The sequence below is a fragment of the Zootoca vivipara genome, chromosome 1 (genome assembly GCF_963506605.1).
Source record: "Zootoca vivipara chromosome 1, rZooViv1.1, whole genome shotgun sequence".
In the NCBI taxonomy this organism is placed as follows: domain Eukaryota; kingdom Metazoa; phylum Chordata; class Lepidosauria; order Squamata; family Lacertidae; genus Zootoca; species Zootoca vivipara.
Genome location: NC_083276.1, coordinates 80772784 through 81040986, shown reverse-complemented (window position 1 = coordinate 81040986; position 268203 = coordinate 80772784). Strand labels below are relative to the sequence as shown.

The 268203-nt window shown below is 44.5% G+C and overlaps 6 protein-coding genes across 9 annotated transcripts in view; 5 read left to right on the top strand and 1 right to left on the bottom strand.

Moving 5' to 3' along the window:
- The first annotated feature begins 11876 nt into the window (after nucleotides 1-11876).
- Nucleotides 11877-17472, top strand: GSTP1 (glutathione S-transferase pi 1). Its single transcript, XM_035124245.2, has 7 exons — nucleotides 11877-12041; nucleotides 12223-12261; nucleotides 13060-13166; nucleotides 13393-13480; nucleotides 14501-14604; nucleotides 15364-15471; nucleotides 16855-17472. Coding segments are annotated over exons 1-7 (636 nt in total). The 5' UTR covers nucleotides 11877-12040; the 3' UTR covers nucleotides 17044-17472.
- A 3765-nt stretch (nucleotides 17473-21237) lies between these two features.
- On the top strand, nucleotides 21238-26705 carry NDUFV1 (NADH:ubiquinone oxidoreductase core subunit V1). The gene is made up of 10 exons (XM_035124232.2): nucleotides 21238-21415; nucleotides 21686-21768; nucleotides 22418-22588; nucleotides 23531-23714; nucleotides 23912-24101; nucleotides 24789-25001; nucleotides 25145-25311; nucleotides 25386-25467; nucleotides 26052-26197; nucleotides 26362-26705. The coding sequence occupies exons 1-10, from the start codon at nucleotides 21335-21337 to the stop codon at nucleotides 26443-26445; spliced, it is 1401 nt and encodes a 466-aa protein (XP_034980123.2). The 5' UTR covers nucleotides 21238-21334; the 3' UTR covers nucleotides 26446-26705.
- Nucleotides 26706-28861: 2156 nt separating this feature from the next.
- NUDT8 (nudix hydrolase 8) lies at nucleotides 28862-39379 on the top strand. The gene is made up of 5 exons (XM_035124217.2): nucleotides 28862-28973; nucleotides 31859-32121; nucleotides 32337-32469; nucleotides 32807-32884; nucleotides 34536-39379. Exons 2-5 carry the CDS (start codon nucleotides 31865-31867, stop codon nucleotides 34755-34757), a joined length of 690 nt encoding a protein of 229 aa, XP_034980108.2. The 5' UTR covers nucleotides 28862-28973; nucleotides 31859-31864; the 3' UTR covers nucleotides 34758-39379.
- A 33228-nt stretch (nucleotides 39380-72607) lies between these two features.
- On the top strand, nucleotides 72608-227770 carry COL18A1 (collagen type XVIII alpha 1 chain). 3 transcript variants are annotated; one of them, XM_035124182.2, is made up of 43 exons: nucleotides 72608-72692; nucleotides 72799-72866; nucleotides 167592-168136; nucleotides 177573-177656; nucleotides 179380-179439; nucleotides 189846-189984; nucleotides 191693-191802; nucleotides 192966-192992; nucleotides 195077-195292; nucleotides 196190-196216; nucleotides 197365-197427; nucleotides 197578-197664; nucleotides 198293-198346; nucleotides 198496-198654; nucleotides 199871-199933; nucleotides 200081-200125; nucleotides 202147-202278; nucleotides 203359-203430; nucleotides 204080-204106; nucleotides 204869-204913; nucleotides 205112-205174; nucleotides 205869-205904; nucleotides 206789-206878; nucleotides 208134-208163; nucleotides 209263-209289; nucleotides 211250-211312; nucleotides 212728-212802; nucleotides 214322-214357; nucleotides 214853-214906; nucleotides 215846-215920; nucleotides 216874-216948; nucleotides 217110-217152; nucleotides 217817-217879; nucleotides 218760-218803; nucleotides 220243-220365; nucleotides 221347-221500; nucleotides 221611-221687; nucleotides 222289-222417; nucleotides 223023-223058; nucleotides 223495-223812; nucleotides 225445-225642; nucleotides 226192-226307; nucleotides 226880-227770. In XM_035124182.2, the coding sequence occupies exons 1-43, from the start codon at nucleotides 72682-72684 to the stop codon at nucleotides 227091-227093; spliced, it is 4173 nt and encodes a 1390-aa protein (XP_034980073.1). In that variant the 5' UTR covers nucleotides 72608-72681; the 3' UTR covers nucleotides 227094-227770. The 3 variants fall into 3 exon arrangements, with proteins under 3 accessions (XP_034980073.1, XP_034980055.2, XP_034980065.1); XM_035124164.2 differs by lacking the exons at nucleotides 72608-72692; nucleotides 72799-72866 and adding an exon at nucleotides 138860-141556; XM_035124174.2 differs by lacking the exons at nucleotides 72608-72692; nucleotides 72799-72866 and adding an exon at nucleotides 138867-140659.
- Nucleotides 227771-228973: 1203 nt separating this feature from the next.
- SLC19A1 (solute carrier family 19 member 1) lies at nucleotides 228974-250069 on the bottom strand. 2 transcript variants are annotated; one of them, XM_035124194.2, is made up of 6 exons: nucleotides 249926-250042; nucleotides 246041-246319; nucleotides 236413-237169; nucleotides 234539-234731; nucleotides 232367-232508; nucleotides 228974-231067 (listed from the first exon to the last, which is right to left on the bottom strand). In XM_035124194.2, the coding sequence occupies exons 2-6, from the start codon at nucleotides 246215-246217 to the stop codon at nucleotides 230894-230896; spliced, it is 1443 nt and encodes a 480-aa protein (XP_034980085.1). In that variant the 5' UTR covers nucleotides 246218-246319; nucleotides 249926-250042; the 3' UTR covers nucleotides 228974-230893. The 2 variants fall into 2 exon arrangements, with proteins under 2 accessions (XP_034980085.1, XP_060133194.1); XM_060277211.1 differs by lacking the exon at nucleotides 246041-246319 and having other exon boundaries at nucleotides 249926-250069.
- Nucleotides 250070-261339: 11270 nt separating this feature from the next.
- The window catches only part of LOC118090200 (membrane-spanning 4-domains subfamily A member 15-like), a 20911-nt gene continuing 14047 nt past the window's right edge, over nucleotides 261340-268203 (top strand). The window contains exons 1-2 of the mRNA XM_060279853.1: nucleotides 261340-261429; nucleotides 265543-265662. Of these exons, the coding sequence (XP_060135836.1) occupies nucleotides 261340-261429; nucleotides 265543-265662 (210 nt within the window). The remainder of the gene's footprint in view (nucleotides 261430-265542; nucleotides 265663-268203) is intronic.

Below are 268203 nucleotides of genomic sequence, written 5' to 3'. Positions count from 1 at the left end.
CCATGCTTGAACAGCGCCCAGGGCATATGAGTGCCGGGGGGGGGGGCAGGACATGGAGGGCAAACGCAGCCCTCCAGCCCCAAGCTGCTTTGTGAGGCTGGAATGATCCCAGCCTTGCAAAGCGGCAAAGGGCTGACTTGGGGAGGGTGGTGTGAGCAGCGTACCCCACCCCAGGAAAATGCACCACGCTACACCCCTGGCCTTTCAGTGCAGCATCTTTCAGCCAGCGCCACATGGAGTTCTCTCCTCCCTGCTTCTCCTTCCCAGAAAAAAAAAACCTTTGCCAAGGAACTGCTCCCCTTCTGTCTGCTTGCCCCCTTTCTACCTGCTATTCGAAGCCTAGACTTAAACGGTGACAATTTTCCCGTGACCTCCATCATCTTCATCGCTCAGTGTAACAGTGGCAACCTCGCTTGGAAGAGACCCAAGAATTTTCCTGTGAAGGGCGGCCAACACATTTTGTCATGCTTAACAGCTTCTATCCCAGGTGAGCCCCTGGCCTGGAAAAGGAGCTTAGCCTGTATTTTTCCACTGGCCTGGCATCTTTCCTTCAGTACGCTAAATATTATCTAAATTCTAACACTTTATTGAATTCTAACATTCACTAAGTCTAGCAGTTATGGGTGCCCTTGCACCCTCAAACTCTGTTACCCCAGATCTGTAACAATAGCAAAAAAAAGGCTAATCCATGTAATGAATTAACTCATTATTTAGCTCCTTCTTATTTTCAGACATAGTTACATTTATTTAAGTGAATGAACTGGGGCCCCTCCCAAAGGTCCCCCAGACCTTAAATCTGCCACTGGCCATGCCCCTTCTCTGCTCAGGCACTGGTGGCAATACATACAGAAGGTGCACACATACCATACAATGACATGCAAGAATATGAGAGATACCATACATTGTGACATCCATTACCCATAGAACTTCTATTATATCAGGAGCATACTGAGGCTCACCTGGTTGAATCTTCATTGACACAATCCACAAACAGGCCTTGTTTGATACCCCAAGAGAAGAAGGAAGCATTGAATGAAATCTAGGAGTCTGAGGTTGTTATTGTTTGCTTAGATGCAAGAAAAGCAAAGAGGATCTAGATGCTGGCCTAAGAAGGATGCTGGCCAAGTAGATGAGAGAAAAGGGGACCAAGTAGATGGAGAAAAGGGGGTCTCTGAAGCCTTCTGCAGACACTAAGCCTTCTGCAGACACTATTCTGAAGAACACATCTGCCTTCATTCTAATCACCTGGAGCATTGGAACCTGGCCTTCATCAGAGATGATGCCACAGTCCCCCCATCAGGAGTGGGTACCACAGGGGCCTAGCATTCTTGCCATGTTCCCTCGGAGAACTGACCTCGGCCATGGGGCTTCAACCACTGACAGGAATCCATGCACACACTCTGGGAAGAGAGGAAAGTAGACAGACAGACATGCAAAGAACCAGCCACACACAGGGATTCCAACACAAAGGGATGAAGATGTAAGGATGAAAAGGGACACCCTCCCCTCCATCCTCTCCCCCTACCTTGGAGAGCCGCCTGCCCGGTGTTTTGGTGCAGTTGCCCATGGCTGCTAAGTCCCCCCCATCCCACAGAGCACAGTATGGGGCTGGAGGCAGCTCAGCTGGCGCCGATGGCAGATATATATATTTTTATAGTAACAAGTGATTCTCTTCCTGGGAGGTTTAGACGCTTTGGGGATTTTCAGGGTTTTTATTGTTGAATATATCCAGAATATTAAGGGAAAGTGAACAGAGGGGGGTGGAGGGAAGGAGGGAGGGCGTGGGCCACAGCCATAATCCTCAGGATTATATGCAACTCAATCATAGATGGTGCTAAAGCAGAGAGAGCAGGGAGTAGGCAAGCAGCTCTTCTTCAAAGCATTTTTAACTCCACAGTGGCCCAGGAAGGAGAGGGCCACTCCTGCCTTGTCCTTCCTGACTCACATCCAAAAGCCCCACTCAGATGCTGTCTATAAGCGCTTGAAAAGGATGGCTGCCCATCAACATGCCCCCTCCTCTCAGAGCAGTGAGGCCATAATCTCCCGTGACAATCAATGAGATTTTCAAAATCTTTGTTCCAGGGAGTGGCTGCATCCACTGAGCTCTGATGCTGAGAGACCCAGCCGCATTATTGGGCGAGCGAGATGGTGCGGTGGGGGCAGGGTGGGGCGGGGATAGGGACAGGGATAGGGGAAGCGTGCATTACCAATTGTCAGTCAGACTTATTGGTTGGCCACAAGATGTGAACCAGCTAGCAGAATCCACTGTATTATTTATAGACTCACAGCGCGTTTTCATGAGTGATGTTAAGAACTCCTCTTCATCCCTAAGGCATTACTGTACTTGCAGATGTTGCTTTCCACACCCCATGCAGAAGGGAAATTGGAAATTTTCATTCAGAGGCAAGTTCTGATCTTCAGGACTCTTATTTGGGAAGTGAACACACAACCCTTATATCATTTATGAAAATGTATTTGAATCTTAATGGTTCATGTTAAAACCACACTTCAGTTTGCTCAACTGGATTAAGTGAGATTGACCTAACTACCTTTTTTTCATGAAAATCTCCCCTGCCCGCCCCCTTAAAAGAAAGATAGCAACTTCCTTAGGCAACTGCAGAATATAAAATAAGACTAGAGATCCATCTGAAGTGTTTCACAGCTCCTGGGCTACAGATTTCAGAGTTGGCAATGGTGGTGTGATAAAGCAAGTCATTGTACAAAACATTTACAATCACTTTTTCCTGCCCTGCCTTTTTACTAGTCAAACAGGTTTTGCATGTTTATAGGATAAAGGAAATGAGTCACACTGCTAGCTGGGGCTGATGGGAGTTGTAGTCCAGAATAGCTGGAGAGCACCAGGCTAGTGAAGATCGTCTTATGACTTTTTATATGTAGGTGAAGAGACTGCCAAGTATTCTGACGCACATTTCCAAGGCGGAGGTCAAATTTCAAGGTTTTTAACAACAAATCTCAACTTCTGCAAACTACCAGTATCATTTTAACTGTATTGAATTCACATTCTTAACACTCTTCTTTTGTCCCATCAAATATAGGTAAAGGGACCCCTGACCATTAGGTCCAGTCGTGACCGACTCTGGGGTTGCGGCGCTCATCTCATGTTATTGGTCAAGGGAGCAGGCATACAGCTTCCAGGTCATGTGGCCAGCATGACAAAGCCGCTTCTAGCGAACCAGAGCAGCGCATGGAAACGCCGTTTACCTTCCTGCTGTAGCGGTACCTATTTATCTACTTGCACTTTGACGTGCTTTCGAACTGCTAGGTTGGCAGGAGCTGGGACTGAGCAACGGGAGCTCACCCCGTTGCGGAGATTTGAATTGCTGACCTTCTGATTGGCAAGCCCTAGGCTCAGTGGTTTAACCCACAGCGCCACCCGTGTCCCGGGTGAATATCGTCTTATGACTTTTTATATGTAAGTGAAGAGACTGCCAAGTATTCTGACGCACATTTCCAAGGCGGAGGTCAAATTTCAAGGTTTTTAACAAAAAATCTCCACTTCTGCAAACTATCATTTTAACTGTATTGAATTCACATTCTTAACACTCTTCTTTTGTCCCATCGAATATACAAGGTGATAATTTCACAGTGCTTATGTGGCCCTCGGGACTTAATGCGCACCATACCCCATCTCCCCAGGCCATGCCCTTCAAGAGTCCTTGAGTATCTACTCTGAGTGAAACCAATTAATACATCGCACCATAGTAGGGAAGTTGCCTGAACTGATGATGGGCAGCTTCAGGGCTCCTGCAAACTCTTCGTTCTTATGATTCTGTATCATGAAGCCAAAACTCAGACCTGACAGCCCTTGAGAGGGCTCCTTTAAATACTTTTTAAAAGGACACTGGCCTCCCTCGTTTGGATGGCCAAGTATAGGCAACTCCCTGTTTGTGTGGGGATTGCGTTCCAACACACCATGCACATTAGCACCGTCATGCCATGCCCCCTTCTGCCCCTGCCCCACCTGTCCATGTTCTTCCCCGCTCCAGGACCAAAAATGGTGCTGAACATGTGCAAATAGGGTGTTCCCTGTACTGCTGCTGCTACTCCTGAGTAACGCCAGTAGGGAAGGGCCCCCACATTCTTATGGGAGGACATCAAGAGGCAGTGTCAGAGACAGGACCTGCCTGAATCAACACCTGGGGCACTGTTGCTGACCTGCCAGTATTGGTACCCTGTGCAAGAGCCTGCACACACCGCTTACCAGCTGGGCAAATGGATGGTGCTGATCCAGCCTTCCTCTGCCTCCAGTACCACCTCTGGACACTCCTCCCCGGTCTCTGCTCAGCACTGAAAGCAAAGTTTCACTTCTTCCTGCACCACCTCACTAGGGCACTGGCCGCTTTAAAAGTAATTATATTATACAACTTGTCAATGGGGGCAACTCAATCCACCATTTCGGGACTGTGTTGTCCAAGGACACAGCTCAATCCAGCTCATGAGGCTTCATTAAGGTAGCAGGGCCTGGAGATGTGATGGTGCCATTTCCTGTATTCTCACCAGCTCCTTGGAGAGTATTCACACACCTTATCTCTGTAACCATGGTGAAAAGCCACAATTAAAATCCCTGAGGCTTTCGAAGAACACTAGGTGAAGGCAAAGGATGCCAGACCCCAGACCTGAAACACAGACAACAGGCCCAGGCAGCTTCTGTACTTCTTTCAGAGTATGTTGTGGCAAGTAAGGAAGCTTGCTGGGGCAGCAGCATACTCTGCAAGCATCCCAGGGGAAAAAAGGGACATTCTGTTTTCTCACGTAAGAGATCGAGTCTACCCTAACAAGAGGGCACATGTTGCGGTGTGACCTGGCAACCAAACCCTGTGTTGTGGGTGGGAACGTTTAGATGGCTACAACACCCTATTGGAGGTACCTCGATGCTGGGTGCAATTAGACCAATGGGATGCCAGCTAAATTCTATCGAGGGACCTCTATATAAGCCCATGCACGTGTCCCTGAGCTTCCTCTTTTGGGCCAGTGCATTGGAACACCCGCCCACCTCTCCCTATATTTAGGGCTTGCACGCATGACCTTGCTATGCTGTCATGTGTCGCCTGTCGTTGGGACAGGGGCACGGCAGGAATTTTCCCCACTTGGCTGATTGGCTGGTGCCATTTGGGTTTCGCCTGCCGCGTAGCAAATCGTCACAACTTGTAAGGTTGCAGATAGGCTCTGGTTCATGTGATAGGGGTGGCAGAGTAGTCTGGCCATCCCTATGTGATGGGTATTCCGTTAAAGAAATCTAGGGACTTTTTGGTTGGTCAACCCTGTGAGGGGTTGTGCCCTGAGCCAGGGGGACATCTGGCTGGTGGACTGGCATGACCCCGCTTTCCACTGTGCCGGGTGTTCACCCAAGGTGGACCTAAGGTATGCCCTGGGTCAGCGCTACCTGCAACGATGCAGGGAGCTAGTCGAACCAGACCCTATGCAACCACTCACTTGATTGTAATCAATAAAGTTGTGGCCTAAATTCTGCCAAAAACCAAACCAAAAATTGTCTTGGCTTGTCTGAATTTATTTGGGGTGGTTAAAGGGTCTACACACGCAACATGGCGGGCATTTTGAGTGCTGTGATCTTGTGCAATTTTGTGTCCCAAAAAAGTGCTCCTCTCAAAAAAGTGCTTTATTCAGGGCCATGTTTTTGTGTGGCACCCTAAAACATTAGTTTTTGGGCACCTTGTGATCAATGCCCCCCCCCAAAAAAAACCCAACATATTTTGGGCTCCATAATTTTGCATGGGTCAAGTGACTTGTGTGGAAGTATGGGCGGAAAGACGAATGTCCCGGTTTGGGGACTCAAGATGTTGGAGGTCTCCCTTCTCACTAGCTCTTTCTTAAGGCTGGGACATACCGTGTTTTAAGGTGAAAGCGTTGATCCCCTGTCATGTGTTTGAGATGAGGGGGGAAACAGAGGATTAGAGGTTTTTTCTGCAGGAAGAGAAGGTGAGATCCTCCTGGGATGCGACAAAAGCCCATGACCTGCTGGGGAACCTCAGCTTCACAGAACCCTCCATTTTCAGCCCCCTCACCATATGCCCTCTCTGTCCCCTCCCTGCCTCCCTTGGCCAGTTACCTGCCCAAAGACAGAGGTGAGGACGGGCTCCATCGCCCAGAGGCTTGGGCATTCATCTTCCACGTGAGCCGAGCTGGCCCTTCCCGTTACCCCTGGTGACAGCTGGTCTTGGGGATCTGCCGTTCCGATCAAGGTTGCTCCATCCTCCAGTCGGTGGTGTTGGGTGCCATAGAGGGCTACAGAGGCGGCAGCAGCGGTGGTTGCCTCCGAGGTGCTCCTGGATCTGGTTGGCTCCATGAGCCGCTTGCCTCCTTCCCGGGCCTGACTGCCTGTCCTGCGGGTCCGCGCACTCTTGGAGCGTCGGTGAGAACCGCTTTGTGAAAGAGCCCGGGATGCTCTCAGTGCCGGTGTCTCGCTGCTCTGCCGTTGGGTCTCCCGGAGAAAAAAGAACATGTTGAGAGCCGGGGAAGAGCTGGGCCACTTTCTCTATCCCTTCCTCCTGCAGACAGTCTCTGAGGTCTCTCTGGTAAGGCCTAACTCCTCTCCACACTACCTTGACCTGTCTCTCTGGCTCCTACCCTCACATACCTTCTCTACTGCACTCTTGGGCCTGCCTAAACTCTCCTCCCTGGTGCCATGCATCTGTTTTGCTGGTTGCCGCACTATTCTGTGTTGCTGCCACACTTAGTCATGTGCTCCTTCACATGGGTGCTTGCCTCTCCTAGGTGCCTGCCATATTTCTAGGGATCTTTCTCTGAAGTAACAAGTACCCCACCTGCCCCCCACTTTCAATACCTGCCTGGCTCCCGTTCTACATTCCTCCCTCCGGCATCTTCCTCCCCCTGGCTGCTTCCCCCTGAAGCTCCTTCCTCTTTCCCTTCTCTTGCCCCCCTGCTCTGCTTCTTCCTTATCTCCTCACTCCTTGAGGCACCTTTCCTCTTTGCTCTCCACCTCAGAGATCTTTCCTGGGCAAATCCGCTTAAGGGATCAACACTTGTGCTCCCCAGGTCCCTGGGCTGGCATGGGAGGGAGGGGGGGCCACCTGCTCCTGCCACAGCTCTTTCCCCCACTCTCCATCCAAACCTAATCAAGTCATCTTCTCATTACTGCAGGGAGAGCGAGATTGAAGCAGGAGGATGCGGAGGGAATCTGAGCTTATCAGGTCAGACACACGACCCGGCCTGGTTCTGCTTTTCACTAATGTTGCAAACAAGGTAAAACAACCCTCCTAGAGCAGGAAACTCAAGAGGCATCAAAGGCTGCAGAACACAGATTGAGCACAGGTTCTGTGGCATCGCCTGTGTGTGTGTGTGCCCCTGGGCTAGAAAGGAGGGCTGTGGAGAAATGAGGGAGGAGTAAAGAATATTTCTGTTCCACATCTCCCAGCTCTCCTTTGTCCAGTGGCCTGTTTTGAAACAATGCACCTCAGGGGAAAAAATGGCCTTCCTTCTTCTGTGGCCCGACATCTATAGCATCTTGTTTTATTTTGGCATTTACGAGTGCCTTCCCTGTGGCCCGCTCTCTCCTCATCCATTCCTGTGGTGTTTTCCTTTCGCCCTACCACTCCATGACGGCTTGTTCCCTGACACATCCTCAACAGCCCTCCCTTTTCTAAGCAGGAGCCTCTGTGGCTAAGTTAATTAAGTCGGACCCCACCTGTGGTCCTTGGCACCTCGCCGGCCCTCCGGATGGCAGAGATGCGATTCCTGGCAGCGCTGCAACTGGGGCTGTTGCGCAGACAACTCATGGTTTATTCAGTGCAAAGCTGGCGAGGTTCCAGTGGCAATGGTAACTAGACCCCACCCAGCTAGTGCAGACAATGCCAAGGCTTCTGGGCTCAGTCTTTACACTCCCCAGCTCACATAAGTGGAAGCAAGCTGGGAGAATTATTCATTGAGGAAACAAGCCACGGAGTTGCTGAGCCGAGCGCTTGATCCATAAAAAGATCTCTCTATCTGGCCTAAGGACCAGGACCTCTGTCTGTCCCATGAGCTCTCCTTTTCACATGTACAAAATATCCCCCCCCAAAATCTGCATAGCATGTCTACGTAACAGTATGGGAAGAGGAATATCCCCGCAGTTTAACTTATTAGAACCTTGCTGCCCTGGGATGAAAGATGTTAACTGATGTTTAATGGGCGTGTTTGTTGGCTCTACTGCCAAAGCAACAGAGCTGAAACTTGACGGGTGAATTCTCTCACTCGTCCCTATCGGTGCTTCTGTCTCACCCAAAGGGACCCAGGAAATTAAAGAACACAATAAGAGACTACTGGATCAGGCCAATGGCCCATCTAGTCCAGCATCCTTTTCTCACAGTGGCCACCCACAGTGGCCTGTGGGAAAGCAGCAAGTAAGACCTGAGCACAAGATCATTCTCCTCTCCTGCGATTTCCAGCAACTGGTATTCTGTAACATTTCTACCTGCAACCATGACGGCAGGGCAGAGCCGTCATGGCTACCAGCCATTGTTAGCCCTCTCCTCCATGAATTAGTCTAATCCTCTTTTAAAACCATCAGAGTTGGTGGCCATCACAGCCTCCTGCTGGAGTGAGTTCCATAGTTTAACTATGCGCTGCACAAAGAAGCACTTTCTTTTATCCGTCCCAAATTTTGCATGTAAACAAGGAGTGGGTTACACTTCTCAGCCTGAGTTCCACATTCCCTTGTGGGTGGCCATTGGGTTGTGCGTGCCAGCGGGAGGTGATGCCAGAGACAAAAGTGGGCAGAGCACTGGATGTGACTTTTTGTACAGTAGGCGGCATTTCAACTACACAACAGTCAGAGGTTTCCACACATGCCCATGCCTCTCTCCACTGAGACAAGCAAGAGGCATTACCGCAATTCCATGGCACATTCCAGTCAAGCTAAAGCACTTGGAGGGGGTGAGAAAGCAGGGGGTACAGGTGATGGAGGTGAGTACCCCTAGTTAAACACCTAAGGAAACATTGCTATCATCCTCCTTTGTTATAGGTCAAATGGGAGGGGGAGGGAGAGTTCATTAGATGAATGAATCTTGTTCTTCCCCCCAGTGGAAGTACCATCTGCGCAAGCAATTAAGAGCATGGAAAACAATGCCAAGTGAGGCAGGTGTGAAAGGCGTTCATAATGCCCAGGAGAAAGCGACAGCAGCCAAGGAGAGCTCACAAGGGGTAGCGCATCTCAATGGCCATGGCTCAGACCAGGCAACCGTGTATAGCAACTGTCTTCCATCCGTGTCCCCAGTTGATATTACAGCAGTCAGCCACCTCCTCCTTTCTCTTGTTGCTGCTAGCATTGCACTCATTTTTGTGCGGTTGAAGGCTTCCTTTACACCAACAGAGTATGCTGGGAAGGGCAGGTGCCACACACATATTCCTGAAGAAGATCTCTTTGCCCAGGTTTACATGCAGAATAGGGTGGAAAATGTAAAGGAATAGGGAGAGGCTTGAGTCTGGGGGAAAGGCAGGATATAAATAAATAAAATAGATAAATGAATAATAAAAAGTGGCAAGGTTAGGGCAGGTACTGTAACAGAAGACTGACTAGTCACAGGCAGAGTTGTAAAGTAAAGCTATAGCGATCCAGGAAAAGCTTTTTCCATGATTGTGTGTGTGTGTGAAGTGGGCTTTGAAGGGGAATGAATGATGGCTGCAGGCAGGCATGTCAAATCTGCGGCCCTCCAGATGTTTTGGACTACCGGTACAATTCCCATCTTCCCCAACCACTGGTCCTGCTAGCTAGGGATCATGGGAGTTGTAGGCCAAAACATCTGGAGGGCCGCAGGTTTGACATGCCTGCCTGCAGGCATTGCAAACAAAGAGCTGCAAAGTCCCTTTCCCCTTATATCTTTTAGATATTGTAAGCCTGATGGGCTTGCCTTGTGCTTTGTTGATGTGTAAGCTGCTTTGGAAGCTAATCTAACAAAAAAAAGGGGGGGTAAAAAGGCTTTAAATAAATATTGTTAGTGCAGTATAGCAGCTCAGATCAGATAAGGACCAGGGACATCCAGGTTCAAATCCACCCTCAGCCACAAAGGCAACCTTGGGAAAGTCACTACCCTTCAGCCTAACCTAGGGTTGTTGAGAAGGTTAAATGGGGTGAGATTTGTGTGCACTGTCTTGAGCATGCATCCCCAAACTTCGGCCCTCCAGATGTTTTGGACTACAATTCCCATCATCCCTGACACTGGTCCTCTTAGCTAGTGATCATGGGAGTTGTAGGCCAAAACATCTGGAGGGCCGCAGTTTGGGGATGCCTGGTCTTGAGCACCTTAGGGCTCCTCTGGGCCAAGCGGAAAACCTATTGAACCCGTGCCTTCTAGGCATGGGGCAAGCAAAGTTTTGATGAGCCCTTAGAGCAAGGGTCGGCAACCTAAGGCCCATGGGCCACAAGCGGCCCATGGGGGTCGTTTAACCAGCCAATGATCCGTCCCCGAACCGAACCGCCCGCTCGGCGAGTCCCTGCGTGCTGTGCTAAACCGGCACAACGCAGAGTGGGGACTCGCTTCTGCGGCGCCGGAAATCGTGTCTGCACAGATGCTGAAAATCGCATCTATGCAGATATAGACGCTGGAAATCGCGGGGACACGTGCTTATGCACGAGTGCAATCCAGCCCACAGAGGGATCTCTGCTGTAGTGAACTGGCCCAGGCGAGGTAAACCTTGCCGCCCCTGCCTTAGAGGAAAGAAGGGGTATAAATGTACTGACACGGACCAACTGAATCCCCACTGATTTCACTGGGTATCATCTAAGCATGACTGAGGGCTTGTTCACATTACAGTGGTACCTTGGGTTACAAACGCTTCAGGTTACAAACTCCACTAACCCAGAAAGAGTACCTCGGTTTAAGAACTTTGCTTCAGGATGAGAACAGAAATCGTGCTCCGGCGGAGGCAGCAGCAGGAGGCCCCATTAGCTAAAGTGGTGCTTCAGGTTAAGAACAGTTTCAGGTTAAGAACGGACCTCCGGAACGAATTAAGTTCTTAACGAGAGGTACCACTGTACAGTATTGCTTACTCTGCATCCAATGCACTCCCACTGCTAGTTTTGCAGCCACATTCACACAGCTAGCCACAATCTGTATTGATCCTGATGTCATGAATCCCATAGAGATGTCATGCAGGGGGTGGTCAGACCCTGGGGAGGTTGCTAGTGGGATGAGGGAGGCAAAACTGGGTCCCCACTAAGTGTCTGAGCCCAGAGATGAGGGCAGTAGACTAGGGAAAGGAGATCTGTATGCAGGGCAGGGCTTCAGCAGATTGGCAGAGGTGTGTTCAGGGTTCAGTGACTTTGCTCTCAACCTCAACTTTTGCCTCCTTCTCTGCACAAGAACTCTTAGCTGGGCTCTTCCCTCCACGGCAAAGCTCTGCTCCCAAGGCACAGCTGGATCCTAGCAAACTGGTTGTACCTTTTTTTTTCACTTAGACTTTGTACAGTATACCCTGAAAGCACATAGAATCAAGAGTATTGTAGAGTTGGAAGGGACACCGAGGATCATCTAGTCCAACCCCCTGCCATGCATTCAAAGCAGATTCAAAGAATTCAGGGCACTGCAATTTACCCCTCACACAGATCTCTCCCTGCCCCCAAACCCTGCTTCCTAATCCGGAATCGGATCCTCCTGATAAAAGCTGGTTGTGGTCCAGCATCGATAAGGACAACGGAGCTCAGCGTCCGCAAATGTACAGAAGGCAGTCTGCTGTTGTTTTTTTAACTTGGCAGGTGAAGTCCTGGTAGCACTGAAACCACCAGAATCTTCGTTCCCTGGGGCTTGATGACTTAGCCACGCTGGAGGCGCTCTTTCTGTGCAGGATCTGGGTGGCTCCTGCCCCTTTAAGAAAGGGCTGCTGCTGCTGCTCCAGGCATGACTCAGCATTCTCCCTAGGAGGCCGAGCTGCTTTCTTTGGCTCACGGAAATTTCCGACATTGAGTACAACGCGGGACGGGATCCTCCTCCTCCGCTGGTCTTCTGCTGGGGGCACGAGAAGGCGACACCTGCTAGGGCTTCGTGATCCTATTTCCCACTTACCCGAGAGTAAGTCCAGTGATTTCAGTGGGGCTTCAGTGGTTAGGTTCGCGCGGTTAGCCCCCTCCCCAGCATGCAATAAATAAATAAATAAAAATGCCTGTTTAGCGTGGGTGGCGGAGGGAAGGGAAGGAAGGGGGGCGTGTCAGTCCAACTGATCTGCTTTGTCTTTTCTTCATATTTTTTTTAGTGCCTGGAAAATATACGATCACCTATTTCCCCGTACGCGGTGAGTGCAAAATCACATAACTAAAGACTTGAATGAATTCATTGCCCCCCCCCCCAAATGGGTTTGGATTCCTCTTTAATAGAGGAAAGTGTTGCGGGAACATCAGAATAATGCATGTACTGCCCGGTCGTCGCATATTCATAATTACTCGAAAGCAGCTTTGTTTGACCTCGGTGGGGTTTGCTGTACAGCACGCATGTCCAACAGGCAGATTGTGATCTACCGCTAGATCACTAGATGTCTGCAGTAGATCACTGGTAGATCATTGGCTCCCCCCAAAGAAGCTGAACAACTGTGGCTACCCTAAAAAAAAGCTCAACATTTTACCTCCTCCCTGAAAAAACTCAACAACTTTGACCTGAATCCCCCCCCCAAATCGGTCTTCCTCCTTCCTAAAACAAGTTCAACAACTTTGACCTGAACCCCCCAAAAGGGGGTAGATCACTGCCAGTTTTTAACTCTGTGAGTAGATCGCAGTCTCTTGGGAGTTGGCCACCCCTGCTGTACAGGAATGCAAGGGATTACACTTCTGACCTTGAGAGAAGCGTTTTTGCAGGCGAGATTGAGATCTCTAGATTGAGACAGGGGGTGAGAAAGATTGCAGACCCGAAGAAATCATCAGTGGAGGAGCTCATGATTTTTCGCTTTGGAATGGTTTTCTGGAAGTGGGCAGGGTGAGAGAGAAGATGGAGGGTGCTTCCTAAAGCACAGTGGCCAGACCTCAGGCACCTTGTGAGAATTAACGAACCAGTGTGCTGTGTGTTCACACCTGGTGATTTGGGTTTCTGCCTCTTCTAGGGCGCTGCGAGGCCATGAGGATGTTGCTGGCTGATCAGGGACAGGAGTGGAAAGAGGATGTGGTAACCATGGAGATTTGGACCAAGGGAGACCTCAAGAAATCTTGTGTGAGTATAAGTAGTAACCTCTGGAGTTAGGATTTGGGGTTTTTTTGGGGGGGCAGTGAGTCCTGTTCTTGTGAGAAATGGGTTTTCCTAGGCCCTTCACACTGGTCCTTTGCTCCTCTGTCTACACACTGGAAGCTGCAAGCCAACCGGGCCCCTCTCTCACTGAGAAATAGGTATGGGGTGTCCAGCCACTAACCTTTCTGCCTTTCCTCCCCTTCCTCACCAGGTCTTTGGCCAGCTGCCTAGATTTCAGGATGGAGACTTTCTGCTGTATCAGTCCAACGCGATCCTGCGCCACTTGGCAAGGAATCACGGTGCGGTTGGTGATAGGCAGGGGTGCAAGTAGAAGTGGAATGTGTGGACCTGGGTTTATGGCAAATCTGTGCTGGTTGCCTTTCCAAGGGAATGCTGCATGCATATTTGCATATTGAGGAGATGTGTGTCTGTAAATTTGCCTCTTGGGGGGGGGGGGGTCAGCAGGGGAATAGATGGCAATAGTGGTGGTAACAGAAGCTAGCACTGATTTGTGTTCACCTGTGATTTGGGTGTTTATTTTGATGTGTGTTAGTTGTAAGGTAAAGGTAAAGGGACCCCTGACCATTAGGTCTAGTCGCGGATGACTCTGGGGTTGCGGTGCTCATCTCGCTCTATAGTGCGAGGAAGCTGGCGTTTGTCCGCAGACAGCTTCCGGGTCATGTGGCCAGCATGACTAAGCCGCTTCTGGCGAACTAGAGCAGCACATGGAACCGCCGTTTACCTTCCCGCCGGAGCGGTACCTATTTATCTACTTGCACTTTGATGTGCTTTCAAACTGCTAGGTTGGCAGGAGCTGGGACCAAGCAACGAGAGCTCACACCGTTGCGGGGATTCGAGCCGCAGACCTTCTGATCGGCAAGCCCAAGAGGCTCAGTGGTTTAACCCACTGTGCCACCCGCGTCCCGTGTTAGTTGTACACCACTTTAATATTTGAATGATACAAGTATTTTTCTAAGTAAATAAATACTAGCCATAAGTCCTGACAAAAATAAAAGCATAAAGTAATAGGGAAGAAACTAGAATCAAAAACATAAAACTATATTAAGTGACAATCCACAATGGGTAATAAATAAAACAGGAAATCAAAATTGCATTGGGGCCGAGATCCTTCACTACTTGAAGGCAGCATTTGGGGGGGAATGGGGTACAGTTGGCAGTTAATTTTGTTTTTTTAAATATCCCCCCTCAAGAAAGCAGCAGATAGATTAGAGCTCTTGCTCTGTGTGCAACTATCCTGTGAGAGAGTCTGGATAGTAATTTGAACGTTCCCTCACCGACCCTTTTTCTTTGCTGCTCAGGACTCTATGGTCAAGATGCCCGTGAAGCGACGCTGCTGGACATGGTGAATGATGGAGTGGAGGACCTGCGTATTAAATATGGCCGCCTCATCTATCAAAACTATGTGAGCTTGGGTGTGGGAGGGGTTGAGTTTGCTTCCATACACTGGAATTGAGAGCTCTGTCCCCTTAATAGACTCTTGAAATATCTAGGTGGGGTGATGGAGAGATGTATTTTTAAAAAAACAAAAACAAAACACAAACAAACTTTATTAAACATATTTCACAAAATTATACAACAATATACAAGATTTTTTTTAAAAAAAATAGATTTCCGATTGTTCTCAGAAAAACTATATTATTTACACTGTATCATATTATTATATTATTTTCTTAAGTCTTTTGGAAAAAGAAAAAAAAGAAAGAAAAAAAGAGAAATTAAATAGAAACATTAAATTTACATAAATATTCTATACATTGAAAGACTCATTCAAGATCTGCCAGGAGGTTTTTGCTGTCACAGTACTTTTTCAGATATTCCTTGAATATAATATAATCCATTCTTGATTTACTTTTTGCATCGAATGCCCTCTTACCTTCCCTGTCATTTTTGCCATTTGCAGATATTCTAACAGTTTAACGTGCCATTCTGATTTTGTAGCTATAATTCCATATTCCCAATACGTTGCAATTAAAAATTCTGGCTGCAGATGTCACATACATAAAGAGTGGTCTTTTTAAATTTCATTTGACATTATCCCTAGTAAAAGGCAGGTTCCTTGCTTCCACTGCAATGAGTCGTGTCAGCCAGGCTCGGAGCTCTCTTCTAGCAGAATGGAAGAAGCAACAAGGCTTTTCTCTATCTGATTATTGTACCTTGACAGGAGGGTGGCAAAGCTGACTATATTAAGGCCTTGCCAGGAGAGCTGCGTCCTTTTGAGAACCTTCTGGCTCAGAATGATGGTGGGAAGACCTTCATTGTAGGCAAACAGGTAAGGCAATCTGCCTGCTGGAGATCCAGTCTTGGGTTGGTCTTGTCCAAAAGGGGGTTTCACATCTCAGGAAAGATTTTTCATGGAAACCCCTGCTAAAAGAAGGGGCGGGGAGGCTTCGTTTTACTAGCACATTGCAAAGTGCTTTGTAGTGCTGTCTTCGGGTCTTCAAAGCATATTGCACCTGATATCGTTGTGATGACAGGTGAGTGACAAGATGGCCAATTTGGCCAGGAGGATGATGCTGATAAGGATCCCTATGCTTGCTATAATTCTTTGCTTCATCAGCTTGTACTTTGTTTTCAATCCTCCATCCAGAACTGTGCCTAGTCCACAGTATATATATTTTTTAAATCAAAGCTAAGGGTGCAAAGGAAGAATCGGGAGTACATTTTGAGTGCACTCAGGTGACATCAGGCAATTGACAGATGGGCAGGCCTGCCCAACCTGTCCAATGTGGCATGTGAAGGATGGGCTAGTTCACCACCCCTGCTGTAAATTAAGTCTTGTCACTCAACAGCAGGCCTGGCTCCAGGTTTGCAAGAGCCCTGTGTAAAAGTGTCCCCTAGTAGGCCACCTCCTCAACCAGTGGGCCTTCCTGCCAGGTCAGAGTTAAACAATATTCTACAGTGGTCCCTGCAAGAGCACTGGGGCCCTAGCAGTTGCCCAAAGGTGCCAGGGGCTGATGCTGATTCTGCCCAGAAATCCACATTCTGTGACCAATAAATGATGTATTCTGGGATCTATGTAAATTATGCATGTTGTGTCAAGGGAGGGGCCAAAATCAATGCAGGCCACTGAAACCATGTCCCTAGTTACCAGGACGTTATGTAACCACTTACTAAGGCTACTGAGATTTTGCTATTTGTTGCCTGTATGTTTCTCACCATAGCCATAAGAACTAGAACATTTGCTTTTTTTAGTGCTTTCATGTTTTTATTTAAAATGGGGCATTTCCAAAATTATAGGAGTGGAAAACAGTTGTTTGGGACCTCTATTCGCACTATTCAAAACTTGACAGGACTGCTTTTAAAAAACAGTTTAAAAGAAAACTGAGATTCTGTACCCAATTCTGACTTCTGTGCTTTCCTGCAATCCCACAGAATTACTGCACACACAAAATCCTGCCTCTCTGCTTTAGGAGGTGTGCAGCCAAAAATGTGGTAGAGATTATCCCTGCAATGGCTTGTCTAGTATTCAGTTCACATGCATGCTCTGGTGTGTTTTACTATAGTATGCTGTGACACACCCACACCATGTGAATTTCCCCCTGCTTAAGCTACATCTAATGTATTGAGGAATGATGGTGTTTTATACTTGACTGGCCCTTTCTCGCTCGCTCTCCCGCTGACACCTGCCTCTTTTGTTTTATTCTTCCTCCAGATCTCCTTTGTTGACTACAACCTGCTTGATTTATTAAATGTGCATTTGGTCCTGGCCCCTGACTGCCTGGCTTCCTTACCCCTGCTGGCTAGCTATGTGCAGCGGCTCAATGCCCGGCCACTCCTCAAAGCTTTCTTGGAGTCTGATGCCCACAAGCAGCGCCCCATCAATGGGAATGGCAAGCAATGAAATGGATTCCTTCACCAAGATGCAGCTTTTCTGGTGACCTCTGGGTGCTTTGTAGTTTTGTATACACTGATGTTAATGAAGCTAGTTTCAATAAAGAGTTCTGCACATCTTTGCTTGGTAGGGAAAGTAACTAAATTCAGCAGAAGCCCACTGCAATCAAGAGGAGATGTGATTAATTTTCTAGAGCCAAGTGTCTTATTATAATTGTTGTGGTTACTATTGTTATTTGAACGAACCCAGGGCGGCATATATAGTGAAGCCATAAACTAGGATTTATAGCTCTTGTAGCTTCAGAAGTGCAGCACAAGACAACTAAGGGTGAACATAGGCAAGATTTGATCATAAATCTCCCACTTTAAAAAGAAGTACAGTAAATGCAGGAGCTCCTGCCTTTAGATGAAGGCGGGGGGGTGATTATTCCCTCCCCCCCCAATGCTTTCCCCCTGATCAGAATCGGAATCCCATAGCTCTGTTCACCCCTTTAAAAGTTATAATAATATACTATTGGCCACTTCATCTCAATGCCCTCTAGCTCTCCACTTCCCACCTTTTGATCTTGGTAATTTCCAGACAGGTAGCCACAATGGTCTTCTACAGCAAAAGTTTGGTGGCTCATAAGCTTTAGTGAACTAGATCTCACTTCATCAGATGCATAGGAAGTGATCCTCTGTTGTAGGTGTGTGCATATATTGCCGTGCCTGTGGCTGAGAGATTTTAGCCTGCGCTGCATTTTGTGACAGCAAGTTGGTAAAATGGCTCACTGCTCAACCAGGTTAGATGTTCTCTGAGTCATATTGGGGAAACAGCAGGCACAAGATCCCATTGGGCCAATGTGATTCAAATCCCTGTTCCATTATGAAGCTCCCTGGAGTGCCTTAAGCACATCACTTTCTTAGCCTATGGCATGTTATAATGAGGGTTGTAATTCTTTTGTACATTGAAGTTTAAGAATAAAACACATTGCATTAAATTAGATTGTGTTATACAAAATGGTGCTCCTTTGCTGGAAACTTTCCCCTGGCTTGTGCTTAGGGAGCGGGTGGGTGCTTAGGGTAATCTTCTCATCTATGCTGTCATTTGCTCTAAGCTGAGCCAGGAGGCTTGAAGCAAGATAAGTGTGCTCATTAACTTATTGAGGGTTAAGATGGTTGCTTTGATCCAGAGGTCTGCCAATGCTCAGGGTGCTCTTCTACTCGTAGCTCTGGGTCATGGAATACTTTCTCTTTCCAGAAATGACAGAGATGGAGTTAGGTACAGGATTACAGTCACAGGGTCATGATTGCTCTCGTGGCATGTGAAGGCTTTCTCCCAATCTTGTGAAATAGTTATCCACCCAATGGTTGTGTGTGTTTCTCAACCTTCTATAGAGGCATCCAGGCAGAGATTTGTAACTCAGAAAAGTTCCCTTTCAACTTCTGGAGCTGCATAGAGGCTGCTGCGATGTCTATCACCCAGAGTCACATGCTCTTGTTCTTCCCGATGCATTTTGCTGCTGGAGGCGAAAGGCAAGATGGTGTCCCCTTCCCCCACCCTTCCACATATAGAACTTGGCAGTTGAATCTCAATTCGCTACTGGCTATGGGACAACTTTATCCACCTGAAGTCCACAGGCTGACTTGTGAAGACAGGTCCCATGATACACACAGCTCAGTCCTCCAACCCCTTGTTCACTGTTCTCTTGCAGGGATGCTTGGCATCTGCTGTGCCCACTGTATCCTCAAACGAATAACTGCAGTGCAGCAATGGTGGCACCAATGCCTTGTGTGAGCAGAGCAATGCAGGGGCACATGTCGTGTCTGCTGGAGGGTGTTGTGAGCTGTCTGTCTCCCTCTCTGCCTGTCGTCTTGGTCAGGTGCCTTTGCCAACAGCATGTCTATAATGTAAGAGGGCAAGCAGATAAGACAGGCGGACCACCTCCCCAGTAATAAGCAGGTGCTGTTACAGCTGGGGAAAGGATGAGACTAAGGAGGATGAGAGTGGCTGGGGACTCTGGAGAACCAACTGGGGGGCCAGCAGTTGTCTCCCCCTAACAACTGCTGCTTGAGATGACCAATTTACACTTCCAGTAAAGCCAGTGTGGTGTACCAGTAGTGGTTAAGAGCCGTAGACTCACAATCTGGAGAACCTGGTTCGTGTCTTCGCTCCTCCACATGCAGCTGCTGGGTGACCTTGGGCTAGTCGCACTTCTTTGAAGTCTCTCGGTCCCACTCACCTCATAGAGTGTTTGTTGTGGGGGAGGAAGGGAAAGGAGAATAAAAAAATTCCTTCAGTAGCACCTTAAAGACCAACTAAGTTTATATTTTGGTATGAGCTTTCGTGTGCATGCACACTTCTTCAGATACACTAGAAACAGAAGTGTCAGACCCTATATGGAAAGGAGAATGTTAGCCACTTTGAGACTCCTTCGGGTATTGATAAAGCGGGATATCAAATCCAAACTCTTCTAATTGGGAGCGTCTACATTGCTTTTTTAAAATGAGTGCTGGGAAGGCATCTTGCAGCTTGTCCCTGCTGCTGTGCTAACCTGCAGCCCATTCCAGTGTAATGAGATCATTCTTCTCAGACCAAGAATCAACAGGATCAGAGAGATCAGCTGCGTAATCCTCCTCCTGGCAGCACAACTGCAACAGCTGTTTGAAAATGAGGCAAACTGGCAAAAGCAAAATGAGGCAAACTGGCAAAAAAAATAGAAGGCTTGGGAGCCCTTCGTTCTCTCCCAGTTAGCCTTTGTCCATTTGGTGTCCTATCAGCGCCAGCCAGTGTGCTGTAGTCTCAAAACATCTGGAGGCGACCAGGTTGCTCTGTGCTACTCCTTTGTCACTAAGAAGAAGCTTCTTGCTGTACTGTATTACTGGCTAGTACCCCAAATTTGGTACATGCAATCATGCTCTGTGTGCATCCTATGAGAGTAGAAATTACTGAAGAATGAGAAGATACAGAAAAGGGTGAATAAAATGATGCTGGTGGAACATATTTCCCATGGAGGAAAAAACAACCTAAAGTTTCTAACTTAGAGATGGGGAGGGAAGATGACAAATTCACACAGACATGTAGAATGTTGGTGTGTGTTTTAATCTTGTTTTTCGTTTATTGCTGATTTCAATTTTTTTTAATGTTTCACGTAGTTGTTTTTTACTGTTTTACCAATAATTTTACTATTTTTTTCTCTTTGTAAATCACTTTGAGGTTTTTTTTTTTACAAGCAAGTGGTGTATACATTTTATGAAATAAATATATATATACAAAACTACAAACAGTACTGAGAAAAAATATTTGTAACACTCAAAACATTAACTTGGGGACATCCAATGAAATTTGCATTGGGAATACATGTGCAAATATTTCTTCAAATGATATATAAAGTGCTCTTAACAGATTTATTGCTATACAGTAGTGGGTTTTGATGAGAGAGAGATTTAGTCTATCCCTGCATAGCTATGCTGCTTTCACTTTCCAGAAATTACACTATGGGGAGCTCTTGGAGGCGAAATTCGTCACTAGAAAGACGAGGTAAGTAGCTTCTTCTTCTTCTGCGATCACTGCAGCCGAGTAAATAATTTTTTTTGTCCAGTAGCCCGCAAGTGACTCGAGACCAATGCGCGACTTCCACAGTGAGGACGTAGCAGCCAGTGGTTAGAGATGTTCCTCGTCTAGTACTCGATGCTAAACCACGTACAGGATTGCTAACAAGTTTAATAAAAGTGGTGCGATCTCTCTTCTCCGAGCACTAAAACCGCTGTAACAATGTAAATCGTGATTCTACTTTTCTTAGTAAACAGACTTTTTCAAAAGATGCAGGAAGTGCGATATAATACTAAACCAGAACTAAATTTAGAAAGAAATGTAGTGCTGGTAATTTTCCTTATGGCAGAATCTTTGTATACCTTTATTCATTTAGTTTTTTGAAGCATTTTTTTAGTTCTACTCGAGCGCCCGTTGTCGCTTATTCGGCGCCCGTAGTCCCTTGAACGCGGCCTGGAACTTTTTATTTTATTTTATGCAACCTCCATGATATCGGGTCTCCCGGCTGTCCCTGAGAAGTTCCTGTAACCGAGACGCGGGGCACTTTACTTGCTTGGACAGTCGCGGGGCGCTGATGAACTACTACTCCCATCACCCCCTGCGCTCTGATGTGAGGCCGAGACCGAGTTCCATCGCGCTCTCGTCTCGGGCCGGCTGACGTCAACACGCACCGCCCGAGGCCGTGACGTAGAATCACCGCGCAAAACAGACGAAGGTGACGGGGTCGGCTAGTGTCGCTTCTGGGGGGACCCGGCTTCCCTTCGGCGCTATGTTGGCGGCTCGGCCTCTCGTGCTCCGCGGAGCCTGCGCTCAGGCGCGTCTCCTTTCCGCCGCTGCAGCTCCGGAGTCGGTGAGTTCTTTTCGCTTCCCTCCGACGGGCTGCGAGGGAGAAAGAGGAGCGCAGATACTGCAGGTGAAGGGGCGGGGAGGAGCCGTGAAGAACAGGACTTGACAGGTCAGCTGCCGCTTCTTGTTCGCTGCAAGTTGCCGTGCCTCGATTCGGAGCGGAGCTTCAGTTTCTCCCTTTTTTCTGCTAGTCTTCCCCCCCCCCCAAGGTTTAGGATGGGCTCCGGGATGGTAAATTTATCAGGATTCAGTCATTTCTCTCTTGCTTGCACAGGCACCTCCCAAAAAAACACAGTTTGGGCCGCTCAAGGATGAGGATCGCATCTTCACGAATCTTTATGGGCGCCATGACTGGAGGTGAGAATTGAGAAATTGGATGGTGTAGTTTTGCACAATGATGAAAGAGGATTAAGGTGGGACCAACAGTTTTTAACATAGCGGAGGAAAGCCAACACAAAGGGGTGGTGATTAAGTTGGAAAGTTTGCAGGTTGTTGTTGCTTTTAACCAGTAAATTAACTTTTGATTGGATACCAAAAGGATTTTCCAACAGAGCTGCCACATTGTGACTAGGTATTTCTCTAGAGCAGGCATGTCTAACAGGTCAATCACGATCTACTGGTCGATTGCAGGAAGTTCCTGGTCGATCCTAGATCGCAGTCTCTTGGGAGTTGGACCTGCCTGCTCTAGAGCAGTGTTTCTCAACCAGTGTGCCTCCAGATGTTTTGGGACTACAACTCCCATCATTCCTGACCAATGGTCTTGCTAGCTAGGGATGATGGGAGTTGTAGTCCCAAAACATCTGGAGGCACACTGGTTGAGAAACACTGCTCTAGAGGATATGCTTTGCTGAGGTGCTGTACAAATTAATAGTATAATTCCAGGTTTCTCTACTTATGTGTTCTGTATACAGGGTCAAGACTGATGATAGTCCCCTGATGTTAATGTGTATACAACATGGAATTATTTTGGATAGCTTTTGTTACCCAGTGCTTTTGTTGTTTCTAGGTTGAAAGGGGCTTTGAGCCGAGGTGACTGGTATAAAACCAAGGAAATCCTGCTGAAGGGTGTTGATTGGATCTTGAATGAGATAAAGACTTCAGGTCTAAGAGGCCGTGGGGGGGCTGGTTTCCCCACTGGTCTTAAGTGGAGCTTCATGAATAAACCCCCAGATGGCAGGTGTGTTACAAACTAAAGGCTGATTTCATACTCACTACCATGTATTTCTGCTGATGGAGGAACTTTGTCTGGAACAGTGGCAATTGCTTCCACGGTTATCTCAAAAACAGCTTTGGGCTTTCAAGGGTTATTATCCATGCTGGTGTTGGGAATCAGAACTTGGGACTCCTGGTTTTCAGTTCTGTCTCACACCTTCCAAACAGTGCATCTTAGTTGCTGGGGATGCCCACCACTACTTTAGAGTCATTTGAGCCTTTGATTTCAAAAGTTGCTTTATCTAGAGAGCCTGGCTCTGCAAAGCAGCAGATGCCAAAGATCAACTCTGGTCTTCCAATTCTTGACCACTAAAGAACAGCTACTGTATTTTGCACAGAGCCAGTTTAGCACGTTGGGTGGAATTCTGCACATGGACATAGGAATTTCAGCTTTAAGCATCACTTCAGTAGCTGGTCCTGTTCAGAAAGTCACTATTTGCCTTCTTAACCTTCCTCACTGGGTGGTTGTGAGGCTAAAACATTTTTCTTGGTTTCTGACAGATGGGCCGGGTACAAATGTCACAATAAATAAAATGTATTCAGTGCATGCACCTGAATATTCCCCGTTTTCCTCAGGTGAATTACTTGGTTAAGACCTTAAACGTCTGCCCGCTGCCTGTGTCAGTACTGAGAACTGTCAGTACTGAGATATAGAGTTTGTAGTATTTAGTTTGAAGCAAAAGAGATTTTTTAGTCTTGAAGAAAGGTTTACTATACTCATTGAAATTAATGGACCTAAACTCAAGTCATGTTCATGACTTTCAGTGGGCCTGCTTCTGAGTAAGACTTAGTTGAATATCAACCATTGGCTGGTGTATTGATTGCAATAGAAAAGATACTTCCCGATGAAAGTGTTCTCCTGGGATTCTTAATTTTTGCCGACAGGCAAATTCTCCCTGTGTTTCAGACCCAAGTACTTGGTGGTGAATGCAGATGAGGGGGAGCCGGGAACCTGTAAGGACAGAGAGATCATGCGTCATGACCCCCATAAGCTGATAGAGGGCTGCCTAGTTGCAGGGCGATCTATGGGAGCCCGAGCTGCCTACATTTATATTCGCGGAGAATTCTATAACGAGGCCTCAAACTTGCAGGTGAGCTGCTACTCTTACCACTGTGCAGTTGTGAGCAGGGTTCATTTTCCCTTGTGAGAACTGCTATGAGAAGTGAGCAAGTTGATTTCCCCCTTAGCCTTTAGCATCTTGTGTGCCTGTTGTATTTTTTGTGTGTTGAAAACCAAGGAGGCAACTTTTTAGGGGTGGGTCTTAGCTTACTCTTGTTGTCTCATTAGGTGGCAATCAGGGAGGCCTATGAAGCCGGATTGGTGGGCAAGGATGCTTGTGGCTCTGGCTATGACTTCGATGTCTTTGTGGTAAGAGGAGCAGGTGCCTACATCTGTGGCGAGGAGACAGCACTTATCGAATCCATTGAGGGCAAGCAGGGCAAGCCACGCCTCAAGCCTCCCTTCCCAGCTGACGTGGGTATGACAACTTAAATGCTCCTTCTGTGGTGGATGGTGTAGATTTGGTGCCCAACCTTGCTGTCAAATTCTTATCTCTGTCAACATATACCTGCCACCCCAGCTCCTTTGGGGGCCTTTGCTGTGTCTCTCCTTTGCACATAACATTTCCAAGTGTGACATAAACTAGGTGCTTTAGCTCAGTGGTTATCAACCTTCTGTGGCCTACAGGCTTCTTTGAGAATCTGATGAAAGCTATGCCCCCGTCCCACATGCACATACAATTTTTCATACCATTAATTTTAATGCAGTGGGGGGTGGTTCTTTTGTGCCTGGTTTATGGAACCCCCTCAAGGTCTTTGGACCCCATGTTAAGAACCCCTGCTCCAGCTGAAATAACTAAGTTACCTTTATCTTACTGGATTCCCCCCCCCTTTACGTATCATTATTTATATATTAGATTTATCTACCACCCTTCATCACAGGGTCTCAGGGCGGTTCACAAGATAAAAATACAAGATAAAAGCACAAAAGAGTTAAAACAAAAACAACAAAATAATAATCCTCTCCCACATTTTATGAATGCCACCCCTGCCACCTGGCTTTTCATCTGAATCTCCAGTACCAATCACTTTCCTTCCCCATTCTCTCTCCCCAGTAGTTAGTTTGAAAAGATTTTTAAAGTCCCCTTTCCCCATTCCGTTTTTAGGAGTGTTTGGTTGCCCTACTACAGTGGCAAATGTGGAAACTGTCGCTGTGGCACCTACCATCTGCCGTCGAGGAGGTACCTGGTTTGCTGGCTTTGGACGTGAGCGCAACTCTGGAACCAAACTCTTCAATATCTCAGGCCATGTCAACACACCCTGTACTGTAGAAGAGGAGATGTCAATACCTCTACGTGATCTGATTGAACGACACGCAGGTGAGAACCAACAGTCCTTGCCATAACGGAGAAGCTATCAGCTTCTTTCAAATAACTTGTATTATTGGGGAAGCCTTTTATCCCCTGTTACTGAGGTGGCCATCCTTGGAGCCACACCTGATTGTCTCTTGCCTTCTAATTAGGTGGTGTTAGAGGTGGCTGGGATAACCTGCTTGCTGTAATTCCTGGAGGGTCATCCACCCCCCTCATCCCCAAGTCAGTGTGCGAGACGGTGCCGATGGACTTTGATGGGTTGGTGCAGGCACAGACTGGGCTTGGGACAGCAGCTGTCATTGTCATGGACAAATCGGTAAGGCTAGTCCCTTGGCCCCTACTGCTCTGTAATCCTGCTTCATGAGTCCTCACCTTCTTCTCTTACCTTAGACAGATATAGTTCGAGCCATCGCCCGACTCATTGAATTCTACAAACATGAGAGCTGTGGGCAGTGCACACCATGCCGAGAAGGTGAGTGTTGAAGCAGGTCACTCTGGAGTTCTTCCCCAGAACAGGAATTTGGGATGCAGGGCAAGGAATGGATTTAATCAATAAATCCAGACCTCTTGCCATATGCAAGCCCTGATTAAAGCGTGGGGAGGAAAACTGATGCTTAAAGATCTCTGGAGAGCAAAACAACTTTCCTATGATATTGACAACAGGCATGTAGCTCAGTACCCTGTTTCTCATATTTTAAGACATACCCATAAAATAAGCCATAGCAGGATTTTAAGCATTCAAGGAATATAAGCCATACCCCGAAAATAAGACATAGTGATAGGCGCAGCAGCAATGCCAGCCGTGGCAGGAGGAGGAGGAAAAAAATAAGACATCCCTTGAAAATAAGCCATAGTGGGTTTTTTTGAGGAAAAAATAAATATAAGACATGTCTTATAATATGAGAAACACGGTACACAAACTTCATTTACTCTGTTTTGGTCCAGCATTGTGCTGTGACTTGATATATGGTCTGTTTCTCCTCTCTGTGACTACCTATCTTTTCATAAACATTGGAGTTGCCTCTGAGACTTTTGAAACCGATTCCCTCCATACAGGTGTTGACTGGATGAACAAGGTGATGTGGCGTTTTGTGAAAGGCAATGCACAAGTGGCAGAGATTGATGCGCTTTGGGAGATTAGCAAGCAAATTGAGGGCCATACAATCTGTGCCCTGGGGGATGGGGCTGCTTGGCCTGTACAGGTAATTCTCTCAACCTTCCTTTCCTTAGCTTGTGAAGAATGTGCTGAAGAATCTTGTGGTTTTGGTGAGAGAGTGCATGCTAGAATCTGGATGTGTGATTGGTAAAGGGATGTATGTATATCTAGAGGTGTGTTTTTCTGCTCATTCCTGGTTCCTTCTTACAGGGATTGATTCGTCACTTCCGTCCAGAGCTGGAGGAACGGATGAGACAGTACAGTGAATCCAAGGTGCAGCAGGCTTCTGGGTAAACATCTAACTGAAGTCACCCCTTTATACATTTGACTGTATAAAAAACATTCACATGAAGACAGGCCAAGCTCTGCTTTGGCTTGGGCATTGGGAGCAGTGTGCTTCCTTGATTTGTGTCAGATGGGTGACAACCTACTTCAGTTACTGTTCTGCTTTGCTTTCTTAAAACGCACATTATCTATTAAATGGTTGTAACTTACTTCTTGTCTGTTGGATACTTTTCAACCATAGGGAAAATAAAGTGGATAGTTGCATGTTATTTGAATTGTTTTATATTTCTTAAAGTTGTTCAAGAGCTAAAAAAGGGGGGGGCAATAAAGTGTCTGCTACTGTATTTCTTTGTCAAAAAGCATCCTTTATTCAAGGCAGTTGGATTTATGTGCGCACATCTTCCTGCTGAACACATCCGCACCATCTTAAATTCCTCTTTGCATCAAGCAGTAGAAAGAGGTGGTGGAATCCCAAGATCATAAAGTGGAATGCACCACTCAGATTGCAGAGGTGGGGTGCTCTTTTTGAATTGCACCATTGGAAGGGACCATAAGGGTCATCTAGACCAGTGCCCTGCAATGTAGGAATCTTTCTCCCAATGTGGGGCTCAAACCCATGGCCCTGAGAGTGTTTGCTACAAGTAGAAATTGAGCACATCAGTGAGAAATGTTCCAGCCAAGCTCACTCCTTGATGTAAGAGGGCTTAAAAAAAATACAGTGGTACCTCGACTTACAAACAACTCGACAACCGAATTTTTTGATTTACGAATGGGGCAAATGGCCGCGTGCTTACGGTTTTTTCGACATCCGAATGGTTTTAGATAGGGTTTTTTCGACTTACGAATTTTTAGTTTTTTCGACTTACGAATTTTTCCGTTTCCAATGCATTCCTATGGGAAATCACGTTTCCAATGGCGCTTTTTGACTTACAATTTTTTCGACCTACAAAAGTGCCTTCGGAACGAATTAAATTTGTAAGTCAAGGCACCACTGTAGAAGGCAAAATTCAAAAGTTGTACCTCCCATCTGCATACCTCATTCTGCTGTATTTCTAGACGACAGCACTTAAGAGCTGCATGTTCCTGAAATAAAACTTGTTATCCTGTATGTTGGACTAATAAGGAAGAACCAGGGCTATGTACTCAAACAACATATATTCTCGGTTGTTATGTATGCCATAGCTTTTGATGAGGTCACCTGTTGCTCCATGCAGATATTCCATTGAGCTGTTGAAGTAGGAAGAGTATAGGTGATTCAATTTGGTTTCATTTCAGTAGAAGAAGGGAGGTAGCAGCAAAAAGCCAGGACCCACAATCCTGAGATGAGAAAACATGGGCTATGCAAAGAAAATGTGTAAAGATAATCCTTGGGGTGGCACTGCTTGCAATTTTCAATATAGCCTAACACAGTTCTAAGTCATAACTTTATTTTTTATATTTTGCCAAAGTGTGTGTAGCAGTGTATGTGGCCATCCTTTTCTCATCCTTACAGCAGCCCTGTAAGGTAGGTTAGACTGGGAGAGTTATCCAATTTCCCCCAGGTAAGCTTATTGCAAAATGGGAATTTAGATCCATTTCTCCCTGGCCCACCTAGCATGATTCACTCCACTACGCTGGCTGTAGTTTTAGCTGCTCAAATTAAGCAGGTTTCAAAGTTTTTAATGTGTGGGATGCTGTCAGTTTTCATTTTTAACAGCAAAAATTTGAAAAGGTAAGAATGGAATCTATTGTGCGTTACAATGTAATATATTGATCTGCGCTCAACAGTTCATTGATCTTCACATTTTTATCATAATCCTGCTTTTAAGGATATATAGACATATTTTCAAGTACTGTATAGTAAAACAAAAAACAAAAAGTTTTGATCTTGATACAATCTTATCAAGATTTGGTGCTTTCCTCTCTGTTGCCTATGGGAGGAAGCGTGAGAGATAAATTCAATAAATAAATTTATGCTTCACTGAAAATGGGAGCAGAACTAAGGATGAGAGGTCTGGCAAGCTTGTGTTTGTCAGCGGTCCGGACCATAGCTGCCAAGTTATCCCTTTTTTTAAGGGATTTTGCCTTATGCTGAATAGGCTTCCTCGCGAGAAAAGGGAAAACTTGGCAGCTATGGTCCGGACCTCACAAGTCTCCAAGCACAGACTAATGTTCCAAGTCTGGATTTTTGCCAAGTTTTCGGTCTTGCATCCTAAATCGCTTAAGGAAGAGGCTCGGGAATCCTTCGGAGGTGGCGGTTGCTTCTTCCTCCAGGCCGAAAAACGAAGGAAGAGAGGCAGGAGTGCGTGCGGCCGCCCATGTAATAATTCCTTTCATCCGCTGTTATATAAGACCGCGCTTACCCCGCCTCCCTCCCGAGGACTGGTGTGGGCGGGGGGTCGCCGCGGCCGCCTGCCTCTCAGCCGTGGGCGTGGCTTCCGCGGCCCTCCGCTTCCATTGGCTGATGCGGACGCCTCCGTCCACCCTCGTCGGCCGGAATTTTCGGCAGGGAAGAAGCGCGTCTTTTCACCGAAGAACGCTCGTCGGCGCGGGGAAAGGTGACCTCCATGTTGTTGCCTGGCGGAAGTGCGCCCCCTTCCTCGCTCGCGGAGAGGAGGAGCGTTTCCGAACGCCGCCATGTTGGTTGAGGGGACGGGCAGATGGGGAGCGGCGGGAAGTTCCTCCCCAAGCGCTGCAATGGGGCTCTTCCAAACGCGGGGTCGTTGGGGGGCAGGGGGAGAAGCGGGCCGGGGTTGCAGCCTTAGCCCTGCTGAGAGCAAAGCAGGCGGTCCGCCGAGGCCTTAAAAGCCGACCTTTTCCTCCCGGACGATGCGCGAACAAATCCCGACCTGCCCGGTGCCTTTCCCTGCGGTTTTAGTATTTCCAAAATAAACGCATCCATGAGGCAGTGGTTGAGCAGAAGTGCTCAGCCTCTATTTTTAAGCAGAGCTTGGATGGCCATCTGTCATGTATGATGTAGTTGGGATTCCTTCATGGGAACACGTGACTCGGGGGTCCCTTCCGACTCTGCAATAATAGGATTCTTCATCTCTCTTCCCCCGTAGGTTTTGCCTTCCGAGGAGCGGTGGGGAGGGGGATGTTGGTGTTGGCAGCATGCCTTTGGTGGGTGTCCTCACCTAGGCAGTATGGCCCTGGGGGTTGGGCCCAGTGACCCCAATCCTTCCTGCTTCCACGCCCAGAGAGATGTCAAGCAGGCAAAAAGCACCTTCCAAGGGGATCTCCCAAGACATTTTGCTGCCTAAAAGATTGAGCGACAACACCTCCCACTCCATCTAAAGCCAGACAAGTCAAGTTGGCACCTGAGGCAGAAAATCTCACAAGTACCTCCTGCCCTTGCAGTAAAAATGCAATAAATAATCAAGTAACTACGGTACTATCTTGCTCCCATTTGACACCCCAAATCAGCAGCTGGAGGCCACTCTCACTTAGTAAGGTTGCTTCCATACAATTGCCTCCCTCCAGTGCAGGGGCTGCTGCCACCACTGATTTGTGTTTCCCCTCTGGGAGGCACTACCTGCTTGCCTTAACACATCGCTGAGTGGTGCGGAGCATGGGATTGCACCTGTGCACAATTCCTACTGTTTCCCACCCAGATAAGGGAAGAGAGAATGAGTTGCCTGCAGCTGCTCTGCCCACTTCTACTTGCTCGCTGGGTTTTGCTCCTACCATATGCTGTGGGGTCCTGCATTACCTCAGCAAGAGGGTGAGTGAGTGAGTTGTCAGAGAGAGATGTTTGTGTTTCTCTAGGCCAGGCATCCCCAAACTTCGGCCCTCCAGATGTTTTGGACTACAGTTCCCATTATCCCTGACCACTGGTCCTGTGAGCTAGGGATCATGGGAGTTGTAGGCCAAAACATCTGGAGGGCCGCAGTTTGGGGATGCCTGCTCTAGGCTGTGCTGTAGCGCACATCTTGCCTCTTGGGGAGAGAGGGAGAGTAAGAGCTGCTGCCTTTCACCCCCTTGCATGGCAGTGTTAGCAAGTGGGGCCACCTGGATGGCAAAGGTGACGGGAGAGAAAGGAGCCTCCTCATTTTGCTTGCCCATGCAGCACTGCAGACCCATTCCCTATTGCCATACTTCACAGAGGGAGAAGCCAGGTGACTAATAGGAAAAAGCGGTGACTGTTCCTTTCAGCTGCCACTCACCTTTCCACATCCACAGGCAGCACCTCGGTAGGAGGAGGTGTTTCTATGCAACATGCAGACTCTGCTAAACCTGAATAACAGCTGGTTAGCATTAGTAGGACCTCCAGAGTCAGCCTTGGCCATTCTGATGCCCTCCAAATGTTGGACTACAGTTCCCACTGTGAGGGTTGTGATCCAAAAATGTGCTGGCTGAGGCTGATGGGAGTTGTAGTCCAACAATATTCTAAGGGCACAAGGTTGGCAATGGCTGTCCTGATGTATGCTGGGCCTTGACAGCTGCCCAGTTGTGCTGACCTCTGGTTCCAGTCCTGCACCCCGCATGTGAGCAGCTGGCATTTCAGGGTTGTCTTCAATTTCCAAGTGGATCAGCAGTTTCTAAAAAGAAAGTCCTGCTGTGGATAGGGCCAGAGGTATTATGGGGCATTTGAAACAAAGAGTGCCTGGTGCTAAAGTATTTCAAACAGCAGCTTGGCATAGTTGCCACCTTGTCCTGGACATGATGAGCAGGACTTTTGGAAAGCTGCTGTTTACCCTGCTAAATTTCTGCATGCCAAATATCTAGTTCTACCTCAGGAAATAATGTATATTTTTATTTCATTTTTTGCGAGAATGATCCCTATTGAATCTCTCATTCAGAGACATTCCACTTCAGATAAATTTCTGTCCTGTTCTTGACCCATTAACTACAGATCTTTCGTCATAACAGATCATCTGCAGTAACCATTTTTGCTAGATCTGAATGACTTTGGGCACAGTCAATACTGCCTAAGGCAAGGCTGGCCTAATTGTTAGGTGAATATACATGGCTGTCCAGGGTGCTGCTGCGGTATTACTTATATTTGTGGGTAGCTGCTTGAAAAACATATAAAAGATCTGTGCTGAAGTGGGAGAGATTGTAGTTTTTTGTTACTGTTTTGCAACCTTGGATTTTGAAATGATTGCGGTTGGCCTTGGCACATTGAAAGGAAGACACATGGCTTCCACTTCTAAGGGCAGTGCTTGTTTGCTGAGTAATACATTTTACTAATTTTCCTCCACCCCCCTGCCCTTTCCCCTTGTACTCTAGCAGACCCTTGTGGATCACAGCCTAACAGTAAAATCATTACTGGACAAAGGAGTATGGGGCAAGTTGATGGTGTGGGAGGACCCATGTGAATATAAAATAACCAACCTCCCTGGACCCTGTGAAGTTCAGGATTGAGGCAGGAAGGTCCCCTTCCTTCTTCAGTGCCGGCTGCTTGTTTCCAAGTCAGCTCCTTCCACTTTCCTCCCTGCAGGGCATTATGCTTCCAACGCTTCGCCACTTCTGCCACGGCAGGACTCCTGCGCCCATAACCAGCGTGGGCCCAGTTCGTAGATACTTATCCTGGGAAAACGAGCAGCGTTGCCGGGGGCAGCTTGAGGCGTCTACCAACCGATACAGACAAGAAGTTGCGCCAGCAGCTGTTTTGGTGCCCCTGTGCTCTGTGGCTGGGGACCCAGCCATCCTGTACACGCTGAGGTCCAGCACCATGACTGGTGTGCACAAAGGATCTGTCAGGTATTTGGTAGCCCCATACTCTCTCTTTTTATAGTAAAATTCCCACCGTCCTTTCTGTTTGCTCTTTCCTGGACCTCATAACCCTCCTGAGGTCCCGGCAGTTGCCACAGCGTAGCTATTTCCCTCAAGGCTGCTGGCACAACCTTGGTTCTGGGTCCCCCAACTTTCTGGTCCTGAATTTCCCTTTATAAAAGGATCCTGTTTTGCTCTTGCAGTTTCCCAGGTGGTAAGCGCGACAGCTCTGACCGGGATCCCATTGCCACGGCACTCAGGGAAACTCACGAAGAGTTGGGCCTGCGGGTAGAGGAGGACAGCGTCTGGGGAATCATGAGGCCTATACCTGATAAGGTAATGTCTCTATTTGGGGCAATCTAGAATCTCCAAGGATAAACTTACACTTGGAAGGTTTTTTGTTAAGGAGCTGGGACTAAAATTCAGAATGCGGGGGGGGGGGGGCGTTACCTGGAGAAGCAATGATCATGGAGTGATGTGTCAGATGAGAGAAATGAAGGACTTTCTTGAGTATTACTGTGGGCCAGGATGTTCACCTGAGGGGCGGAAAGGTGTTTGGCAAGGGAAGGCATCTGGCTTGCATGAGTATTTATCACTTTGGAGCATGCCTTGCAGCAAAAAAGCAAGGGGGATGTCTGGAATTAATTGGTTTTAAACTCTGGTTTCCTTTCAGACAAAAATGATGGTTATGCCTGTGCTAGCTAACTTGGGTCCTCTGGAGCGCCTGACTCTGAAGCCTAATCCCCAAGAGGTGAATGAAGGAGCAAAAGCAGCACAAGGACACCTCCTTGCATGTTCTTCTTGCTGGGTTTGTTGCCAGGGAGGTGCTTGGGGAAAGTGCAGAAGGGGCGGTTCTCCCTTTTAGGGGTTGAAAATGTCCTCAGGGGCCACATAGCGAAGTGGGCATGACGTAAGCAGGAAAATGGGCAATCGACAAAATCCCAGAATCCTTACCCTGTAATTAAGAATCTGTGACTTCACACACACCCCCAATTCATTAAGAAACAGTAAGATCCCGCACCCGCACCCACCTCTACCCCACACTACTTCCATTGTCTTCCATGGTTAATAACTAATTTATGGTCTTGTAATACAATTTCACCCTCTTTCCCCCAAAATTAATTGCATTGCCTTTGGGGGATAAGTGCCTTTCATCCCTGTCCTCGTTTAAATTCCTCATACACACACACACACACACACACACTGTATATTCCTGCATATAAGACTACTTTTTAACCCAGGAAAATCTTCTCAAAAGTCGGGGGTCGTCTTATATGCCGGGTCGTATTTCTTATACAGCGAGTATATCCCAAACTCTATATTTTAACTGGAAAAGTTGGGGGTCGTCTTATATGCCGGAATATACGGTGTGTGTGTGTGTGCGCGCGTGTGTGTGTATGTGTATATGTATATGTATATACTGTATATATGTCTGTCTATTATTTATCTATCTATTATCTGTCTGTCTATTATCTGTATATCTATTATTCCATTTCTTTCTCATATCAATTACCACCCCACTTTCTCCCTCTACTCCTGAGTCCCTCTGGTACTTTACTATCCAAGTTCCAGCAATTGAAACAGCTTGGGATGCTCCCAAGTATGTTATTTCTTGTTAATTTCTTCTCCCTACTGCCACTTGCCCTCAGCTGTGAAAGCTGCTGTCCCCACAACCACCATCACTTCCTGACTTGCTCCTCTGCTGCAACAACAGTTGCTGTGCCTTTGGCTGCTCTTGAAAGTGACCGTGAAAGATCGTAGCTTTTCTCATCATCCGAAGCATAACGGTAGCATGTGCTAGTGGCAGTAGCGGGGAAACCTGGCCGCTCCTGAAGCAGCAGAGTAGTGACTGGTGCTGCTCCAGAAGCTCTGCGAATCCAGAAATAAACACACAGCATTTTTTTATTAGCATAGCCATTTTACTTGTAAAGCAAGCTGATTTGTGGGGACTTCTTCCTAGAAACAACACTGGATAATGTGAAACTGGTAACGGGATAGCTGGACAACACAGGTATGGTAAACCTCATAAAAATAATAAATTGCAATATTACCAAAAAAAATCACAAAAATAATAAAATAGAAGAAAGGAGCTGCCATTTTGAGGGGGGGGCTTTGAGGGGCACAGGAAATAATAAAATAATAAAATAGAAGAAAGGAGCTGCTATTTTGAGAGGGGGGCTTTGAGGGGCAGGTAAAATGGGCTGCATATGGCCTATGAGCTACCCCTGCTGTTACGTCTTGCTAGGCCCAAAGTGTCTGGATGGAAGGTTTGCTGGAAATGAGGGAGTGGATTGTGGTGATTTCCTGGGCAGCTGGGAGTTGGAAAAGGAACCATTGGCTCTGTAGCTAATCTGGGAGATCTGTGCTGCCCCTCCTCCACCTATTTTTCCTCTGATTTGCAGGTTGAGGCCGTTTTCACACTGTCTTTTCACCACTTGTTGCAAGAAGAGAACCAGGGCTACACTAACTTCTGCCTCAGGGGTTCCTACAGCTACACACTTCCTGTCTTCCTGCACGGTCCTCACCGTGTATGGGGTCTCACAGCCATGTTCACTGATTTAACTCTGGAATTGCTGGTGCCAGGGGCATACCGCAGGCGGACTCATGCGCCGGGCAGATTGTGACCTTGGCTACCAAACTCTGCTCCCCTTTCCTATGTTTGCCAAAGGACTTCGATGCAGGTGGTGCTAATTCCTTTCCTAAGTCACCAGAGTATTTTCAAAACGCAAGTCTATCCACTCTTGTTCGGCACACAGAAATTGGCTTGTCCTGCTCCTGGTGCAATTGCATTTCATCGTTAGTGGTCGGGGAACGAATTGCCTAGCCACTTCTGCTAACAGCTGCTGCTACACTTGTTTATGAATAGACCTTGAATAAACAGACACACTGGGAACTCGGTGCAGGTATTTGTGAATGTGTTGAAGACAGAACACAGCAGTAGGCAGTCAAAAGAGATGTTGGTACAGTACTGGACAGTAGCTCAGCTCTATTCAGTAGCACTTTGTTGACAGGTCAAGTTAAATAAGGATTTGCCAAGGTTCTTAGGTGTCCATGTAATGGCTCAGAACTGTGAGCAAATGTTGATCCCTACCTTCTTGTTTGAGGGACCCAGGTGGCGCTGTGGTTAAACCACAGAGCCTAGGGCTTGCTGATCAGAAGGTCGGCGGTTCGAATCCCTGTGACGGGGTGAGCTCCCGTTGCTTGGTCCCAGCTCCTGCCAACCTACCGTAGCATTTTGAAAGCATGTCAAAATGCAAGTAGATAAATAGGAACCGCTACAGCAGGAAGGTAAACGGCGTTTCCATGTGCTGCTCTGGTTTGCCAGAAGCGGCTTTGTCATGCTGGCCACATGACCTGGAAGCTATACGCCGGCTCCCTCGGCCAATAATGCGAGATGAGCGCGCAACCCCAGAGTCGGTCACGACTGGACCTAATGGTCAGGGGTACCTTTACCTTTACCTTGTTGTTTATGGTGCCAGGATGCTTGGCTGAAGGATGCTATTCCCCGTTTTTTTTTCTAGTACTTGCCTTCACAACATGTTTTCCTCACCTCGTGCATATGAGAATTTGTTTGATATTCAAGCAAATGATCTCCATACCCTTTCAGCCAATTCCATTTAACGTGGAAGTTGAGTTTAGGTTGTCCATGTGGATTGAACAAGAATTTCTTGAACTATGTGTACTTTAGAATCAAACCGTTTTGTGACTCGCTAACACAGGAATATTTAAACACCCATTCCATTTTGTACTGGGTTAAGTCTGAATTTTGTCTGAGTCACAGGCTGAGCTCCTGGGTCTTCAAGGCATGGGACATCTCCCCCCCCCCCAGTCATTCGTACCCCTTTGGATTTGCGAGGTGAGCGTGCACAGCTGCCCAGAAGACTTGTCATTGAGGGTCAGGGGACAGTTTGTAGGACCAGGAGTCCCAAAGGATGCTTTGTCAAGAGGTTACTGGGGGAGCCAAGGCTATGAGGGGAGGAGGCTGAGTTGTTAAATACAGTGGTACCTCGACTTGCAAATGACTCGACCTATGAATGTTTCGAGTTACGAACAGAGTTCCGTCCGCCATTTTGGATGCAGTTTTTTATGCACGAATTTTTAGATAGGATTTTTCGGACTTACGAATTTTTTTAATTTCCCCCCCCATTGGCTTCGACATGAATTTTTCGACTTACGAAGGTCCGTTCGGAACGGATTAAATTCGTAAGTCGAGGTACCACTGTACACAGCTTTCACTCACCATTGAAGAGGATGACTCAGAAGCCTTGCCTCCAGCAAGTTGAGGAGTGCTTCACATAAAATTGATTTAGCCATCTCTACTTAGAACTGATATCCATGAGGAAGCTGTTTCTTGTGAAGTGCCGTTAACTAGTAGAGCATATGCCTCTCTGTGATAGTTTTCAAATACAGTATATACAGTGGTACCTCAGGTTAAGTACTTAATTGGTTCTGGAAGTCTGTACTTAACCTGAAGCGTACTCAACCTGAAGTGTACTTAACCCAAGGTATGACTATACTCTTAATTTCAGGGTTTAAAATATTACTTTCTTTGGTCAATAGGTGGCAGTGCCACCTTAAGAGAACCCAGAGGGTTCTTTGGTGGTTTATCGGCTCCTTAAGAGTGGAGACAGCCAGGACACCAGGGCGACTAGCTCTGGAGAGAGCAGCCTGCTCCTCCCAGCAACATTTTCCCCTGAGAGGAATGCAAGATTTGACTACCTCCTGCAGAGGGACAGGCAGGCTGGCCTTCCTGTTTGGATGAAATCACTGGGGCAGAAAGTCAGAGGCATGTCTCTGGAGAGCTCAATAACGGGAATCCTCTGCCTGGGCCACGCTTGAAAATTCACTGACTAGTTCCAAGAATGGTCTTCATTTGGTTCACTGGGGAAAATGACAAGCAATCAAACCACAGGAAAGATCTGTAGAAGTTCTTTCAGGCCACTGAATAAAAGGACAGAAAAGGCTAAATTTCAGTGTTTTAGTATTGTTTTCCCTTTCTGAGCCAAGGGTAACCCCATCTTTTAATAAAAAATTCCTTCAGTAGCACCTTAAAGACCAACTAAGTTTTTATTTTGGTATGAGCTTTTGTGTGCATGCACACTTCTTCAGGTATTAATGAGGATGCATTAATATTACATTTTCATTCTTAGTAATAGTAAATTATTTTAAGATGTATTAAAATACCTGCTTTTTATCTGCTCATGTTTTCTGAAAATATCAGGAAATGGCAAAGCTGCATGGAAACTTAGTGCTACTGATGCTACTGTTTAGGGTTCTTTGTTGAACTTTCCATAACGTTGGGGTTGCAGTTCCATTTGCTCCAAAATAAATGTATTTGGCTCAAGCTGGTATATTTAGTAGGAGGGAATTGTCATATTGAGCGGAACAGAGTAAGAAGAAAGAGGGTTCTTTGGTGGTTTATCGGCTCCTTAGAGTGGAGTTTGATTAGGAGACAGCCAGGACACCAGGGCGACTACGGTAGCTCTGGAGAGAGCAGCCTGCTCCTCCCAGCAACATTTCCCCCTGCCCGTTTATGGCAGTGAATGCTAAAAAGGATACTGTTCTAAATAGCAAAAACTATAGTGTCCCTCCTGCTATCGCTCAGTGCTGGCTCAAGACGTTTTGCAGACTGAAGCAGATCCCAAAGAGCAGACCCCGCCCGGTGCAGGCAGTGCTTTAAAAAGTATTGCGGTTCGAGGACCCGCCCCCGCGGGAAATGAAGACACAGTGACACATGGTTTTTGAGATAATGGGTAAAATAAGGCCACAACTTTATTGGTTAGAGCAAGTGAGAGGTATTGGCTTAGGCATTGGACACCCTAGCAAGCATGACTCCACCGCGCTCAGCGGGGGGTCATATCAGGTTAACACCCCAAGGGAGGAGCCTGTTGATGCAAATACAACTGAAAGCTCCCCCTGGTGTCACCGGGGGTCGTGCCATGGCCCTAGCCTCAGCAGGGCATTGGACGGGATCCACGACCGCCGGATCCCTTAAGGGGATACCCCTATAAGAGGGGGGTTGGATGATGACCACAACCAGTCCTCAAACACACCAGATGACTCCATATTCCAATGCCGAACCGCCAAATACCAAAAGAAGTTGTGACGAATTGCTACGAGGTAGGCGAAAAAACCAAGAGGCCTGTGCCAATTAGCCAAATGGATAAAAAACTCCTACCAGGCCCCTTGGGCAACCAAGGCAACCAACCGAAGTCCATAGCAAGGTCAAAGCGCACACACAAAGGGAAGACCTAAAGGGAGGGTGGGCAGGAGATCCTTTGTGATGCAGCAGGAGAAGGAGGATTCCCCTGCTGCCGCGCCAATTTAAACCTCCCCAAACCCCGCCCCCAGGCTGGCCCTATTGGCCAGCCGGAGGCTTAGCGCGACAGCGGGGATTGGCTGCAGCAGGGGGCCGATACATACCCCCCTGCTTGCCGCGAGGAGCGTGTCCCGCCCGCAAAGTCTCCCCTCGCCGAGGAGGAGAGATCTTGTGGCAACATTTAGACACCAGTTCCTGCCTTCATATTCTACCACCTCATGGTGTTGCCTGAGATGGGAGTCTTCACTCTGCCATATGATAGGGCTGGCTGGCCCTGGTTATCCTCCTTACTGAAAACTTTGAGCATCTCAGCACAGCTATTGTGTAGAAAAATTGAAGAAAGTGCTTGTGCGCTGTACCTTCTGACACATCTTGGCACAACTGCTGCCTGCAAGAAAGTGCTTGCCTTCTTCTCAGTCACAGGAATCCATAGGTGCAAACACAGCAAGTATTTACTTTCTCAAATTCTGCTTATTCGGAAGAGCAGCAAGGAGGCTGTCAGCTACAGCATGGAGTGGAACTGACATTATATCCCCGAAGCATTTAAAAGCGTGCACATAACACATTCCTCGAAGAAGGGGGGATTTAGGATAATTTACGCTATAGAACTACTTGGATCGATTCCACCTGCCCTTTAAGAAACATTCCACACATTTTTCCCTCACAAAGAAGCTGTCTGATGAATTGTTAGGTGTTTTGTCAAGCTTGTGTGTATGGAGTTCTTTTGTTATTTTGGGTGGGTTTTTTAAATGTTTCAACAGAAGGATTTTAGCTCAGGCAGTGACATTGGAATACTGTGAGATTAAAGTGACAATAATCCTCCAGTGAGGAAGATTGAGTGGTGCAAGTTGACAAAATATATTGCTTAATTACTTTATGCAAGTATCTCTCTTCTCTCTCTCTCTCTCTCTCTCTCTCTCTCTCTCTCTCTCTCTCTCTCTCTCTCTCACACACACACACACACACACACACGTGTGCTAATAGCAAACTCCTTCTCCAGAGGTGAATCCTTAGGTAGCCAAAATAGCACCACACCAGAGGGATGCTTTAGTTATGCCCATGGTGAACCCCAAGGTTTGTAGAATATATTCCAGGAAGAAGGGGACGTCAGAGGACAAGATGGTTGGACAGTGTTCTCGAAGCTACCAACATGAGTTTGACCAAACTGCGGGAGGCAGTGCAAGACAGGAGTGCCTGGCGTGCTATGGTCCATGGGGTCACGAAGAGTCGGACACGACTAAACGACTAAACAACAACAACAACAAATTCCAGGAAGAAGGGCAAACAGGACTAGGAATGCTTAGTTGTCGCAGCACTCTATGTATCTGTTGGAGGGAGGATGCTCCGAGACCACTCAGAGGTAAAAGCTGCCTTCAAGTCTTTATGCTTGTCTTTGTAATGAGAGCTAGATATTTGCTGTTTAGAAATGACAGCTGGGATTCTCTATAATCTGATAGTTGTACTTGAATGGTGTTCTGGAAGCCAGCTTCCATTATTTGTGGATTTGTGACATTATCACAAAATACACTAATGTCCCAGATGTTATTGGGGTGGGTCTGACTAGCCCTTGCACTGCGGTTACAGAGTTATCGACTCGCACGGTTCTTGGAAGTCCTTGACTTTGTTTGGTTCCCTACCTTAATTGGGTATGAGGTTCTCCTTCCTTGGACTCCTCCTCAGACTAGACCCTGACGCCTCATTTTTTAACAACTCTCCAAGTGTTGTATATCTATAACTGCCCCTGAGTAGCACCATTATATCCCTCTCAGTTGCAAGTAAGGGCTAGTCATCCGCTGAGCAAGCCACCTGCCATTACATTTACAGAGCCAGCCTTTTTGGGTACCTATTTCTGGAATTCACAGCTGAAGCTTACCACTTGGAATCTCTCTCTCTCTCTCTCTTTCATGTTGCCCTGGTACAACACCATTTAGCAGTGGCTAGCAGCAGAAAGCAAAGTCTTGTCTATTAATCTAAAGCTTTCCATCACAAAGAATTATTGTGACTGTGGGTGGCGGATCTTGAATAGGATGATGGGCTTAAATTTCACACAAAACATTCCTTAAAAACTGTTGCCAGATAGAAGGAAGGAGTATGTGACAGACTCTACAGAATATTCCTCACACACACAGGTAGATTTTCTTATTATTTCTATAGGGTTTATTATTTCTATTTTCTATAATTCATATTTTCTACTGAGGGCTGCATTCCATATGCTGGTGGGGCCAGAGTTTACAGAAGGCCACCCCACTTCCCTCCCATTCCCCTCTCTCTAGATTCCCTTTTACCATAGGTCATACAAGCCCAGCCCCCCGCCCCCAAATTTTGTAGCAGTTACACCACCCCTCCACCTTGGTCTCACTCACATAAAATGTGGAACAAGAAGTGATACCTGCAGGGGTGGTCTGGGGGGCATGAAGGGGTAGGTGATTAATAGTGGGCTTAATTTATCCAAATTCAATATGGCAGCCAATATGGGTGTTCTGTATTCTAACAAAACGGACATTTTCCTGTAACCAGATCTTTGGTTGATTCTATGGCCTTTTAAAGGTGTTTGTGGAAGGGGGTTATTGGTTTTGTTTTGTATTGTATTTTGTATTCTCGTGTTGCATTTTTATGTTTTGAACCACCCTGTGATCTGTGGATGAAGGGTGGTATACTGCTACTACTAGTAGTGCTAAAATGGCAGACAGACATTACTGTGTACCCTAAACATACTTTCTAAGATAGTATGTGTTGTGTATTGAGTCAAAGGATTTTATATCTGTATTATTATTGTCTGTATTTGCATTAGGATAAAGTAACTGCCTTTTGGTTCCAGAGGGTACAGCTACTATTGGTTCATTTAAGCTGCTGTATTTGGATCCTCTGTCTTATTGGTTCCCTCCAAAAGGCAGCACTGTGATTGCCTGATATTGTTCCCTCCAAAATGTATCCCTTTCTAGCTAGTTCCCTGTCCCTATAAATGTAGCCTTCCTGCCCTCAGAGTCAGTCTTGTTCACTTAATAAAGAGCTGTTACTAGAGAACTGTCTCCAGCATGTTTTGTCAAGAGAGCTGAAATCACAAACCCCACGTCACAACAGTATGGACACGCTTGTAACACCATATATGGGTTACTATATGAGAACAGTCTGTGTGTGCACATTATATTATTGCAGCCTATCAAGCAAGCTCAAAACATAATTGTGCCCCATTCCCCAGCTCCTAGTCAAAACAGTTTGCCTCCTTCTGGTCTGGGAAGTTTACCATATTTCATAAGGGGTCTTATTTCTAAGTCCACTGTCTCTTAAAGCCAGGCAATTTATGACTCCACTGAGCAAAATTCTTCCTTGTCTACATTATGTAATTTTAATCTGGGAAGCATCCTGTGGGATTAATGGGACAAATTCTATTTAAATTTATGTATTCTGCTGAATCAGGAACTATTTATCATTTTATTTAGCTGGACCAAATGTTCATAATAATCTCTCTGAGTAACTCTAGCCAATTTTTAATACTTAGTGCTGTTTAACAGTTTGACATTTTTATTCTATCTTTGGCTGCCTTCAGGCTAGACCCTTGGGCTCCCGCTGGGATTTTCTTCTTTCTGCCGGGACAGTACAACTCCTGTTCTTAGGCCTGCAGCCATGCTGGAAGCTGTGTTTCAAAAAAGCAGGACACTTTTACGGCTAGATAAGCAGCCAGAATTCCTATCCCAAATTAGGTTGTTCATATTCTAGGACACAGGAAGGCAGAGTGTGTGGCATTTATGCCTCAACTGAGGAAGAAAACATTGTGTGGGAGAATTCTCTTCCTTTAAGTTGTTTTAAAGTCACATACAAATTTCTATATATTGGGGCTCAAGACCTGGGTTAGGGGCCTTTCACACAAATCTAAGTCATGGCGGTGATTATCTAAATCCATTCCAATGGGTTCAGGTTTTGAGCATGAAATGGCCTTTGGTCACCCTTTAATGGGATGGCCTTTATTGGGAGAGGAACAAGAAGTTGATTCTGGTGCTGTTGTTTTAAAACTAGCATGGTGTCTTGGTGCTTGCCTGCTCCCACCATACTCAGTGTGCATATTTGCAAACAGATGTCGCAAGAACACCTCCAATACTCTCTACTCATCATGAGGAAGGAGACTGTGGTGGCTGAACCTGGATCTGACTACCCCTTGCGGGAAGTGGAGAACTGTATGTGCAGGGCAGCTAAAGATCACTTACTTCAAAATGTGGCAACCCCCCCTCCCCTACTATGTGTGGGGATCCACCTGCTCGTTCTCCTGAGCAGAGCGCTGGACATCTGCCCCAAACTCCTTCACCGATGGGACCAGAGGCATTTATCTAATCAGGTAGCCATTTTGCATTAATGGAAACAAACACTCTATATTACCCTCCCTCAGCAACACCATACCGTTTTGTGAACCCGCTGGTGTTAATTCTTGTGAGGTGTTGTGTGTGCTCTCACTGCCTCTCCCAATAAGCCAATTTTCAGTGCCCTCCTCGCAAAATTGTGATGAACTGAAAAACATGGTTATTCCTCACCAGCAGCCAGAAAGCCTACCTTCCCCACCAATATATTGCACTGCTGCTGTTGAAAACAATGACAACAGGCTTGTGGGAGTAATAGGCCAAAATGCACATGGGCATGTATGTTTTGACTGATTTTCATCACAGATAATTTCTCCACAGAGCAAAGCATGTATAAATTCAGTGGTGACTGAATTTCTATGGGGCCCATTGCAATCTGTTAGGGTGGAAGGCAGGGAGCCAGAGCCACTGATAGTCAGAGCCAACTAATTTTAACTCCAGTGGAAATTTAAGTAGGGAAATGAATGGTTGTCACTAGTCCTGCCCTCCATCCACGCTGCTTCTAGGTGGCCTTTTGCTGTTACCACATTTGTGAACAAGTGGCATAATAAGCATGTTGTGCACAGGGAAGCAAATATGGGCACACCATTTCAAGGCAAGAGATTTAGGTGTTTGGATTCCTTCATAACCCAAATCCATATGCACACAGTTGCTTATGAAGTAACAACCAAAGGTCTCGGATAGCTCCAACTTTGCTGGCTGTCGGTGGTTGAGTTACGAGTCAAGCGTAGCATTTCCTAACATACCGCACAACATAGCCTTTGGCCAGTGGATCACATCAACACTCAATAAATCAGCGGGCAGGGAAATGGAAGAAATAACTTCCAGATTATATTTCAGCCTTCTGTAAGAAAAGGTGTGCCATATTTCACATTAGGAAATGTGTGGTTTTGAACAGCTTCACACATTGTTTTTGAATTAACTTGGCTAAAAGACACAATTGAGAGGGTGGCGGAGCAGATATGAAGTGTGTCGTGATTCAGTCTTACGCCAGCACTTAAAATGGTTCCACATGGCAGTGAGGCTTCCAGCAGATAACCCAAAGCAATCTGGGCCACAGATCAGAGAGGCCTGAAGCGGAAGGGCCTGGCTTTGTACTAACAGAAGACAAAACAGTTAAAGCTGTCTGCATACAACGTGCAATGAAGCAAGGAGAAATATTAAGCATATATTTGAAGCAATTTCCCCAGAATCTCTGTGAAGAACAAAATGTATCATTTTCAAGCACCAGGCAGAAGTGGGGAACATCGGGCCCAATGTGGCCCTCCAGGCCTCTTTGTCTGGCCCTTGGGACTCTCCGAGGCTGTCTCTCCTCCCCAGGCTGAGGCCACACCCCTCATTGGCCCTGCTGCTTCATACTTCCTCCAGTTCTTTGGACTCCATGGAATGTGTCCTTGACTGCAGTAATGCCTCTTGTTGGCCTGGATGGAGAGGGGTACATGTAGGACCCTCTGACTTCTGGGTGGCTGGACAGTAGCCTACTGTACAAAGGTAAGGATCATATCTGTTGCCCTGCCCACTTCTGGCATATGCCCCCCCCTCCCATGGCTGCCCCTAGCTCTTGGGCTAAAATAATTCCCCCACCCCTGGGATAGAGAGAGATTAGAGTTGTGGGTCCAGATGGCTGGGTCTTATGTCCCACATTCCCGAGCAAGTATTGAGATGCTTGAAGTGAAAGGCAATTATTCCAGGGCTGTGCGTGTTAGTACTACCGATGCCGTGCCTTATGGTGTAAGCAGCTGTTTTCGCTAGATAAATTAATATGCACTTGCTGTATATGGGCATAGGCAATAACTGCTGCTTATATCAGCCATTTTTATACATGACAAATATGAGTTTACATCAACATACCCGGGATAAGGAGAGTGCAGCATGTGGTATATTTTCCAACATTTGGAGCTCAAACCAACCTAACTCCAGTTGTAATTTTGAGTATTCTTGTTGTAAGGCATTTCAGAGCAGCAGGTTAGCTCTGATTCAACAGTCTTTCGTGCTTTTTATTTAGGCAACACAAGAGCAAATAGGCTTAATCAGCATTGAAGGTCTTAAAGCATTTAAGAGGAAATGGATTCCAGATGTGATATAGGGAGTGCTGGATCAGCAGGGACACAAATATAAAGAAGTAGATGATATCAGCCATTGTCTTTAGCTTTCCACTATTCTGAGCCTGCCAGTTTCATTATGGATAAAATGGTGGGTGGGTGGGTGGGTGGAAAATTTCCAGCTCCATGTTACCTCCTTGTCTGTTCAGGTGTTAAATGCACCAGGAGAGAGCAAGACCTCTGCTCTGGTAATTTGAAGTTTGCACTAGATTAGCCAGTTACCTCTTACTTTAAAGTGTCCACCCTTATTCTAGAGCAGGCATCCCCAAACTGCGGCCCTCCAGATGTTTTGGCCTACAACTCCCATGATCCCTAGCTAGCAGGACCAATGGTCAGGGAAGGTGGGAATTGTAGTCCAAAACATCTGGAGGGCCGAAATTTGGGGATGCCTGTTCTAGAGCATCACAATAATATAAAGTGTAGCAGAAGAGGCCGTGGCTCAAAAAGGACCTCCCAGAAACTCCCATAGTCCTATCATCAACTAATATACTTACTCCAGTCCAGGAATGAAGAACCTGGGCCCTCCAGATGTTTCATGACTAGTGGTCAAAGAAGATAATGGGAATTGCAGTTCAGCAACATCTGGGTGACGACAAGTTTCTGATCCTTCTTGTAGCCCATTTTGACTGGTGCCAGATCCAAGGGGGAAATATGTTGTTTAAATTGTGAATAACCTTACGCTGGTACTGGCTATCTGTCCATGTGTGTGCATTCTCTTCACCACCATCGTTTCTTCCTATTTCTTTCCTCTATTAGGAATTGATTAAATTTAAATGGCTGTCTCTATTACGAAACCTCAAAACGTGCCTTTTCAATGTGGTGTGCATGGCCTTCGTCGTATTTGATCCTTACAACAACCCTGTGATGTAGGTTGGGCAGAAATACAGTGACTGGTCCAACATCCCCCAGTGAGTTTGATGGCTGAGCAAGGATTTGGACCCTGGTCTTCCATGTCCTGAGCTTTCATCAATATTGAAAGAATGCAAAATAGCATACAATTCAATAAGCAGCGTCTATTCATTGTTTAAAAGAAAAAAGCCACCTTTCATATTTTCTCCTCATATCCCAATGAACCCAAAGAGTGTCAGATTATCAGCAAGTTTTCTCTTAATATCCAGATCCCCGATTAATCAACTGAAAGTTCAATGTATCTACCAGTTATTGCTGGTGAACCTGTTGCGATCCTTTGCAAAAATGTGTATACATATTCTGATGCTGTGTTTGTTTATTTTTGTAAAGGCAAGCAGAGATTTTTATACAGTATGTCATCACTTATTGTAGGTAGCTTTATGTATGCTGTTGCTAGCTACTGCTCACTGGCAAAATGAAAGCTGTCATGTGCCGTTTGTGGCCTCTGTAAATCACAGTTACTTTCTTGGATCAGTTCAAATAACCTATAATGTCAGGCTAACAGCTCCAGCTAATAGTTACATGATAATCTGTGTCTAGAGGAGAGTGACATGGATGGTGAGGAGCCTGGACACAAAGTCGTAGGAGAAGAGGCTGAGAGAATAGCCTAGAGAGGAGATAATTAAGAGGTGATATGATAGCTGTCTTCAGTTCCTTGAAGGGCTGTCACGTAAATAATGGAGCAAGGGAGCAAATGCTAGAGCATAGGACCCAAGCCAATGGGTTAAAAAATAAATAAAGGAAAGGAGATTTAGCCTGTGTACACATTTCCAGCTTAAAATGCAGCTAAGTCATTCTTCTCAGTTCAGATCAAATCTGGTTTAGAGGAAAATGCATCAAAATGCAGTATTCCATAAGTGACAGGATTGATACGGAATGTGGCTAATGTGTGTATGCTGCTTTTCAAATCAGCAGTGGGAGTGCACTGGAAGCAGAGTAAATGGGAGTGTGTACACAACCTTAGACTAAATATTAGGAAGAACTTCTTGACATTACCAGATATTGGATAACAAGGGAGAGGACTGCCTCAGACTCTCCGTTCTTAGAGGTTCTAACACTAGGCCCTGCTCCCTAGTGTAGTTGAATTACCTTGTCCAGGCCTTGCCCCCTGGCCTCTTGCCTCAGTGCCAACACAGTTTTCTCATTCCTCTTCCTCCTCTGTTATTGTGGACTCATCACTATATAGTGGAATGCATGTGCGCAGTACCTCCAAGAAACATGGTGGCTGGGCCATAGGAATGACAGCCACCAGGAAAGTGGGGTATGATGAAGAAACAGTGACTTGATGGGCTAAGTTGCAGACCACCTCTTGAGGATACCGTATCCAGTAATCAGTGATTGCGTGTGGAGGTCCCCAAACCACCCCTAAATAAATCACAACGTACACAGAATTAAGTTTAATGGTTTTTGGCATGAATTTGGCCACAACTTTATTAAAATCCAAAACAATGTGTGAGTGGTTGCGTAGGCATTGGTTCCCAACTGTCACCTAAGGACAGAACTGATAATAAGATAAACTTGCCTTGTCAACACGGGGAAATCCCCACAGGGAGAGACGGGGACCGGGTGTACAGAACTCTCCCCTCTCCCTTCAGGCTCCCAGAGGCTTCAATATGCCGTCCTGGCCCCTACCTCGGGGTTACGGACACAGCATAGAGCCACTGTATACCTGACCAGGATTTCCCCACCACAATAAGATAAACTTGCCTTGTCAACACGGGGAAATCCCCACAGGGAGAGACGGGGACCGGGTGTACAGAACTCTCCCCTCTCCCTTCAGGCTCCCAGAGGCTTCAATATGCCGTCCTGGCCCCTACCTAGGGGTTACGGACACAGCATAGAGCCACTGTATACCTGACCAGGATTTCCCCACCACTCAGGCATAAACTTGGGGCCAACTAATCTTTAAGACCCTTAATACAAACATCATAACCAATGCCTAACCGCCAATCTTACAAGTTGTGACTATTTGCTATGCAGTAGGCGAAAACCCAAATGGCACCAGCCAATCAGCCAGATGGGAAAAATTCCTACCGGCCCCTGAATACAGGCGACCAAGAAAAGTCATAGCAATGTCAACACAGAGGCCTAAAAAACAGGGAGGGAGGGTGGGGATCAGAAACGCAGCCAAAGAGAAGGGTCCAGAAAAAACCAACGTTAAGCTTAAATACACCCCAAGGTTTGATTCACAAAATGATACATACCAATTTGCCCAACAACAGCCCTTAACCAATCAAACGGTGGCCACTCATGCCCCCACCTTTGCCATAGGCGTGGTTTTCAGCCCCCACCGCAAATCGTGCTCTCTGTAATGGAGAACCCGTCTTGCGTGTGGAGGTCCCCAAACCACCCCTAAATAAATCACAACGTACACAGAATTAAGTTTAATGGTTTTTGGCATGAATTTGGCCACAACTTTATTAAAATCCAAAACAATGTGTGAGTGGTTGCGTAGGCATTGGTTCCCAACTGTCACCTAAGGACAGAACTGATAATAAGATAAACTTGCCTTGTCAACACGGGGAAATCCCCACAGGGAGAGACGGGGACCGGGTGTACAGAACTCTCCCCTCTCCCTTCAGGCTCCCAGAGGCTTCAATATGCCGTCCTGGCCCCTACCTCGGGGTTACGGACACAGCATAGAGCCACTGTATACCTGACCAGGATTTCCCCACCACAATAAGATAAACTTGCCTTGTCAACACGGGGAAATCCCCACAGGGAGAGACGGGGACCGGGTGTACAGAACTCTCCCCTCTCCCTTCAGGCTCCCAGAGGCTTCAATATGCCGTCCTGGCCCCTACCTAGGGGTTACGGACACAGCATAGAGCCACTGTATACCTGACCAGGATTTCCCCACCACTCAGGCATAAACTTGGGGCCAACTAATCTTTAAGACCCGTAATACAAACATCATAACCAATGCCTAACCGCCACCAGAGCCGAAGGCTCGACCGCCAAAACCACTCACAGACCCAACCAAGACTGCAAACAGCCTCTGATTGATTCCAACCCTAAAACATTACCCATTGTGGAAAGATGAACCCCATCGAGACGATAAACCTGGGCAGCGTCAAAAGAAATATGGGGATGAGCAATGATCAGCCCTCCCAATTTCCTGATTAAGTTAACTACCGCCCAATCCACCCGTCTCCTAGCCCGTCCGGTGGCAGCGAGGGATCGACTCCCCCGCCACTCTCTTCTCTGGAATAGACGGGACCAAATTAAACGTGTAGCTGGCAGCAGGGCACTCAATTCATGGATGTCATCACAAATTGAAAACCGCAATGTGCGACAGTCCATGGTAGGCAAATCATTTTCACCAAACTGCACCACAATTGCCGAGGGGAGTCCAGCAGCGTGCAACTGCTTGTGCATCAATGGGAGAAATTCGCCCCACAACATCCCTCTCCTGGCCAGCCAAGACACATGCATGTGCAACGGGTGTCCGAGACTGGAACCACGGCCCAACTCCTGAGCTCTGGAAATAAATTACTGGAGGAGCTATGACCACCCCCCCCGCAAAGTTCCTGGGCTGTCGTATTCACTTCTTTAGTGGCAGCTGGGCAGCGGGTACCTTGCCGCACATTTGGTCGCCCAAATTAAAATTAAATTTTCTTTATCCCGGGGGCACTGCCAACAGCTCATCCAAGTCCGCGTGCTGCAGGACGCAAACTTACTCCGGGCGAAGACGGCAAAACATTCCCACCCAGATCATCACTAGCGCTACGGGAGGACCGTTACAGGCCACTCAACCGCCCAGCTGCCCATCACCGCTGCAGGAGGACCCTCGCATGTCACACTCGACTGCACCAAAGGAATGAAATCCTCCTAAAGCATTCCCAATCTGGACATCCAAGATACACTTGCAAAGGCAAGCAGCCGAGACGGCACCCCAGTCCAGACTTGTCAGCGGGCTTGCCAGCCCCAGTGCAAGAAGCTGCGGCAGACAATCCAGTTCACAGCGATGGTCCTATGAAAACACAAGGAAAATAACAGACAGGCATTAGCTCAGGCATTACTACGACACTTCCCAACTTAAACCTTTATCCGTGTCACCCTTCCAATGAACCATATGCACAATCCTGTCCCCTGACAGGTCCCCAGTGCCCAACCTTTGTAGCAGCCCTGCTTGGAAGGAATGAGGCACGTTCAGCGAAGGGCAAGCATAAAGCAGAATAACTGCCACACTAGGTGAGCAATAATGCCTGGTTAACGGGAAACCTTTTAATCTTTGCACTGGGAGCAGGCCAGTCCCCCCAAGAGGATGAAGAGTGCGATATTTCAGGTAACCCTAACTGGGCAAGGGCCCACTCCACCTGTGACCAGAAGCCTGATGATGGTACCCCTGCCCGCTAGGTCCGTCTTAGAGCTCCTGACTCTTAACGGCAAGCTCCAAGGCTGTAAAGGAAAGTCCTGAAGCAATAAGCCTCCAGACTCTCAACCCCGTGCAGGCTCCGACACACTTACCCCAACCCTTAATGCTCCAAAATGCAATGGCATGAGAAGGGGGGGGGGTCCGCCTAGATACTTAACCCACAGACAATCTTAGCTATAGCTGTGGGATACTATAAAGAGGACAAAATGACTGGCTTCCCATCTGACGTCTAGTGAGGTTGGAACCTATCCCAACCCTCCAAAGCCCTGCGCATGACAAACCATTTGCAAGGGTCTCTGAATAAAAGCCGCACGATAACAGACACAGCAGGGCTGAATATGGGTAGTCTCCTGATCACCGCCATTCTGCAGCAAGTAAGCCATGACTTGCAGGACCTGCTCAGAAGGAGAGGACAAGTACCTCCGAATGTCCGTGGACTGCCAGCTAAATGCCATAAGAGCAGTCCAGGCCTTCATTAAGACCTGAAGCTGAAGGGAAAATGGAAGCTATACCTTGTAATTAGTAATTATTATCAAAGTGACACAGGTAGGTTGGAAATTACAGCAATAACTGAGGGACCTGAGCCCAGGATCCAAGGCGCTTCCTAAGCAGGCTGAAAGGAATACCAGCCATATCATTAGAGGATCCCGGAATAAAGCGAGCAGCAGCACAAGAAGTATATGAAAGGCAGTGATATTCGCTGTAGTGTGAGGGCTGTTAAGCCAAAATGCTCACCACTACCAGGTATCGCACCAAAAGCGGACTGCCAATCACTGGGCTCCCTGGATCAGAAACGCAGCCAAAGAGAAGGGTCCAGAAAAAACCAACGTTAAGCTTAAATACACCCCAAGGTTTGATTCACAAAATGATACATACCAATTTGCCCAACAACAGCCCTTAACCAATCAAACGGTGGCCACTCATGCCCCCACCTTTGCCATAGGCGTGGTTTTCAGCCCCCACCGCAAATCGTGCTCTCTGTAATGGAGAACCCGTCATACAAAGCACAAGCCAGAGATGGATTAACACAGCTGAGGCTGGAATCCGGTGCACACTTACATTAGTAAACTCAAAATAAAAAACTCCTTCAGTAGCACCTTAAAGACCAACTAAGTTTTTATTTTGGTATGAGCTTTCGTTTGCATGCACACTTCGTCAGATACACTGAAACAGAATCCACCAAACCCTTATGTATATTCAGAGGGTGGGGGTGATGGGAATGGGTGTATCACCCCCCACCCCCCATGAAAGCTCATACCAAAATAAAAACTTAGTTGGTCTTTAAGGTGCTACTGAAGGAGTTTTTTATTTTGCTTCGACTCAGACCAACACGGCTACCTACCTGTAATGAGTAAACTCAGTTTTATAAAATTGGAACTAATGTCATACATAAGCTAAAGCTGTGCATTCTATTGAAACCAATGCAACTGTCAAATATGTCAGCTTTGGAAAATGCATTAATTGGCTTCATTCACATGTTCTTATAAGCTAGGGTCTTGGTCTACTGAGAGTTACTCTGCCCAATTGCTCCCGCTTTGATTGTCACTAGGTGAATGGAATAAATAAACCAAGAAGATGTAATCAAGTTTGGTTTCCTGTTACATCTGAATCCAGGATCATGGTTTATTATTATTTTATTATTATTTTGCTCCAAAATAAGCCAGGATCTGTTAGCCAATAACAAACTATGGCTTAAGGCCGACTGGTGATCTTGGCTTGTTAGGGAGAAACAAATTATAGTCCTGGGTTTAGATATAACAGGAAGCTGTTCAATTGTGGATTCCCAGTTTATTTCTGCTGCTTGCACCAAAGGTGGAAGTGATGGGGCACATCATGCACAATAAACCAGAATCCATGGCTTGTCATGTCAAATGCATGTGGCAATGGTCAGTCTATGGTAAAAGCTTGCCAGGTTCAGCTAGCTGATCAGATTTCCCACTGACATTTTACAGATACAGCAAGGAAGTGGGTAGGATTTATTTATACACACAGCTGTAAGGCAGAACTAACCGATAATGTGCCAGAGGTTTGTAAACTCAATGGATGATGCACTTAGAAAATATTTTTCCTATTTACTTTCCCATGAAACTGTTATTTTAGCTGTCTTTTTATATTTGCAGAAGTGTTTGTTTTCAACAGAAGTTAATGAGTCACAGGAGCAAGGAGAGGAAACAGTTGGTAGCTAATTGCTAAGTGCAAATGTCATCTGAACATGCATATTTTGAGGCTGAGTGAAGGGATACAATCATAACAGATGAGCTACCTTCAAATTATTATATATTCCAAGCCATGAATAGGATTTCTGAGAGTAAGGTTAGCCCAAACAGATGCTCACCAGTCATGCAGGCTACAGAAGTGAACTTGAGTTCTTGAAACTGATATGTAATGATCCATTAAAGTTTCCAATAATGGTCTATTGAGACCAGGAACTCATTTCCCCCACTTAAGATATTAGGCTAGTTTTATTCCACTGCAGCTCCTGTCAGTATCAGAGGGGCTACAGCTGAGCTATTGCACAGATGGGTAGGCCTGCTGTGTTGGTACCTCACAAGCCTTGCCTCAGAAAATTTAATACTTGGCTTGACTGCATACCTCGGGCCTAAACAACTGTGACTGGGAAAGAATTACTTTCCAGGTCTTACAGGCTGGTGACGCTACTGAAGTTTTGCTTCCCACTTCAAGGCACCCCTCTGTCTAATAACAAACTCGGGGTAAGTGCCAACTGAAAAGCAGTCCAAACAGAAGGGTTGTGGGCAGTTGTACTGATTCAAAGAACTAATCGGGTTGAGATATGTTGAGCTTTACAAGATGGCTTTTGTGTCTCTGTCAGATTCTAGTCATGGCAGCAGGTTCTGGAAGAGCTTCTCTAGTTCAGAGCTTGGGAAACACAGGAGAGCATGAGTGTGGTTCCAGTTCTGACCTGTTCTCATTCATTGGGTTATGGTGTGAAAGGAAAGCTTGTCTTCATTGGCACCGAATCCATTTAGAAGTGATCCAGTGGATAATGGTAGCAAGATACAACATTCCTTTTTAAAAATGGGAAACAGTGGGGCTATTCTGGCTTAAAGCCTTTTACAAAAGAGGCACCCCTTTGTACGGAATAGCTATACGACCAGTGGTTCAAAACTTCTCCCACAATTGGATGGTACTCCATCAAATCATTCACTTCATAAGTAGCACAGACGTTTGCAAACAGGGCACAAAATCATTAACCATGTTTGAAAATGTTTTATATACAACAGACCCTAGGAGCAAAGGTTTAATTTCTTTAATTTGTAAAGCTATTGTAAACTTCTCAACATCAAAATCCTCCAATTTGCAGACTAGATGGGAAAGACACTTGTGGGAAGAGAATGATGATGTTTTGTGGGGAGGAATGTGGCCGGCAAATCCTTTTCAAGCTTGTGAGCAAGAAACTCCCTTAAAGCTACAGAGGGTACCTGCATTCCACACGGCTAAATAGACAAGAATACCTCTCCACAAAATACATTCTCCACAATGCTGGAGAAACTATGGGAATGAAGTAACATGTGGTGGGAAAGCCTACTAATTAAAAACTTCGGGTTAAAAATATTTCAGGAAATGGAACAAATTACATTTCATTTGATTACGTACTTCACATCCCCAAATGGCACTACTTTCAATATTTGCAGATGAAGCACAAGATCTTAGGGACAGAGACTTAATTATGCATCTTATAACTGCAGCATGTCTTGCTGTTGCTAAGCACTAAGAGCAAGAGGACGCTGAATGCAAACTTACCGGTATATGAAATTTGGTATGCTTATGTTTGCGACTTAACCTTGATGGAAAAGTTGATAGAAAGAGTACAATAAATAAGACAACATGAGAATCTACAAAACGTGGTCCATTTTTATTTCATTTGCAGCAAAACAAAACAAAACACAACAATAAAAAACCACTCATGTACATAAACCACCCAAGATGCATGGGAACCTGTGAAATGACACTTTTAAAATTGGCACATTAATGTTTTATTTTCTTATTATTAATACAACTGGATCTAGTTGGTGTTGTTACGGGGCATGACAGGAGGGAACTGTAATTTATTGTATATTTGCTCCTATATTCAAAATTAATAAGCAAAGCATAAAGTTTTTGCATAAAGGCCAATAATGTAGAACAGATTGGGCGAATTTTCACCAGAAGTTCCCTATCTAGAGTACCAGCACTGAAAAGGCCCTGCTTCTGGTGACAACCAATCTTGCCTCAGTTGGTACCACAAATGTAAAATAGACAGAGGCCTCAGCCTGATCTTGGAGAAAAATAGAATAACGACTTAGAATACCTATATAAAATATACAGTATATTAAAAGACGGGACTTCTGGTAAAAAGGAGAGAGCGCCACCTGTCGCTTTTCATGACATAAAGTAGGTATGTTATTCTTCTTGGTAAGAATCAAGTAACTCAAGAGTCTTGTTTTTATACTGCAGTTATACTATCAGCAGTATAAGCCCAGGTTTATATAATGTTTGCACCTTTCCCCTGTGATAACACCCAGGGGCTTCTAGCCTCCCAGGCTCCAATTCCAAAAGCATGGAACTCATTTTGATTATTTTGCTCAGGGTGAAACTGTAACCAATATTTCAGCCCTGTTCTGCTGTCATCTCTCCTTTATTGCATTTGCACTAAAATTAGAAGCTGCCCTGTGCTGGAGAGCTGTACCACCTGTAAACCTTTGGGCATCACAGTCTGTTCTTCACCACAATAGCTGTGGGGAGGTAGCCATAGATTGAGGGTGCTTTCTTCTAAGGTGGGCTTCTTTCACCCAGTTTATCTTTAGATTCATGAAAAGGGTTCTTCATGCACCCTTTATAGCATTTGTACATCTGAAAATAAATGCAAACCCTCCTTTGTTGCAAGAAAGAAGAGGAAGAAGACACAAATAGCCCTTATTTAATGGTCCTGACACTTCTCCCTTTAGTTTCAAGTTCGTGTATAAATCACAGCCAATGAAAACAAACAGCAGGGCAAGGCAGAAAAACAAGGTTAAGCAGGGAATGTCTGAGAAACAGACAGAGACTGCCTGCCAGCATTGCAGGGGAGGATCTGGAGACAAGCAGCATCTATTCCTGTCTCCCTCCTGCCCCTAAAGCACACAGCAGGGTCCTGGTGGTCCTTGGTGCTTCAAGTTATTAATATAACTGTTTATAAAAGAGTATTGTAATTAACCACCAACATAGCAAGCTGCCTGGGGTTATGATCTGTGACTTTCTCAGAACATATACATTGCTTAGCACAACAACAGCAGGATTCTGATCAGAGTTTCTGAGCAGTGTGATAAATTGGTTTTAAATAATAATACAGTACTGGCTCTGTGTCAAAATAAAAATGAAGCCGGTGTTTGCCAATTCAACTGATCTGTAATTTATTTTCTTGAGGACTTCCTTGACATGCTGCTCAGATAACTGGTGTCAATATCAAAGTTCAATCAATACCAAATCAACATATTTCCTAAATGTTATTCACATGCATTATCTCTGCAATTCTTACTACAGTGTTGCAAGGTAGGTAATATTACCTTGGATCACAGATAGGGGAAGGGATGAAGCATAGTGGCTTCCCCTAGAGCCAAGAGCTAGCACTGAACACCAAGAGCTAGCACTGAAGTCATTTTATTGGCTAAGACAAAGGAAAAGATCCCGACCCTCGCAGTTCCACAAACAGTATTCAACTGGACTGACAGTTGAGTCTAACTTCAAAACTGATGCTAATACAGTATCTCCAACCTTTACTGAGAATGTGCTCTGTGTGATTTCATGCCTCTGGATGGGTATTGGTACATGCATCCAGAATCTTGTCAGCCCCAGAAAAAGAAACAGTAGCAAAGAGTACAACCTCTAACATTTGAACTGCATGAGATGACGGCTTCAGGAAATGGGAACACTCATTCTGTAGCACATTATTTCGTGGCAAATCCCATGTATGGCGTGAAATCATTTGTGTATGACCTCTTCTTTCTTCAAACAGCCATTTGCATTTGCATTAACACTACAGCAGCTGAGCTCAGTGTTTTTACTTGGGACCTTTGCAGTTGTTCGATCCAGAGATTAGTAAGAGAACCTGTTGTTGACAGGGTTGAACTCTGCTTGAAAGAACAGGTGTATAGTCTGGGGGTTACTCTTAGGTCCAGCTCTGTCATCAGAGGCACAAGTGTTGTTTGCAGTGCAGAGCTGCTCCCATCCCTGGATAGGAACTTGGCCATAGTAATTCACAGTCGCTCAGTTTCAAAAAATGTACTATACTCTTTGTGGCCTTAAAGAGGATGTGAACACTTCAGCTAGTGCAAAATATTGAGCTATACAGCTACTGAACAGGGTAGCTAGATGGAGCCTTAAAACCATCTCCCAAATTTGACTGGTGCCAGCTTTGTTGTCATTCATCCAATCATATAAAAACGTTTCCCCAAGCCTTTGATCATTTTTAATGTTTGGATGTAATTTTGGGGTGGTCTACAGCAGACACCCCCAAACTTCGGCCCTCAAGATGTTTTGGACTACAATTCCCATGATCCCTGACCACTGGTCCTCTTAGCTAGGGATCATGGGAGTTATAGGCCAAAACATCTGGAGGGCCGCAGTTTGGGGATGCCTGGTCTACAGTGTCTTGTCTTTTTTGTTAACTTTTTATTGCAAGTAGTCATTTTTATATGGTTTTTTTCTTCCAGCCTGGAGATCTCAGGCATTGTAAGCTAAGCTGGAACCCTCCAGGCAACCTGTGTATTCAAAGTTGACACAGAGGTTAGATCAGGCATGTCCAAAGTCCATCCCGGGGGCCACTTGCGGCTCCCAGGCTGGTTTCAAACAGCCCTCCAGGCAATTTTGAAAAAGCAGACTCTTGCAGCCCCCGAGTGCCTGCCCACCAAAGCCATTTCCTTTTTGTGAGCTCTCCCCTCTGTGCAGGGGGCATGGCTAGCCCCCACGATATTAGGGAGTCCCTGGCTGCGTCACTCCTTGGGTCAACCAATCTGGTCAGCTGGGGGGCGTGGCTAACTAACTAACTAAATACTAGATTACATGTTCGGGATGTTGATGCTGCAGCGATGGCGGTGGCAGAGGGGCAGCCGCCGCCTTGATGGTCCAGTGCCGGATTTATGTATAGGCTAAATAGGTGAAGCCGAGGGCCTCTAAATCTCTGGGGCCTCGCCAGCCCTCCCGCTCCTCAGCAGGCAGTCTCCCCTCTCCCCAAATGGCAAACCCAAGACTCCATGCGAGGGCAGGGCAACTCAGGCTTCTAAATCTAGGGGGCCTCACCAGCCTACCCTCTCCCCAGTGCTGCAGTCTCCTCTCTCCCAAAATTGTAAACCCAAGACTTTATGCAAGGGCAGGGCAACTCAGGCCCAGCAACTATGAGACTCGGGGCTAGTCAGTGAGGCCCAATTTGAAGCAGTAGGGCCATAGCTGCCAAGTTTTCCCTTTTCTCGTGAGGAAGCCTATTCAGCATAAGGGAAAATCCCTTTAAAAAAGGGATAACTTGGCAGCTATGAGTAGGGCGCAACTTGATTTTTTAAAAAAAATTTATTGGTAGGGCCCCAGTTCACAGCCAAAGTCTGCAAAATCTTATAGATATAAATAAAATCCATCTAGATTGCCCTGGTGCAGGGGTCCAGTACAAAGACCATAAGAAGGGAGGGCAGGGACCTTGAAGTTCCCAACAGCTGTTAAGCAAGCAAGCACACAGGTCACTTTTGTCACAGTCAGGACGCCTATGTACTGGCCAGGCCTGCACCCAATCTTGTTTTTGTACAATCTTGTTTGTCCTCACTAACCAAAATTATATTATCAACATACACAAGCAGAAAAGTTGTTTTCCTTCATTTGCAAGGAATCGTACAAAACAAAGTGGCAGTAATAAAGAAAAGCTCCAGGGTGGCAACAGAAAGCAAACTAAAAATGCTTTTGCAGTTCATCAAAACTATCCAGCAATATCTGATGAAGTGTGCATGCACATGAAAGCTCATACCAATGACAAATTTAGTTGGTCTCTAAGGTGCTACTGGAAGGAATTTTTTTATTTTGTTTTTTATTTCCTATATCGAGTTATAGGAAAACTGGTGCTTTTTAATAGCACCAGTTGGTTATTTAGTTAGTTGGTTAACTAGTTGGTTAGTTGGTTCGGCAACTTCCATGCACATGATGTGTGATGCTAATTATTTTCCCCAAGAGTTAAATGATAACTAATCAGAGGCAGCTACAGGAGAGCTATGAGATTCACGTGAAGGTCAGATGCCTTGTCAATCCCAGCAGGTATTTAAGAGGACAACCCGGCCTGCCCAGGCTTGCAGCCTGCCCAGTTTCCCACTTCATCAAATCTGGCCCTCTTTGAAAAAAGTTTGGACACCACTGGGTTAGATTATGGGCTTCTCCAGCGACTTATTTATTGAACATTTATCCCGATTTGCTTGTACAATGCTTATGCAGACGTTAGATTATATTCACAATTCATTCTTATTTGTTTGCAGGGCAGTTATATGACATTGAGCATTCATCTTGATTAGCTTGTGGGGTGATTTGCTTGGATTGTGTGCTTTAAAGGTGTGCACATAGCTAGAGACAGAGGCCTTTAATCCACTTTAAAGGCACAAACCTGTAGTTCTGGTATGCATTTGAACCGAACTTACAAAATAATGTCGGTCTGCAGGCACCCTAAAAATAAACAAGTGAGCAAAGAAATAAATGTTTGAATGAATGAATGAAAATAAAATAAATGTGCAGTCAAATAATACAGTAGATGTGGTTGATGAAAAATATATCAAATTCTCCTCCCCCAATGGTGGTGGGTTACCATTAGCAACTCCCCTGCTTGGAATTGCTTGCTACCTCTCCCCCCTGGCAATACCATTTACATCTGAATAGCTAAGGATTAGGTATCAATTGTCCCCAGGTGCCTGTGTTCTTTCTTCAGCTAAGGCTGCAACCACCAGAGCCTACCGTACCTCTTTCACATTCTTTCACATTTTTCTTCATTAGTTGCTCTTTGTTGGCCAAGTGTGGCAGGCACCACAATTTTTGTTGTGCTTTGTTTACAGCACATAGGGGCTTCTCTTTCTCCCATTATAACTGGTCTGAAAATAGATCTCCAGTAGTGAAAATGGCTGGATCTGCTGCTCAGCCTGTAGAAGCAATTAAAAGAAGGAAAGATAATTCATAAAAGAGAAAGAGCCTGGGAGAAAGCCTGATGAAGAAGTGCGGTTCAAGAGCCAGGGCAGAAAACGTTCTGAAACATTTGCTAGCATAAAGAATATTACATAGGAAGATTGTTGTTGTTGTTGTTTTTGGAGAAAGTCAATTTTCATATTTTAAAGCAGGGCATAGGAACAAGACACAGCATTAGTTGAAGGGAGCTATGCAAGCTTTAGCAATGGTAGCAGTCCCACACATAAGAGGTTGTTTATTACTAGTAGGAAAACTAATTAAAGCCCATCAAATAGAAGAAATTATATTGAAATACATGCCAATAAGGTGAATCCATAAAAAGAATACACGATATGCAATTACATGACAATCATTTCAGTATGAGAAACAAACAGACGCCACAGAATGAAAAATCTGAGACTCATAGCTGGATCTCCTAACATTTGTTTTTAATTTGCTGCAGGTGTGCCCCAAATTTAACTGGAGCTATGGGGAGAGGTAATTATACCCACTACCATGTTATTCTCCAATATACCCCTCCCTCCCTCAAACTGTTATTAGTTCCATAGTGGAAGTTATACATGTACCTGCATTTTTTTCTCCTGCAGAACTAAGAGGTTTTTGGGGGAGGAAATTTGTTTTAGATCTGGAAAATGGCACCAGAAGGGATGCCCCCCCCTCCACTGCTTAGATCAGGCATCCCCAAACTTCGGCCCTCCAGATGTTTTGGACTACAATTCCCATCTTCCCCAACCACTGGTCCTGTTAGCTAGGGATCATGGGAGTTGTAGGCCAAAACATCTGGAGGGCCGCAGTTTGGGGATGCCTGGCTTAGATCATATTTTGGCGGCTTCCATGGCAGCTTTGTATTTAAAATGGAAACTTTGGGATGTGTGACATGCAAGACTTTGATGTAATGTTGCATGGCCGCCCTAGTTCCTTTGGAAGAAAAGACAGGATAATAATAATAATAATAATAATAATAATAATAATAATAATAATAATATTCTAGAGTTGTGTAGTAAAGAAAGAGGCCTTTCTCTGCAGCCCATAAGCAGCTGTTGTATGAAGTGTCAGGCAAAGACTAGATTTACAGGATCACTTTGCGGAGGTGCAAGAGATCCTTGTTTGACATTTCCACCAGTTGTTCCTTGTATCTATGATAGCTCTTCCAGCCTCTGCTGCTGCAGTGGATCGAAGGTGGAGTGAGCTATGCTTTGTTGTTGCATAAACGGGTCATCTCATCTGAGTCGACCCAAGAAGCAGCTGAGCAAAGGAGTTAATAAGACATACACTTGTCTTTCAATTTACAATACATCAAGGCAAAGAAAGCAGCAGAAAGCCTCATGCCTCCATCTCCACAGTCCACTGTTCCTTCGGTCCACACCATAGAATATGGGGCAAAAGGAGAAACCCTACATGGACATGATCTGGAAACAAAGCAACCTTTTCCGACAAACATTGGGCTGAATGGAGTAACATCTGTCTCTTCAGGTTATGGCAGCAGTTATCCAAAAGGAAGTATGTAAAAGGCATAGATGGCTGTGGCTTTGGCCTGGAGATTTCATGTGTGGGAAGTTAATTGGCTGCCACAGCCTTTCCTTACACACCAAAACAAACCGAATGTGCAACTGGAAAAGACATCCACTCCACTCCCACACATGGGCTCAAAGTTTAAAATTTAAAAACCAGAAGTGAGAGCATTACATTGCCGGACAGGTCCAATACACTGAAGTTTTCACTAAACGCAGCACACCTTTCCCTTCCTGCAGATTTCTAAATGCATCAGTTGCCTCTGGACACATTTTTTGCTCTTTGTCAGCATACGGTAAGTTTTTGTCATACATAAAACTTCAGACGGGGTAGGAAAAAACACACTGCACCTTCCCCAATTAATCATGAGCTCAGGCTTGTAGATACAGGCCTCCTTCTGGGTTTTAGCCATTCATACCAATTAGACAGTGATTTACAGCTAGGTAAGGTAACTCAGGAAGAAAGCCTGTTTGCTGAGAGATGGTGGGAAAGATAGTCTCTCAACCAAATGTGCAGAAGAGAGGCTATTAAGAGGCTCAGAATGTTTCAGGTGGCAAAGTGGAGCTCAGCCCTGAGCTTCACATTAGGCTAAAAAGATATAACTTTCAACATTAATGATTTGGGGTCCACTTTTCATATGAACATGTCCATTACAAAATCTCTTACCTATTGCAAAGGGTGATATGTTCTAGTGCGTGCACTCTCTGGGTGTGACCATTGCTTATTGTGAACTTGGAAATGCCCTACCTTCATCAAATGCCCTCCTGGAGAGGGGGGTAAGCTGTCCACCATTACTGATATTACCTAAGAATACCACTTTGCTGAAGCATAGGGTTGCTGCTACTGGCTCTGGTTTTGTTATGGCACTGTTGTTAAGACAACCTGGAGGATACTTCTCCTTACTTTGTGCAGTTATCTTGTGGGCTTGTTTGTTTTAAGCAGGGCTGGTCTCAGGAGTCAGCATGACGGTACCTGCTGAGCGCAATTGAAAATGTTGGTGATGACCTTTAAAGCTATAAATGGCCTGAAGGAGCGTCTTCACCCCCATTGTTCAGCCCGGACACTGAGATCTAGCTCTGAGGGCCTTCTGGTGTCTCCCTCACTGCAGGAAGTGAAGTTACAGAGAACCAGGCAGAGGGCCTTCTCAATAGTAGCACTTGCCCTGTGGAAAGCCCTCCCATCAGATGTCAAGGCGCTAAATAGCTATACAGTACAACTTTCTGAAGTCATTTGAAGGCAGCCCTGTATAAGGAAGTTTAAATGTTTTGTTGTGTATTGAGTCAAAGGATTTTATATCTGTATTATTATTGTCTGTATTTGCATTAGGATAAAGTAACTGCCTTTTGGTTCCAGAGGGTACAGCTACTATTGGTTCATTTAAGCTGCTGTATTTGGATCCTCTGTCTTATTGGTTTCCTCCAAAAGGCAGCACTGTGATTGCTTGATATTGTTCCCTCCAAAATGTATCCCTTCCTAGCTAGTCCCCTGTCCCTATAAATGTAGCTTTCCTCTCCTCAGTCTTCAGTCTTGTTCACTTTAATAAAGAGCTGTTACTAGAGAACTGTCTCCAGCATGTTTGGTCAAGAGAGCTGAAATCACAAACCCCACGTCACAACAACTGGCGACGAGGATGGGATCCGGAATGCTGAGGAGCGGTTAAACACAACCCTGCCTCAGAGTCCGGATTGCAGCTGAGAACAAGACTCACTGGCCAGCTGAGAAGACGACCCTGCCCGCTAGGACAATGGAGAGTCCAAGGGTATTGGAGCCCTTCCAGCCATCAGAGCCCCACACCTGGGAAGACTACGTCGAACGCTTCGAGTTCTTTGCAGTGGCTCAAGGGATCACCGATGCCAGCAAAAGAAGGGCCACATTCCTGAGCTACTGTGGGCCCGAGACCTTCAAGCTGGCCAAGGCATTACTTGCTCCAGCGAAGCTGAGTGAGACATCTCTCAAAGATATTCTTGCCTGCCTAACAAGCCACTTGGCGCCTACTGAGACCAAGATGGCCCGGCGGATGGAGTTCCATAAGAGGCAGCAGCATGCTGGGGAGTCTGTATCCACATTTCTGGCTGAACTCCGGAAGCTCGCTCAGCACTGCGGCTTCCAAAATCTGGAAGAGACTCTCCTGGATCGGTTTATTGGTGGTCTGAGCAGCAAGAAAGCCAGAAGACGCATCGTGGCTAAAGAAGAGGTTACCCTTGCTTCAGCCTTGAAAGAGGCCACCGCCACGGAGAATTATGAAAGAGAGGAGCTTGATGCCAGTCGCAAGGCTACTAAGCCACAGATAGAAGTTGCGCATGCCATGGACGAGCTAGAGGCTACTCCGAGCCAGAGCCCAGTCCGTGGGGTCGAGTCGGTGCGTCAGGCCTGCACAGTGCACAGAGATCGCCGAGGCAGTTGCCCAGGTTGTGGCGGAAACCATGAAAGGAAGAGTTGTCGTTTCAGGGATGCTATCTGCCGGACGTGCGGAAAGACGGGTCACATCGCCAGGGTCTGTAGATCGGCGGCGTCGGGAGCGACAGGAGCACCTAGACTGGAGCATCGCAGACCGCCCACAGCAACTCGTTTTCTAAAGGACTGCCACTACGTAACGGAGATCAACGGGAGGGCCGTGCAGTTTCCAGCGCAAGGCAAGGCACACGTCAAGGTGAAGATTGAGGGTCAGCAGTGCGACATGGAGGTGGACTCCGGATCCGCATTCACCATCGTGTCGGACCAGACCGCGAAGACATTCTTCCCCAGGGGTAAGTTGCCCCCTCTGGAGCCCTTTCCGGCAACCTTGCAGTCGTACTCAGCAGGCCGCATCCATGTTATGGGAATGTGTGCCGTGAGAGTACAGTTCCGGGACAAACAGGCTGTACTCAAACTGGTGATTGCGAAGGGCAGTCGCCCCAGTCTCCTGGGCACTGACTGGTTCCCTGCCCTGGGACTGAGTATCTCAGGGCTTAATTCAATCCAAACCTGCCCTGAGATGAGTGAGGTATTATGCAAGGAATTTGCTGGTCTCTTTAATGGAAAACTGGGTTGTTATAAAGGGCCCCCAGTTGACTTCGAGTTGGACCCCGGGGTGGCTCCAATCCGACTCAAACCAAGGCGAGTGCCATTTGCACTGCAACCCAAGATCGAGGCAGAGCTGGATAAATTGGTCAAGCAGGGAGTTCTCTCACCCGTGGACTCTGCTAAGTGGGAGACTCCAATAGTCACACCCCTTAAAGCAAATGGGGAAGTCAGGATATGTGCAGATTACAAATGTACTATCAATAAGGCACTCAGGGGAAACTCATACCCCATTCCAGTCGTATCACATCTGTTGGCTAAACTGGCTGGGGGCAAGGTGTTCGCCAAAATTGACCTGGCACAAGCTTACCAACAGCTGCCAGTAACCCCACAATCAGCGGAAGCACAGACTATTGTCACACATAAAGGGGCATTCAGAGTTAACAGATTACAGTTCGGAGTTTGTGTGGCCCCAGGGATTTTTCAAGGGCTCATGGAACGCCTGTTAAGAGGTCTGCCGGGGGTCTTGCCATTTTTTGATGATGTTTTGATTGCTGGAAAAGACCCACAGGAACTGGTTGCGCGTGTCCGTGCAGTGTTGCTCAAGTTCAAGGAGGTGGGGTTGCAACTGAAAAAAGAAAAATGCAGTTTTGGGGTGCCAACTGTGGATTTCTTGGGGTTTAAAATTGATGCATCAGGCATCCACCCCACAGATGCTAAGATTAAGGCCATCATCGAGGCACCACGACCACAGAACAAGACGGAGTTGCAGTCATTCCTGGGACTTATTAACTTTTATCATTCGTTCTTACCCCAGAAAGCTTCGGTAGCTGAACCATTACATAGACTATTGCAGAAAAAGAATGTGTGGCGATGGGGGCGGGAGCAGCAGAAGGCTTTTGACTCCTTGCGAGGAATGCTGAGTAGCAGGAGCGTCCTTGCTCATTATGATGAGTCAAAGCCGCTGGTCCTGGCATGTGATGCCTCTCAATACGGTCTGGGGGCTGTGCTGAGTCATAGGGAACCGGATGGGTCGGAAAAGCCCATCTCTTTCTATTCCCGTACGTTGTCGCCCACAGAGCGCAACTATGCTCAAATTGATAAAGAGGCACTGGCTATTGTGTCCGGAATCAAAAGGTTCTATGATTATTTGTACGGTCGCCATTTCTCCATTGAAACGGACCACAAACCACTGTTAGGGTTGTTCAACCCAAACAAACAAACGCCACAAATTCTCTCCCCCAGAATGTTGCGTTGGTCAATATTCCTGAATGGGTTCCAGTACACCTTGACCCATGTGCCGGGGAAACAGTTGTGCCATGCTGATGCGCTGAGTCGATTGCCCCTTCCTGGCGGGAGCAATGAGGATCCTGCTCCGGCGGAGCACATTATGATGCTAGAAACACTTCCGGGGGCTCCTGTAACAGCTACGGATATAGCTGAGAAAACTAGGAAAGATGCTGTTCTCTCCCGTGTGCTCACTTGGGTGGGGAGGGGGTGGCCAGGTGGTCCGCATGAAGAAAAATTCAGGCCTTATGCGACAAGGCAGCACGAATTGTCCATGCATAAGGGTTGTCTCCTATGGGGAGATAGGGTGATAATCCCAGCACCACTGAGAAACAGGGTTCTTGAGACGCTTCACATGGGACACCCGGGAATGGTCAGGATGAAGTCGCTAGCCCGATGTTATGTGTGGTGGCCTGGAATGGACCAGAACATAGAACAATGGGTACGAACATGCAAGGCATGCCAAGAGGTGCGGCCAGAAGTGGCCAGAGCACCAGTCCACTGGTGGGAGCAGTCCAGGACTCCCTGGAGCTGGCTGCACATAGATTTTGCTGGGCCATTCCAAGGGAAGGTCTTTTTGGTTATCGTTGATGCATATTCCAAATGGTTAGAAGTGGCGATGGTCCCTAGCATGGCATCAGCTGCCGTAATCAAGGTGTTGAGGCAGCTGTTTGCTACCCACGGGTTACCTGAGACCATTGTATCAGATAATGGGGCAGCTTTTGTATCCCAAGAATTCAGGGCATTCTTGGCTGATAACTTTATAAGAGGGGTCACATCCGCGCCCTTTCACCCATCCTCCAATGGGCAGGCTGAGCGCATGGTAAGAACAGCCAAAGAATCCATTGCGCGCTTAATGGAGGGTAACTGGTCGGCTCGCATTGCGCGAATGTTATTTTTGCAGCATGCGACGCCGTGTACTGCGACGGGCAAGTCACCAGCCGAGCTGCTCTTAGGTAGAAGACTGGTAACGGTGCTGGATTATGTCCACCCAGATAAAATGCCAAACCGTAATTCAAGAGCAACCCCCCAGGCTGAGACTGACACAACAAGGTATCTCGCCCCTGAAGATCTGGTCTGGGTGAGGAACTATTCACGAGGTCCGCGGTGGGTGGCCGGTGTGATCACCCGGGCTAGTGGACCTGTGTCCTATTATGTGACCTTGGAAAATGGGCAAGTTTGGAAGAGACATATAGATCAGCTGAGGCGCCGGGCGCTCAGCAGGGAGGAGTCAGATAATTCATCCCTGGCTAATGACGCACAGCTGCAAGACCAGAGTGAAAATGGTCCAGAGGTACAGTCACCAGGGGCTTCAGCAAATGAACCAGGGTCTGCTAGTCCTCATGATGACGAGGTACAGGTCGGGGACCCTGAGATGTCTGGGACTCCATCTGTTCCTGATGAAACCCCTATAGCAGCCCCTCCACCACAGGTAACACCCAATCCAGAACCTGCAACACCTGTTGTCAGGAGATCAGGTAGAAGTTGTAGGACCCCACAGTACCTGAGGGATTACGTCTGCTGTGCTCACTAGGGGGGGAGGGGTGTTGTGTATTGAGTCAAAGGATTTTATATCTGTATTATTATTGTCTGTATTTGCATTAGGATAAAGTAACTGCCTTTTGGTTCCAGAGGGTACAGCTACTATTGGTTCATTTAAGCTGCTGTATTTGGATCCTCTGTCTTATTGGTTTCCTCCAAAAGGCAGCACTGTGATTGCTTGATATTGTTCCCTCCAAAATGTATCCCTTCCTAGCTAGTCCCCTGTCCCTATAAATGTAGCTTTCCTCTCCTCAGTCTTCAGTCTTGTTCACTTTAATAAAGAGCTGTTACTAGAGAACTGTCTCCAGCATGTTTTGTCAAGAGAGCTGAAATCACAAACCCCACGTCACAACATGTTTGATGTTCTGTTGAGTTTTTATTATGTTGGAAGCCCCCCCCCCCCGACTGGCTAGGGCAACCCAGTCAGATGGGCAAGGTATAAGTAATAAATCATCATAATCATCACCATCCATATCCTAGTAGGGGACACTGCCAGCTCCAGGATCCCCCTGACTTGTGGTCCTCCTTGCTGTTGCTGCTTGATCACCTGTCCACAAGTGAGCAGTAACAGGAGCAAGCAGGAGGAGAAGCCACTTCCATTCATCTTGTTCTCTTTCCTTTTTGTGCCTCTATTGATTGGGCATAAGAGGAGACGTCAAGTGAATGGGCAGTGGCGACAGCAGGAAGAGGTGCCTTCTGAGAGCATCTTGTTCAAATACCCCTCAAAAAGAACCCTGCCACTGGTTTAAAGTTATTCCATTTCACCTCTTCTCAACTTAAACTTAAGTTCTGGCTGCATATGTCTCTCAGCTCAGTCTCGAAACACTTGCAAAGCTTATGGAACCTTGCCAAATGTGGGATAATAGGTAATTTCCCAGTTGCAGAGAAATTTGAAATGAGTTACAAAATATGGTTCTACATTAGGCTGCTTTAATCCTCCTTTATAGCTACACTGCGCACAGAAGGTTCTTGTGCTGTTGTTCACTAGACCAAGTTAGCTACGGTATTCTTTCCAGGGATATGTTAGAGTGCTCTTTTTTATTATTCATCTTCAGAAGCATTTTGCTAAAGCTTAATGGGGCTGCTTTGATTACAACAATGTCACTTCTATATAATTTGTTGTAGTAGCTGAAAAATTTTTTTGCCTACTGTTGGAACAATTAGATATCTTACCTTAAAATAGGCCTCACTTGTAGAATGACTAACAAAATCAGACTGTCAAAAATCTCTGTGCCTTCTTATTTTCTTGGAGCAAAAATGGTCTTCCCTTCCATTCTTTACACTGCTAGTTTTAATTTATTATTTTGCCTCACAAATTCAGTACTTAGTATATGTATGTAATTATGTTGTAGACAAAAATTCCAGTTCTATAATGCCTGGCTTGTTTCTATCATCTGTTTTTGTTTGGTTGTTAGTATTGGAATAACACCATGAACAGCAAATGTTGATTAAGCGGGAAAAAACATATAGATGTTCTGCAGCATATGCATTCACTAATGTTACTACCTGGGTGGTTTAGATCCTGTTGAAGAAAAAGTGTGTTATTTGCAATAATAATAAAAAAAGGTTTTGGCTAGCTGCCTTGTGCTGCCTAGGTCATTAAACTGGTGGGCTGAGTGTTTCTCTGTAGACATTTGAATTTCTGTGTTAAACCACTCACATCAGGCAAGAGACTGCAAAGCTGCATCAACCACCAACCCACCCAAACCACAACATGAAGAATTCAACACTCTCATTTCGCAGGCTGGCCATAATGGTTATCTGAATGACTGAAGTTAATAAAAAGAGTAGCAGGCTTTGACCTTCCTGCTTTGATGTTTTGTAAGAGTCTTCACATTTCCTTGTGCCAGCAAAGTAAAGGGAGAAGAGGTGGGGGAGGCAGAGGAAGGATTTGATTTTAGCTTAGCCAGGCTTGGCGTTCTTTTGGTATGAGCTGGCATTCTGTGATCAGCTCAGGGTCACAGACAACAATTATTATTGTCATGTAAAAAAGCTTCCATTCAGAGGCCCTAGGCAAGCACCGGCCTCTCTCGGATTAGGAAGGAGGGGATTAAAATTAGAGGAGGGAACATGTGTCCCACACATTGCACAACAACTGCTTTAAAAAGTGAGGCCTTGTCTGCAAGAGGTTGGTTACTGTGATTCAGCATGATCTGAGACATCTGTAGCTTGAAATGGTGTATGCCATTTGTTCTGGCAAGATCTGGAAGTTGTGGCACTGTGTGTGAACCAAAATTGTACATAGTATAACCAGGATCCTCTGCAAGGGAAACAAAGCCTTATAGTACACTTATGCACATCTTTACTGAGAAGTGAGTCTTACTGTGCTCCATAGAGTTTACTTCCTAGTAAGTGTAGATAGGGTTGCATCCTTAAATTACAAGCCTTAAATTACAAGCCAGTTGCGAAAACATTTTAAGTAGCATTCAAACCTGTCATCATTTGGAAATCTGGAATAGATTAGGTCCCAATTCTCTTCATCTAGATTCTAGAAATACCCACCCTGTGTGATCTGTACTGAAAATGCAGAGGGTGCAATACAGATAACTAGCTTGCATGTGACTGAAAGTATTGGAATTTAAATGTTTGGGGTGTCTTGTTGCTGCAGCTGCTTAAACCCTGTTTATTTTGTCGACACTTTGTTTTCCTAACTTTCTTTGGACTGTGCTCACTAAAACTCAAGTACTGTACTATAATATTTGGATTATATTTTTAAAAACAAAACAAAAGATAACTTATTTTCCTGTATTTTATATTGATCTTGAACAAACAAAGGTATTACACTGTTGAATTAGAACAGGGGAGACCCAGGTTCAAATCCCGACTCAGCCATGAGGTTTAGTGGAAATTCACTGGTCACCTTCTTTCAGGCTATCCTACCTAAAAGGGTTGCTGCAAAAATAAAATGCATGGGGGAAAACACCACATGTTTCATCCTGAGCTCCTTGGAGAAAGATGTAATAAACACAAGTAAATGCAGATTTGCCTCAATTTTTTGAGGAAGTGAACTCTACATTTATAGAATTCTGTATAGAATTATACAATTTTACTTTAGGTTCAACTTGTACAGACAATGCTTTATACCTTACTAGGTTCTGTTAAACTTTTCAGGGAGAATTGTTGTAATGAGCCTCTTCAAACACATGCAGAAGAAGGACCCTACCAGCAGATGTCAGTGTAATAAATAGCACAGCCAATCTAGGACTCCATTTCCAGGGAAAATGATGTCAAAGAGGTTGCCATATTTATGATTCTAGACATAACTTACCGTCTGATGTACAGAAGTGATGCTGCTAATACCATGAGAAGGGATTGTTCCAAGCAGCTGCATACAATGGAACAGGTGACCTGAGCTAAAAAACAGAACTTGCTAAAAAAAACTTCCATGCCTATCTCCTACAATTTTTGAGGTGTGTGTGCAAAGGCAATGTAGACTGTAAACCCTTATTGCTCAGATAAGTGAGGAAGCCTGGCCTATCTTGACATGAATGAGGAGTTTATTCCTGTCAAGAGGCTGCCTTGTAATATGGGTGGTTTCCCTGTAATTCTCTTCTTTGGCCAGAAGTAGTTGCTGGTGCATAAACTGAATCTTTGTTTGATGCTCTCAAACCCTAATTTCAGGACTTTGTGGTCATCACTGACACCGGCAAAGGCATTGGGCAGCACAGAACTCTACATCATATTATGCACCTTTTGTTTATGTAAGAAATTGTGGTGTGTCTGTAAGCCCTCTTTTATAATTGAGTTACTATGATGTCATGGAAGAGAAAGGACGTGCTAACTGTTGTGGGAAAAAGAGAGCTTAAGAGGTAAGTGAGGTAAGTAGGGCAGGAAAGAGTGGCTTAAATATTTATTTAAGAGTTTTGTATACCACCCATTGCCACCAGTTAACAAAAATAATGTAATAAAAACAAAGGTAAAAAGAACAGGTAGTGAGGCTGAGAAACACAAGGAAGTATTGTGGGATGGGATAAGTGGGCAAGTGTATGTCAATAACCAGCCAAGAGAGGAAGCATAGAATATGAGCCACTATTCCATACTAAGAGGGAGTAAACACTGGAGTCCCCCAATTAACATATTCATAAATTGTGAACTGGGTGAATGGACAACAGAATGGCAGATGAAGTGCAAAATGATGCAAACTGGGACTTCAGCATTCCCACCACAAACTAATGAGCTGTAATTTGGAATGCTTATCATTCTGATCACCCCACTGAGATCACCACGGAGGGGAAGGCACAGAAATGGGCAACTGCCCAGGAAGATGGAGCACTGCACCTATGAAGAAAGAGAACTTGGAGATTTTGAGTTAAGAAGAAAAGATGGCAATGGTGGTTTGGTGTAGCTAGGATTTTTTTGGGGGGGGGGCTAGGCTTTTTTTGGGGTAGGGACAGTTAAGTATTTTTATTTGTTTGGGGAGCAGCTGCCCCCTCATGCCTACACCCATGAATGGGGGACAGATGGGTATGTGATCATAGACAGAATGTAGAAGAAAATGTTTTTCTTTCAAATCCCTGGAGGGATCCAGTGATTCGGATTGGTAGGAGGCACATGAAGGAACTGCACAACACATACATAACTTATGGCTTTAATTTGCTAGAAGGTGCTGTGCTGCTCATGAGCATGAGCAAGGATGAGGAATTATAGAAACATAGAGTTGGAAGAGACCACAAGGGCCATCCAGTCCAACCCCCTGCCAAGCAGGAAACACCATCAAAGCAATCCTGACATATGCCTGTCAAGCCTCTGCTTAAAGACCTCCAAAGAAGGAGACTCCACCACACTCCTTGGTAGCAAATTCCACTGCCGAACAGCTCTTACTGTCAGGAAGTTCTTCCTAATGTTTAGGTGGAATCTTCTTTCTTGAAGTTTGAATCCATTGCTCCGTGTCCGCTTCTCTGAAGCAGCAGAAAACAATCTTTCTCCCTCCTCCATATGACATCCTTTCATATATTTGAACATGGCTATCATATCACCCCTTAACCTTCTCTTCTCCAGGCTAAACATCGCAGACCTAATCGTAGACCTGAGGGTCAAATGCTGACATGGAGTCTCTCCCCAGACAGCCCCCCCCCATTACCTCTGAAATATAGGATCCAAGCTTAGTACATAACAACCTCCACCCTGTAACCCCCCCCCCCCCGACACTGCCCCAACACCCTCCTCAAGTGCTTCTGCCTGGCTGGAATATGTCCCTGAACCTCTTGCTTGCCTGGAAGAAAGATGGAGAAATGATGTGATGTGCATTTAAATCTCATGGGTTCTGTGGCGCCCTTACTACATGCTGGGGGTCAGGGAACCGGAGACAAGTCTCTCCATCATGCCCGTTCTTGAGCGTTTCCCCTGCCCATTGCTGGACTAGAAAGCAGCAGGCGGATCTCTTGGTCGCTGGCAACCTCTTAGCAGATGCGCCACCTTCTGGACGCAGCCCCCCCCCAATCTTTGCTAGCCCTTGGCTGTGATCAGGGCTGGATTTAGGTTTGATGAGGCCCTAAGCTACTGAAGGTAATGGGGCCCTTTATACGTCCAGCTGTCCTTCCTCAACAACAAATTGTCAATGTTTTTTGTGTTGAATATATGCTATATGATAATTTAGGGACCTAATAGGTATCTAAAGCCATTTGCACATAACAAAATATGTATTTTATCAAAGTAATTGTTGAACTGAAATACGATTAAGAAGTATATTAATAGTAAATACAATTAAGAAGTATATTTTTGAGGGGGCCCCCAAGAGAGTGGGGCCCTAAGCTATAGCTTGTTTAGCTTATACTGTACGTCAATCCGGCACTGGGTGATGAGGGGGAACTCAAGGCGCCCCCTGCTCCGCTAAACACCGTGCGGCGCTAGGACCCCGCAGCCGCCGGACCGAGCGAGCGCGCCCTGGGAGGCGAGTCCTGCTCAGAACTTGCTGCCCCGGCAAGAGGAGGCAGCGGCTGCTTCTTTTCGCCTCAGCGCAGCGCAGCCGCGACCATGCGCGCCAGGTGAGCGGGGCGAAGCGGAGCGCGGGAATGCCGGTGGCCGCGGCTGGGCGGGAAGGCGGGCTCGGCTTGGCTCGGCTCTAAATAACCTGTTGCCCCTTCCCCGCAGGTGTCTCCCGCCACGGCTCCTGCTCGGGCTCTTTGTCTTGTTCGCTGCGCCCGCGTCGCCACAGCGAGGTAAGTCGGCGAGGCAGCGAGGGCTGACCTCCTGCTGCCCCCCCCCCTCGCGGAAAAGACTTTGGGGTGAGGGGAAGCCTCTCCCTCCGCCGGTGCCTGGGGGGCGGAGGAGGACTCCTCTCAGCCAGCCTGCAGGATGCGCGACCCGAGGGGGCTTCCCGGGACTCTGCCCTCCGGCGTTGCGCCCTGAGGGGCTGTCAGCGCACAAAGGGTGCCCGGTGCCTTCCGGAGGTCCGGCGAGAAGTTCGCCGCCTGTTCCCATGGGGTGGCTGGGAAGTGGCCGCTCCGCCGCAGCCTCCCTTGGAGGCGCTCTTCCTCTTCCTCCTCCCCCTTTCCAGAAGTTCCTAAAGTCCCTGATGGGGCGCATCATGCCGCTTTTTTGAGCGGCTTCATGTTGCAGTTCCTAACCCGGTTTACCCACAAGTAAATCCCATGGAAATAAATAGGGGCTTTGTTCTGAGTAGACATAGGTTCATGGGTGCCAACTTGAATGAAATATTGTGTGTGTGTGTGTGTGTGGGGGAGTAAACCCTATCCCTGCATAATTGATCACATGATTACCGATTTGAATGGTGAGGCCCATCAACTTTGGGAACTCCCGACCCTCTCAAATATTTTAATGGGGGGGGGCAGAAGGGACCTCGGGCCCCTAGGAGTTGGTTCCTATGATTAGGTTAGAGTTGTCTCCACCCTGCTCCATCCTGAATTTATATCTTAAATGGTTAGCCAAAATAGTGCACCTGAGGTGCTGAAGCCAAACTTTTCTTGAGTCTACTGCTTGTGCTGGCGAATTAATATATCATAAAGGTAAAGGTAAAGATACCCTGACTGTTAGGTCCAGTTGTGGAAGACTCTGGGGTTGCGGCGCTCATCTCGCTCTATAGGCCAAGGGAGCTGGTGTTTGTCCGCAGACAGCTTCCGGGTCATGTGGCCAGCATGACTAAGCCGCTTCTGGCGAACCAGAGCAGCGCATGGAGTTTACCTTCCCGCCAGAGCGGTATGTGCTTTTGAACTGCTAGGTGGGCAGGAGCTGGGACCGAACAACAGGAGCTCACCCCATCGCGGGGATTCAAATGCTGACCTGATCGGCAAGCCCTAGGCTCTGTGGTTTAGACCACAGTGCCACCCACGTCCCTTTTTAATACATCATCATAACACCTTAATATGCTATACTAGATTGATGAATTATGTTATTTTGGTGTGTCTAGAGAGAGGTGCTTGTGATGGTTAATTACTTACGAGGCTCTGTTAGAATGAGGATTTAAGTTTCTCTTGGTGTAATATTCAACTGATTTTTTTTAATGAAAGAAATTGCTTTGGTATAGAATACAAATGTTTTGAAAACTGGAGCAGAAAGAGCCTGCTTCTCTGGGATGCTTTACTCCATGAAAAAGGTGTGTTCTGAGTAACACTAACTGCACAGGGGCATGCCCTGCTTTGTATGGATTTTCAAGATTTAAAGGTGTTCCTCAGTTTTGCAAAACAAACACAACCTTGGCCAAATGCGGTTCTCTGCAGCAGACTGTGCTCAGAGTTAAGGATTTGCCCAGAATCTGCTTCCTACCAGGCTTGGAGAAGACACTTCATCCCGCCTCCATAGCATTCAAAGTATGAAAATGTATTTTTTATGAAATATGCTAATCATAAGTTTCCCTCTAATGCCTTCGATCAGGAAATGTATATTAATTAGTTTACATAATGGGTTTTAATGTATCTTAAGTGTATACATTAAATGTATCAAAGGCATGAGAGTCTTGTTTAAAATTCCTTTTCTGCATTCCCCATCTCTGTAATGTGAATTTAAAACTTATCTTGGATAGATATTATGTACATTTTGACATTGGAATTGGTTCTTTTCTGCTTTCTGTCTTGTATTACTAGCATTTGCAAGTGACACATTCCAGACTACCGTAAAAGGCATTTTTAGCATCACTTGTGAAACCCTCTAAGTCTTAGGAAGTGGCCCTGAGGCTATAGCTCATAAGATGCTTTGCTTGTGCAAGTTCCATTGAAATCCTAGTTAAAATTATCTCTGCAGAGGAGCTTCCTGTGTTTCAGCTCAATGCACAGCTAGAAGTAAAGGAAATATAACTTGAAAAAGCCAATATATATGGTGATGGACAAATAAATTGCAGTGCCATTAGATACCCACTTATTCAGATTGCATAGGTGCTGCAGGCTCCCACCATCACCTTAGTTTGTTGGCAAACCAGCACAGCCTAAACTACAAATTTACTGTATGTGGACTTGGTGTGTGTTAACTGGGTGTTGGATATGGTTCTGATCCTCCATGTAGATGTGCCATGAAACTGATGTGCCATGTTTGGGACTCTCTAGGACTAACATCCAAGGAAGAGTTGTCAGAATAAAGTATGTAAAAGGTTTTCTATGAATGTTTTAGGCTAGTTCCTATTTGTGCCACTTCTTATTTTTTATGCATGTTGTGTGCAAATGTGCATAGTGACCAAAGCTGTTAGGTGATGGAATTCCTTCACCCTTTTTTGCATCTGAAACCTGGCCATACACTGATAACTGGAAATCTAGATTTTAGACCTTTGACAGATGAAATGTGCAAGAAGTCATGAGAATATTATTTGCTCTACAGCTGTGCAGCATAAGCTGAAAAAAGCTCAGGTGTCCTGGTTGCTAATTTAATCCTAGAACCCTGCAGAGACACTTAGATATTGATAGTCTTTAAAGGAGTCGAGCAAGACTAATAAAAAGTTTGTACATTTTAGGCAAATAACCTCTGTATTGTTTTATCCACATAGGAGCTGGTCTGTAAACACTGATGAGAGTGTAGTCCATGAAGACAGTGAGACAACATGAACCTAAGTGTTTGCCAGGCAGGTGTTCTGAGGCACTTTTAAGATTTATTTAAAATGCCTTTGGCTATTCATGAGTCATGAGCTAATAAAACTCTTATGTATCTGCACTATTGGTTAAACTATTAAATGTGAAACATTGTTTGGCTTTAAAGCTCTAGGGTGCTTAAGTGTGATCCGCATGTACTGTCTTTGAGTGGAACCTTGAGTGACGCATTCTGTCAACAAATGCACACATTCCATTAGACCCTGCTTGTATTGACTGGTAGGGGGGAAGGGAAGGGAGACCTCTTTAACACTGCTTAATGGGAGCTTTAGGACTGTTTCATTCTCTGACTTCTAAAGGTAACATCTATTTGATTGAGCCGAAGTGAACGTGTTAGGACAAGAAGAGGAAAGTTTGCAGAGGCCAGATGCAGTTTTCCCGCTCTCTTTCCTCCGCGTTTGCAATCTATCCATGGAAGAAAAAGTGTTGAATGTCACATATTTGTATGGCAGGTTTCATTAATACAGATGATAAGCTCCTGGTGCTGACATTGTTGTGCAGCTGTTTTCTGCTGCATTGCCCTCCTCAGAGTTTAACAAGAAATCACCCTGGAGCTGAGCTGGTCAACTTTTAAGGACACATCTCTTCACGGCTGAAACCTTTCTGCTTTGGAAAGAAAACATTCATATTAAGTTTCCCATTGGTTTGCAGAGAAGACACACGTAGGGTCAGGGATGGGCATCCAGAGTCCAGATGTTCCTGGACTCCCAATTTTCATCATTCCTAGCTGGCTGAGTTCAACAGCACCTGAAGGCTCAGAGGTTCATCAGCCCTGCTGTATGTGGTTTCCATGACAGGTACCCTTTAATGCACAGGATAAGTTCATGGCTCCTTTGTATATAGTAAGTTCCACATGAGCCTCTTGAATTAAAACCAGCAACTTCATGGATGTATGCCCCGTTCACAATTCTAGCTTACAATATGGAATTATTGGCGAGTATATAATGCAGATGAGTGTGTGCTCCCCCATTTTATATTAAGCCAACTGTAGAAGTTACTTGCTGGGGAGCACTTTATTCATATCCTCTGACATACCAGTGTGTGAATTGACTGTCAATATTCAACTTACAGAAGGAGGTTCTGTTTCTTAAGACAATGTGCATGAAACAAAGAGAAAAGGTGTTAAGATCAAATCAGTTGAAAAGAAAGGTTAGTGACCCTATGAACAAATATTGGAGATGCTACTTCTTTGTATGGTATACTATGGTAGTATATTGATGAATTTAGATCTAGTTATTATTATTATTTATTAAATTTGTATACCACTCTTCATCCGAAGATCAAAGAACAGTTCACAATATAAAAATGCAACATGAGAACACAAAATACAAAATGAAAACAACAAAACAAATTCCCCCTCCCACAAACACATTTAAAAGGCTATTGAATGTTAATCATCCCAAGGCCTGGTTATAGAGAAACATTTTTGCCTGGCTCCTAAAGATACATAGTGAAAGCACCAGCGAGCTTCCCTGGAGAGAGCATTCCACAAATGGGGAGCTACCACAGAAAAGGCCCTTTCTCCTATTGCCCCCTCCAGAGCGCTCATGCAGGAGACACACGAAGAAGGGCTTCAGATAATGATTGCAAGGTCCAGGTCAGTTCATATGTGGAGAGCCTGTCCTTGACTAAACTGATAGTGTTGAAAGGATTTTCCCCATCAAAGGTACTGACTGCATAGGTTGAAGTGATGTGAATAAGATCAGGTGAACCTTCTCTGCCCTTTTGTGGCATGGCCAGGAGGAGTTCAGCTATTTTCCTTAACAATGCTTAACAATGGTTTGTTGCTTCTGCAGCCTGAAACATTGTAGTTAATGTTAACGATGGTTTGTTTAAAACGGGTAGGAGGAGACTGAATCTGGACAGTAGGCTGGATTCAAAACTCTCAACCCTAGCAGCATGACAGGTGGGTGGACTTGCAATTTAAGCAAAATGTCTGTGCTTTATTAGAATGTAAAAAATAGAACACCCGCATTGGCTGCCATGTTGAATTTCTGATCACCTAGGCCCTCCAAGAAGGCCCCTTCTTGTTCTCCACACACCCTCTCCAACCATCACTTCTAGTTCCACATTTTGTGTGAGTGAGACAGAGGTGGTGGGTGGGTATAAATACTACATAATTTGTTGGGGGCAGGGGCTTGTAGTGACCTATGGAGAAGGGGATCTAGAGTGAGAAGGAGGACTGATGTCTCTTAATCTTGGCTGATGTCTCTTAATCAGCTTCAGTTGTCATCGGAGGAGAGCAGTGACTTGCATACAATTCCACCAACATTCTGCTTGCTGTAATGTGGTATTTTCTGAAGCTTAGATGTGTGCAATATTTCAGACAAATTCTAGACTGACATGGTTCATTTGGGAATCAGAGAATTATCTGAAAGTGCTTGATGGAGATCCATCACTAAACAAAGAAGGAGTTGTGGGTTAACTTGCACTTTTTGGACAAACGGTGAGATAAAAAGGGAGCTTAATGTTTTGATGTCTGCCTTGTAAAGTGCCCTGGGATCTCAGCTGATGAAGGGTGGCAAGATAAGAGCCTATCCAGATCATTATTCTGCTCATTACTGATCTGCTGAAAAATTGCGGTGTAATTGAACTGTTTATGTTCTTCATATACTTTTTTATTATTAAAAGGGCACTGGATGTGAATATGTGCAGCGTTTGATAATCAATCTGCCTCCAAATGCACTTTTGGATTTTCCTAAGGCATTGGCCACTGGTATCTTGTTTCTCAACAGGATAAAATTAAATTATCCTAAATGGCTCCTGAGAGATTTTGATGTGTGCAATATGAGCTGTGCTTTTGAAATGGTGACATTCTGATTGTTGCGCTTTATGCAGTCTCAAGATTCATGTAAAATCAATGAAAGAACCAGTATAGTTTCTTCTGTATTGCTGTGAAACTATGTGCAATTTGCATTGACAGTCCACAGAAATATGCTCTGAATAGACTATAAAGGGCAGCTACAAAATGCCTGGTTGGTGATGTAATGGTCACCTTGTCAGTAGACTCATGTGTACATACACACAGATTGACATTCCTTTTGCTGTTCTCCATGCATTGTACCTTTGTTCATATTTATGTAATTATTACCAAATATGAAGGAGAAGATTGAAATGTAATTTAGTAGTAAAAGCCTAATTGTGTGGAGCTTTTCTGGGGTGCTATATCTTTTTAATAAGTTCTTGCACATCTTCTAATGCAGGGATGTATTGTATTAACCCCCCCCCCATACTAACTAATTAGTAGACATCTACAGTATTCTGTTCCTACTCTGTAGTTCTTGCAGACAGTCCTGTGTTTTCCCTACTGTGTTCTCTCTTTGCCAGCAATGGGTTGTATCTAACAGTGTCTCTCAGCTGACAAAAGGCATTTTGTTCCAGCAAAGGTTCCAACAGTGGAGCCAGGAGGGCAGAAACTTTCACTGCTTCCCCCCATTCAGCGCCTCACCCTCCATCTGCTCCAGAGTGTTGGGAACAGGATGGGATTTGGGTGGGGTTTTTTTTGGGGTGGTGGTGGTTGTGGTCTCTTCCAACTCTATGATTCTATGATTGCTAGAAGGAAGGGAAATGGGTGAAAATGGTCTCTCTCTGTGTTCCTCTGATGCAAGGCGGTGCTGGAAAGCACACTCGGTGAATGCTAGGGAGCTATCCTTCTAGATTGGTTCATTGTGGATGTTGTGGACATGTACTTCTGGCTAGACATAATGGGCAAGAATCAACTAATGAGTTGTCAGCAGAAGTCCTGTGTGCAAGGACTTCCACATGCACAAGAGAACTCTCTGTCCTCCATACTAGCTCTGGGGAGAGTCAGGAGAACACTTGAAGAGTGCATGGTGGTGGGGAGGAGAGTGGGGATTGTTTTGTCTGGCATGCCAAAATGCCAAAATGAGGAGAGACCTTGAATTCCTCCCATTGTCTCTGTCTGTGTGGGACTGTCTCACCTGGCTTTCTAATGTGGAACTGTTATTTCCACAAACCAAAAGCACAGAGTACTAAACGACTCTTTAGCGTTTTCAGCACTTAGAAAAGCACATGTGTGAAGATCAGAAATACCTCACATTCCTGATGCTGAATGTGAAGAACCCTCATGCAAAGATTTTTTTATGTTAGTGTTACCTTCCAGTTGTGTATCACCTGCATACTGGAAAGTGCAAACAAGCACAAAATGATGCACATTGGGGCAAAAAAAATCCTATATTCACATATATACCCATAGGATCTGAACTGGTGGTAACTGACCAGAGATCTTGTAGTGGAATGAAAATGTTTACCCAGCATGTGGCAGCTGTGAGGAAAGTGAATTTCATGTTGGGGATAATTAGGAAAGGGAATGAAAATAAAACAGACAACATCACAATGTATTTATGCTAATCTATGGTGCAACCACAGTTGGAATACTATAAATACCGTGTTTCCCCCTTTTTAAGACGTAGTCATAATATAAGACGTAGCAGGATTTTCAAGCATTTGAGAAATATAAGCCACACCCCGAAAATAAGCCATACCTAAGACGGCCCTGGATAGAGCTCCTGAGGGTGGCCAGCCTCGCTATCGCCACCTCCGCCACTGCTGCCACCCCGCACGCTCTTCGTCCCCCTGTTGTTGTTTTAGTTATTTAGTTTTTGCGCGCCTGCCGCATTCGCAGAGCGCGCGAGAGTTTTTAATCTCTGCCGAAGCGGGCCCCCCGCTCCCTCTTCCGAAACCACCACTGAAACCTCCGAGCCGGGTCCGCAGCATGGTGGTAGCGGCGGAGGCGGTGGGTTTGTCAGGGGGCTGTGAAGGGAGGACGCGAAGGGGGAGAGAAGCCCCCCCGTGCTGCTGCCGGGCATGTGCGGAGCCCCAGGAAAATGGCAGAGGCGGTGTGAATCCAAGCGATGGGGGCAGCTAACAGACACGCGAGCCACGTCGCCGGCATGCTGAGTCCTTTCCCTTCAGTGAGTGCCGGCTGGGGGCTCCCGGGCCCGAGGTTCTGCCTTCCGCTGGGGCTGCCGAGGAGCCTTGCAAGGGAGGAAAGGAGGCGAAGCCGGAGCCACCTCCCCCTCCACCGCCTCCTCCTCCTCCCCCTTTGCCTCTTCTCCCCGCTGCAGCGTCTCCCGGGTCCCGCATGCTGAAGCGCGGGCAGATGAAGGTTCGCTCCGCATAGGATCGGCCTGCCTCTTTCTTTTTTTTTTTGCCCAGCTGAGGAGACCTGCCGCCCCGCCACCGGAATCAGTGGCTGCAGGGCGGAGCGCTCCGCAGCGCCGAGGGCTCGGAGCGCCCTGCAGCGGGCGGAGCGCCGAGCCAACAGCCTGGCCTCTTTCTGCCCCAGCCGAGGAGGTCTGCCGCCCCGCCGCCGGAATCGGCGGCTGCAGAGCGGAGCGCTCCGCAGCGCCGAGGGCTCGGAGCGCCCTGCAGCGGGCGGAGCGCCAAGCCAGCGGCCTGGCCTCTTCCTGGCCCGGCCGAGGAGACCTGCCTCCCCGCCGCTGGAATCGGCGGCTGCAGGGCGGAGCGCTCCGCAGCGCCGAGCGCTCGGAGCGCCCTGCAGCGGGCGGAGCGCCGAGCCAACAGCCTGGCCTCTTCCTGCCCCAGCCGAGGAGGTCTGCCGCCCCGCCGCCGGAATCGGCGGCTGCAGAGCGGAGCGCTCCGCAGCGCCGAGCGCCCGGCAGTGCTGGGCAGAGCAAAGAGCCAGCGACCTGTCGCCTTGGTGCCTGGAACCTGCTGCTGCTGCTGCAGCGCCTCGCAGAGTGCCCAGCAGCACCATGCAGAGCACCCAGCAGCACCCCGAGCCCTCGGCCGGCCCGGCCAAGGAGGCCTTAAGGTACCATAAAAACATAATTAAAAAAATAAGACATCCCCTGAAAATAAGACACCGTGTGTTTTTTTGAGGGGAAAAAGTTATAAGACGGTGTCTTAAAAAAGGGGAAACACGGTAGTTACGATGGCTGTGCTTCCAAAAAAAGAGCAACCAAAACAATAACTTTGCTAAGAGGAAAAGGGAAATATACAATTTTGGGGGCCTTTTAGTTTAGGAAAGGGAGGACATAATAAATATAAATTTATATATAGTATGGGGATAGTGGATAAGGAAAATACCCTTCTTTCCCCCATAATGCTAGAAGTTGAATGTTGGGAGGTTCTGGGCAGACCAAAACAAAGTACTTCACACAGTGCGTAGTAAAACCATGGAATTTGCTTTTACAAGATGTAGTGATGACCACCAACTTGGCTGACTTTAAAAGAAGATTAGACAAATTTACAAGACTATAAATGGCTTTTAGTGATGATGGCAGTATATATTACCTTCCAGTAATCAGAGGTAGGATGCCTCTGAACACCAGTTTCTGGGGTTCATGGGAGGGAGAGTGCTATTGCACTCACGTTTTGCTTGTGGGTTTCCAATAAGCATCTTGTTGCCCACTCTGAGAACAAGATGATTTGTTAGTTAAACCAGCCATCCCCATTGTAGTGCCCTCCAGATGTTTAGGATTACATCCCAGCAAGCATGACCAATGGTCAGGGATGATGGGAGTCATGGTTCAAAGCATTTGTCATAAAGACAAAAGGAGCTACTGCCATGTATGCTGCCTTGAGCTCATTGGAGGAGGAGTAATATGCAAACACAATAGAATAATATTTAAAATGATCCTACATTGGGTTAAGGAAGGCCAGTAACAAGTTATGCCTAAGTCAGGTGAGTTAAGAATCATAACTTGCTAGAAGAGGCTACCTTCTCACTTGCATCCCATTATAGCCTCTGCAGCATAGCTGTCAAGTTCTCCCTTTTTAAAAGGGAAATTCCCTTATGCTGAATAGGCTTCCTCGCGAGAAAAGGGAAAACTTGACAGCTATGCTCTGCAGTATTGTCCAAAAGCACCAATCTGACATGTGACTCTTGTGCTTGTGGTGAGTTCCATTATCAAACATACCGGTAGGTTTTCACAACTATGCAGAAGGATTTCTGCACATTCTGCTGTCAAACAGATTGATGATTATGCTGGGATGGCTGTTCTGGGGGACAGAGGGCAGAATAAATGTAGAAGAGGGCATAAGTTCACAAGCTTTGAGAAATGCTGCTTTAATGTCCATGCTGTGATGTTTGCAATGTTTGGATATTGGCATGGAAATCCATGCAGAAATTGACTGGAACTTGTTGCCCTTTTAGTTCCAAGATTGGTTCCATGGAAAGTAAATACCTGACTTGTTATCTCCTCTCTCTGCTTATTACCACTGTGCTTCTTTCTTTATCTACAAGTGTTTCCTCCCTCAAGACATCCCGTCCCTTGAAGATTATGAGAATCTTCCATTGAGCTTTGTGGGAGGTAGTAGCACTAATCTGGGGAGGGAGGGATTTGTTCTTTCCTTTGACATCAAAATTAACTTTTTAAAGGATACATGTGCACTGACTGTTCTGATGGCACAAATTAAAAGAAGTTAGCAAACTGCCATGTTAACTTCTCCTATCCTAGATAGGTTGTTTTTGGCAGAAACAAGCAGCTTATTTTTATATTGGCCAAAGAAATAACAGTTTGCTCTTTGATGTTCATATTAGATTAATAACCTGAAACCTGACCTATAAATGAAGCTTCCCACTAATATGTACACTGGGACCTTGACTTTAATCTGTTCCGAATGCACACTTGTAGGTCGAAAACTTCGTAAGTCGAGTTTCCCATAGGAAAAGCGGTTTCCCATAGGAATGCATTGGAAACAGAAAAATTCGTAAGACGAGGAAACCACATCTAAAAACTCGTAAGTCGAGGAAACCACATCTAGCCGCAAATGGGTTTTCCGTTCAGATGTTTAAAAAACCGTAAGCGCACGGCCCCTTTTTTCGTTCGTAACTCGAAAACGTCGGATGTCGAGTAGCTTGTAAGTCTAGGTCCCACTGTATTGCTACTTTTTCAGGTTTTAAAGTCACAGTTGATATGTTTGTGTTGGTGTATATATACATGTGGGTATACATGATAGCTACACCTTGTGCTGTGTCCTCTTTTTATTATTACTCCATTGTATGGAAGTTTAGGTTCTGCAAGTTCATACTGTCTTGCTTGCATGGTGAAATTATGGTGTGAGTTGTCTGAAGTTTTCAGATGTTACTTTAGGTCCATATAATAAAGTTGTTCAGTATACCAGTTTGAGAATAATAGATATTGTAGTTTTAAAGAGATATCCTAGAATGGCAGGCTTGCTTCGCAATGGGCTAACCACATCACATGCCCAAAGCATGGAGGACACCTAATGGGCAAACCATGGTCAAGGATGATTGGAATTGCCACATCTAGTCCAGCAACATCTGAGGGTGAAATGTTTGGTTACTCTGGAATTGGGTGTTAGTGTGACTTCATGGCCTAGCACAAGAAGCAAGCAGTGTGTGCTGCAGGCTTTAGTAATTGACCCTTTTGACAAATTGGTTTATGTTTGATAGGTACAGCTGCCCAAAATAAGAGTCACTTTTGTTTGCTTTTACTGTGTCAGCCCCTCACCAAATACTTCCAGATCATAGTCTGCCTAGTGCTGTATTTAGAAGGCTTAACTATGATTTATGCATTTGCATTTTCTTTGAAAACTCCCATGGTTCTTTCCCTGTAGCTGTCATGGCATATAAAAGAGTCCTGAACTCCCTCTCTTTATTACAAAGTAGAGAGGAATCTTAACCAGATAACATTCCTAGCATCTCCCTCACCTCAGCCTTCCATACAATAAAATAATAACCAGTGAACTCCAAGCCCTAAATGTCTGTAGTGAGAGATAAAAGCGAGCTGCATGTTAAAATATAGGTAATAGAAAAAGTGGTTCTAGCTTTCAGTATCTAAAGTCACATTACCTTGTTAGCTTGCTTTGGGACCGTTTGCCAACTGATACATAAATATCCACGCATTATAATTTATTTCTTTTACCTACCTTCCTGATTCTCACCCTCTCTCGTGATTACATAGTATTCCCCTCCTGTCCCTTTTCAGCTGTTTGGTTTGTATTTTTGCAAAGATTTCCAACAGCAGAGAATTTTGACTGGAAAATATTGGGAAGCAGGTAGTATGCGTCTCCAAAAGTCCTCAGAGTACTGTCTATATAACATGGGTAGATAAAACTCCTAATTATGTAAAGGTAGCAAGCAACTTCTGAGAATCTCAGAGTATGAATTTGGGCCTGGGGATGGGGTGGGGTAGGGAGATGTGCCTTCTACCTGCTATCCAATTGTGGCTAAGGAACTCCAGTTATATAATGTTTCTGGTAGTGGGGGACCAGGCAGTGCTGGAGCAGGATGCTCCATTCTCCCTGCAGGAATGTTATCTCCTGCTCTGATGAGGCTGCCATTCTCTGCCCTTCCCTGTCTGGTGTAACTAGAGTGAGAATGGATCAAAATGAGTACCTGCACATTTTGGGTGGGGGAAGAATAGGTGGACTGATGGAATGTAGCAGCAATGCATCCCACCTTGTGAAATGGCCTGGATTACAACTGCCATTAATGACAGAGGCAAAAAGGTCTGATTCCCCCATCTATAAATTTATTAAAAGTAGAATACATATAATAGCAAAATGTTGTAGGCAGACAATTGCCTTACAATTTCTCTTTCCAACTATCCTCCTTTTTTCTATTTTTCCTAATAGAATTTCCCCTAATGTGTCTAAGGCATCATAGATGTGCTATGCACCCTTTACCATGCTTATTTCAAATGCAGGCATACAGATTGGAAGAGGTTTTGTTTAGCTGGTTAAAGTAGACAATTTTCTTTGAAATACAGTAACACATTTTGATCTGTTCTGTCACTTGCTTTCAGTTTTCTTGCATTCTGTGCAAATACTTCAGGAACAGGACAGAAGTGAAGCTGAACAAACCTAAGAGGTACTTTAAAAGTGCTGACTTTCTGCTCAAACAAGCTTAAGGACCTGCTGGTTTAAGAGCTCAATAAAAGCTAACAAGCTCACTGGCCGTGTTTGCCAAACAAGGCAAAATGCTTAGTTTTATGGATCTCATATTCTCTAGTAAAACGGAAACAAACTTAGGGAAAGGGGCAGAGGAGCCATCTATTTAGGGCGAATAATGTCTCTTTCTCTCTTTGGTGATCACTCGTAGCTGAGTAAGATTGTCTTCCATAAACACGGTTTTAACAATGAGTCTGTAATTCTGGATCCACACGTCCTTTTCCACAGTGAGGACATTGGTTTCCAGGCAGGAGTTGATTACGGTGTGGATTTGCCAAGTGTGCCTTCCTCTTAGCACGTTACTCCCTTGCGTCCTGAGTTCGAGTGTCTTCAAAGCCCATGACACCTTTGGTAAAGGCTGTTCTCCAATTGGAGCACTCGCAGGCCAGTGTTTCCCAGTTGTCAGTGTTTATACTAGATTTTTTAAAGATTTGCCTTGAGACAGTCTTTAAACCTCTTTTGTTGACTTCCAGCATTACGCTTTCCAAAGTTCAGAATAGAGTACAGTAGTTGCTTTGGAAGACGATCATCAATAAGACACCTGATACGGACATTTGGAAAGCTTGTATATATTCTAGTATGTAATCAATTTTCTCAGCAGTACCTTGGGATTATTCTCACCATGCCTTAGGTGAAGCGAGAAGCATAGTATATGGATGTATAATCAGATAATATGGAAAGAACTGAGTGGCTGGAGGGGGAACAGCTTCATTTTGGGCTTATGTCAAAACAAATCATTTTGGGTAATAAAGTGGCAAGTCACTTTTTATCATCTTAATGTAGGAGGCATTCACAACCACGCTTGTAGAATTTGCTTCATGTCTCTGAGGCATGATATTAATCTATCCAGAAGACAGATAGAAAGTCTTGACTAAATGGTGCAATCATAAACATATCAACACCAAAACAGTGTGTGGAATTCAGCATCATGCTCTTCCAGTCATTCTGGCAGTGCAAGCATTTCTCTTGCCAGAGAGAATGACCCCCCCCCCACTTCTCCACATGCTGTTCCCAATCTCTCTCTCTCTCTCTACCCGCCCCCCCAAATTTGGTATGGGTGGAGAAGGAGAGCACAAGGCATCAGGTTAGTTGAATCCAGCCCAAAGTATTAAGAGGACTGGGTTTGCAGGACTTGTAGAAAAAAACTAGATTCTCAGATGGATGTGAGCACATGTCCAGTAGGGTAGGTTTTCTTTTCGTTTCTTATTTTTCACTTTATCAATTCCTGATGCAGCTGCTTATCATTTGCATTTTTTGCTTTTAAAAGGTACTAAGAATCACTTCACATGCAGCAAAGTCCTTGTGCGCTTGACTGAGAGTCTGAGACAACACTGCATAGAGTGAAATCTGCAGCTGCCAAAGTTGAAAGGGTTGTGTGTTTCATGTGATCTACCGATAGGAGCATGATTTTCATGCCACTTACATTGATGACCAAAATTACCTGTTGGTAGGAGCCAGGTTCTCATGCAAGTCAGCTCCTGTTTTGATACATACAGTGACGTAGCTTCCTTGATCTGCTTTACCTGGCAGGGTGGGACTTCCCATTTGGTTTTGTGCTATCTGTATCTGTTAATGGACGGGATAAAGAGGTTATGGAAAACTCTTGCTAGATCAGACCAAAGGCCCATCTAGTCTAGCGTCCTGTTCTTGTGGTTGTCAGCCAGATGCCTAAGAGGCACCCAACAAGGTGGCATTGAGACTTGCAGAATACTTATGGATGACAGCAAAAAATATAAATTTGTTTAATGATAATTATGAACCGGCATGGAAAGAAATAAAGAAGGATTTAGAAATATGGAACAGGAAGAAGTTGTCGTTTCTCGGCAGAATAGCAGCAATAAAGATGAACGTACTACCCAAAATGTTATTCTTGTTTCAAACAATACCTATCATAAAGGGGACGAGACAATTCAAAGAATGGCAAAAAGATTTACAAAGATTTGTCTGGCAGGGGAAGAAACCAAGAATAAAATATAAAATTCTAGTCGATAGGAAAGAAAGAGGCGGATTCTCCATGCCAGACTTGAAATTATACTTTGAAGCGTCATGACTCTGCTGGATAAAAGACTGGATAACATTGGGAAATACGGATTTGTTAGATCTGGAAGGATTCGACAACAGAGCAGGCTGGCATTCATATCTTTGGTATGATAAGAAAAAAACCCATAAAGGATTTACAAATCATGTGATAAGGTCACTATTTGAAGTATGGGAAAGAAACAAAGCGCTGTTAGAGACTAAGACCCCATGGTGGATTTCACCAATGGAGGTAATTACAGTGAAAAAGGTGAATATGGAAGGGGAGAGACCAATATATGAAGAACTTTTAAGAAAATCTGAACAAGGTTGGAAATTAAAACCCTATGAAGAGGTCAAAGTATCTTTGACGAGCTGGCTGCAATACCACCAAATAAATGATATATTCATAAAAGATAAAAAAGATTGGTTTTGAGGAGAGAAGTTCCAAATTTCAAATAGAGTTGCTAGAAGGCAGAACAAAATTGTTGTCCAAAATGTATAATTTGCTGTTAGAATGGTATACTAAAGATGAACTGACGAAAGAGGTAATGATGAAATGGGCAAAAGACTTTGGGCATAATATTGAATATGATGCGTGGTTGAAACTATGGAACCAAACATTAAAATTTACAGCATGTACCGCCTTGAAAGAGAATGTTTGGAAGATGATGTATAGATGGCATTTAACCCCAGTGAAATTAGCAAAAATGTATAGAATGAGTAATAGAATGTGCTGGAAATGCAATGAAAAGGAAGGGGATTTTTATCATATGTGGTGGAAATGTGAAAAGGTTAAAGGTTTTTGGGAAATGATTTATAATGAACTGAAAAAGATTTTTAAATATACTTTTCCCAAAAAGCCAGAAGCATTTTTGTTAGGAATGATAGGTCAAGAGATAACCAAGGAGGACAATATTCTATTTCTGTATGCGACAACCGCGGCGAGGACATTACTAGCCCAAAAATGGAAGACCCAGGACTTACTGACAATTGGAGAGTGGCAGACAAAGATGATTGAATATGCAGAATTAGCGAGACTGACTAGCAGGATTCGAAACCAGAGGGAGACAAGGTTTCTAAGAGACTGGAGTAAATTTGTGGATTATATGGAAAAGAACTGTAGAAGTTTAAAGACACTTGCAGGCTTGAAATAAATCCTACGAATTGACTTTAAGGACTAGATATAAAGGAACTGCGAGATAAGAATTGATTAGAAAACCTATTGAGGGGAGGGAGGGAAGTCAAACTCGGCGGAGTATTCTTAATAGGAGATTGTGAGAAGTTTAAAAAGAGTGATGTATGTATTGTGTTGTATTGAATGTTTGTTTGTTTTGTTCAATGTTTTTAAATGTGTTTAATTGGAAAAATTTAATAAATTGTTATTAAAAAAAGAGACTTGCAGAATACTGACTGAAGGCTGATTGAAGGGCATATGCTTAAAAATGTGTTAGGTGAGGCACTTAATTTCCATTAAAATGCCTCAGTGGGAAGAACTTGGTCCATTTAGTAAGTCATTTCTTTTCAGAAATTCCATTTTGGCAGCAGCTGGACATCAGTTTTATAATAGTTGATGGCCAACCAGATCTGCCTGTCTGACTGACCATGAATCATTGACTGACTTATTTTCTCCAAGATGAGGCAGATGTAGTGCAAATTTCAGGGAAGAATATATCGATGGGGAAGCTCGGCTAATTACTGGCAAGGCAGCATTGAGAGAGGACAGACCTAATTGTAACCCTTTGGGGGGGGAGTAGAGGGGGGTAAGAGATATTATGAAACACTCTGCTTCTCTAGAAATAATGCACCAGACTAAAGTATCAGTACTTTTCAAACAATTACTTTCTTCGCATTATACAAAAATTTAGGGTTATCCAATGAGATTGATTATTAGTAGGTTCAGGACAGACAAAAGAACGAAGGGATGAAGCATGCAAACTGGGCAGCTTATTGGGGGGGGGAGAATTTTCACTAATGTGCATTTATTTTCCTATGGATGTAGAATCTGAAACTGCCTGGTGGTGCAGAATCTGAGGATGAAAATCCATAGCCCAGGAGGATACTTATAGTGATCTAATTGAAAAGCAAATGCCTGATAAACTGGAATGAATCTATGTGCAAATAAAACCAGGAGCAGCTGGTGTGGTGGGGGTGCCACAGAACCACTTTCCTGACAGTGGCTTACCTGGTTGTGTTGGGGCAAGGCAGCAGTGAAGTTGGAACGGTGTGGGTGAACCAGCTGGAGCTTAAGTGTCCCACCTTGCTGAAAAAACTCTTGGGCCTGCTCCACATGATACCAACAGAAGTGAACTGTGTGTCCACTTCATGGTACTGTACTGTGAATGTGGCTGAGGCTAATCTTCCCAGCCACATTTGTTTGTTTTGCAAATCATCTTCTCTCCTTCAAGTGATGCACTGCACATTGAAGGCTCATCTGATGAATATTCTGCAAATGCCCCTACTTTTAAAAACATGTGAAGCAGACCTTTGGACCATGTTGGAAATTAATTTTCTGAAACAGCACCTGGACATGATGGGGAAAGAACTGACTCTTCCTTTATCCTGGATCGTGTGTGTGGCATGACGCTGTTGGTGAATGCTATGCAATTTAGCCATTAGAGAGTTTAATATGCCACTTAATTTCTTCATCCTTTCCCCTCCCTTTTAAGTTTCTTTAACTGCCGTTTTTCCTGTGTGCACACCAAATTCTTTTTAGACTAATCTGTTTTTAATGGTTTAGGGGGATTACATTTTAAAGAGCAGTTTCAAAGGGTTTGTCTGTTCTTTTTTAAAAAATTGAGAGCTTACCAAGAAAGGAATTACAATTGGCATTTCAAGAGAGTTCAAAGTGATAAGGGAGACATCTGTGATTAAACATTGGATACATATCAGTGGCCCAAAGCTGTGAGATTAATAAAAGGATTTAAATGATCCTTAAATATATGATCCTTAAATATATCTGATGGCAAATATTTCCCCAAAATTATTCAAATCATATCTGTTTATTCTCATTTTATAACACTTTATTCCATCCAATGGATTGTCAGCCCCTCTTTTTTTTGAGGGTGTGTGTGGGATACATGCAATATTTACTGCATGAAATGTGTTTAACTTGGAATACAGTAATTTCTTCTCATGCACACAGCTGTGTACTTATGACGGGATCCCCTACCTTGCCAGCTATTGGCTAGGTGTTTGTAGGTTGAAAGAATACTGCAACATACTTGTTTATTACCTGGATTGGGTGGTCTGTGCATGACTGATGGTGATCCAGTTGTTGTGGTTCATATAGCCCATGGCTGAACAACTTTATATGGATGCCAAATCTGAATGCTGCTTCTGGAGAGGTCTGCTGGAAGCCCCCAACAAAAAAATAACTAGTTGTACGCAAAAACTAGCCTTTTGAATAGAGTGGAGAATTACAAATTGAACTGTTGCTGCATATAGGCATATAGCTCTTCCAGAGGCAATTCCCCAAAAGAACTAGTTTAGGAGAGCAAAGAGATAGCAAAGGCCATTATTACGGGAGCAAGGATTGCTATGCTCATTAAAAACAAATATACTGTGACTGACAGCTGGGAGAGTAATGAGTGGAGTGCTGGCTACCCCTGGAATCATCCCTGACCTATTTCCACGATGTACTGCTACTAAGCTTGTTCACCATTACTGATCCTCCTGCTAAGGAATTCCAGGATTCCCAGAAACACAATTTGAAAACCTTTGCTCTGATTTCTGTCATCGGGTTAGTGCAGGGCAGATTTCAACCTCATCTTACTATAATATTCTCTGGTATGAGTGTGAAAATAATAGCTATGGATTATTTCAGTAGGCTTCTCAATTTCCTGGTGAAGCTCGGCATACAGTGGTACCTCGACTTACGAACGACTCGACAACCGAATTTTTCGGCTTACGAATGGGGCAAATGGCTGCAAGCTTACAAATTTCTCGACATCCAAACGGACACCGCGGTGGTTTTAGATAGGGTTTTTTCGACTTACTAATTTTTAGATGGGGTTGCTTCGACTTACGAATTTTTTCGTTTCCAATGCATTCCTATGGGAAATCGCGTTTCCAATGGCGCATTTTGACTTACGAATTTTTTTACCTACGAAGGTGCCTTTGGAACAGATTAAATTCGTAAGTCGAGGCACCACTGTATCTTGGATAAGCTAATTTATGGGACAGCTGCTTATACTTGACTATGGGTGCTCACATTTGAAATTGTAGCTGCTTGCATATTTTTTGTTTGTTTGTTTCTTGTGATTGTCAGAATGGGTTCCCATCAACATAGGGGAGATTTAAGTTGTGCTGGTGACAAAAATACTTTTCTCCACTGTGGGAGAGAGATGGCTTCTGATCCTATTTGTGCAGCAGAGGGACAACACAGCGGCAGGTCCAGATTCCAATGCTAGTGACCCAGAAATAGTCTCCTTGTTGTACAGTATGACCCATGAGAACAAGGCTTGTGAAATTATTCTTAACTAGGATGACTCATAACATGAGCCCAAGAACAGAGACTGACCTTGGGATGGGAATGTGCAGAAATTGTGGTTAGAGGAACACTTCTTTTCTTTCTCGCTGCTAAAAGTGAAGCAGAGAGGCTCTGGAATTTCTGAAATGCATCCATGTAATGAGCATAAATACAGTGGGGCTGCATCTTGTTCTTACAAACATGCCATTTAGCAAGTTGTTACTTTTGTGATAGCTCATTCCCACTTACCCTCATATCTCCTCTGGCATAATTCTCAGTGCAATCGGCTCACAAGTGCAACTGAAGTTCATCAAGGACTGTGTCGGAAGAGTAAAATGTGAATTGACTCTGAATGGAGGTTTGAAACTGGGCTTCCTACATCCAAGCCCAGGAGGCCTCTTGGATTGGGACTATTCCAAGGAAATTGCTAATTTGTGGTCCAGTGTGAGTCATGCTCTTTCATTCTTGCAGCATTTTTATTGTAGCTGATGCTTCAAGGATGTGGAACTCAGGGTACTAATGCAGCATATGTAGCCTTTTAAGTGAAGCCTTCCTTGTCCTATCTGGTGAAAGCATACCTGATGACCATTATTGGAAATGTTTGGATGTTTATTGTAAGAATCCTGTAGCAGAGGCATCTAATTTAAAAAAGCATAGCTCTGGTCAAGTTAGTAACAAATGTTAAATGGATTATGGACAATGGTAAAGGGCTGCTTTTCCCTCTCCTTCTGGTGGCCTCAGTGATAGCAACTGGTAGCTGGGGAGGGGGGAGTCTCTCAACTGGAGCTCTATCCAAGCACGAGGGAAGGTCCCTTTCCTCCTTTGCAGAATTTGAAATTCACCAGGCGAGGCACCAGGCACATTTTGCACCTGGCTATCAGCCACTTGTGACCAAGTGAAAATGTATGGGCTCCAGGATGGTGTCTGATGTCTCCACCATCTGGAGGTGCATACCTGAGGATCCTTGGATCTTGACTGTTTTCACACACTAGCAACACATCCTGTAGATTGTATTTTATCTACACAATCAATGATGAATTTCAGGAACCAAAAATATGTATCGCAAAATACGACTTTTGAGCTGTCCGGCCCAATAATGACAACTAGACATTCCATTTTGGCGACTGTATCCCTGGTTTAAGGAGCCATTTGGCACCTACCGGTAGCTTATATATCTGAGTTTCTAACACTGCTCCTCTGTTGTCTACAGACCTAAAAATAGAGTGTCTCACACCTCTGCCCCAGTCTTTATGATGAGGTAGGGATAGGAGGTGTAATGGAACAGACTCTTAGATGATCTTCATGGTCAGTTCTAACTATACAGTAATCTATGGACAGTGCAGATTCAGTAACTAGGAAAATCTTGTTTGACACTCCATTCAGTCTTGTTGAGAAATGCTCCCCATAAATGCTTTTAAGAGCAAGGGGACAGCTTTAACATAGTCAGAGGCTAGAGGCAAGTAAGCTGAAGTGTTTGCTGATTATCTCCTGAGTTTACCAAAAAATGCAAAGTGCATTGAGAATGCAAGCTGTATCAGCCTTGATGTCATTATTCAGCTCTCAAGAAACACATTTAATTTACCTGGTATACTATCCCTGATGATTTCATGTTACTATGTCTTCGAGGTTCATGAAGTTGCAGGAACTGGCAGCGAACTGACTGTTCTCATTTAGATTAAGTCTAGGAAAAGAAAGCATTCACTGTAGCAGGTAGTGAAAAAGGAAAGGTGTGCTGGAGGTATTAAGGAGTTTATATTTCACCCCAGGCATTTGAAGGACAAAGGCTGTGCTGTTCATGGACTATCTGGTGTCTCACCAGCTGCTAGAATCAACTCTTATGCAGCTGCGTTCTTGGAATATTGCTTTCTGACTGCCCTGATCTGGCTTTTTGTTGCCCCTGCTATAATCGAAGAAAGGCTAAAAGGTGCCATTGCGGCCTTGATAATTTTTGAAGTAGAACTAATTCTAGGTATGTTTTGTCATCCATAACATGATAGGAACATACTGCCTTACACTGATTCATATGCTTGGTCCATTCAGCTCAATAATGCCTACACTGACTGGCAGCTGCTATCAGGGATTTAAGACAGGGGCCATTCCCAACCCTACCTGGAGATGCTAAGTATGAAACCTGGGGCTATCTGTATGCAAAGCATACAGGTGCTACTGAAGGAATTTTTGTATGCAAAGCAGAAGCTTTACTACTGAGTTACGGTCTTTGCTACCAGCCCATTTGAAAAGTCTCTGTTTTGAAATGCATTTAATCTTGTTCTCCTCACCCCTCTGCAGCTTGCCTAGCCCATTCTCAACTTTGAAGAGTACAGTAGTATACTCAAAACAGATGAGCTCAGTGATGTTAATAATTTTCTTGAAGCATATGGAATTTGCCCCTGGAATCCCCCCTTAGTCGTGCTTGGGTAACACTAATATTTTCAAAGGTCAACAGAAGATTTAGCCCAGTATTCTGTATGTAGCCACTTCATTCTCAGATCTTTAACAAAACCATTGTTCTACTCATACAAAACACTTTCTATACCCATGTAAAAGAAGTCCAAGACACATTCCTGGTAAATTTATTATTGCTCAAAAATGGCTTCTTTCCTGCAGCATTGGGTATGTAATGCAACTGAAACAGATAAGTAGCAATTTTGTTAGCAAAAACTGCAGATTCAAATGACTTAATGTCCGCTTAAACATCCACTTGCTTAATAGTATTTCCTAAAACATCCCTATTGTTTGCCTTCTAAATTACCAAGGACTACTTGATCCATAGCTGTTAAATGTAGGCCTTTATTAAGCTTTTTACACTGTCTGTTGTAGGGATGGGAAACCTGTGGCCCTCCAGATATTGTTGGATTCCAATTTCTATCAACCCCAACCAGCATCACCAGTGGTCAGAGATAGTTGGAACAACATCTGAAGTGCCATTCCTGATCTGTTACCTACACCACACACACACACACACTCGATGAGCAAAATTTAATAAAGAAAACATAGTGCATCCTGTTAACTTTAACAAAAGATGGATTCTGTTTCCCATTTAGTCTAGGCCTTCTCCTTTAAGTTTTCATATTGCAGTGGTTCATTATGAGTAATAAAAGTCTATCATAGTGCAATAGCTAGTTTGGCTATTTCTAGGTCTGATTTCACATTAAAGTAAGCTGGGGACACACAAAATATAAAAAGGTCTTGGTCTCAACTTAGTTTCCAGCAAGTGGGGAGGAGCTTGGTGGATGGGCTTGAATGAACATTCATTGAACTATATAGTACATTTGCTCTCCAGTTCACTCCAGTGCTGTAGAAGAATGCACAGAAAGTTCACACACATACGCAGAGAGAATTAGTAGCTGGAAAGTTCATTTTTAAAGGAACTAGTTGCAGCTCATCCTTTTACAGAACAAACTTCAAGTTCATCCATGTGCACTTCATTGGGAGGTGAGGAAGATAAAATATCAGCATTTGGAGTATTACAGGTTGCTATGCTAAAGCATAGAGCCCAAAAGTAAAAGGGGGGCCACACACAAGTAACAATATGTCTGACAGACAGAATGTCAATAGGTGGAATTTCTCCATAATTATATTCCATAGTATAAAAGGTTTACCCTGTTTAATTTTTGCCAGCCATACAGATGTTAAAAGCACAAGGCATCACCCAACTGTTGCTGTCATCATGGTATAAAACGTACAGATAATAGTTATTTTTCCCTTTTAAATAAAAATGTAGGATAGCCTCATCACTGATTCCATGGAACATGCCTGGTGGTACCTTGTCATAAAAACTACATGAAGGGAAAGCTTGAATAGGGCTTAATAAAGAACCCGAGGAGTAGGTATCTTAGGTAAAATACAATTTCCCCCTTGGCTTTTTGTCCTTTCACAATGCAAGGACTTTCTGCCATAAAAAACAGGCCTTGCTCCCCTGGCCCATAAGACAAAGTGGCCCTTTCTTGTAGGGTTCCTCTCTCCTCTTTAAATCTGATATCTTAGAAATCGGGTATCCTGGACCTTCAACAATTAACAAACAAGCAGGTATTCAGAGGTTGAAGCATTTCTCATTACTGCACCTCATGTCTATGGAAAAGCTTCATACACTAATTTTCATCTCATTATGCAGCTGTTAAAGGCATTGGAGCCCTGCCAGGGAAAACACTGACAACATTGTTAATCAGGTGACTGATAATGCTGGAAGGAAAGTGCCTCTAAATACAGATTATATGACTTTACTTAGTTCTGAGGGAAGAGGTTTCAAATTATTAATTAGCGATCATTGTCACCGTATGTTAAGTCCACTGACATGGTAGGCAAACTCTCTGTGTTTTTTAGGATTATGCAAAAGGAGATAATTTCCCCAGGAAATGCAGATAAGGGCACAAAGCAGATATTCACCTTCCAGAACCATTTTGTCCAAGGTTTAACAGTGCATTTATTTATTTATTCACAGGTGGCAGGGAAAGGTGTAGGGTGTGTGTGTGTTCATGCACACACTTAAGGAAACTGGGCAAATGGTTTAGTTTTAAGTGGAATTTCATCCGAAATGTATCCTTTAAAAGCACTTGTGAAATGTCCGTCACTCACTGAAAATAAGCATATGGAGAAAATTTAATTGCTTATTTATACCTTGCTTTCATTTTATCCTCAGTTTATGAATCAAGGACTTCATGATTTGTACCTCTTCCAATGAATCTTAAGGCCAAACTAGATATGACCTTAATTGTGTGTATGTGATGAATGTCCATGTTTCTTGTTACATAAATAGCAGCCAAGGGGAAGGTTACAAGCAGACTAGGGACCGTAGAAAAGGAGGGGGGGAGTTAACATTCACTCCCAGTCATGGCCAATGCAACTTCCCTTGAAATGCAAATAACAGCTTCAGAGAGGGAAATTTTGTGTGTGAGAGTGAGAGTTGAATGATCACCCCCCAGCCTCATGGTCCCAAGTCTACTCAGTCTTCCTCACGGTTGCCAGTTACATAATAAAAACAAGCCCATTAAATGAATCCATGTAATTAATGCCATGCCACTTTTAAGAGAGATGCTTCAAATGTTGGTTCTAGCCAGTTTACAAGATGGTCTATAGCATTTTCCTGTTAGAATTAGAGTGTGAAGTGACCCTAAATCCCCCCCCCCCGATGATTCATTGGTTGAATCATAGAATCATAGAGTTGGAAGAGAAATCCAGAATAATCAAAAGGGCTTGACCTTGTTGTGCTACTTGATCAAAGTATTCACTTGGAGATACCCAAAAGACAGCTGGGAACAACTCTAGGCCCAGGCACTGATCCTAGAGTGCCACTGCAACATTCTTTGGCTCTGAGGATACATGTCTTCCTTCTGGTTACCCATATATCCTTGGGGAAATCTGCTGTATCTGGGATTTGACAAGTCCGTATGGACAGCACAGGAATTATTGATTGTATACTATAGCTTCAGTTGTTTTTCCATGCCCCAGTTACGCTGCACTCTCCATCGTCAATAGCCAATATGTGGCATAGAGTCATCACACTGGCTGAAATACATGCAGTGGAAGGCTGTACTAAGGATCCCATTTAAGAGGGCAGTGCTGATGGTCAGAACCCCCCCAGTGCCGTCCAGCACTTATGGCTAGGTTTGCAGAGCCAGCCCAAATACATTTTGGCACCTGAGGCAAACCACAAAATGCCCCCAGGCACCAAGGAAGAAGGGGTGAGTGAGTGAAGATCTACATCATGAACAAGGGGGGAGGAATCAACTCAGATTTACCTGATGGTTGAAGTTTAAATAAAAAGACCATTATGGGGGAGGAAGGGGCCCTTTCTGAATCATGCTGGGTGGGTGCATAGCCCAGGAGATCCCAGAGGGCAGCTCCCTACCTCCTCCCTAGGGGGTCAAGAAGTGGCATGGGCGACAGGCAGCGGTGGAGACAGCTGATCTGGCCTCCAGGGAGTGTGTGGCAGCAGTGGTGGGTGATGTATTCCTTGGAGGCTGGATCTGTTGTCTCTATAGATCCTGCCACCCAAGGCAGTCGTCTCATTGGTGGGTCGGTCCTGAGACTTTGACAACCTGAGCTTTCTCCTTCTAAAGACATACAGTACTGTACTGTGATCCAGGACTTCCATTCTAAAACATGCATGAGCCCTCAAGTTCTTTATTCCATATTGGATGAACTGTCTTCTTCCACCATTAGTCAGCTTTCACTTTATACGGCTGTCCAACCTTTCCAAGCCACAGTGTAGGGTGTAGCCCAGCAGGATTTACCGCTAGCCTCTGAAATGCTGAAGTTGTGCTGAAAAGGCAGAAAGTCCAGCCCCTGATCCAAGGATGACTGAAATTGAAAGTACGTAGTGATTTTCAAACTACACAACTTACCCAATTTTAAGTTATTGGGGATGCTTGTGTGTGTAAATATATGTAATATACTAAAGAAGCAGTAAATATATATAATACACTAAAGAAGGAGCAATATATGAAAGTTAGGAATGAGAAGCTACAAGCCAACGTTATCTTTTCTTGACCTTTTTTAGTCACATTGACTTTTTTTAAAAAAAAAGTTAATGAAAATGTCAGGGGGAGGCGATTTCCACCACCACCCCGGCAGCACTGGAGGTAATAATCTTCTTTCAGTTCTTTCTTTGCTAATTGAAGAGTTGACATTATCCCCTTGAGTGAAAGAACCCTTTGTTAGAGTTGGTTGCTGGGCAAATCAAAATCTTGGCAGCCGGACTGCAAGGCCTGAAATTCTCCTTTGCACATCACTTTCCTAAAACAGGTAGAGTTTGATGGCCTTTTTTAGATACAAGGCTCCTGCCTCCCTTTTCCTGCCCTTAAATCTTGCCCTTTAGGACTACAAATCGTTTACTTTTCTTAAAATGGCTATCTACTCATGGGCCCAGAATTTTTGTGCCAATTATATCCAGAAAAACCAAGGGAAAGGTCAGGCAGTCTAGACGCTAATCCGAAAGTACTGCATTTCTTCCCCAGCTCGTTGCTTAGCAACGTGGATTAATGTTTGAGAATGACGATGACAGTCACTGAGTCTTGCTATGGTATGTGGTGCCAGTGCTGTCCCACCTCCTTGGCTCCAGCATTTTCTGTGTTTGCAAAGAGAGTCCAGAAAGCAGCACCAGTGTGGGAAAAACCACTCTCCTCTGTAACTGAACTGTACACCAGTATTGGAGGAAAGGTTTACAATAAATTCAAAGTGTCCTGTGCAAATAAGTGTGTAAGAATAGTTCCTCCCTTCCAATTATTGGAAAATGAAACTGTGGCATTGAAATAGAGTTTTTGGGTTTTTTTGGTTTTGGTTTTGGAATAGCAACATTGTATGCATATACCTACCATCACTGCTTGTTTCATTAGAACAGTAATTATTATTGAACTCATTAGGAATTATTGTTGAATAATTTCTTCCCCAGTCACTTCTAGGGGAGCTCACTAGATTTAGGTGAACATGATTTAGGTGAATTATGATTTTTTGGAAGAACTTTATACTCTGTGAGAGTACGGTAGGTCATGGACAGATACTCTAGAAATTAATTCAGGGTGAATAAATTCATTGGGTTAAAGGGGGCATGATAAGAAGTAGGATCACAGTGGCAAGCAAACCTTGTCCTCAGGTCTCTGCACGTTCATTAGATTTAGGTGAACATTATTTAGCCCTTATGTGCAATTGGGAACTATGATTTCTTGAAAACCTAAAAGGGGAGTTACCCGTAGAGTGCATCTGCTCTTTCTTGGATATATCCCAGGAAGAGCAAGGTACTACAGATATAACTTAACAGCTAAGTCACAACAAAATAAGAAAATTCCTTCCAGCAGCACCTTAGAGACCAACTAAGTTTGTCATTGGTATGAGCTTTCGTGTGCATGCACACTTCTTCATTGTCATTGGTATGAGTGTGCATGCACACGAAAGCTCATACCAATGACAAACTTAGTTGGTTTCTCAGGTGCTGCTGGAAGGAATTTTTTTTATTTTATTTCGACTACGTCAGACCAACACAGCTACCTATCTGTAGTCACAGTTATCACCATAAATTTCAAAACAATCCACCTTTATTGTATTTCTCACCCTTAAGGCATTAGCTGCTCTTAGTAAGTCTGTTGCCAGAACTACCTTCTGCTTTGCTGTTCACCTGAAGGCAATGGTTAATCATTTCACTCTCAGCTTGTTCATGTTTATTTTTCCTCTGTTTGGTTCTGGACTTTGTAGTCTGCCTCTTTATTAATAAGCCTGATTCCTTGCCGAAGGGGTTGTGGAAGTCAGCAAATCCAGCAGAAAGGATATATATTTTCTGCCTCCAGGCTTCTGATGTAAACAGTGTGTGAAGTCCAGTTTAAAGAATTGAGAGAGGAGGTATCTTTTTTTACTTTCACTAAAGGTGTGAAAATGTTTAAAGCCAGCACTGCAGAAGCATATTTATTTATCATACAGCGGAGTAATTAGCTGTTTTCAGACATTTGTATTTGAGGGCTATAGCTCAGTGGTTGAGCATCTGCTTTGCTCAAAGAAGGTCCCAGGTTCAGTCCCTGGCATCTTCAGGTAGGCTGGGATAAGGCTTCCAGTCTGGAACCTCAAGAGACCCAGCTCATCATAACTCAATCACATTTAAGTAAGCAGGCCATGTTTTCCCAAGAGAAATAGCTGGGGTTGTGCATTATCAAGGAGAGGGTGATATGTTTTATGTTGAATGGTGGTGATGGCTGAAGTGGTGAGAGTGTGTGTCTGTCTAGCATTCTGTAATAGTAGGCAGAGCAGATGTAGCCAGGATGAGGAGTCTTATGGGATGTTTAAACAAGCAGAAGGGCTGTCACATGAATAGGGCTACTTGTTTAATGCGGCACTAGCTTTGGTACTAACAAAAGGAAGAGAAACACTAATCGGAGCAGGACATGGGATGGGAATCATCTGCATCCTTCATCTAATGCCCAATGGACTGGCTCTAACAATCAAATAGTGCTGCTTGTCAACTGTATTTGAGAGCAGTCTGTTTCATGCTCTGTGCATCTGAACGGGAAATGCTGATGCTAGCTATTGTGAAGCTTTATTGTTTTATGGGTGCTTGCGAACGATTGGCAACCAAACATTCATGTTGTCTAAAGGGAAAAGCAAAGTTGAGGTTGCTGGGGCAATAGCCTTTCAATAGGTAGCATTCCTGGTGGGACAACGTTGGTGGTACATGAGGGTTTGGATAGTGTGTAATATTCCTCCTTTTCTGGTAGTACTATAATAATAATAATTTATTATTTATACCCCTCCCATCTGGCTGGGCTTCCCTTGCAACTCTGGGCAGCTTCCAACAAACATTAAAATACATCAAATATCACAGATTAAAAACTTCCCTAAACAGGGCTGCCTTTAGGTATTTTCTAAATGTCAGGTAGTTATTTATCTCTCTGACCTCTGATGGGAGGGTGTTCCACTGGGCGGGTGCCACTACCGAGAAGGCCCTCTGCCTGGTTCCCTGTAGCTTGCTTCTCGCAGTGAGGAAACTGCCAGAAGGCCCTCGGTGCTGGACCTCAGTGTCCGGGCAGAACGATGGGGGTGGAGACGCTCCTTCAGGTATACTGGTAGGGTTTTCTACTTCACTTACTATTGTAAGTAACAGACTGTTGGCCTTCCCCGCCCCCCATAAATTTGGTGGGCACGAGCACATGCTATAAATCTACCTCTCCTAAAAATGTGTTGCTGTGACCAATCACAGCACTTCTTCTTCTGCGTCTTTTAATAGCTATTTGTGCCCTAAAAGTGGTAGAAAGATGCATTAGAATTTGTACTGTACTACTTTCAACATGAAGACAAATTAAAATCTTAGGTACACATTTCCAGAGAATTATAAAGGAAGGTAACAAAGTTCACCTAGATCAGGCATCCCCAAACTGCGGCCCTCCAGATGTTTTGGCCTACAACTCCCATGATTCCTACATAAGAGGACCAGTGGTCAGGGATGATGGGAATTGTAGTCCAAAACATCTGGAGGGCCGAAGTCTGGGGATGTCTGACCTAGATACTAGATGGCAAAACATTAAAAAGGAAACTGCAAAGCTGATGCTCCCCCCTCCCCCGTTTTATTCTTGGACCATCCAAATAAGGGTTCACACATCACATTGTTACACATTCACCAATATGTATCTGAGTTGGAAGAGAAATTAACCCTCTTATACCTGCCCTCCTACCTATTGGACAGAAGGAACCTTTGCCATAAGTCAAACTTACCATTTCTGTAGGCTGGAAATACCAGGCTTTTCAGTTTCTAGATAATTAACAATTGTCAGCAAAACAATGGCAGCATTGTGACATGTGAAAAGAAACCCAATGAGCCAATTCTTTTGCGTAATACTGTATTATGGTTGCATGAATACTGGCATGATTTACATTAAGAGTATCCCTCCATGCACCCATCAGTTCTCAAACGTTAAATTAAGATCCGTCTCTTGTTCTGGAAAGGGTTAGGCAGCATTATATGATGCATGTGTTGTTAATTTATATAGCACCCAACTGTTAGTGTACACTCCCCCCCATCAGCTTTAACCACAGGATGTAATTATCCTAATTTTAAGTGTGGGGAAGTAATGCATTGTGTTGGAATTTGAAACCAGATCACCTGTTTGCAGACTTTGTTATCTAAAGCAGCTTATGTGCATTTAAAAAAAAATTCCTTCAGTAGCACCTTAAAGACCAACTAAGTTTATATTTTGGTATGAGCTTTCGTGTGCATGCACACTTCTTCAGATACACTAGAAACAGAAGTGTCAGACCCTATATATATACAGAGGGTGGTGGGGGTGGGTGGGAATGGGAGATGGGCTGATGGGAGTGGTAAACCTGTAGATGGGTGTTAATGGCTGCTGATGGCTGCAATTAGTCCTGGGCTGAGGTGCTAAAGAAAGCTTGATCATGCATAATGAGATAAGAATCCGATATCTCTATTCATCCCAGGTGCTTCCATGGTTTTAAGCTTGGTAATGATTTCCAATTCAGCAACTTCCCTTTCCAGTCTGTTCTAAGTCTGTTTTAAGTTAGCCATGAAGTTAGCCATGAAGTTAGCCATGAAGTTACCATGTTTTAAGTTAGCCATGAAGTTACCCCAAAGCCATTTTAAAGGCCTCTAATTAGAAAACAATTTAAGAACAACAGAAGAGCAACCCTGCTGGATCAGACCAAAGGCCCCTCTAGTTCAGCATCCTGTTCTCACCGTGGGCAACCAGATGCCTATGGAAAGCCTGCAGCTAGGATCCAAGGGCAGCTGCAGCAGCAGCACTCTGTCCCCTTGAGATTCTCAGCAACTGGCATTTATTGCCATACTACTTCTGACAGTGGAGGTAGGACATAGCCCCTATAGCCACATAGCTAGTAGCCACTAATAGTCTCACCCTCTTTTAAATCCATTTCCTCAGCAGTGTTTGAATGACAGCAGCACAAAGATTTCTATTTCTGCATTGGAACAGTCTCTCCCTCTCTTTCCCCGTGTGCCCCCTAAATCTGCTCTAGGGGTCCATCCAATATCCTGGAGCAGATTTGGGAAGGACGTAGGGTGTGTGTGAAGGTAGAAGCTGGGAGTGGGGAATCCCATTGTGCTGGCCATAATCTTTTGTGCTGACGGGACATAGTTGGTGAATACTACCCTATATTACATTGCTGGCTGTAGTAACTGTGAGATACAGATAATATCCTTTGACAGTTTTCATCCTCAGCCATATCCAGCTAATAGCAAAGTCCAAGAACCAGAATGGAACAAAAGACCATCTCCCACTCGCTGCCTCAAGGCAGGATCATGTTTATTATTAGTTCCCAAGCGTATCACTTGTAACTTTGTACAGCTGAATTGTGAATGGAAAAGAGGAATGCTCATAGTATTGGGGATCCTTTATGTTGCACTTACGGGCATAGGCAATAATGAATTTCTGAACTCTGCCACATATGCAGCACGCTTCCCGAGCATGTGAGAGATTTAAGTAGTGAGGAAGTCAAGTTTTTTAGACATTATCTTTCTTCCACAAGTTAATTTTCAGACAAAAATATAGTTTCCCTTTAATCTGAATAGAATGGATTTGTAAAGACAGGGTCAAGCAATTTCTCTTTTCTCAGTTGGCCTTTGTGTTTTGTAAACAAGTTTATATGTGTCTGTCTTGTTTTGTGCTTGTGGTGAACGTGACTAAATGTGGGAACAGGATGAATGTTGTGCAAGTCTGTAGGCAGCACTTAGAACAAGAAGAGCTCATGGAAAGCTGTGATGATTTAACATTAGTAACTCTTGAGTGAACTTCTCAGTACTTAAAATCACGACCGCAGTGGATTTTTTGCCCTTCCTGCCAGCTGCAGTAACAATTGTGCATCATTTCTTAAAAGGGGTTACAGCAAAAGATGGGTCTCCCTTTACCACCATAAATGGGATATGGGGCCATGCTGGTGCCAAACCTGTTTGCTTAAGGCTTGGCAGAAGAACATTTATTAAGCCCCTGTTGGGATGCCATAGATTGCTGGTGGGCTTGGCTTGGCTTGATGGGTCACAAGTTGCACAGGCCACATTTAAGGTGATCATTGCCATGTAGCGTTTAGGAAAACTTAGGCGCCTGAGGGTGGAAAAAAAATCAGTATGTATTTGAGGTGGGTCACACCCAGTTGGTTTCACGTTCAGATCTGCATGGACCTATCTCTTGAACAATCCCAGTGTCTTTGGAATGCATTACTCATATGCTGTCTGGATCAGCTGCAAAACTGCACTCTTGTTTTGCCACAATATTTTTCCAATATTTCTTTTGCCCTCTTCAACTGTGAACAGGCTTTGCAAGGGCATCAGACTGTCTCCAGTGACTTTATGCATCTTAAATATTATTTCCATGATATCCATATTTTTAATAAGAAAAGAAAGAAAACTAAGCTCCATAGGCATGACACACTGTTGAGCAGACTTTTAAGTTATTAGTTATTACTTATTACTTATGCTGCTCAATTTTGTGTGCTGTTGCCTACAGAGTGCATCTAAGCAAATTATGGTCATGGTTTGGGAATTAGAGGTCAGAGATGAGGGTCCTGTAAAGTACAGTTGCTAGTCGTCAAATAAAGTACAATTACTAGTGGTGTAACTATTTTCACTTGCAGTTTTAATTCCAGTAGGGGGGGAAAGGTACCTGAAAGGAGTTGGCTATAATCACTTCAGGGCTGGATTTGAAAACGGAGTCTTATCAATAAAAGGATCCATTTTTTCCAGGAAAGCAATGCAATGGGGCAAGTTGTGTGAGTTGCTTTCCTTCCTGACTAATATTCACTCATTCATGTCAAGGGCCAAACTATGTGTTATGCTAAAGTCCATGACTAGAACTCTTCATGTAATTTTCTTCTTAAAAGCACCGCTGTGTGAGGTGTCAAACCAATTTTCCTTGCAGCTCTATATGGACGTTGATCTCCAAAACACCATCGTGCCTGGAATCCTTCAGACTAAGTTGGAATAATGGAACCGGGGGTGGGGCGGGGGGCAGGGGGGCCGGACCTCCAGTCAGTGGTTATGTGGATTGTTCATATTTTAGAAATTCTGTCCATCAGAAGCGTGGAACTTCTTATGCACGGAAGGTCTACTGTTTACTTTGCTATTGCTATGAATTGCTTTTCATGAGAAGCAAAACACAACAATACATTCCATCTAAGTGATAATTACAGTTGATATACTTACCATGGTATTCATAATTGGGCAGAGTACTTGCTATGCATGCAGGGGGTCCCAGGTTTGCTCCCCGGCATTTCTAGGTAGGGTTTTGGGTTGCCCTCTGCCTGAACCCCTGGACCCTTTAGACCAGGGGTTGTCAACCTGGTCCCTACTGCCCACTAGTGGCCATTTCAGGAGTTTAGGTGGGCGGTAGGGGATTCTATGGCACAAGATGAATCCTCCTTCCATCGAGCACTGGTGGGCGGTAAGGAAATTTTACCACCAAGAAAGATGCATTAGTGGGCAGTAGGTATAAAAAGGTTGACCACCCCTGCTTTAGACTGTATTAAGTTATGTGCCTATAATAGACCAAATTAATCTATATGCCCTCAGTTCATACTGTTTAGCCTCCATCACTGTAAGCCTTGTGTAATTTTGGCACCAATTTGCCAGGAAAGAGAAGGGATCTAATTATGATCTAATTTCGGCAGCTCTCATTGGGGTGGGTGAAGTAGAGAATAAGTAAAAGTTTAGAGAAAATAGCTGTCTTCCTCTTGTTGCTCCATCTGAGGAAGTGCTATGTTAAGTATGCTTGGTGGATAGTTTTTGTTTTATGCTCAGGATCGTATTATAATAATGGGGCGGGAGGGATTCCTCCTGCCCACCCCCACCCCCCAGTTCTGGTTGGTTAGCATCCTTGGAGTGGGCAGAATGAGAGCTTCTTCCATAGAATGTGACAGCAATTAACTCTCTTAATTCATCTGGAATCTTTTGCCAAACTTTTCCTTGCCCGTAGGCACTCTTGGCACATGGCACACTTTTATTAGAGCTAGCTCTGTACATGTAATCCACATGATGTAATCTGCAGAGGTTGATGTAATCTGCCAAAATGTGGGTGATTCACTTTTAGGGCAGACAGTTGAATCAGAAGACTTTCCGTTTCCTTCTGATGCAATTTGATTTTTATAATCCTTACCAGAATATCTATTTTCTCTCTTCACTTCCTTTTTAGAAAGTGATAATTATGGGGGTAAATTAAAGTCTCATATGGGAATCCTTTATTGTTATCATTATTATTCAATAGCTGCTGTTAGAGCAAAGAAATGCCATGCAAATGTGTTTATACTGCTTTCTTAGTTGAGTTCCCCTCCCCTTTCATTTAAAGACCACCGTATGTTGTAACCAAGTGACCCCCCCCCCCCAACTCTGGTGCAAATTCTTTCCACAAAGACATCCAATCACTGTGATTTCCTCTTCTGTTGAGAACAAAGAAAATGAATCAAATGCCCATTTTGTGTCTGTCTGAAATATTTAATGCTTGAACGGAGCTGCACAGTGTGGGCAAATAGACTGAAGGTTAAACAAACCATCTCAAGCTATCCTAGCAAGATAGTCAGCTGAACATTCTTGGATCCCATTCTGCTCTTCCTAGTCTTGAAGGTAATTTATTAATGGGAAGGGCTCGTGGTGTGCACTATGTGAGGAGGTCACATTCCGATCATATCCCCATGTCACCTTATCTCTGAGTTGTCAATTAGTCCCAAGTGAAGTAAAACAGAGTCAATTTATCATTCTTCAAAAGTTTAGAGTAGTGGAATTCTTCCTTTTCCCCTCCACAACCAAAACCCTCCTCAATACCACTTTAATTAAAACTGTGAAAGGATGTCAGCAGATATTCTTTTTAAACTGTTCAGATAAGAGAATATGATAACCTGTTAATTCAAATTGGACTCATAAAAAAGAGATTGCCGTGTCTATTTGCTGTTTTTTTTGGTTCTAGGAAGAGAACTGTAGGCTATATGGAAAGCTTTGTGAATGCAAGTGTTTGTCATGGTGGCCTGCCATCTCACATGATTTCACACACATGCAATTAGGGATTGTTCGTATTTTTCATTTTAACTATGGTGCATGTTTAAATGGCACTGTGCATGGAATTTGCCATCAGTTGTGGGTGGTCCATGAGTGTTTAAATATTGGAGTTTCCTCACAACAGCAAACATGGAAGCAAAAGGTCAGTCCATTTCCAGTCACCAATTCATGTTTAATCCAGGGAAACAATGACATTTCACTGTCATGCTTAAGTCACAGTTGATAGCACCATGTAAGAGTTCTGCTGTTGCAAAATTGGATACTTTTAAGGGTGGCATTTAAAATCTCTAGTGGTAGGAAAGCAGTTATCTTCTGACTTGCTTCAGAACCAATCCTAGACAGTACCACAAGTATGATTACTTGCATCTTGCATTCTGTGAAGTGTGTGGTCTCTTTTGTTTGATGTGATTTTGCAGAGCTTAATTTCCATTTGATTGTCTATCCAATATTGTTTCCTTTCACTTCCCCACATTGTTACTCCAGAACTGAATACCTGATTCTTAAAATCCTTATGAAATTAAGCTTGCTTGCTTGTTTTGGTGAAACACTTCTTTGCTATTCCTGCATTTGTTAGATTCCCCCTCCGAGCCATCTGTAGTAAAGCCTAATCCCAAATTTACCCTGAAGTTTCATTGAATCCCACAGGGCTAACCTTTAAAGGTTTTGATTAGTTTTGTTTTTAAAAAAGATGCTCAGGATTGCAGCCCTTGTTAGCTAAAGTTGCCCCATGCTATAAATTTCCAGCCTATGAAATATGCCCTATTGTCTCATGCAAAAGCATTTTCTAAAGATAGTAAAATTGGTTCCAATAGCTCTGTTATCCCCCCATGTGTCAGTTTGTTCCTTATTTTGCAAGTGTTTGATTTGTACCTTGCATTTTAGGCACTGAGGTCAAAGATGATTTAAGATAAAAGTGCCTGAGGTTAAATGCTCTTCTCAGAAGTTGCCCCTGATGAACAATGCCTGTTGGTGTGTGTGATACGGCCTAATGCTAAATTCTCATTTCCAAAGCTGAAGAAACATAGAACCAATGAAGATCCAAAAGCAGCCAAGAATCATGTTTGTACAAAGAAACCAACCATTCCTTGAACACTAGGAGGTTCTTGTAATTACCTTCAGGTAGTGGAGAGATTAATACAGCAGCATGATCCTCTTACTATGGGCCTGCAGGATGCAGCCGTCAAAGTGATACTCTGCATTAGAAGGGTAGAGTAGAGAATCTACTACCGTATATTCCGGCGTATAAGATGACGGCGTATAAGACGACCCCCAACTTTTCCAGTTAAAATATAGAGTTTGGTATACACTCGCTGTATAAAACTACCCCTCTTCCAGAGGGCTGAGTTGCTCCTTCCGCCCACCCAGAAGGAGCCGCCGAGTCAGCACTTGCAGAGCAGAGAGACAACAGGAAAGACCTTGGGAGGGCGGGGCTTGTGCTCTGGAGGACCTGTCCATGGATTTCATTTCCTATCCTCTCTAGGACTCCTGCTCAGTTCCTCAGTCTCCCTTCAATATGGTAATTTTAACCAATGGAGCCCCTCGCCTCGCCCCTCCCAAGATCTGTGCGTCGTGACTGTTGTGCCTCCCTCCTCCCTGCACAGAAAGAAAGCGGCAGCCGCTTACACGGCTGCCGCTTTCTTTCCATGCAGGGAGAAGGAAGGAGGGAGGAAAGCCTTGTGTGTCCCTTCTCCTTGCACGGCTGCTGCTTACATGGGCAGCGGAGGCAGCGAGGTCCGGCGGGTCCTCCTGCGCGCCCGGAGCGCCATAGAGCAGCCGTGACTCGTAGTACCTGGCGTATAAGACGATCCCCGGCTTTTGAAATAATTTCCTGGGGTTAAAAAGTCGTCTTATACGGTAAATATTCCGATCCAGCAGCATGAGCGCTGCCTCCTTATGACAGTCCTGTGCTAGATGATTTGAAACATATTTTAAAAGATTCTTATTCTGTAAATAATGACAGATGGTTGCCCAGGAGACGTCCTAACCTAAAAGCCCTACCTCTGTAGCTCACAGTTGTGCCACAAAGGTACTTGAAATAGGGACTGAGGTACTAACTTTCTAATCTCTTATGAAAGCTTGATGCAGGAATGGTGAGCTTTGGCCCTCCAGATGCCACCTAAGGCTTGTGTGAGTGGGAGTCCAACATCTGTAGAGTCTCAGGTTCACCAGCCCTGGTTCCATATGAGCCAAGCAGCCAGGGTTGGAGCCTATCCCTGACCGAAGGCAGTTCCCCCCCCCCCACAAAGGAATTCTCCTAATCAGAACCTACCTATATGATGCCCCTGGAGGGCTGAAAATATTTTAATCCTGATTAAAGCACATCCATATGTTTAACTGATAAATGGAAATTCCTAAATTCTTGCCATTCATAATAATTTCTACACATAAATTACCATACTTTTCCATGTATAAAACTATGTTGTTGTTTTTACTCTAAAATCATGTTCAAAATCTGGGCTCGTCTTATACACAGATAGTACCTCCCCCCATTTTCTTAAATTGGAGTCCCCCCAAATAGGGAGCGTCTTATACATGGAGGCGTCTTATAGATGGAAAAATACGGGGTACATATATTTTATGAAGAAAGTTGAGTTCAGCCAGTCTGAGATTAAGCAACTTCCTCTGGTTCCCAGTAAACAAACAAATTCTGGTCAAGGAGCGTCGGAGCGTCTAAACTATCATTGGTTCACTCCAGTCAAACTGAGATTATAATCTCAAACAATTGTAAAGTTTAACCATTGTAAAGATACCATCTGCCTCCAGAACTCAGCTAATTTTTCTAGTTTCCTCTACCTCATAAACATGCTTAACTGCAAGAGTTTATTTTATCCTTTTGACTGATTGGCTTCCCTGCAGAGCAGTGGGGAACAAGGAACAAGGCTGCACAAATTGTGTAATTATTTATCTGTGTATGTAAGCACCATAAATCACTTAGTTTTTAAGGTGTCACATAAGACTCTTCGTGGTGGTTGTAACAAGATAAATGTGGCTTTCCATCCCGCTATAGACCAAACTCTTAGAGTTTTCATTTGCTCAGAAAGCATGGCCAGAACAGGCTGCACTGTTTGACAATAAAATGAAAAATAAATAAATATTCTAGGTGGGGACAGACACTAGATGAGGATGAAACAATTAAGTTGAGCTCAGCACTGAACAAGAGGGAACTCTTTTCCTTGTCCAAGCTGTGCAGAGTTCAGATGCCAGGGACCTGCAAGGTTCATTGGCTTTTCTCCACGGCACTAACCTTGCATGTTGACAAATGCATTGATTGGCTCAATGGCATGTTGATCCTTAGTGTTTCTGTGTGACGACGTCAAGAAGAAAGTGCCCCTACCTAGATTTAGGTCAGTGGTTAGGGCCCCGCTTGCATATCAACTGGCACAGGATTTAGTGTAACTGCGAATTTGGTCAGAAGTGATTATTGATAACTAACTGAGGAGGTCAAACTAACTGCTTTTGGAGATGTTTGTGTTTTTGTATTGTAAGCCGCCTTGTAATCCTTGGATGAAGGGCGGTATAGAAATTTTAATAATTAGTGCTTTGTGTGTGTGTTCTTCGTTACAGGTTTCTCTTGAGCTGGGATGGGAGGGGCCTGTTGTGCCCTATTCATTCTGAGGGAAGGGGAGGATGCCTCCTTTTTCCTTGCCCATATGGTGAGGACCATGACTAATGGGGTCATGTGATGCACATTGATGTTTTTTTCTTGCTCAGAGTGCCTGCCCCATGTACTGTATGCAGACATGTGTTGAATGTGTGACAGCCAAGATCCAAAAGCTGGGGAATAAATCCATATCATTCATTCTATAGTGCTTATGTGCCTCCAACCATCCAGGAGTGGAACTTTTGCCTCTCTTTCAGTGCTGAGTTAGAAGGAAATCTCTTCTTTGTCCAAGATACACAGAATCCAGATACAGGGGAGAAGGAAGGCTCATTGGCTTTTCTCTGTGTTGCTAACAGATCCTGCAGATTAGCAAACCAAGGCCTTCTGGTCTAAGGAGTCCCCAGTGTTGTAACTCATTTATATTCCTTCTATATCTTCCATCAACACCTATGGTTGCCACAGGGCCTTGGGATATTAGCACAGCAGATCATTAAAAATGAACTTCATCAAGGCTTTCATCAAGTCCCTATAATAAACAGTAAAGACTTTTGTCAGTGCCTTGGTATTAGGAAAGGACGACTGACAAATCAGCACCTATTATTGAAAGTGAATAAGGATGTTGCGCTGTTATTTAAACAGCTGATTCTTTTGTCTGCCTGTTTTTTCTGTCCTAAGCACCACTTTATATTTTAATTGATTATTGCACGTGGTTTGCAAAGTTCAGCTACCAATAAAAAGTGCTTCCCATGTAGGTGGTTACCTGAAAGAAAAGTCTTACAATGGCTTTGAGTGAAAGCGTAGCTTAAGCTTGAGCTTTGAAATGCTCCATTCGAGATATCAGAAAAATCCCTGGAAAGTCAGGGTGGCATTTGTTTGTCTTGGGCATTGATTCTCAAAGTGAGTATGCTGGGACACTAGTGTTCTAATGTGTGTCTTGAAAAATCAAGCTACCATATGGGATGCATCCACCCTCCAATTCTATCCCCATTACAGAAGGAGGCTGTATGCATTAATGGAGGAAGCAAAGACATACAAAGGTTACCCGATATATCCGATTTCACGGATAGATGAAGCAGTCTCTGAAGCATCACTAACATCCTTGAGCCACATCTGACTGTGCCAGTAGGATGATGGGACACCAGGAGGTAGTATTAACTATACAGTACTGTCCTAGGGGTGACTGACAATCGTCCTGGGACATAATCAAGAAATTATAAACATGCTGTCCTTTTTGAAGGATGAAGTGTGCCTCCAATTTTAATTCATTTAAGTGTGCCCTCAGGTGTAGCCCTCTATGGTGCTGGAGGAGACTCTTGAGAGTCCCATGGACTGCAAGAAGATCAAACCTATCCATTCTTAAGGAAATCAGCCCTGAGTGCTCACTGGAAGGACAGATCATGAAGCTGAGGCTCCAATACTTTGGCCACCTCATGAGAAGAGAAGAATCTTTGGAAAAGACCCTGATGTTGGGAAAGATTGAGGGCACTAGGAGAAGGGGACGACAGAGGACAAGATGGTTGGACAGTGTTCTCGAGGCTACGAACATGAGTTTGACCAAACTGCGGAAGGCAGTGGAAGACAGGAGTGCCTGGCGTGCTATGGTCCACGGGGTCACGAAGAGTCGGACACGACTAAACGACTAAACAACAACAGGTGTAGCAAGTTTGGGAAACATTGGTCCAGAGCTATAGTTCATGCCTTGGCCGTGATAGCATATTATGGGTAAACTCGACCACACATTCGTTTTTTAAAAAAGAAAAGAAAAGAAAAGAAAAGGGGAAAACCTGTTAGCACAATCCTTGTCTCTGACCCGTTCTGATATTAGAATTCCCCTACAGTAGAATTCTCTTTTCTGTTGAAACGTATTTCCTTTCATCTCTCCCTCTCTCCCCCCCCCCTATCTAGTGTCTCAGATTACATCACAAGAGGGGTTAAAATACACATCTGCTCCACTGCATGCCTTCTTGTGGTAGAACCTTCTTTCTGTTGGAAGGAACTTGGCCTCCCAAGCGAAGCCTGTTTCTAATACACAGGAAACTGTCCCAAGTGCTCTGTTGCTTAGGATGTGAAATGTTATCATTTCACTTGTTCTGAGCATTCTTGCTGCTGTTATCTACACTTCTTGATCTTGTAGCCTTTAATCTATTCTGAGAGAGGGAAGGAGGGAGCTGCGTTAAGTGCATTACCTCAGCTACAGATACGCTGCTGTTTTACATGGTGTGCCTGTTGGTTTTTCAGTGTGAGCTCCTTACACAAGGATGCCGCAGCATGGATGCATCACAACAATAATCCATCAAGTTAGCTCAGTCAGTAGAGTCTGAGACTCTTGATTTCAGAGTTGTGGGTTCAAGCCCCACATTGGGCAAAAGGATTTCTGCATTGCAGGGGGTTGGACTAGATGTTCTCCTGGTCCCTTCCAACTTTACAATTCTGTGATTTTGCAGTTTTCTATCAGGTGCTTCTAGGAAGTCCCCAAGCAGGACAGGAGCACAGGGGTTGTTGTCCCATTGCTACTCCCCAGTGATTGGCATTCAGTATCGTGCTGCCTCTGATCCTGGAGGTATACAGCTATCAGGACTAATGGGCATAAATAACCCCATCCTCCATGAATTTATCTAATCCCCCCTTTAAAGGCATCTAAGCTGGTGACTATTTCTACATCTTGTGACAGAGAACTCTCTAAGTTGAACTATGCATTTTGTCTTGGGGCAGAAAAAGCAACAGTGCTAAGTCACACTTGCTGTCTTCCTGTGTGACCTGACCAAGCTGGTCTCTCAAGCTCAGCAACATGGGAGTTGATAGTACTGATTTACCTTACAGGTGTTTTTTTTTGTAAGGATTACAGTGGTACCTCGAGTTAAGAACTTAATTCGTTCCAGAGGTCCGTTCTTAACCTGAAACTGTTCTTAACTTGAGGTACCACTTTAACTAATGGGGCTGCCCGCTGCTGCCGCACCACCACCACACGATTTCGGTTCTCATCCTGAAGCAGAATTCTTAACCCGAGGTACTATTTCTGGGTTAGTGGAGTCTGTAACTTGAAGTGTCTGTAACCTGATGTACCACTGTACTGTATACATGTTGGATTTTTGTAGTGTTTTGGACTAGGACCTGGAAGACCAGGGTTCAAATCAGGATGCTCACTGGGTGAAATCTGAAGGAAATACCCATGTATAGAAAGAGCCTCTGCATCATTTTAGGACACAGTTAAAAACTCTGTACATGTGTACATACAGCCATATTGACTTGCTGCTTTTTAAATATATCATCTTTCCATTATAGCTGGGCTATAAAGTCTCTTTAACTCTGGTCAGAGTTCATGAGACCTGGGATCTCTGTGCACTCATAGAGTTTGGGCTCAGCTGTTTGCCAGTCAGCTGGGCTGTCTGAGCACAAATGGCCAGACGTCCTACTCAGCAGCAGAGGAGGTAAACAAACAAACAAACAAACAAATAAATAAGCAGACACTTTTCACACTAGCTGTGGGGAAGGCCAATATGACCAAGTTGCAGAGAAATTGTTGCTCTTTACTCACACATTAATGGAATGGGTTGGGGTATGTGGATTGCCCTTTCCTCCTCTCTTTCCCCTTTTTCATTCATTCTAGCAGTAGCCTGCCCAGTGGTGGGTGGACAGAAGAAACTCTGGCCTACCCAGGTCAGAAGTGGCAGTGGGTGGCTTGAGTTGGGCAAGAAGAGAGAGAAATATGTTGTCTTGCAATCAAGGATGAGCTGCAATCTCTTCTTGAGTAGAAATTACTTGGCTGCATTACGTATATAGAGCTCTGGAATGATTCTTTAACTAAGTAATCCTATCCCCCATATGCGATGCTCATGTCACTTAGGAGTGCAAGATAGTGGAAATGCCACCTTCCTCATCATGCCTTTTTGCCCCCCGTTTCATTTATATTTAATCATCCTGCCTTCAAATAACCATGCTGTGAAATGGGAATTTTTGTTTCTGCTAAAGGTTTCATTGACAGTGGCCATCAGCTTAATGCCTTCAGTTTCATAGTTTCTGAGTTTTTTTTTAAAAAAACATTTTTGTGATATTTTAAATTGATTTAAATAAAATTCTATCTAGCATTTATACAATGCACTTCAAAGCACTTAATATGCATTGTACATACATACATAAAAGCTGTTTCTCAGATGTTGGATCTTGCTTAATGTCAGCCTTCCTAATTCCCGATCCCAGAAGCAATGAAGTTAGTCAGAACATTTCTTTGTCACGTATGTGAATCGGTCTCATTCCCGAATACAACAGGACCCTTTTAGTTCTGAAAATCATCCTTCAGGCAGATAGCACAAGTGCAAAATGAGAGGTGGGGTGGGAAATGAGAGAAAATCAAAACTACCATGCCATCAAAGCTGCAAGTGCTTGAAAAGCAGGGATTGTAATAGAAAATACTGGGCAGTTCTCATTATTGTCCCATCTCTGGATTTGCCTACTGTAAGATGTTTTTGGAGTTTGAGTGGGAATATTTTATAGCATGCCATTGAAAGTTTCCCCCTATACTTCATGGTGGGCTTTAATTCAAAATGACAACAAATAGCTTGGATACATAGATTAATGTCTGTGATATTTAATTTTGGGAAATAGCATGTCTTAATTCTACATAACCTTTAAATACTTTTTAAAATTCTACATTAATTGTTGTTTAGGGATTTATTTAACAACAGCAACTGGGTTTCAATGGAAGGGGCTGCATGGGCAAGTGTTTGGTGATCAGCCCACTTTGCTGTTGGGAGTAGATAATGTTGCCTGCATTGAAATTGACATACCGGTAGCATTTGCACCAATTTGAAATATGCGAAAGAGAGATATAATTTTATGTAAATTGGTCTTGGCCTCTTTCTGAGGGTTTGGTTAAATGCTGTATTCTAACAACAACAACAAATCACTGGTTGGGGAATTACTGTGGCCATGTTTGGGAAAGAGATAATACAGGATGATTGGCAATGCCTCTTACTTACAGAGTACCCCACACTGGGCATGATGCTTCACTTCTGGAGGGTGGATGGCTGACAATCATCTCCCACCATAAACAATGTTAATAGCAGCTCTGTTACTTTCTGTGTGGCCAGAAAACTGTACGGAGTAGGAGTATTTTATGCTATGATTATGAACATTAAAAAATCCAATCCCACCTGCTGAGATAAAAGTAGGCGAAGAATGGATGCAGACTTGCTAATTTTGGGGTAGTTGTATCAAATCTTCTTATTCCTCCTCCTCCTCCTCTTCCTCCTCCTCCTCTCATTAAAAATAAAAATAAATTAAAGGCAGCTCAATGTTTTTCAAGGTAAAAAGACAAGACCCAATATATTTTTATGCCCCCTAAAATAAGTTCTCAAATAAATTCCAGTTGTAATATGATCCTATTCCTAAATGTCAACATATATTAATTTAAAGGTTTCACTGGTCTTAAGCTGTAGGAAACAATTCTGACCAACTTTGTAGCTCCCTCTGCTGGTTCAAAAAATGCTGCCATTCTTCTTAAATGCCCTAGTCTCATTCATTCCAGGAAAAATGCGATATGGTGACTTTCTTTCAAAATAATTGGAGTTGCTATTTTTGATTTGCAACTTCCCCCCACAAATAATATTTAAGCACTTTCTTAGTACTTTCACACTTGTCTGTCCCCTGCCAAAAACAGGAATTCTGCTTACAGTATGTTCTCTGAGTATCTGTCTGCCTTAATTGCCAAGAAGAGACAGGTGTGGCGTAGAATGCTGGAAGTGACTTCTGTGGGCAATGAGAGATGCCACAGAGGGCATGCAGTGAACTTTGTGGCCCTGCCAGGAAAAAAAAATGCAAGGACCCGAATCTTATCCTTAGCATTATACTTAGGCTAGCATTGATCCAGAACCAGTAGCATGGCAATCCATCCTCGTTTGCTACAGTGTTCCTGGATTTCTGCTTGGAAACAAAATGAAATTTCAGCACTGCTGAGAGCAAAGGGTAAAGCTTACAGAGTACTATATCATTTTTGGAAAGCCAAAGGTTTGTAAAATAGAGGAACATTTCCTGTGTGATAGGGCAGCCTGCCCTCTCTCTTTCTCTAAGGGCTGCATGAGTGCTCTTATTTTGAAACACTATAGGGGTGCTTTGTAGAATTCAATAACAAAACAGCAATTTTAAAAGAGTAATAGAATGGCATGTGCATAGAACTGAATAACGATGATGTCAGAAGTATTACTGAGTAAGTGATCAAGTGGGAGGGATGCAGATTGCTGCTCCGGTGTGAAGCTTTGAGGTTTTCCACTGTCTGCCCGCACTGTATATCTGCTCACACATTTGGCAGGTGCAATGGGGAGTTCTGTGTTAAGAGTGACAGGAGACCCAACAAGGCTGGACAGTCCAACTCCCCCCACAGCCTGGCACAAAGGTAGGTTTGCTTGCTCTGTGAGTGTCTCTGTGTGTAGAAATGGGGCTCCACTGCAGTATTTATTAAGATGCATCTCTCTGTTCAACCCATGGTAGCTGAGATCAGAATTTTTAAAGCACACAGAAGCAGCGTGGTGCCTAAGAGTTTGAGCTATGACACAGGACCCCCTGGTTTAGTTCTTGCCTGCCATGTACTCATTAGGTGGCTTTAGGCAGGCCACACACTCACTCAGCATCATTCCTGCCCACCTGCCACTGGTGTGGGGGGAGAATTGCAATAGTGACTTACCTTTCTTGGTTGTTAGTCACAGCTAGATATTCATTTATCAGTTCTCTTTAAAAAGAATCCCCCTAAACTTCATCCCTAAAGGATCCTAGGGCAGTGAATAATGTCTAGTAATATACATAAAGACATTAAAACCACTAAAAAGAGTCAAGCAGAATGAATGGGCACATTTCCTTTCTCTAATACCCAACATAGATAATCCAGTAGCATAATCAACTCACTCATGGTACCAGGGTGATATGATGTGGGATAGATAGATAGATAGATAGATAGATAAGATTAGGTTCAGGAAGGACAAAACAGGTGGCCCCAAAAGTTCATGAGAAGTTACATTGAAATGACTTTCAAATGATATAGCCCTGGGTTTGGGATGCCCATGTGTGCTTTATTGCCTCTTCTTTCACACACACACCCCAATCCCTTTAACATTGCTCCTTCATGAAAGTGAACTGGGTGACAGTAGAAAGGTGCAACAGTATAAAAGCTTGTACATAATAAAGTGTTCCAAGTTCATTTATTCCACTTGCTTTTTTGCATGCCATGTTTTAGGAATCCTGATGCATTGTTGTCAACCAAAACACTGGATTGTGGTTTTCCTTTGTTTTGTTTAAAAATTATAATATGATGTTTTCATCCATTAATGTGAGTGTGCTTATCGGTCTGGGAGATTCTCATAGATCTTCTCTTCACTTTCTTTTCCAAGGTACTAACACTCTACAAACTTTGCACAACCAAGATTGTTGCTGGCCACTAGATGGCACTGAATGAGCTAGAAACGGAAGAGTTGTTTCCCAAAGGCTAGAGAAAGCTAAATCAGTAGTAAACAAATAGGAGCCTTCTGATTCACATGGTGAAGTGGCTCAAAGGTGCTGCTGCCTAAATGCTTGTAGGCTTTAAAGTCAGAATTTGTATTGGGTGAGCATCTTGCTCTAGAGAACATTAGTTAGCTAAAAAAGTTTGGTCTACACTGCTTATGACTGAGGCCGTATGCGCATTACACTGTGTGCCCTGGATCTAGCACACTCCCACTGATGGTTTTTGAATCCATGTACACATGACATTACCCACAATGCAGAGCTATCCTGTAGGCACCTTCACTCTGCAGTTCAGCTTAGGTGTGTGTACATCTGAGACAGGATCTGTGCATTTAAGGATGACGGCTCATGCACAGATAACAGCTTCATAAATTGGATTGAGGGGTGAGTGCTGCAGGGATGGGGAAACCCAAAAGGTGATGTGCACCAGGTTACGACATCCCCTCCCCCTCTCTGGTGTGTATAGTAGTTAGCACATGCGACTTGACACACATTGGGGGCAATGACCTCACTGCATTTTAAGCCACTAATGTCTACATAGCCTTAGAGGGATCTTGCAAAGCTTCAGCTTTGCCATAATTCTTAAAACTTGCACAATATTGGCAAATGAAATGGTTCTAGGGAAAGGGTTTCTTTCCTCCCCCAAGATCTGTGAGCATAGGGAGGATTTGAACTGCAAATGTAAGAAAGCCCAGGGTAGAAGCTCCGGCATGTCTAGTTAAAGCAGGAGTAGGGAATCTAAACCTACTTTCATGTAGTGGTGATGGGAGCCAAAAGGGAGAGGTGGGAATGTAAGGGAGGAGAACCAAAATGAATGGAAAGAGGAGGGGGTGAAGGGCCTTTTCAGTTCAGACCTCTAGCTAGAGTGTCCCTTCCCCGGAAGGCTGTTGAACACTGCTCACTTCTGGCTTTGCACCCAAGCACCGCTGTCTTTGCGCCTGCCCACTGTCGGCATGTGGCCCCCAACTGCTTACCCTTGAGGGAGCGTGGCCCTTGATAGAAAAAAGCTGCCTAGTGCTAAATTAAAGAGTATTGGAGAGCAGTGTTCATTTCAATGCAAAACCCTGAAGAGTCACCTCCAGTCAGAACAAATTGTATTGGGCTCCATTGGAACCAGTGTTCTGGCTGTGGAAGCTTTATATGGGCAAGGAAGGTGGCCTGTTGTTCAGTTTAATCAAGAATACAGGAACTGTTGTACTGGGCTTCTCATCACAGCAGTGGACAACCTGGTACCCTTGGGAAGGTCTCACCAGGGTGTGGTGGAGATAAAAATTCCCTACTTAAAAAAAAAATCCTTTACTTAGTTTGTTCATCCCATAGTTAAAGATTTCCTTATAACCTCAGCAATCAGTAACTGAATAGATGTGTTGTGGTGAGACAGCATCAATTGCTTGCTGCTGTACACTTAATTTCAAGTAACCCTGTAGATCGTCAACATCAAATGTCCGTTCCTTTATCTTCTCTCTCTCTCTCTCTCTCTCTCTCTCTCTCTCTCTCTCTCTCTCTCTCACACACACACACACACACACACACACACACACACACAGAGAGAGAGAGAGAGAGAGAGAGAGAGAACACAGAGTGTGTGTAGCCATCTACTCAAAGGGCTTTCTATAAAGCTGGGCTGGAGAAACACTGGCACTCCAGATGTTGTTAGAAGAACTCAACTTCCATAGTCCTTGATGGTTGGCTGTTGAGTCCCTTAACAATGGCGGGCTACAGGTTCCCCACCCCTGCTACGCTGCATGGCATGCTTCAAGGGTGGGGGAAATATTGGTGAAGTTATGATATTGGAATTGAGCATTGATCAAAATGGAGTAAAGTGTGCTGAGAGGAGGGGAGTTAAGAAAATGTGTTGCCAGTGGTATCCTTTGTGTGACCGGTGCTTGTTTATTAGCTGTCCTGCAATGTAACACTCGACAAACCTAGACAGCATCTTAAAAAGCAGAGACATCACCTTGCCTACAAAGGTCCGTATAGTTAAAGCTATGGTTTTCCCAGTAGTGATGTATGGAAGTGAGAGCTGGACCATAAAGAAGGCTGATCGCCGAAGAATTGATGCTTTTGAATTATGGTGCTGGAGGAGACTCTTGAGAGTCCCATGGACTGCAAGAAGATCAAACCTATCCATTCTTCAGGAAATCAGCCCTGAGTGCTCCCTGGAAGGACAGATCATGAAGCTGAGGCTCCAATACTTTGGCCACCTCATGAGAAGAGAAGACTCCCTGGAAAAGACCCTGATGTTGGGAAAGATTGAGGGTACTAGGAGAAGGGGAAGACAGAGGAAAAGATGGTTGGACAGTGTTCTCGAAGCTACGAACATGAGTTTGACCAAACTGCGGGAGGCAGTGCAAGACAGGAGTGCCTGGTGTGCTATGGTCCATGGGGTCACGAAGAGTCGGACACGACGAAACGACTAAACAACAATGTAACACTCTGCCTGGAGTACATCTTCCTTTGTCGGCAGTGCCAGGCTTGGCAACATAGGAAGCAGTCCTCTGCCAAGTCAAACCATTGGTCTCTCTAGCTCAGTATTGGCTACACTGACTGTCAGTGGCTCTACAGGGTTTCAGAAAGGGAGTCTTTCTTACATGGAGATGCCAGAGATTGAACCTGGGACCTGCTGCATGCAAAACATTTCTTCTAGCACTGAGCTACAGCCCGGAACTAGCAAAAAGGTTGCAAGCTTGGGATATGTCCCAATACTGTACAATATTTGTGACTCATATAAACGGGGAAGTGCAAGACAAGGAATCAAGATTTTATCTGGTAGCCTGGATTACCTAGGCAACACTGAAATGGCCCTTAAGGAATTTATGGGGTGCGTTTAAATATTTGTTTATTTTTGCTTTGTGAAAATGGGGCTAACGACTCTCTTTCACAGTTTTTGTGACAGCCCCTACTGTTGTCGGAATGGCTGTGGGTGGTTTTGCTCCTTCACATTCCAGTAGGTGCACATTTAACAGCAGTAACCTGACCATGGAGTGTTGATTTCCCGTTTTCTGGGATACATTTTCTGTGTTATATATTAACTTGGTGAGAGGATTTCTCAGCATCTCTTCTTTTCCAAGGGGTGTGCTGGTGGCCCTGTATGTGCTTAAAAGTTTATTTTGCCTTGAGACTTGATTTCGGTGGTCCTTTTTTGCTTTAGTCCTCTGCTGTGACTGCCAATAAAAATGATTTTTCCGTTCCACCCTCTTAATTGCTAAACAGTGGACTGGGGCCACCAAGGCTTTTAAGCTGGATCCTGGGAAGTAAGTCGTTGGCCCAGACCAGAGACAGGAAATGCTTCTCTTTCGTCAGCTGCTGGTAATCTCTTACCATTTCAGGCTTGTTGGCAAAACGAACAACAACGTATTTGTTGCTTTTGTTTAGATAAATAAACAGGCTTGGAGGCAATAAAACATACAGAAGAGTAAACCACAGGAACAGCAACAGCAACAAACCCTCCTGGATGAGGTGACCAGATGTGAACTGCATGGAGCACTGAATGCTTGTTTGGTTTGATGTGGAGAAACTCCAGAAGGAGAGAGAATTGTTTTCATGTTGATTGATCATTTCTGTAGATACAGGTGTTGCGCACTGCATCAGTTCAAAAACTCAGCAGTGCGGCCAAATAGCCTTTTGAAGCTTGATGCTAAATGATGCTGTCTAGAGCTCTGTGGCCCCATCTTTCCTTAACACATGTAAGGGAAAGCACATGGGAAGTTTTTGCCCTTCTTGAAGCAAAAGGTGCAGTGTAAAATGAATATGGAATCTTCTTGATTCCAGTAAGTGCCTGTAAGCAGTAGAAAAGGGCTTTGGGATGAAGAGTACAAAGAAGAAGAAGAAGAAAGTATGTTTGTTTCTCTAAGAAGCTGGAGCCAGTGGCTGCTCTGATTATGAAACATTTTCTGAAGCAATTATATTGCACAGTAATTTTATTACTCTTCAGCGTAATTTATTTAATAAATAGTCATAGTGATCGTAATGTAGCATTTCTGTAGCATGCAAAGTGCTCGGCAGCTGTTTCATTTCATCCTCACAAATGACTTTGGGAAGTAGGCCTGGCTAAGGCAGAAATGGGAACTTGTTTAAGGTTGCACACAGAGAGAGAGAGCTTCATGGATGAGCCTCCCCATGCCATCTCTAACATCCAACAATTGATTCACTGACATTCCCCTAATACCGGTAGCAGCATGTTGACAGGGTCATTGAAACAGGGAAGGATATAAGGACAATATGCTTTTAAAGAATGATGGATAAGTAGTGGTGCAGACCACCTGGGCTCCATCTGATTGCTGAAACCATGTTTATTTGCCGCGTGAACATTCTCAGGTTTTTCTCCTCAGCCCCAGGGACCACAACATCATTATATGAATAATGAAATCTAAGAGCCCTCAGTTAACATCAACATATCCCATTCATAGCTGCCAAGTTTTCCCTTTTCTCGCGAGGAAGCCTATTCAGCATAAGGGAAAATCCCTTAAAATAAGGGATAACTTGGCAGCTATGATCCCATTCCGCACTGTGCAGTAATCAAGCCATGTGCTCTAGTTAACTATGAAGCTGGAAGATGGTGTGCCTGTAATTACATTGCAAAACAAAGAAAGAGAAATAAATATTTCCACGACATAGGCTGCACTGTAAGTTTTGCTGAGCTGCAAGGTGTTATTCATTTCATAAAATTTATATCCCACTTGATTAAAAACCCCAACATCCTCAGAGCCATTGACAAAAAGAACCACTTGTCCACCTGATATGCATACCTGTCTGATATACATGCATCTAGTAAAATCTCTTGATTTTCCCTGTTCTTTCTTCTCTTGCTAAAATGCAAGGTAAATATCCTTCCAATTTCTTTCCTGCCCCCTGCCCTGCATCTGGAATTACTTTTAACAGGTGCTTTTTACAAAATGAATATAGGGAGAGTGAAGTTATGAAGAGAAGCAGGATTGTTCTTAGGCCAGTTTTGAATTTCAGCATGGTGACAGGCTGCCAGAAGACTCAGCACACTTATGCAGCTTTCTAAGTATTTAGAATAGGCGTGCCAGTGATTTTTGGAGAGCGATAGGAGGTCTTATCCATTGTTCCCAGGATATATGCCATACTCTGATTTAACAAGTGAAGCACATTACTCATGTCTCTGCAAGGCATAGCAACGGAACATTTGTCGCCGTGCCAGGACAGAGCCCATTGATTTTGGTGTGAGCACTTAGGTAGCACTCATGATTTCAGTTATAGACTTACAAGGGATTAATCTTGCAAAGACTGTGCCCAGGGAAGTTGCTGAAGAGGTTTTTATTTTGACTTCTTGTCCTTGCTCTATTTTATTGTTCTCTGTGATAAAACGCTTCAAGGGTTTTGTCCAGTCATTTTTCTCACAAGAGCAGGGATGAGGATCATTATGTGAGGGAAATGGAAGATGCAGTGCATCACCAGGAAGCAATCGTGTTGTTGTGTACCATCACCCAGTTAAATTTCCTTGTGTGTAAGTGGAGCAAGGCACCAATATAGTATGTCTGTAACAGGAATAGCTGGTTTGGCTTTGCGGATTCACAGCATGCATTGAGTTCAATGAAGCAGGGGGGAAAGAGTAAATAACCATCTCCTAGAACCATCATAGTGCCATTGGAAAGGTGAGGCTCAATAGACCTAGGCTTATAATGGTCACTTTGTCTGGAGAACAAGTATACTGCCCAGAGATCTACCGGTAGGTACTCCTGAATAACAATTCAATGACTGAATTTCAAATGAAATTCACCTTTCAAACTGAGAAGTGGTGGTTGTGGGGAAGGGAGGGTGGGAGTTCTCCAACCTCTTGTCTAACGATGCCCCTAATATTGCTTGTATTGAAGACGGCTCAGGTAGTCAGCAATGTGAAAAGCTTCTGGTAAGGCCAGATTTCAGCAGGAGGTTGTGATGGTGTAGCTATATCCTGTGGAGAATTTTCAGGCCTAGCAGCTGTCCAGAGCCTTAATGTCCCTGCAGAGTGCTCTGCTGCAGCCTGTCCTGGGCCTCTCCTCTTAAAAGGTCTGCACTGGGAGCCACCATTTGAATTTCTCAACGTGCCCTGGGGGCGACACAATTTCGTGGGCATTGTAGGAAAGTTAAATGGTGGCAACTGCTGGCACCACCTGCTGTTGCCACTGCCAGAACCCACTTAGTTTATCAGCCACAGGTTTCTGGCGATGCACAAAGTGAAAACAAATTAGAAATCATGACCAGTCGACATTTTGCTGCCACCCCCCCCACCTTGTCAAACTTGGAGTCAGCCCTTATTTTTTTTCTGCAGGCTTTGGAATTATCTGAATAAAGACACCCCAGTAGATTGACAGCTTAAAAAACATTGTTTTGTGAACAGAGTGTCAACATGCATCCTGACTGCAGCATTGTATACTTGCAGCTGAAATTGTGAAAAGACAACTGGTAGGGTAAAATGACAACCAGTAGAAATCTGTTATTTTGCCTTATCCATGCCAGGCTATGCAGTGAGACATTTTAATTGATATACATGGGAAAGGAATGCATGGTACGCTCACACGGAATCTGCTATGGCACTGTGGCTGATAAGGCCATTAAACCAGCTTTGTTGCTTAGGAAGCAGCCATTACTCAGAAAACATAACATGAGATCAGTAGCAGAAGGGAGCACAGAGTGTTTGTAAACTGTCACTTTTTATAACAGCTACCGCCATTAGCATTGAGACAGGCGAGAACCGTCATTCGCCATTTGGTCGGCAGAACAAATATGTCAGACTGCGAACTTGTGGCTAGGATTACAACAGTCAAGAATTTGAAATAACAAAAGGAAAGCAGTTCAATGAAGAGGGCTCTGGAAGTGTTTCGCCCTTGTGAACAGCATACGCTTTTACAGAGGTCATCTTCAGCAAACTAGTGAGATGGCTGTTGGCACATGATGTGGCAGTGGCTTACCTTGCGGGTTGGGAGCCGTGGGAATATGGCAGGGGAAGCACAGTCAGTTCACTTGGCACTTCCATGTGAACCTACCCAATTCTCACTTCCTGAAGCAATATATGAACCCAAATGGAACTATCCCTCAAAGTGTGCACTCTTTTGAATTTTGCGACGTAGTTCTCCAACCCCAAAAATATGTACTACTTTAGTGGAAAGTGTACATAAAAGCAAACATGTCGGTGACAACAACATACAAAATGCATTATATCTGGCAAAACCGCTTGTGGAAATGTGTGTTTTAGGAGTAATGTGCTCTAAAATGCTGACAGTTTTTCACGAGGATTTTCAAAATCAATCAATATCACAAACTGATGTGATTTTGAATCACTGTTGTACAACTGGACTAGTTTATTTGCCTCTAATATAGAAAATTAAAAATCCCCATCTGTGCTAATTTCTTATTCCAAAATGTGAATGTAAAGGTGTGGTAAACTGAGTTTAAGATTGGAAAAACAAGAAACTTGAGAGGAGCCAAAATGGACAGATATGCTCATCCCTGTACTTGTCTCACCATGTGGTGACACATCAGCTTCAGCCATGGGACCCTGGCCAGTGGTCAGGGAGGATGGGAACTGTAGTTCAACATCTGAAAGGCCACATCTGCCCTATTCCTGCTTTAGACTTTGCTCAAAGGCAAAGTGCTCCAGCTCTTTGCTGCTTTTGGCTGCATTTTTCTGTTCTTTATAATGTTTTTCTACATGGGGTGACCAGAACTGTGCACAGCATCCTAAACGTAACTGCTCCACAGATTTGTACACTGGTAGGGACCCAGGTGGCACTGTGGTTAAACCACTGAGCCTAGGGCTTGCTGATCAGAAGGTCGGCGGTTCGAATCCCTGTGACGGGGTGAGCTCCCGTTGCTTGGTCCCAGCTCCTGCCAACCTAGCAGTTCGAAAGCATGTCAAAGTGCAAGTAGATAAATAGGAACCGCTACAGCGGGAAGGTAAACGGCGTTTCCGTGTGCTGCTCTGGTTTGCCAGAAGCGGCTTTGTCATGCTGGCCACATGACCTGGAAGCTATACGCCGGCTCCCTCGGCCAATAATGCGAGATGAGCGCGCAACCCCAGAGTCGGTCACGACTGGACCTAATGGTCAGGGGTCCCTTTACCTTTACCTATCTGATATACCTCCCTTCTCACTGTTATAGCCTTGTATCCCATTGATTCCTCTGTATATATTTCTCTTTATTTAAAGGTGTCATTTAAAAAGCAGTATTTAAGCAGTACTGTAGTCCTGTACTGTGCACAGTTTTCTGCAGCTGTCTTCCATGGAATGCAGTGGGGCTTTAAATCTCAGTACACATGTATAGGATTGCATTGTTAGCTTTATCTCTAATGGTAAAGGAAGATAGTAAATATTTAGTCACTCTGAAATTCATGAAGTCTTTCTTGCCTGTTTTGATTATGTAACTTTTGCATATTGTAAGCAGGGCTGTGCGTGTGGCCACCACTGAGCATGTGTCTTTGTGGCGCTTTAATTCAGAGCATTGATTACTCCGCAAAAGACATCAAACACATATGTCAAAACTGCAATTATGTTGAGTTTTGTGGTGAGGTATGAGGCTAGTTAGTGTATGGTGAAGGAAACATGGCTGGTTGTTGGAAGGAAGGATTTGGAGTCCAACAGCAGGGCAAGGAGGTTCTCCCCTCTCCCTTCCCTGTACACTGGTGGCATTTGCAGATGCTGCTGCCTTGATTCAGGCAGACTTGTATGCAGGTAAAGAATTACAAGCACGTGCCATTCCAAATCTGGTGCTGGGGATGCTCCAGTTGAACTCAGGGTGCTCCCTCAGTGGATCTGCTTCGATTGTCAAAAATGGACTCATGGAGGATGGAGCAAGCTTGTTTCCCCCCTGCTCTGGAGACTAGTACCTGAACCAATGGATTCAAGTTACAAGAAAAGAGATTCCAACTAAACACCAGGAAGAACTTTCTGGCAGTAAGAGCTGTTTGACAGTGGAACAGACTCCAGGGGCAAAGCTAGTTAGTGCTAGCAGAACATGCCTACTCACATTTACATTCACATTTTGGAATAAGAAATTAGAACAGATGGAGAGTTTTAATTTTCTATATTAGAGGCAAATAAACTAGTCCAGCTGTACAACAGCGATTCAAAATATTTTCCGTACAGCGGTACTGAGACAGCAGCCCCTCTCCCTTTGGTCTTTGAGTCACTAGCATGAGAAATCAATTTTGGCTGCTCTTCCTGAAGAAAGGCCTCCTTGTTAACGCCTTTGATTGACCTTGAGAAACTACTAGCTTAAATGTTCACATCCTTTTTTCTTGCTTGGCCCCTCTTCCCCCAGCTCATGTATTAATTTATGGTTTTGGAGGTTTTCTTTAAGTGATATTCTTGACTAGGTGGTGGCTGCTTTAATTCAAATGACTCTAAGCTTGGGTTTAAACTGAAAAGAGTCAAGTTTTATTTAGTGCAATATTGAATTTCATTGTGAATTCCATTTTTCTGCAGTGGGAGTAGGGAAGTGGGGAAGGCTGTAGTTCAGTGGTTGGATGCTCACCTAATCGTGTAGAATTTATGAAAGTGAAGAAGTTTGATGACGAAACATCTCTATACAACAGCTTTGGAAGCAGGTCTTAGGGTCAAAGAGCAATTTTATAATTGCAAGACCGCAGAAACAGGACATCCCATGATCCAGTCAGAAACCAGGATTTCTTCTGTAATTTTGGGATGTCCTGGTCCAATTGGGATGATTGAGGGGTATGTCTGATCCAAATTCTCACCCCTCCCTATTAGAGATTGTATTCACAGATTTACTGAATCATGTTTAATTTGACTCTTCCTGGGGGTAGTGATGGCTCTTTCCAGGATATATGACCATAGTGGAACTGCCCATCGCAACTTAGTTGTGTGTGTGTAAAAAAGTGGGGAGTAGTATGTGCAGAAAAGAAAACAGGTTTCTGGCAGATTCCCAACTGAGCAATAGAGAATCTTCTGTTGCCATGTTATCTGCTCCCTAGTGGGTCTGATTTCGGTGCATTTCCTTTCTTATGGAAACTGGTCCTGAAATCTGAAATACAATAGCTTCTTAATGCATCTCCAGACAGGAAGCAATTAATTGCACTTTCAGTGATATTCTGTTGAAGGCAGGCTTCACATTCTCTAGGACATGGCAATAGAGGGTCATGTAAATGCATTAAGAGATTTGCCAGGTCAGGGTCCATAGAAAACAAGAGGAATATGGGGGAAACAGTTATTTGGAGAATAATGTGTTCTTATGGGGGGGGTGTCTTTTTTTTATCTCTGGGACTGAAAGGAGCCTCACAGTGGGAAGGATTGTTTCACCATTCATTGTTTTCAGAAAATGGAGCAGAGTGGAGAGGTGGATGTTGTCAGTGACAGCTGCCAAGGATAAGACATGAGGGGAGATATTGTGAAGTCTGGGAAAACAGCCAGCAGAAAGAGGGAGTTCCATTTGTACTGGGTCTTTGAGAGGTAAAAAATAATATATCACAAAAATCCATTAGTTAAGTGAATAAGTTCTCAAACTTGGGACCGACATTTGGGGCCCATGTGTTGTTGTTGTTGTTGTTACTGCCATATAGGTCTACCCGTCTCCTCTACCTCCTTCTCTTTCTATTCATCCCTACTTTTGACAAAACAAAAAAGTAGCAGTGGTGGGACTCTGGTGCTTTTCAGTTGTGGGTTACACAAGCCGTCAGTTTCAAAATAACCCCTCTGCAGCACCACAAATCCAACTCAATGGTGTAACGTTGGAAAATGTCGTTCACTTCTCCTACCTGGGCAGTTATCTTTCCACAATGGCTGACATTGATGCTGAAATCCAGCATTGCCTGAGCTCTGCAAGTGCGGCTTTCTCCCAATTGAAGTGCAGAGTGTTTGAGGACCGGGACATTCGCAGGGAAACCAAAATGCTTGTTTACAAAGCTATTGTACTACCAACCTTACTGTATGCTTGTGAAACATGGACCACTTATAAACGCCATCTCCAATTCCTCGAAAGATTCCATCAACAGTGTGTCAGAAAATTTTTACACATCACTTGGGAAGACAGGCAAAGTAATACCAGTGTACTGGAAGAAGCAAAGATCACCGGTGTTGAAACAATGATTCTTCAACATCAACTTCATTGGGCTGGTCATGTTGTGCGGATGCCTGATTATCGTTTTCCAAAGCAACTACAGTGGTACCTCTACTTACGAATTCAATGCGTTTCGAACACACATTTGTAAGTCGAAAAAAGATGTAAGTCAAATCCCATAGGAATGCATTGGGAGAAAAAATTCGTAAGTAGAAAAAAATCCTATCTAAACCGCATCCAATATGGCGGACGGAGCTCCATTCGTAAGTAGAAACATTCTTAAGTAGAGTTATTCATAAGTAGAGGTACCACTGTGCTCTATTCCGAACTTAAAAGTGGAAAGCATGATGCAGATGGTCAACAAAAGAGGTTTAAAGACTGTCTCAAGGCAAATCTAAAAAACACCAACAATCAGGAAACACTTGCCTGTGAGCGCTTCAGTTGGAGAACAGCCTTTACCAAAGGTGTAATGGGCTTTGAAGACACTCGAACTCAGGACACAAGGGAGAAACGTGGTAAGAGGAAGGCACGCTTGGCAAATCCACACCGTAATCAACTCCTGCCCGGAAACCAATGTCCCCACTGTGGAAGGATGTGTGGATCCAGAATTGGCCTCCACAGTCACTTACGGACTCATTGTTAAAACCGTGTTTATGGAAAACAATCTTACTTGGCTATGAGGGATCGCCAAAGAAGAAGAAGAAGCATGTTGTGTTAAATGTTGTTAGCATTCTGGAAACGTTAAATGTTACTAGCATTCTGGAAACTCAGTCAAATGTTCCTACAAGTGAATATATACATGAAATATTCAGATGTCATACTTTTTGCCAGAACACTGGAGAGTGATATTTTGCTAGGCTTAGCATATCCTTCCAAAAGAACACTGCTGTTTTCATAGAAAGAGGGAGCTTGTGGATCCACTTATCCAGACATAATTTTAAAGTTCTAGTAGGAAAAATCAAGGAATTCACAGAGATCTGGGTGAGGGGCCTGCCAGCATGATCCCTCTCTTACTTGCATTCATTGTCTCTCTTCCTGAGCCCCTGCAATTGGTCTTGTAAACAGAGCAAATATCTGAATATTACATAGGTGATACACAGTTTTCCAAACCTGCCCTAAAAATGAACCACTGCCTTTTCTTTACCTCCCCAAAAGTAGTTCACTGCCAGCATGTAGACCAGGAGGTTGTTAGTTTAAAACCTGACTTGTTGGCATCCGTCTGTCTTGGGAGACAATGGAAGAATGCACCTTTGGGGGTAAAGTCAAACCATTTGAGAGTTACAACACCTGCTATAGCTGTAGAGACCAGTACGGGAGGGGCATGTTTTATTGCAGGTGGGCAGATGAAGGCATCTAGTTTTGCTTCTACAGCTGCACCATGCTGTTTTCTCTCTCTCTGTGCTCCTCCCAGTGGTCATTCCTCCTATGGTCACTTCTGTGGATACATGACCTGACTGTCTCCAGGGATTCCCATATGGCGAGGTCAATGTTGCCAGCCTTAACGTCACATTAGCAGACCTCTTCGTAATGCAGAGTTGGTCTGCCAGCAGGCCAGTGCCTGAAGCCAGCTCCCCGAAGAGCACGTTCTTGGGGATCCTGCCATCTTCCATTCTGTGGACATGACCAAGTCTGCACAGACAACAGTGAGACAGGAGTGTGAACATGCTGGGAATGTGGGCTTGGGGGAGCACATCTTTGTTGAGACTCTGTGCTTCCGTGTGATGCCCAAAATCTTCCTGATGCAGCGCATATGGAAGGCGTATGGAGGGTGTAAGCTGCCCACAACATAGTTCCATAAAGCAGTGTGTTCAACCCTGGCAAACCATCTTGGTATTGCTCAGTAGCATAGAAATGGGCAGATATGGGGCATATTGAGGCAGGAAACTGGCAATGAAGATTGTGCAATTGGAGATGTAGTTCAGCTGTCCCAAAACCATCTATACCTCTATAGGTAGATGCTACCCACTAGTAATAAATTGTATTTGTATTGGTTGGGAAGCCAAGTCAACTACACACACACCCTAGCCACTACTAATATCACTACATTCATGGCACCTGGAGTGCAAATGCATATGTTTTCCATGCAATTCTTTAGATACTGATTGATAGCATTGATGATTTAGGCTGCCATCTGATCCACACTTACCTGGGAAGAGACCACAGATCAGTGGTAGAGGGTATGCTTTGCATCTGAAAGGTCCCATGTTCAATCTCTGTCGTCTCCAGCCAGTGCTGGGAAAGCTTCATGCCTGAAACTCTAGAAAGTGTAGGTGACACTGAGATAGATGAGAAATGGTCTGAATTGTTATACGGCAGCTGCCTAGGTTCTTCCTTTGGGAGGAAGCCTCACTGAAAACGATAGGACTTGCTTCTGCATAGGATTGTGCTGCATGGCTCCCTAAGGAGTAAAAATTCCAGTATTCAAAGGTTAACATTGTTATCTTTGTCTTTTCCTTCACATTTTTTTAAAAAAACTTGCGTCAACCTTGGAATTATCTCTTAACTGCATAAACAAATCCTAAATTGGAGTTTGATTTTATTGTGTTTAATTTTAAGATTTTTAAAATAATAATAATACCGGTATTAATGGAAGAACATACCGTGCCATATGAATGAATTTAGATGCTTTCCCCATTCAACCTTCACCCAGTTCTCCACTCTCACTTAGCTGTTTGCTAAATGGACCAGAAATATGCATTCATCTCCAGTTACTTCTAAATATACAGAGAAGAAGGAGGAGGAGGAGGAGGAGGAGGAGGAGGGTGGGATGGATAATAAAGAGATTGCCATTCAACCTATTGTCCTTAACACTGTAATAGAATAGACACTGAGCAGTTGAGTTTTCTTATAGCATGGAATTAATTCCATGTGTGATTATTGTACATAAAATGAAAAGACAGCAAAGCCCTGCCCATAGCCTTACAATATAGTATTATAAGTACAGTATACACAGCCTTTTCTGTATGTTTAATAATACAATGTAGTGAAAATAAAACATTCTTTCCTGGAATAATGGGGAAAGAGTCATGCTTGAGTAGTCTTAGATGTTTGCAGTCACCTGTGAAATTCGGCATCAGCACATTAAAAACACAAATAGGTTGACTACATTTTAAATCAGAAAGCAGTCATGTAAATACATGTATACCTGGATTCTTCAAGCTGTTATCTTCTATGATTACAGGTTTGTACAAAAAATGTTAATGCTGCATAAGGTGTCCTTTGTGTGGAACATTAAAAGTTCTTTCACATTGAACTTTGGAAACACCTCTCTTCTGAGGACTGTGACAAACTTCAAGTATTTTGCTGTAATTTTGCATTATGATTTCCAATGTGGAAATTGTTCCTCTGTACACAAATCTTGCCAAAATAAGGTGATCATATGACCATTGATGAGGCTCCTTTAAAGAAACAAAACAAACACTAGTTCTGGAGTTAAGAAAATAAAGCTCATTACAATGTAGTTGGAGTAGTTAAGTAAGTGGGGTGTATGGGGTGTTAGGGGAGGGGTAGTATCTCTAGTGACAGACACAGCATGCTCCTTCTGGGGTAGTGTGTCCACCTTTGGTCTCCACCCTGCACTCAGCTCTTACCTGTGGCTCCTAGAAGTGGTCTCCATGTGACAATGGCCACACACTGGGAATGCCTTTGACTGGCCGGCTACACCAGAGGAAGGTAGTTGATGGGTTTCAAACCCTTGGTGAGTTAGGGACTTCCCCTGCATGAGAAGACAGACTCCAGCAGATTTGAGTGGATGAGACCAGTCGTGGGTACAACGGTCAAGAAGGTGGTTTGTGCATGTGATGTAGAGGGAAGTGAGGTGCAGGGGGAGCTCGTCAACCTTGAAAGGTAGCTTATCTAGGAGAAGGAAAACTCTGATCCTAGCATAGCTGCCAAGTTCTCCCCCCCCCCTTTTTAAAGGGAAATTCCCTTATGCTGAATAGGCTTTCTCGCGAGAAAAGGGAAAACTTGACAGCTATGGATCCTAAACCTCTGCTGCCTTGCAGGATATCTTCAGGAGAAGAAAAAGCTAAGGAATAAATCCTACACAAATCTGAGTTGAGTCCCTATGGCAGTTGGATGGTCACTTCGGTGCTGCTAACACAACAGTTTAACTTCACCCCCGGAGGCACACTCCACTGTTTCTTGAGATAGACAGATGCCAAATGTTAAGTAAGTTTAGGATCACTGATTTCAGTGACACTGAATGGTCCCACGCACCATTGAACTCAGTGGAACTTAGTTCTGCACACACAAAGGATTGCACTGCCCAGCTCCAGTCCTGAACATACATATTGGGAAATATGAACTTCCTTCTGAATAGACATGCTTAGGTTTGCACTATAGATCCTATGTGTACTAGCTGAATCACACCTTTCTGCCTTTTAATGTTTATTTCATTTATTATAGAATCACTGCATTGGAGAGATGGAAGGGGCAATGAGGACCATCCATTCCAACCCCCTGCAATGCAGGGATCTTTTACCAAACATGGGGATTGAACCCATAACTCTGAGATTGAGAGCCTTATGCTCTACCAACTGAGCTATTCCAGTATTACTTTTATACAGAACTTACAATCGTGTTCTGTCAAGATTGCTGATTAGGTGTACAGCCACTGAGTTTCAATAAAACTACAGTACAGTATTTGCTTATTCTCATACTATTCACTGGGCCCTGCTCTTTTCTGGTTTAACTTGTTTGTAAACTGGGCTTTCCTGCATAAAGGACATATGGCCAAGCTAATGTTAATAGTTGTAGTAGGTGTAGCCAATGAGAAAAGTGACCATTGGTTGGTCTCCTAAACTCTCTGTAAAATAATGAAATGATTTTTTTCATTTTTATAGAGCTGATTGAAAAGAGAAAATCTGGGCTAGAAGAAGGGTCAGCTCTGTAGATGCACAATATCCTGAAAACATGCAGAGAGAGGTGGGAGGGGAACCAGATTTTAAAATACATTAGGCAAAATGCTCAGGGAGAGAAGGAAACTTGATGTTAACAATTCTCTGTTAACATTCCCCCAGCCCATTCCCCCACTCCCCAGTCTTCCAAAGCTATTCATGATTGTGGAGAGGAGTTTGAATTAGCTGACTCATGGCAGGGGCATCCCCCTATATAATGGACATGTTATACAGATGAAAAACAGAAGCCACTTTGTTCCAACATACTGTTGAAATCTGAAATGCTAAGTTCCATGTGTAGATGTAGATGCGAAATTGCTGCATTCTGCTGGTTGCAAGATAGGTGATGAGGTGTTTGGTGTTGGAGCAAAGGCAAAACTGGAATGAGGGGAAGAGTTTGCTAAAGTGCTGTAAAGTAAGAGTTAAATTATTTTGTTGCAAGCCAAGGGACATGTCTCTCTCAAGTTCTTTTCTTGCATATAATCTAACTCCAACTTCGAGTCAGTGGTAGGACCATATTCAGGTGTACATACAGTGGCCGCTAAGAGGGCAAAAGAGGACACAGATTTGTATATGCATAGATACAAATTTGGAAATAATTACAGTAATTTAAATGAGAGCTGGGGAACCAGGAGCCCTCCAGATGTTGTTGAACTCCAGCTTCCATCAGCCCAAGCAGTATGACCAATGACCAGGCGTGATGGGAGCTGTAGTTTTTATGTTGTGAACTGCCCCGTCACCTTCAGATGAAGGGAGGCATACAAACAAACAAACAAACAAACAAGCTCAGCAGTACCTGGCGGTCCACAGGTTCTCCATCTCACCCTAGTAGGGAAGATTGTGCCCAGGTACCCTGTTTCTCCGAAAATAAGACGTAGCCATAAAATAATCCATAGCAGGATTTTTAAGCATTCAAGGAATATGTCATACCCCGAAAATAAGCCATAGTGATAGGCAGTTTAACCTTGTAGGTTAAACTGTACCATACTTAATTAAAAAAATAAGACACCCCCTGAAAATAAGCCATAGTGTTTTTTTTAAGGAAAAATGAATATAAGATGGTGTCTTATTTTCGGAGACACACGGTAGCCTGTGTGTTTGCTTCATCTACTTTCCCAAGTGTTAACTGTTGATTGGCCACACCAAGGTCCCTGCTAGCTGTCCCTGCATAGGATTCTTTAAAACTTGTCCTGGCCCTGACAGCCTTTTCAAATAGAGGCATTTCCTCTGATCGCTCTCGAACAGAGTACTGGCCTCTGTAAAGTACTACACATGACCACCCGCAGTAGACATACCGAAAGAACCTAGCCCTCTTTCAGACTTTCTTCAACAATTTTTTTTTGGGGGGGGGGAACCCAAACTCTCTTTTATCTGTCTCCAGCCTTAGCATTTTTTTTTTTGGATAAGTTCTTTCTTTTTGCCAAGGAACATGCCTTTTGAATATGGACTTCCCAGTTATCATAATCCTTTAATGAGATTTACAGATAATAGGTTTATTCAATTCTGGGGTCAGTAACAGATTAAAGGAAATATGACTGGGGTAAAGAACACTTGTTCCTAGGGGTATGTAAACACTTGTTTTACTGTATTTTATCTTGGGAGGATCTTGTCACGAATAAATTGGAAATCTAGAGTGTTGAGGGTTTTTGGCAGACTCTCCCTCAAATACCCAGACGTAGGTGGGATGCTATTATGTTGTTCTGTGAGATACAGGAGATTGCAGAAGTGCCTTCTGACCCTGCACTTACAAAGCAGTGGAAAACTGAGGTAATGAGTGTGAGATTTCATTCTGAGCTACACCCCAAAAGTTCATTGGAAGGTGAAGCTTTGACTTTTCTTTTTAAATTTATTTTATTCCTTGGAAATGTATCATGTAGAAGAACAGCATGAGTTAGTGCCTGCAGCAGAGCTGGAAGTTCATGTTGGATTTCCACAAATGATTGAAGGAAGGAAAAAAACCCGAGATCTGCATCTAGCATAAATCATGTGAACTATATAATTTAGTATATATGCTTAATATATTTGGGCTGCCAAATTTGAAGAAATCCTTGGCGGAGGTATAAGGAACGAAGGAACAAAAGTGATAATTTGTGTGCCCGCTTGAGTGTGTGCCATCTGTTGGTGACTTTTGAGCTGCTTCAGTGCAAAAGGAACTTTAGGCTATGCTGCTCCTGCCAAGATTTTGAGCCTGAGCTATCAAACCGTTGGGTGAACAATGGAATGTTGACTTAAGTTGGATCATTCTGACAGCAGTAAGATGATAATTCAGGAGCAAGCACATCAGAGATCTCATCTGCCTAGCAGCACAATCCTGTGTATGTCCCACTGAGTTCAGTAAGACTTACTCCCAAGTAAGCCTGCATAGGACTACAGCTGGACACAGCAAAACTAAGTGGGATGGGGCGAAGTGGGGAACAGCTTTCCACTTCCAAAGTCCTACCAGTTTGTGGGCACTTTGGTTCCTTTTTTGCTCTGGCATTAAAAATTTCTACCCAGCTTGAAGTGTGTGTGTGTTAGTTATCCATACCAGTTATGTGGATGGTGTGTGAGGGAGTTATGGTCAGTTATTGTATTCAGACTCATGCATGGGAATCTACACTCATGTCAGGAATAAATCATGTATGCCAAGTGTCAATCAAAGTCATGAAATAACTACAAATGTCATGAAAAATTGGTTTATCACCTGGCTTTTAAATATGCTCTTTCATTAAATATGATTATCTGGAATATTCCCTATTCTAATAAAACAGCAAGCTTCAAAAATAATGCTATTGCTTCATGTTTTTGTAAACTGTTTTGAGGTTTTTTTCTGTACAATCAAGCGGTATATAAATTTTATGCAATAAATAAATGATAAATAAAAAGTGGGTGCCCAAATGTATTTTTGGGCTACAAGTAGGTCTCTGGTCTGAAAAGGTTAGGACTATTGTGGATTGAACCAGGAGCCTGTAGCAAAACATGCAGGGGAAAAATAGTTTATTTCTGATGAGCAGGTTGTGTTAATCTGACGTTAATATCAGCTATTTTGTTCAGGGGAGGCTCCCAATGGAATGTATCTGGTAGCATTGTTTATTCTATTCTGCAGGAAGATTTCACTTCCCATCTTTTCAACCCGAGGGTAATAACTTGTGGGGACACATACAGATTATGATGCTGAGCTGGAGTGAACTAGTGCAAATCTGTGCTTTGGGTGAATTTAGAAGAACCCCACACTACATCTGCCAGGGACTGGATTGGGCAGGGCATGTTATGCTTAGACATGTTGCTCACAATCCCAGCTTTGCTTGTTAAAAAAAATGCCACAGGCTTTCCCACTTCTTTTCTACCCGGATACTTTGAATTTGATTGCGTTGGAAAGGTTAAATGAAATAAAATGAGGTCCCTCCTCCATCACCATAACTTGCTGCTAGGCACCCAGTGTTGCCAGTTGTGATGAAAAGGCAAGATGGGAGACCTTTTTGTGTTGTTGACTCTATAGATGTCAGCATCAGCTGCTTGCTGATCCAAAAGTTCATGGGCAGGATTTGCCCAGACACTGGCCCAACACTTGCACAGCCCCTCCTTATTCAGTTGGGATTGAGAGATAAGAGTTGTGTGTCACCTGCAAACTGATGACACTGCATCCAAGCCCCCAGATGGCACCTCCTACCAGTTTCATATAGATATGGTGACCCAACAGCATGAATCCCAATGATTCAGAAGTCTTCCAATGTTACTCTCTAGTTGTTGTCCCCTAGGTAGAAATGCTGCTACTGTAACACAGTCCTCCCATTCCCTACCTCACAGAGCTGCTCCAGGATACCATGGTCAGTGATATCAAACACTGCTAAGAAGTCAAGCAGAATCAACAGGTAGCACTCCCTATGCCTCTCTCCAAATAAAGGTCATATTGTAAGGCTGACTGAGGCTGTTTCAGAGCTGTTTTCAATGAGATTGAAATGGGTCTAGATAACCTGCTTCATCTAGACATGCCTGTACAGTGGTGCCTCGACTTACGAATTTAATCTGTTCCGAAGGCGCCTTTGTAGGTCGAAAAATTCGTAAGTCGAAAAGCGCCATTGGAAACGCGATTTCCCATAGGAATGCATTGGAAATGGAAAATTCGTAAGTCGAAGCAACCCCATCTAAAAATTCTAAAAAAAGTTGAAAAAACCCTGTTTAAAACTGCCACGGTTTCTGTTCGGATGTCAAGAAATTTGTAAGCGTGCAGCCATTTGCCCCATTCGTAAGTTGAAAAATTCGGTTGTCATTTGTAAGTCGCGGTACCATTGTAGTTGGCTAGCCACCTATCACCTTGCCCAATAAAGGAATATTTGTGACGGGGCAGTAGTTATCTAAGACCTCAGGGTCCAGGGTGGTCCTCTTAGGAGTGGATGCACAGCCTCTTTTTGTTCAGTGTGCTGGGCATCACCCTTTCCATAAGTGAGGCATCAACTGGAACCAGCTGTGAGATCTTAACAGATACAATGGACAGGGTTCAAGAGAGCATGTGGGAGGCTTAACTCGCACCTTAATTTTGTGTGTGTGTGTGTGAATACCTAATACATAGGCTGTTGCCAGTGATAATGTGTATGGGGAGGGAAGTCCCTGATTTGAAGATAGCCCATTTCCTCCCTCCCCCCAGTCACAGTAACTATGGATATGATTAAGCCAAATACTGTACAAACACCTTTTTAGTTATGCTCATTTGAATAGCAGAATTATAAGCAAGTATTTAACTCTCCTGTTAAATGAATTAGGTTCAAAACTGCTTAACTTTAGCTGCTGATGTTAACAGTTTAACTAGACAGGAATCCTTCCCCTTGTGTGACTGGAGCATATCTGCTCCCCTGCAAGTTTCCTGCTGTCTTCCTCCTCCTTTAGAAAGGATATCTCTAAAGAAGAGATACCACTGCACTCTCAGTGCTGATGTTAATTATTTCAAGTCAAGGAAATTAACTGTAATCAGCCAGGAAGGGGAAAGATTGCTGCCTCCTTTTAGTATCAGTTCGGGGCAGGGAGGAGTTTAACGTGCCCAAATACTTTTGTGAGCTTCAGGGGGAAAACAGGAAAAATGCTTACATGGTGAAGCAATCGAGCAGAATTGCTGGCTTCTAGGTGTATGCCTTTTTGTGTGTGCTTGTGCATTGGATAGAAACAAATGCATCTTCAAGTATATGCTTGTGGCTCGAACCACTCTTGCCTTTGAGAGCCTTGCTGGCTGTGCTGTAGTTAGTTTTTGATTTAATGGGAAGCAGGCTGCTGGAGGGGAGGGCTCTCTTAACCACGCCTCCACTAGTTTTATATCTACTTGGAAGAGAGCGGCATGCTTCCTCATCCCGGAGCTTCAGAGGACACAGATCAATGTGAATTCTTCCATTCACCACTTACTGCAACGCAGCACTACTCCCCCTCCAAGCAACATTTTAATGGATCGAGCTGAGCTCAGCATTGGGCTTCTGCTGTTGCTGACCTGTTGCTTATCCAATGCACAGGGCTGGAGTTGGCTGTGGGGGGGTTCGAAGGAAGAAACCCTCCCACCCACAGAAGCTGCTGGTACTACTGAGGAGCAGACGGCACAGCAACTTGCCACGCCTGAGGCTGCCACCCTGAACACCCCCTTTGAAAGCACTACCCAGCAGAAGGGAAGAGTGTGGACTATATTCACCCTGAAAAGGCCAGACTTGACTGCAACCACAACGATCCCCACAGCTACATCATCTTCTGAGCTGGAAAGCAGAGAAGGAAATATTGCAGGGGTAGGGGCTGAAATATTAAACGTTGCTGAGGGAATCAGAAATTTGGTTCAGCTCTGGGATGAGAAGACAACCACAGGGACAGAGAGGACTGAGGCACCTGCAACAGCTGATCTTCTGACAGCATCTCCCATCCCTGTGACGGAGGCAGTGGGCACCCAAAATGCTACTTCCAACTCTACCGACGATGTGCAGACCTCCCTGGAAGCTGGGCAGCCAGAGCTGGTTCTCTCAGTGACTACAAAGCCTGCTGTTCTCTGGAACAAGACTAAAGTCCTCTTAAAGAAGCCTGAGATTCCACCCCCAGGTAGTGCTTCTTTCTCATTTTCGCCAGATGATCACGCTGGGGGCACCAGGTTGGCTTTTCAAGAATCCACAGATGCGGGGCAAGGAAGTGCCACCACCCCAGGAACAAGGGCACCCCGGGGAGCTTTCGCAGAAAAACAAGGAATTTTGTCCAGTGCAAATGTTTTGGGATTGCAGGAGCTTCAGGCTAATAGCAGCCGCATGCATGCTGGAATTGCAGCCAAGGTGGTGGGTGCTTTAGAACACCGGCTATTCAATTATGTTGCAGATCCAGACAAATCAGTCTCTAATGGCAATAGAACCCACCTCAGCCTTAAAAGCCACCCCTTCCTTAAGCATTCTGGGATAGCCGTAGCTGATGCACATAAGAACCGCTCTAGTGATTCTGTTTCTAATTCAAATGCAATTAATGTTATGGATTTCCCCCCTGCCAATAACTCTGACTCTTCTGAGTTTCTACTAACCTACACTATGCAACATTTTAGCAATAGTAGCACAGGGCTTCCTTCCTTCTTTCCTGGATTGACTCCAACAGCTGGCCACTGCTTGCCCTTACCGACCAATCTGTCATATTGCAACAACCTGGGCATGAAGCATTTCCGAGTGCCGAATTATTTGCATCATGGCAGTGAGGAGGAAATTCGGGCTGCTTTGCATGAGTGGGAGGGGCTTCTTAAAACTCGGTGTCACCGCTACTTGGAGTGGTTTTTCTGCTTGCTGCTGGTACCTGGGTGTAGTGCTTCTCTTCCAATAACACCTCCACCATGCCGGGGATTTTGTGAGGCCCTGAAAGATCTGTGTTGGATTCATTTGAAAGAGGGGCAACTTCCAATATCATGTGACTCTCTCCCAGCGGAGGATGGTGTTTTTTCATGTGTGTTTGTTAATGTTTCAGCAGGTAATGTGGCAGGGGCAATAATATCTCTTACCAACTCTTTCTCCCTCCCTTTCTCTCTCTACAACCAGGTAAGCTAATTCTGTGATGGATTCTGGTACTAAAAACAGCCACTTTGCAACTTTATAACACAAATCACGCCTCTCCATCTTTCAGGAGAGGGCATGAAGGAGGTGTCTATTTCTCTTTCACTGACAAGCAGGATGATCGCCATTGCTTACGGTCCTGGTGCTGAGCATCGTCCTGAGCCATACATTATAGCATTAGTTGCCAGTCTGTGGAATGGATACCACTAGTGGCAAAAGGCAAGTGGGAAGGGAAGGTGTTGTGGAACTCTGTGAAAGAGCAGGAGAGCCCATGGACTTGGTTGTAGCCCATGTATTTACATTGTGGACGACAGGGAAAGCCACCACCAACACATGGGAGGCTACATGTATACTGAATGTACAGTAGAGATACGTGTACTGTGGGCTTGACTTGTGAGAAACTTGTCTAAAGTGTTGGCCACCTTTGTTTTCGATCAGCCTTCCTCACCCTGGTGTTCTCCAGGTGTTTTGGACAGCCCCAGCCAGTATGCCCAATGGTCAAGGATGACAGCAGTTGTAGACCAAAACAACTGGAAAGGACCAGGTTGGGGACGGCTGCTTAAGATTCTAATCTTTTTAACATTTGGGAAACTTTAACACTACAGTGAGAAATTAATGGGAACTGGATGAGAGATAAGTTGATGGAGGGCATGTGTGTGTGTGTGTGTGTGTGTGTGTGTGTGTGTGTGTGTGAGAGAGAGAGAGAGAGAGAGAGAGAGAGAGAGAGAGAGAGAGAGAGAGAGAGATATTCGCTCATCTGAAGTGAATGAAATCAGTGGGCTGTAATTAATGAAAATTTCTTTGGTTGCTTCATTTAACAAAAATCTTTCAAGTGAAGCCTCTTCATATCCTAAGAATGCATGTAATCCCACAGTGACATATGTGGTGATAAATAACATCTATTGGTGCTTAAAAATGCATGGGAGTAGGAATATGATAGGAAACTCTTACAAGTCAAATACCTAATTATTAGTGTTGTGTGTGTCCTGTATTGTATCCTAAGTGAGCTAATTTTTTTGTGTGACATTTGGAAAGAAATACAACTTCGGTTATCACCCCCACATCTTCGTATCCAGCACATTTATATTTTAGGCTATGCAATGTAATGCCCTTTTAGCAGGTCCTTTATCTCCGAAAAACATGTTTTTTGCCTAGCTACCTGGCATTGGGTGTCTCCACTTTTCCCATATCTTGGAATTCCCCATTCTCTCTACTGTGTGCCCTAACTGTAGCATTCTAGAAAGCAAGTTCCTACAAGACATGACTATTTCTTGGTGCCTCTGTGATAGTTCAGATTTCTGCTGGCAGAGAGTTATCCACTCAGTCTCAGAATTTTAGAACTTGGGGGTCATCCAGTGAAATTGCTTGGCAGTAGATTCAGGACAGAAAAAAATACTTTTGGCAACATGTAATTAATCCAGGATATGGAATATATTGCCGCAGGATGTTATGATAGCTGTTGGCACCAATGCCTCTTTATTTGGCAGATTTATATCTTTCTATTAGGTCTATCATACATGAATCTATCAATGGCTATTGGCCACAATAGTTAAGAAGAATGAAATTCCTTGTGTTCCATCTGGTATAAGTGTTTTTGATCCAGCAGTGGTTTGCAGCACACCCTGAAAATCAACGTCAGAGCATAGGTGCCAGCTCCCTGAGGCCCTGGGTGCCTGAGCACCCAAAAAATTCCCCATGAAGGGGCCAGGCACCCACAAAATTAGGTGTCAGGGCTGCACAAGCTGCATGGCACCCACAATCACAGGGCCAAATTGGCACTCCTGCTTCAGGGGGTTGGGGGACCCTCTAGTGCAGGGTGAAAGATGGCATGGGGGGCTGCACAGGGAGGGGGAATAAGCAAAAATCATCCCCTCCATTAGCAGATTCCTCCATTGGATCAAATGCCATTCTATGTGCTCAAAAGTCCCAGCTGGGTTGTACCCTCTCTGGCTGCATATACACACTTTATCTTTGAAGCCCATTTCTTTCTTTCAAAGAATTCTGGGGACTGTAGTTTGTTAAGGCAGCGTTTCTCAACCGCTGTTCCGCGGCACACTAGTGTGCCACGAGACGCTGGCTGGTGTGCCGCGACGTGCGGCGACGAGAAGGGCGATTTACATTGTCACGTGCCTGGCGGCCGCCAATAATCAACACTGACACGCCAGAAAGGAAGCTGGCCGGGTCACGACGCGGAGCGAGCACAGCTCTCAACAGCCACCACCACGGGAGGGTGGTTTTAGACAAACTTAAAGAAGCTGGCTGGATGAGCTCAACCTGAAACTTGCTGAGCAAAGGATTATTCTGGCAGAGAAATCAGCAGCTTGTGAAGCCTTATTACAGGAGATTGCAACCAACACAGCAATTGGCAAGTGTTTCTTACAGTCATAATTATATAGTCAATATAGGGCGGCACAGAGTTAAATTTTTTAACTTTTTTAATGGTGGTGTGCCTCGTGATTTTTTTTCATGGAACAAGTGTGCCTTGGCCCAAAAAAGGTTGAGAAACACTGTGTTAAGGATTGTAGGGAATTGCAACACTGTAAGCGGTGAACTACAGTCCCCAGAATTCTTTGAAAGAAAGAAATGGGCTTTGAATGTGCTTTAAAGGTATAGTGTGTACAACACTACCTAAATCTCTGGCTGGATACAGGGTATCCAACCTATATAAATTATCCAAATTTGCTTCTGTATCTTCTGAGGATTGACAAGAAGCAGTGCAGTTTATTATTATTATTATTATTAGTGGTAGTAGTAGTAGTACCAGTAGTAGTAGTAATTTACCGCTTATATCCTAATCTTACCTTTCAACATAAAAACTTAGGTTTCCCAGTCTGCCTCCTATCCAGCACTGAGGTCCAAGTTTACTTAACTTCATTCAAAATGTTGCATCCTATAGCCTTTGACCCACAATGAAGCATGATACTAGATTCCTGGAACTTCTATGCAGTGCTTTTTTCTGAGAATTTCTGAGAGGAATTTCAAGGCACACTGTGATGCATAGTGGTTGAGTGATGTGTTTCGATAAGTGGGTCTCACTCTCCCTGCCATACTTAACACTAACTACTTTGTCTGGGTTCAGATATCATACCAAGCTGACATTAGCCAAAAATGGAAGCAAAAGCTTCTCATTTCCCTCTCACAGACATGCTGGAGGAAGAGGCAATAATACATAAGTCTGAGGCTCACATGGCCCAACACGGTTTAGCATTTCATTTGAATGCAGCCTATATCTCAGCTTAAGCCTTACTGCACAGGGATTTTGTGACCCCCAAATGCCACTGAAAGCATCTTAAGAAGGTGGACAGGATAGAAGTGGAACATAAGCTTCATTTCACAGCTAGATATTTATTCGCTTTAAGAAAATATAAGTTGAGATTCTCAGGATTCTGCAACCAAAATCTAATTACAGTCGTACCTTGGAAGTCAAATGGAATCCGTTCTGGAAGTCCATTCAACTTCCAAAACATTTGGAAACAAAAGTGCGGCTTCTGATTGGCTGTAGGAAGCTCCTGCAACCAATATCAGAAGCCGCAGAAGTCCCATCAGACGTTTCAGTTCCTGGAAGAGGAATGGGGAATGGATTTGCAATCACATAGCTTTTTTGTTGTTGAAATGGTTTAGACTAGGATTCACACCAGATTGATAGATGTAATCAGAATGGGAGTAATTAATCCTCTTGTATGTTTCACTGTTCCTTGGACCATTAAAGATGAAAAGGTTACCTTGATTTTTGCAAAGAACACACAGGCCAGTTTTCATTTAATTTAGTAGCCATTACATCTAGCTTTAGCTGTTTTGGCTAAATCACTTTTATGTGGGTCAGATATGAAGACTGCCAAATGAGTGTGAATCCACCCTTTCCATTTTTGACTGCCTTATTGTTCATCTGATATTAACTTCAACATATTGGTTCCCTTTATGGGTTTGCTATAATTATATGCATATGCAAGCAACCCAGATTCACGACCCAGTTGGGCTGAAGAACTTGAATTGACTTGGCATCCATAATGTAAACACGGATAAATTATTTCCATCACTTGAGCTTAGTAGGGTTGTAGGATTGAGAGCTGCCGCTTATAGGTATGTATACAAGGAGCCTAAAATAAGGTGTGGGATACCCTCTACCATCTAGTGTAGCCCAGTGTTTGTTAAGGTTAGACCAGCAGTTTTGGTGGTGTTCCAGACACAAAAGGGAGGCAGCCAAAATTAAAGTTCATCAAGTTAGATCTTCACCATTTGCCTGACACAGCATAGTGATGAGGGCTGATGGGCCTTGCTTGGATAGGAGAGGTGCTACAACAGAAAAGGCCCTTAAAGGACTAAGTTTGGCATATACCGATAGTTTGCCGGTTTTACAGATGGGAACTGAATGGAGAGAATTTTAGCTGTACAAGGACACGCTGTACAATACAGAAACTAGGGGCTAAAATAAATAACATTTATGGGAACAGTTGATCTTAAAATCAGATCTCACATACTTCTAAGTCCAGAATGTTTAAAACGTTGCCTTGGGGCCAGTTGTGATATGATATGTAGCTATATATCTGAGTGCATATCTTTATCTCCTGTGCCTATCAATAATCTTGAAATAGCTGCCAGAATTCACAAATCTTCTTTTGAAAATAGATAGGATTTGCGTACTAGTTCTCACATTATGTCTGCAGGTATTTGACTTGTGAAAACACTCCAGAGTGTTTTTTTGAAAATAATATGTACGCCTGCTCACTTTCTTTACTGTAATATTTCTTCTTTAATTTGAGTGTTAGCTGGAAAAGTTAAGATTGCTTGGCTTTCCACCCAGTCATACTCTTCCTTCCTTCAGACAGGCAGCAGGCGTTTCCTTATCATTAATTCTTACAGATCTTGCATCGCAGGGTCAGAAAAAAACTCCACACAGCATTATTGAGTGTTTTGATGCTGCACTTCCTTTTTAGGGAAAGCCTCCATACAAAAACACCCACAGAATAAGGTAGCATTCCTCAATACCTGGTGGGATTTATAAAGACAGTTGTCTGCATTGACACATGAATGCATTGGGATAAAAATCTTCACTGTCTCTTCTGAAACAAACCCATTTTATTCAAGACATCTTGAATAAGTCCCACTAGGACTGCCTGCTTGCTTGCCCTGCTGTTATGTGAACCCTCTAGTGATGGCACTGCTGCCAGCCTCCCCCTTGAGGGCTCATGAGGAGGAGCCTGGCAGCTGCTCCACCTCTTTCCCTCCTGTGCTTGCTTGCTGGTGGGGCTTACCTGGCAGCAGCAGTGTAATTGTTCACAGAACAGCAGCTTGACTCCCAGCCCTTTCCGGTGTCACCACTAGAAAAGGCTTCAAGCATGTCTGAAGGGAAAGGGGAGTCTGAAAGGGGAGGCTTGGGGCTGAATGGGTGTGAGCTTGGCAGCTGCAACAGTACTGCTGCTTTGAGGGCTCAGGTGGTAAGCTCCTGGGGAGTGGGTCTGCATTGAAGGGTGCCCTTTGAGGGCAGCTTGTTCAAGGCCCACCGAAACCTGGCAGCAGACCTGAATTCCTTTCCTTGATTCTTTGAAGATTCATTGATTCACACAAGCTAAGGATCTTACAAGAAAGAACATGTTTTTTCTTGAAGCAGGAGCCTCTTTCTTAGACACCAGTTGAGTCTAAGATAACTTAAGATTGAACCGTTGTACTAAAATATTTAAATGGCACTTTTATCTACTGAGAGCATGCAGAGCAGAAGTGTCTCAGTATGAATAACATTCACTATGGTGCTTCAGATGTGCTTTGTTCTGCACACACCCGGTGGAACTATTATCTTTGTGCCACATTGTGGTTATTTCAGGCACATGTTCCTGTCCAGGGATTCAGCGGTCCACACATCTGCCATGTGGGGAGGAAGGCGTTCTTCAGTGTGGTTTCCAATTAGAGTGATTGTTCTTTTTCTTCCATCGCAAGATTGAATCTTCATGCATAAAACCCTTTATTTTTTCCTTCCAGTAGCACCTTAGAGACCAACTAAGTTTGTCATTGGTATGAGGTTTCGTGTGCATGCACACTTCTTCAGATACACTGAAACAGAAGTCACTAGACCCTTATATATAGTCAGAGGGTGGGGAGGGGTATTACTCAGAAGGGTGGTGGGAATGGGTGATTGGCTGATAGGAGTGGTAAACCTGTTGACGACTGTTGATAACTGCAATTGGTCTTACAGGAAAATGCAAGGGGTGAGATGGCTAAAAATAGCTTTATCATGTATAATGAGATAAGAATCCATTGTCTCTATTCAGACCAGATCTCTCCATGGTTTTAAGTTTGGTAATAAGTTGCAATTCAGCAACTTCTCTTTCCAGTCTATTTCTGAAATTCTTTTGTAATAAGATAGCTACTTTGAGATCTTGTATAGAATGTCCTGAGAGACTGGAGTGTTCTCCTTCTGGTTTCTCTGTCTTGTGATTCCTGATGTCAGATTTACGTCCATTTATCCTTTGGCGTAGGGTTTGGCCTGTTTGTCCAATATAGAGAGCTGAAGGGCACTGTTGGGATTTGATGGCATACACAATGTTAGAAGATGAGCAATTAAATAGTCCTGAGATGGTATGTTTGGTGGTGTTGGGGCCAGTAATGGTGTTGTTCGGGTGTATGTGGCAGCAAAGTTGGCATCTGGGTTTATTGCAGGCTCTGGTACCAGCGTCCATATTGAGTCTGGTTGTATTATTGTGGGTGAGGAGTTGTTTAAGATTGGGTGGCTGTCTGTAGGCAAGGAAAGGTCTTCCTCCCGGAGCTTGAGAAAGAGAGCTGTCATTGTCTAGGATAGGTTGTAGATCACTGATGATGCGTTGAACTGTTTTAACTTGGGAGCTGTATGTGATTACTAGTGGTGTTCTGTTATTTTCTTTTTTGGGTCTGTCTTGCAGCAAGTTCTCTCTGGGTATCAGTCTGGCTCTATTGATTTGTTAACTTCATTGGGCGGATATTTTAGTTCTAAAAAGGTTTGCTGTAGATCTCTTAGGTGAGAGTCTCTGTCTGTAGAGTTGGAACAGATGCGGCTGTAATGTAGGGCCCGGCTATATACAATGGATTGTTTGGTATGTTTGGGATGGTAGCTAGAAGCATGTATATATGTTTGTCGGTCAGTTGGTTTATGGTATAAGGTGGTGTCCATACGCCCATCCTGTGTTTTTATAGTAGTGTCCAAAAAATGTATTTCCTGCATAGATTGGTTCATTGTTAGGTTGAATGTCTGGTGGAAGATGTCCAGGGTCTGTTGACCATGTGTCCAGATAATAAAAATATCGTCAATGTATTGCAGGTACAAGAGAGGTTTGAGTGGGTTTAGGAAACGTTGTTCTAAATCTGCCATGAAGATGTTGGCATACTGTGGGGCCATGCGGGTGCCCATTGCTGTGCCGCTGATCTGGAGGAACAGGTCATCACCAAATTTGAAGTGGTTGTGGGTAAGGACAAAATGGCAGAGTTTGGTAGCAAAGTCCGCTGTGGTTTTATCTGAAATGGTGTTCCTTATGGCTTGTAAACCATCGTTGTGTGGGATGTTGGTATACAGAGATTCCACATCCATAGTGGCTAGTATAGTATTGTTAGGAATATTATTCAAAGATTGTATTTTCCTCAGAAAATCTGTGGTGTCGCGTACGTAGCTGGGAGCACTGATGGCATATTGTTTCAGAACAGAGTCCATATAGCTGGAAACACCCACTGTAATGGTGCCAATACCTGAGATGATGGGGCGCCCTGGATTTCCTGGTTTGTGTATTTTATGTGAAAGATAGAAAGTTCCTGTTTGAAGTTCCGCTAGTGTGTTTGTGAGGATCTGTTCTTGGATGTGCGGGGGTAGCTCCTTAACAATCTTGTTCTGTTCTTTTTGTATTCTTGTGTGGGGTCTGAGTCCAATTTTATGTAAAAGTTTCCTGTGAGCCTCCTGGATGTAATCAGTTTTGTTCATGATGACTACAGCTCCACCCTTGTCCGCCTCTTTAATTATAATGTCTGGGTTGTTCCTGAGATTATCTATGGCTCTCCTTTCAGCATGGTCTAGATTTTGTTGTAAGCGATGGTGTTTTCTGGTCACATCCGTTGGATTCTGTGGCGGAAGCAATTGATGTACAGATCTAGTGTAGTATTGCGTCCATCAGGAGGGGTCCATGTGGAGTCCCTTTTTGTGTAACATTTTTTCAGTGGTAGTTGGTGGTCAATGTTCTGTTCATTAATGTGTTGGGAGGGTGGCGGTTGTTCCCCAGTAGATTGAGAGGTGTTGTGTTAGGAAGATGTTGTTTGTTCTACTTTGTCTTGTTCTTAATTTTTGTCCTTTATTTTTTGTAATCTTAGTATTGTTGGCCTTTCTAGAACCCTGATGGATGCTCTAATCTCATAGAAGGATATCTAGTTAGTTAGATGGGAAATGCACATCTTGACAATAAAATTTATGTTCAAGGAGCCTTTCCCCTTGAGGGTCCATGAATACGCTTCCCTATTTTCAATGCTTTATTCTGCAGGTACATATTCTGCAGGTGGTTCCTGCCATGAGTACAGGTTGCGAAAAGTTCATAGAAAACACACATGTCCCAAATGTTGATAGAACAACTTAGAGGGGGTGGCTGGCTGGGTCCCGACTCCTTAGGCCCTCAGGCTTTAAACCTTGGGATTGTATTCTTTCTTCTCTTCTTGTAAGTTGGGATCAACTGGTGGGATACTGCAGCAGTGCTTTTTCTAGCTGAAGGAAGGAGCGCACACAGGGTTACTGCAGTTGCCTTTGCTGCTGCCTCTCTTGGCTTTCACGAGAGAGCATGCATAGCCTTGTGTGCAAGGAACCAGTGGAGATGTCTTAGCTGCCTCGCATAGTTTTAAAGAGCCAAGGGAGGCATTTGGGACTGTACTGTGGGGTTCTTTCCAGCTTTCACTGATGAGTTAGTCACTCACTGTTTCCTTTTTAGGGATCTCAGGATCCTTCATTGGAGTTCCCTTTCCCTGGCCGCTAAACACTTCAATTGAAACTGCTATAAAAGCTGGGGGGAAGCAGGTTTGGATTGGGTGGAAATGTTCCTCTATTTAGCCCTGCTGGGCTTTGTTGGACTCTGCCTGCAGAGTGATACCAGCACCATGCCACTGGTACCGAGCTTCATGGAGGAATGGCTGAGCTGCCCTGGGATCCACTGAATCCCAAGCCAAACCCACTGTTGTCACAATAAGACATCGTGTCTGATCCATGCCTGATCACTGTACCAGCTCCAGGCTGGCACAGTGTTTTGCCTTTCCCTGTCTTCCACCTTGCCCAGCATGAGCAATAGGACTGCGGATGCTGTGGTGCCCCCCACCCTCCCATTAAGCTGAACTCATTCTCAGCCAGGATTTGGATTGCCTTTTGAACTCTCAGGAGAAGATGCCATACGAATGTTCTGCGTCCACTCTGGTTCTGTACCTCATTGGCTATTACTCCACCCTGTTTGACTCTGGTGGGTTCAGATGTTTCAAAATGTTTATGTTTGCTGTGGATCAATTTCTTCCAAAGGTTGCTGGTTAGGGTTAAAATGTACTTTGTAAGGTTGGGTTCATTTCAGTGCATTGAAATACCATGTTTTGTTCTATGCTACACTTGATGGTGATGTGGTGGGGCAGGAGGACAGGAGGAGGTTTTTGTCAGTGCACTTATCGGAAAGAGAAGAGGGCTGGTTTCTTCCTTTCCTCTTTGTGATTGCTTATGTAGCAGCGGTATTTAGGATGGCCACTTATGTATTGCTCAGAAAGAGGGCAAAAAGGACATTCATTTGCATGTACTGTACTAATTTGCACGTGCTAGTTTATGTTTATGCGCACACATTTAGAAACAATTACTATAGCTGAAGTAGAAATACAATGCTTCTCACTGTAGCGGGGAACGCTGAGGGCTTGTCCACACTTCTGCTTGTCCCATGCCCAGAAAGCACAGGTCTGAGCAACTTTTCATTTATCCCACTATGTTACCTGGGAAAGCCGACTGATTGTGAGCTAATTTCTATTTTCAGTGCATGTGTGTTCTGCATTGACTTAAGCGTCAAACTCCATCATTTTTGTGTATGCTCAGATGCTGATTGCTGTAACCCTTTTACTTCCTAAAGGAAATGTCTAATTTTCGCACATTTACATGCACTTGGATTGATTTTACTTTAACCCTTTAGACAGTGTTCACAATTCTCCAGGCGCCAGGCACATTTTGTGATTGAAGTCACTTCTTATCAGTGTGAGTGGGTGTGACTTGGAGGAAGTGGCCTCAGAGGCCAAATTAGGAGCCCAGCAGTCCTGCTTAGACTTTTGGGCTAGAAGTCAATATTTACATGTGAGTGGTGACAGTCCTGGAGAAAATAGGGATTCCAGCCACCCATTACTTATTTGATATACATGACTGTCCCATTTGGCTTACTGCACACATTTGCTGATGTAAATTTTTCCACATTCACAAAGTTCAACTGGCATTAGCTTGTGAAAACTAATATTCACCACATTTCAAACTCTTGTGAGTGTCAATCACTTACTCGGGTTAATACCAGGTTGCTGTGGAAACAGAGAAACATGGTGGAAACACAACTACCTTACTACCCCAGTATGTGCTGATAGTTAAAATTATAATCTTAAAATGGGAAAATTAAGTACTGTATAGAGTTCCCTAAGAGCTCTAGAATGTTCCTGGAGTTGACTCTGGCTATATACTGTATTGGCCTGGATATAAGCCACGCCCGCAAATAACCCGCACCTTTAAAATTCCGGGGGGGGGGGGGCGGACGGACAAAAAAAGATAATAACCAAATATAAGCTTCTCCCCTAAAATTCTGCAGGCACTCACACCCGTAAATGGCAAATGTAGAAGAAAACCCTACAGCGATATTGTAAAAGTCAATTTTTGTAAGATCACGAATTTAAGCCGCACTTTAACTTTCCACAGTCGGAATTTGGAAAAAAAAGTGCGGCTTATATTCAGGCCAATATGGTACATGTTAGCAGTTTCCTGCCACTGCGTATCAAATATGCTTTTTATGTTGCTGTACACACCAGAAAGGACTCTGGGATGGCTTCACACGATACATATTAGCTAATTTGTTTCCCCATGCTGAACGTACTGGTAGCTGTCATCTGCGCATGCTCCATGGCTGTCCTAAAACTACACACCTCACCTTAATCAACAGTTATGGTTTCAAACTGGATGGAAGCTGGATTGAGGGAAAACACATCAAATCACAGTATTTCTCAAGAAACAACAAGAAACATATGGACTGTGACTAACGTCATGTGTACTCAGCATTCAACACCAGTGGTAAGAGTGCACTGAAGGCAGAGTAAGTGGTAATGTGCACACAAGCACAAAATCCATATTTGAGGCTGCACCTTCAAAGAACATGCATTTTATGCAATTCTTTCTATTGCTATAAGTATGGATAAAAGAGGGTTTTTTAAAAAGAAACCCCCCCCCCACAAATGTTTGCCTACCCCTTACAGGAGTATGGATATGAGTTTAAGCAACTTCATAATTTGAAACATCTGGCATACACCCTCTCTCTTTAATGGCACCAGTTCAGGGCAAACATTTGCATCATGTCCCAAACTTGCTGGCATTCGTGCCTTGTAATTTTTACAGCTGTCAAGAGGATATAATAGAATACAGTATTGTAGTCAGCAATCCTGGGGGGGGGGAGAATCTCTTTGGTCGGGTCTGGACATGAATCCAATTGGTGCAGTCTGTTTCGTACAGTGCTGTGTGCTTGGCTGATGAACCCAATGTTCCCATTCTTATCTCCTCCCTCCACCACATGTGCACACATAACACCATGGGTACCTGCTAGAATTTTTCCAGGGAAGGGGGGCAAAGTATAGATCTGTACCATGCATCTGGGAACAGGGCAACCTTTTCTGGTGGATTTCGTGACTGAGTATCTGCTTGTCCCATGCAGATCCTGAAAAACTTGTATCCCAGGTCAACTCTTCCATTGTTTCTCTGTGAGGGTAGACCTGCCATCCATCCGCAGCTAGACCTGGCATCCAGACAGGGTCCTGCCACAGTTGAAAACTCAATCCTTTCTCTGGCTCCATCTACTTCCTCTAGCCCTTAATGAATGACCTTACTGCTACAGTCAACTTCATAGCCCGCCCTGAATTTCCCTGAGAAAAAAACAGCGCCCTAGGTTAACAATACAGGGTTCTCATGCACCAACTTGTCCTCCTCCGCCCTAGAAAATGGGTATAACATTGGGTTACTTTGCAGGACTGGCATAAGCCACACTCTCTCAGACACAGCCCTTTCCCCTGCAATGTTGATGTACATAATAGCAATTAATTTGATCACTATTATTGATAGTGATAGTGATTAATGGTATTGGTAAGATTTTTTAAATAGTTTTACTGGTGGGGGAGTAACATTTTTCTGGTGTAAAATAAGACATGAATTACAAAAATCATGAACTCCTGGCTCTGCTGCTGCTTTTGGGTAGACATGCTACTGCCCAATTAAAGCTGTGCTACAATCCTGGATGCCTAAAGGGTTCTCTTTGGGGGGCATCCGTATCAGTATTTTTTGCTTTGGATCTCAGGTTCTACAAGGGAAAATTGTGCTCCCACCCCTGTTTTTGAACGAAAGCTGGGAATCTGGAAATCCAGGAGAGGGGACTACTCTCGTACCCATCTGCAGATGTTCATGAACACGATCTCCTAAAAAATTAAGGAATTACACTTTACACCATCTGTTTGATTGCTAATATTGTAAAAACAAAAACAAAAAACCCAGTAGCAGCAGCAAAAGTGTCCCTATAGCTACAGTGAAGGCCTATCATATAGTCTCATCACACTGATCTGAAGAAGTGTGCAAGCACACGAAAGCTCATACCAATGACAAACTTAGTTGGTCTCTAAGGTGCTACTGGAAGGATTTTTTTATTATTTTGTATCGCACATCTTTGTAAGCATGTGTATTGAAGATGGAACCACCTTAATCTCCATTGTAATGTTTAATTGAACAGAATGCTCTTAGATGCACTTATATGAAGTGAGAGGCTTGATTCTTTATGGCTGCCAGTTTATCCTAGGATAAACCTGAATTTCATGTGAAAACCTCACATTGTAAACTTCATGTAAGTGTTCTAGATGGAACTGTTTTAAGGGAAACTGACACATGATACGTTGCATTGAACTGCATGCGTTCCAAGGAAACTCCCTGTTCATTTTTTGGCTTTCCCTGCTTCACAGGATTTTCTTATAAGACTTAATTGCATTGGACGGTGGGGGAAGGACAGGGGGAGAAAGTAGGGAGTGGGTTTTGAAGGGCAGGGTGGGGAAGGAGTGCCTTTAGGATGGCCCTAGGCTCTTTTGACTCAAGGAATAGCACAGCTGCTTAAGGTTTTCTTGAAGCTCTGCTTTCTGGGAACCTGAATTTCTAAGTATTTCTTGTTCTAGGCCTCAGGGCTGTGAAGCAGAGCTGGAAACAATAATTTGTATTACGAAGGTATAGAAGCATTTCTTTAAAAACTGAGAAACAAACTGTTCAATATGCTCTTGTTCAAGCCATTCTTTTTTGGGGAGTATTCACAAGATTATAATAACACAGCACCATCACATTATCATCACATTAACATTTGGAGAGATTTCTGTGGTAGTGCCTAGGTATAGATTTCTCTCTAGATATGTTTACCTGGTACCATGTGCTGGGTGAAGTCTCTCCCCTTAATGACATTGAGGACCCTTGTACAGTTGCTGGAAACCACAGGAGGAGAGAATGTTCTTGTACGCAGGTTCTTTTTATGGGTTTCCCGCAGTCATCTGGTTAGCCACTGTAAGAATAGGATGCTGGCCCAGATGGGCCGTTGGCCTGATCCAGCAGACTCTTTTTTATGTTCTTACGCCTGCTTCTTGGGAGAAAAGCAATGACAAACCTAGACAGCATCTTAAAAAAGTAGAGACATCACCTTGCTGACAAGGGTCTGTATAGTTAAAGCTATGGTTTTCCCAGTAGTGGTGTATGGAAGTGAGAGCTGGACCATAAAGAAGGCTGATCGCCGAAGAATTGATGCTTTTGAATTATGGTGCTGGAGGAGACTCTTGAGAGTCCCATGGACTGCAAGAAGATCAAACCTATCCATTCTGAAGGAAATCAGCCCTGAGTGCTCACTGGAAGGACAGATCCTGAAGCTGAGGCTCCAATACTTTGGCCACCTCATGAGAAGAGAAGACTCCCTGGAAAAGACCCTGATGTTGGGAAAGATTGATGGCACTAGGAGAAGGGGACGACAGAGGACAAGATGGTGGACAGTGTTCTTGAAGCTACGAACATGAGTTTGACCAAGCTGTGGGAGGCAGTGGAAGATAGGAGTGCCTGGCGTGCTTTGGTCCATGGGGTCATGAAGAGTCGGACACGACTAAACAACAATGCTTTTATCACTTGTTTTTGTTGTTGTTGTTTAGTCGTTTAGTCGTGTCCGACTCTTCGTGACCCCATGGACCAAAGCACGCCAGGCATTCCTGTCTTCCACTGCCTCCCACAGTTTGGTCAGCTTTGTTTGCTTTTTTGATGTCTTTTAATTCTGTTATTTATTGTGTTGTGGTGCTATTGCTTCATAAGCTGCATTTTGATGTTAAATGACATTAATTAATTAATTGAAATCTCTATACTGCCCCTCATTTGGGGATCACAGGGCGGTTTACATTATAAAAACACAAAATTGCATACTGTAATAATAAACAAAAACAATACCCCCCCCAAGTTTAAAAGGTGGCAGAAGAATGTTTTTGCCTGGCACTTAAAGATATGTTATGAAGGCGCCAGGTGAGCCTCCCTGGGGAGAGCATTCCACAAGCAGGGCGCCACTGCACAAAAGGCCCTTTCTTGTGTTGCCACCCTCTGGACCTTCTGCAGGTTCTGGGTCAGTTGATATGGGGAGAGGTGGTCCTTGGGCGTATTGTGATCCTAAGCCATTTATAGGTCAAAAGCAGAAGTTTGAATGTGGCCTGGAAACTGTCAGCCAGTATAGTCAAACCAGGATCTGTGTTATATGCTCAAACCATCTTGCGCTGGTGAGCAAGCTGGGTGCTGAATTCTGAACCAGCTGAAGTTTCTGAACCATCTTCAGAGGCAGTCCCAAGTATAACACATTGCAGCAATCTAACCTATAAGTTACCAGAGCATGGGCAACAGAAGTCAATCTTTCCTTGTACAGATAGGGGTTCAGCAGGCCACCAGGCAAAGCTGATGGAAGGCACTGCCTTAGACCAAAGGCTGCATTAGACCAATATTCTTCTAGTATAAGGTTCAAAGTAGTTCCATGGCTGGCTTTTGCTCCAAAGCTGTCTGTAAGGTGGCAGGCTCCTGCTATGAGATCTGCTTTGTGAACTTTTCAACAATTTGTTATATATAAAGGGGATAAGGAGGCATCTGGTAATTTCCTTTGACTGATCATCCTCTAGGAGCCATTAATCTTCCTTATGGCGATGTGTGAGTCACAACAGACACAGGGTTATCTTTGTTCACAGTATTGGCACTGGGCAGGGTCAGAAAGCAGCATGGTCCTGGGTCCTGAAGTTGTGTGGGGTGTCCCTTTGCTATTTCCTGTGGGTTGTAGATCTGACAGCCTCCCTTTATATTAGATACTTGAGCGTGGGAGTGAAAGGTCCTTGGCTGCACATTTTCTCTGTTATCTCAAAAGTTACTCTTATGTATGGTTTCGAGGGTCCTTTGGCTCAAAGCATAACATCTGCAGAGGCCAAATGGCAACATTTCATGGGCTTGAAATAATTAGGGTTTGCTTGTTTGTTTTTTGACGACGAAATGCTCTAATTTTCACCCTCTTAATTTTTCACAGAAAAAGAATGCTTTCTGTTTACTTCAGTTCCCGCACCCCCCACCCCTGTCAAGATTTTATAGAAACGCCCACTGTGTGTCTTGAGTTTTTACTGATCAAGCACATTTAAATTTTGTTAGGCTAATGTCTTTTGGAGATTAAGCAGCTTGTGAGTACAACTAAAATGCAAATAGCACATAAGACAGGTCAGTTTGTTTGCTTATGGGTCAATGAGTCTCAGGACTGTGGTTAATGTTTGTCTCAAATGTTGCAGAATGTTTCTCTTCTAGGTGGCATTCCTGGAGGGGAAACTTGCCTCCTGGCTTTTGATAATCCCCACCCCCATGGTCTTGCTTTACTATAGTGTAAAGTGAACTCTTTAAAAGTAATGGTTCCTGACCCCCCCCCCCGAATATGAGGAGGGTTCTAAATACACAATGACCCTTTTTTGACCTAGAAAACCTCTCCCACAATGGTGAAAGTTGCAGCAATGCAGCTGTTGATTGATATTTTCCTTTCAAGTCTGTGGATGTGATTAAAGTTATCTCTCTGTGCAAAATAATCTTTCTTTCCCTTAGCCATGAACACTTTGCAAGCGTGGGAAACCAAGTACATTCCTGTATTCCTCCCAAGGTACTTGGGAAAACCATCATGCTTTTTATTTCTCAGGTTCTTCTCTCCGTTTTCATTTTGACGCTGGTTTTAAAATCTTCTCCATGAAATTGCTCCTTATGAGTCTTGAGTTCATGCCTTCATCACGATAGTCAGCTGGGTTTTGAGGACATTTACATTATTGTTCTTTTGGATTTATTCATCTCTCCACCCCGCACCCCGACTTCTTAACCCACCCTATGCCCACACACTCTTTATCTTTGAATCGTAGCAAATTTTGCTGCACTTTTACTTACTCTTTTTTTTAAAAGAGTTTTTCGGTTTTGGATAAAATGTATGTAATTGAAAGCTTGAATTTTTAAAACAGCATTTTGAGTTTCAACCCTTTTTTTTGTATAGTGAAAGAGGTTATTAGCACTTTTTGGCTCTAACTTGAAGAAACGACATGTGTTATGAAAAAATCTCACCCACTGTGTGGGTGATTGAGAAGAGCTGTAAAACAATGCCAGAAAAATAAGAATTTGCTGTGAGGGTCAGGTCGTGAACATAGCCAGATGTTCTGCTGGGGCTGGTAAGAGAATAATTTCTGGATATGAAAACTCCAGCATGCCTTGAGAGAAAACTCAATGTACTTTTGTTTATAATTATTTCCATTTCCATTCAAAACGTACAAATGTGCAGTGGAGTTGGGAGGCATGGAATGTCGATCTAGGAGGCTTTCCCATGGAGTAGAGGAAGAGAATTTGCAATGCAGGGAGGGGGTTGCAAGAGAATATTGTGTGTGTTGGGCTCAGTGCAATTGCATTCATCAGTTTCATACATTTTCTCATGAAACTAACAGTGGAATGCTATGCCTTGGGAGAGTGCTGTTGCGCTCAGGTCTTGCTTCCAGGCTTCACATAAGCATCTGGTTGGCCACTGTGGGAACAGGATGCTGGCTTAGATGGGCCTTTGGTCTGATCCAACAGGGCTCATCTCATCATCTTTGCCCCAATGGCCTGCTGGCTAGGGCTAGTGGGAGTTGGAGTCCAGCAGCATCTGAAGGACACCCTCTTGGCTGCCCCTGGTGTATAGGATTGTACATTAAAGGTTGCATTTCCTTTATGGCAGCATTTGGACATAATAGCTAGAGCGTGTTTTGTTGTTGTTGTTAGGAAAATGAGTTTCCTCCTGGGCTTACACGCTCTTTCCCATATCTTTTCTCATTCAGTGTGGCTCTGAGCAAGCTTCCAATTCCATTTTAGATGGAGTTTAGTGTGTTGCAGTTTAGAGTGCTGTCCACAGCCTAAACTGGGGATAATCTTAAATTGAAACAAACCAGATTCATGCACATACTGCAGCGACACTCTATGAAAGGGAGGCATGCATCTCCAGACACTCACTAAACATGTGCCAGGGAACTGAGGTCAGTTGCACCTTCCTAGTTCATGCACATCATATGTCACCTTGCATTGGAGATACCGTATGTATCTTTCTTTCACCCTTTATATATTTGTGAATGCTGACGGTAAGTGAACAATGATACAGCTTGAGAAATACAACTGCCATGTGAAGTATCTGCACCAGCACTCTTTTTTTCCTTCACCTTTTGGAGCAGGGAAGGGACAAAGAAAAAGTTGCTGCAGACATCATGTGCTTGGGCATTGTGAGGAACATTATGGGCAAACACAGCAAATTGGAGCCTGGAATTGGAGTCGAGATCAAGGACACCAGACAGGCTGCTGTGTGGATGGCACCAGCTGTTCCTGAACATGTCCTGGGGAAAACAGCTGGTGCAGGAATGCCTTTAGAAAGTTTAGGCTCAGTATAGTTTATTTGAAAGTGGAAATGTATACAGTACTTCTAGTGGTTGAACAGAAATTAATTCAAATTGGATGTACCCTACAAAGAGGTCAAGAGGTCATTTATCCCAATTATATCCTATGTGTCCTATTTTACCAAGCCACAGCTGTGTCAAAACAGGAAAAATTAGAGGTGTCAGGTCACTTGGTGCCATGAAATCTGATGGCAAGGGCCATCAGAAATTCAAAATACTCTCACAAACTTACATGTTCTCCTATTGAGTTGCATGTTCCTGGTGTTTAGTGCAATATTTTGTTTCCCTTTATGGTTATCTGAAGTTGCGGAGGTCTTTGAACCCCTGAATATTATGTGGCATTCATTTCTGCGCAACCCAGTGTGATGAGTGGTATATAAAACAACAACAACAACAACAACAACAACAACAACAACAACAACAACAACAACAACAACAACAACAGAATGTAGGATTGGCAATGTTGGAGGCTTTTGGGATGGGATGGGGTAATTTCTGGCAAAAATTAAAAAAATGAAAGCGGCAAGTGGCCACACCAAAAACGTCATAGATACAGCTTGCTGTAAAACCCTCCCCCCCCCCTATAGAGTGATGCTACAGTTATTTCCCTATAAAGGAGCCTTCACCAAGTAGGTGCTCTCCAGATGTTTGCATGGGTGAAGGCTGCTCTATAGGGATATACCTTTAAAATATATCCTCCTCAGGCCATGCCATTATGATGTTTGCAGATCCTATTGCCAAGGCAACTTGTTTCCCCAACTCCAGGGAATGATTGCCATTGTGATTTGTCATCTTTCCTACAGCCAGGTGTTCCACAACTGAAACTGCAGCCAGGAAAAGTTTTCCATTCAAGATGACTGACGGCTTTGTACATGGGAATTAAGTTGTGGGTGGGGAGTGGGAAAGATATGAATCACATTTTTCTTTCTACTCGCTGTCACTGATATTAGCAGATACTGGCCTGCATTTGTCTTTGAGCAGTGCAGCGCTTTCCTCCTGTTCGTGTCACCTCATTTTACAAGCAAACTAATACGGAGGTGACTCAAGGTCAGCATTAAGTCCAGAGCAGCGAGCTGCATAGATATTTCATCCTTTCCCTCTCCTAGCCCAAGTCTGTTCGCTTTGCTAGATTTCTCACAGCTGTGCACTTTAATGGGAACAACTTTCCCTGGAGCTCAAGCAGAAGGGCCATGAACTCTGGAGTGTGGCGATGGTTTTGGATGCCTACTCTGTTTGAGAGCCTTTGCACACAATACCAAAAGGAAAGAGGCATTTGCAGTATAATGTTTGAAGGAGAGACCCATGTCTGTAAATATATTGCCAACATACACCCTGTGAAACTCCCAGCTATCTATTTATAGGAGTTTGCAAACAAACATATCCCCTTCAAATGTTTTGAAGCAAAACTCCCCCCTTTTTTAATTGTGTGAAAAGCCCTCAAGTCTATTTCGTGTAAGAGAACATTATATGTGCTAGGATCTCTTCCAAGGTTTTGGTGCAAACACAGCTGCTTCGTTTCAACTCCCAGAAAATGAAGTTTTACAGTGGTACCTTGCAAGACGAATGCCCTGCAAGACAAATTTTTCACAAGACGAATGTGTCTTGCGATCTGATGGTGACTCGCAAGACGAATTCGTTTTGCGAAAAATTCATCTTGCGAATCGCAGTTTCCCATAGGAATGCATTGAAATTTAATTAATGTGTTCCTATGGGCAAAAAAAGAAATTTCAATGCATTCCTATGGGAAACCGCGATTTGCAAGACGAATTTTTCGCAGAACGAATTGACTCGTGGAACGAATTAAATTTGTCTTGCGAGGCACCACTTTACTTGCTTCAGTGACTTCTTAGTTTTCTTCATAGAGCAGGAGGTTGAGTTGCGATCAGTGACAGAGATGGCTATTCTTATCACCCTCAAAAGGCTAAATAGCGGGATTGGGTGGGGAGTACAAGGGTAATCGTACCAATAGGCACATGTTACAGTTGTCACAGGAGTGCCGCTGAAAATGACCTCATTTTAGTTTTTATATTTTGCTGGAAGCTGCCCAGGATGGTTTTCCAAGGCTTGCCGTTTGCTCTGATTTAGTGGTGAAGAGCAGCTTTTCGAGGGGAAAGCACCGGGGCAAACAAAAAAGTGCTTGTTCACAGAGTTTTAAAGTGTGGAGCTACGTATGCCTAGAAAGTGTAGGGCAAAAGGTAAATGTGGATGAGCCCTAAGACTTTGTAGAGAAGAGTATTGCAGGAGAAAGACTATTATTTTTATCTTCATATAAATCTTCATATTTGAAATGTAGATCTGGCTGGCGACTTCATTACCCATTGCTCAGGATTCACTGCCCCATCTTAATCTGTCCTCTAATTTTTCGAGTTTCTCGAATACTGTAAGCACCCTTTTGTTCCTGATGGTAACCGCCAACTATGCTATCTCTCTGCATAGTTAGAAACTCAATGACTGTATCTATGTGAATCTTCATCCTTCATTTAACGAGTGGATAAAAATGGCAATGAGTGGCCTCCATCCTCTTGGGGCTAGAGTGGAAAGGGAAGCAGGCTTTGCTGAGTTCACATTCTCAGGATGAATTTTTCAACTGGAGTCTTCTGCAGAGCCGCAGGAGACTTGCTGAAGGGATTTCCAGTTGTGGTTTGGGAAGACTTTTTCTTCCTCTAGCCAAACAAACCAAAACAGCATTGAACCAGTTGTTGGTGTTAATTAGTCCCTACTGTACAACCACTGCCAGAAAGCAACAGATGCTGACGTTATGGTATGTTTCATGTAAGCCTTGAAAATCAATAAAATGCTATCCCTGTGGAACAGGAAATAATTTGAGAGAGGATTTTGAACATTTGCCTTTGATGACATGGTTTTCAAAACAAAGTGCTAGCAGCCACGACTGTCATTACAGTGGGAAAGGAGGCTGGCCCCTCAAGAGTTATTTCAGGCCCTTCACTTTGAATTTTCAGCCTTAATGTCAACAATATGGAAATATAAATCCATGGGAAGTATAAGGAAAAATGAAATGCAGTATTCAAACCAATTGCTCAGGGCAAGACTGGATTAAGTTGCCTTGACTACTGTAAACTGTAATGTGCTGTATTTGGGACTATCATTGGAAACAGGAAACTGCTAACTTATTTTAAAGTACAGCGGGCTACATACTGGGATTGGCCATTGCGAACACATGTTGCCAGCACTTCAAGAATTTCGCTAGCTCCCAGTCTACTTCCAATGGCAATTAAGAATGTAGGTGCTTCCCAGGGGGTGGACAGAGACCTTTTGGCAAGAAGCATTGCTGCCCCCACACCCAAATCCAGGCATGTGCCTCAGCAGTGTGGGAGGAGACCAGTGGCAAAGCAGCCACTCTGCAGGAATGCCCCCTTTGTGCTGAGAGTCTTGGTGGAAAGGGAGCGTTCTGCAAAGCATTGCTGCTACTCTCCTTGGCTTTGACTTTGGGCTGTGTCTTCAGCTTACCCAAAGCCAAGTCAGAAGCTGCTGCCACTGAGGCCAGAGAGGGGTGACAGTTGGAAGAAAAGAAGTGGAGATGCAATGGCAGCGGCAGGGTGGTGGTGGTCAGGATTTCCCCGCCCATGTGGAGCATGCTGCCTGAGGCAGGCTGCTTCACATCGCCTCATTGGTGCACTGGCCATGGTGCTTCCCCTTTACATGCTCATACAGCATGGGAACCAGCTATCTGAAGGGACAGCTGTTCCTGTATCAATCTGCCCATGCAGTGTCATCTTTAGAGGTTGTCCTCTGGGTAGCACCACCATCTGAGGAGAGGTGGGTGGTGACCAGAGAGAGGGAGGACCTTCTAGGTAGATTCCTATCACAGGAAGGAACTTTAGCCCCTTGGGCACCGGGCTAAAACAGTTTTATTTTGCCTGGTGTGGTTGTTTTTAACTGCTGCTGTTTATCATTGCTATTGTATTGTATATTTTATGCCCTGGAAATTTGGCTGAAGCCTGTCACACACATTCTAAAGGACACACGTTTGTATGTAGGTTTCCAAACCTGAATTTGCCAAAGCAATATTGGGAGTGGCTGTGCACTACTCCAGAAGCAGTATGCCTCTGAATAACACTTGCTGTTTGTGATCGTGGCATGCTTTCAGGCTTTCCTCTGGTTGTCCACTGTGAGAACAGAGGGCTGAACACCAGGAGGGCTGTGTGTTGCCCCCTGCTGCTGTGGATGTAGAAACTCACTAAGAGCTGAGTTCATGGTAGAACAAACTTTATTTTTACAGAGTACTAGTTAACTTCTCCAACTAGGTCACACTGCTTTGTCAGCTCTCCAGGAGCTAGCTGCCTGGGTCATAGCTGTTTCTATTGAATGGGGCCACATGCCAGATATTTAGTTGACAATGCACATGTTGCAGACTGCTTAATTATGTGCTGAATTCTTCCTACCAATTCTCCCTTACAAATGCCTCACTGGATCCATTCTCTTCCCCAAAGTCTATCAAGGGCAAACAGCCTACAGAAGTCAGTACTGACAGGTGGGAGAAGGGTTGCAAACCCCACCCAGTTACGCATTTCCCCCTGCAATTTCTCTTCCCTCGTCTCAGTATTACCAATATGAGACAAATATGGGGGATTTTGTCATAAATATGTAGTGTTGGCCTTGGTTGGAAGTGAGTGAGAGCAAAAGTGCTTGGGTGACTGATAGGCCCATGGCACAACTCACACTAATAATTTTGTATTTTACTAAAATGATTTAAAATAATCCCTTTATTCTCAACATATTAAGCTACTTGCATTCATGATTTGCACTATCTCCCATAATGGGCCATGCCCTTTGTGTCTTCCGGCCCATGCTGTCACAAAAACGCCAGGGAATGGCCTATAGACAGTCCATACACTGGTTGTATTATCTGAATTGCATTGAAGAAAAGGAACGTGTCATGGGTTGGGTGGCTTATTATGTATTTAAGTACCAGTAATCTAATTGAAATGTAAATAGCTGCCTAGAAAGAGGAAGAACAGAGGGGCTTTTCAGCTGTCTTCTTAAATTTGCTTTTTTCGAGGCATTGCTGGCTCCAGGTTTTTGTGAGCCTTTGGTCAAGAGAATGTCAGGGCAGATTCACATTTAATTTGTTTTAGAATATGCTACAACAAAATGTACTATCAGGCAGCCCTGTTTAGGGAGGCTTTTAATGTTTAATAGATTACTGTGTTTTATTTTTCTGTTGGAAGCCGCCCAGAGTGGCTGGGGAAACCCAGTCAGATGGGTGGGGTTGTTGTTGTTGTTTAGTCGTTTAGTCGTGTCCGACTCTTCGTGACCCCATGGACCATAGCACGCCAGGCACTCCTGTCTTGCACTGCCTCCCGTAGTTTGGTCAAACTCATGTTCGTAGCTTCGAGGACACTGTCCAACCATCTTGTCCTCTGTCGTTCCCTTCTCCTAGTGCCCTCAATCTTTCCCAACATCAGAGTCTTTTCCAAGGATTCTTCTCTTCTCATGAGGTGGCCAAAGTATTGGAGCCTCAGCTTCACGATCTGTCCTTCCAGGGAGCACTCAGGGCTAATTTCCTTAAGAATTGATAGGTTTGATCTTTTAGCAGTCCATGGGACTCTCAAGAGTCTCCTCCAGCACCATAATTCAAAAGCATCAATTCTTCGGCGATCAGCCTTCTTTATGGTCCAGCTCTCACTTCCATACATCACTACTGGGAAAACCATAGCTTTAACTATACGGACCTTTGTCGGCAAGGTGATGGGTGGGGTATAAATCATAAATCATAAATAATAATAATAATAATAATAATAATAATAATAATCAGTTGTGAACGGTATATGTGTGTAAATGAACATGCATTTCTGCAGTAAACGCAGAGGTTGGGGGCCATTCCTGGTTCTATGTTTATTGCTGGGCTTATCCTGACATTTAAGTGAACATTCACCATTCAACATTGCCAATACCGCACACACTTTTTGCAGAGCTGTCACCTGTTTGAAGAAATGCTAAACAATTAACCTTATGACCTTTAGCGGATTGACTTGAGTGTAATAACTTATGAGTGGAAAAAGTTCTAAAGAAAAAAACACACATTTTCTTTGATTTCAGCTGATGCATGCGGGTATCACAGCAGCTATTATTTCTAATTATAATGTACAATTGTTATTCATTATTATAATCCTAGTCATCCAGCTTTTCTAATTGTTCCATTGTGCTTTGTTAAATTAATGCCATAGGCAACCTCTCAGGGTAACTAAAACAGATCAGCTAATAAACTAATGCCTCTGTCCTGTTGTGCTACTGTAATCTGATTAGTAAAATGTTCTCTGCACAATCCAAAAGGCAGCATAGGATGGAGGCAGAGACATACCTAGGCTCCCTTGTGCCCTTGACACCCCTGCCATCCCGTGCCCCCTAGGCAATCATTGGCTCTCTTTGTCTTTCTTCACAATTTTTGTGCCCACCCATGGTGGGGGCCAACCTAGCCAACCACTAGGTACCCCCCTGGATGGAGGTCAAAACTCATATTAACCACTCTACATTTTTAAAGCTTGCCCATGGGCTTCCATTTGAAGCTTTGCAATTATTATTTTTTATGAAGCTATAATAATCATGGAATTCGTCATAGGCCAAATTCTCCCCCAAAGCATTACAGAGGCAACTTTATTCATCTAGTGATGCTTCCCTAATAAAAACCAAATTGTTGAACTGTGTTTAGTTTGTTTGGGGTGGGGTTCCCCCCCCCCCGAGTGGTGATAAATTGAACAGCCATTCTGAGTTCTTGAAACATGAAGTAAGCCAAGAAGGAAAATAGAGCTGGTTCTCTCAGGGTGGCAGATTTTCCATGCAGTAAAGCTCATGCATAATGTAGTGGGCTCATTCACACATGCCTTTCTGCATATATAGCCTTTAATGAGCATATCTGTTTAGTCCATTCTTGTGTGTGTGCATAAAAGTGTCTTTTGAAATTAATATCTCAGATAGGTACTTGAAGCCTGACACTCTTAAAGTACATGGAAGCAGAATGTTGTGAGCATACAGTATTTTATTCCTTGAAAATATTCAGGATCCGAGAGACTTAAGTTGTTGAGTTATGGCATTGAGCTCATCAATTTACATTGTTGATTCTTTCTAGCAAATTGTTTATTGCTGCTAAGTGTAAGTGTGATGGCTCCTTAGTTCAGCTTTGCAACTGGAGGCACAAGCTGCCTTGAAGATAGCTGGCGATGGTTTAGATTTCTTTCCCACCCTTCACCATGAGGTCTCTGGGTGGGTTACAACAATTAAAAAATATAGTTCTCAAAGCATTTAAAACAAATTACAGTCAAGAGAATAGGCTTGATCCTAAAATATGTTTATTAGGTGTGCACTCTTACCTGCACCGTGATGTACACTGCATACTGCAAACTTGCCTCTCCAGGATTTTTTTGAGATATAGGGAGGTATCCAACTAAACAATTCTGCCAATGTAAACAGTTTTGGCTGCACAGTGGAACTTCCCTCCCTCTCCTTTCCCTGTGGACCCCCTAAATCTCATATGGGTTTCCTTTCAACCCTTTGGAGCAGATTTAGGGAGGGCACAGGGGGCAAGAAATTTTCATTGCGCAGCTAGAGGGCCTTACACTAGTGGGACTCTTTCGCTGGGTTCAGTCCACAGTTTTCTGCCTTTCAATGTGGGTTTGAGCGATATCACTGATACTTGGAAGGCGCTCCTATATGAATGTATCCATACTGTACTCAACAACACTGTCTAGCTTATTTCTGAAATGCCTTTTTTCTCCCTTCACCAGAAAACTTCAGCACAGAAGTTGGCCTCTTGGAGCTGATTGGAGACCCCCCACCAGACCAGATAACCAAAGTGTATGGCCCAGACAACAGCCCTGGCTATGTGTTTGGACTGGATGCCAACACTGGACAAGTGGCACGGTACCACCTTCCCAGCCCTTTTTACAGAGACTTCTCGCTCTTGTTCCATGTGCAGCCCACCACAGACAAGGCAGGCGTCCTTTTTGCTATCACAGATGCTTCCCAGTCAATCATTTATGTTGGCGTGAAGCTGTCAGAGGTGAAAGATGGAAAACAGCAGATCATTTTCTATTATACGGAGCCTGGCTCTCAGAACTCCTATGCTGCTGCTGCATTCACAGTGCCTTCCCTAGTCAATCAGTGGACTCGCTTTGCCATCAGTGTGCAGGATGAGGAAGTCGTTCTCTACGTAGACTGCGAGGAGTTCGAGCGGGTCCGTTTTGAACGCTCGCCTGATGAGATGGAGCTGGAAGACGGCTCGGGGCTTTTTGTGGCACAAGCTGGAGGAGCTGATCCCGATAAATACCAGGTGAGCATGGACTTACACCAAGGCATTATTTCCAGTGAAAATGGCCACAGGCTGATGTGAGTTCACAGTGAACAGAGAGTGTTGAAATACATAATTTGGCCTTGTGTGATTCAGTAGACCAAGGAAGTGGGAACAAGCAAAATCAAAATTAAAAATCCACTGACATGTTGTTGGCTTACCCAAAGTTTCTATCAAGGAGCTTTCTCCTTGCTCTTGTACACAGGCTGCCTCATGCTCCAATTTCCCATCTGCATTTGCCTTTCACTGGTGAGAAAAGAGGCCCAGTAAGGAGCTGGCAATCCAAAGATACAAGAATAGTGATGTTTCCCCCTGTGAATTATTAATTGCAAGCCTACCATACATCTCCTGGGCATTGATCTGTTGTGGGATCACTCACTGCTTTTTATAGAAGCATCTGTTTATTGTGGGATGAGAATTTGCCCATTCTCTTATTCATGCACATGAGGACCTCACCAGAGCATGGGAAAGAGCCTCTAGTCTAACTAGGGGTTCTTAACCTGTGTGTGTTTCCTTATATATAGATCAAATTCAGCATGCATGATCATTATCTCATTTTATGGAGAACTGTCTGTATATATGTGTGTTTTGTGCAGCTGACAGATGGTTGTCTAGTTCCCATGTTTGGCAGCCTCAGTAGACCAAAGTTAGCTCAGTAGTGTAATGTTACTGAATATGATTTCCTGGATGTTTCAGCGGCAGAATGTAGGTTAGTTTGTAGAAATTGTGATTTTTGTGGTTTTAAAATCTTTTTTGCCTGTATCCATTTTACTTTGGTGTGGATGTTCATTATGCACATCTATCAATGAACACTGAAAGGTATTTTGATGTTTCTTTTCACGCCAACCCAATGAATTGCCATTGTGAAGAATCTGATGAAGAATATATGGAAGTGATTATAGCCAGTACTTATAAGTGACAGTGGCAACTTCGTCTGTCTTTTGAAGTCTATCTTTCTTTTTCCAGAAAGAGATTATTTTTTTAACTTTGCAAAGAGCTTTAAGAATCTGAATAATCATTCCAGTGTATCATCCAGAGTGAAAAACAAAGGGGAAGTAATTAACATTTTCCACCATCAAGTTCATTTCCAGACACTGGCTTAATTTGTCAGTCTAGTGACCCCTGTGATTTGTACTTGGCCCTCCCCACTGAGATCAAATCCATTGCTGCATTCTTCTTTTGCGGGTGGTAGTGGTGGAGGAGGGTGGCCAGAATTTTCTACAGCTGATGTCTGCAGACAAAAGCATGGTGTATTTCTACCCCAAGCCTTGTTGAAAACTGATTGGAAAATGTGATAAATGCTGCTTTTGCTGCTTTTCAGCACAGATTGCCTTGGGGAGCAGTTTTCCCTGCCCACTCAGTAACAGATGTGGATATTCATAGGGGATACACGCAACAGATACTTTCTTTAGTCTGCTGCTACCAGAATGCAGGAGGAATGTTAAACAGTAGCTGCAGGTGACTGAACTAGAAGTTCTTACATGTTCTTACATAGCACATTGGTAAACTACGGAATTTGTTCCCATGAGAAGTAGTAGCGACCACCAACTTGGATGACTTTAGGAAGAGGATTATATGAATTCATGGAGGACGAGGCTATCAATGGCTACTAGCCATGATGATTACGTATGTTCTGTCCTCACTGTGGGGAAGCAGTATGCCTCTGAATACCAGTCACAAGTGGGGAGAGACAGCTATTGCACACAGGTCCTGCTTGCATCGGGTTGGCCATTGTGGAAAAAAAATGCTGAACTAGATGGGCCGTTGGTCTGATCCAACAAGACTCCTCTTACAGTACAGTACAAAAGCAGTACAAAAACACTTGATGAGACATAATGGGAGACTAATTTATTTACTGAAAAGAGCAAGGGAGCAGTAAATGTCAGCAAGTATGATTTTTTAAAATATGTGTCAACTCTGGTTTGTTTCAAAGAACAAAATCTGGAGGAAACTTTTATTTTGCACCATCTGCAAAACAGACTGATTAGAACACAACTCGTTACCCTCCCTGTCTCAGGCATCCTGCCTGTGAGCGTTAAATCAGACTCCAGATGGGGAAACATTCCATGTAATAAGTCTAAGGGTAGCTTTGTATTGGGTCAAGAACAGGATTAGAGTCATCCATGGCCTGCAACAGGGTTTGGATGGAAAATACAAAAATAGACTTGACCCCTGTGAGTGTACACAGGTTTTTGCGTGTTTTAAAAAGATGATGACTAGTTTTACTCTAGAGCTGTGCCAGTGAATGTTTATCTATTTAGAAATCTTTCTGAAGAGGTTGTTTGGAGTACTGTGGATCTGGTGTAAATCAAGAGTTTCAAAATATGTGGTTTATTTATCCCCCACCTCAAGTCTTTGTGCACCTACCTTTTGAAAGCAGCAATTCCAACACACACACACACACACACACACACACACACTCATCAGTAAAGGCTTACATCTTCTTCTTCTTCTTCTTTGGCGATCACTCGTATCCGAGTAAGATTGCCTTCCATAAACACGGTTTTAGCAATGGGTCCGTAAGTGACTGTGGAGGCCATTTCTGGATCCACACGTCCTTCCACAGTGGAGACATTGGTTTCTGGGCGGGAGTTGATCACGGTGTGGATTTGCCAAGCATGCCTTCCTCTTAGCACGTTTCTCCCTTGCGACCTGAGATCGAGTGTCTTCAAAGCCCATGACACCTTTGGTAAAGGCTGACATAGGGAATCCACAGCACACAAAGACAGATATTGCCACTTGGGGTACAGCAGAAGGTGTGTGCAGCCTCATTTAAGCACTCTACATTTGAAAAGTTAAGGGTTTCTTTAATTCCAGAAGAGATGCTTTGGTTCAGTTGTGCTCTTTACTTGGTTCAGGTATGACTGGCATCCTCCATCCAAAGTAGTTTAGCTTCTATTTCTACACTGAAATGCCCTCACAGTGTTGGTGTGTTACAGGGTAATATGTTTATGTTGATGCACTGATGCGGTAGGTGATACTATATCATCCAACACTGTTGAAGGGCACAGTCAATACTACATGGGGTTCATAATAGTTTGTGCAGGATGCCAGTGAGATGCCAGTTAGAATGAGCCTCAGTTCCTTGAGTTTAGACATAGTTTGTACACCCCCCCCCAAATGAAGCAGGTAACATGTGAGCCTGTGGCTCATGCAGGCTTGTTGCTAAAGTTTAACCATGGTTTGTCATTATATCTGAATTAAGCCAATGTGAACTGGAATATTCATTACCATCTCAGTGAACTGTGGAATGACCTACCACGAGCCAACTTTGAATCACAGTTTATGAAGCTAGTTTGTTTTCACTGATAGTTAAGTTTCACGACGATAGGTAAATGTAAAGGGGCCCCTGACCATCAGGTCCAGTCGTGTCCGACTCTGGGATTGCGGCGCTCATCTCGCTCTATAGGCCGAGGGAGCCGGTGTTTGTCCGCAGACAGCTTCCGGGTCATGTGGCCACCATGACTAAGCTGCTTCTGGCAAACCAGAGCAGCGCACGGAAATGCCGTTTACCTTCCCGCCTATTTATCTACTTGCACTTTGATGTGCTTTTGAACTGCTAGGTTGGCAGGAGCTGGGACCAAGCAATGGGAGCTCACCCCATTGCAGGGATTCGAACCGCCGACCTTCTGATCAGCAAGCCCTAGACTCTGTGGTTTAAACCACAGCACCACCTGGGTTCACGATGATAGTTAAGATTAATTACAGTTTAGGATTTGGATGGAATGTTAAACTATGGTTAACCTAAATTGGAATTGGAAGCTTCCAGTCTCATCTTCACCGCCACACTGGAGGATGTGTATGGAGGTGCACATGAGTTTAAGGCTCACTGTGATTTGATCTCATACCACTAAAACATTATTTAGCATTACATGCAGACAGGGCATATATGTTTTGGATTGAACTTTTAGGAAAGAATTCGTTGTGCTTCAGATGTATACAGTAGTTGTAAAGACTAAATAAATGCTAAAGAAGTGTGGATTATCTTCAGGAATGCAAACAAATTGTAGCATCCTAACAAAGCTAATGGATGAAATATTGTTGAGAAGATTCTACAGTTTATAAACACATGCATTTTCCTCCTTTAGAGTGGGAAAAATAAGGGAATTAATATTGATCACTCTCTGTTCTTGAAACCAAGGATTTGGCATAGAAAGAAACTTTAAATCCTAGTCAGGAAAACATAACCATACATAGGCTCTGAAATTCAGATGTTTAAAAGAAAAATTGGGAACTTGGACTTAGGCATACATTTTAAAATGCCCTTGGCCTAGTGCTGATTTGAAACAGCAGCGTATGTTTCACAAAAAACCTACTTTCAGCCCCATTCTCCCATGAAATGCACCTCCCTCTTTCTTTCTTTCTTTCTTTCTTTCTTTCTTTCTTTCTTTCTTTCTTTCTTTCTTTCTTTCTTTCAAGTTTTTATAGGAGTTGCAAAGCAGGGCGAACATACTGAAAAGTGAGGTCAAGAAAAATTGCCTTCAATGCAGAACTGAATGAGATGTGCTCTTTGATAACATTGTGCTGCCTATAATATTATGGCGTGTCTGGTATGGAATGTTTGAGGTTGTTTTTTAGCCAATGCTACATATCAAGGAAAGGACCAGTTTCAGGGAGACAGTGAATAGCACACCAAAAAGGTAAGCAAAGGGGGCTTGTGAATATTTTCCCCTTGCAAAAGATTATGAGAAACCCAAAGCTGGCCCACCTACTCCATAATAGCAGCTGCACCTTGTTTCCACCAGCAGCTTCCTTGTTCTCTTCGCCCTCAAAATGAAGATTGGAATGATGAGCAGTGGGAGGATTTTAGAGAGATCACAATAAATTGTTTGCTGATTTCCTCACAGAAGGCTGTCCTGTCCTTAACTGCTCTCTCGTTAAGAATAAGAGCACCTTGTTTGTCTGTTCGCCCCACTTTTGGTCGTGCAGCTACTTGAAGCCTCTGACCTGTCCTTGCCTGCCTCCTGTTTCTACTCTCTTACCCTAAGAGCATGAGGTGATGATGTATTGTGTGCTGTGTTTACAGTGAGATGCGGTTGGTAAATCCTCCACATAGAGCCCTGGCAGTCTCCCAGATGAAGACCTCACTGTGCATAGAAATGTTCACTTCTACCTGGGGGGAGCATAATAAACGTATGGGAAAGGAAGGGGGGTCAGAGTTATGGCCATAGCTGCCAAGTCTCCCGTTGAAAAATCTGGGATCAGCAGCGGCGCGGCACCGGAAGTCGCTTCTACGCATGGGCAGAGCAGCACTGGAAGTCGCTTCTACACGACATGCGTAGAAGCGACTTCCAGTGCTGCTCTGTCCGATTTCCGGTGCCCAGACATGGGCAGAGCGGCACCCGAAATCGGTTCTGCGCATGTCCAGACATGCGCAGAAGGAGCCTCCCTGGCAGGTAGAAAATCGGGAGAATTACGGGATTTTTTTTTTCTATTTGGGATAACAGCGGGAAACGGATTAAAATCCGGGGGATTCCCCGCGAAAAACGGGAGACTTGGCAGATATGGTTATGGCTGTGTCAAATTGGTAATTATCAAAAAGGCAAGGAGAAAGGGTTAGTGGCGGTCTTGAATTGTAAGACCTTTTTAGAATGCTGGTGCTTTATAGTTCTTGTTTCATACATGATCAAGAAAAGGCAGCACTGCTGTTGGCTCACCAATGATGAATATGATTAAGTGTGAGGAGTGGTTGACTGCCTCCTTAAATTCTGCCCATCTACTGTATTCAACATCAGAATCTATACTATGACTGTTGGACCCACTATTGGTCTCATCCACTCAGTTTGCTGCAGCCTGCCTTTGCATGCTGTGGAAGTCCCAAACTTTCCAAGGGTTTGAGACCCCACGGCTACCCTCATGTAGTTTATCCATCCAGTTGAATCCGCTTCCTGGGTATGGCTGCTGTTGCATGCTGACATTTTCTAGGAGCTGCAGGTGAGAACTGGGTGCAGGATGGGGACCAAAGGTGGACAAACTACCCCAAAAAGACGACATCAGAGGTGCCACCCCTCCTCTAATACCCCCTAGACCACATTGGCATCCACTATAACTCAGGGACCCAGGTGGCGCTGTGGGTTAAACCACTGAGCCTAGGGCTTGCTGATCAGAAGGTCAGCGGTTCGAATCCCTGTGACGGGGTGAGCTCCCGTTGCTCGGTCCCAGCTCCTGCCAACCTAGCAGTTCGAAAGCACGTTAAAAAATGCAAGTAGATAAATAGGAACCGCTACAGCGGGAAGGTAAACGGTGTTTCCGTGTGCTGCTCTGGTTCTCCAGAAGTGGCTTTGTCATGCTGGCCACATGACCTGGAAGCTATACGCCGGCTTCCTCGGCCAATAATGCGAGATGAGCGCGCAACCCCAGAGTCTGTCACGACTGGACCTAATGGTCAGGGGTCCCTTTACCCCTTTACCTTTACCTTTATACCTCAATTTATCCTCCAAATCACACTTTGGATGTTTGTTTGAATTGAGCCATTGCAGAAATGGGTCTTCAAAGATTGCTTCTTTCTAAAGGCTCTCTGAGCTTGCAGGTTTCCTGAGACCAAATTAAACACTGTTGTACCACAAAATTGGTACCACCTTGGCTATCCATCATCTAGAGCCATCAAGTCAGGAGAATAGAAAGATTCAGCATTGTAAGTCTTTTGATCCATCACTGGTGAAGAGGCAGTAGGGAACTGGTAGTGGAGATACCTGGAGCTTTTAGCAATATTTCTTTGCAACTAATTTTTTACCACACATGGCTCATTAAAACCATTGCTGCTTGTGAACAGGAAAGAAAGGAACGCGTGTCATTGGTTCTTAGCTGATGTAAGACCGATCAATCTGCTGTTCACCAAAAGCGTTGGTTTGCTTCAATTCTCAGAAGTTAGGATGGAAGCTGCTGATCTGAGCTATTCCTAAATGTTCATAATTTTTGTTGAAAGCCATCTCTATGTAAGCAATTTCAGTAGCCACCAGAGAGGCTGAGGGAAGCAAAGGTGATCTGCACAACTTGTGACGAGCAGTTTCTTCAAATTAAAGCAGAGAATGTGTGTGGGTGCATGCATTTGTAACAGTTTACTGAAATATGCTTTTGAGTTATGGGACCGGCTGTTTTCCTGCAAATGAGGGAGTTGCTTGGCTTTTGCGAGCATAGAAGAAAGAAGATGGCAGGGAGATCACTCCTGTTTGTATGCTCTCTGTGCTATGAAAAAACCTTTGTGAGTCTACTGCAGAATAGCTTTGAAGGGGCAGCTGCACACATAGAACTTTGGTTAAAAACTTATCTTGTCCTCCTCTGTGGCTTTTGTCAGTGACTCCCATTAAATTGGCTCAGTCGGCAGGCTGGAGCAGGAATGTTCCGTTAGATTTAAGGGGCAGCTTGTTGGCTTATGGTCACGCTGTGCTCTCAGTTTCCTTCCAAATTGTAAACTCAGATGGAATGGATCCACTGTAAAATTTCATCTAACACATGATATTTTTTTTATAGTGCCTGCATCCCTCACCCCACCCCTTGGCTCTGGAGAACTGACATTGCCTAAAAGCTACCCCTTTGTCTGTCTAACAGTCTGATGAATCACAAAATATGAATCACATATTAGGGCTGCATGGGAACAAGTCATCACCTCTTTGCCTGCAGAGCAAAGGTTCAACTCAAGCAAGGAACCAGTGGGCACACTGCAATGTATTTCTTAGTGGTACCCATCAGCCTGATTTGAAGCGTAGCTTTATCTCAAACTCAGTTATGGGCATCAGTTAGGCTACACGTCACATATTTGTTTAAGGAGGAAAGCTAGTGTCTCCCCACATATTTAAAATATTTAGGTTCGCTTTGGATTCTGACAAATGTGAGCTGGGTGAATGGGGGCATCAGCTTCACTGTAACAGTATGTGGTGGGAACAGAAAATGTTCACATTTCTCCTCTAAACATTCCTTCCTTCCTTCCTTCCTTCCTTCCTTCCTTCCTTCCTTCCTTCCTTCCTTCCGAACTCTCAATCTGTCAAAAATGATGGAACAAAGTTGTTAAAACTGCTTTTATAAACTAGACCATAAAGGAATGAAACTGACTTTTAGTCCATTCTTAACTCCTAAGCTCTGCATGTGTGCCTAGGACCTAAGTGGTTAGGCTGTTACATGCCCACAGCTGCTCTTGTTTGGCACTGCAAAACACAGCCTTTGGAATGTATCTGAGGCAAGTAAGGCAGGTGTGAACATTGTAGCATTCAGGTATCGGGTTGCCACACTAGACGTTATTTCATTAATTCATCTTGTACTGCAAAAGTTGATGCTGAAAACGTTTATGTTTTGTGTAGTTGCACTGCTTTTATGCAGAAAAACGACGGCGACAAACTGGTACTTTAACTGCATCTGATTTAATCAAGGACCTACCATGTGTATTACCTCAAATATATGAACCATGCTTAAATGCTCGGATGAAAGAAACTTACTACCTCCTTAAAGACAATCTGGACATTTCGATGTCTACTTGGCAGTCACCCCCATGGGTGCTTTAGTGTAGCACTATGCTGGAAATGAAGTATGTGGGAGTGAGGGGGGCAGAGAAGATGCTGGAGGAGAGTCATACCAAGCAGTGCAATAATTTTGTGTTATACAGTGCTATTTTTCTAGAAAAAGAGGTGCCAGAACTCACAATGAACCCCTCCCTCGTTCTCTTAGAATGACAATGATGCCCACCTGAGAGGTGCCAGAACTGAGTTCCAGTTGAAAAAAAGCCCTGCCTCTGTGTGTGTGTGTGTGACAGACAGACAGACAGACAGACAGTCAGTCAGACAGACAGACAGACAGACAGACAGACAGACAGACAGACAGACAGACAGAGACACTGTACCACCCCAAATGAAACATCTTGCTGCTGGTTTGCTCCTCAGGCTGCAAAGATTCGGGGGGGGGGAAGTAATTCATATGAGACTTGTGGGTACTGGGAATGCTGAATCTGTGTGCTTGACCACCCAAAAACCTTCTTATCAGAAAGAACCATAGATTTTGAAGAGACCAGAAAGGCATATAAAGTCCATCTCTCTACCACAAGGGACATTGCTTGCCAACCTCCTTCCCACATGTTTTTTTGTTCTCCTGCCGTAAATAATTTACATTGGATGCTAAAGTTTTGATCAGCATAGGTGGGATATCTCTGGTCTACAATGAGAGATCAATGAACAGTTCGCTTTAATTAGAAGTGATGCAACAACCATTGCAGCTTGTGCCAGGGGGACTCTGTGAAATAGAGCCATTGCCATTGGAAATATGAGTAAGCTGCATCTGTGTCGGAAATGACTCTTGGCTTACAATCAAGTAGGAAACGTAATCAATCATTAGGGTGCAGGCCTGAGGGCTGTACTCCCCCACAACTGGGAGTGATGCTCTCTGCTTCATGGAAGCTAAAAAAGTAATGATGCCTGTGTTTCTGGTTTTGTAGGGTGTAATTGCAGAATTGAAAGTGAAAGGAGATCCTCACGCAGCTGATGTCCAGTGTGAGGAAGATGATGATGATTCTGATATGGTAAGTGATTCTGATATGGTAAGTGGCTCAGGATTTGACCATATTAAAGCTGTTGTATATCGGGGTGGTTCAGACATACTGCTACCAAACCATAATTTAGCACTATGAGAAGATGTGGTTAATCTTAACTATGGTTAGTGGAAACAAGCCAAATTCAAAACTATTACTTATGAAACTTTTTGTTTTCTCAAAAAATAGTTGAGATAAACCACAGTTTAGGATTCAGATAACTTGCTAAACTGCAGTTAATTTGAAGTGGAAACTTTCAATCTTCTCCTTGTGGCAGATCAATAATCAGTCTGGATCAGTATTTTCTGAAGGCATACCTCTTTAGCCAGACCGTAGGATTTGTGAAAGTCTGGTTAGTTTATAGAATTCAGAAGTTTAAAATAACTCCTGAATAAGGAACTTCTGTTCTGAAATGCACTGAGCTGTAATAAGCCTTAATTATTGGCAATTTTGAGAACTAGTTTCTCCCTTTTGCATTCTTTCTGGTACAGTGGTACTTTGGTTTAAGAACAGCTTAGTTTATGAACAACTTGGATTAAGAATGCTGCAAACCCGGAAGCAGGTGTTTTAGTTTGTGAACTTTGCCTTGGAAGCAGAACATGTTCTGCTTCCTGTTGAGTGTGTTCCGTTTGTAAATTGAGACTCCCGCTGCCATGGGAAAGCACGCCTTGGTTTAAGAATGCTTTGGTTTAAGAATCGACTTCCGGAACACGGATTAAGTTCGTAAACCAAGCTATCACTGTATATGTGCCTCCCTCGTAGTCAAAACGACCCGCCTTCCTTTCAGGGAAGGAGAAGGATGAAGTAAATTAAGGAGTTGTTATCCCAGAATAATGTATAGAAATCCCTTAATGTGAAGAGGAACCTCTTGGGACTTGATTCACAAATCCCAGGAAGTCATTGCAAAATCAGAAGACTTGTGCTTTTGAGAGGTTGGGGACCCTTTTGAAAATTTCCTCTACTGTCTTATTAGACCATAGAAAGTAGTGTGCTCACTGGATTAAACTATTTGGTTTCCAGGTCCTCACTTGATAGTATTTCCATTGGCCAGTTAAAATATTTCTCATCTTAAAGTCAACAAAGAGCAAGACTGCAGTGGTGTTTGTTTATGCAATGAATTTCTATGCCACTTTTTCTTTAAAACAGAGGCTGTTTACAAGTTTGACTGTATCTGCCACTAAGATATTTTATCATAAATCCCAAGCAAATTAGGAAACCATTTGGTTAAATGCCTTGAAAAAACCATCTTCGTTTGCCTTCAGAAGCCCAGAAACACCTGGTGCCAATGGGTTCCTGCAGGAGGGTGAGCCATAGGAAGAGAGTAGTTAAAAAGCTCTGTCACCTGCCACTGTTGATTTAACCTGGTTGGCAGGGATAGAAGCCTATAGCAGAGATCCTCCTTGCCCACTTAAGAGAAGAGGTAAGCTTTTAAGAAGAAAAGGGTTCCATAAATGTTGAGAGAAGACACCACTTCACAACAGCTGAGTGTGCCTTGAGGATTAGTTTTCTGCATATGGTGGAGGCATGTTGATATATTTTTACACCAAACTTCTGTTGCTATGGTCATAGCCCGGCTTTTGCATTTAAAAGGTCCCCCCCCCCCAGAAACAATTGACTATATTGAATGCTTTAATCAAGTTAGTGCAACCATCCTTCATTTGCATCTGCATCCTCTGCTTACCTTTATCTTTCATTTAAACAAAAACCTCTTTAGATATCTGGAGATGGTGGAAGTGGAGCTGAAGAAAGGCCGCAGCTGTCAGAAAAGGAAAGGGTGAGTTCTAGTCTGTGTTCCTGATGTTGCTCTGCCTTGCCTTAACTTTCCATGCTTTCTAAAATCCTTGTTTGAGTTATCCTTGCTGTTAGGGTTGATGCATATGGGGCGGCTATTATTATTCACTTTTTTGCTCTGGTTGTGACAAATGGGTGGTCTCGTTGCATGACACCACTCAAACCCACACCAAGGAAATTGATAATGTTCCTCAAAGTAGTAGCATCTGCTTGTGGTGAGCGAGTCGGAGGACTCATTTGCCACAAGTATGGAGCTGCTGGAGGCAGAGGAAGGAAAGTGGTCCTTATGAACTACTTGTGTCAGTCTTACTGCATTTCCAGCAGGGAAATGCAAAAGATGTGTAGTGTAGCAAAGAAGAACCACTTCTACCGTGTTTCCCCCTTTTTAAGACACCGTCTTATTACTTTTTTTCCTCAAAAAACCACAGGGTGGCTTATTTTTGGTGGGATGTCTTACTGGTATTTTTATTACGAGTCTGAGGGAAGGGAGGTGTGTGCGTCCCTGGTGCAGCCCTCTCTCCCCGGCCCTAAAAAAAAGTCCCCAAGGCAAGGACTGCGATCCAGACTACTTACAAATCCTTAAAGGGGCAGCTCCACAGACAACCAAGCAGCATAAGGTAGAAAGAAAACTGCAGCAGGATTTTTAAAAGGCTGCTTTATGCCCGGTAAAAGCAATGAGACAACAATCAGACACGGGACGTGCATTGAATGGAAGGGAATTTAGGGAAAGGTGGGGGGAAGCGAGAGGTGGGCTGTGTGTGTGTGTGTGTGTGAGAGAGAGAGAGAGAGAGAGAGAGAGAGAGAGACAGACAGACAGACAGACGCAGGGGGGGGGGAGAGAGACAGACGCGCACACGGAGGTCTCTCCCTAAAAGGGAAAACAGCCTTTGCATTCTTCAATGGCCCCTCTTTTCTTCCTCGTGCCTTCATCTCCTCCCCACCCCACTTTTCTCCCCTTCACCAAGTAGAGCTTACACAGCTTGGCTAAAAAAATTATTTTTGGATCTTTTTATTTAAAAAAATGCTCTCAGAAACGGGGAAGGGAAATCACAAGGCTTCGGCAGCCAGCAGCTACGGATGTTCGGTGCATTTTTACAAGCTTTTAAAGGAAATACGTGTCTGTGGAGCGACAGCAAAATGGGGAGAGATTTTTAAGGGGGGAGTTGGCTGGCGGGAGGGGGGTTATTGCTAGTGGGTGAAGGGTCTATCAGTATGTCTTATTTTCGGGGTATGGCTTGTATCGCGCAATTGCTTAGAAATCCTGCTATGGCTTATATAATGACTACGTCTTAAAAAAGGGGAAACACGGTAGGTGCGATGACAGCAGAAAGTTATCCATTTTGTCTGTCATCTTGTGGTTAGAACCTACGGCTGTGCAGTGTGTGGCATCAGTATAAACTGAAGAAGATAAAAAGCGAGGATGTGTGAGATGATTAAGGTTACCATCAGAGGCAATATGCCTGTGAACACCTGTTTCCGGGAATTGCAAGTGGGGAGAGTGCCACTTTGGGGCTTCCCATAGTCATCTAATTGGCCAGTAGGCATCTAGTTGACTTCTTCTGCTCTTCTGTCCAGTCCCACAGTACATGGCACTTTGCTATCTTTCAGTTTAGTTCATGCAGCAGAAGAGGTAAAAATGATAAGAAAAAACGTTATGCTCTGAAAGGTGCAATAGAACTTGAAAAGCAAAGCTGGCATCTTTTACTTATTATCAACTTGAGAAAGAGAAACCCTTTTCTAAGCCGATATCTTTCTTAGTGCCCTGAACCACAGGGTACCTGGCGGCATGTCCTGCTGGAGGGCACCATCCCACAGCAGATGCTAGCATGCAACTTTGGCAAGCCAACAAGGCCCAAGTTCAGTCAGACTAGGCTCCTGCCTCTGCAGCTGATCCAGGGATCAGGGCATCTGCAGGTCAGCCCCTCGCAAGCACAGTCCCGTGAGAGGTCCAGGGGCATCCAAGTCAAGGTCCATCAACATGGGCAGTTGGGCAGATACAGCACCTGGGCTTTGTTGCCCTTTTATACTCTTCATGTTGATGGCAGCATCTGGGCTTAACGAGTCACATGACCCTCACCTGCTCCAGCTGAGGAATCACACACCTTCTCCCAGACCTAGCGAGTCTCACCTGGCCACAGCTGGGCTGTGGGCCCTTGCCTGCCTCAGCCTCCAAGATCATCTTTCCCCCTGCTCCCTATGCTTCTGAGCCTGCCATGATCATGGAAACGGGGGCCCCTCTGGCTCTGGTGAGGGGTCCTGCTGCTCTGGTTCCTGTGCACTGACCCCCACCTCCTTGCCATCCTCCATCACCCCGTGAGTACCAACTTGTCCTTCCCCATCCCCAGCTTGCCCTGATTTGTCCCAGTCCCAGCTACACCCCTTGTCAGGATCCTCTTCCTCCTCCCCATCGTTCTGCCAGTTCATGACACTTAGGGTCCATCCACACTTCTGTTTGTCCTGTGATTTCTAGTATTTTGTATCAATCTATTATCATGGATTCAAGAGAGATATTTTGCTCTCTTTTTTTGTCCCTCCACTTTCCCCGAGAAAACCCACTATTTACTGCTGTATTGGAACAAACGTCAATCCACAGAAAACCCTCTTCTAAGCCTGGGAATTGTGTTGGGGTGATCTGCTTCCACCTCCTTTCCTTCTTTCTGCCCCTGCCCCTGTAGGATAATTTTTTCCAATTGTCTCTATAGCTTTGAGCAGCACGCTTCTGGTTTTCTGTGCATACTTAATTTTTTATTTTACTTTTCCTTGTTTAGTGCTCATATATAAAGTTGCGATCAAACAATATATGTGCAAAACATGTGCATGTTCTCCTTGTTTGTTTTGATTGATTGATTGTGATGCTTCCAATAACAGATTTATTTTCTCTCTTTAGTAATATGTATTGGGTCCTTGCTCCTTTTGTGGATGCCAAATGATTGCCTGATTATCCGGTTTTCTGATTCTCAGTTTCTCTGATTTTCTGACTCTGCCATGGGTGGGTGGAGCTGAAGGTGGAAACAACATGAAAAGCAAACTATTGATTCCAGGAATAATGAATGGGAAAGCATGGGGTTTCACGGGGCTCTCCCCAAGTAAAATTTTAGGCAAAAATCATGAGTGGGAATACCCATCCCCAGACCAATTTTAAAAGAGGGCAAAGAGGTGTAGACTTTAGGAAACGTGTGGCTGGGTAACAACCGAATTGGCTTTTGTATTTGCTACATTTGCTTATTGAATGTCAAAGACACACATCGTAACAATCCAGATTCGGAAGTTTAAAAGGTGTGGGTTTTTTTTGTGGGAACTCCCTTACTCCCCTTAGGAAGTGTATATTACTCCCCTTAAGGTAAAGGTAAAGGGACCCCTGACCATTAGGTCCAGTCGTGACCGACTCTGGGGTTGCGCGCTCATCTCGCATTATTGGCTGAGGGAGCCGGCGTATAGCTTCCAGGTCATGTGGCCAGCATGACAAAGGCGCTTCTGGCAAACCAGAGCAGCACATGGAAACGCCGTTTACCTTCCCGCTGTAGCGGTTCCTATTTATCTACTTGCATTTTGACGTGCTTTCGAACTGCTAGGTTGGCAGGAGCTGGGACCAATCAACGGGAGCTCACCCCGTCACAGGGATTCGAACCGCTGACCTTCTGATCAGCAAGCCCTAGGCTCAGTGGTTTAACCACAGCGCCACCTGGGTCCCTATTACTCCCCTTAGGAAGTGTATATTTGGGGAAAGAAAGCTAGCACAATGGCAGGGACCCCCCTCCACCTTCAGCTAACCTTGTGCTGAGTTAGCAGAAACCTGAAGCTTGGCTGGATTTCTAATTGCCTCTAAAGCACAACTGTACTGCTGTAAGTAGAAAATATGTAAGAGCTACAAGGAACCTGGTAAATAAGTGTTGCTTTTCCTTTGAGCAGCGAAGGGTGAGATTCTTTATGTAGTATTAAGTTGACGAGGTCAGGGTGGTCATAAATGGAAAACTTGGGAAAGTCAGCACATGCCAACCAAACTTTTTCTGGTGCATATCTGCACCTCTTACTGTCCCACACGTTCTGCTCATGCAAGTAAGTTCATGCTATAACTTCTTGCCTTAACACAAGGGTCATTTCAACAAGGAAAGGGATCTCTACCCAGGGTGCTATTTCATTTTTAAGATAATGATCTACGTACTGTGTAATTAGAACATTTGTAATGCTCTAATTTGTTTTCCTGCTGCTGCTTTGCATTTTACCTAGCAACAGCAGTATGCTGAGCATTTTATGGAAAAGAAAAGTGATGTAGCTCCTGTCCAGAGAAGTTAGAATCTGCAAGGGATGGGCAAAGCAGGGTTAGGAAGGGGCCATGGTTTGGGACCTTACTATTGTTTGTTAGCATTAATAATTGGAATGAAAGTAGTAGTAGTAGTAGTAGTAGTAATTAAAAAATAAAATATTTTATTATTAATACCTGCCCATCTGAGAAAAGTTGGGTGGCAGTGGAAGAAAAGATAGAATGGGATTAGAGTGACATTCCCTCTTTCTGTGACTTCAATTTGTTTAAATTTATTTTAATACTGAATTTGAAATTGCTGTAACCTGCCCTGAAGCCTTATTTCTGCTTCCCTGATGGATCATTCCTCCCCACTCCATGTTGTTCTGGAGGTTCTCCCAATTACCCTTGAGGCAGTTTGTTGGGGGGGCCATGGGAGTACACGGGGAGGAGAAGGGAGAAACCCCATTGTACTAGTACAAGTCCTTGCATTTAACCTGTTAGTTAAATCCAGCCCTCTTTGAGTTTTATTTTCTACTACATAATGAATGAGACTGTTGTTGTCTTCTGGATAGCTTCTGGAAGTTCTTGGATCCCTGTATTTAGTTCTGGATCAAGAAGGGCTAGTCTCCGAAGGCATGGAGTGGGGAGGAAGTGTGCACAGCAGGCTTTAATAAGTGATAACTAATGTCCAGAATCTTGCTTGAAAGCAAACAAGTTGCCAGTTTTGAAAAAAAGTGATCAGTGTCACCCACTTCTCTAAATTCAGCCAAATTCTAAGTTTGGCCACAATGCCGGTGATGGCATTTTTACTGGCAACAACTTCTGAAGAGTCTTCGAATACTCCCCATGTGCAACACATTGCAATAACAGTTAGCAATTGCCAGGATATGAACGAAGCTGGCAAGTTTCTCAACTACCAAAGAGAGCTGCAAGTTGGTGTTATCACCGTGTATATAGTGTACATATGGTATGCCCATGCGTTTGTTTCTCTATACTCTAAAAACACAGCTTCAGGCATTGTACATTTCAGTTACCCGAAGGAAGATTTCAAGAGTCCAGAGATGATCTGCTAGTTATCCTCTTTCCACCAGATGTGCAGTGCAGCCTGGAAACTTGCCCCTTTGTGCTAATCCAAATAATGTGTCCAAGCTTAGACATCTGTATCATTAAGGATATGAGGTTTTTCCAGGGCAATAATGTTTTGAGGCAGCTGGTCAAGCTGGACTCCTCATTTCCTACTAATGGAGGATCGCTGCTGTTGGGTTTTTGGCACCATCCAAGCATTTGGCTAGGCACAGCATACCAGGCATGCTGCTGACTGTTTTCAGTGGTGCGTCACATAATTCTAGACTGCTAACTTTCTACTTCTTCAGATTTCCTCTTTGTCTCGCCCACATCTGATTACCCACATCATGGTTAATGCCGCTTCCCTCCCACCCCCTAAAAGCTAGTCCAGCAATAATGTGTATGTGAGCAGATTGTTGGGTGTTTGCTCCTGGCACACCAATGCAACATTTTGGATGATGAGATACAGGCAAATGTGGAAACATGGGCAATTTAAGTGCAGTCCAGTAGCCTTTTCCACCAGACCCACAAACCTTGCCTTTCTGGACTGACGACGAGAATCTGTGTTTTTTCTCTCCACAAAAAAAACACACACATATAGATGTGAGCAAAAATTATTTGCATTTGGAAGAAAATTGCTCTTCCTGAACCTCGTATGTTTGGTCACAATCTGCAATAACAACAAAGCATCTTTACTGCATCTTTTATAAAAAATATGATTTTCTTCCTTCTCTGTAGCAACAAGCTTTATTGCTTTGTAGCAAGACTGCACAAACCCCTTGATCTTAGCTCCTTAATCAGTGTATTGTTTGCATCACTAACACTTTAAAATAATTTACTGAACTGTTGCATGGCTTAGAATCTAGAGGTCCTGAGCTCTGCCTTGGTCCATTTACAGTGCCGAAGCCATTCCAAGGTAAGGCAGGGAGGGGCAGGTGAGACAAAATGAGATGGTTCCCATTTGAGTCAATGAAAAAGGAATTACTTATGCCAGGCTCTGTCCTGACATTGATTTCTGGCATTTCTGCCTGGATCCTTGGACTGAGACGGGTTAGTCAAGATCTGGTGTAGCTGTGCCCCTCACCTACCACTCTACCTCACTCTGGGGGATCCATGGTAGGAATTCTGCTGATGGGCAGCTACACCTTTCTGCGATACTTGTTACCATTTTGGCAGCAGTGTTTTTGGCAAGAGGCAGCAGTTTCCTGCTTCTGGTGGAATTGGGAGCTCTTCTGCAGCGTCCTAAAACCCTATAGCTGGGAAATGGATGAGTGCACCATTATACTTTTTCCGTTCAGTTTTAAACCTTGCATTATTGACACAGATGACCTTTAATGTCTAGTTCCTGCTGTTTTAAAATTTCCATTTAAGAAGTATAGATTTAAAGCAATGCAATCCTCTCTTCGTTGCCCCCCGCATTCCTGTTGCTATGTAGCAAATTTTACACACTAATTTTCTTCTGCAAAATATGTCCATGTTTGACATCAACTCCAGGGATTGAGGTCTTTTTGAAATACCCTGTATGTCTAATTTGTTGAGTCTGTATTCTATTCACACATCAAACATAGGGATGTTTTACAGCACTCTGTGAGATCCCTAATGTTTTCCTCCCAGATGGTAGCCTCTGCAGCAGCATACTGTTTCTTGCCACACATTGACAACACATGCTTTGAATTTGCCACTCTTCCTTGTTAATGTTGATCCAAGTACCTTACCAAAGATGGGTAACAGCTTCCCCAGAAATGAAGTGTCACTTCCTTGTTCATGCAGCTCTTTGTAAAAAGATACATTTTAAAATCACCACTAGTATGTCCACAGGGTAGCTGATGGATGGTGTTTGGAGCCTATTCATTTCTCAGCTGCTTTGTGTGTTTTCCTGCAAAAATTAGATAACTTGAGAGTTTTCCTTTCCTTCCTTTTCTCATGGGATTACCAGAAATCTCTCCCTGGCTTTGAGATAAGAGCCATCCTCCCAGCCAGAACTAATGAAAGATCAAGTTGCAAAAACAATCACTTCATTGCATAGAATGGCCTTCCCAAAGTTTATTTTTTCAAAGTATATTTTTACACTTTGTGAAGCCAGCCTGGATTCTACTCGGCATATAAAACCCTGGACCAACATGACTGAAGTGTTAAATCAATAAACACAAGGGCTTAAATCAGGGATAATGTTCTTTCATGAGCATCTTTAATTTTGCTGGAATAAATGCAGCCATGCACCTGTCACTCAATCAACACTCATGATAACTTAATTTTTAAATTGATTCTATACATTGCAGATTTAGTCCTTGGAAGCCACTGCGCTTGGATCAGTTCTGAACAAACTTAATAATGAATGGAAATGTAAGGCAGGACACTCATGCGCACAACAGCCCAGAATGTGCTCTTAATTTAGCAATGAACTTAGCAACTCTGTCCTTAGAATTTTCTGTCCTCTGCGAATTTGGCCCCAAATGTTGCAGGACCCAGGATTAACCGTTCAGGCAGAGTGTTGCTTAATGCCTCCTCCTGTATTCAACCTGTGTATAAGGATGCTTATTTGTTGGTAGTTCTTGTGGATGTTAGCCTGCTACAACCTGTAGTCATGATGTCTCTTAAAAGGGGTCTCTGGAGCAGGGATGTTTAGAACTTGCAGTACTGAAAGCAATGTCACAGAAATGTTCAGTAGCTTTTACGTGAAGACTCATCACCATACATTACACTGAAGGAAGAGGTAATGTATGCATGCACATGTGTGCACAAACATATGCAAGGGGTGCTATTTATTTTACTCACATTTTAACTATTTATCCACATACACACACCCCTCTCCCAGTACTCCTGGTACCTTAGGCTGTGTACACACTGACCCTTTAAAGCACATTCCCTTCCCCAAAAGAATGCTGAGAACTGTAGTTTCGTTCATTCATAAGTTTATTGTTCTTGCAAAAGGCCATGACAAGCATATAGCAATAGTATTAATAAAATAAAACAGAACATCCATCCATAATATTCTAAGACAACATCCATGAGAAAGAGGAGATGCCAGAGACACCAACAAGCTTAAATCTAGCTTAAACCTCTGAATCACCGAAACAACATAGTGATTTTATTTAATTCTCTTTTCCTGATCTTTTTTGCAGTCATTGCATAGATGGCTGCTCTGCATGTTACAAAGCTATTACTGTCACTCAAAAGAAAGCAAACCATTTATAACAGAGTGTACCTGCTTACTTATGAAGAAAAAAAAAGAGATTTCAGAAAGTGATCTCTTGGGTCAGGCTAATGGATAATGAGTGATGCTTTCCACCTGAGGATGACCGGAAATGCAAATTCTGTGTATGGGACATTGTTATAGTGGCCATCCAAAACTGCAGCGGGTATCACTTGGAAATGCAGTTCAGTAAAGACATTTCTTAGAGAAACTGGTGATAGTTTGATCAGATTGCTAGCTCTGAAATTCTCTGTTCTCAGGAGTAGATACCAAGGGTAAGATTGGGTGTTCCTGATTAGTTGCAGGTCCCTTCTGGAGTCTATCCAGAAGAGCCAATCCCTTAGTTGACACTTATTCAAGGTCAATGCAGAGCTCAGTTCTGGAAAATAAGAATAGTCTAAAACATATTGACAAGCTGCTTCCCAGAGTTGGTTTTTACCCAATTCCATAGCATTTTAGCAGGAAAAATGCTAAATAAGTATATTTTTCAAAATATATTTTAACTCTTCCCTTAATTGTTGGTCACCCAGTTTTTGTACAAAAGAAGGAGCTGCTGATATTCCTGAGGGTAGAGAGTATAGCTTCCAATAAAAGCAATTATGCACAAGGAACTGTGGTTTAGCCCTCAGAGCTCCACTTCGAAGCACCTTAACAAAGGTCACTTTGTAACAAATTGCACTAACCCTGTGAGGTGCATTAGGGTGCAAGAGAGTGACTGGTCCAAAATCACCCAAATGAGCTCCGTAGCTGAGCAGCATTAGGATTTTGAACCCGGAACACTCTTAAACACCACACCACACTGGCAAACAGTAGTGTGCAAGTGTTTCATGCATACAGGGGACAGTTCTAGTTTCTATCTAATGATGTAAACTAGGACAAAAGATGCTAGACACATGACTGGCTCCAAGAGATTTCCTGGCAGTCTTCACTTTTCTCATGCATTTGGATGTGGAACAACCGTGCCACCCACTGGCCTAGAGGTGTAATAGCAGACGATCTGATCTCTCTTTTCTAGGCAAATACAGTACTGTACAAAGTTTCTGGAAATTTTGAAACCTTTGTGGGGGCAGAAGAAGTATGTGTGTAATGAATATTTGGATTATATCAAACTTACATTTGCAAACTTCATAACAACACTGAACTTTTCAAAACTGTACTGTCTTTTGTTTTAAGGCTGCTTTCTTCCCATCTCTGTAGGAAGCCTCATTCAGTTTAGTAGGACTTGCTTTTGAGTAAACATACATAGGATCAGACTGCAAATATAGTAACTGTGGAGATAAAACCAGATGTCCTGAAAGTACATTTATTTGCTTATTTTATTTATTTTCCATACCAGTAAATAATATATCCATGATCAATGTCTGTGAAATATCTAGTTACAGGTAGGTAGCCGTGTTGGTCTGACGTAGTCGAAACCAAAAAAAATAAATTCCTTCCAGTAGCACCTTAGAGACCAACTAAGTTTGTCATTGGTATGAGCTTTTGTGTGCATGCACACTTCTTCAGGTACACTGAAACAGAAGTCACCAGACCCTTATGTATAGTCAGAGGGTGGGGAGGGGTATTACTCAGAAGGGTGGTGGGAATGGGTGATTGGCTGATAGGAGTGGTAAACCTGTTGACGACTGTTAACGACAACTGCAATTGGTCTTGCAGGAAAAAGCAAGACCCATTGCAGTCGTTAAGTCGTTAACTTTAGAGTTTCCCTTTTATTCCTTTTTTTAAGCAGTTCAAATTTTCCATGATATTTTGAGGTGAAATATTTATAGCACAAGATCAACAGTGCAAGTGCTCCCCGTTATTAGGCTTGCAGGAGCAAAGAGTTTGCCTTAGGTTGCCTATGACAGAACAAGTGATTGTTTACTTCAGTCCTGCTCCCTTGGCCCAGGTATCGCTCTCAAGTCTGCCAGAACCACCACCTGTCACTTCTCCCCCAATTGCGAAAAAGCCCAGCCAGCCAGAAGAGAAACTCCACTTGCAAACTGAATTAACCAAACTAGAAGAAGGCCCCCCATTGTCTTCAGGAGGTAAGTCTAGTTTTTCTATATGGCTGGGGACAGTCCCTTAAAAAACCATTGTAGTTCTGACTATTCAAGCTTTCTTGATAGTGCTGAACAGAAATGAGTGGAAAAGAAAAACCTTGAATGTCACACATTCCTCATGTCAAGCTTTGGGCAGGGAAAAATGGTTTGTAGTGCTTGCTCAGAGCAAGTAGAAATGTAGGCCTCGGGAGTGAACACAGAGGTATCTTTTTTAAATGCAAAAGCAGAGCTGATTTTGAAAGCATCCTTACTGCATACAATCTAAACATTCCTTTCTTCTCTAGCAGTGGGCACTGATAAACAAACCACTTTCATGTTAATGGAAATGGCTATGGATGACACAGATTGCCTGGCACCTGTAAGGTCACGACTTGCCACCTTCCCATCCGTGGAACAGTTCTGCAATTCCCTTTTTTTAAAAAAGCAACAAACAAACACTTCAATGCCCCTTGAAACATGGGCTGGGGCATGTTTGTCAACTGAATCAGCATGCAGTTCATTGGTATGCAAGCGTGCAATTTCAGTTGGGTAGCTATGAGGAAACAGGTTTTGAACTACAGCAGAGAGAATGCCAATGAAGCCTCCCTTTTAAAAATAAATAAATTGCTTTTTATTGAGTTTTAAATTGGTTAGTCATATACATATTCCATTCACTCTTTTACATATATTGTACACATATAAAAACCAAACAATAACAATATTTCTACACAAGTGACTTCCCACCGCCTCAGTGCGGCTTCTGTCTTTTTTCTGTTGTTTTTCCTTATTGCCTTTCTAATACATAATATATCTTATCTATCTGATCTTTCCTTTGCAAAATTTAGTCAAAACGTATCAAGGATTTTATTTGAGAGCAGTGTTTTCCCAGATAATCTTTTACACATTCCCACTCGCTTTTGAATTTTTGGTTTGGTTGGTTCCCAATTGCCTCTGTCATTCTTGCTAATTCCAAATACTCATACAATTTAGTTTGCTGTTCTTCCTTTGTTGATGTCCTATCCCCCTTCCAATTCTAGCAATTAACATTCTTGCTGCTGTTGTAGCATGTAGGAACACCCTTTTTTATCATTTGAAATATCAATTGACATAATGCCTAGAAGAAAGGCTTCAAGTTTCTTCTCAAAAGTTTGTCTGAACATTTAAAATTTTTTGTAATAGACAGTGTTCCATAATTTTTTAATTTTGTCACAACCCTACCACATCGTTCCTTCCCCTTGATTACACCTCTTTTTAATGCCATATTTATCACCCCTAGTATGAAAGACATGCTGTACTCAAAGCATGCACTGAATACATCTGTCATTAAATATCACCCAAGATTTTTCAGACTGGGGCTTTGGAAGGTCTTGTGATTAAAGTTGAGAGGGTTATAGAAAGGCACCAATAGTTGTTCGTGTATTTGATTATTTTAGTTAATTTATTGAAGAGGACAGTTTTTTCAATGTCATGCATGTCAGTAGGTAATACTACTACTAAATAAAACCCCTTTTTACCAGAAGAACTCTGGACATGAACATCAGAATTATAAAGAAGAAAAAGACCTTTCTTTATAAATCCACTAATGTCTGACAGCATTTTCATGTTGAATCTGAATGCCAAGCATCTGATTTTCATTCTCTCAATTTTGCAGAAATGCAGAATTACCTTCACAACAGATAATTTATACATGCTTATCTTTATATTTCCATCATAGTTGGAGTCAAAGGAGAAAAAGGGGACCCTGGTGAAAAAGGTGAACGTGGCACTAAAGGGGACTCTGGAGTTGGTGAAGTTCTGCTGACAAATGGTGCTAAAGGCGAAAAGGTAATGTGTGGCTCTCCCTTTCTGTTTTCATCCAAAAGGGACAAAGTTATTATTGTTGATACCTAAAGGAATAGAGTCTCACCACCACTCTCTTTTGCATCACTTGCTCCCTGCCTTGAGCTTTGCCGCCTCTCGGATGCCTTCATTGTTGCAGAAGTCACTGTGATTGGAGTTTCTGAGCATTTTGTTGGGCTGGGATGAGCGACATTTTGCTCTTTCAGAATAAAGGGGGGGAAACGTGATTTTTTTTTTTCATGTGCGGTGAAGTGACTCTTCACCAAATCTGGTCGGTTTGCAAACAAACTTGAGAAGGTCTGCTGTAAATCCTGCCGTGAATCTATATGAGTTGTGGATGGGTGGAGGAGAGAGTATCACTAACCTTTAAAACAAAAGCCTTCAGGAAGGAAGGAACCAAACGAGTCCTGGTATTGCCATGAAGTGGGATCACAGATAATCAGAATTATGACACCTGCTCACATTCTGCTGCTGCCAATATGTGAAATCATTTCCCACCACCAGCACCTTTCTGCTCTCTCTTTCATCTTTCAGTCATGTTTATACTCAAGACATAAATCTGGAACAGCAGAGGGCAGTTTTCTTAGTGTTAATCGCTTGCCCAGTGGAAAGACACAAAGCCTACTTTAGCTTTCTTCAATCTGGTGCACTCCAGGAGTTTTGGACTACAATTCCCATCAGCCCCAGCCAGTACAGCTACACCGCTTGGGGCTAATGGAACTATAGCCTGAAATATTTGGAGGACACCAGTCTGGGGGGAAATCTAGCCTATCTGATTGTAGAGTGTGGTAAGAGGTGAATATTGAAGTGTATGAACCAGGAAGAAGGCGGCTTCTTATGCTCATCACACTAATGCTCCCCCTTTTTGAAAGAGATGCTTCTTGCAACCCTGTACTGTGAACTTTCCTTTTTTAGGTCTTGTAGAAAACGTAACTTATGGGACGTGAGGTGTGGCTGGTGTTAATGAAAAAACATATCAGTTAATTCATCCATTGTCAAAGACATGACCCATGAACTCATTTCCTTTGCCACAAAAGGAAGTTTGATTGTCAGCGGGTGTTTGTTTCCTAAAACAGAGAATTCAACCTCATTTTGCTATGTTTTGCTGTACTGAAAAGCCTTGTGTTTGTGTGTGTTTGTTTTTGCAGGGAGAAAAAGGAGAGCTGGGTGTTAAGGTGAGCCCAGCTGTTGCATTGTTTGCTTTAAAAGTGGCTTCATGTGATGATGATAATTTATTTAGGTAGATTCCTACTAGGAAATGTAGAGCGTAACTATCCTATACACTAATAGTGAACTCATTCTCAGAGTGGGGATCATTATATAGCCAAAATAGCACCGTCACACACAAAGTAGCCCACTCGGAGCTGAATGTGCTTAGTACCTATAGGGCTCTAGCTGTGTGTGACAACAAGGTGGAGAGGAAGAATGGAATGGAGTAACCTGAAGAGGGCATGGCTGGCTGAAACCTTGAGCAGAAGGAGTCATCACTTTGGAGCAGGCCCCACTTGTATTTTTAAATGAAAGTTATAAGTTCATCAATATAGAAATATAGGCAGCTGTGCCTTACACAGAGTCAGACCACTGGTCTATCTAGCTTGGTATTGTCTATATGGATTGGCAGTGACTCTCTAGGGGTTCAGACAGGCATGCCAGAGATTGAAACAGATGCTAGCTATAACAGAATGACATCCCTCCAGTAATGCACCCCTAAGATTTATGTAAATTAGTGAATATCCCAAAGATTTTACTGGTTATAACTCCAGAGCAAATATTTTACTGAATATAACTTTTAAATTTATTATGGTTTTTATATATGTTGGAAACCACCCAGAGTGGCAACCCAGGCAGATGGATGGGGTACAAATAAAATCATCACCATCACCATCATCTGGTCTCTTAACACTCAGTCGCACCAAATGAGCAATTGCCCAGATAGTGCCTTGGGGTCTGAGTGGTGGTTTCTGATGCAGTAATGTCTGCACTCACAGAGAACTGGAGCCAGGATGCTGATGCACAGCCTTATTCTAGAACATGGTGTGCAACCAACACACCTTTTTGAGAGTTCCTTGCATGGGCGTACACAGCGAGGGGTGGGGGGGCAGCTGCCCCCCCAGAAGCAAAAAAACCCCTACCATATTTTACGGACCATAACCCACACTTTTTCCCTCCGAAAACTGAAGGGGAAAAGTCGCTGCGGGTTATGGAAATCGGGCTGTTTTCACCCCCTCCGCGGTTGCAGCCAGCGACAGAAATGTGGGGAGGGCGAGAAGCAGCCTGAAATTGGGTTGTTTCCGCCCCCTCCGCGTCTGTAGCCAGCGACAGGAACATGGGGGGGGGGAGAAGCAGCCTGAGCTGGGGGGCGGGGCGGACAGGAGCTCCATCCTTCCTTCCCCCCTCTTTCTTCCTCCCTCCCTCCCTCCCTCCCTCCCTTCTCTCTCTCTCTCTCTCTCTCTCTCTCCTTCTTTCTTTCTCTTTCTTTCTTTCTTTCTTTCTTTCTTTCTTTCCTCCCTCCCTCCCTCCCTCCCTCCCTCCTCTCTCTCTCTCTCCCACCCACCTTTCCTCCCTCCCTCCCTCCTTCCTTCCTTCCCTCTCTCTTCCCCTCTCTTGCCACCCCCCCCCATTTTGATCCTGGGTACGCCCCTGGTTCCTTGGCTTATTGCAAGTTACCAAGGAATGGAGATGGAACTGCAGCTCACCCTGTTGCTCACATGTGGGGGCCCTTTAAGGAGCTGGGTTGCAGCTGTTCTCTTGCCACCCAAGGTGGTGGTTGGACAGGATGGTGAAGCAGCATCTGGACCAGCCCCATATGGGCAGAAAGGATGTGACTCTGGGCACTTGGCAGTAATTAATATCAGACTTACTGCTCATCTTTCCTTGAAAATTACATATGTTGTTTTTTTCTGTTTGTGTGCATAACTGTATGCGCTATGGATATCTGTATTTGCAATATGGCAATTGTGTGCCGTGGGAGGATATATCCTTGCTCCAAATACCTCCTTATCTAAAGCTCTGCTGGTGTTGAGCTTGCCAGTAGCAATTATTTGGAAGAGGATAGGGATTTGTGGCTGGAATAAAGGAAGCCCCCCCCCCAAAGCACATGAATACCAGCAGAGAAATACTTTTAAGAGAGGAAAGCAGGTAGTAAGAGGGGTCAGTGAGTCACATCTGGCAGATGCCCACTTCTATATTCTCATGAGGAAATAGTATCTGCTTGCTTTCATTTTCCATCTCTCTCTCCCTCCCCCCCAACCATGTCTAGGGAAATGCTGGCTTTGGATACCCAGGCTCGAAAGGACAGAAAGGGGAGCCTGGTGCCCAAGGGTCTCCTGGCCCTGCTGGGCCCCCAGGCCCTCCTGGGACCATCGTGCAGCGCCCTGACGGTTCTGTGGTGGAGCAGGTTGCTGGGCCTCCAGGACCCCTGGGGCCACCAGGGCTGCCTGGGAAAGATGGCTTGCCCGGAAAGGATGGAGAGCCTGTAAGTGAACTTTTTAAAAGATAACGTCTGGTTTCAAGTGCAGGGTTTGTGTTACGGAGGAAAAGGGGTTGTTCAGCTATGCAAACCACTTGCTCTCTTTGAATCCTTGCTGTTAAAATAATGGCCCAGTCAACACGTCACAGCAAACCATAGTTTCTTGGTAGTTAAACTACCAGTTCATGGTTTACCAGACAGGTGGCACCTTCTTTGCTCTTTCTGTAACAGGAGCAGAAGCAACAAACCACAATTCCTGTTCTGGTGTCATGTTCAGATTAGGATTGTAACTTGTTTCACTCAAACAAATAATGATTGGTAAACCAAGAACAAACCTTGATTTCATGGGCTGGAGCAAAAGAAGCAACAATCCCCAGCTGAGATGTATCACAAAAGCAGGGAGCTCATCTTAGGGGAGGAGTGAAGCACGAACCAACTGCATTCCATAGCAAACATAATAAAGTTTGATTTACTGTGATCTGTGAAAGCAGCAAGTGCCTAAACTGCTGGTGTGCGGCCAATTTATAAAACACCTCTAGAGCTGCAGGTGAGAGCCCCTGTACCAGACTCCCAGATGGTATTTTTTTAATGGAGATTTCAAAATGTAAGTAATTCTCACCTATGTAGTCCCTACTAGTACAGTAATGAAATTAGCCACCAATCTTTCACACATTATTGAGTTTGTTTTCTGCATAATGTTCTCTTTAGGGAAATTTTCTCCTGCTTTTTTGATTGCATACTCTGTTCCTCCAGCTGTCTCAACCCAGTTGCTTTGTAAGTGCTGAAGAGGTACCAAGAAAAGTAGGCCTGGGACTTGGGGCAGCTTGAAATGATAGCTGCTGAATTACAACTTTGTAGAAAATGTCTGGCATATGCTAACCTCCTACATTTTATTCTTACTAGGGAGATCCTGGTGAGGATGGAAAACCAGTAAGTTCTGCTCTTTTGTCCCTCAACTTTTCAAGATAAATTCCTCAACTGGTATAGTTGTGGGGAAATAGATTTAACTTTAGCGCTTTCCATAAAAAGTAGTTTCTCTCTTCTATTGCCTATTTTTGGAGTATAGAAAAATAATTACAGTTCTTGGAGTTTCTCTTTCCTGAACCTTGAAATCCCTATTTGGGGTTTTTAATTTTTTGGTGCAGACAAAGTGCCTGTGTAACAGTAACAGTAAACATAACAGTAAACAACCTGATCATAGTTTAAAAATAAATAAATATATTTTAAAATAAAAATGTTTTACTGTAAATGTATTAACATTTTATAGAAATACTTTATCGCATCACTTTCAAGCATGTCTGTGTATGGTATTTTGTCACAAATGTTTGTTTATGAGACGTCAAAATAGTTAGAACATTGTAAACTAAGCCACCAGCATGCATGGTGTGTGTACTGCTTCTCAACAGGAACTTGGTTTTATCATCTGTCATGGTTGCTTAGCTGAGATTCCTGCATTGCAGGGGGTTGGACTAGATGTGACCCCCAGGGTCCCTCCCAACCCTACAATTCTATTATTCTATAGGCAGATTTTCTTAATGTAGCGCCCGGGTGGCAGGTGCTGTTCCTCAGAAGGCACTTCATCTTGGGGTGACTTTCAGCTGCCTTGCACAGTGGTCTGGTTTGCATGTCACTCTAAACCAAATTGGGAAGGAGCTTATAGCTGCTTTCTTCCTCCACAGACCTATCTGCAGCTGTGATGGGCTGAGTTAGCCAAATGGCCTTAGAGCAGGCACCCCCAAACTGTGGCCCTCCAGATGTTTTGGCCTACAACTCCCATGATCCCTAGCTAACAGAACCAGTGGTCAGGTATGATGGGGATTGTAGTCCAAAACATCTGGAGGGCCGAAATTTGGGGATGCCTGCCTTAGAGCATCATTTGAACCTGGGCTTGTGGTTTTCTCTAGATTAATCATGAGCTTGTAACCAAGAAGAAAACCTTGCGTGGTATGTGAATGGGGCATGATGTGCAACTGTGTGGGGGGGGGTGTTGTTGTTTATAAACATGTTGTAGATGCTTCTGTGTGGCTCTTCTTGGATCAACCAGACGTCATCACTTCCCTGACTTACTTCCTTTGCAGGGTGATGTTGGCCCTCAAGGATTCCCTGGGACGCTGGGAGAGCCTGGCCAGAAAGGTGAAAAGGTATGAGTTTCCGTCACATGAGCATATTCTGGTATCATTGAACTCTCAAGTTCAGCAGCCATCGGTGTTTTCTGAGCAGATTTCATTTGTGGCTGCTTTGCGAAAGTGTGGCCAATGCTCTCAGCTCTGTCATTTCCTCTCTTCACCTAGGGTGATGCAGGCATTGGTCCAAGAGGTCCTCCTGGGCCACCCGGACCACCCGGGCAACCAGGATTCAGTTCAAAACTGGACAAGTTGGTGAGTCCCAGATACCCACAATAAATGCATGGGAAGAAGCCATTCTCCTTGTCACTGCCCCCCCCCCTGGTTGAAGCTGTCTGGTGTAGCTGTCTGCTTTCCTCTGAAGCCACATTTCACCCTTCCCTCTCCCCCCTCCCTTTATTTAAATATTTATAAACCACTCTTCCATTTAAAAAAAATAACAAGTCTATGCATGGCATAATTTTTTATTGTATGCATTAATTTTCTGAGCGTGTTTTCTTTTTCTTTTTTTTACATCCAGTAAAAATCATTTTGTTTGCCCAGACCTTTTAAGAGTTTATTTTTCATGCTGTTTTTGTTGCCGTATTTATGATCTGTTTTGCTCTTAAATATCGTACTGCTTTTTATTGTAAGAAGTGCTGTGAGCCCTTGCAGGCTGAACAATTGAATAATAAATAAAATAAATACAAGGCAATTTGAGAGAGAGTGAGAGAGTGTGTGCACTTTTCTTTCTCAATTATTAGAACACCCATCACAATGTCTTGAGTCTGACTCTCTCATTCGGGATAATCTCAACTCCTTAAACTGTTAAACTCACAGCAAAGAAGCCAGAGTTACACCTTTCTCATTGGTGTGCTTATAGAACAGTGTGCTTTTCTTCCAGACATTTATCGATATGGAAGGCTCTGGTTTTGGAGGGGATTTGGAAACCTTACGTGTAAGTACCAAAAAGCGGTGCTGCATTCAGAAGGGTTTCTTCTGGGGAGGTGGTGTATGGCATGCTCCTCAAAAGTTAACTTGTACCACAAATGCTCTCTTATATTATATGTTCACACCTGATTTTGAATCCTGTTTGTTGTGTTTCAGGGCCCCAGAGGACAACCTGGGCCCCCGGGACCACCTGGTGTACCTGGCTTGCCAGGACAACCTGGAAGAATTGGGACGGATGGCAGTGACCTTCCAGGGCCCCCTGGCCTCCCTGGAGTGCCAGGTAGAGATGGCAGCCCAGGACCTCCAGGGCCTCCTGTAAGTTAAAGAAGATGCGGGGAATGAATAATTGAGGATGATATAATGCAAGTCTGTCTCCAGAAACTGCTCCAGATCCCAGTATTATGGGGTTTTGGCTTTGGCTGTCAACTTTTCCACTGCAGTTCCAGAGGCTTGGATAGGGGTGGGAGCCTTTGCCTGCTGCTTTGTTGTGCTCCTGTGGGGTTGCTGGAGTTAGTGCACTACGTAAAAGCTTGCCAGGTGTTACCAAACCCTTCAAGTTATTGCACATTATAGTCTCCCTGTATTGCGTTAGCAGCATTTTTAGGGAGGTAACCTGAAACGTGGTCTTGGTTAATTGGATGCATATGAACTTTAGGTTTCTGTTCTGCTGCTTTGGGTATAAGTCACAAATAGGTCTATGTATGTGTGAGCATCACCGAAAGCTGAAATGGTACCCCAAATATAAGCATGAGATATAATGATGTGACTATTGCATAATCTTGTAGCCAAGAGTTGCAAGTATGACAGTCTAAACTAGTAGCTTGTGGAGCGCAGGACAACCTACTTTTCCTTTGGGGGAGGTGCTTCTCTGCACAGTTCCAAACAATGGAGCTTCTTTTATGAATAAACACACAGCCGCAGCATCACAGGGAGAAAAGTGCTTTGTGGACACATCTTGGAGTGAAGAAACAGTGAGCAAGTGTGATGTAGTGGTTAGAGCATTGGACTAGGACCTGGGAGAGTGGGGGATCGAATCCCTACTTAGCCATGAAGCTCACTGGGTGACTTGGGGCAATCATCATCACTTAGCCTAACCCAGGCATACGCAAACTTGGCCCTGCAGATGTTTCGGGACTACAACTCCCATCATCCCTAGCTAACAGGACCAGTGGTCAAGGATGATGGGAATTGTAGTCCTAAAACATCTGGAGGGCCAACATCTGGAGTAGCTTGAGCTACTGTACATGGAAGAAAAAGGTGATATATAAATGTAATAAATAAAATAATAACTAACACACACACACACACACAGCAATCTTTCCAATAAAAATCCAACACATACCCTCCTGCAAAAGTTGCACCCAGTGAAAATAGCTTTCATTCTTTTGGTACACAAAGATGTGTACAATATGTAGTTCTTTTTTACAGGGAAGAGACGGTATCCTTTGACAAAGAATGGGCTTGGGATTAATGGATGCAAACTGGCTGATGGCAGCTTTTAAAGCAACTTTCCTTTTCTGATCTTTTCCAGGGCCCTCCCGGTTCTCCAGGAAAAGATGGAATAGCTGGCCAGCCTGGGCTGAATGGAGCTAGTGTATGTATATTTCTCTCTTAGCTGTGCAAGTTCCTTTCACGGAGCTGTAATCCTGCCTCAGCAAGCCTGAGAAAATAGGCTGCCTCTGGCTTGGATTTAGTAAAAAAGAAAAGAAAATTCACACTTCTTTTCCTTTGCTGTTTCCAGGGAGAACCAGGAGAACTAGGCCTCCCAGGAGCACCTGGACCTAAGGTAGAATAGCTCACTTTCTGGGTACAGTACAGTACAAGGACAGGGCAGAGTAAGACTGAGGTTGTCTTCTCTCCTAGGTGGTTTAGACATTTATTCTTCTTTTCCTGCTTCCCAACCTTCCTATTTTCCATTTACTTTCCCCCACCTAACTAGAACACTCTGCTTCCTATCTCCCCTGATGTGTTAGAGATACTTTCTTACTACTACAGAGCCCCATACAGGGGAAGACAACAAATGGAGGTAACGTCTCTGCGCATGTGTTTGTGTGGCACAAAAAATGCAGTCTGATATGTGTGCAGAGGTGGAATAACAATACATTGTGATCCTGCATGTTGTGGAATTGTGGGGAGAAAGACCCGCGGCCTCTGTTTCAGTACGACATGCAGCTCTGGGTGTTTTCTAACATGTTCTTTGAACTGGCCTAATTGGTGGTGGTAGTCCCATTTTAAAAAAATAGCCATGTAAGGTTTCTTTTCTCACCTAGGCACTGGAAATGACACATATATCCACATCTCCTTCTATTAACCCAGCAGTCTTAAGAAATGTAAAAGAAGATCCTTTAACCTTAGGGTTTTTGACATTATTTTATTAAAAGCAAGCTTAAAAACATTTCAGATGAGAATGCCTTTACAGTATTATTGAACGCTGATAAGACAATAGCATCTAGGGATAAAATAAAAGCAGTCTATATTTTCCGTAAGCTACACTTCCCATAGACCATAATTTACTTTCTCTTTTTAGTGCACATGTTCTGCCTGATAATGAACAAAATGCAGACTTTGGGTACAGTCCTGAAGCCAGTGTGTCTGACGTCAGATTTCCTTACATATCCCCAGTACACTTGCTTATATAAAAGACTTAAACGTGTTTGTAGACCACCAGTTTGGGCTACAGAAACCACTCCTGTACAAGGGTGCAAATAAACTCTTGTATGCATTAAGAGGTTCTGTGTGGTGCATATCTACATGCTAAGTCAGCTGCAATTTGACAGCTGCAAAATTAAAAAAATGCAGGCTGAGTTAGTCCCCCATTTTATGCAATTTAGGGTGCTTCCTCTGTTCAGCTGCACACACTTATATCATTGTAACACTTGTGGCATTGTACACTTCAACCAGTGTGAGCATCTGACAACAGAGCGCAAATCAGAAGCATAATAATAATAATAATAATAATTTATTATTTATACCCCGCCCATCTGGCCGGGTTCCCCCAGCCACTCTGGGCGGCTTCCAAAAAAACAGAAATTCTAAAATACAGAAATCCATCAAACATTAAAAGCTTCCCTAAACAGGGCTGCCTTGAGATGCCTTCTAAAGGTCTGGTAATTGTTCTCTTTGACCTCTAGTGGGAGGGCATTCCACAGGGTGGGTGCCACTACCGAGAAGGCCCTCTGCCTGGTTCCCTGTAACTTGGCTTCTCGTAATGAGGGAACCGCCAGAAGGCCCTCGGAGCTGGACCTCAGTGTCCGGGCAGAACGATGGGGGTGGAGACGCTCCTTCAGGTATACCGGACCGAGGCCGTTTAGGGCTTTAAAGGTCAACACCAACACTTTGAATTGTGCTCGGAAACGTACTGGGAGCCAATGTAGGTCTTTTAGGACCGGTGTTATGTGATCTTGGCGGCCGCTCCCAGTCACCAGTCTAGCTGCCGCATTCTGGATTAGTTGTAGTTTCCGGGTCACCTTCAAAGGTAGCCCCACGTAGAGCGCATTGCAGTAGTCCAAGCGAGAGATAACTAGAGCATGCACCACTCTGGAGAGACAGTCACTGGGCAGGTAGGGACTCAGCCTGCGTACCAGATGGAGCTGATAAACAGCTGCCCTGGACACGGAGAAGCATGTGACATTCTGGGATGTGATGCACATACAGATGTTTGTAATGCATGTAACGAGAGAGAGGCAGCATTGCAAGGTTTTCTTTCAGAAATACTGTGCATAATATCCTATTACCAGGCTATTTTGGGCCCTCTTGTACTTTACTTCTCTTTGCTCTTTTCAAACATCCTTTCCCATTTTCTTCCAGGGCAGTAAAGGAGATGCAGGGTCGCCGGGAGCACCGGGTGAAACTGGCCTGGCAGGCCTTCCTGGGCCCATGGGTCCCCGAGGACAACCTGGTCCTCCTGGCCCACCCGGGCCAGGCTTTGGGCCTGGATTTGTGAGTACCATATTTGAAACACCATTGTTGAATACAGTGGGCTCCATAAGACCCAAGAAGTACAAAATGTTGGGAAAACGTGGTTGTACTACTACTAGTTGTTCCATCAGTGTGTGAGGTGCTTAACAGAGTACCAAACAAAGAGAAATGTTCCTCTTTTCAAACTAAATGTGAACATGGATGAAGCCAATAAAAGGAGGAGAGAGAGGTGGAGGCAAGGGTAAATAGGTGAATGTGCATTAAATTAAGTTACACACAGGTTACAGCCACACATTCATACCACTTCAACAGTCATTGCTTTTGCCCCAAAGAATCCTGGGAACTGCAGCTTACAGACCTACAGTTTCCAGCCCCCTTGAACTCACCTTCCCAGCATTCTTTGGGGGGGGGGTGATTTAAATGTATGGTGACTATGTTGAGACTTTGCTTCAGTAGGAGATGAAGACTAAGGGTCTAAGTCAAAGGTTTCCTGGGAAAAGAGGGATTTGAAGGATGTGAGAGCGGAGTGGTGTCACATAGATATTTTAGAAGGAAAGGTATAAGGAAAAGGAAGCAACAAGGAAGAGTAGAGTAGTTTGAGGGAGCAGGAGATGGTCAGAATTATCCACTGCATCTCTCCCAAAGACCAGAGCGACTGGCTTTTCTCCGTCAATCCCAATTTCTGTACCTCCATAGCATGAACCAAGTGTTTTAGGCACATGGGAGCGCCGCAACCCCAGAGTTGTTTGCGACCACCAGACTTAATTGGCAGGGGTCCCTTTACCTTACCCACATTACAGTTGAGTGTCCAGTGGCACTTCTCAGCCAATTATTTGCTATGTAGTTTGTAAACACCTGTAGGGGAGTAGAGGGGTGGCAATGACAGGAAGCTCCTGGGGATGTGACCATCTTAGTGTTCCCTCTCACTGGGATTTCTTGATGTTGCTTCCAGAGGGACCTATCCTGTGCTTGTGTATTTGGGAACTTGGACTTGTCTGGCTTGCTCAAGCAAAATGGATGGCAAGGGATTAGGGCTTTTCTCCACAGGCTTTACCTGATGACAATTCTGCCTGGAGACTAACAACATCCATTCTTTCTTAGGATGACATGGAGGGCTCAGGGCTGCCGTTGGTTTCTGCTGTTCCTGGAGCACGTGGACCAGAAGGGCCACAGGTATTCCTCATTCCATTTCTCAGCATTGCCTTCCTCCAGAGACTCCAGCACTGCGAGCACCTGCTTGGGGGCATGCAGGATTTGAACAACACAAGCTTTATTTATGAGTAAAAATGCATAGGAATGGGTTGCTAATCAGTTTATATTTTTTACGAGTGTTGAGGTTAACCTTTCAGCACTGTGTGGCCATGTGCTACCACTTGTGATTAAGGGGTGCAGACCAAACAAGAAAGTTATGAGCCTTTGAAGTCATCTTCTGACCTCATCTACAGGATGATGGCATATTATTGCCTGGGTCTGTATTGGACATGCATTAAAAGCTTTCCATGTTGCCAGTGTCCAGCTGGAGACCTTCCAGTCTGTTGTTGTTCCTCTTGCAGAAACAAGCATATTCCACTAATTGCCATGTTAATGTCCTAGTCCACAGCTGAGTGTCAGGCATACTCTGAAAAGACAGACCTTGCCTGTAGACTGTGATACTTAAGATCTGAACAGCAGACCTTAAGTTACGCTATAAAAAGTATGTCGATATTCTTAATGAATGCTAAATACGCATAACAGGTATAAATATGGCTTTGAGGAGATTGTGCTCTTCTATAGGTCATGAAATCTGACAGAAATGAGTTGATGACCATTTATATTTTTATAGGGACCACCAGGGCTTCCAGGACTCAAGGTCAGAATTATTGTTGTTACTATTTTGTTGTTGCTGTTTTCTGCTGTGTATTTAACTAGTTGGTTGGTAGGCAGTATGGCTTAGCTTGTTTTAAGCCAGAACTGCAACCACAAATGAAGGTATCCATCTCTCTGCCTGCTCCATTTAGTGTCCAGTTCTCTTTTTAAAAATCACTTCCCTACTCAATTAAGATCCTTTCCATAACAGGCCAATCATATTAGTTCACTATATAAGGCAAAACGTGGGTGGTGGTAGGTGGAGGGGGCAGAGGACTACTGAGTTTTGTGGTGTTGTTACAATGAAGCACTCAGAGTGTTGAACTAGTATAGGAATTCAGGTTGGTGCAAATATATTGTGCAAGGCATGCATGAATCAGGTGTGGGTAGGGAAGGGTTATTGTACAGCAAGATGAGTCTGTCACGACGCTTTCCTTAGTCCTGGCCCTTGTCATTCAGACTAGGATAACCTCTTCATTTTGGTGCAACATCTTGGCTCTCACAAAGGATGCATACTGACTCAAAAACAGGACTGTCAAAAGGCAAGGGGCATCACTCCAACTGCCCTAGCAGAGCAGGACCAGTCCAGTTTAGATGGTGCTGCACATGTGTCACATACTGTCAAGTTCCATCCCACCATCAATAGCACAAAAAGATAGTCTGGGCTAGGACTCAAAGGGAAAACCAAAATAGAAAAATTACAGAGCACATCTTTTATTTAATGTGACCAGTAAAAATAGGCCTTCTGCTTTTTGTTAATTTTCAGGGTGATGTCGGCAGCCCTGGCCTCCCAGGTTTACCTGGAGTGAAGGTAAGGCCATGTCATAAAGCTTGAGAAGTATGTGGAGAACTTTGTCTCCACCTCCCCTACCATGACTGCTGGTTTTTAAGAGATGTTTTGTTACTGTACTGTAGTGTTCTGTTACGTACTGGGAGCTGGACTGGATTGCTGAGTGGCATTTGTGGGGAAGGTTAGGATCCCTTATTAGGCTCCTTTGTTTGTTTGCAGGGAGACCCTGGATTGGCAGGTCTGGATGGTCATCCTGGGCTAGAGGGTTTCCCGGGACCACAGGTGAGCATGAATTTCAGTGCAGTCATTCCTCTCTCGTTCTTGGCATCTTTCTGACGAACTCGCAGAAAAGAATATCCTACAAATGTTTCTTTTTGAAAAGTAAAAAGCGGAAAATTAAGATACCCCTACAAACAATGAATAGGTTGTATCCAATTGAAATGAACAGACTTAGTTTGTTAATTTAGATGGCTCCCTTCTGAGTAGAGCCTAGTTGGATGCAGCCTTCTGTATGTAAGTGTAGCTCAGGTAGAAACCCTGCAGGAAGCACAAAATTTGCAGCTCACTGCTGAACATGGACACAGCTGTATTATTCTCATCTCCCATGTCTGGTGTGTGCCCTCACATAGTGACAATGTTGTTGTCCTCATCTGTAAGTAATCACACACCTCAAATGCAACAATATTAATTGCACTCATCCCTGGGATAGTCCCAAGAGAGGGATCACTCTTCTTCCTTGTTTGTAAATGGAGAACAGATTGAGTGATGTGAGGTGACCCAAAGCCCACCCAATGAGTCCATGACTGAAGTGTGGGAGTTCAGCCCAGATCTTCTGGATCCTTGTCCAGGTCTCCATCTGCTGGACCACACTGGCGGTCACTTGCAACACAGTTCTTCACCAGACACAATTCTCCATTGTGCAAATCTGTATCCTTCCCTGAAAATGTGTTTGTCTCCCCCATCTTTCTCATTTCAGGGGACAAAGGGTGACGCTGGAGACCCAGGGCCTAAAGTAAGTACCCCCATGGATTTCAGGAGAAGTTCTGTTTGTGTGCGTATGAGTGTGTGTGCGCACACACAACACGTTACGGTAAAGTGTAGTCGGGCCAGGATTGGCTTGCAGCAGTTTCCCTAATAGTCAGCTGGTGATCTGTTTTAAATTTTGTTGTTACTGTATTTTAACTGTTGTAAACCAATTCAATTTTTAAAATGACATTGAAGTATACAAATACTTTTAACAAACAAACAGAAAATGGGCTAGAATGTGTGCAGTTAAGAGGTTTTGCAAATCACCCCCTAAAAACTTTATTATTATTATTATTATTATTATTATTATTATTATTATTATTATTTATACTGCCCTTCATCCAAGGATCACAGGGTCGTTTACAATATAAAAACACAGAAATACATACCATAGTAACAAACGAAAACAATACCCCACCCCTGTTTAAAAGGCCATAGTTAAAGGACAGAGGTCTGGTTATAGAGGAAAGTTTTTGCCTGGCATCTAAAGATATATAATGATGACACCAGGTGAGCCTAACTGGGGAGGACATTCCACAAATGAGGAGCCACTGCAGAAAAGGCCTGTTCTTGTGTTGCCACCCTCCAGACCTCATATAGAGGAAGCACACGAAGAAGAACCTCAGATGATGATTGCAGCGTCCGGGTTGGTTCATATGGGGAGAGGCAGTCCTTGAGGTATTGCGGTCCTGAACTGTTGAAGGCTTTATAGGTCAAAACCAGCACTTTTAATTAGGCCGAAAAACTAATTGGCAGCCAGTGCAATCAGGCCAGAATTGGTGTTATATGCTCAAACTATCTTGCCCCTGTGAGCAAGCTGGCTGCTGAATTCTGCACCACATTCAAACGTTCTCTTTCTTTTCTTTTGAGGGTGAACGAGGTCAAGATGGAGTAGGACTGCCAGGTCCTCCTGGACCCCCCGGCCCTCCAGGACAAGTCATCCTCCTGCCCAGTGATGATGTAAGGATATTTGTGCTTTTTTATTGACCCCTTCCTCTTACTTCTGCAAAATCATGTTATATGCTGTGAATCAAAATGATACGATTCCTTAGAGAAGCCATTTCTCACAGAATCACTTCATTATTTCTAATTATAAGGGTAATTTGTTTCTGTATTTTCTAGTTCAGCATCGACCACGAAAATATTAATACCCTGAAGTTCAATGACTGATAGTTCTCAGTTTCCTTCTTGGCAGACATTGGCTTGGTTCACACACCACACTAAGGCAAACTAGTGCGAACGTGTGAGCCTACAGGCTCCTAGGGAGGAGATCATGGCGACTTTGCTCATGTCCAGTCATTTTGCCACTGTGCTGCATGGAGCTAAGCCATGACTTTGCTTCGAATGTTGTCCAAACCTGAGCTCATGAATTACCTGTCTCCAGACAGATCATGAACTATAACCAAGGTTGTTCTTGATTTACTTACAGCTTGTGGTTTGTCTAGGAGAGCTAAAACCGTGAGTTTAGATGACACACTAAGCCAAAGCATGATTTAGGTCATGGCAGCTCAGCAGCAAAATGACTGAGAGGAGGGAAGTGTCTGCAGTGTCCTGGTGGGGAGCTTGTAGGCTTGCACGTTCATGCTAAACCATGGTTTGAACCAATAGGTGATTGCCTCGAGGAAAATTTCTACGTGTTCCTTGTTGGCGTGGCTCGCTTCAATAGGGTAACAATCTTCCCTGCTCATTTAGTTTTTAGGCAAAGGGGTCTAGAAGTCCTTGAACTCAGTTGGGCATTCTTCTGAGTAGACATGTATTAGATTGCAAGGTTTAAATTTCTCTTTTAAGCCAGTGGGTCCTCATGCTGAGAAAATATGGGGTCAGATTAAATAATAGTGCTAGTGGGAGCCAGCACAAGAACTCCTGGACTTGGGATGTATCCCTGAGGAACCCCCAGAATCCCAGCCAGCGGGGGGGGGGGGGAGAGAAGAGAATTGTCCCATCAGAGAAGCTGAAATACTTTCACCGATTGACCGATTGTAATAGCATGATGTTGAATTCAAGTCCATCTATTTTCTCCAGCTACTGTTGATTTAATAGAAATGACAGGATAATGGTAGGAATAAGAATAAACCATTCAAGGTCATTGGTAAGAAATTTGTGGCATTTTACTGGACTTTGGATCAGACTTTAGTTTGCCCTGCCAAAGAATATGAGGAAATACAATAAAGATTACATTTTAAGTACAGTATACCCTTTCACTATTATTTTTCAGAAAACCTTACCTACTCTGCCAGGCCCAGAGGTAAGTAAAAAGCAATTTCTATTCTAGTGATCACCTTACTCTGATTTTGTGAGAAGGATGTTGTGGCAAACTTCCTCAATTAAGATGGGAGCGAGTGAAAAAAATAAAGATGGGAGTGAGGTAAAATGACCTGGTTTGGGGTGTTTGAACACTTAGACACTCCCCGTCAGTAACACTTGAGAGGTCTGGTATTATCTTTATGTGGTAGCGTTTTCTCATAACCAACAGCAAGGATTTTTAATATTGTGAAAGGAAACTTATCCCTCAGCCAGAGGATGGGGCACTATATAAACAAAACTGAAGTTTTATTTAAACGTATTTGATGAGCATTAGAGCTTATTGATTTCACTGATAAGGTAAAGCACTTAAACCTTCACTTTAAACCTGTTTCTGATTAAACTGATTCCTCCTAGAATGACCATTTGTTCTACTAAGCCAGTAAATCACTTCCAGCCCCTTCTAAGATATTTTCCTTCCCCACAGGGGAATAATATTGTTGCCTTGTTTAGCAAGCCCCTAACCACCCGATTAATCCCCAGCTAAACCATTTCGAAGCCCGATCTAGGCTCCAACCAAGCCCTGCCTGATCTTTACCTGACAGTCAAACCTTACCTGACAGTTTAACTGTTGTTCTAACTTTTTGTTCTCTACTCTCTCCCAATTGGATAATACTTCACCCAGCCCTGATTGGTTTCTGGGTCTTCAGGAGGCTGACTCAACATCCACCTGTCATAGATGTCAATTATAAATAAGCATCAAGCATAAAAACATCTGCGCTGCAGATCCTCACATTGCTGATGTGTATCATATCCATACAAATGTACAAAGCCACTTATAAACTGCTTCAGAAGCTAAGCTGGCGCAAGAGTGAGAATGAATTATGAGACATTCCCCGTTATCCTCACCACACCGCTTAATTTGATGCACTTTGTTAGGGCTCAGCCTCTGTTTCCAAGACCATGGCTGAGCAGCTATAGTGACCCACACATATGGGCTTGGCTGATTATGTGCAAACAATTTATTTTAAAATTCAAAGGGCTGGAGATAATACTATTATTTATTTTATATGTTATTTATGCTACCCTGTTTCTTCTTGCAGGGCAAACAAGGGCATGCTGGCTTCCCAGTAAGTAGTTGACTCAGTACTAGTCATACTGGGTAATGTTCAATGTAGCACTAAGCAGATCATTCCTTCAGTGCAAGGATTTCTCCTTGTGCAACAGAACCATCTCTGCCTCTTCTCTCATCTGTGTTCCCCTAAATCTGTTACGGGTGGGGGAACTCCCAACCCTCCAGGACAGATTTGGGGACAGCATAGGGTGCACACGGAGGGAGGGAGAATCCCCTTGTGCTAGTGCAAAAATGTGGTTGAATACGGCCCAGTGGCTTCACAGTGCTCAGATTGTAAGAATTCGGCTGCTGTACATCTTTGCAGTTTACCAGTGGCTGGAGCAGGAAGGGCATGTCAAAGTTTTTTTATTAGTATACAGTGGCTTCCTTTGTTGCAAGAGAAAGATTGCAGCACATGTGTAAGGGCTCATACACATTTCCTTTTGTGCTGCACTTTCTAGGTACAGGTCTGGGATTTCCAGGTCCAGGTCCAGGTCGGAGCGTTTTCCCCTCCACCTTCTGCAGCTTTCTCCAGGAAAGCCATTTACCTGTTTTTGTTGCTGAATCGAAGAAATGACATTCTGCTGAAAACCTGATTGCCGTTTGCTCCGATTCAGCAGTAAAACACAGGTTTCCCTGGGGTATGCGGCAGGAAGGGGAGGGGAACACTCTGACAGAGACCTAGAAATCCCAGACTTGTACCTAGAAAGTGCAGCCCCAAAGCAAGTGTGGATGAGCCCTAAGTCAGCACTGTGAGTAAAGTCCACAACAGTTGCTAGCACTCCAACAAAGAAACAGTTTAACATTTGCTAGCACTCCAACAAAGAAACCAGTTTACTAGTCCAGGCACGTCAAAACTGCGGCCCTCCAGATGTTTTGGCCTACAACTCCCATGATCCCTAGCTAGCAGGACCAGTGGTTGGGGAAGATGGGAATTGTAGCCCAAAACATCTGGAGGGCCGCAGGTTTGACATGCCTGTAACTGGTCCATTTACTGACATCTATCTGTCAGTAAATGGATGAGATGGTTGGACAGTGTTCTCGAAGCTACCAACATGAGTTTGACCAAACTACGGGAGGCAGTGGAAGACAGGAGTGCCTGGCGTGCTCTGGTCCATGGGGTCACGAAGAGTCGGACACGACTAAACGACTAAACAACAACATCTGCATATGTGTAAAAAAGTTTCCTAGAAAGCTTCCTAGGTTGGTCACCTGGAGGCAATTTTGGCACAGGCAAGTGTCTAATCACAACCCCCTTTTAAAAGTCTTGGCACTGTGACTTGAGCTTGATTTCCTTTGAAAGGCTTATTTGCATGTAGATTGTATGATTCACCTCCCCCCCCCAAAAAAAAATAAAAACCCCACAGTGGCCTATTTCTACTACTACAGACTTTGCAGCTGTACTAATACCGTATGTTCTGAACAGAGCCAATTGAAGTCAGAATAAATGTGTGTGAACCTGCCCTGGCAAGGGGTTGGGTGACATTGCTCCAAGCCTCAGTGAGCAGCTCTCCCCCCTTGGGGTCTGTTCTGGCGGAGAGCTGCCCTCGAGCAACCAGATGCAAAGGAGGGCAGCTTTGAGACTTGGCAGCCATCGAGCTTTTGTTATGTTTTGCTTGTTTTTATTTTGTCAGCGGTTGTGTATGTTGGACAAGGAATGGAACGAGAGATGACAAAACAGGAAGGGTGTGTGTGTGTGTGTGTGTGTGTGTGTGTGTGTGTGTGTGTGTGTGCAGATTGGCCTTACTTGTTTTAAAGCAGAGCTTCTCTGGCGCTTTCCACAGCCAGCTTCCCCCAAAATATGAAGACTACTATTTTGATGACTTTCTTGGTGTTATTCGTAGACCAGAAGCTCATCCTTAGGCCAAGGCAAGCAGATCAAAGCAAAGCAATATTGCTCCATTGACTCCTGGTACTGAAAAGATGGGCCATGTGTCAATGTCCTCAGGTGTAATTCTCTGTGGTTCCATCTACAGGGGCCAGTGGGACCAAAAGGTGACACAGGATCTGCAGGTGTTCCGGGCTCTTCAGGTCCAAAGGTAAGATAATCATAGAATTGGAAGGGACCCCCAAGGCTCATCTAGGAATCTCAACTAAAGCATCCATGAAGGTCACAGGTTCAAGCCCCATGTTGGGCAAAATATTCCTGCATTGCAGGGGGTTCGACTAATCGACCTTCATGCTCCCTTCCAACTCTACAATCCTATGACAGATGGCTGTCCAACCTCTGCTTAAAAACCTCCATGGAAGGAGAGTCCACCACCTTGCAAGGGAGTCCATTCCACTGTTGAACAGCTCTGTCAGAAAGTACTTCGTGGTGTTTAGTTGGAATCTTCTTTCTTGTAACTTGAAGCCATTGGTTTGAGCCCTACCCCCTGGACCAAAGGCGATACACAGTCCCTTTCTTAAGCATTCCAGTTTGGAACTTGATCACCACAATGCAAATTTATTCACTATCAAGAGGATTCCTACAATTTGGCTCCTGGCTACAACCCTCACCCTGCTTACCTGGGAGTGAGCCCCTTTGAATTCAGTAGGACTTGCTTTTGAGTAGACACGGTTAGGATTGCAGCCTTAGTTCCAAATTGTTTTCCATAATCCAAATATCTTTCCAAAGTACCAATTTCTATGTCTTTGTACTTCAGCCTTACAATGATTGATTAAGGGCATGCATAGCATTTCATGCTTCCATGAACTCTCTCCAAATGCTCACTATTGCCAGCCACCATCCTCTGTCGGGGAATCTTACTTCAATAAGATCATTGTACAGTGGTACCTCGGTTTATGAACACAATTGGTTCTGGAAGTCTGTTCATAAACTGAAGTGAACTTTCCCATTGAAAGTAATGGAAAGTGGATTAATCTGTTCCAGATGGTCCGCGGAGTACTTAAACTGAAGTGTTCATAAACTGAAGCAAACTTTCCCATTGAAAGTAATGGAAAGTGGATTAATCCATTCCAGACGGGTCCGCGGAGTACTCAACCTGAAGTGTACTTAACCCGAAGCATGGGTGTAATTGGTTCCGGAAGTCTGTTCATAAACTGAAGCGAACTTTCCCATTGAAAGTAATGGAAAGTGAATTAATCCGTTCCAGATGGGTCCGCGGTGTTCGTAAACCGAAAATTCATAAACCAAGGTGTTCATAAACCGAGGTTCCACTGTACTAGATAGCTTATAACATGGGTCATGTTTCCTCTGGAGCAATACTTCAGTTGTAATTATTTATTACATTTGTTAGTCACTTTATCTTGCCCAAAACAACCCAAAGTGACTTACAACCAAACAACCCCCCCCCCCAATAAATACATTAAAACATCCCACCTATTTCTAAAAGGCCGCATATATAGTTAAAGGCCAGAGGCCTGGTTCCAGAGGAATTTTTTTGCCTGTTTTGCAAAGTTTATATTTTCACAAGCATTTTGTCTTCATTCTTGCCATTTGTCTTTTGGACAGGGTGAAAAAGGAGAGCCAGGGGTTATAATCGGCCCTGATGGGACAGTCATAGCAACTAATCCAAAAGGAGAAAAGGTAGAAATGAGCATGTTTTGCTCTCATTTGAATTTCTCTCTCTCTCATTTACCCAGTTTTGCTACTGTATAACGAGAAGCTGAAGGATTTCCCCCTCCATGGTGTAAAGACTGGTATAGAGCCCCTCTAAAAGAGAGTGAAAGATTGAGAGCCCCCCACCCATGCTTCTGGGAGAGTGTGCCACTGAGTTTTTGGGTGTGCACCCTCTGCGAAAGCTGTGTTAGCAAACGCACACATGGGATTACCGACGTGATCTGTACCATTCAGATCTTTTCTGGGGAAAGGGAGGAGAGAATATTCATTGCAATGTGACCATGAAAGTGACTATGGTTGGTGAGGTTGTTCTCTGGCAAGAACCACTCACAGCCTTTGTGTGGTGATTGAGTGGGCAGGGGACATGGGCGTTGCCAGGTTTCGGGAAGTTCCAAGCAATAAGATGTTTGTACCAATGTTGCTTTGTCTCTCCCCGATTACCACCCTGGTAAAAGTGGGGGGGGGGGAGAAAGAGAGTCCCCTTTTCTTTGTTAAGGACCATAAGGTGTTTATTTGCTCATATCTAGTTTATTAATATTATTTAATTACAGGCAAAGTCAGGGGTTGAATGCATCACATATCAAGGCTTATGTCCCCTCCCTCCCCAGCAAGATCTGAATAATCACAGCCGAGAAGCCTCCAAGGGAGACTTTTTTCCCCTTAAGACTTTTAGCCATGAGGCCTGTTTGTGGGGTCATTCTTATTGTGCTGGAGAGGCAATCCTTTCTTGAAAAGGATTGTCCCCTCACATGTCTGTATTATATAAGAAAAAAACATGCAGATTCATGCAAAATCTCCAATGAAGGTCTAGTTTGACCCTTAGCAACCATGTGCTTGCCTCTAGCCTAGGATGCTCTAAATCAGGACATTCCCTTCAGGGCAACCTGCCAAGATCAGTGGCAGACGGAGCCAGAGGAAAAAGTGTACATTTCAACTTTGTCCAGTAAGCTAGTTTCTCTACACACACTCACTAACCTCTCTGTAGTTTTCATGCAGAGAAGCAAGAGGCATTATCAAATATCGAGGATACACTCCAGTCAGGCAAAGTACTTGGGGTGCGAAGTGGGGCTGGAGAGAGGGGGTTCATCTCCTCTGTTCTAAATAATAGTATGGGATACCTCCACTGTCACTATTTTGTGGGAGGGATTCAAGCGCATACCAGAACTTTAGGTATGCACATTACAAGTGGAATAAAGGGCTCTCTTGCCCTAGTAGAACAAATCCACTTTTTAAAATGATTTGGCTTATTTGCTGTTTAGAAAGTGATGGGGAAATGCCTTGAAAAGTGTGGAGTGTACCCACAAGAAAAGCAGGTGAATGCGGGATGAACGTTCATTGTTTTATATCTACCCTGCAAACAAATCGAAATGAATGCTTAATAAAGACTGAAGATAATTTAACCCCGCGGTAAACTTTGCACAAGCAAATCGGGATGACTGTAAGCAGCTTGTTTGGAGGGTCTAATTGCCTCTGCTTTTATCACCAGGGTGAACCAGGCCTGCGAGGACCTGTGGGACCAGCAGTAAGTTACACAGGGTATATTTGCTTATATGCAAGGAATTTACATAGATCTAAACATCCATTAAGCATGGATGATATAATCAAATTGTCCTCTCTGTTGTTGTTATTGTTGTGTGTGGTGTTGCTAGTAGAGCTTTTGTGTAGCTCCTATTTATTTCAGTGTGGTTACTTAGGAAAGTTGAGTCTGCAGCCAAATATTGCGGTGTGTTTTCATCTCCTAGTAGGAGTTCTCCTGTTCAGGTTTCTGCCTGCCAGCCCTGCCCTTCCCCAAGTTACTGTAAGCCATAAGGAGTGTAAGCAGGGTATCCCTCTCCCCTCTGGTGTCTATATTTTGTCAGCACTCACTTCCTGAGTTTGCTATTAGAGGGAATGATGATTTCCTTGTCTTCTGCTTCCATTTGGAATTATAAATCCTGTAGCAGATATTGCGGGAACTCGCATTTACAATCTCTTACCATCTTTCTAAGCCTGACTTTTCTCTTTGTTCTTCTTCTAGGGGCCACCTGGGCGGCATGGACAGAAAGGAGAAATCGGCTTTCCTGGAAGACCTGTAAGAATTTTGATTTTTAGATTGTCTTCAAATGTACATTCCCTTATTATAGACAGAATGGGGGAAGAGGAGTAACTTCATCCACCTCTCGAATAGTCACTGTTACCTCTCTGCTAGATAAATTCGAAGGGAAGCTACAGAAATCAGACTCCAGCATTAATTCACTCCAGACTGAACCATTAACAAAAGGGGATGCAAGCGCCATAAGAAACACTCAGTGGCTCTGCATGCATCTGGAAGTGGAATTATGCCTCTGGGTCCCCTCAACTGGCACTCCTTCCTCCCATAAGCATGGAGGCTCTGGGTACATTTAGATGTACAACAGGACCATCCTCTTTCCTGTCTCACATTCTGCTGGGAGTTCCTGGCCATGCTGCTCCTACCAACACAAGGTTTGCCCCTGCATTCCTTTTTTCAGGGTTGTCTTTCTCCAGTCAGGATGAAACTGCCCTTCTCCTGGTCCTACAAGCCCCTCTTTCTTGTTCAACAGAGTGGTTCTGGCTTGGCTACTGTCTCTATGTCTTGCAGGTGTGTGACAGTGCTAAGAAAGGACAGAGATTTGTCATGCGACACCAGCAAAATCTGCCATCAGCTTCCTCCAGGGATCTATGATAGTACCAAGGGTTTCACCTGCTGTTTGTTCCCTTTAATTCTAACCTTTGTGCTGGCCTTTGCAGTTAAATCATCTATTCTAGACAGAACTGCAGCATAGTTTCCCCTACTCTTGAGGCATTTAGTTTCAGTAGTAGTACGTAGGAGCTCCCCATAGAGAAATCGTGAGATCTCAGTAGATTCTTCTCCCTTAGCCCTTTCACTTCACCCGATGGGAGCACAAAAAGTGATGTTTGTAGCATTCTTTATACTCTGAATCCTCATTAGCACTGTGTCATTACTAATGTCCATTAAGCTGACTCACCAGTGGCTTTTTGTCCTTTGCAGGGCCGACCTGGTATGAACGGGTTGAAAGGAGAAAAAGGTGACCCAGCAGACTCAAGAGGAGGCCTGGGCTTAAGGGTAAGCGGGAAACTGACACATCTCTCTGCGTAGTGCAGTTTACGCTGAAGGCTGGCATGCAGTGCTGCTAGCTTTGATGGCCTTTGTATCCCACTGTAACCCCGAGCACGAGCATTATCAGACTCTGTTATGAGAGAAGAAAAAGGTCTCATGGCTCCCCAAGGGGCATCTGAAAATGACCTTGCTCTTGTCCTAGTGTGGCTAAAAGTATCCAAATGCAGCAGTGGCCAAACATTTTTTGTGAGAGCACTATTTCTCATGTGTGCTGCAGTGGGTATATGCATCCCCTTTGCATTGGAGTGATTTTGCTTCTGGTCTACTTAGAGCCAGGGAGCAGGCAGCAGCACAGCATTGGGGAGGCAAGCAAAATCATAGGCCTAATTCTGTGCTGTTGCCAGACCCCTGGGCTCTCGTGCCCCAATACGAGAGTGTCATAACCACCCATCATGTGGACTCTAGTAAAGCAATGCTAATCCTGGTCCATGCACTGCAAGAACAATTTTGTCAAGTATATTGTGTGTGAACACTCTGGTTTCCTCTGCTGTTGCAGACAGAATAATGAAATATTTGAAGCCTAGAGTCTGAGATTTGGGGAAAGTATTGTCTGTGGGTGGTGGAAAGAAGCACAAACCTTGTTTGTTTTTGTAAATGCCGGTGACATGCATGATAAGGAGGTGGAACAGAATGCAGGATGCATTCCACTGGCTGTATCATCTTCCTGTCTTCCACCTTTTGAGTTGACGGCAAGTCTTGGAAGTAGAAGCAATGCCACATCGCACAATCTTGTGTTCCAGTTAAAACCAGGAGCAGCACCCACCACCCACAAAGATACAGGGGGGGTTGCAGAATTGTCACAATGGTGGATATTGGCTAGTGTCCTGTTCTATTCCGTCTGTTCTGTGCTCAGTCAGTTCCCCACATAATGGGATGCCTGTTTTTCTCTTCCTCTCTAGGGTCCTCCAGGGCTCCCTGGTCCTCCTGGCCCCCCAGGTCCTCCGGGCAGCATAGTGCCTATTTATGACAACAATGTGAGTAATGGCCTAAGTGCATTTTCCTTGCTAGGGGGAAACATGTGGAAATGCCATAAAGTGAATGTCTTGTTAGTTATACAATGATTGGGTAATAATGTATTTCATGGGGGGGCTTTATTTATTTATTTATTTATTTGTTTGTTTGTTTGCTACTTCAGGGATTTGGTGAAGTGGGACCACCAGGGCCTCCAGGATTGCCTGGTAAGGATGTTGCAGAAGCGGTTAAAGCATGGGGTTGGATGACAAAGATCGGCTTTCCCCATCAGATTCCTGGGGTGAATCCCTCTATAGAAGCATGAAAGGGTGGATTCATAATTCCCTTTCCATGGTGCTCTATGCGTCACCATTAAAGACGTCCCATATTAATGTCAGTCATTGCACAAGTAGGCATTGGGACCTGCTGTCCAGCCCACCAAACTTTTCTTGGTTGCACACCAGATCCCTGAACCAATTTGGTGGCAGTAGCAATGCCGCTAGAGGGGGGAAATGGTGTAGAGCACTGGTGGAAACACAGCTGTTTCCACCCTGATTATGATACTCGGCTGGGTGGAGTGTTTGCAGATCATCCCATCTGATGAGTGGGCACATGTGGGGCAGCTGACTTGCGGCCCACACCATTGCAGGGTGATGTGGCCCTTGCACCTGGAAAGATTAGCTACCCTTGCTGTACAGAACCATAACATTGTTTCCTTCTAAAAGGCATTTGGAATCATTTTAATCTGAACCGAATGTGCAATTAATACCCTTGCGGTAGTGTAATGAGTACATTCCTCTAGTGGTTCTGGAAGTTTTGGCCTATGGATGTGCAGTGCCTTCTCACTGGCTCTTGGGGATTGTCTAGCCTTATGCCAGTACTTTGTTTCAGGCTACCATGGTTCTGCTGGTCCGAAGGGAGAAAAAGGTGATGTGGGTCCTCCTGGGCCCCCAGGTAAGATTCCTGCAGTGTTGCTACCTACATTTAACTTCCACCTTTTAACCAACACTTACCAGGAGGTATCATGGATTCATGAGCTAGTGGCAGTCATGGAAGCCTCTTGTGACTTGGCTCATGTGCTTGAGCCGTGTGGCACTCAACTCTTATCTAAGCATTGCACACCTCCAATAAACCTCACCTCCCTGCTCCTGCCTTAGACCTGTAGCATGCTGTGGTTTAGGTGTGTTGTTCTGAGGCAGCTGCACCACACAAGTTCTTGCTTTGCAGCAGGTTTCCGTCACTATTAGCCTATCGTTCCTATTTTATGTCTCCAGCTAGGTGCATCCAACAGCTTTTGTACAGGCTAGTTCTTGCACTGCTTACCACGGGGTACTCTACAAAACCTAAGACCTATAGGGCTGGAACAAACCTGGTGTCATCTAGTCCAGTTACATGCACCGGTGCCACCTTTGCTACCTGAATTCCTTAAGCATAGAAGCCAGAGATCAAACCTATGTGCAAAGCAGGCAACAGATGTACCTCTGAGCTATGGCCCCTCCTTTTCATTGTGCAGGAAGCCAAAGCCTAGCTGAGCTTGTTTGTATCCTCCTGGAGAAAAATCTGGCTTTTTCAGTGCAAGCCTTATCAGTACAAGTACAAGGCTTATTAGCACAATAATGCATTTTACATAAGTATTGTTTCCAAATTTTTCACCCAGTAATACACAAAAGCCATTTCCCATACAGTCATAAATGGCTGGGTTGTGCTATGAAGGCCCATCATAAGAGAAAGATCCAAAGATCATAATGGAAAGAAGCCCCACAGTGAGTGGAGTTGGTTTCTTTGCCATTACAAACATCTCATTCTTCTCCCTTTCTTCTCCCTTTGTCACAAGGCCAGTTCCCTTATGACCTCAGCAGATTTGGCTCCACCTTCAGGGTAAGTGTCTGTCATTTGGGATGAATATACAGAATATAAAAAGAAGCTTAAGGGGTTTTGCTGGGGGGAGGACACACTAGGATGGCAAACAAGTTTGGGCCGCTTTGCATTTAATGAGGCCAGGGTCACAGGGATAGGCAAAAGGCCTTTTTGTTTGATTTACTGTTTGCTTCTAAAATTTACAAGCTGCCTTTTTGGGTAACTATCCTTGTAAGGTGGCTTTCATAGTGTTTTTTGTTTTTAAAAAAAACCACCTGAAGGACAGAAAACAAATTATGAAGACCATTGTACAATACAAAAACATAAAACTTTATAACCAGCCACCATCATTACCACAACCAGTACAATACAATTTAAAACCAGTTATTTTATTTAAGATATATTTTTAAAAATCTTTTTATTTTCATTTTCACCTTAACATACACCAGAAAGAAAAAACAAATACCCACCAACATAAAGCAAAAAAGGAAATTAAATACATTGAATCATAATCTCAAAATCCTTAAATAAAAATGGTCTTTTTCTATAGAACGGACTTCCCATCTACTCCTTACTTCAATTTCTCATCATTTGTTCACTGCCATAACATAATGTTTTTTTAGAGTTCAACTGACTTTATAAACTATTTTAAATTATGCTTCGTACTTGAAACTACTACTGAGATTACTCAAAAGCTGTGACAGACTTTTAAGCTACAATTGTTATTTTTCAAATAAATATTAAAGATTTCCCATTTTGAGATAAATACCTGTTTTGGTTTATTTTTTATTTTTTATGACAAGCTATCTAGTTCCACATATTCAGCCAATTTTTGAATCCATTCTAATCTTGAGGGAACTTTATCACTCTTCCAGTTTGCCGCAGTGAGAACTCTTGCTGCGACCGTAGCATATAGAAAGATCTCTCTTACCTTTTTGAGAATCTGTAATTCCCAAAAGGAAAGCTTCTGGTTTTTTATTAAAGGATATTTTAAACAATTTTTTCATTTTATTTAATATATTTTGAATGATTGTATTTTTCTCTCTCCCCCTTCCCCTTTGTCAGTTTTAATGGTGTTCACATTAGTTGCCCCTGAATATTGCTGAAACTTCAGCTAGGAGGTGTCTTCACCTGTCATTACAGTGGCTCAACAACTAAAGTTCAACTGGTGTATTGGTGCGGGGTGCAAGATGTAGGGGGGAGAGAGAGAGAGAGGTCTGCCCAATGAACCAGTTTTACTCAGATATTCCCTAATGTGACAGACCGCTCTGACTCATGCCTAGAAAGCATGGGTGAAGCAGAAAACTGCTCGGACCCGTTTTCTAGGCACAGCACAAGGGGAAGTGTGGATAAGCCAGAGGAACAAGTCTAGAAGGAAATAGTGCTAATCTTGGAGCTGAGATAGGAGAATGCATTTTGTTTGACCGCTGTATATTTGCTTATTTAATATCTTTCCATAGGGAGAAAGAGGGGAGAGAGGGGACCCAGGGCTGAAAGGTGAAAAGGGTGAGCCAGGCGGAGGAGGATTGTTTGGATCAAGTGCTGTTGGACCCCCAGGCCCCCCAGGATATCCTGGTCTTCCGGTAAGATACCCCACACTGCATTGTTACGAGGCGTGGTGGCCAGCATCTTTGTACCACGGCATAGTCTTCTGCATTTTAGAATACTTTCCAAGTCAGGGGAAACTGAGTGTGTAAGTGGCACCTTTGGTAGAGGATTTGGGCAGAGAAGGACAAGCACCCAATCTCCAAAGTGCAGAAGTTCTCAAGTGCATTGCTGCATAGCAAGTGCTTGTATACACTTAGTATGAGTGTGTGATGCTCCAGAGCAGATCAATGGCCTGAGAGCAATGTTTGAGGAAAGTAACAGCTTGTCACCGTGAGGTTAATCCGCTCTCGGCATGGTCCGTGTTTGATGCAGAGCCATATACCTATTCCTCCCCTCTTCCAATGTTTTTTATCTTCTGCCATTTACTCATCCCATCAAGGTCTTTGCTTTTGGCAATCAAGCTTAGCTTTTCACCCAAGCGGCTGGGCATTACTGTCCCTGCCATTAGGCACAGTAGGGTAGCTGCCACAGGTGGCAGATTTTGTTTTACATCTTTCTGATGGGGGGGGGGGCTTGCTTTGTAAGTAGCCTTCTCTTATCCCACGAGGCTCTCCACCATTCCAAATGCTGTTTTGCCCAGAGTGGCAGAAGCAGTGGAGAGAGACTGTAGTAGCAGGCGGAAGAACAAGGGAAGTGAGAGAGGAGGCAGGTTGTGGGGTGGGCACCTGGAATGGAAAGGTTACTGGTTGGTAGAGCTTTGGATAATTTGCCTTGGGGCATGGAGCTAAACTCTAACATTTCCTTTGCTCCATGTGCCGCGGGACCTAGGAAGCTGGAAGAGGGATGTGTTTGTGTGGAGCAATGGAAGGAGAAAGGGGGAGGAAGGATTAGAACTATGCATTTGGCTATGAGTTTAATTAATTGCTTAGATGGATCAGTACCGACAGGTGGATGTTTCTGCCATTGAGTAAAACTTCAGTGGTTCTAATATACATGTATGTTATTTGCTTCTTCAGGGCCCCAAAGGGGACAGTATTAGAGGGCCCCCTGGCCCTCCTGGCCCCCAAGGGCCTCCTGGCGCAGGATTTGAGGGGCGCCCAGGGACCCCAGGAGCCCCGGGTCCACCTGGCCCTCCAGGACCCCCTTCCTTTCCAGGACCCCATAGGCAATGTGAGTAAATGCCTGATCCTTTCCCACCTGCTCATTGCAAATGGCCCTGCTTTGGGCCTTAAAAACAAGCTTTGTGCGAATATTTAGCTCCGGGTTTGTTTCATTTCCAGCGATCAGTATTCCTGGGCCACCGGGGCCACCAGGACCACCGGGAACTCCAGGCACCAGTGATGCATCTTCTTCTGGGGTAAGAAAAAGAGGCAGTGGGTCACTGCTGTTCCTTTCGTGGGGCTGGGAGTGGGGGTGGAGCAAGCTACCTTCCTGTGGGTGGCCCTGATGGGTTTTGCTCAAGCAAGGATTTAACACATTGGCTAGAGATGGCCACTGCCAGAGTGATGGATGATGCTCCTTCTATGAGCATGGACAATAGGAGGAGGAAGAGCTGCTGCTGCTGCAAGCCATGCAAATAGGAACAGCTGTTGCTAGTTCTGGAAAGCTCTAGGGTGCTAATGGAAAGCAACGCCACTCCAATTTATGGGAATTACAACAAATATTTGTTGTAATAGACACGGTAACACTGTAAGAGTGATGACCGTGAAGTTTGTTATTGGCTTCTGGCACCTGGCCTGTGAATCTGACTGTAACGATGACCCATTGTAACTCAGGTGCTCTCTATTTGATGAAGAACCCTGTGTGATTAAAGCAAGGGCTGTCATCAATATGCCTGCAGTTTACAAGCGCACCAAATATAAATTGTTTTAATGGTGAGCCGCCACCTTGTACTTCAGACAGATTAATGGCTGTGACCTTCTCATTGTTCCTTTTTCAAATGATTTGTTTTCTGGCAGCTGCGGATCTTGCCAACCTATCAGAGCATGATGGGCAGAGCGCATGAGGTGCCAGAAGGACAGCTCCTTTTCATCCGGGACAGGGAAGAGCTCTACATCCGTGTCCGCAGTGGTTTCAGGAGAGTCCTTGTGAGTATGATGTGTGTGAACACAGCAGACTTGGGGCAAGACCGTAGGTGGACTACTACCTTGGAGAGCGGTCTTTCTCTGTGGGGTATTGGCAGATGCTCAGAGCAATGCAGAACCGACTGCTAATTGCAATGCCAGAGAATGCTATGCCAGGAAGAAACGCTCCCTTGTAGCGATGAATGAGCTTCCTCTGGCTTGATTTGGAAGAAGCTTACTTGAAACAATCTGATATGGGATCCAGAGACATTGTTTCCTTCTTACCAAATGAATTCCTGGATATGTTTCAGGTTGCAACACCTACAGCTTTTATTTCATTCTGGCAAATGTTCCCTTTCCCTCCAAAACGAAATATGCATTTGAAAATAGCAAAATTCATCCTAAAGAGTAATAGTAATACGGCGCTGGTGGTATAGAGCGAACTGTGAGCTGGGAATTTCCCTAGATGAAATATTTCCTCAACCATGAATTCATTGGGCGGTCCTAGGCAAGACTTCAGACCTGCAATTTGGAGATAATAAGACCAACCTAGGGTTCTTATAAGTGTTACAAAGTAAGCCAAACACATCATATAAAGGGTAAAATGACTTGTTCTGATTTAATTTCAGCTTGAGGAAAGAATATCCATCTCTGGCCCTGGGCTGGTAAGTGAAACATTATTATCTGGTGTTGTAGCATGGACTAGGTCTATTGTGGGTCATTCCAAGCTTGCTAGGAGTCTTGAGATCCAGGGATTGTCAATCTTTAGAATGTTTAGTGCTTGGGTTTCAATATATGGTGACGTATATGGTGCACTCGGGTATAGATCAGGGGAAATCCAAATGAGGCATGCCATGCAGGGGGAGTGTGACTTGAATGATCAGGTCCACGGTGGGATACTAAGGATTTTGGATCACCTGTACTGGGATGCAGCTGATGTAGGTTCAGACTGGTGCTGTACATGCTTGGCTCTGCTGGTAATGCAGCCGGATGATTGTGCTACGAGTTGGCTTTATTTGACCTGTGCTCTTCTGTGAGACGGACCCCCTAAGAGGACACTTAGAAAGGGTTCTAGGAACATTACCCTTCATTCCGCTGCAGGACAATGAGGTATATGATCGGCCTCCCAATGTCCACTACTCCCATGGAGGAACGGCTTCATCATCTGGATCCCAGCGCCCCTTCCAACAGCATTTGCCTGTGCATTCCCACCGAGAATACAGCGCTTACTCCACTGCCAAGCCCTGGAGAGGGGATGAGAGTGTGGCCAACCAGCACCGCCTTCCTGAGCAACCCGCCATCCACCAGCCACACCAGGGAGCCCAGCACCAGCAGGAGCCACTGGACGCCTTCTTCCTCAACCGCCAGCCCGATGCCGCTCCTTCTGCCGTCCACACCCACCATGACTTCCAGCCTGCCGTGAGTGCCCTGTACACCCTGGCAGAGTCCCCTCCTGCAGTTTGGTGTTTTTGCTTGGGTGGCTGCCTCAATTGGCCCTACATAGAGACACTGAGAGTGGGGTCATGAAAGCAGCTAGCACCAAAGGGCCCCCTGCCTCCTGACTACCATCTTGAAGGTCTCCTCTGCACAGGTTGTCCACCTAGCTTAGCATGATGGTCTGCCCCCAGCAATGAGTGAGAGAACACTGCTGCCTGTTGCACCTTTTAGACTGTGAGCCCTCTGGCAGTGCCTCTCCCCTTATTTTGATTCATGTCTTGTGGCTAGTTAATAATAATAATAATAATAATAATAATTTATTATTTATACCCCGCCCATCTGGCCGGGTTCCCCCAGCCACTCTGGGCGGCTTCCAACAAAACAGAAATTCTAAAATACAGAGATCCATCAAAGGTAGACTTTCCATAAATGCATCAAAATCATCATCATCATCAAAATCATTATCATCATCATCACCACATGTAGTTATGCAGTCGTAGAATGAATTACAGCAACATGTCATTACTATGTATGCCAGGGGTGGCCTGCTGTACAGTGTGGTCCCCAGATCAAAATACTCCTCACACCTTAGTAAAAGTTCTCCTCTAGGTTAAAACAATGCTTGTCACAGTTAGAGGAATCTGAATGGGCTTCTTTGCCAGCAGTAGGGATGAATGAGCAAGAGGCCCTTTCAAGAATCTCAATCAAACATGGAAACCTCTGAAGGGTGTGAGTTCATGGCTTGAAGGGCCCAAAGGGCCCAATCCCCTCAGAGAGCGTGCCTGCATCCCTTTGCTTCAGATCTAGGCAGCCAGTCAACAACGTACCCACTCCATCCCAGGCTGCTCCATGGGGCCACCCTATACTTACAACTTGGTATAGGTTGCCTTTGAAGCAGAGACTACAGGGGCTGACCGGCTGGCTAGTCCACACCCACACAATTTGTACAATATATCCAGTTCTCATTTGATTGAATGCACCCCAGAGCCGTGTCACTATAGCTCTGATGAGGGCAAGGGCGTTACTACATACTATATCCTCTGCATTTCAGTTATAATTTGACTGCTTTGTGGACATAACCATTGAATAGGCAAACTACCCTGTTTCTCATATTTTAAGACATACCCATAAAATAAGCCATAGCAGGATTTTTAAGCATTCAAGGAATATAAGCCATACCCCGAAAATAAGACATAGTGATAGGCGCAGCAGCAATGCCGGCCGCGGCAGGAGGAGGAAAAAAATAAGACACCCCTTGAAAATAAGTCATAGTGTGTTTTTTTGAGGAAAAAATAAATATAAGACATGTCTTATAATATGAGAAACACGGTACTTCTGAAATGTCCCCCAAACAATGAATGATTTCCAGTGAGAGAAATAACAGGGCTGGCCTCTCATGATTCTCAGGAGTCCCAGAAAGCAGCAGCAGCATCAGGAATCAAGGTGCAAAGACCCCCATACTCAGCCCCGTTGCTGACTGGCTGCTTGTATTGTGGTGGCCGGACATTCCTCCCCCTTGCATTCTTAGCACCTCTGCCAGTTGCACCGAGAGCTCCCTTGTGTATTGGTGGTACAGGCTCCTTCTCATGTGTGGTCATCTTCTTGCTTTTCCAGCTCCACCTCATAGCCCTGAACACTCCCCTGAGTGGCAGCATGCGGGGAATCCGAGGAGCTGACTTCCAGTGCTTCCAGCAAGCCAGGGAGGTTGGACTGACGGGCACCTTCCGAGCGTTCCTCTCCTCCCGACTGCAAGACCTCTACAGCATAGTGCGCAGAGCAGACAGGGGCACGGTGCCTATTGTCAACCTCAGGGTACGTCTGGTCAGAGGCCTTAGCAAACACAACGCTTCGTGACAGCGGAAGGCGCACATGAAGCTCAGCGATGGGATTGCTGTCTTCCTTTCCTGCCCCGTGCAGGATTGCAACCTCTAAGTTGTGTTCATTGAGGCTAGAACTAGTGGTCAGGGGCAAGCCTGCAAGGCGGCATCATCTCTTAACAACCCCTAATATTTATTTACTGTTCATAAAAAGGTTTAAACCAACTTTGAAAGGTAATACCTTTATCTTTAATACTTGATCTGTAATGCAGATCAAGCCGTCACCTTGAATACTTCTGTAAAGAACTGCCTTGCATTGAACTGGGAGACTGGCAGCTGTCCTTCCAGGTTCTCAGGCAGGGCCTTTCCCAGACCAGTTGCTTAAGATATTTAAAACCATAGGCACCAGGGATTGAACGTGGGACATGCAAGGTCCCAAGGTCTTGTCTATAGAAAGGGCAGCCTGTCTCAAAGTTATCAGACAGGCAGAAAGTATTCTCAGAGCAGTTACATTATTACATTGCCCATTTCTGTTCCTTTCCAGGATGAATTGTTGTTTAATAATTGGGAGAACCTTTTCTCTGGCACTGATGCTCCATTGAGAACTGGGGTTCGCATCTTCTCCTTTGACGGAAGGGACGTCCTGAGAGACTCTGCATGGTAGGTGGGGGAAATGCGTTTTGTCTGTCTGAAGATCAGGGAATGTGCGATGGTTGCAGGTTTGCTGCCCCACCAGCTGGGCCTGGCCTCTCTGGCTCTGCAACTCCACGGGCATCAAAGAAGATTCCTTTGTTTATAAAGATCAGGCAAAGAGAAGAGGAATGTGTTTGCTATCTTGTCTTCTTTTTCCAGCCTCATGTGATGCTTCTCTTGGGGGCAGGTTTTCAGGAACGAAATGTTTAGACACCAAGTGGGTTGGCTACGCCAAGCATTTTATGTTGCCCCAGCAATATGATGTGTGTGTGTAGCAATATCTTCCTTCCCAAAAGACTGTCCAAGGTCAAGAAGTGGAGTAAATGTCCCAGGTATCTTATCCCAAGGCTGGCAGCAGTTCATTCCTACGAGATGCTGCCCAGACTGGCTGCCCCCACTTTATGTGGCAAGATTGGGGGCTTTGAGAGTTAACACTCTATGAAGCCCATGAAGCATCAGCCCAAGGGGGAGCCGTGATGGCTGGGGCACCTGCAGCCACTTACGTGTGAAACAGCCCCTAACGCTCTGGTGTGTTTCAGGCCTCAGAAGTCTGTGTGGCATGGCTCTGACTCAAAGGGACGGCGGCTAACAGAGAGCTACTGTGAGACCTGGAGGACAGACGACACAGTGGTGACAGGGCAGGCTTCCTCGCTGGCGTCGGGCAAGCTACTCGAGCAGAAGAGCAGCAGCTGCAAGAACGCCTTCATCGTCCTCTGCATTGAAAACAGCTTCATGACTTCTTCCAAGAAATAAAAAAATGGCACACAACAAAAGCACTGGCTGCAGGTGGAGGAAGGGAACCCAAATGTTTTCCTTTAAGGAACAGGGGAAATGGGCAAGCGGTTCCCACCCCCCACCCCCCACAGGATCATGTGCCCAAGCAGTTCCGTAATATATCAGTCAAGCAGATGAATGAGTGACAAAGCCAAAGAGTGTCTTCCAGCGCAGCTCTGGTGCTGAATGTTTTGTCTCTTTCCTCCTGGCGTGGCTGCTGTGAATCATACCTGCCTGCTGGAGGGGCTGGAGCAGAACAGGCTTGTGTGCAAGGCAATCTCCAGGCAAGTGTGGTACATGGAGCAGTTAACTCTCTTTCTCGCTCTGATCCTGCTCATGTTTAACCCTTGAATTGTTTGTGTGTGTTAAGCTTCCCTGTTTGCCTCTCCCCCCCCATTCCATTCCACTCAGGTGGCCCCTTAAAAAAGCCAAGGCCATGTTGGGATAGGTCAGAAAGTCTATTTATTGTGGCTGAATTAACATAAGGTAGCCCTCAAACAGCAGCGTCCCCCTTACTGTCAGTGTAGCGCTGCAGGTAACTTGGCACCGCCTGCCTTATAGTGGGGACATGGTGCTAAATAACACAAGCTTAGACCCTGCTGGACAGTGCATAATCATCAAAATTAAGATTTCTGTAAACACTGAGGCGGCTTTTCTGTTGTGCATAGTACCAAGGAGAAAAAAATCCTGCCAAAGAGACCAGGAATTTGATTGTCTGCCCCCCCTCCCCTGAGAGTAATATATGGGCTTGCAGAAAATACACTCCCTTATCTCTGCTTGACTCAGCAGCCAGCATAATGCCTTATTTCCAAACATAGATGCAAACACTCTTCATAGCTGGTTGCGATTTTTGTTGCAGAGTTGACAGTATCCTTTGCTGAGACATGCCCAGAGTAGTGAGACTGAACCTTCAAGTCTTGCTATGGCAGAGTTCTCTCCTTTGCTTCTTCCCCCACCCACCACTTTCACATTGTTTAGCTCTAAAAGAGAACTAGAGGTGTTAACAGCTTCCTAAGTGACTTTTGCCTAAGCCAGTCTCCTTACAGGCCATAATGGAAGAAGAAATTGCTTGCCGTTGTAACAATCAGTATTTGGATTTGTGGTTTGTTTTTATACATTTTTATACTTTACTTGCCCTGCCTTCCTCCATTCTCCATAGAGGATGCCTCTACTAGCCATATTCAAAGAAAACAGGTTAGTGCAAAAGTGGCAGGCCGTCCTGGCTGAAGCCTTGGGGGTCATGCTAGCTCTCAGAACCCTCTGTTGCTTTAACCTATCAGAAGTGTGACCAAAGCCCAGTGGTGCAGAACCTATGCTTTGCATGCAGAAGGACCCAGGTTCAAGTCCTGGCACCTCCACTGTAAAATAACAGGTGAGGTGAAAGCATCCTACCTGAGACCCCGAAGAACAGATGGACCTATGGCGAGTTGTGTTTGTAGCAGGGGATCAGATTTATAATCCTCCAGCCAGGAATGTTCTCCTAAATATCCCTAAATATCTCAGATCTGGAATCTGTTATTAGCAACTGCTCCAACATAAGAGATAATACAAAGTTTAGGCAATTAAGAACTCTATCTGTCCAGTAATGACCCTTTCATTTCTCTCCCCTGTCCTCAATACACTGTGGTAGGAACCACCAGAACTAAGCCATTTCTAATAGCTCAGGGGTGGCCAACTCCCAAGAGACTGCGATCTACTCACAGAGTTAAAGACTGGCAGTGATCTGCCCCCTTTTTGGGGGGTTCAGGTCAAAGATGTTGAACTTTTTTTTAGGGAGGAGGAAAGCACTGTTTTGGGGGGGGTGCAGGGGGAAATGTTGAGCTTTTTTAGGGGAGCAAAACTTGAGCTTCTTTTGGGGGGGGGGGCAGTGATCTACCGGTAGATCACAATCTACCTGTTGGACGTGCCTGTAATAGCTGTATTTTCCAGCATTTCTTCTGCTGCATCAGAGCAGAATGGCATCGTGCTGACATTTTCGAGGAGGGGGAAGGACTAGAGTTCACACTAGTCACTGTCTGTTAGTGTGTGTCACCCAAGCACAGGTAGGCAAGCAGTATTTTGCCATTTTAGTGCTGAATGCAGAGTGACTGAAGTCATGCTTATGGGCTTAACTGTGACTGAGCTTCTAGGAGCTCTCCCCCCCCCCCCATCACAGCCCTTCCACTTCAGTGCCAGAAGCCTTGGCCAGGCAGATGATTGCTGTGTATCAGTTCTGTTTTAAACACATTAATGTCTGAGCATTTGAGTCTGTTTTGACAAACCAAGGTGCTAAATTTCTACCTAGCTTTCATTGATTGTCTTTCTGAAATTTTATTACCAGATAGGGCGGGGGAGCCTGTGCAAGTCACACAATCAGTTTATTACTGTCTACTGTATTTTGTGAAATTTTTAATGCAATTTTAAAAGCCTGTGGATCTCTATATCTTTGTCAGTTGTGTGTTGTGTTCTATAAACTGTTTTCTAAAGGCACTGAATAAAGGAAAGTATCCTCTTGTTATTTGTTGTTCATTTGCATGGAATTGCAACTATGTCCCTGAACTGAATCCTGACTCCATTTGCTCCAGAAGAACTGGAAAAGTGCCTTTTAGGCAGGACGTGCCAGGGTGGCACTCACAGGCCCACGATGCACAATAATAGACTGTTTGCACTGATTTGGTCTTTCTACATTGAATGTACTCCCAGCACACATTTCATCCTCCCTTCTGCACGGAACAGCATCACAAAAGAGCTTTTCATGAGCAATCGAGTGCCTATGGGGCTGATTGGGGGGGGGCACAGCTACACCTTTTTGTGGCCATGCTCCTTTTCATATGGCTACCATTTTATATTAAGCAGCCACTCTGTGACTACCACCCATGGCCTACTGGTCTAGAAGGATTTGTGGCCCCTGGAGGCAAAACCACATGAAAAGTCCAAGCTAGTTTGGAAAGTCATCTGCTAAAGACCTGATCACTCCCACCTTCCTCTCAAATGCCCACTGAGCATACTACTGCGTCCAGTATAAATTAGTATGTGACAGTGAAGGTATTTGAAAATCAATCGTCTTTGGTGGGGAAAGTGGAAGAGAACAAGAATTTACAAGTCAGAACAAAATGCAGGTGTATACTTCCCAAGGATTATGTTCCTCCGGAGGATCTAAAGTGGTTGTTAAAAGCGCATTGTGCTTCTCACTCACTGTCCCAAATGGATGAGAGGACGTCTTACTCTCAGTCCTGTTTTCTTAAGCATAACTCTAACTTTTAAAAGCAAAATATGAGAAGAAGCTTTCCTCCTAAGAAAATTGAGCTCCAACAAATATTGCAATTCATAACTCCCAGCAGAGTATATCTACTGGTAACAAATTGGTTGTTTTATAAAATGTAAAACTATTGTATTATTATTATTTTTAAAAAAGTACCTGCATCCATCTTGCTCGCTGTTGACTCGTTTAAAGGCTGAGGGGAAAGCGTGCAGAGTATTTTCGGTGTTTAAAACTACATTCATAAAATCACCAGGTACCAACCATAACACTGGCAAATGTCTCCATAATCTCACCTGAGCTCAGGAGCCTATGCCACGCACAATGACCAAGACTGGGGGGAAATCTAGTCGTCTGGTTGCATGCTGCTGATGCACACGCCCAAAAGTCAAGGAAGGCCTTTTCCTTCTGCAGTGACCTGATACTCTGGAAAGCTGAGACGCTTCTAAGTGCTGATTAACGTGGGAGTTCTGTGTGTTGCATCCCAGCTGGGAGTATGCAGGTAGGCCAGCTCCTCTTTTCTTCCCCATCCACCGTTTTCTCATACTTCCAAGTTAGCCAGCTCTGTGCCTCTGTCCTCAACTGGCATGCTGAGTTCCTTGGGTGGCGCTTCCTCTGGAGGTTTTCTGCATCCATTATGCTTCACAGCCACATACACAGATGCAGAAAGATACACCACTGTCAGGAGCGTGAAATAGCTGAAGTAAACGTAGAACTGGAAAAGAGAAAGGGGGAGAGATGATGTGTTGAGGCCCAGTGTCTTATTTTCCTCTAAAGCACTAAAAAAATCAGAAATGATCAGCAGCCCACAGAAGCACAGAATAGAGCTAGGAGGGAAACTCCTTTAAGAACAGGAAGAGCCCCATTGGATCAGAGGTCCATCTACTCTAGCAGCCAGCTAGGTGAAAATTCCCCTCAAGTTCCCACATACAGGCATAACAGCAGTTGTCCCCCACTGCTTTCTGTTTGCCAGAACACAGCATCTGAGCTGGGATGTTCTATGTAGCTATCCTAAGTCAAAATCATATCCCATCTCTGACAGTAGCAGGAATTCCACTCATGATGTACATCTGCCAACCTCATTTGCAGTGACATACATAAAGCTGGAACTCTAGCTAAAAAAGGCACCTTGCTTTTCCTCCAGCCTCATTGATAAAGTCTACTTGAACTAACCCAACCAAATATTTCTCCAATCTGCGCCCGCTACTTCCAATAAGGAAGATTTAAACACACATGCATATCCTGCTGCCATGCTATTCCAACGCACTGCCACCATTTCTTGTCACATGAGCAGCGGGTAATTACAAGGCTTTGTTAAGCCCATCACAGCCATGAGCCAGCAATGACAGCCCTTACGGGAACAGATTACATTTGCAGCTTCCTGATCAGCATATTTTTTTTAAAAAAATATAAGCTCAGTTCTTGCAGAATGGATGGAGCTTTTGTTGAGGACAATGTAAGAGAAATCAGCAAACGGCAAGGATTAGTAGCAATTTACATGTTTATTAGGGGGTAGTTCTGTTAACTCAGCAGAACTTTGCTTGGCAACAAGTTCCACTGAAATCATGTGAGTTGGCATGTGTTCAGGATGACTGTGTTAAGACTGGAACAAACCTTTCATTTTCTGGAAAGGGCAGAACTGAGTGACTACTAGCCACCCTAGAAACCTACCCAAAGCAAGGGCATAAGTCTCTTAACATAAATAAATAAGGAAGATAAAGAACAGAAGTTCTATTTTTCTTGGCTTACATGCCTTTGAGTTTTTGCCAGCCCTGCTTCCACTCCAAAACATGATGGGCAAAGCATAGAATGGGGCCAACAGCCAAAAGTGGGCCAAGCAAGACAAGAGGATCCATTGCAAATAAGTCCCTTTGAGTTCCCACTATGTGGTTCACTAGATTATTCAAAGGACCACCTTCTTCCATAGGAGGAACCTACAAAGTAAGCCCCAAAGGCAGCTAGAACTGGTCAAAAGCCCGCTACCGCAAGCCTCAGCGTAACTTGTGCCTCTTACCTGAGGGTGGATTGAGAGACCCAGACCGCTCTTATCTGTTATGATGATGGTGATGACAGTCTTGAGAACTGTGGCGAGAAAAGTGTTGATTCCAAACACCAGGGCACAGAGCTCTTTGGACAGGGAAGCTGCAATCTGGAAACTTTTGTCAAAGCGAGAGAAAGAGGAAGGCAGGTTAGTTCTGCTCGCAATCACTGAAAAGGCACCAAGGACAAAAGGAGGGTTTGCTTTATGGCTCAGGGTAAGGGTGGCTAGCCTGTGGCCCTCCAGACAATGAAGGACTACAGCTCCCACGATCCCAGACCACTGGCTATGTTCCCTGGGGCTGATGGTAGTTCACAGTCCTGATACTGAAGGATCAAAAGGTGACGCTGCTATGAATGCTTGGCCATCCCAAGCCAGTTATCCCTGTGATAGCTTTGCAAGTCCCACAGGGAGGGCCACAGGTTATCCATCCGAGGATAACAGCCACAGATGGTATGCTGCAGCATCACCGACAAGCAAGGCACTCACAAAGATCAATGCATTTTCACTTACAAGCCGAAGATGGCATAGAGATGGGGCTAACGCTAGTTATTTTGTGTTGGCCTTAGAACAGGCACCCCCAAACTCAGCCCTCCAGCTCCAATTCCCATCATCCCTGACCACTGGTCCTGTTAGCTAGGGGTGATGGGAGTTGTAGTCCCAAAATAACTGGAGGGCCAAGTTTGGGGATGCCTGCCTTATAAGGAAGCTTAGGAGTGTTTACACCAAGAGGAGAGTTTGGGAAGCTGTAATACTTTTATCACTGATGTTAGTGAAACATCCAATGGTTAAAGGCATACAGTTGCTGGCCTGGAAGAGTGCTAAAGACCACCTAATCCAGTTCTTTGTATTTAGTTAACCATCCCCGCCTTAGCATTTCCAGAAAATTAGCTAATCATTCAGAACATCAGCAGCAATCGCTGTAGCTTGTTAACCTAGGCTGAATACTAAAAGCCTCCATCTACCCTGGGACCAAAAGGTTATTCTTGGCATCCTTACAGGGGAGAAAATACATACCGTATATGCTGGCGTATAAGGCGACTGGGCGTATAAGACGACCCCTTACTTTTCAAGTTAAAATATAGAATTTGGGATGTACTCCAGCCCTTTTTTGGCGTGGAGGGGAGGGGAGGCTGTCTTCTCCAGCACTCAAGTCTGCAGCCGGGGAAATGGTGGTTTGTTTGTTTGCTTAGTTATTGAGAGGGGGAAAGAAGCCAGAGAGAGGAGAGATAGAGAAGCAGAGACATCGAGCAAAAGGGGGGAAAGAAACCATAGAGAGGAAGAGATAGAGAGGCAGAGACATCGAGCAAAAGGGGGAAAGAAACCTCACACAGCCAGCGAAAGACGCTGAGCAGCAGTGAAAGAGAGAGCGGAGAGAGAGACAACGAGGCTGGCTGAATGAGCAAAAGGGGAATAGAAGCCATAGAGAGGGAGAGGGAGAGGGAGAGGGAGAGGGAGGCAGAGACATAGATCAAAAGGGGGAAAGAAACCATAGAGAGGAGAGAAATAGAGAGGCAGAGACATCGGAGGCTCACACAGCCAGCGAAAGACGCTGAGCAGAGCAGTTAAAGAGAGAGCGGAGAGAGAGAGAGAGACGGAAAGATCCCTTTGCTTTGCGCTGACAAAAAGAGAAGAGGCAGCAGCTTGACACCAATGAAATACACAAAACTGTATCTCTGTGCTGATCCAGGTCACAAAGCCATGAGGGAGACATTCTCCCTGGCGGGGAGCAGCCCCCTCCCGAGCGCGCTTCTTTGTGTTCATATGGTCACTGCATACAGTGGGGATGCGGCCGTTTTTGAGCTCCCCCCACCGTATGCGGTGACCGCAGATTCTTGGACCCGGCGTATAAGACGGGCCCCCAACTTTTGAAAAAAAATTCCTGGGTTCAAAAGCCGTCTTATACGCCAGTATATACGGTATTAGCATTACAATCCCTCCTTTAGCAAAGCAGATACTAGAAAGCTAAGCTGGTCTACTATATATTGGGGTATGCATGCAAAAAACCCCCCCCATGTCTTTTTGCATGTTGAAAAGAGTGAGAATGATGATATATATCCAGGTAACGACGGATATCATAAACTTTATGTTCCTCACCACCAACGTGACTAATGGAGGCCTAGTCATCAAGTTGTTCTCACCACTCACATGGCTATAGGCACAAGGAACTGGTAGGAGCCCCTGAAGAGGATGTAAGCCACGTAGCAGAGCCAGATGTTGGCAGTAGTGTTCATCAGCAAAAGGAGGCCTGCCTGGAATGCCGTCACTACACCAATCACAAGCTCTGACCACAGTCTCCAACGGATCTTCACGTAGCCTGCAGCAAAGGAGGTGATGGCACCTGCAAAGACACATAGATGTTGTCAAGATGTGGATGAGAGGACCAGATATGGACAGCAAGGCCTCCACTCTCCAAAGCGGCACTCGCAACAAGGCACACAGCAGAACAGTCATTGTTTGGAAAAACCCAAGGGACAATTTCTACCCCAAATATCCAAGGAGATTATTTTAAGCCCAAGGTAATTGAGGAAGAACTTTCTCTTTGGGCACTTGCCTTTGCTTCCCTGAACACCTTTTGCTCCAGACATTTTTACCCCAACACTTTAAACTAGGATACACACATGCACACAATGACAAAAAAAATCCCCAATAATTTCTTGGAATATTTTATGTTCTGTCTGGACAGTTTTTTGTTTGCAGGAATTAAACTGTATACTGCTGAGCGGCTGAAAAATGGGGACATTACTACCATACGAAGGACAAAAAATGTCCTAGAATGGCCGGGGGGAGGGAGAGAGATGATGGCACTCCAGATGTTATTGCAATCTTCCCCAGCCAGAAGTCCAAACATCTGGAGGGCTACAGGTTCCCCTGCCCTGCCCTAGAAGGACTATGCGGCAAGTTATTTCTATGTCAGTTCTGCAACGAAAAGTAAATGGGGAGAGGATTTTTTTGCCCTTCCTAATTGGATTTAGCAAGCAAGGTTTTTTGGGTGGCTTTTTTTTTTTACAGATACTGAATGGGATTCAGCTTCAGTAAAGTGCAACTCTCACAGAAGCAGGGGGGGAAACTTGTCCTGAGACAAGCCCTTAAAAATGTTTCATAACCAAGTTGCTCTGGATCCATCTATAAAGGTAAGAGGTGGGTCACTTTCAACATAATTTCCTGTAATGGGTACCAGCCTTTTGCACCAGAGATGCAATGAATTCAAGTATACACCAAAGTTCTAGCATGGTTTTTAGGATGATGTAAATGAAACAACTTCTGGGTGTGGGGAAAGAGTAAAACTCTTAACAGTATGTTTCTAAACATGGTACCAGCTGGGAAACTGCAATGTAAAACCCAGAGAGTTGAGAGGCAACTCAGGAAAGCCAGTGCTCTTTCCGAAGTGCACCAGACTGATCAAGTTCTTGGGTGTAGCCACTACTGCATCTGCTCCCAATGCTCCCTGTTCTGGTTGACAGTGACCCTACAATCCCTTTTGGCTGGAGATGGCAAATACTGAGCTTCTACCCATCTGCATGCAGAGCATGCACATCATCCCTGAGCTTTAGCACACATTAAAGCATGCTGGTAGACCAACCTTGCAAGCACCAGGCTGGGGAAGGTTAGTGGAATGGTTGGCCTACACTCTCCATGCAGGGAGATCCCTGAGGTGCATCACCTGAAGTTACTTTAAACCCAAGTAATTTTAGCAGAAATTGCCTTTGCATGAATGTACTGTATTTTTCCATGTATAAGACTGTTTTTTCCCTAAAAAATAATGTCAAAAATTAGGGGGCGTCTTATAAAATGAGCCATCTCCCCCCATTTTCTTAAATCTGAGTCCCCAAAATAGGGGACGTCTTATACATGGGGGCATCTTATAGATGGAAAAATACAGTACTTTAGGACCGTGGTCTAGGTCTAGGAGACCCCGCTAGGTGCTCTGAATTCATATTTGGGGCATAAAGCAGAGAGAGAAAAGGGTGGGGTGGGGCTACAATCAAGCTCAAACAGGAAATGGGGGAGGCTCTATATACCGAGGAGCGTTGAAGCCGCCTCCACGCCTCCGTTGTAGATTTTCCTGTTGTCTCTTGTGGGATATATCTCATTCCACAAAATCTGCACATAATACAGTATTAGATAGTAGCCAGCAGAATTGAATATCCACCAAAGGGACCAAAGTCTTAACTGCGGCAGCCGTACAAATGCCGCCAGCTCCTTTAACATCCGGAAAAAGACCATGTTCTTCCAGGTGGGGGCCTTGTGCCACCCTGGATCCCCGGCCTCAGGGTTCATTTTGTCGCGCTCGGAGGGCGAGGTGCCATTGCACATAGGCTCACTCCTGTTGAAGAAGAGGCTGCGCTTGGGGCGTTCCAGGAAGAGCGTCAGCAGCAGCCCAAAGGCCATGAACCCCAGGGAGATGTAATTCAGCGTCGTGAAGGTGGTGCCCCCCACTGTGACACAGAGCTGCCCCAGCACGGAACTGGTGAAGACTCCCATGAGGACCGAGGTACGGGAATAGCTAGCCATGCGCTGGTAGCGCGAAGGGGTGACCAGGGAGAAGATGTACGAAGAGTAGGCCACCCGTGCCGCCATGGTGATGCCGTAGAAGAATTCCATGAACTGCATGGCAAGGATGCTGGTCCCAAAGATTAGCAGCAGCCAGATGGCAATGTGGCTCAGGCTCTGCAGCACCAGCACCGGCTTGTACCGCAGGTAGTCGGTCAACAGGAAGATGGGCACCAAGACAGCCATGTATGAGTAGGACAGCACAGGTGTGATTTCATTGGTTACCTGAGAGAGAAAAACCAAAGCAATTGCAACGCCTTCCAACAACGAACGACAAAACTCTATGAACACCCTGCCCCTCAAAGCCCCAAGTGATGCCAACCCAAAGCTGGGTTTGAGAACCCCAGATGTTAGGAACAAAGATTCTCACTATATCTGTAGTCAAACAACCTAGTCCCTATTTTCCCTCAACCACTGATTTGGAGCTCTCTTCCTACATTTCTTTTGCTGAGCAAGATGTGCAGAGGCATGATATGCCCCCCTCTTGAAGCAACAGCACATGGTAAATCAATGAGGTTTCAACACAACCACCCCAGCGCGTACGCAAGAGGCTACTGCAAAAGACAGCAGTCTAGACTTTGTGTGTGTTCTGCCATAATCCAAGGGTCCACAAGTGCAATATGGCAGAGCCCAATCTCCAGAAGCTAAACCCCCAACGCCTCCCAAAGTGATTGCACTGATGGAACTTCCAAAAGCAACCCCACATAGGAAACTTCCTTATATCGAGCTCATCTAGTTCAGTAATTGTCTGCCCCAGAGGAGGGCAGCTAATGACCAATGGTCTGGTATTATGGGAGTTCTAGTCCAACAAAACCTAGAGAGCCACAGGTTTTCTCGGCCCTATCAAGAGATGCCAGGGATTGAAACTGGGACCATGCTCTACCACTGAGCTATGGCCCTTGACCCCGGTGCTGGTACATCTACGTAACGAGATTGGCATTATTACGACTATGCTCTAAATCCCATGTCGTAGATCTCCCAAATCACTAAGTGAGAGCATGAAGAAATGGTGGCTTTAATCTGCATGCACAGCATTCTGCCATCAGACACAATGTTAAACATTTTTAACTCCAAGTTAATACATCCAAACTCTGTCTGGAAAAGCACACTCAGTACTTCGTATGCTATCACTACTAACCTTCCTCAGCAAATCCACACGGAATTCTGTGGTTCATCAAGCCGTAATCGCTCTGACCTATATTCCATCTTCCAAAATGCACAACCTGACATTTTACTTTAGTAATAACTTTATGACCGGGTCAGTTTACCAAGCTACCTAGGCATTACTAAGTAGTCCACGGTTCACAGTGAAGTTTCCTTTACTTGCTTGCTGAAGGCAGGCAAGGGTGAATTCTCCTAGGAGGTGAATTGTTACTGTTGGCTCAGGCCGTTTTTACTGATATATGTAAGCTATTTCTATGTTGCCCAAAACAGCTTAGAATAAAAAAAAAATCAAAGCAGTACAAAACAAAACTTTATTAACCATGCCATTAAAATCAATAAATATTTAACTCATAAATACAAAACAAGAGCAACAAATAGCACAGATGCACTCCAGCCAGTCACTCCAGCTTATCTTAACCAAAAGCAGATGGGGAAGACATTTGGGCTCACAAACAAACAAAAGCAGGGAGTGAAATAAAAGTCTTGGGGAAGGGAGCTTCTTAAACAGGAGCACACCACACACAAAAAATCCCTATCACATGTGCTGCCAGTCTAATTTACCCACTGACAGATCTACGAGCTGAGGTCAACAGGAAGGTCCAGGCATATGCCCAACATATGGGCATAGATGGTCCTTCAAGAAACTCTATTTTAACTAGCTCTTATAATTGGGCCTGGAAACAAACTGGCAGCCAGTGCAGCTGATATAATACTGAAGCCATATGTTCTGAGTGCTTTATCCCAACTAACATCTGGGCAGCTGCATTTTGCACTACTTGATGTTCCCAAACAATCTTCAAAGGAAGCCCTACTTTAAACCCATTGCAGCAGTCTAGTTTGGAGGTAGCCAGTGCATGGGTAACTGAAGCAAGATTTATCACACTAAGATAGGGCCTTTGGCTGCTGTAACAGCCAAAGCTGGTAAGGGCGCTCCTAGCCACTGCTGTCTGTCCTTCCACAGATTGATTTGTATAGGGTCTGGACAGACCCCGCAAACTGCAAACTTGGTCCTTTAGAAGGAGTTCAACCTCAGCCAGAATCTGCTGCTAACCTCCTTCTGGATTAACTGGCTTTCCTTAACCATGACCGCTTTTAAATTAGGAGAGGCTCTCACTGCAACCAACTTTGGGAGTCCTAACCCTGCACTATTTTGATCACCTGTTTTCCGGTATCGTTTTGCAGTGCACTGAGAACACTTTACACAGTGCACAGAGCAGGCAAGCATACTAATACAAGCACAGCACTGTGTGCTGGTTCAAGGGAGGCGAGGCGCTGGTGACACTCAAATCTGCTGAACTGTGCAAAATGTCCTGGGGGCCCCTTGATTTCTGGAAAGGCACCTGCTGATCACAGTTGCCTAATTACAAATATTTGGTCTTGCAAAAACAAAACATCTCGAGCTCCTTTCATTGGGAGCCCAAAAGCAGACACCACCCCCCTTCCAGGTCCCTTGCTAAGGAGGTCAGCTAAGCTTCTTCCAGCCTCTTTTGATTGGAACTTGCTTCTTTTCTAGCCATGGAAACAAATCAGCAGGAGGGACTCTGATCCTTGGCCAGAGCTGCCCTGCTAGGACACAGACCCAAAAAATAAAGCTTTCGCCCAATGAGTGGTGGGGGGGGCGGTGCGGAAGGGACAGCCTCGTGAACAGGACTCATGGAAGGTTAAACTCACTTGCCCCATCAGGAGAGACAAAACATTATGATGGATGCCGCAAGGGACATTTGGCACAACCACCCTGTCAAGTTGTGTTTTAAATGCTACCTAGACCATAAAATTGCAGGCATTTGTGTATGCTTTACACATAATTTGCCCATAAATTGGTGTGCCTGGGAGAAAATCCACATATCCTTAGTTAACACTTGAGCCATCCCGACTGTTTTGCTATATTTCAAAGGCAAATCTGCAATCCTGACCACAGCTCTTATTTTTAAAGTATATGGGCTTGATCTATAAGAGCATCTATTATCTTCATATTGAAATCTGTAGGGCTGATAGTCCTAGATCCTGAGAGGGCTGCACATAAATTGTTGGCTTATATCAGGGGTGCCCAAACTTTTTTCAAAAAGGGCCAGATTTGATGAAGTGAACAACATGCATGAGGGCCGACCAAAGTTGTTTTAGGATTTTACCCCAGGACATATACAGTCATACCTTGGGTTACAGCTGCTTCAGGTTGCGTCTTTTCGGGTTGCACTCCATGCCAAACCCGAAAGTACTGGAGCGGGTTACTTCCGGGTTTCGGTCCACATGCATGCGCAGAAACACTAAATTGCGCTTTGTGCATGCACAGAAGCGCCGAATCGCAACCCGCGCGTGCACAGGCACAGGTTGTGAACGTGCCTCCCACATGGATCACGTTCGCAACCCAAGCGTCCACTGTACTACCACGGGGGCCAAAACGGACTTTGGACATGCCTCACTTATATAGGCCATTTATTATATTGCACCGTTCTTTCATCGTGGACATACACAGGGGTGCCAAGTGGCTTGCCATCCAAGCACTTAGCACAGGCACCCCCAAACTGCGGCCCTCCAGATGTTTTGGCCTACAACTCCCATGATCCCTAGCTAACAGGACCAGTGGTCGGGGAAGATGGGAATTGTAGTCCAAAACATCTGGAGGGCCGAAGTCTGGGGATGCCTGACTTAGCAGAACCTATTTGTGTCTATTTGTCTATCTGTGGGCAGTTCCTGTTTGGTTTTCTGTTCAATGAGTTTGGGAAATGTGAACACATAGAGGTCATAGGCTGAGCCAATACACAGGGTTGAAATCTCTGTTCTAGGGCAATAATTATGGATGTGGTCCTACAATTTTTCCTGCTCTAGGAACTGCTCTGTGTCCACTGGCATGTGCTGGAACTATATTTTTTACCATAGTCCAGCACTATGTCTCAAAGTACGGTACTACCTCATTGAATTCAACCTGTAGGATATTTCAATCTATCACTAGCAAGGCCACTGCCTTCCCTCAATCTCCTCGTCTTTTAGGCTGGGAGAGGCTTAGAAGGATACACAAAGTTCTAGTGGGAGCCATGGAATGGCTTTCCTTACTTTCACACCATCCGTGCCCCCTGCCCCAAAAGAGTGGAAAATGGGAGCCTCCCTTCGGGCCAGGGTTTACTGCTCCACTGAACATCAAAAAAGTTAAATGAGTGGGGCAAAAAAATCAGAGAGAAAGAGTGCCTAAGTCTGGAGAGATTCTGTACACACACCCACACACCCTTTGTCCTTTCAGGATGTAAAGAAACTGCTCACACAGTAATCAGCATGTCTCTGAGCTTTGGCCCTTCCAAAAGGGCAAAGTTGGAAGGCAGAATTACGTGATCATGTATGTATACAGGCTGCCTCCCTGTCACCTCTCCCAGCCAGGCCTGTGCGGGATGAGAGTTGCCCCATGTCCCAGAGAGGCCTTTGAGGACAGAAAATAGAAATTATTCATTGCTAAAGGGAGAGATAGATGGTTTAAACATAAACCACCAGGAAATTAGGTCAGCAGGTCAGAGAGTTAAGTTCAGCAAGGCTGTTGCAATCCCAGCTCATATTCTTTAAGGCAGTTCAGAGTTCTCAGAATTGGGGGGAGTCGTGGAATACAGACTTCTCCCCCTCCCCGCTTAAAGCTAGTAACAGAGAAATCCATACAACATTTGTGAAGGGTGCTTTTTAAATTGCTAGATAATAAAAAAGCAAGAAGAAGCGCTGTTGGCTAGTGGACAGATTAACCAACTGAAAGCATTTTTTAATTTATTATGTCCAAAATGTGAACAAAATAAAAAATCAAAAATCTAAGTTTACAATAATTCTAAGTTTAGAAAATTTACTATTTGAAAAATGTGGGAGGTTACCAGCACAGACATTTTAATATCATTATTTGGAAAGACCAAGGGAAAATATTTGTACTCAAACAGCTACTTTACAAAACAAACAATTGAAATTGAATGTATCATTAAATCAAGCAAGGGGAGCTTCAAGCTTCCCTGAGTATGATCTGTATTTCTCTATATCTGTCATGGCAGAGGGTCTTCCAATGCACTAGGGTTGGTGTCCTCCCAAAAGCACCATGGCACTCTCAAAACTCCCTTAGTACCCACCAAGATTCTCACCCTTTTCAGTTTTTCAATTGAGGATTATTATTTTCCACATGAATGGCACTGAGCTGATTGGAAAACACTTTGCAGGCCATCTAGATACTTCACCTTCTGACCTAAATGTCCCCAGAATGCCTCTGTGCATGACGTAGGGGGTATTTGGCATGATTTTTGGTTTGATTGTGTGCTTTAACTGATTTTTTTATTATTTTATTTTTGGAGGGGGGAAAGTGTTTGAGAGATGTTTTGCCCACTTTTCTTTTGTTTGTGGTGTGTGGATTTTGCCTATATTTGGGAGGTGTTTTCTGCTTTTTTTTGCCTGCTTTGGAGTTTCTGCCGCTGCTTTGGCTATTGTATTTTTTTGGGGGGGGGAGATCCACAAGCTTTGCCAATTTTTCTTCTGTGAAACTGGAATTCTGTGATGCCAATGGCAATTTATTAAATTTGCAATTGTTTATGTGGGCCTAAGAAGGTTGGGGACCCCTGCAGTAGGGCATGATCTGATAAAAAAAATCCCAATGATTTGAATGGAAAAGATTCAAACATGGTCAACTCTCTGCTGAAAACTGACGAGACTCAGAAATACTTGCTATTTTTCTTTCGCGCAATAGGATCATTCCCAAGATAATGATTTCAGCATGTGGCTTTTTGTAATATTGAAATCTGTGATTAGATCCATTTGTAGTTTTTAAATGAGACATCAGTAGAAAAAGCAAATACTGAAACGTTTATATCAAATTAATGTTCTAGTGCTCAGTTTGATTCCTTGTTAGGCATTTACTACCTGGCAATGTTCAGTTCTTTACTTTGTAAATCACACCCCCAAATCTCCCCTCTCTTCTCGCCCCCACAGTCAACACACACCAATTATCCTCCAGCAAAAATGATCATTCTGACTGCAATTGTAACTGAGTGGAATGAAGTCCCCAGAGTGTATTCATCCTCAGAAGTCACATGAAGAAGACTGGCAGTACCCCATCTCCTTTGAGCAGAAATACAGTCATACCTCATGATACGTCCGCTTCATGTTGTGTCTTTTCAGGATACGGACGCACCGAACCCGGAAGTCCCGGAATGGGCTACTTCTGGGTTTGGTGCATCCGTAACCTGCGTGCATGCGCAGAAGTGCTAAATCGCGTTTTGCGCATACACAGAAGCACCGCATCGTGTCACGTGCGTGCACAGATGTGGCGCTTCATGTTGCGGCCTTTTCATGTTGCGAACGGGCCGCTGGAACAGATCCTGTTCGCGACATGAGGTACCACTGTATATGCTTCCTTGCTGCGGAACCCTCTCCCTGAAACACTGTTCAAGTCACACACACAAGGTGGTTTGGCTCTATTCATGAGGAGGAGGAGGAGGAGGAGGAGGAGGAGGAGGAGGAGGAGGAGGAGGAGGAGGAGGAGAAGAAGAAGAAGAAGAAGAAGAAGAAGAAGAAGAAGAAGAAGAAGAAGAGGAAGAGGAGGAGGAGGAGGAGGAAGAGAAGTATGGATTTGATATCCTGCTTTATCACTACCCTAAGGAGTCTCAAAGTGGCCAACAATCTCCTTTCCCTTCCTCCCCCACAACAGACACCCTGTGAGGTGAGTGGGGCTGAGAGACTTCAGAGAAGTGTGACTAGCCCAAGGTCACCCAGCAGCTGCATGTGGAGGAGCGGAGACGCGAACCCGGTTCCCCAGATTACAAGTCTACCGCTCTTAACCACTACACCACACTGAGCCCTTGACTTAGTCCCAATGTTTACTTACTAGAAGTAACAGGTCAACAATGCTTCACTATCTCAGAGAGAAGCTTCAGTTAACAACTCTGCACCTTAACCTGTTACTTCCAGATAAGGAGCAAATGTTTGCATGTCTTGGAAGCTTGAGGCTTTATTGACAGATCAAGGCTACCAAGGTATCAAGCCAGAGAACTGGGGCAGTTCAGAGGTAATGTCAAATGGTAGCTTGCCCTATTGTGAATGAGGACCCAGGAGTCTTGTGCTAATGTACTCCCTCCTTCTCTTCCCATTCTGCATGGTGATCCCCTGCCTCCTACTCTGGTTCAGAGCATACAGTAGTTAACCATTTAGTCCAAAAACTCATCTATGGTATGAGCTCGCCCTGGGATTGAAAACCAGTTTGCCAGGTGGGATTAAATGGCTCTCCTCAAACCAGGAAAGAGGCAGGGAATTGCCATGAATTGGATCAGGGAGTGCTTGAGTTCCTAACTGCTCCATCAGTGTCAAAAACATGGTTTGGTGTGGTGTCCAAAGCAAGTCAACGAGAGCTGGATAAGATGTGCAAGGGATTTCACTAGATTTATGAGAATCAGGGCCTTCCACATGCTCTGCAATTTACACCACTTCACTGCCCTCCTCCTTCTCATTATTAACTGCACTCTTCCAATATGCCCTCTGTCTCCTGGCAGAGAGCACCACTTGTTGCTGAAACTACTAGAGAATAGCCAGGAGCAGATTGTGAAAGAAAAGGAGGTCATGGTTGAAGTAAGAAGTTGCTGAGTAATTCCTTAGCTACAGTTAGGGGCAAAGATACACTTTGATGCCATCTGCCAGCAGGAAGGAACGCTGTGTCCCATCTCCCAAAGGTACCCAGCCACCCAAAAGTGCTAAATCCAAAGGAAAGAAAACAACTAAGGATGGATGGAATGAACGGGAAGAGGAACAACAAAGGGGGGAATCTTAAAACAATGCAGCATTTGAAGAAAGGGAGAGAGAAAGAAAGAAAGAAAGAGAGAAAGCCCAATGCATTTAAACATGTTGCTTCCTTCCTGGGCAAAAAGATCCTACATTGTTAGAACAGTTCACAGTGAGCAGGTAACTCAAGATGCTTACTTAGCTAACCCAGCTGAACAATTCACTTACAAACTCAAACTGTTAAACAGGCAGGCAGACAACAGGATGTTCTTTTTGGTTGCATTTAATTAAAAAAGAAGCACACTGGCACCCTGCAGCACTGTGACCAAACGATAAAACACTTTCCCAGTGATTTCCATTACTTTGTTAACTACGTGAAGCACAATCCATTTCCCATCAGGCATGCAATGCTGCATGGCAAGGGCTGCGTACGCTGGCACTGGCTCAGCACAAGCCTCTTCTCTCACTGCCCTTTGTGTCCAGAATCACCAAATTACGGCACTGGAAAGGACCGTGGAGGTTACTTTGTCGGACACTCTACTAAGCGTAGGCTCTACAATGCAGGATGCAGCCTCAACATCCCTGAGCTGGTCATCCAGCCTCTGCTTAAATACCTCAAGCAAATGAGAGTCCACCATCTCCCAAGCCAGTCTGTGCTTCTGATAGCTCAAGGCTTATCCACACTTACCTTTAGTTGTTTTGCCCCAAGCTTTCTCTACAAAAACCTGCTCCTTAAAGCTGAATTGGAGCAAATGTCTATTTGTGTTTTCCTCCAATTGCTGTTTGCTCCAATAGAGCTTTAAAGTGCAGGTTTCCATGGGGAAAGCTACGAAGGAGGAGGAAAAAAGTGCTCTGACACAGAGCTTTAAATCGCAGACCGTGGCTGGAAAAAGCTGGGGAAAGGTAAGTGTGGATAAGCCCTCAATGTTTGGACATGTCTCCTAATGTGTAGCTGCACAACAGGAAGCCTATGCCCACCTGTCTTCTGCACATCCCAGCCACCCCTCTCCTCCCCATGGGCCACCCACTGAAGCCATACCCTGATCCACTTCCACCTCTCAATTTTCCCACCAGCACACACAGGAAGGATATGGGGATGAAGAAGCAGCCATCCCTAGCCTACTGCCCCAAACCAGGAGCTACTTGGGAAAACATGCTCCGTTCACATGCCAGGGCTCCCTTTGGCCTTCTGCAACTCTCCCCTGAGCTCACCTCTTCCTTTGTGAAGTTCTTCTCTGACCCCAACAGGTACGGTGTGATGAAGCTCTCTCCAGGTCTGATCTGGTTCATGAAGCCATAGAAACAGAGGTAGAACACAAGGAGCTTCCAGCGTGGGTCCGGGGGTGGGTCGGGGGGTTGCTTTTCGGGGTTTCCAGCCTCAGCAGACATGGCTCGCCCACGTCGTCTCAATCAGTTGTAGGAGAGAGGAGCTCTTTTCACACCATCCCTGTCCCTTGGCCACAGAAAAGCCTCCAGCACAAATAGGTGTGACTGCAGAAAAATGAGAGTTTGGCACCGCGTCAAATTTCCTAGTTGGAACATTGCAAACTAATACCCCCATCATCTGGGTAGGAATTTATTTAATTTTGTAGCTACAAATCTAAGAGAACAAACAACACACTGGTTCCCGCTCCCCTGCTGCCACTACAATGCCTTTCAAGTCTGCTTCCAAATGGTGCCTGTGAATGCTTGAAGGCTGCCAGATCAGAACTTCAAAAAACCAAGGAATGCTGAAGCAGAGTTTAATCAGCTGGACTGATACATTTGTTTTCTACTCTTTTACTCCAAGCAGCTTAGAGCAGAGGTTTCTTTAAGGCTCACAACAGCCCTGCGAGGTAGGTGGGCTGAAAAATACCCAAGGACACATTGGTCACATTGTAACTGAGCAAGGATAAGAACCAAGTTTGCCAGCCATACAAATCCAACACTGCCGCTGCTGTAACACACAGGCTCTGAATGAGGAATGAGTGGCAATAACAGTGGTTAATACTTATGATTAACTACTGACCACTAAATACTGGCATGCATGGTACATGAAGTTACTTTTCAAGACCAATTGGGTTTTTCAGCTGGTTCAAGTGGTTGTGAAGAGGCTTCGGTGCACTGAAACATGGCTGTCCATGCAAGCATTCGATACATGACTGGAATTCATTCAGCAGTGTGGAACTGAATGGTCTTATGTATGTGTTTTATGGCCTCATTCTGTTTTGGTTGTTTTCCTGAATTACTGTTACCCACTCTGAGATACAGTATTAAAGGCCAGATAATTTTTTTTGTGTGTGTGTGTGTGTGTGTGTGTAAATGAGCATATTATGCCGGTACTGCAAGAGACCTGAAACCCTGGAGAGCCACCATCAAACAAGGCGGACAATGCAAGTGAGCTGGATGGACCAATGGTCTGACTGAGTATAAGGCAGCTTCCAATGTTCCCACAATTTGCACTGAACCAAACTGGCCAAAGCGCTGGTTTGGGGCAGCCCATAAAATCCCAAATGCCTGGGGCCAGTCTATCCACAAGCCCAGCATCTCTCATAGGTGCACATTCGTTCTGCCCGGACACGGAAGTCCAGCGCCGAGGGCCTTCTGACGGATCCCTCACTGCGAGAAGCAAAGCTGCAGGGAAGCAGGCAGAGGGCCTTCTCAGTAGTGGCACCCACCCTGTGGAACGCCCTCCCATCAGATGTCAAAGAGATAAAGAACTACCTGACATTTAGAAGACATCTGAAGGCATGTTTAGGGAAGTTTTTAAATGTGTGACATTTTAATGTATTTTAATTTTTTGTTGGAAGGTGCCCAGAGTGGCTGGGGAAACCCGGCCAGATGGGCAGGGTACGAATAATAAATTATTTATTATTATTATTATTATTATTATTATTCTGCACTGATCACGAAGGAGAGCAGACATGCTTTTCTCTCTCCTGAGATATGCTTAAATTAACGCTTGTAAATATGCCACATTCCTCTCTCTCGCATCGTTTCTGCTGCACAGTGGGTCCTTCTACTACAGCATGTCCTGGCTTCTAAAGCCTGGGTCGTTATTTCACGCTTACGCCGGAGGGTGGAGATCGCCCGGCAGCCGGCCAGGAGGGCCTGATACCGCTGGGGACTGCCAGCTGTCCTCACGTCTCCCATGGTGTTTGCAAACAGCATCGAGGCTGAGGAATTGGTGGAGTGAAGGAGAAACAAATTTATGCTTTTTTCTTATGCCACCCACTAGTCCCACCCACATAATTTGGCATAACTTGCACCACTGTAATTGTGGGTGCAACTAAATTCATCCCATAGGAGTGAATGGAAAGCCAAAACTGATGGTTTACATTCCCCCCCCCCAAGAAAAAACCCTAGCCAAAAGCAGCTAGGATGCATATTCATCTCACACAGGAGGTACACTAACATATTCTTATAAGTTTTTTGGAGGGTCAAGACTCACCTAAAATATATGGATTCAATAAAGGGTATATGGGTATATACAGGTTATCATAAAGACACCACAGTCTCTGTTGTGTCTCATTGCCCAAAAGGAAACACAGACCCTGCTAAGAGTGCCTGGTACCCCTGGAATCTCGCACTGCTTGGAGTTTGGGGTGACATGTAACAGAATCTACCTGGTTAGCATTCCTCTGCCTGTGATTTTCTGAATGTATTATATGATGTAGTTTAAGTAGCTGTAAGATTACATTCAGCTCTCAACCAAATACTGTATGTAAAGAAAGCCAGCCAGCTAGTCACATGTGGTTTATTACGCAACTTACTCCCTTGGAATGTTATAAACACCAATGCAGTAGACGGCTGCTCCTATACCAGTTCACGAGAACTACAGCAATTAACCCTACTAATATTTACATACAATTGCTTGTGTGCACACATATTCTCTTCAGCAGAGGGGGGAATGTACATTGTGCTTGGCACTTACAAGTAAAGGGCCAAGATTCAGAGAGCTGGAATTCCAAAAGTCATGCAGTCCAACTCTCTCAATGCAGGTGGTCAACCAGCCTCAGATTAAAAACCTCTAGGATAGTTCTCTATTTTGGGGGCAATGAACAGGTGTTTTTTAAAAATAAAAAATAGCTTTGGGAGTTGTATGAGTGCGCCAATTGTATGGGGGGGGGTCCAGTCTGACTAAATATATCACCATCTACATTACTTTATAACAATTATTGTAAAAAAAAACACATAGGTCTGGAGGACTACATAATGATCTGTAGGCTCATCAGGAGAACATCAGTACTGTATTCCACAGCTGCAGTCATTAAAAATGAGCCCCCCTCCCCACTTAACAGCAGAGTTTGGTATATGCGTTACAGATCTTCCATAGTTTAAAGTTGCCATCCTAAAAACCAGGAAGCCTATTTGTGAACACAATAGGATTTACTTCTAAGCATTGTTAGGATATTTGCACTGTAAACAAGCACCGTTTCAGGATATATTTACCACCAACACCTTCCTGTTTAGAAAGACTTTACCACTAAAACCTTCCTGTTTAGAAAAGCTTTGGGAGCATGAATTGGGTGTGTGAATGTTTTCTGCTTTTAACTTGTTGCAAGGAATTGTTTCCACTGTTGGAAGGCAGCCAATTACTTTAATTGCTGCTTCATATCTGCTTTTGTATTCTGATATTTTCGTAATCTCGTTCTCCTGTTTAATTTCACCCCGTGTCATAAGCCACCTTCAGCTTTTTCAAAGGAGCGGCCGGGATACACGTTTTAAAGGCCTGCATACATTAAGTTAAAAAAACTAAAAACTAAACACCCCTTCAAACGCGCGGCAAGGTGTGGCCGCGACAAGTTTTACTACCTCACACACGGCTTCCCAGGTGTCAAAACATATATTTGACACAGGAGCAACGTGGGCGAGACACCTGACCTGACCTATGCTCCTTTGCACAGAGTATCAAAAGCTGCAACAAGTTCCGCATCTCTTTCCAGGACCAGCCTAGTTAGGGAGCATTGGGGTTTTGCGGTTTTTTGCAGGATAGAGCCCTTGGCGGCCCTGCATCTCCCAGGTGGCATCCCAAACATTTCCCTCTGGCTAACAAGGCTGGTCCCGGCGCCCGCCACAGGCCCGTCGCCCCCCTGCTCTCCCGGCCCCTTCTCCTACCTTTTGCCTCTTGCTCTCCCAATGCACGGATTCAGGCTCCTCGCAAGCGGCACCCCGCCGCCATCCTGTCCCTGAGCAGCGCGCGACTCTCACAGCGCCGCGCGGGGAAGGAGCTCTGCAGGCGCCTCTCGGCGCAAAGCCCTCCCCCAGGCGCCAGCAGCCTCTCGCACGTGGAGAGAGGTGAGGCGGGGAGGGACCGGTGCCTCCTGGGGACTGTAGTTCTGACGAGGCCCCGGCCCTGGGCAAGGCACGGAGGAACTACAGCGCCCACAATGCAAGGAGGGCGGAAGATGCTCCGCAGATAAGCAACAACGCGCCAACGAAGCCACGCGCTCGCCTGTTTCCGCCCCATCCCGTTTGCAAAAATCAAATCCAACCCGGCCAGCTCGCCCGACTTGGCGTTACTGTTTTCTTCACCGGGAACGACATTAAAATATGAGCGACCAGGAAAACTTTTCGCAGTGTCTGCCAGCAACTAGCGGTTTTTGAGCTTGCAACGCGGTGCTTAGCCCGAAGTGGCATGGGACGCGATGGGTCTCGCTCGGAAATCACGCTCATTGCTGGTCAGGGCTGACACCTGCGGCGGAATACGGTTGCTCCTCCTTCGCCTTTAGTAACTGCAGAAGCGGAAGTTTCCTCCGGTGTCGCTCGCCCGGTCGCATCTGCTGCAATTCCCTCGCCTGTCGAGGGCGCGGGAGTCCCATCTTCTTTGCCCTTGGGCAACCCTTATTCCCGGGGGTTATCTGTCCTGGTGCAATCCTATACCCTCTTCCTGAGGCTGCGCAAATCCCCAGAGGTTGCTTGGCGCTCTTTAGGGACACACGACGCTGCCTTACACAAACGGCCGACCATTGCGTCATCTAGCTTTGTGTAAATTATAAATTGCTGAGGGACCTGGTGGAGCACGGAATGGTTTTTTTGTTCGTTTGTTTGGCCCGCTGTAGCAATTTTATATGCTTTTAAATATTGCAGCTTTCTCTCTCTCTCTCTCTCTCTCTCTCTCTCTCTCTCTCTCTCTCTCTCTCTCTCTCTCTCTCTCTCTCTTTCATTCATTCTTCTACATCTCTATTTTGCCTATCACAAGATGAACCCCACACAATTCAAACTGAAATGCAACGCAAGAAGCCACGAAACGCACTTAAAAATCAATGTGGGTACTTAATGCGCTGCCTCCTGTCAATTTCGATCACAATTCCACAGGTGCTGCGTGGTCCACCTGAATGAAGCAGGCTGCGGCTTGGGAAGCCTTAGTCTGGCTGCGCTATCTGGCAACGGTTCCCTCAGAGTTTCAGGAGGGCTGAGGTCAAGTCCTCCACCCCTGCTAATCTCTCTTTAGTTATTAGCTACAAAATTGATATGTCGAAGGAGAGAATATGCTGCGTCTTGAACTGTCAGTTTTGCTGGGAATATCCAACCGCCTGGAAGGGAAGCCCTTCACATATCACGAGGTTTCCTCACACGAGCCTGTGCTTCTGAGGTCGTTCGACGGCTCCATCCCTCTAAGCAACAGCTGGCCCTAAAATGTGCGGGCAGGTGCAGGACTTTGCATATTGCCGCTCTTTTGAGTCGCCCAAGTTATCCACCAGAGGCCGCCACAGCTCCATCTCCATCGCTCTCTCGCTCTCTTTTTAAACACTTATTCATCATACAAACAAGCATTGAATAAAATGAACAAATAATACAAAAACAGAAGAAAATACAAAAGCAAAATTACAAGGATAATAACATAAACTACAATCAAAAATATAAAGCACAGCTCCATCTCTAAAAATCATCCAGAGAGCCTTTTCTTCAGGGGACATGGCAGTGGAGGCTGGTCTGTTAGGGCAAATAGGGGGTGGGGTGGGATTTAAAACTTTCCCTATCCTGTGATCCTCCTTGTGCTGCTCAGCTGAAACAGCCATGTGTAGTAAAAACAACAACAACAACACATTTCCTGGGTGGTTGGGGAAAAGCTTAAAACTTGCTTCTCCCCAGGATTCCCCTTGTGCTATTCAGCTAACAAAGTTAATCTCCATCTGGAGCCCCAGCCAGTTTATGACCGGGGTGGGGGGGGTGGGGTATGTTGGCCACATAAGATTCCAAATTTTGGTTGGAGAATGTACAAAATTCAGTTGATATAAGCACATTCTCCAAGGCCTGTTAGAGACTATGAATATTGACTGGGAAATATGCACAATTCCCTCTTCATGAATTGATTATGTGCACCTTCTCCATGAGGCCTGGTGAATCTACACAATCTTCAGTTGTTATGCACATAAACCACTCAATTTACATTCCTATTAACATGTGCATTATCAACTAAACTAAGGTTACCAGATTTTTTAAAAGGAATACAGGGGCAGTTTTCAACTTCTTACTAAGTAGATGGATTTTGTCAGGGGACTGATTTGTAAATCTGGGGACTGTCCCCGGGAAGCGGGGACATCTGGTAACCTTAAGAAGTGTGCATGCACACGAAAGCTCATACCAAAATATAAACTTAGTTGGTCTTTAAGGTGCTACTGAAGGAATTTTTTTTATCTGGTAACCTTAAATTAAACATCTTTAAGAGAAACAGCTATGAACCAGTAGGCCAGCTCCTGGCTAGCTGACTCACAATGTATGGCCTGACTGGAAAAATTTGTTATGACTCTATGCAGGCTTCCAGCCCTCGTCAGAAATTAAGTTTGTTTAACCATTAACTCCATAGAGTTTTCTTGGCAGGGATACTGGAGTGGCTTGCCAATTCCTTCTCCCAGTAGTGATGTATGGAAGTGAGAGCTGGACCATAAAGAAGGCTGATCGCCGAAGAATTGATGCTTTTGAATTATGGTGCTGGAGGAGACTCTTGAGAGTCCCATGGACTGCAAGAAGATCAAACCTATCCATTCTTAAGGAAATCAGCCCTGAGTGCTCACTGGAAGGACAGATCGTGAAGCTGAGGCTCCAATACTTTGGCCACCTCATGAGAAGAGAAGAATCCTTGGAAAAGACCTTGATGTTGGGAAAGATGGAGGGCACTAGGAGAAGGGGACCAAACTGCGGGAGGTAGTGGAAGACAGGAGTGCCTGGCGTGCTATGGTCCATGGGGTCACGAAGAGTCGGACATGACTAAACGACTAAACAACAACAACCATTAACTCAGCTTGTGGAGAATTCATACACAATAGCAGAATGCAACACATGGCGTCAGAGGTTTGATGGACCACTGCCTACATACAGAATATCAGAAAGTAACTTATGGATTTTGAAACTGGAAGCACAGCAGTGAACTGGACAAGACAGAAGGAGTTAATGGAACTGATATTTGCAGGGGCCGATATGTGGTCTACAGCCCCTAAAGCTGCTCATTTTCTAATATGTGTTGGACAAAAGAGCAGAAACAAACTTGGCTCTGTAGTGGCAAGCTTACAGAAGCAGAGAAGACAGATTCAAGCAGTCTGAAGCTTTTGAGGCCTAGTGTGTGCCATGAAAAAAACTCCTCCATGGAGATGAAACTTTTTAAATCAGAGAAACAAGGGTCCAATAGAAGCTATAGTAGTGAGTAACCCAGCTGCAGTTAATCCTCAAGCACTGTGCTTTCATAGACGGGGATGACATGCTAAAGGACAGAATCCCAATGGGATCAAATTCAAAACACATACAGGAAAAGCTACTTATGAAAGATAACTTCACATTTGAAAAAGCCCTAATAGAAGCTTAACAATAATCAAAATGTGGATATGATAGAACAGAGAAATAAGAGTGCAGTTGCATAGAATGTAGCAAGGGGGGGATGCAGCAAGAAAGCAAACATCACAGGTCAACAGAAGATGGGCCATTGATTAACCATTAACTCAGCTTGTAGTGAGTTCCTACATAACACCAGAAGACAACACAACCATCATATCAGCAGCTGGGACTACTAAATTCCCATTCCTACCTGATTAAGAGCAATATTGGTGGTGGGATAAAGCATGACATAATTGGAGTTTGGGATGAATACCGTAATCTCTTTTTCCTTGAAAGTGAAAGATTTTGAGGAATTCCTCTTGTCGGTACAATTCTACATGGTCCCGAAGGTAGGAATGGAATCACTGTACAGTACAATGTCCCTAGTTCCCATTGCCTGGAGCTGGTCCAAGAGAATACCATGGTCAGTGGTATCAAAAGCCAACGGGAGATCAAGAAGCAGGAGCAAGCTTGTCCTCCCCCATCTCACTCATACCGAGGTCATCCAGCAGGGAAACCAAGGCAGACTCAGTCCCATGGCCAGGCCTAAAAGTTGTTTCCTCCTCTAGAAAATGGTGATCAGACTGCTTAACTTCCTGGAGCCCAAAAGACTGCCAAGGAATCCCTATGCTCCAGCCATGGAGCCCTTCCACATTGCAGAGGATTCTGGGGTGGGTTTGAGGGTGTACACATGTTTCACAGAAGTATTGTTTGGTTCACCGTTATGGTTCACCGTTCTCTGTAAGCTGATGCACCTCGATCCCATCTGAAATCCCTTGCAGCTGGACATTTTAGGTGGACACCAACAGAGGAGGGTGCTTTTTAAGGATGTTTGTATACCATTCCTAATCTTCTCATTCACATACCCTTATAAGTTTCCAGGGAATCCTAGGATCCCCCCATAAAACAGGATGAAAACTACCAATACAGCTCTGTCAGGATGTAAAGGATGAATTTCCATGCTTCACATTTCCAAGGAAACCCTTGATGCCACTATCTGAAGGCACCATAGTTTCAAAGTGTCCCTTTCTGTCTGGGTAGATATTGCACCTGCCCTTCTGTACTGGGACTGATTGAATGATCTAGTCGCATGCAAGGCATTGATGTATCAGACACACACACCCCGCCCGCACCTCCTGCCTAGCAGAATCTTACTGGAAGGAAGGAATCCCAGAGCAGAGAAACAACAGGCATGCTTTCCTGTGGGTGCCCAGGAGCCCTCTGTTATTTATTTATTTCTTGGAAAACCCTAATCCACATACAGGTGTTCTTCTCACAGCACTAAGGGCTGGACTATTTTACATGTCCCTGCTCACATGCTGGTCTTATGCATAACACTTAAACAGGGTGGGGGGTGTCTGCTGAGTCCTGCCTGGGCAATTAAATTACTGCCAGAGCTCCCAGTTTGCAGCTCTGTGCTATAGCAGCCCAACCAGCTCCCCGGCGGTGAGGATGATGCAGGCACCCACTCTCCAGTGGATGCAAATCCACACGTGTGTGTTTGTGTGTTTCCCCCACTCCCCTTTACAGCCATTGCTGGTTTGCTGCAGATGAAGATGCAGCTCATCGTGAGACCGGCTTGCTCTGAAATAACACTGAGAAGGGGAGGAGGGAAGGGAAGGAGAATAAATAATGATGGAATGCTTTCAAACCTTGGGGGCTGAGCTTTATGTGACGCTTCAGCGGCTGGTGCTTTTTTTAGCTGCACTGATTCCATCTGTGCCTACTTATAGCCCTGCCGTTTTGTTTGCTTTCTCCCCAGATGAAAAGGCTGCGTGGGGATGAGCTGTCAGTCCTTCTGAGAGCCTCATGTGTCCTTGTGGCACGGTCACAAACAAAACCAGATCCAGCCCAGTTCCCTGGGTCTTCTGCCACATGCTCAGGCAATATAGTCCGCCCTTTTCACTTGCTGCAAACGTGTTTTCAGACTTGGTTTCTCTCTCTCTCTCCCCTCCATCCATCTCCTCCTCTCTCTCTGCCTAAGCACAGATGGACTTCCCTCCCTCCTTCCCCCTACTCTCTCTTTGCATCACTGTCAACACCATACAGTTTGCTGAGTTCACACCGAGCAAGAGAGGAAGGTTTGCGATGACTCACCAGAGCTTTTCCTCTCCATCCAGAGAAAGACCCCTGCAGGCTTCTGTCCCCAATACCCCCCATGCCAGATTCAGTAAAAAGGCTGCATGTAGGTCTCCTTGAGTCATTCTCCTTTAATAGCTCCAATTCTTTTCATACAGGGTGGCATTCACATTTGGGCAAGGGGGCAGTGGCATGGGCCTGCACAAAGTGCTATTTATGTCCTATTTGAAGGAGTCATTTGGACTCAAGCAGTGCTTTTAGCCAGTGAAAGGACTCGTTTGGTCTCTTTGTACAGACCAGTATTTCATTTACAGCAGGGGTAGCCACTGTAATGACCTCCGGGTGTTTTAGATCACAACTCCCATCAGCCCAGTCAAAATGGCCAATGATCAGGGGTGGTGGGAGATGTAATCCACACCTGGATTGAACTACATTGGCTAACCCAGGCAGCCTGAGATGAAACATGCTTAATCAGAAATAAATCCTACTGAGTTCAAAGGGACTTGCTGCCTCATATAGCTATGCTTAGGAGTGCACCCTGCGAGTTCATCGTGCACTGACTATAGCATCACATGATCTTAGTGACGTGCATGTCTGAATATGCTGTTCCAGACCAGCCCTTACAGATAGAACTTTTGTACCATCATGTGATGCTCATTCAGATGCAGTGCTCCTTGTCAGTGGTGCTTGGTTGCATATGCAACTGGGAGTCAACATCAAATACATTTTCACACATTCAGAGAACATGTGGATTGGAGATTGGGATCATGCTCCACATGTCCAGCCCCAACTGCAATCCCTTTCAGACATTATACAAATACAGGAAAATAGGAAGTGGGATCAGGCACACTCAGTTGCTGAGCATTCATGCATACTTGTGTATTCAACAGACTGTGTGCAGGATTTGCTTTTCACAGTCAGATCATGTGCACAGTCTCCATGGTGGTTGTGCTAATTAGCTGTTCCGCTCACACAAATCTCTCTCTCTCTCTCTCTCTCACACACACACACACACACACGTGTGTCTTCTGCTTGGTCAACCTGTGACCTCAGAACACAGAAGAGATGGGTAACGGACACCTCACTCCTCCTGTCCACTGACTAGCTCTCCTAGACCCTCCCCTCCCCAGCACCCTCTGAGTTCCCAACGGCATCACTGCCCAGGGCTATGCAGAAACAGAAGGCCAAATCTCTGCCTGTCATGAGGCATCCAGACAGTTTCCGTATAGGAAGTGCCAAGGGTGAGGTCATCCACACAGCCACATACTGTAGGAGCCCTTGTTCTAGAATCCTTGGGAGATATACTGTATACTGTTCATACTCTGCTGAATTGAATTTATGCTTTGGCTGGCTTGTTTGGGGTTTTCTTACAAAGCAGTTTATAAATCTATTAAATTTAACTTAAACCAAACATATTTATCCATGGTTGACTTCATCGGTTGCCTATAATTTACTTCAAACCATCCAGATCTCTGCACAGATGTGATTATGGAACGCTAGCCTCTGACACTATGTGACAAGGTTAATAACCTACGTCTCTGTCTCTTGGCAGGTTGATAAGTGGAGATGGGGCATGTGTTAACTCACGATGGGTGGCAACATCCTTGACAGACAGGCCACTTGTATGCATCACATCCAATATTCTTCCCCTTACGACATGCCCACAAGAGCTGGCTCTGTATATCCAGTCTCCATAAGCCCCACAGAAACTGTGCCAGTTTGCCTCCAAATACCAGTTGCTGAGAATCACAAGGTCCTGCTTGTGGGATTCCCGAGGGTCTCTGGTTGTCCACTGTGAGAACAGGAGGCTGGACTAGATGGGCCTTTGAGATGATGCATCATGATCTTCTTATGTTCAGATCTCTCTGTATTGCTATCCATGAGTTCATTGGGGAGACCATGGGGTCAGTACAAGTGGAACAGCTCACTTTGCAATGTGACGCCTCTAGTTTTGGATGCTGCTGCTGCCACTGAATACAGACTGAGTCATGATCCCAAAAGACTGGCTCATCATGCCAGGCCTCTCCTCAAAAGTGACTGTAGGGTGGCACCACCATGTAGAAACTGATAGATGAATCAGCTCCATTTTGACAGTTGTGGGTGTAACATCTTTGTGCTCTATTAGGCATACTGGCACTGTCACCTAAATTCTGTGGTAGCCCCATCTGCTTTTATGCTCCAACCAAAAATGCACATACACTATCTACTAGCTGTTCCATTGTATAGGCGGCAACCATTTTGTGCGGGGTTGCGTTCCTGGCCCCCATGCACATTGGTGGAATGTTCATAAGCCCACTCTGCCCATTCCGCCCCACCCCTGTTCTGCCCTCTTCTGGGTCCAAAAGGACCTGCGAATCCAGGAGATGCAAGCAAGCAGGCAAGCAAGCTGAACTACATTACGGGAGAAGACAGTCTCTATGCTCCACCATAGCTGGCCAATTGCCAATTTGACCTGCTGTAGATATTGTTCCCCCTCTGCACTTTAAGATATATTACCAACTGGTTAGATCTTGAGTAAGGACAGAATCTGAATCCATGTTATCCAAAAGGAATTTGGGAGGCAGAAAGCACCCCCCTCCCCAGAAAACAAGGAGCTACAGTATTTACAAGAACAGAACTTGTAATCCATCAGTATTTTAATGCTGCATTTTATGATGGCACTCTGTCTAGCAGCATGTGTATATTTTTAGGAGTGGCAGTATAGTATAACATTACTTTGGGAAAGCAAAAAATAACACACCTTTCTTCACAGAAAGCAACTAATGGAATCTCGAAATGTTCTCTATTACAGCTAAGTACTTTTCATGAAATATTAGCTAATTGTCTACTAAACCTAAAATGATTCCAGCATCTATCTTTAATGAATGGAGACGTACAAGGAAATGGTTATTTGCCTGGGAATTGGATCTATCTGCAGCCAGATTAACCCATTAGTTGATTGTACTCTTTGCTTGTTTCTCCCTACTGAAGGTTGTGTAGTTGAGCCTCATGTGGACCATGTTTATACTCATACAAAGTTTTTATTCAGTTTCTCAAACACTACTTCTTATACCACAGTAACAGAGGGTGTCTGCGTGATCTATACATGTGGTGGCTATTCTATGGTTGGCTGGTTGAGTGACAAGGCAGTCTTCCGTTTAAACTTGCATCCTTTTTATGCAGGAATTGCCTCCTCTTGGGCTGTTGCTTTCAATACACTGTAGCTAATGCTTCTAGTGCACAGGTTTTCAACCTTTTTGGGTCAACAGCTCCCTTGTCCAACTACCTTCTTTCTGCAGCACCCCTGGGGGCTCAGAAGCCTAGTAAAGTCACCCCTTGCCTGCAGAGCTGGCAGCCTCTCACCCCTTTGTGAACATCCTCCTTGCAGAGTGTTCCCTCAGCTTCCTCTCCCCTCCCCTCCACTTGGGAGCCCTCTGGGCTGCTGCCGCCGCCGCCTCTGGTCTCTGAGCTGCTCCCCTGCCTCAAAGAGAGGTACCTCCTCCCACTGCCCCACAGGGGCCTGGGAAGCACCCCCTGACCAGACCCAGAGGCGCCATTCGCCTGGGGAGCCTGTAGCCAGGGCTGCTGCAACAAACAGCTGTGCAAGCCTTTGGGGGGCAGAGATGTGAGAGGGCATCAAAGGAGGGAGCGAAGGAAAGAGGCCAGTGTTGCCTGTGGCACCCCTGACCATCATTCAAGGCACACTGGTTGAAAACCACTGTTCTAGTGACTACAAATCGTCACTACAGTGGTACCTCGGTTTACAAACACAATTGGTTCCGGAAGTCTGTACTTAACCTGAAGCGTACTTAACCTGAAGCAAACTTTCCCATTGAAATGGAAAGTGGATTAATCCGTTCCAGACGGGTCCGCGGAGTACTTAAACTGAAAATATTCAAACCGAGGCGTACTTAAACCGAGGTATGACTGTAGTTGATGCTTGCTATAGTAGCCCTCATGGACAGCTCAAGCATCCAAGACTTTTGAGTTGGAAAATAGCCTGTTCATCCTCTACCATTGGGAGCAGAAACCTCTTTGACTCTATGAAGAGAGAATGTATTGTATTATGTTTATGCAGCTGAGTAAGCAGAGGTGGGTAGAAACAGAGTATAGATCAATCAGACAAGAAGAACTTCAGGGATAGCGGACTGCTCCAAAGTGCAAAAAGGATCTTAAGCAGGCTTCCTCAAACTCAGCCCCCCAGATGCTTTGAGACTACAATTCCCATCATCCCTGACCACTGGTCCTGCTAGCTAGGGATCATGGGAGTTGTAGGCCAAAAACATCTGGAGAGCCGAGTTTGAGGAAGCCTGATCTTAAGCTACATGGGTTTTAGTTCAAAAAAGTATGAGGCTAAAATAATGTGGCTTTTTGTTTGTATAAACACACCCTAAAAGAGGAATTAAGGTCAGAAGAAATGTTCACTTGATTCTTTCCAAATTAATGCCTTAATCTGTCCTATTCCTAATCAGGTGGAGGAGTTGTATCTACTTACCACAAGTTAATACCTCTGGCACATTGCCAGAGGGAAGGGGGGATCCCTGGTTGGCTTTAGAATGAAATATGGTAGTTCTTGGAACTCCCTGCAGCACCCAAAGGCTGATTAGATCCACACAACCTCAGCAAATGGAATCCAGGCCACAAGATGCCACAAGCAGAAATGAGATACTCTGCAGATCTCATTTGGCAAGACAAACAAAGACACAAACTTGGGGCAAGGCAGGACCGAGTCTGAAGCTACAATGACTTTGAAAGAGACAACTCAGGCTTTAATCCTACACACATTTACTTGGAACCAAGTCCCACTGAAATCAGCAGGACTTACTTTTGGGTAGACGTTTATAGGATTGCACCTTCTATCTCATATTTAGGTGAGATGCACCAGCACGGTCTAGTGTTGCAAGGCAAAGATTACAGAGAGCCGGGTCCAAAACACTCATCAGCCATGAAGCTCACTGGATGAATCTGGACCAGTCGCCACCTCACAGAGTTTTGTGAGGATAAAACGGGGGTGAGGAAGACAATGTACATGGCCTTAAGTTTCTGGGAGGAAAAGATACAAATGTATAAGCATTATATAAAATGTAATGTGGCAAATGAATAAAACAAAAGCGACATTTCAAGGTGGATTTTGCATCGCCATGGAGAAGATCCAAGAATCTTTTCCTTTGGTGCAGGAGGGTTTTCTGACCACTTCCTTGGTACCTCATGTTCACAGTTTTCCATCTCTTTTTGCAGCAAACTCCCGTCACAGGGATTTTCATCAGTGTTTCCAAACTAAGCATTTATTTCCCTGGAATTTGGTAGCATCATGCAAAACACACACACACACCCTGGTTTTGCCTTTGTGCTTGCTGAGGAAGCAGTTCTGGCAGAAGCAGGATTTACCTATGAGCAGCAGCAGGAAGAGGGAATGAATCCCCCATCACCACCACCCCGTTCTGCCTTTTCTGCAGCATATCCGACTGTGTGTGACATCACCACTGACAGAAGCCAATAAGACCACTCTTTCTCCTTTCCCTAGAAGAGAGAGTGCTGGAGCTGAGCACAGCCAGGCCAAGCGAGCTGCCATCCATGCTCAGCCTGCGTGGGGCTGAGGCAGCTGAGTGTTCAGTTGCTAGGGACCGAGTAGGCTTGGGAGCAAACGCGCCAGCTAGTTCCCCATGCAGGGAATGGGGACCTTCCGGCTGGGGAGAAGGACTGTGATGTACACAGTGGAAACCATTCCCAAAGGGAAGAATCGAGTGCTGGGGGTGAGTGACAGAACGTTGGGGGAGGCACTTTGGGGAGGGAGGTGAGCTGGAATATTGGGGGGGAGGGAGGAAGAGGAGGAGGAGGAGGATGGATGGATGGAGAGGACTGGGGTGGATTTCCCTGAAATGGCATCCGATCTCCTAACTTAGGGGGCAGTGTTATTCTAGATCTCTCCTGTTTCTGAATTAAGCATGTGTGAGAGAAAGAGAGAGAAGCAGGACGGGGGACGGGGGAGAAACATCAGGACAGCTAATCATTATGGTCCCTTAAACTAACCTGGGGATTTATTATGCCTCTCAGATGAAAGGGAATAGCTTTTTGAGAGCAGCTCGTGGTTTTGTGTGTGTATATATATATGTATGTGTGTGTGTGTGTATTCATATGCTAAATATTCCCAAGGAGCAGTAACTAAATCTGCAGCCAGAAAGGAGAGTGGGAAAAGACCCTGCTGGTCGCTACCTCTAAAATGCCCGGTGCCCTGGTGCGTGCTACGGGCTTGCAGACTTCAGCATCAATTTTAGGGGAGGCGACAGATGAGCATTCGTGCCTCGGTACATGAAGGAAGTGAGCAGCATCGCTCTAGCAACACAGCACAAAAGGCAGAAATAGGCAGCGGAACATGATCGAATCCTAGCACCACTATTTGCGAGAGAGAATTGCTGTGCCCATCACTGTTAGCCTACAGCAACTAAATGGAGCCTTCATGTTCAAAGGCAGTATACCCCGTAATGCCTGGTGTTGGGGACAGACAAGGGAGGGCCATTGCTTTTATGCCCTGCTTCTGAGTTTTCCAGACACAATGGGCTGACAAAGGGCTGAATGCAATTGGAAACAGAATACAGTACTGGACTAGACCGACCATGAGCAGGGAACCTGTGGTCCTACAGGTCTTGTTAGACTACAGCTCCTTTCATCGCTGACCATTGGCTGGTTCAGATGGCAGCTGGAGTCCATCAACATTGGGGAAGTGGGGGCATGGGCGCCTATCCCTGCATCAGTCTGATGCGGGAAATTGGACTGCTTACAAACCTCACCTGCGGCCCTGAACACTAATTCCCGATATGGTGTGTGTGTGTGTAGGTGTGAATACTTTGCACATGCCCAGAGGCCTTCTCCTCACTATTAATCCACATACTCCTGCCAGAGCTCAGAACTAGCTTTTAAAATGGGTTCCATGGCTGAGTCTTGGTGAGTGGTGACTCAAAACAAGTCTTGGCACTGATCCTGGAGGCAGAGTGGGGTTTTCAAGCTTGCCTTGTTCTGAATGTTAAGGGCAGAGTCAGAACACTCTTGCAATGGTTTGCAGATAATAAGGCGCAGCAGCACACCCTCCCCACAACAGGCTTCTCCCCTCTTTACTCTCCTGCCTCTTTACAGACCGATGATGGGAGATAGCAAGACAGAGGGCAACACTTTGGGGAAAGAGAAGGCTTTAGGGCCACATTACTGAGTGGACCTGCTCAGTACAATGTCTTTATCAAGCCCAGATTCCATGCCACTCTCTTTATGCATGTGAAAAAGGTTTCTTATTCTGCAATTGTAAGAAGACAAAATGCATGGGGCTGCCTTTAAGACAATAGCTTAAGCACACGGCCATATCAGTTGGAATCTGCATAGAAAGTAACTGCTGTGTCTACTACACACTCATGTGTACTGGTCCTGCCACAGGTTCAGAATAAATGAGAGTCCAGCACAGACTACATTTACAAAGGGAAATCTCATGGCTGATTCGATGCATTAATGCTACAGTGAATTATGAAAGCATGGAAACAGACTTTTCCCTACCTTCTAAAAATAGGTATGCTGCTGTGCTGGGATTTCCCAGACCAGCAACACCGACTCCCTTTATGAACACAGCCCAGCTCCCAACCAGAGCGTGTGGGCTTGTGAGGCAACAGATATGCTATAAGAGTGCTTTGGGTCACCACAAAAATAGCCTGTCAGAGGAATTGATGTCAGCACACTGCTGTGCTAGGCTGCACCATGCTGAAAAGAACATTTACAGTGCAATCCTACACATGCCTACTAAGAAGTAAGTCCCACTGTATTCAATGGGGTTTATTCCCAGGAAAGTGGGCATGCGATTGCAGCCCTACTCTTCCTGCCCATCTGTTGGCACAAATGCAATTCATACTGTGTGCCTTGTTTTCTCTTACCAAGCCTCACAATCTGCACAATTCATGGGAGCACAAATGCACGGAGATGAAGATTATGTTCAGATAAAAATGAGAGGCACACAATTCCCCCGCAGCAGGCAGGCAGACAGACAGACAGACAGACAGACATTAAAAAAGGAAGAAATGGGGGCTAGTAAATATCAGGTTATTTGTAAATTCAGAAACCTTGGTCGGGTTGTCCCAGTCAATTCTACTGTGTGTGGAGTAGATGCAAGTGGTAATCTCCTGTGGATGGCAAATTCTACTTGGTTTTGAGCCAGTAAAACTGATGCTCCACCAAGTGGGACCTAATTCACCAGCAGTGAAGATGTGGCCTGGCCTGTAATTTCACATACACCTACCATTTTCACCAGATGCATCAGTATAGTTCAACAGAGTCCTTTAACTTTGAAAAAGTGATTTAGCAACTCTGAAGGTGTCAGACTTGTCACCTAGTGGCTCCTTTCCTAATGCTCACACCGTTGTTGTTTCTTACTTGTTACTGTGAGGAAACCTAGCAGAAGAAATATTGTCCCTCCACCCCTACAAACACTATTCTCATGTGCACCTTCCCCAAAGGTAGCCAAAGTGGTTCCCTCCATATATTGTGGACTATGATTCCTATCATCCCTGATCTTTGGTCACAGCTGGCTAGGGCTGATGCCAGTTGTAATCCGTCAACATCTAGAGGGATCCACTTTGACCAACTCAGCCCCAACGTGTAATGTTGTCAATTACCTTCTGACAGCTGCTACCTTCTTTTCCTCCTTGCACTTGTCTACGTTTTCCTGGCCCTTTCCCTTCAGCTGCTTGTCACCCAATGCCAGGACAGAAGAATGGTCCTAAAACAGACTAAATCCCAAAAGGCAGACAGGCACAGGCTTCTTCTGCCTTTAAACAGGCTCCAAATAGAAGCATCTTCCACGTATTATGAGCCCTAATCAGTGTCTCTCCAGCTGACCAAAATGCAAGAGGCTTATGTTACACTATGGCTGCGGTTTCTTTGGCTGTAACATGGTGGCGGTTTGTTCTTGCCCAAACTGTTAATATTTGTACAACCAACAGCAATTTGAGTTGAAAACTGGATTTAACAGAGTCCTTTTACACATGCCTCACAAAATCCAGAGCAGTGGCAAACCAGATAAACATGGTCCCCTGTGTACAGGCCAGGGCAGAAGAACACATTTCACTTGATATTCTCCACTGCCTCGTTTAGAATAGCCTTGTGTAATTTATGACCCAGCTAAACATCAGTCATAAGTTGTAGCCTGCTAGGTATCTCCCACCTCCCATTTTTGCTGTGCCAGGCAGGTGGTAAAACCAGGATGTGTGCAGATAGATAGATGTGGCCCTATCATAAATGGCTGGTGACCTGAATCCAGCTTATTTGAATACATTCTGCATACATCCTCTGCGATCTCCCATAATCTGGCTGATTCTGAGTTAACCAAAAGACCAGAATTTGCAATGGTCACAAACCCCCTCCTCCAAATCTCACTTTCTCTTACTTGCTCATAGGTGCACCTGGATCAGCTCAGCCTGGTTTGGAGTAGATTTTAGTGGGATGTCCTCCTCCTCTGCCAACAATACAGAAGTGTTAATTAGAGCAGATTTTGTAAATGTCAGCTTTCATTTAGTTACCAGATGACATTAACTATACTGGTGAACAGTCGGGAAGTGCTGAGAACATAAAGATTGTCTGATACACAAAGTCAAATGAAATAGATGAAAATCGTGAAAGCACTTTCTCAGCAGAAAGATGTCCTACCTAGAACATAAGGAATAGTGATCTTACCATTAAAAAGATCAACTCAGTAGATTCTCTGGCATCAGTCCTTCGAAGTTGGTGTAATCATTAAGGGGTGTGTGTGTGTGTGTGTGTGTGTGTGTGTGTGTGTGTGAATGTTAATTTAGACCATCAAGTGCCAAGTATTATTCCCCTGATTGTTCCCACAGACCATCCAGATCATGACTGGCTTCATACACATTAGCTTTGGGATCATTCTCAGCACCTTGACCAGTGTATATACCTCATACTTTGTGTCTGGAGAGATCCCCTTCTTGGGAGGAGCATCCGTGAGTATCACACATGGGACTGGACAAGCCCCCCTGGGAAGATGGGGAGCGAGGTGGAAGAGTGAGGAAGGAAAAACTGGAAAGAGAGTTGGCATGCCAAGTGTGAGAAAGAGATAGTAACAGCCTGGAAGGGGCATCAGTTGTTGAAGGAGAAGTTTGCAGAGCCATCAGAAAACTCCTGGACTACAGTGATTTGCAGCACAATCCTAGACTTGTCTACTCGGAAGTAAATTCCATTGAGTTCAGTGGAGCTTACTACCAGGTAAGTGGGTGTAGGATTGCAGCCCCAATGGAGATTTCAGGCAATGCTGTGGAGTGAAGCCATCAGATCCTCTCTTGGTTTATAATGACAACAGAGACGATGTTTTTCATCTTTCAAAAGTGTGTAATCCATTTTGAAACTCGTTAAGTGTTTTGCCTAACATTGTCCTTTATGTTCAAAAAATATGTTATAAATTTGGACTTCCTTCCCTCCCTCTTCAGTTTTGTTTTGAAGTGTCCAGAATTCTTCTCTTTTCGTTATACTGTATTGTTAGTGTAGTGCAACTAAAAATGAAAACGTTTTCATTTTGGGGAGATGCCAATTTACATTTAAAAAATCAAAAATGAAAATCAAACCTTTTCAGATGCTCTCTTCCTCATTCTAGAGAGCAAAATACATAAATGATTGTATATGTAAAGTTTGTGTTGTGCTGAGATCCTTGGACTAAATTCCTAGGGATAAATTTAGTATTTACTTCTGAGAAATTTCATGTTAGAGAAATCAGACACTGTCTAGAATGTGTGTGGTTTCTCTCCCCCCCACACACACTTTCCACACAAAATCTGTGCAAAACTTAATCAAATGTGTCAAAAACTCTAAAGACACAATGCCCTTTCTGCTGCAAAGTCTGTTTTACATCTTGTCACCCAAAGATGTCTCCTTTGGGTCTCCATGCAGAATTACACAGAAATGCACGAACCCTTAGGTGCAAACTACCTGGGTTTAATTAATTTCTGACTAAAATGAAATGAAAAGCACTCTTGGAAGGCTTAAATTTCAAGTGGAAAAGTGGCAGGGGGGAAAGGATGCTAAGCTGTGTGTGTGTGTGTGTGTGTGTGTGTGTGTGTGTGTGTGTGTACAAAATCACCTGCCCTCACAGGTTTCCAGCAGGGCTACCATTAGGCAGAGAAGAAGCTGCTTCAGGTGGTGGAAGGGTTCAAGCTAGTGCCTTCTGCACCTGCCCTGCTGCCTCCACTACAGGTGGAGAAGTGGTGCTGGACTCAGCGCTGATTTCCAGCAAGATCTTGAGAGATTTTGGCAAGGTCTTGCTGGAACCTACTGTTGCCGCTGCTGCTGCTTCACACTGCCACTGCAGGGGCAGTGGGGCACGGGCAGGGTGGCATTCCCCATTTCTTCTCAAACAGCGAAACAGGATGCGCTACCCTCGGTTTCCAGACATCAAAATGGGATTTTTCTTCCCTAGGGGAATAGGGAGAAAGCAGCTTTGGAAGGAGCAATGTTGCAACAGAAAATTAGCCAGCAAGGGAAGAGTTAAGCATAGCACCACCTTTGCTACTCCCCTCAAAATCGCAGCCTCCTGAGGCAACTTTTCATTAAAACAAACAAACAAACAAACAAACACTGAGCAGGGCTTCTTTACACACTGTTGTGTAACGTGTGTAGTTTTCCTGAGTCATAATTTGAAATTATGAATATTGAACTACTCAAAAGAAGATCTGCAGGAGATCTATCAAATGTTATATAGCTACTGTGGGTGGCAGCCTTAGAGAGAGGGACACCCTTGCCCTCATTTCCTTATGTTCCAGTCCAAAAGATTGGTAATTACAAGCACCTTCTGTAAATAGGTTCAGGGATTCAGGTCTGAGAGCCACGCTAGTCTTATTTGGGGTTTGGCCTTATTTGAGGGTATTTATTTTTTTAGGATATTGTTACATGCCACCTCAATCTCCAAGTGGTGCAAGATTCCAGGGGTTGGGGCCTGGAGCATAGAATAAATCACCAGGTAATAGCCAGGTATAATTTCCACTGCAGCAGTCTAAATTAACGTTTAACAGCCCAGATTGTTGTACCAAAGGGTGGCTACATTATCTTAGATAACGTAGTGCCTGTCCACACTACGTGACTGCAACATCAACTCATAGTCTTCTCTTCCAACAACATGGAACATGTAAAAGGGCTTTGGGAATGTAAGACTGCAGAAAGATATAGCCTATTAAACGTAGCTGTTGCAGTTCATGCTGAAAAAACAACAGTAATTTCAGTTTTTCAGTAACTGAAATAAAGTGAAAACACACAGTCATATAAAATGTTTCCAAGTCTCACAACTAGTTCTTTTTTTACAGAAAGGATAAAATGTGCCTTCAACCCTAAGGTTTTTTTTTTAAAAAAACCTCTTTCTGTCTATGGCAGAAGCAAGCACCTGGTTATCTTTTGACAAAATGTCACCTCCAAAGCTTTGTAAAAGATTAGCAAGTATTTCACATACATAAACCTTGAAAAACCAAACCAAAATGAGGTGGTGGTTGTGTTATGGTTGG

Excerpts from the sequence above, each read along its gene's own strand:
- GSTP1 (XM_035124245.2), top strand. Across the intron at positions 13,167-13,392 it reads GAGACCTCAAGAAATCTTGT|GTCTTTGGCCAGCTGCCTAG; the intron begins GTGAGTATAAGT and ends CTTCCTCACCAG. Across the intron at positions 15,472-16,854 it reads CCTTCATTGTAGGCAAACAG|ATCTCCTTTGTTGACTACAA; the intron begins GTAAGGCAATCT and ends TTCTTCCTCCAG.
- COL18A1 (XM_035124164.2), top strand. The coding sequence starts at position 140,026 with ATGGATCGAGCTGAGCTCAGCATTGGGCTTCTGCTGTTGCTGACCTGT. Across the intron at positions 191,803-192,965 it reads ATGGTGCTAAAGGCGAAAAG|GGAGAAAAAGGAGAGCTGGG; the intron begins GTAATGTGTGGC and ends TTGTTTTTGCAG. Across the intron at positions 192,993-195,076 it reads AAGGAGAGCTGGGTGTTAAG|GGAAATGCTGGCTTTGGATA; the intron begins GTGAGCCCAGCT and ends AACCATGTCTAG.
- NUDT8 (XM_035124217.2), top strand. The coding sequence starts at position 31,865 with ATGCTTCCAACGCTTCGCCACTTCTGCCACGGCAGGACTCCTGCGCCC. Across the intron at positions 32,122-32,336 it reads GTGCACAAAGGATCTGTCAG|TTTCCCAGGTGGTAAGCGCG; the intron begins GTATTTGGTAGC and ends TTGCTCTTGCAG. Across the intron at positions 32,885-34,535 it reads TGAAGCCTAATCCCCAAGAG|GTTGAGGCCGTTTTCACACT; the intron begins GTGAATGAAGGA and ends TCTGATTTGCAG.
- NDUFV1 (XM_035124232.2), top strand. The coding sequence starts at position 21,335 with ATGTTGGCGGCTCGGCCTCTCGTGCTCCGCGGAGCCTGCGCTCAGGCG. Across the intron at positions 24,102-24,788 it reads TCCCTTCCCAGCTGACGTGG|GAGTGTTTGGTTGCCCTACT; the intron begins GTATGACAACTT and ends TTCCGTTTTTAG. Across the intron at positions 25,312-25,385 it reads TCATTGTCATGGACAAATCG|ACAGATATAGTTCGAGCCAT; the intron begins GTAAGGCTAGTC and ends CTCTTACCTTAG.
- SLC19A1 (XM_035124194.2), bottom strand. The coding sequence starts at position 246,217 with ATGTCTGCTGAGGCTGGAAACCCCGAAAAGCAACCCCCCGACCCACCC. Across the intron at positions 234,732-236,412 it reads GGCGGCTTCAACGCTCCTCG|GTGCCATCACCTCCTTTGCT; the intron begins GTATATAGAGCC and ends GTGTCTTTGCAG. Across the intron at positions 231,068-232,366 it reads GTCTCTCAATCCACCCTCAG|TTCTACGTTTACTTCAGCTA; the intron begins GTAAGAGGCACA and ends TCTCTTTTCCAG.